This window comes from Hippichthys cyanospilos, chromosome 18 (assembly GCF_059441005.1).
Source record: "Hippichthys cyanospilos isolate Australia breed blue-spotted pipefish chromosome 18, RoL_Hcya_1.0, whole genome shotgun sequence".
NCBI lineage: Eukaryota > Metazoa > Chordata > Actinopteri > Syngnathiformes > Syngnathidae > Hippichthys > Hippichthys cyanospilos.
In genome coordinates this window covers 13,349,927-13,637,089 of record NC_142386.1, presented here as the reverse complement: position 1 = coordinate 13,637,089, position 287,163 = coordinate 13,349,927, and the positions used below count along the sequence as shown (strand labels likewise).

The following is a 287,163-nucleotide window of genomic DNA, read 5'->3' as shown; positions in this document are numbered from 1 at the left end:
TGCAGCACCACGGCCGGTCACAACCCTGCAAACTGCCGATTGATGTGAGGGAGACCCCCTTCAGGTGTTGAACACTTGGATGACAGATTTGCATATTGTTGCCATCCCGTGAAAAAGTTCTTTTAAATTTAAAAAAGTGCTTTTTTTTTTAGAAAAAATATGTGTGCTTTTTTTTTAATTCTTGTATTGAGCCATTCATCATTCGCTGATGAATTTGTTGCTTCAAACTCGGGAAACACTGTTAATCACCGATTAATATCTTCTCTCAAAGTACTGTGCTGCCGAATATTATGCCAAATAATATATATTATGCCGAATAATATATATTATTAGTGAAGAGTATTTATTACATTATTATGTTGCAACACACAACTCTCACAGCCGAAAACAGCACTGTATGTTTCCACAAATGACAAAAAATTATAATTAAAATCATAATAGTACAGAATCACTGCACAAATCGAGAATTTGGTTTTGGCTACAACATCCAGTGCTACTTCAAACTATTTTGGAATTGACTTTAACCCCACATTTTCAAAGTGTGCTTTGAAATGTGCCCATGGTGGTACCTCTAGTTTGAATTCCATGATAAAACTGCATAACATAACAGCAGGTCAAACTTTTGATTTGAATTCAGCAGAGTACAATTATTATATTGAACTAAGTTAGACTTAATGCTTGCATTTTATCTTGAAAACAAGTTAAGAATACCACGTTGACGAAGAAAGTGGATTGTTATTGTTTTGAAAACAATTTAAACATACCAGTAATGTAATTACAACTAATTACATATATTTAATCCCACCGTAATAATGGAAAAATAAAATACATGATGCTAATTTTCATTTGAGTTGTATTTTTTAATGAAATCCAATGTAGTTGTATGGTACATTTTTTTTTCATGCCTCCACTGACTTTTTGACGTACCAATACTCCTGTGGCCCTTCAACCTCAGACTAAAAGTCCGTCGATGTTCTCTGGCTTTTGAGGAACTGTAAATTATTCCTGCTCGTCGGCAACTTCTCAGGCAATTCTATAAATTTTTTAATACGACACCCGGTGGGTGAGACTTCATTAAAGGGAGCGTTGAGTATGTTTTATTCATGCTTGTATCTGATGTGTTGCCATCAATGGCCCCGCCTCCACCACGGCAGGGTTCAGGCATGCCGTTTGCTGCACAGATGCAGGTTGACTAATTAAAGGTCAACAGGCTAAACACAGTCTACATGCGAGGGTGGGGGTCATGTAGGGTCTTTTGGCAAATCGATAGACCGAAAAGAAGTTTGCAAGCCTGCAGTCAAAGTGGCTTGTAAGCATTCATATAGAGGTATGGTGGTAATTTGGTTAAAATAAGTAGTTAGCCAGGAGTCACATTGGACCCCCATGGCTTAAACATGGAAATGCAACGTTAGCAACTATGCAGTGCATAATTTATCATGTACAAATCCAACCCTTAACCCTTGAGAAATACACTGTTCACAATAAATGAGAGATTTTGTGGGGGATTCTTTGTTTTCCACAAAATGGTCTCACTGTGTGCCTGCGCTCAAGCAAATACCAGAATCTCCAACTTATTGTGAACTGTATATTTTGTGACAATCTGCTGGTTGTTTCCTAATCATAACACCATTGGACCGACGAAAGAATCAACAAACGTGTCAACCTGAGAGAGAAGGTGGTGGTTTCTCCACTTGGCGATAAAGAGAACAAAAGACAGGACATACGTGAGGGCCTATCGGCTGTTATTGTAATGCTACCTGGAAGCCTCTTTTGCAATCAAACCCATGACGACAGCACGCCCTTATCGCAGAATTCCAAAAACGAACCTCTTATGAGGGCGACCTGGATTATCATCATCAGAACACTGAAAAGCCTTGCTGCATGCAGTTGCCTATCAAACTGTTGGAACCACCCTCTAATTCAGTGGTTTTCCATTCATTAATAATGTCTATAATTGAAGATGAATACCTAAATCCTTGACATTATGGAGAAATACTGCTTGATAAAACAGAATATGTTTGCGAATTTAGATTCTTTAAGTTGGCACCCTGGATAACAGCTTTGCACATCTTGGTATCTTCTTCGTCAGCTTCATGATGTAGATCAAGGGTTCATACACCTTTTGGGGTCAGGGACCCCTTTTGGGGGTTCTCAAATTTTTGAGAACCTTATTGCAAATGTTTGCGCTACATGATATTTTGCACTATTATCCTCATATGTATACAGTTTCTTCCACTCCTACTCCATAATATCCTCAGAATGTAAGTCTATTACTTTATTAACTGTTCATTATTATTGCCCTTATTGCTCTTACTATTTTTTTTGTTTTATATTCCTTTATAATTAGCTTGATTGCGGAATGTAGTCTTAAACAAAACAAAACAAAAAAAAGCAAAACATAAGTGTCCTTTTTAATTACCAACATATTAAATTTGACTACAAGTATATTTGCTACTTTTCAGCCATACTGAAGTTTATAAAATAAAAATTGCAAATTGCACACCTCCTCATATCCAACTGTGTCAATTGCCCTGAAACAGCTCGCTGTCCAACATTTAGTGACTAAATAATCATGCTCTTTGATGATGATGTTAACTATGTGTGTCTATTTGACAAATTTTAAAATGATTAGATTTTTTAAAATATGTAAAACTGGTTGAATTGATTATTGAAGAGTAATCAATTAATTGATTAATATAAAATTAAATTAACAAATACTGCACATATAATTTTTCATTAATAACCCAAATTATTTCATGGACCCCCTGCAGTCAGACCTTCAGGGTTCCGCGGACCCCACTTTGAGAACCACTGATGGAAATGATGCTTTATGACGGGGAATGACTTTCAACATGCAACAAATGGGCACAAATATCATTTTAAAATGATTCACTACAGTTCAGAGGCCAAGTTAGCCTAATTTTCCACCCAGCCCTCCATGTTCTTCTGCAAAAAAGGTCCACGTAGAAAACCGTGGCGCTAACATTGTTCTGGTGGAGTTTCAAGGTAGATGAATTGACACCTATTTCAGTGTATTATAAAGTGGAATGCGTAAATTGGTTTGATTCAATCTGTTTGCATGTTTGAGATTAAAAAAAACAACTTACGCTTTTGAAATCAAAAGGATTTTAAATAATGAAAAATCAGGGCACATTCACTTAAATCCACTCTTATTCACATTCACGCTAAACCCACAATGTCTATTTAGAACCCAGACAAATTTCATTAAAAGAACAGAACGCTGTGTTCTGGGACCGGTAGGAATCTGAATTCAATTACAGTGTTTACATGTGTCCAAATAAACCTAACCAAAAAAACAAAGCAAAATTTGTTGAGAACAGACTAGATTACATCCTAATTTAGAATGAGAAAGAGATTCAGGGATTGCTGCATAAAAACAAACAATCTCAATTACCAAAACAAATTGAATACTTTCAACGTGAATTCAAAATGTCATTTAATTATGAAGTGAGTCATTAGAGATGACCATCTGTTTCCATCATGAACACTGTCCACTGCTGCACCATTGTGCTGTACCTCGTTTGTTTCTATTGTTTAGCATTGATGCTGCTCCTGTCCCAAACAACAAAGGCCCGCTCCTGTACTCCCACTCCCTTTATCCAATCCACCAGACGCGGGAGCTGTCGGCCAAGCATGCCGCACCTAATTCATCGGGATCAAAATGCCCCCCCACACCCCAAAGTATCCCACTGAGAACCTTAATGCTCTCAAAGAGAATATCAGAGCGATCAGGTGCACTGCTGCGATAATGAGGGAGAGCGGCTACTCCCTGTGCCTGGCCCACTGCCCCTGAAGACCCCTCAGACACACTAAATCCATACATGATTCAACAGCACAATTACCATCATAAGCCACATTTCTGACTGACCAGTGATTCTCAAACAAAATCAAGACATACAACGTTATGCGAAGGGATCACTATAACATAAATAAACAATAGGTAAACTTTACTAAGTTCTTATTAACTTGCTTCTAGTTTGAAAACAAAAATGAACTGTCACATAATCAAGAAAAATTACATTTGATTTGATGATACCCACAGAAAACCTGTAAAATCTCACATATCCTCTGAAGTGCCTTCACGTACTTCCGTTTGAGAACCATTGCCTTAGATAATTCTACATTTGTTTTGACGTTAAATTGTGATCATTTGGGTGTAAATGTTTTCAAAAGAAATTGAAACTTTGCTTTCTCAATGAAATTACGGCAATGATAAAATCACACCTAGGCAGGAAAGATGTTTCAAATGGATTGATCTTTGGCATTTTTGTGTTTTCTCTGGTTGGCCCAGTAAATCATTCTGTGAGATGTTAAAGACAAGTGCATGCTGGACTGGCAGCACAGAGGGCGGGACCCCTACAGCCTGGGGCAAGGATGGGATAAAAACAAAGCACATGGGGGGGCTTGTCGTGAGTGGAGAACTGCAAATGTTTCAAAACACTGCAATGCCGTTTATAATACTTTGGGATTTTTAGAACTCTTATACTACCTTTTACCTGACAAAAAGCATTGTCTAAGCAATGCACTCTTAATTTAATCAGCTAGAGACATCATAACTTTTTCTTCTTGGTTTTAGTAATATTCCTGTGTGTGAACAAGAATGGACTCGTTGGTGTTGGTTAAGTCTTTCCGCTTTTTTTATCACAAATAATGTCGTAAGAGCCTCAGCTAACACAAGCTGCTGTTAGCTGCATATAAAAATACACATCTGTGCATCAAAACTTGGCTTAAGTGGCTGATAGATCAATCTTTCTCGAATGGTGTAAAAAAAAAATAATAATTAAGTTATCGTTTATAGGAAGAAGTCACCTAAATAGAGTCTTTTAGACAATGAGAAGTAGGCTACAAAATCCCAAGAACAAATGGATCATGTTATGATCCAAAGAAATCCCAGAAGAAATCTGATAAAAAGTGATTGAAATTTCAAAGGCTGTAAGGCTCCAGAGAACTGCTGTCAGAGCCATTATCCACAAATGGAGAAAACTGGGAACAGTGACACACCTTCCCTGGAGTGGTCAATGAACAAAGAATATGACTCCTCCAGTTCACAATCACACCTAGAAAAACTTCCAAAGAACTGAGCTCGCTACAGTAGTCACTTGGGTAAATTAAGCTTCAGCAATGTATTTCTGGAGACCTCCATTTCAAACAAAGTGGACAAGTCTGAAGATGACTACCCGTGGAAGAGTAATGAGGATGTTTGCTCAAATGACGAGCAGGAAGGAGAGGCTGCCCTGGATTTAAATGGGAGGAGCTATTTGGCGAGTCAGATAGTGATGATGTCTTTAGGGCTTTTCGAAAAATTAACATTTAGCTGTGTCAACAAAAAAAGCAGTGAAACTTCAAATTATTTTATTGCTGCAACATTAGTTTCGGTATTGCATCCACGCTTGCACATTGCCTCGCACTTGTCTCATTTCTGCTCCAACGCCTCCCCCCTAACTGCAACATGATGTTATCCGATATACGATGAAGAAATGGGTCTAAAAGTACCGTAAGTTCATCATTTTAATAAAACACACCATGTGGTTTAATTGGACAGCCATGTAACCATTAAAGTTACAAAAGGTTTTTCAAATTCATCCGAATTGAAGTAACAAGCAGGGAGGTGGGGAAGGGGGTCGACTTATACACGAGGTCGACTTGTACACGGACAAATATGGTAATTAAAATGCTGTGGTGTAACCTTAAATGGGCAGTTCACGCGAGACAACCCTCCAACATTTTCTGTAATCTGTATTATGTATCTGTATTTGTCTGGATTGTGTATCTGTATTTGTCTGCAATTGGTACATGCAGCATCCACTTCAATCTGTGAGCCTGGAAGGGGGCTCCTCCCACCTGTGGTCCCTTCTGAAGGTTTCTGATTTTTCCCAAATTGGGGATTTTGAGTTTTTCCTTCACCTTCTGGGAGGTTTGACAGGGGATGCTGTTGTGTACCTACACCGAAAAGATGTCTCTACATGACTTCAAATGAAGTCTCGACATGACCTCTTTTCACCTGTGAAGCCCTTTGAGACTTGGCAATTCAGGGCTATACAAATAAAATTTGATTGATTTGATTGAACATGTCACATTTGAAACAATTCTGAGATGAAGACTGGTACAAAATTTCTCAATACCAATTTTAGCATAATTTAACATCAGTTATTCCTGTCAAAGGTGGCAAAACTCACTATTAGGTTCATGAAGCAATTACTTTTTCACAGAGGGTCATTGTAATTGTCACACTCCCCGGTCAACAAAATCATCATTTAAAAAATGCATTTCATATATCTTTGGATTGTCTTAGTGTGATATTAATAATGTTTTGATAAACAGAAACCTTTGAGAGTGATGAAAATGCAAAAAACACCAACATTAGGAATGGGCCAAATACTTTTTCACAGCACTGTACACTTGACATATATTGACACAACAAACTTGCCATTTAGCTCTACTTAAAACACAGTGGCAGTAGGCTAAAATCCAGGCAATCTATTTTGAAGGGGAAAATTTTGAAGTTTTTTTTTTTTTTTTTAAAATACATATATCTTTTGTCATATAACTCCTGGAACCTTTTCATCACATTCTCATATGACAGCCCCTTTATCAAGACTGGCCTGAGACAAACATCTTGTTTAATTTGCTGGACGTGGGCCGGATGCCAAGACCTTGAGCCAGACTAGATTCCTAGTAGTCTTGTGGCACTGTGTCCCGCTGGCCGAGAAGGATGAAACACGGTTTACTTTAACACAGGGCAGCCGGGAACAATGGGAACACTGCCCCTTATTCCCAGAGAAAGTGTTTGGGGGTAGGGAGAATCATAGGGGCATTCTAGCACCTGTGGGCAGCCCATTTGTCAAGTGATTTGTGGGAAGGGGTGCAAGGAACAGTGGGAAGAGCGGAAGGAGAGCTGGTGATCCTTGCGGGGGTGCTGGAGGATGTGTGTGCGTGTGAGTGGAGGTGGGGGGGTTAAACATAATAGAGCATTATCACGAGACCACACACACACACACACACACACACACGCACACACGTGAAACTAACAAAAAACTAACATTGTATGGCGTTATGCTCAAGGGCAGAATTTTTTCTCTTTTCATCCTACAAGATGGCCTATGTACAATGTGCTGTATATCCAACAAATTGTATTCTTCTCATTGTACAGATTTCATATTAGAAACAAACCGGCATGTGGTTTTTTTTTTTCAAGAACGATACAGAGGGCGAATATAGGTCGTCAATGAAGCCAATAACCGATATTTGGAGCAGATATTTGTTTTCAATAAAAGGGAAAATATTGGTGTCAAATTAAAAAAAAAAATATAGTGTTCCCTTGATTTTCGCGGATAGTGTAGACGGGAAAACCCCCGTGATAAAAGCTTTCTGACAAGTAGGATTGGCCCCCTGCCAGACATTGTACATAAATAAATTAAGTGTGTGAAAAGTGTTTAATAAAACCTTGCCTATCTTGCATACCTTTGTTTCCTCATGCCAAGTGATCTACTAACGGTAGCACAGAGTTTGAAAAGGCAAGTATATGTTAACTGAACAAACTTCCATATTTGCATGTCCAGTGCCATTTTTTCTTTTCCGACCAATGCCAGTACGAGGACTCATGACACGAGTACTCAAATACTTTTGACATGCAAATCTCACAAAACATCTATTAACGAAAGACCTAACAATTAAGCATTTCTCTTAAAAGTTGATGAAATTAATAGGCTTTTTCTATTCTTTTAAATTCTACTTTCTAGTTTGTGATCGTGAAAGTACTCCAAAAAGAGCAGCCAATACTAGTATCAGCCTCTCTACTGATACTTGGTGTCGATACTCGCTTGTGCCTAAATTGTTGTTGTAAAATTTTAACAAAAAATTCAGGGAACTATCTGAGTCAACAACAGTTTTTACAAAGTTAAGTGAAAGCAGTTTTTTTTAAAGTAAATAGTTCACTAAAATGTTGAAATGTTAAAATGTCACTTATCTTTGCTTTTTTTTTTTACAAAAATAATAAAAGATGCTAAGAGAAAATTCTGAAAAAAAATAGTTCCTTGCAGTTACAGTTTTAAATTAATCTCACCATAAGATTTGGAAAAAAAGGCCAATTATTGCATGATATAAACTGCCATAACAAAGATGAGTTCAAAGGATTTTGAAAAGAGAGTAATAATGACACAACTGGAACCAATGACCTTCAGACCTGGAGGCAGATGCCTCATTGTTGCTCCACAAAGTAATATAGACTATGCCCATCATAGGATTTGAGGGAAAATGATGAATTCCAATTTTTAGACACCTAAAAGCTAACAATGTCGTGATAATCCCCAGCTCTTTGATTTGATCTTTTAACAGCGTCAAATAAGAGGGTTGAGGATGGATTTGATATGTTAGCGTCTCCTTATCCTCTCGGCCTTTTTGAAATGTCAAGTTCAAAGATGCAGCACGGGCGCCTTGATCTGTCAGCTAAGACGACTTGGGGAATCAACCCGGAGACTCCTGAGTGTCCTGCGACAGGCTCGCCTTTGTGACAAGACGAGTACAAATTGCATGTTATTCAGTCTGACAATATTAAAGGAAGTAAACAGCCTTTTGATGTTTGTTCCTCGTGCTCCTGTTGGGCCTACTTAAGTCAATTACATCAGTGTTCTCACTTTAATGAAAGGTTGGCTGATCTTATTCAATTATAACACTTTCCCAAGCTGCCTATCTGATGCAACACAGTTTCAATGCCAAGTTTTCATTTGCCCCAGTAGAGCAAGTAAGTATTAGAATGCCTTGAGTGTCTAGAATGGCAACAATTATGTTTATTTTTTTGGCTCTTGTGATAAATAATTAGTCAATGACAGTATACAAATTGTGTTGAAAATTGTTACTGCGTTTGTACCCCCCTATCAAGCAGCGAAGAGGTTGCAATGCACGCTAATCTCTAATGTGAAATGCAGCCAGGAAATAAGTCAAAACTCAATTAAATATCAGCAATATAAGTTGTATTGTTTTGCACCAGAGTAAAGTTTTGAGCTTTACATAATAACTAGCCTCGAAATCCCAATTATTTTCATTGATTTATCATTGCTTGGGACTGTTTTTAAATGATAAATGTAAAATAACAAAATACATTGCAGATATGTTTACATGAAATGCAAAAAAAAAAAAATACATAAAGCAGATAGAAGAATTAATTTGACTTTTTGATCTTTATTAAGAATAAAAAATGTGCTTTTTCACACGTGAATTATGCAATCCTATATACCTCCGTTATTATTTTCATACTTATACCCTCACCATTACTGTTGAGACCAAAAAGTTAATACCAAGAATGAATTAATACCAAGATATGAATTCCAGTCCATTTCATGACTTGGATTAACTCAACAACTCATTTAACCTTTGATGCATTCTGGAGATATCACATTGGAATATATTGGAGCTCTAATCAAAATTAACATCATAAAAGCATTTTTAAAGACTACTGCAGATATCATCAGAGTGACTATTTACAGTACTTGTTGCTGTTTTGGTTAGCAACAGAGCTAGAAAAAAAAAGACACCTTAGCAATGAGTCACTGAACACTGAAAGACGAGCTGAGCACACAACTAATAAAGTTAACTGCAGAGTCGACTTTATGAAGTTTTCTGATTTGAGGCGACTTGAAAAAAGCTGGGGAAAGTGAGACCGGCTCACATAAAAGAACAAGTTTGCCAATTTCACACAGTGGCCGCTGTTCTCTCACCATGCAAAATTCTAACCATCTTTTGAACACCTGAATTTATGCCCTTTGGACAAGCTCAGAAAAGCTATACAAAAGTCAATCTCAGCCTGGAAACTTTGGAAGACAAATCAGTGAATTAAAGATCTTGATTAACGTTACTGAGACTTGCTGTAAATCTGGGGCTCTTTTAACAATATGGCTTTATTCCAGCGACATGTAGAACAACAAAGGTATGCACAACAACGCTAATGTAGCCTTTAACAAGCCAAGGTGTCTGGAAGAATTTAAATCCTGTCCATATCAGTGTTCCGGCCCTCCGCTGGGCAGCAGATGCCAACCTGGCTGGAGGCCGAGGAAGCCCATGGCGTCATGAGTCCTCCAGCACTTCAGGCGACCTTGCAGAGTCAGAGTCGGTCTTACTCAGTCAGCATTTTTGGGCTATATTTGGCCAAGGTTTATAAAAATATTTCTGTAGGATTATAATACATTTCATTTGTTTTTGTGTTTTTATTTCTGAACTGTACTGTAAATGACAAGGCATATTAAAAAAAAAAAAAAACATAGTCTGTTTACTGTGGCACCTCATTACTTATTAAAAGTAGCTCTGGATGGGGTCTGTTTCATCAATATGAATGCATATTATTTGACTAGTTGGACATACACCACAGTTTAAACACTCGGGACACACTATGAGTTGGTTAAAGGCAATCTGCTACTTCATCTACTTTATCATGTCTCTGATGTCTTTCTTTTTTTTTAGTCCAAGAAAGGTAAACAACCACTAATCACGCACAATCAACAGGCTTAGCTGACTTTTCTTTCAAATCTCCATTCTTCAATCGAGGGGAGGAGACAGAACCCCCGAAGGTAGATTCCTAACACTAAACCTGAGCCGCAAAAGGTGGATCACATTCCAGCTTTCATCAGGCCCGTTTTCAAAAGATATTGGCCGTGTCCAGCAGGCGCTAAATCATCCAAGAAGTCCTGTCTGTGACTAAATCCTGATTGTGACTCATTTTGTGATTCTTATCAGAGAACAAAGCTATCCTGTTCCATCTCAAGAATACCCCCAATTTGGTCAGGTGTACGGCACTGTGGTTTAATGCAAATAAACCAGGAACCGCTATCAACTACAGAGTAATGCTTTTAGTATCTTAATTGACATAAAAGTCTAAAAAGACATTTATCGATCTATGACTTGGCCATATTGATCTGAGCATTTCTTAAAGCCCTTAAAACGTTTACTATGCCTCGTTTCTTTTTTGCCATCATGGAAGGAGTAAAGAAAAGCAAATTGTCTTGTTTAGATCAGGGTTCTTCACTCCTGGTAATTGAGGGTTGGTCTAGATGTTTTCACTGTCTCCCTGCTGAAAAACACCTGATTCAAATGATCAGACAATGAGCAAGATCTGCTGAAGAAGAATAATGATTCTGATCATTTGAGTCAGGTGTTTTGCAGCAGGGAGACATGCAAACATCCAGGACCAAAAACATTCAGGACACCAGCCCTTGAGGAGCAGGAGTGAAGATCCCTGGTTTAGATCATGGGTCTTCAATAACAGGATCAGATTTTGATCAGAATCTAGATCTCATTGATCCCACTGATCAGAGGCCAATAATATAAAAAGTGCAATTTTTGTGATTCACGGTAATCATTCCCTTTTCACATCATTAGGATGGCAAAAATATACTTTCATGACACAAACAAACAAACACTTAATCCTTAAAAAGAATACTCTGAGTATTTACAATGAGCTCATCAACATGTCACCAGTTTCATCACATAAACTGGGGAGACTGTATTTACCCATTTTCATTTCCTCTCACTTGGCTGCATTAAAGACAGGATTGTCATGATTTATAACCATGATGCGAAAGAATGTTACAAAGAACAGACAGTCTGCAGATATTGTAAATCAACAGTTGCCGGTGAGATTCCTCCACCAGGTTATTGTTGTTTTTTTTTGTCTCTCTTAGTTTAGTGCTCTAGAGACACACTTAAAGAGATTAGCCCTCTGGGGAAACTGCCAAACAAATGCCTTGAAACTGATAAGTGAGAGACAAAAATAATTAGAGCCGCACAATGAATCAGCTAAAGGGGGAAGTACCCCCTCGTAACATGATAGGTGACATAAATCTGATAGTGATGGTCGAGCCCACAGGGTTACCAAAACATTTAGAGACCGAACCTGTGCGTGATATCATAAACGGAAGAATGAGATTACTTTAAGAACGACAACATGAGGAAAAGCTAATTAAGAATGTAAACCAAGAGATGGCTGTGCAGTTTACAGTAATGATGGGATTAATCAGTGGGGGTGAAAACAGCCAGCTAGCTATAGCATATGTGGGATTTGTGGCAGAGCACAGCTCATTAGCACAATAGGAAAACACTTTGGTTAGCCTCGGGGCACTATGAATATTCATGTGCACATGCAGTATCCACACTTTTTGACTTCAAAGACAGTGTTCGGGATCGCGTCATTTTTAATTTGACAACAGATGCTGACGATGGTGCAGTGATGGGTGCACAACTGGCACTGTGCCAGACATAGGAAACTTTAGGAAATAGTTTTCAGGTTCATAAATAGACAATTAATAAATTCCAAAAGAAGTTCTTAATGTTTACTGAAAACGAGCATAAATCATGTTCATTATGTTGGCTGTTGGTTTACATATCGAACTGATATTGCCTTTGATGGATAAGATAAGAAAAGTGCATATGGTTTACAATGGTTAGAGCACAACTGATTTACAGAATGTCCCATTGGTTGTTCGAGCAACCACACTAAAGCTGATTTTTGCATCATTAGACATGTGCATGTCTACATCAAAAGTTTAAGAAAGAGGGATGATTGATATCACCTTTTTTCAGATTGCTACAAGTATGGGTACTCAACTTTTGTGTAGTCCCTGATACCACTAATACTTTTGATACACAAAAACCAAACTACCACTACTTTCTTTATTCTACATTTCTGTGCTATCTGCACAAGTTGTGACTTTTCGCAAAATAATACTAATGGTGATTAATGACTATTGAGTACGCTTTTTTCCTTAAATGTAACAGAAGATATTTGACTTTCTACTTTGTTACTTTAGTCACTACATCCTGTGGAAACCTAATCTGGCACATAAATATATTTTTACAAGCTTTTTTACAGACTTCAGGTTCATTCTGGTCACTTTTCACTCTTTAACACCAACAGGGAGCAAAAGCTATCAGATGACTTGCCATTCCTTGAAACAAAGATGATGTCCAAGGGGATGCCCGGAGCAAATAAAGTGGAGACGGCTCAGTGGCATTGGCTTTGTCCCGTGAAGAAACATGCCTCATATTCATTGCAAGGGATCTGACTTCAAGAAAGAAGTGAAACTCTTGGCCGCTGACATAATGCTTCTGGGGGTCATGTTTCACAATTCTAAAGCACTCAGGATTTAGGAGGGAATATGCTCTTTTCCAGCCAGCCGGAGCGACGACAGTTTTGCCTCAACTCAGCAGCAACCACCAGTGATGATTGACTCCTTTGTGTAAAACATTCCAGCAGTGGAAGTTAATATAATTACTCTGCAATTCCAGTTTTAAAAAAAAAAGTGTGTGTGTGTGTGTGTGTGTGGGGGGGGGGGGGGGTGTTTGTCATCCAGGTTATTTAGTTATAAGAGTGTGTGCCAATGTATATGTGTGTGTGGGGTGAGACAGGGGCGATTGTAGGGCAAGATCAATGAGATGGTTCTGCACTCTGACAGGTGAAAAGCACCCAAAATCCATGTTTTGTTTTTTGTTTTAGAGGGCCTATAACATGATATGTTATACTTTCCACAGTCTAATATGTGCATTTTTGTCTTACATTTGCCTCATTAGCGATTTAAATTCTTATAAAATATAAGTTTTATAGTACTGATATCCCTAAGGAGGAATTAAAATGTCTTGTTTGCCGAGACCGCACCTCATATCGTGTGCCTGTCTCGCCCCCTTCAAGACGCATTCAATGCCGGCAGGCAAGGAATGTTTATAAATGCATCGATGAAGAAAAAAACACTTTGGGAATATTCAAGGTGAGAAATCAACATTGGAACATGGTTAAAAGCTCCAAAAGCTTAATGTTATTCCCTTTAATACAGGCATGTCCAAACCCAGTCCTCGAGGGCCGCCTATCCGGCATGTTTAGGAGGTTTCTGTCCTCCAAACACACCTGATTCAAATGATCAGCTCATCAGCAAGCTCAGCGAAAGCCTGACAACAAACCTGATCATTTGAATCAGCTGCAATGGATGACGGAAACATCAAAAACATGCAGGATAGGTGGCCCTCGAGGACCGGGTTTGGACATGCCTGCTTTAATAAAATGATCATGTAGGGCTCCAAGTTGCAATAATATACCAAGCCTCATCAGCAAGTCAGAAACAGTGCCATTTGGCAATTTTAAAATTGGGCATGTTTTTGTAAGTCCAAGTGATGAAACAGTTAACTCCAATAAATGTAAAAAGTATTGAAAAGATTTACCCAATTAACAAACTTACGAGTAACCAAAGCTGAATTCAGGAGAGTTCATATTAGAGTTCATACTAAGGCCAAACAAATAGTGCTAATTAGGACGTCACATTTTTGTTCATGAAGGGTAATGTAAAAAGCTACGAAACGACGGGCACTGCCATTTTGTGTCAGGTTTTGCACCAAATTCGGCCGCGTAAATGTGATCCTTAATGTTTATTTAGTAGGGATGCGATAAGAGCACGCACGATTAGAATAACATAAGATGTCTTGTCCCTACACAGCACAAGATCATATTTTTGAAGGAGACACAGGGGAATGTGCTGTGTGTTACTGCTCTGTATGACAGTAACACATGCCCTGAAATGTTGTGAAAAACTGAGACGTTTCAAAATAAACCTTACCAAACCAAATAATATACTGTATGTATTTAACTTTTTATTTTTAAGTTCTTCCCAGATGTATGTTGGAATAACGGTGTCTAGACTCTTCTAGTGCACAAACTGTTCATTCTTCCCTTGACTTGCGACTATTGATATACACAACACAGCGAGACAACACGTTCAATCGCCAATTCAGAAAACCAAAAAAAAAAAAAAAAAAACTTAATTACGGTGACATTTTATTGGAGCATTTTTATTGTAGCTAGCAAACAGCAATTGTGCCCCGAAGAGCAGTCGCAATATTTTTTAAGAGGCAGTTTTATAGGCGAAAATGACTGCACACTTTGACGCTGACATCCCAAAACGGTTGCTGTTGCTACTGTTCACTTTTGAACATGCCAGGCTCAGTCAAATGTGTCCTCAATGGGCCTGACATCACTTTGTTTTATGAAAAAAAAAAAAAAAAAAAAAAAAAAAAATATATATATATATATATATATATATATATATATATATATATATATATATATATATATATATATATATATATATATATATATATATATATATATATATATATATGGAGAGCGTAGTCTAAAATTTCAATTTACATTTAAGATGAAAAAAAAGTTAATCTTCAAAAACTAATTATAAAATGTGGTCATTCATTATTCAGTGGAAATACGTTATTTGGTCTTTTGTGTACATAATTGTTTTTCACCAAACAAAATTATGTACTTTTTATTTTTCTCCAAATGCTAAAACACTTATTTTGTCTTGTTCTTGTGGACACAAGCTCGTGAGACATCTCATCTGATGGGATTTCTGTATCGTTCCATCACTACATTTAACCATTTGATGAATCATTTATATTTAATTCCTGTTTTATGTGACTTTAAGCAGGTCAATATCTTCATAACTATCAATATTGTTTCAGTTTTTTTTGTCAGTCTTCAATTCAATTTTAGATCAACTTTTGGGTATAAACCAAGGTTACCAGTATGCGGTTTTTGTGTTAACCTGTTGCCTAACTAACAAATGAGTTAATTTGCAATTAAAATGTCTTGGTTAGCACATTCACACTTGATGGAAGTAATAGTACTGCTCAGTTAGGATCCGAAGCATTTAAAGCTCATTAACAAGACTTTTCATTTGAAGCTGGTCCAACACGTGGGTGGTTTTACAGATGGAACCCTGTAAAAGGCTAAGGGTTTGCTATTTCTTTTATTCCAGCCTCCACCTACATTCATTATGTTCATTCCAACATTTATTCTTCGATGTTCCTTAATATTGTCTGCCTCCGGAGCTAAGTAAACATTCCCAGGCTCATTAACTGCACTCAGAAAGCCAAACAATCCAAAAATACGGCATAGCAAGGAGGGGCATGAGTGATGTGTGCCAAGCCACAGAGGATTTTTTTTTTTTTTTGGGGGGGGGGGGGGGGGTCACGGCTCAGAAAAGGCGGGAAGGTCCCACACTTTTGTGGTGTCCGGTTTATGTGTAACCTGAGTATGGGGCCTCATGCGACAGTGTGGAACGTCAGATGTGCACAGCTGCCAGTTAAGCTCTGTTTGCTGGCTGAGGAAGAGAAGGTGGGAGAGGCCTCTTAATGAAGGAGGGTGGGTTTTTTTTGTCTTGCACTGGTGGGACTTATGCCAAGAATTGGATGGCAGCCCAAGATGGTGCCATGTGTCCCACAGATGGGCCCTCCAAATATGAAAGGACGTCATGTACAGATGGCCTCTTTTGCCGACGACGACTTGAGATGAGTAGTCGAGCCGAACCCGGCGTATGCTGAAATGCGGCTAATGAAAGTCCTTTAAGTCAATGGTTGTCAATCTTTATTTCAATTACCGTATTTTCCTGACTATAAGCTGCCGCAGCAAAATATGAGCCAAAAAAAAAAAAATTGTCTTGGATAAGCTGCACTGGACTATAAGCCGCAGGTAATAACATCAAATCTTTATGCAAAAAGATGGTATATGAACTTTATAAAAAAAAAAAATTAGTTTTTTTTTTTTTTTTTGTAATTTTCTGCCAACATCCTCTCTTTAACAGACTGATCATGCCTGCATGTTTAGTCCCAACATATTTATAGAAAATGGATGGATGGACATTTTCAACACTAACAGAATACTGTTGGTTAAATACCAGTCCAAAATCAAAATCAACACTTCAACAGCTTTTTTTTGGCTACCTTTGTTTGATACTTTTTTTTTTTTTTAGCAAACATGAAAACACTTTCCATATAATTCATATATACAATCATAAATACAAAAATCAAATCATATAAACTGTGTACTGTATATAAAATTTACACATCACAAATTACCCAAAATGTTATGGATTCTCTTATTCAATTTAGACATACAGTATATAGCTTTTTAATGCTATATTTTTAAAACTTTTTCAGTTCTATTTCATAGTTGTTCCATAAATTGACACCTCGAACAGATTCACACATTTGCTAGCTGGTGGCTAGCAAAAAAAAAAAAAAAAAATACCTCCCAAAAAACACAGATGAGCTGCACTGGACTATAAGCCACAGGGCTCAAATCATGAGGAAAAGGTCGCGGCTTATCGTCCGAAAAATACAGTATGTACTTCCAGTGAAATATGTTTTCAGCCAAATTGTCCCTAATCAGTGCAAAGCATTTTTGAATCTGGGAAAAAATGAGTACAGTGCTGTTTCATCTGCGTATAATTTATTAAAGATTGAAACTGCACTTGTGGTAGTATTTTATTCAGCCAATTCAGAAAATAGATCATGTAACGTCAGCTCTTTTATTTCTTGCTCATCCACAGAAAAATGGTGTTACTAACGATGATGCACATCCATATAAAACTCAAGAAAATAAAGGCCTACAACATTTTGCAAAGGAATAGCTGTAACTCGATTTAACAATGAGTTGTTCATATTTCAATTGATTTGCACTTAATTTGAAACAAAAAATGTACTCTTCTTGTCACAACATAAAAAGGATTCAATTAGAGGTGCTAATACGTGCAGAAACCCTGTTAAAATCCCATGTACACGCTGAAGTGCCTTCACATTACCCCGAGGAGAACCACTGCTTTAAATGTAAAGTAATAGCGTAAAGATCACATTGAGCAAGCAGAGAAATAAAAATTGCTGGGTGAATATAGGTCTTCCTTCAAAATGACCTGTCATTGGTTTAATAAAAATGTTAGGTATCAAAGTACCAGTTGCATTGGATACTTGGTATCAGTGATTACTCAAGAGTTGAGTAATCATACTAGCAACAACCTGGAAAAAAACGTCATTTCAAATACCCCAAACATTAACAATGATAGACATTTTTTGTGTTTTAACTAGGGCTGCACAATTAACAGAATTTTAATCATGATCACAATATTGACTGCCACAATTAATTGAGCCGATCGTAGACGATTTCAAAATTTAAAAAGCCGGCGATGTACATGCCAAATCAAGCACTTTCAGTCCTCCTACCACCAGGGGGCAAAAACAAGGTGAAGACTTCATTAAGATTAAGAAATCGCAAGCGAGCAAATCCTGCAAAAAGGGCGGAAGCTTGGCTTATGCTTGACGCTTCTGCGAGTTCCGCGGGGTTCGATGCGTCAAAATGACATCATTTTGGCAACCAAGCCCCTTCGCGTGGTACTCGCGCTGGCCAGATTTGACGCAAAGCCTACCTTCCCAAACTTCTTCACCGCGTGGAAGCGCCGGGCAGAAGAGATAGCTAACGAACTATTGTTCATGGAAGTTCGCCAGTACAAACAACTTCATGATTCAGCTGAAAAGGACTACCGTGACCGAAATACATCAATACCTCCTGGCGAGCTTGCACACTGAAGAGAGATGAGGAGTCTTAAAAATAAGCTTGGAAGAATTTCGATCATGTGAATTTACTAGGATTCGCTACCTGTTTTGTTTGTATGCTGTACCCATTTACTGCCACCAGTATAGAAGAATATCGGCTAACTGCGGGGAAAACCTATACCGAGTATAAGGTGCTGCAAAACGCGTGCCGGTGAGATTTCGCACTTCTTTTTACAGCACAGAGCGTTCACGTGCCAGGCATAAACCAGGCCTAAGCTATGATCACACCAAACGCGAAAAATCGCGTTGCCATGCTCATTCGTTCTGCTTTCGATCGCCAGGTGTTAACTGTCGGCATTTAGTTTGTTCAAATATTCGCGTGAGGGGTGGAGGTTGAGCTTGTGCACTTTACAGTGGATCCAGAAGGGAGAACACAGCTGAGAACTTTCACATTTCTGGGATTTAGCAGAGCCAATGTTTTCTCCTACAGCACCTTCTTCTATTTTACATTGCTGTGTCCCTCGCTTTGCAGCAATACTCGTCTGACAGAAAAAAAACTTTCAATGTCACAATCAAGTGGCTGATACTGTGCTAAATACTGTACTGTCAATGCTGCACTATCCCTATCTTGGCACAATAACTAGAGTTGCATGCTGCACGTAACAGTTATCCCAAGTTCCCCCTCTGCCATTCTACAAGCTAGGTGAGTACTCTTGCTTGGTTCTGTTTTTGTACTGAACGCTCAGCTGGCCATGTTGGGTGACCGAAAACCAGCCAAGCATGACATTTCGACCGCTAAGTGCATACTCGCTTCAAATGATTCTGGTACTTTTGTACTGTTTCTTGCAAAAAAAACTTTTAAGGCTGTTGTAGGTGTTGTTACAGGCCTGTTGTTGTAGTATGTGCTTGGTTCTAAGTAGGCTCCAGCAAGTACATTAACTGTGTTGCACTTGTGTGCCAAGTTTTTGCCATAATTATTATTTCCTTTATTTATTTATTTTTTTTTTTTTTTGAAGTATCAAGCCTTGAAGCCTTTTTTTATATACTGGTTGTTTAAAAAACAGACATGTTTGATCAAACATGATGAATAATCGTGATTAATAATCATGATTTCAATATTGACTAAAAATCGTGCAGCCCTAGTTCTAGTATTAAAATGCAGGACTTATTTTATTTTTTACTCTTTCATGATCATTAAGAACATCAAAATTCCCTGTAGAGTAGGGATAGATCAATTAAAGATTTTTTGTATAAAGTGATGAAATGCCAAACTAGATCAATCGATGAAAATGATATTTTGATATTTTGTCACTGTACTTCTTTCAAAAACTGTACTTCATTCAAAAGCCCAATTTAACAATACAATTCTGGCTTGCATGCATCAGCCTGATGCTGACAAGAAAACGTGAAAACTCTTAATCATTAAATCAAAACAATATGTTCTTTACCCAAGGTTATCTGCACTGGGTTTACTAAAATATAGTGTTAAGAGTGCATCTTGTCTTTCCAGAGATTGCAAGTCAGCCTGGCATCCCAACGTCATGGTTGTAGTTATATGTGGGTCACCATGCAACACTTCTACGTGTCCTTCAACTATCTTATTTATGTTCCCTTTTGAGTTTCTTACAAGTGTTCTCTGATAATATGTTGCTGTTTTGTGTTTGTGTGTGTGTGTGTGTGTGTGTGTGTGTGTGTGTGTGTGTGTGTGTGTGTGTGTGTGTGTGAGTGTAAAACAATTAAGTGCTAGCTCTACCGGACAGATCAACACAAGCGGAGAGTAAGTAGATCTTTACCTATAAACAAGCATCACGGTGAATATTTGTCCGTGGCTCAATGCCAGGGCGAATAATAAGAAGCAGGACAAAAACCACACGAACCACAGTTCGCTTGACAGTTCTGTACTAACAATTCAACCTGTGCCAGCTGAGCCACCAAATCCAGCAACATGTTTCCCAGCGGCACTTTAAAAATACCAATTGTGGTTGTACTTTTTTTTTTTTTACTACAAAATGAAAGAAGAGTTTGCAACAGGAAAAACAAACGATCAGACTGTTCTCATGAGTAATCTCGTCTAAGACTGAGTATCTCAAACTCCCAAAACAGGTCTTATCTTCTTTCTCAAGGGCACATTGTTCATCGTATGGATTTTCCACCGTTTGTAAATGCTGTGCTTGAAATAAAGGAGTGCAGCGGCAGTGATGAACATTGCGGGCGCTTCCGTGGTACAGAGGAGGTAGTCGATAACGGGAGCTACAGGAGAGAAATTCCCTCCCGGAAGGCGTGGGATCAAACTACACAGGCAGCTGCTGCTGGATATAAAATCCTGCTCTGACATCAGCTCGTCCACTGAGGAGTGCGCACACACAAAAAAAAGAGAAAAAAAAACATACGCACACGCTATTAAGCTTTTCATCTTCAACTGCACAGTTGCTCAAGGCACAGGTAAAATCCACGAATGTTTGACCAGTTTTCTGAGTTTGGTCAAGTGACATTGGTCATGTAGTCATTTGTCTCTAGCAAGTGGTACATGGGTAAAAATGGCTGGAGTTTGCTGTTTAATTTAAATTCTACAAATACAATATTAATCAGAATGCCGTGTTTGGAATAGTGGGGCCACAGGCCAAGCGTCACCACCCACCGGTTTGTGGCCCAGTAACAGTCCCTGGATCAATAGGTACCAAGCCACATAATTTTTGTTTTGCTTATGTATGGTTTGAGTCTGAAAGATTGCTTTCAGTTACTTGAGAGCCAAAATTTCAACTCCCGGAGTATGGCAAAAATGATTAAGATTGCTTTGGAAATTTTCTTTGAGAAGGAGAAAAGGCCCAATGAAGAGACAGGTAAAGAACCAACAACTTCAAAGAAAAAGAAAGATTTTAACAGTTAATACCAGGAGTCCGACTACAAATCATGATTTTTGCGATAGGAGTTTGAGCGCTACTTTATAGCCAGAGCAAGTGACGGTGCAAGAAGATGATCAACTGCTGGAGATCGCAAATGACGGCGGCCTTTGAAGCAAGTTCACGATTTCCTACACCCTGTCTGTGTGAAGATGCAATGTCCGCAGCAAAAACAAAACAACGGAGTCGACTGAATAAAAGCAACAGACTTCGGGTGTCATTGTCTCCCATCACTCCAAGATGGGCCCAGCTTGTTTCATTCAAACAAGCTCAGGGCTCTCATTAACTCTTTCAGTGCCGTTGGTGAGAATTCTCATCTTTTAAAATAGTAATAAAAATAACAAAGAATACAATTCTTGTCAAATAGGTTTTTTTATGGAGGGTAGCTGACACCCTTGAATACTGCTTATCTAACCTGGAGAACCTAAGAACCCTTTTCTTCTAACAAAATATCATTAGAAACTGTAATTAGTAATTAGTGATTACTGTGACCATTGGATGGCAGTGTTTCCACACTTATAACAGGTATGATCTACATGCAATTCAAAGTAAGGAATGAAAGTCAACCTTTCAAGTGGTACCGCCTATTTTCACAAGGAGCATACAATATTCTGTCAGCCTTGAAAGATGAGTGAAATTGCTAACTGCTATACTGGCACTCGAGAGGTTGCCTTTTCCAATAAGGCTTGGCATTGAAAGAGTTAAATTGGCGTTAATGGTGACTTCAGATTCTGAAGACTGTTTAACCCCCACTCCCCTCCCCCCCATGATATTATTGTCAAGCGTTGACAGGATGATGAAAAGATTGGGGACCATTGCCGTAGACAACATATTGTGTTTTATGCCAACCATCCCTTAAGTGTTTTCACAAGGAGAGAAGTTGTGTTTTTACACTCAGTTATCAGCACAACTGCTTTTCTCTTCAGATTTTCGTAAATATCCAGGGAAAAGTCCAATTAATTACATGCATTGTATTTCAGTGTCGCACAAGAAGCTGCATTAATTCAATGGTATTACACAATTGTGTCTGCAAGACGGCGGTGCACTCTCTTTAATGAAAACAATGAGGCAGTGAATTCGATTGCATGGCTGTCAGTGCCACTATCACTCAGGCTAAGGGCACTAATCCCGCCAAACAACTGTGGCCAACAGCTGCACACTTCTTGCGTCGCCCACACGAGCGTGGCGGCGCAACCAGGGCATTTTCTGGCTTTCGGCCGACGATGTCGAGACATACTGAAGGCGCGGAGGAGGGGTCACGATGAGATCAGCCAATATTTACAACAGGATGATTTACTCAGTGGAGTAAAATAGCCAATGATTTTTTTTTTAAATAATTAAATAGATTCGTTCAAACATCCATCATGAAATATCATAATAATTTAATTCAAGTCAGTGGCTTTTTCCACTTTGACTGGAATGCCTTTTAACTAAGCAATCCAAAAAGCTGACTTTTCTGACAGAAAAAAAATCTGATAATCTATTCCACTCCAAGGTGGTCATATGGTATTCCAACACTAGTGTGGAACAAGATTTTAGGATATCCGAATATGCACCCACATTTCACTGTAACAGCATAAAAAATGAATTTATTTAGATCTTCATCAAAATCAAGTCCTTTGTTGATGTTGAAAGTTACAAACAAAGCTTAAAAGCTGCACAGTGGCGTAAGAATACATACAATACATCATTTATCAACATACTTACTGCTTTTAAGGGTGTCCTGATTGATATTGGATAGCAGTCTAATATCAGCCAAATAAAGAGGATCAAATGATATTGGTCTACTGTACCTCTAAATGCTCTGAACGCGTGTCCAACAACATGCACGCAACCCTGTCCCCATAACCTTTTTAGTATTTGGTACATGCAGCATCCACTTCAACCTGTGGGCCTGGAAGGGGGCTCCTCCCACCTGTGGTCCCTTCTGAAGGTTTCTGATTTTCCCCAAATTGGGATTTTTGAGTTTTTCCTTCCCCTTCTGGGAGCTTTCACAGGGGATGCTGTTGTGTACCTTACGCCGAAAAGATGTCTCTGTATGACTTCTTTTTTGAAAGAAGTCTCGACATGACCTCTTTTCATCTGTGATTCAGGGCTATTCAAATAAAATTTGATTGATTGATAGTATGGTAGAAGGAAAAAGAAACCAGCGAATCATATGATACGTTGGAATTGACATGATCAAACAGATTTCAAAAAGAATGGGTAGAACGTAAGTACCTCTTTTTTAATATTTTTATAACATAGCTTATTTGAATGTCTCACTCTATCTCATGCAACCCTGTTATGCATAACATCATTTGAATAAGGCCTAACACAGTGACCTTTCCTCTTTGATCACCTTTTAACACAGCAGGCTTCATCTTAATGACTCAAATTTATGGGGAAAGAATTGTCTATATTCACTTAGTACTCAAGTTGAAAAAAAAAAAAAAGATGAAATGTGGTCGTTCATAATTACTGGGAAGAGTGTTATTTGGTCTTTTATGTTGATACAGTGGACCCCCGGTCTGTGACATCCCTGCTTTACGTTGTTTTCAACTTATGACATAGATTGCAATGTTTTTTTGTTCCCTTTTTATGGTATTTTTCCCACTTCACGACAAAAACAACTGTCATGACCCGAGTGGGTTGGCTGTATTTGTGTTTTGTCTCCATCTGCAGGTGTTTTTAGGTATTTTTTAGGTTATTGCTTTTATTTTCTGGTCCCGTCAAACTGCCAGCACTGCAACGCGTCACTCAGATGTTGTTGTGCTTTTGATCTGCTATTGTTTTGCGTCACAACTCCCTAGGATGCTGGTCTGCTATTGGTCAGCGTCACGGTCAAAATGGCAGCATGCTACAGAATGGATCTTGTCTTGAGTACTTAAAATAACTATTTATTATGCATTTTAGTGCTTAATTCAAACTTGAATAGGTTAGCTATGGGTCCCAAGAGTGTTAATGATGTTAAAGAGGGAAGCAAGAAGATGTTTTATATGGAAACGAAGCTGGAGATACTCAAGAAATACGAAGAAAGCTAATTTAGCCTAGCCTAGGCTACCCTCACTAGGGATTATGGCCATAACAAGATCGTCACATAAAGGTAAATAAATCCTTTCTATATTTTTTATTTACGTTTTTTAATTGTATACATGTATCTTATATATACTTATATATATTATATATACTTAGCACTTACTTATTTTGATACCAATTTTTAATATGTATTTACAATTTGGATGTTTTTAGCTGGGGTTTTACATGCAATAGCGAATTAGCATAGGTTTGGATTGCCCGCCATACGCTAAATTCACCTTACAAGCCCACCCGCGGAACGGATTAATCTTGTAAATCGGGGGCGCACTGTATTTGTTTTTCACCACGCAAAAAAAACAAAACTTTTTTTTTTTCTTTTTTATCAAATCTAGCAGCCCTAGAGAGTATGGTATGTTATGGAGGAATATGGTATGTTCTCATTACTTTCAAATAACCTGTGTGGCAATATTTTGGTTTTCCATTTGAAGAATTGTATGGTAAAATGTTTGCAGATAAGAGAAAGACCGTTTGTAAACACTGCAAAAAAAAAAACAAAAAAAATAGGCCATTCCCTACAGCTAGGATGAGCTACAGCTAAAAAATGAGCCTCTTCTTTTTTGTTTACATTTACATACTGCATCGCTAATTTTCTTGTAGTGTGCTCAATAAAAAAAGTATTTTGAAATCTAGAAAATTTATGATAGCCGATATATTTGACAAATTTTGCAAAAATCAAATCTCATCTTCGTGGACTCAGTCTTGTGAGAAATGTTATCTTGTGACATTTGTGTCTTGTCCCATTCCTATGCTTACAGTGCCGACAATTGTTCAATGTTTGAATATTATCACTAAATAAAGTCTCTATTAGCATTACATACTAATTATACTAATGATACTAATAATACCATACTAAAAGCATGGTTTCGATTTGATTTTAAACTGCTATTTGACTAACAGTATTCTGCTAGTGTTGAAAATATCCATCCATCCATCCATCCATTTTCTATAAATATGTTGGGACTTAACATGCAAGCATGTTCAGTCTGTTAAAGATAGGATGTTGGCAGAAAATTACGACAACAAAAAAAAAAACCTAAAAAAAAAAAATTATTAACTACATATACCAATTTTTTGCATAAAGATCTGATGTTATTACCCGCAGCTTATAGTCCAGTGCGACTTCTCCATGACAAAAATATTTTTTTGCTCATATTTTGCTGCTGCGGCTTATATAAAGGTGAAGCTTATAGTCCGGAAAATACAGTATGTATTATACAAATACTGTAGTGTACTGTAATTATGACTTATATTAGCGTAGGTTAGTGAAAGACTACAGTGTGTTTTGGTAGATACAAATTCAAATTGTCAGATTGTCACCTGCCTTGGGAATAACAGAGAAAAGAAAGGTATTTTCTTCACTAACAAACCTGACAAGTAACCAGAATAGCATTTACAGTGCAAACATCCGCCAAGGTCAAAGAGATAAGAAATTTCAAAACGTATTTAGAATTTTACTTCCTGGATCATGGAAGGCATCATGGGAGGAAAAAAATAGGCAATGTAAGTCTTTTTTTCATTTCAGTTTTAATACTTATGTTCAACAAGATTTTTTTTTTTCTTTTTGGTCAAAATATTGAGTGATGATCAATTACTGCTGCATTAGCGAGAGCTGGGCAATAAATTTAGTTAATCTGCGAAATTGATGTCTGAAGTGGCAGAATATTGGATGGGTGGCATACGAGATTCTCCACAAGCTATGAATAGTAAATTTAAACTGAAACTGATTTAAAATCAGTATACTATATTGTCAAAACATTTTGCACAGGATTTATTTTTGAATAAATCAACCCTCTAAATAAATGGTGGGTTTATTGTTTAAATTATAATTGAAACTGAAAAAAAATTGAATATTTTGGGGGTAATTAGCAAAGGTTACCCATAAGCTTATGGCACACTCCAATTTACATACTGTATTCGGTTATCAACATTGACCTAAACTCCATCGCAAACTAAGGATCATTGCATTAGCTAATATCAGACATCTCAAACTCAAAAAGTGTTTTTTCAGGCAAATAATGCTTCGGGTCATGAAAGAAGCTTCCTGACAGCCACACAAAACACTCTCTTGCGCTTTGTCACACAGAAAAAATGCATGAAATTAATAAAATGGCCAAAACAAAAAATGATAAACAATAAGTTATTACACCCTTTGAAATAGAATTCAAAAGCATAAACATTGCAAGCATACACAAAATAACTTATTTAGTGACCTTCTTGTATATGTCACTACATGTGTCTGCTCATAAAAATGCTACAGTCAGACGCTATACGTTGAACAACTGTCACAGTTTGCAGCTGTCTCACATATTTTAACTTGAAGGATCTCACTGAGTTAAAAGGCGGCTGATGAAGCGTGATTTATGTCCGGATTTTCATAAATGGTAAGGCCTGCTTTTTTGCAGCGACTACGGGTTTTGTAAATGTCACCATGAAAGCTGCGCGGTTGATTTAATGAATAAAAACACTGCCTGTAAGGCAACATGGCCATCATGCTGATGAACACCGACCTGGGGAATCGATACAGGTCAGCATACACTACTATGGCTTTGCTCCAATTCATGGAAAAATCCCGCTCCCGTGGCCACAAATTGTATTTAGGTAAGTGCTCCTCAAGTCCCATTAGACGGACGACTCCGCTTTTGACAAGAACCTGGTTCAGCAACTTCTCCATCAGCGGCCGGCAAGCTAATCCCAAAACAGACGGCTTTAGTCTGTCTCCCAAGGAGGTATAAGGGAAGATGCGGATTAGGGTGTAGTAAACCTAATTAAGACAAGGCTGATAAGAGTCAAAAACAGGGATTTAAGGGGGAAAAATAAGGATAAGGTGAGTGTTGTCCCATTGCGATGGGACCTCTGTTGTGCCGTCGATTTGCTTGTGTACGGTAAAGCCGGCTTGAGTTACAGGACGTCTGTTTTGACTGACATTTAAGTACTCGCAGGTCAGCAAAAAGCAGGTAGGAAAAGTCAACACATGTCATCATATTATAGATTTAACACACAGCAAAGCGGAACGGCTAGGATTCAAAACAATATGTTGTGAAATGCTGCTTCTTCATTTTGTCCATATTTTTAAAACATCACATGAAAAAAGGGACTCTGCCGACATAAAACATAAAATTGCACAGATATATTTCGAGAATTTGGTGATTCTCAAAGTATGATGCGCAAAATAACAAGCTCAGTAATATCAGTTGGAGTTAACATTTTAGTATAATACTCGAAAGTATTTGTACTTAGAGAACTGTTTGATTTTAGACTTTGAGGTACAAAGATCTTCATGCGCAAAATCCAATGAGATTTTGTTAAAAGCATTCTAGAAAATGGATAGGTGGATAGATGGAAATCAACCTAAAAGAAATTCTTAAAATATGCCCTGTGCAGCCCCACTTGTCTAAACACAGTATTCTGATTAAAGTTACATTTATGGAAGCAGTAAAATCCATTTTTCGAGGGCAACCATTTTGCCACTTGCTGTTGACTGCACACTAGGTCCCAATTGCAATGACCAATCACCCTGAGCTTGCAACTTCCACATGGTCAAACTCAAAAAACAGGTGAACTGTTATCGGTTGTCACTTGGGTCCTGTGTTGTCATTTTTAATGGAGTGCAAATGATAAAGTGACCAAAATTTTGCCGTTATCAATTTTAATAAGAATGCCATGTCTAGACTAGTCAGGACAAATGAAGAGAATTTGGCGGTTGACTTCCTCTTTAAGATAAGCTTTTGTTGTGACTTGTGAGGTGCATTTTTCATCTGTTTACAAAGTCTTTGACATTAACGGTGTTCTCATTTCAGCTCTCTGATGCACAGCATTTGCTCTGTACAGGCATAACAAAGAAGAGATTTGTATCCAATCCCCCCCACCTCATATCCGATGGATAATAGCAATTAATCGTTGTTAATAGCATTATTGACTTCACTTCTGCCATCATTTAGTGACAAGTAAGTGTCACAGTTCACCAGTTCAGCCACCTCACTCCCAGCCTCACCTGCTCAGCCCTCCTGCTAATCAGCCCAAACACTAACACCTGCTGCCACTCACCCGCCTAGTATAAAGCCCGCTCACTTCCATCCACAACCTGCCAGATTGTCTCTATGCATCACGCCGAGCTTTCCAGCGACTCCTCCTGCCAGCCTGCCCGTTGCCTGACCCTGTTTGTTCCTGACCACCCGACTGCCCGCCGAATTGACCGAAGTATTGGTATTTCGACCCTGTCTGCCTCTGACCACCCGCTAGCCTGCCGTCTTAATCTGTCTGCCCGAGCCCTCCTCCTGTCCCGCTCCCTCAGCCCGGCTCCCAGCCAAGCCCCGCTCTCCCGACTCCGAGACCCCCTAGACTTCTTCGCCACGCTCTCGTCGGCTTCCACAAACCACCTGCACATTCTGTTTAATAAACTTTCTGCATTTGCCATTACCAGTTGTGCGTGCGCTTGGGTCCTCTCTCCTCCCGTCGTCACAGTACAATCTGGCCCACAGTACAATCTGGCCAAACGCAATGGACCCAGCACGCCGACCTTCTCTCAGCCCGGTTCCCCAGCCAGCACCCGATCCCCAGGTTGGGCTTCCGGAACGGTATGAGGGCGATCCTGAAACATGCGAGGCGTTCTTAACCAATTGCTCCTTGCTGTTCGCTCTCCAACCGAGGACGTTCACCACCGAACAAGTTAAGGTAGCGTTCGTCGTAAATCACCTTACAGGCCGTGCACGCTTGTGGGGAACGGCGGAGTGGAGGAGGCAATCTCCGGCTTGCACGTCCTTCCAAGCGTTCGCGGCGGAACTCCAGAAAGTTTTTGGACTCAGCTATGCCAGCGCGGAGCTGGGAAGGGGCCTGCTTGAGCTCCGGCAAGGAAATAGGTCAGTAGCCGATTACGCAATCGACTTCCGCACCAGAGCCAGCCAAAACCGCTGGAACGAACCGGCTCTCGTAGATGCCTTCCTGCACGGCCTGTCTAGTCGCCTAAAGGACGAGTTGGTTTCCCACGAGCTTCCCACCACCCTGGACGCGATCATCGCCTTGGCAACCCGTATAGATATCCGACTTCAGCATCGCCGACGTGAACGAGAGAGAGAGAGACTGGAGAGAGGGACGGTCCCTCTAGCCAGACACGCCTTCCGGCCGCCTGCCACGCCAGCGCCCTCTGGGGTTGAGGCCGAGCCCATGCAGCTTGGGCGCGCCACATTGACTTCAGACGAACGGCAACGACGCCGTGCGGGCAACCTTTGCCTCTATTGTGGTCAAGAGGGGCATTACGTTGCTTCCTGTCCGGTAAAAGCCAGGGCCCAGCCGTAAATAAGGGGATACGGTTGGGCCAAGCTCTCTCTTGCTCCCCCCGTCCAAAACGTCTTCTCCAGGTGCGCTTGGTCCTCTCTGGCGGCACGCATGTCCTGGGGGCTCTGGTGGATTCTGGGGCCGATGCAAACATCATCAGCAGAGAGCTGGTCACCCAAATTGGCCTTGCACACACTCCCTTGCCCAAGCCAACGCCGTCCTATGCTCTGGATGGTCGCCCTCTTGGGCTAATTACACACCAGACAGTCCTCGTTCCCATGCATCTGTCTGGGAACCATGAGGAGAAGATCCAATTTCATATTCTGAACAAACCAAACATCCCCTTGATCCTGGGCCTACCCTGGCTCTGTCTCCACAACCCTCACATAAACTGGGAGACAGGAGTCATTCTTAGCTGGTCTCCGTCCTGCCACCGGTCCTGCCTCAAACGAGCTTCGACTCCCGACGTATGCATTCCTCTACCGGCCCAGGCGGACATGGCTGGTGTTCCTCCTGAATACCATGATCTCTGCCAAGTTTTCAGCAAGACGAGAGCGACATCTCTTCCTCCTCATCGGCCATATGATTGTGTCATCGACCTACTTCCAGGGACGATGCCCCCCAGGGGTCGCCTCTACTCATTGTCTGCTCCAGAGCGACGAGCCATGGAAGAGTACATAAATGACTCCCTGTCAGCCGGCATTATCCGCCCGTCTTCTTCTCCTGCGGGGGCTGGATTCTTTTTTGTCAAAAAGAAGGACCAGACGCTCCGTCCCTGCATAGATTACCAAGGCCTAAATGACATAACCGTTAAAAACCGGTATCCTCTCCCCCTTATGACTTCTGGGTTTGAGCTTCTCCAGGGCGCCTCCTTCTTCACCAAGTTAGATCTGCGCAGCGCTTATCATCTGGTTCGGGTCCGAGAAGGGGATGAGTGGAAAACGGCATTCAACACCCCCCTGGGACATTATGAGTATTTGGTCATGCCCTTTGGCCTTACAAACGCCCCAGCAGTGTTTCAGTCTTTGATCAACGATGTCCTGCGTGATATGCTGGAAAAGTTTGTCTTCGTATATCTTGACGACATCTTAGTGTTTTCCCGGACCCGGGAAGAACACACATCCCATGTCCGTACAGTACTCCAAAGGCTGCTGGAAAACTCCCTGTTTGTGAAAGCAGAGAAATGTGACTTCCATAAAACTTCAGTCTCCTTTCTGGGGTACATCATCTCAAAGAACAGCATCGCTATGGATCCTGCCAAGGTCTCGTCTGTCACCACCTGGCCTGTTCCCGAAACCCGCAAACAGCTTCAGCGTTTTCTCGGATTTGCTAACTTCTACAGACGATTCATCAGGAACTACAGCACCCTGGCTCGTCCACTTACCACTCTGACCAGTTCAAAGATCAAATTTCAATGGAATCCTGCAGCAGACGAAGCCTTCCGGACGCTTAAAGCCCGCTTCACTTCAGCTCCAATCCTCCTGATGCCAGACCCGGAGCGTCAGTTCGTGGTGGAGGTGGATGCCTCCAACGTTGGACTAGGGGCTGTCCTATCCCAACGCTCCGCAAAAGACAACAAGCTCCATCCCTGCGCTTTCTACTCCCGCCGCCTTACCCTGGCTGAGATTAACTATGACATCGGGAACCGAGAACTTCTTGCCGTGAAAGCGGCACTAGAGGAGTGGCGGCATTGGTTGGAGGGCACCAAGGTTCCCTTCCAGGTGTGGACGGACCACAAGAACCTTGAATATATAAGGCAGGCCAAAAGACTTAACTCGCGCCAGGCCCGTTGGGCACTCTTCTTCACACGCTTTAACTTTGTCCTCGCCTACCGCCCTGGCTCCCGAAATGTAAAACCGGATGCCCTTTCCAGACAGTTTGAACGCATGGATTCCCCAGGCAAAGAACCAGAACCGATCCTTCCACCCTCATGCATCATCGGAACCCTCACCTGGGACGTTGAGGAGAGAATAAAGTCAGCCGCCAGAGGTCAACCCGCACCTAGCGCCTGCCCGCCCAACTGCTTGCCTGTTCCCGACCACCTGCGCTCTGAGGCCTTGCAATGGGCTCACTCCTCCAAATTGACCTGTCACCCTGGGGTTCGCCGGACAATAGAGGCCCTGAGACAACGCTTTTGGTGGTCCACCTTAGAAAAGGACGTAGGTGAATTTGTCAAGGCCTGTCCGGTCTGCAACCAACATAAACCCAGTCATCGACCCCCAGCTGGCTTACTGCACCCCCTTCCGATTCCCCATCGGCCCTGGTCCCATATCTCGTTAGACTTCATCACTGGTCTACCCGCTTCCAATGGCAACACAGTCGTTCTGTCTATAGTGGATCGGTTCAGCAAAATGGCCCACTTCGTTGCACTCCCAAAACTCCCATCCGCCAAGGAAACGGCCATCCTTCTCTTAAATCATGTCTTCCGACTCCATGGGCCACCCCTTGACGTGGTTTCAGACAGAGGTCCCCAGTTTGCCTCCTCCTTTTGGAAAGAATTCTGTCGGCTCCTTGGAGCAACTGCCAGTCTTTCATCCGGCTTCCATCCCCAGACCAATGGGCAAACCGAAAGGGTCAACCAGGAGCTTGAGAAGGCCCTCCGATGTCTGTCTTCACGGGACCCGCTGTCCTGGTCCACCCACCTCCTATGGGCCGAATATGCCCACAACTCACAGACCACCTCTGCCACAGGTCTGGCTCCCTTTGAATGTGTGTTTGGATACTTACCTCCGCTCTTCCCTGCCCTGGACACTAACACCTCCTGCCCTTCCGCTCTTGCATTCGCCCGCCGGTGTCGGCGCACATGGTCTCGAGCTCGCGCCGCACTCCTGCGTGCAAAGGAACGATACATTCGCACCGCTGACAGGCGGCGCACCCCGGCGCCTGCATACCAGGTGGGCCAGAAGGTCTGGCTGTCAACCCGCGACCTTCCTCTCCGGGTCGAGTCCAACAAGTTGGCTCCTCGTTTCATTGGCCCCTTTCCCATACAGAAGGTCTTGAGTCCGGCCGCGGTCCGTCTCTCTCTTCCCCGATCAATGCGGGTCCATCCGACCTTCCACGTCTCCCGGATTAAGCCTGCGGTTGACAGTCCCCTGGTCCCGGCTGCTCCGCCTCCTCCTCCTCCTCGGCTCGTTGATGGGGGCCCTGTCTACACGGTCCGCCGGCTTCTTCGTTCACGTCGGCGGGGCAGGGGCCTCCAGTATTTGGTGGACTGGGAGGGGTATGGTCCTGAGGAGCGTTCCTGGATTCCTGCTCGCCAGGTTGTGGATCCGTCCCTGATCACAGATTTTCATCGTCTTCACCCGGATCAGCCGTCTAGGTCATCTGGGCGTCGTAATGTGCCCCGGCGCGTCGCCCGCCCTCCCGCCCGTGGGGGTTCCCCGGCCGTTGGCCTTTCCCTCCCGCCCGGTGGTTTTGGGACGTCGGGAGCCGTCCTTTGATGGGGGGGTTCTGTCACAGTTCACCAGTTCAGCCACCTCACTCCCAGCCTCACCTGCTCAGCCCTCCTGCTAATCAGCCCAAACACTAACACCTGCTGCCACTCACCCGCCTAGTATAAAGCCCGCTCACTTCCATCCACAACCTGCCAGATTGTCTCTATGCATCACGCCGAGCTTTCCAGCGACTCCTCCTGCCAGCCTGCCCGTTGCCTGACCCTGTTTGTTCCTGACCACCCGACTGCCCGCCGAATTGACCGAAGTATTGGTATTTCGACCCTGTCTGCCTCTGACCACCCGCTAGCCTGCCGTCTTAATCTGTCTGCCCGAGCCCTCCTCCTGTCCCGCTCCCTCAGCCCGGCTCCCAGCCAAGCCCCGCTCTCCCGACTCCGAGACCCCCTAGACTTCTTCGCCACGCTCTCGTCGGCTTCCACAAACCACCTGCACATTCTGTTTAATAAACTTTCTGCATTTGCCATTACCAGTTGTGCGTGCGCTTGGGTCCTCTCTCCTCCCGTCGTCACAAGTAAGCACTGATTGTGAGCACAGACAAAAAAAGAAACAAAACGAAAAAAAAACAGACATGACTCAAAGTATTTGGGAGTCCAGGGGAATATTTTGGCAGTTTGTAGTTCAGCTCAAGCCAAACCTCTGTCAAGAAACAAAAAACGGCACCAGTAAGGCTCTAAAGAGACAAGCCAGCTCTGCTTTAATTCTAATGTCACATCCCACGTGGTGATTTCGAACAACTTTGGGGGTTTGGAATAATTAGTTCCACTACATCTCAATAATAGGCTACCGGACAATAAAAATAAACTATTTATTGGAGCTATTTACCCTGTTGGCAAAACTGCAAAACTGTCTTACCACGCAATGTGGGACTGTTATGTGTTATTGGGGAGACAGCTAAAACGCATTAAGTATTGCCATAACAATGACAACCAAACAATACTAACCATAAGCTTGCATTTAACTGATAAAATTCAAAAATAGAAACTTTAAAATGACAAAAAGGATGACAACAGTTGATTCTAAACTATAGAAAGAATGAAGGTTGTTTAAGTATAAACTCGCATTTTCCTCAGGCGGACTCTATTTCAGGTCTCAACCCCATCTTTGTAACATTATGCATTTCCCAACTGAGTTTAAAAAAAAACGTTACAACAGTGGCAGAAACTATGTCAAGGAAGAAATAAAAAAAAATGAATAAAGAGAAACATATCGGCAGATTTCAAGTTCACCAGAACTGACTGATCTTGATTATTTCCCTGCTGGTAAAAAGTCTTATAGCAAGATTGTACCGTAATAATAAAGATTCTCGTTATTACTTCTCGGAAATATTGTAACTATTTGAAGGATAAAGATTTTCCTGAGATACCCGATGATAATGTTACAAGCTGCTTGTTAGCAGGTTAATGGCCACCATGTGTCAAGTGCATTAATTAAGCGATAGTCAACAGCGAGACTCACTGTCGTGTTAAAAAGTTATGACCAGACAAAACGTACACTTAAAACGAAAACGTCAAGAGTCGGTCAAAACTCACCGCTACATGCGTGGAGGAAGAGAGAGAGACCGAGAAACGTTCTTCGTTGTTGGACAGCCATCGCGTCCGTCGATGCTCGCTGTATCCAAGCCACAAACTAAATCAAGTGCGCGCCAATGCGAGAACAAGTTCTTGACCGACTGGAGCCCGAAAAGAGGAGGGGGAGGAGGGGGAGGGGGAGGAAGAGGAGCAGGGGGAGGAAGGAGGAGAGAGAGAGAGAGAAGAGAGAAACATTCGGGAAGGAACCAAGCAACATGGAGTCAAGGAATAAATAAAGCGAGAGACATAAAAAGAGATAAGGAGACAAAAGAAGGAGTCAAAAAAGGAGACAAGAGATGAATGAGTATAAGAGGAAAAATAAAGTAAGGTCAAGATGGTTTGAGAAGGACACACATGAAGGAGACCATGAGACAAGTAAACGCGAAAGAAACCTGAAGATGAGTAAAGGAGAAAATAATGAGCGAAGGAGATAAAACTGAATGAAGGAATGAAGTGAAGACAAAAAAAAACAGGCTGAGGAGATAAGTGAAAGAAGAAAGGATGAGTAAAAGACAAAATTGGCTTGACGGAAACAAGCAAAGGAGATATATGAAAGGACAGGAGAAATGGAATTAGGGAAAATTACCAGGTTGAAAGTTTTAGTAGACCAGTACTTTTGAAAGTGGTTCCGTGGCCTGACTGTAGGAGGTCCGAAAAATAATGTCGGTTGTTAACTAAAAAAAAAAAAAAAATCATATATCATATCATATAATATCATATATCATATCATATAATATCATATATGAACTATCATTACAGTAAGGAATGGAAATCAATCCTTCATATGATACCACCCAAGTTTACATAGACATAGCAAAAAATAGTCGGCCATGAAAGATGTGTGAAAATGTTAAATATACTCGCCCTAGAGAGTTAATATAAAATAAAATGAAGTCAAGACAAATATATATATATATATATATATATATATATATATATATATATATATATATATATATATATATATATATATATATATATATATATATATATATATATATACATTTGTATATTTGTTTGCTATGTCTATGTAAACTTGGGTGGTATCATATGAAGGATTGATTTCCATTCCTTACTTTGAATTTCCATTCCTTACTTTGAATTGCATGTAGCTAATATGTAAGCATTAGTCAAGGGTGTCAGCTACCCTTCATGAAAAACGTATTTGATGAGAATTGTATTATTTATTATTGTTATTACGGTTTAAACAGATGAAAATTCTCATCCATGGCACTGAAAGAGTTAAATGGTGAATGTATTCATGACTCTTCAATAAAGCAATCAATTCAACCAGTTTAGCATATTTTTTCAAATGTAATAATATTGTTATTTGTCAAATAGACACACACATCATAGAGATTGATTATTTAGTTACTAATATTTGGCAGCAACCTGTTTGGGGGAAATTGACCCAGTTTGTTATGAAGAGGCGTGCAATTTGCTTTTTTTATTTTGCAAACTTCAGTATGGCTGAATAGGGTTAATATATATATACTTGTTGTCAAATTGAATAGGTAGATTAGGGGTGTCAAACTCGTTCAAACTTGCAAGCCGCATAAATTAAAATCTATTCCCAAGTGGGCCGGAACAATATTATGGTATATATTGATGTAACTTTAAAACAACTTCAAATGAATTATTCTTTTATATATTGTCCAAAATCAAACAAGCACAACTTTACAATTATATCATAAAACATTTAATAAAAAATTCAGCTAATTTTTATACAGTACTTTACAAAATCATCTCACGGGCCGGATTAAACCAATTTACAGACCAGAACCGGCCAGCGGGCCATATGTTTGAAACCTTTGAAGCCGGTGAATAAAAGGGGCACTTAAGTTTGACTTAAATTATTTTGTGTGTGTGTGTGTTTTGTTTCCTCAAACATTTCTGGGTCCTTGGAAAATCTGCTTTCCAAAAAGGGGTCCCTGACTATAAATGTTTGAGAACCCCAGTAGTAGACAATGAGACAAAAATGAGATCAAGGAACAAAACAAAGTTAAAAACAAACAAAAGATAAGACAAGGAGAGAAATCAAAGAAATAAATTAAAGTGATACTTGAGTGGAATAAACATTGGCACAGATAATAGGTCTGTATGTAAAATGGAAGTTTGCACTCCTATTCTATTTCAATATTAACCCAGAAGTGATTCAAGATGTCTTTTGTGTCGGCTTCCAACAAATTCTGGGACACCCTGAAGTTGAGACGAGTCAGCATCCATTCCTGGCTTGGTTTGTCACATTCCTTTAGCATCCAAAATCGCCACCCAAATTCATATCCACTTCAGTCGTTGACCGAGATAAAAGCGATCAGCGCAATATGCTGAATATTTTTGGACAGCAAATATGAGAGCTCAGATGAGGAAAAAACATGATCAGGCGACAAAATCAAAAATATAATAATGAACAAGTTGTAGTGGACAGAAGAAGGGACGTGCGTTTAAATTTTGGCCGGTTTTGGTTTCAGAATTTAAGGACACTTTCACCAGAGTTAACCAGCAGCTCTTTGGCCTGGACATATGAATGGACATGTGTTGTTCAGTTCCAGAATTTGCCATATTGCTCATTTCGAGGAGGTGTTTGAAAATTCGTAAGCTATTCATCAAATTCATAAAAATGAAAATGCAAGCTAATATCATATTCCTGATTTAAAAATACATGAATTGCACTTGTTGAAAATTGGACCATCCTAGCTAAAGCCGCCCTTTAAGGAGACAAGATGAGCTAAGGAAACAAAACAGTAAATGAATGCACAAAAAAGAAGACAAAAAAGAAATGTTAATCGGTTCTTAAATGAGAAAGAGAAAATATTTTTTGCACACCCCACTCATCACAGTGACTTTAAATGTGATCATTATCTATAAAAATTGTAGGATTATACCTAAAATTATATCCTTTTTAAAATTAACACAAGAAAAAAGTAAAATAAATCAACTTTCAACAAATGTTAACTTTAGTTTTTAAAGGGTTTATACAGGTTACAGCTTATTCTGAATGTGAAAAAAATAGTTTTAATTGTATTAAAGTTCCTGAAATAAAAAAATAAAAAATGTCAATCCTTATTCAAAGTAGAAAAACTTTTGACCAACTTAACGGTTTGATGCCAAAAATATATACATACATCAAAAGAATAATAATAAATGCAAATTGATCTGGAACCTTAACACAGGAGTACCAATTCCTTAAACAAAAAGGTACAAAACATTGTACAGATTTTTTTTCACCCATGGGACCCCCATTTGAGGACTGCACCAGGTGAAATAAAATCATGGGTGTTAAATGTATGGCCCGTGAGGAGGGGGCCCGTAAGATGATTTTATGGAGCATTAAAAAACAACAACAATAAAACACGTTAGAATTAGCATCTAGCTTCCTCAGCGGAGGTAAAATCCTTCGATTCAAAATGGCCGCAGGTCCATTTCATTACCAGATATTCAGCATTGCTCCCAGGTGCATTATAAAACAATCAGTCTTGTATTTCCTTTTTAATTTATTTTATTTACAGCTTCAGCAATTAGCACGTAGCGCCAATGTACGCAACGTGGCGTCATGACTTCTTCTTTATTAGTTTTTTTTTTAACATTTTCTGTTGTATATATCATTATGTTGGCACCACTCGGTGTCCAAAATGAGACAATAAAGCACCATGTTATTATATTTGATTCTTTGTAGTTCACTGCACACCTTGTTGTACAACCAAAGATTTTGATTGGGGCATTTTCCATCCTCTGGTTACTGTTTCATTGTATTTATTTGTTTGTTTCTTTTTAGTTCATCCAGTCTTTACTATTAGTAATAGTGAAGTTGTATTAGGTGTTCTATACAAAATATGTGTTATGTGAACAAATGGGGGAAAAAGATAATATATTATATTATTATATTAATATAATATATTGTGATGGATGGGGGACAGAATTTTTTTTTTTACTTCATCTTTATTATTTTTTATTTGCTTTTCAACATTATATTTACAGTCAACCCCCACGATTCGCAAAAAATTGGGACCAGGCCAGCATGTAGAGCAAAAATCTCCATATAATTGACACTGCTTAACAAATACCGCATGATTTTACCTGTCCAGCCCACTTGGTGATAGATTTAATTCACATTGATAATTTTTTGGTTGTCCTCGAGACTTGGGTTCAAGACACCTTACCTTACATTCACTGTTCAATACATGCAGGTATTTAATTAATGAACTGATGTAAAAAAAAAACAAAAAAAAAAAACAACCTTTTAATTCTGTAGCAAACCAAGTACAATGAAAAAAGAGTAGAATGGCTAAACATTTGAAGATTTGAGGGTGAGGATTTTCTAAATACCCATGTTTTCAACAGCTCTCAAAGAACGTTTTGTCTAGATCAGTGGTTCTTAACTTGGGTTCGATCAAACCCTAGAGGTTCGGTGAGTTGGTCTCAGGGGCTCGGTGGAGCCTCCGCCGCAGAGGTTCACCCCTCAGTCTAGTCTGCAGTAAGTGGGCAGTCATTGAAAGCGTCCTGCTCTGAGATTTCCTACCATACACTGTGTTGGTTTTGTTATTTGAACAAGGTGATATTAATGCACAATTCATTTTGTGCACCAGTAAAAAAAAATCATATTTTATTTTTTACTAAAGAAGGGTTCGATGAATGAGCATATGAAATTGGTGGGGTTCGGTGCCTCCAATAAGGTTAGGAATCATTGGTCTAGATACTTCTTAGTGGAACCCTTAGTCTTACAAAGAACTCATAAAGAATTCTTTTCTAAAAAAAAAACAAAAAACGTTATTTCAGAAAGAAATAAATCTGGGTAGAGCTGTTTTGGAACGCTTACTTTTAAGTGTGCAAGCCAAGGCCACAAAATTGAGACCAGATTGAGTTTAAGAAGAAAAATGATGAAGATTGAATGGTGAACTTTCCTGCAGGCTTCTGGGTCCACGCATGTGTGCTTTCACAACCCTCTTATCACATCCTCTTACCACCTCATCTAAATCCTCAGGTTCCAATTCCTTATCACAGCGACACACATAAACCACATCATTTCTGAATAGCTTCTTATTCCCTATTTGTATTCTAATGAATGGATTTTTTTTCAATACATAATTAATGCAAGCTAGGATGAATGAATGGATGAAATTAAATAACCTGATAAGACGTAGAAAATTTTTCACCTTTGAGCACATGGAGGAAGAACTACAAACTGATTTCATTCACTGGTCTAGTGCTGCTAGTAAAATTAAATTTTTTCTTCCCCGTTGTCATTTGTATTCAGGCATCAATAAGATAAAACGACACAATGTAGCATCATAAAATGCATGTAAACATAAGGGACTATCACTCACAGAAAAGCTAACATTATGACCTGGCCGTTTGTCTTTGCTCCAGGCAAAAATCATTGACCTTAAAGTCACGTTGATCCCAAATGTTGGATTGTTCCCGTTTTTGCATTTCAAAGCTTCAAAAGTTTATAAGAACCAGAACCTGCCGTGCCCCACATTAAAAAACAAAAAGTACAAATCGGCACTTAGTACAAACAGACGAGGTGATGACGAGGAAGAGATTAGGCTAAAATGCTTGCATGAGCCGACTGTTAAACAAAATGCTTCCCCCAGTTGTCGTTAGAAGAGTACCAATATTAGTGTGAATCTAATGCTGAAATTCAATAGCATGCAATTAAGTGTCTGGATTACACTTCAACCAAAAAAGATGGTCTTCTGTACTGTCCAAAAACGTATTGATTGGACAGCTGATTGGATGCGGGGGCACGCACACACATCTGGCTCAACCCAGTTGGAGCAATGGTTTGTCGGCAACATATACGGGTAAATCAGCCTTTAACGTTAAACTCCATTTTCTTTTATTTTAACACTTGCACCGGTAAATTCATGTTCATTTCAACAAAAGCCCTAAATATCTGGTCATGGTTTCAATATTCTTGAAAAGTAAACCTTCACTTTTCTGATTTTTCTGCAACATTAATCAATAGTAGGTAATCGGGCAGTAGGCAGGGGACCCCCTGAAATGGTTGCCAGCCAATCGCAGGGCACACAGAGACGAACAGCCATTCACACCTAAGGACAATTGAGTATGTCCAATTCGCCTGCTGTGCATGTTTTTGGAACGCGAGAGGAAGCCGGAGTGCCCAGAGAAAACCCACACGGGCTCGGGGAGAAGATGCAAACACCACACAGGATGGCTGGACGGAGTCAGCTGAATTCAAACTCTGGTCCCTTTAACTGTGAGGCGGATGTGCTATTCACTGCCCCACCGAGCTGCCTAATTCCCTTTTTACTACACGATTTTATGAAAAAATAAAGAACTTGACTGTAATCACTGTAACAGGGTTGCAGGTAACAAGATTTCAAATCTGCGCTAATGTCAGCTTTCTCTTATCTGTTTAGCTAGCTATTTATTTAGATTTGGTCCCATGACAAGTAAATTTACTCCGAAACTGCATCTTTTTAATGTTGCGTGTGTATATTATTTAAAATTTGATGAGTGGGACCTAAAATGTCCTCTAAATATGGAATGACCCATTAGTGTTTGGCATCAGATCAAAGCAGCAGCCGTCTCTCCAATGCAACACGGTATTTTCTTCTTCTGACGAATCAGACTTGTCATTTATTGTAATTCCCCAAATGTGGGTCACATTTTTTTCCTCAAAAATTGAGGCAAAAAGTATGGGTGCGTCCTATAAATGATAAAGTTAAAGATTATATATATATATATATATATATATATATATATATATATATATATATATATATATATATATATATATATATATATATATTATATTATATATATATTATATATATATATATTATATATATATATTATTATATATATATATATATATATATATATATATATATATATATATTTTTTTTTTTTTTTTTTTTTTTTTTTTAATTCCACAGCATTCAAGGAAGATTTGATTCATGTTACATAAACTGAGTTATGACATACAGATGCACATGGGACGTATTCTTACTTTAAATCATTTCTGTAATTGGACAAGCTATAGGGTGGAAGTAAGTTGGCTGTTAGCAGCAAGTGCCTGTTGCAGCTAACAGCAGCTTATGTTAGCTGAGGTTGTTAGGGCATTATTTTCAATAAAAGAAACGAGTAGATTGAATTAGTCCATCCTAGTTCACACACAAGTACATTACAGTAACTTTCAAGAAGAGATTCTTGTAGCAGATTGGAAACAGTGAGGGTGCCATAACGTTTGATGTGAATGTTTCCAGAAACAAACAGACTGTTGCAACAAAGAAGGCAGGTAAATACTGTTTTATGACAATGTAAATACAGAATTACGAAAATAAATGAAAAAAAATATGAAGAAAATACAAAAATGTGATTTATTCTGTGTTAAGAATGCTTCAAGCGCTTCAGTTTGTTGTGTTCACTTATATTTTAGGGTTAAGTGTGTGCTGTTTATCTGGAAGGCCGCACTACATTTCCGTTTCCCTGTTTTACGTACTCTGGTGCTGTGATCATTGATTATGTGTGTGTTTCAATTTATTCCAGTCCCCATTGATGCTATGTGTTCTTTTCCTTGTTTAATCATCATCATTGCTAAGATGTTGGTGTTTTATACACGGTAATATAGAAAATTCCAGAATTTGACTGTAAAATTATGGGTGCATCCTACACACAGGTGGGTCTTATATTTGGAAAATTACGGTCCATTACTGGATTCCTGAATCAGGTACTTTTTGACTCAATTAAATATCCATGTTAGCCCATTTTTTCTTGACTTTGGTCATAGCACTCATTTTTAGCAATGACAACAAAGATTTGGCATATCAAGAGGTGGGCACGACAGATAGCCCTATCAATGACTGGAGTTCCCAAAATGCAACTGTCCATTAAAACTAACTAAGGTGATTTTGCGCAAGTTTTGGCAAATACTGGATTAGACACAATGATTGGACCACCAGTTATTTATCAGACTTTACAAAATTGTTCCCTTCTAACCATCAAGACCTCAATTTGGGATGTCCAGAAGTACACTTTAGCTACATTTGAGCAACAAATTTTGCAGCAAATCAATGTACAACATTCGGTGTAAAATTGAAGATGAACCAGGAAGTATTTGCTCACAAAGGCACCACCTTTGGTCAAACAGCTGCTAGCAGGAAGCTTCCGGGAGTTGCTCCCACCCCCCTTCTAACCACCACCCTCAGCTGTCCCGTCACCCCTTCAGCTGCTGCGACCGTGGAACATTTACGGCTTTGTGGCTCCGCTCTCTAAAAACCGTGTCATTTCCTTTTTACGGACGCCGGCGGGCTTTGTTGATGCGCTTACACTCAGGTTGTCTTCCTCAAAATGTAATTCAAAGAAATCAAATACCAGCTTGCCCCGTGGCATTATTGGATGGAAATAAATTGGTGGGGTGCCAAGCACTCCACAGGAGCGCCTTCTAAAATTGTAATTGCAGGGCTAGTGGGCTCTGCCCTCACAAAATTAATGTCCTAGCTCCAAATGTGGAGTAAAATTTTTGACCAGCAAACTTGTTCGAATGCACTAGCAAATACATTTGAATGTATTAGCAAGTAGAACAATGTGATGTTTTTGTAGTTGCTATGTTGAAAATTGAGTAACGTATTTCTCAAAGGACAAGTCCAGGTTTTTTTTCTTGTTTTCAACCCCCGTATTGCGGGGTCGACTTATAACCGCGTAACTGAAAACAGACCAATTTTTTTCCACATCTTTGTTTGAAAAGCATTAATTTGAAAGTGAAATAGGTCATATCATGTTATTTAAAAGGCTTAAAATGTTTATATATACCTCTACTTTGATATAGTATGCATCCAGGCTTCCACACTCTCATCTCACAACATTTGGGAAAAGAACATCCCAAGATCAGCAAATCATTTCCGAAGACGTCCATTTCAAACAAACTGGACGTACCGAAGTTGACGACCCATGCAAGGGTAACGAGGATGTTTAAACAAACTCCTGGGAGTTAAATGGGAGGAGCTATTTGGCATGTCATATAGTGATGATGACTTTTAGGGCTTTTCGACAAATTTATATTCAGCTGTGTCAAAGAATAAAGGAGAGAAACTTTAAAACATTTTATTGTTGCAACATTAGTTTCAGCATTTGCATCTAGGCGCCATGCGTACATTGCCTCGCAGTCTTGTCTTGCTCTCACCACCATCCCCCACCCCCCATAACCGCAGCAGTATGTAATTCGATATACAATGAAGAAATAGGTCTAAAAGGCCATAATTTCATCAACACACACCGTGCGTTATAACTGGACAGCCATAATCTACGTAACCACTAAATTTAGGGCCAGTCTTATAATCGCGTTGTTGTAAAATTGACCCAAATTGAAGTAAAAAAGGGGGTTCGACTTATAAGCGAGGTCGACTTGTACTCTGAGAAATACGGTAAGTACACATTGTTCATTAGAAATCTTTATGTTCTTAATCATCATGTCCTTTGGCAATTCTTTCCACAATGCCATGAGGTACAATGCGTGCATGCATTAGCATCAAGTTCAATCATACATATTTGAAAGTACTGTACATCTGAACGTTCTATGTTCTATGTTGAAACGTATTTAGATATATGTCCAAATGTAAATTCAAATGTAGTTGCAAATAAAATCGAATGTACAGTACTTTTGGCTATATGCTTAAGACATAGCATTTCTACCCATAATACCGCAATGTATTGACTAGCACATGCACAGGTAAAAAACCGAAAATGCTATTTTTTTAGCATTTGGTCCTACATTATACTAATACATTTAAAAGATACATAGGTAAAGAGTTTATCTGTGATTTTTTTATTTTTTTTAACATTGTAAGTTTAGTATGTTTTCCCATAATACCACAGATTCATTTAGCCTACAAAAAAGTTTGAATGCATTTGGAAATATGTTTGAATGGGTTTGCAAGTACTGTATAGTCAAACATATTTCAATACAGTTGAACGTACTTGCTTTTGGGTCCACCTCTGCTCACCACCATGCCAAATCATGACAACATTATAGTTAGATTAGGCCTCTGAGATTCCTAGATAGACGTCGAGCAAGAGAAAGTTAAAGTGATACATCCAAAAATTACGTAAACATTGCGTATTAGTACATTTAGCGGTTTTATAATTATTTGTCATTTTTCCTCCATAATACCACAGAGTATGAGCATGTAATTAGCCTACAAGTAGGTTTGAGCCTATTTGAAAATACATTTGAGCATATTTGCAAGTATGTTCAGATGCATTTAAAATACAGATCAACGCATTTGCATGTACAATCAAACATATTTGCAGTTATAATAAATTACATGTAGGCTAACTACAAAAACATAGACCCCGCCCTCTCCCCCCAATTCTACAGGTTAATGATTTGTTTAAATACACATTACAATGGTTCCAGTTTTATTACAACCGTTTGACGTTTTTGCATAGAAAAATTGCACAGTGGACTTATTTGTCCCGACAAAGATTCTGGGATCTTTTTGTTTGTTTGTTTTGTTTTGTTTTTTTCCAAACACCCCCTCTCCCCATATCTAAAATGCCTTCTAAAAAGTGTTATCCGTAGGCCCAAGACAAAGTAAACTCTGCATTTTTTTACTATCAGTGACAAGTCAAACACAAAACATACGGATAACAATGAGCCAGAAAGAAGCGAAAACAAAATGCTTCAGAAGCTTGATAAGAGGAACAGAACAGACATGTTGAAACGAAACGTATGAACACACGAACTAAAAAGCGGACATTTAATCGATAACGGACTGTTATATCAGTGGTTGCGGGGTGAAGAAGATGATGACGGATGCTACATGTAAGTTCATCCTATTTTAATAAATTTTACTGTCACATTTAATATCTTGTTGGCTTTTACTCATGTCTTTTAAATGCAGCTTGAACCTTGGACTTACTTTGTTCTTTGTACTGCGCAATATTTGAGACTCCAAATATTTCTGTCAGGGCCTATAGTTTTTTAGTATTGTGGGTCCCGTGGACCAACAATTTTCAGGGGTAAAATTAGCACTACATATCACAGATGAGAAAATTTAAGAGTATTCAACTAGAAACTTTCAATCAAAGACTTAAAATGAAAAATTTACTGTGCAGCTAAGTAGGTCAGTAGATCACAAGTCTGCGACTAGATCCTTAATTGCTTTAGTATGTGGATCCGTTATGACTGGGAATGATTATACAAGAGCAGGAGCGCTTAGTTGCAGTGGTTTCATATCGCTGCCAAGTGGTCGACTAAGCGGGCCAGCAGCAGTAAAGCTCACATGTGTAAAAGTGCGTGTTGCACCTCATCATCGGGGACTATTTGCTTTGGCCTCCAGCCAAATTCTCTCCCCTTACTCAAATCTATTTGCAGGCTGCTTGGCTGCTCATAAACAGGTTTTTCATTCACTAACACACACATGCACACGCACACATGTAAACACACACACATGCACAAACTTCTTTGTTACCCCTATTTTTCCAAACCTAAACAAACAAATGTATAATTTTGGTCAATTTTTCCAGTTTAACCAGTTACATGTTTGCCCTGAAAACCACGTTTGGGTTTCAAAAAGCAGACTTTCATATCTCATCCTAAAAGCAGCTGAACTATGGCCTTCATACTATGGGCGCCTCCAGAGATTTTGGGGTGACACAGGAAAACAAAGAGTCATAACTTCAGGAAATCATTATAATGTTGGAGTAAAATTGCACAATAGAAAACTTTGAGAAAGATTTAAAGCTACACTGTGGGCTTAGCTACGGACAGCAGGAGGAGGAGTGTTTATTTCTGCATTTACCGTAATGCCACTAAAGCTCCCACACGTGCATGCAGGTACTTACACAAACAGGTACTTCCAAAGAGTATGTGTAATTTCGCGTTTCATTTCCAATAATAAATCCTTATGTATTGACATGTACGTCAATGCTGAAAGTTGCGTCGGTCCAATTTCCATTTTGCTCTTCTTCAGCCATTGTGGGTTTAAAAAAAAAAAAAAAAAGTGTCTGCGGGTCTGGTTTTGATGTACGCTAATGCTAACGTTAGCTGGTTGAGCAACATTTTTTTTTTTAATTTACAATAACTTTATTTACCTACTTCCATTGTTAAACATGGAGGATCAATATAATACCGCCTTCCTGCAGTGAGCGTCCACTAACGTCACATTCTATGTGAGGGTTCTTGAAGGCGTTTTTATGGGTCAGTTGTTATTGCAGCTGTCTAACAAAATATGGGCCCGTACATAATATGTCATTGCATACTGCACAGAAGCATATATATATATATATATATATATACAGTGGGCCCCCGGGTTACGAACTTAATCCGTTCAGCGGCTACGCTCGTATCTCGAATTGCTCGTATAGCAGGCAATCCAAACCCATGTTAATTCGTGAATGCGTGCAACGCGCGCCGAAGCCTTAGGTAAAAACGACACACTGTATACATATATTAAAATTGAGTGACATAATCTGCTGTACACTTGCATTATATAATAAATACAATGGACAAATAGCTTTTACCTTTGAAACGACGAGACTTGAGCTGGGTGTAAGCAGAGTGGGGCAGAGTTCAAAGCTCAAAGTTAACACGGCTATAGGTATGCTATTGGTCTTACAGTGTTACAGTAACTCTTTCAGTCAAGGTGCAAATCACGCAGATACTAAAACATCATCCTCTTATTTCTTTCTTTACCGCTGCTAGTAATTTTAGAAGCTATGTCTAACAGATAAAGTTTGCAAAGTCTTCAAAACATTCCGTTTTTCACTAATTTTCTCTCCTACCTTCCATCCTGTGCCATCAAGCTAGATAAAGGCGTTCGGCCAATAGCATATCGGCATTTCTGTGATTGACGTGTGACGCCGGCCAATAGCATCTCCGTGAGTGAGACCGGGTGACCTTAATCGACCAATAGCATATTCGCATCTCCGTGACTGACTGATAATTATTCGCACTTTTTTTTTTTAAACGGTTGGAATGTATTGACAATTAATTTAAAAAAAACACACATTTAAACCAATGACAATTCTTTGTCCTGCAATCGGCACATTTAATTTCATGTCAGCTGTTTTTCCCTTTAGCTGTACAAACACTACACTTAAATGGTAATATATTTAGACACCGTGAGTGAGACAGTCAGTGTGACGTTGTAAGACCAATAGCGTTCACGTTAATGCCACAAGTATCTACTGATGATTAATGATGTTGCTACTGTTGATTTTATTGACGCAATTAAACGAGAACATTTCTACATACTCAATGGCCGGCATGTCGAATTGCTCGTAAGGCGAGAGGTTCGTTCGTAAGCGGAGGACAAAAATCTCCCTGATCCACGCTCGTAAGGCGAATTGTTCGTAAATCAGGGAATCAGGGTGCTCGCAAGCCGGGGGCCGACTGTATATATATATATATATATATATATATATATATATATATATTATATATATATATATATATATATATATATATATATATATATATATATATATATATAATTGCATAAGAACAGTTTTTAAAAGTAGCGCTGGCCACGAGTGTCATCAATCCATTTGCAAAAATAAAAAATATGGATACGAATTCTTGTCACTGGCACACAATCTAAGTATTTTAAATCATTAAAATTCTCATCCATGGCACTGAACTAGTTAATGTTACTTTTTACGGAATTACATTGCTCTTTTCTGTCATTTTCCTTTTCTTTTTTTTTTTTAAAGACCAGCATGCTTGGAGGGCACGCAGATTGGGGTGCAGATCACTTCACCGCGGGGGTGCTAGACAAAGTCAAGGACGCATGTCAGAAAGAAATGAGAGGGAGTGGGAAACACACTGACAATTAAAGCAGATTTATGCCTGTAATATCGAAAAGTGAATTACTGTGAAACAACAACAATGCCCACTAGCCAAAATGGAAGATGAGTGAGTGAATAGATCATTATTACCGTGTCACTTTATTGTGCAACATGATCACACAAACATGAAGGTATGGGCGGATTTACCTCTATTGTACCCATATGTGTCTCCTGTTGTAATTTCCAGATAATGATCATTTCACATTTGGGGCAGTGCACTGCTGTAACCAGTTGATATTAAAAGAGAGAATATTGACAAGCACATTGTTGGATAGAAATACCTTTTTAGTTACTGTGCAAAAACAAACAAAGCAATGCAATACGATGCTGTTGGGCCACTTGATAGCACAAATTGATCAATCAGTAATTCATTTGTTTTGAGGGGAAAAAAAATCTGTTGTAGTTAACATGTTTTAAACCAGAATGTTTTAAAATAACATATTTTGCGAATTAGATTTTAACAGAAATCAAATTGAGGAATCAGCAATTATCCATCCATCTATTTTCTTAGCCACTTATTCTCACTAGAGTCACAGGCGTACTGGAGCCTATCCCAGCTGTCTTTGGTCTGGTTTCCAGCCAATCTCAGGGCACACAGTAATGAACAAGCAGTCACGCGCACAAGCACACCAAAGGGCAATTGGGAGTTTTCAATATACTGTATGTGTGAGTACTAAGAGAAAATGTGCATAGGCACGGGAAGAACATGAAAACTCTACACAGGAAGGCCGGAGCTGGAGTCATAGTTGCGACTCCCACACTATGAGGCCGCTAACCACTCTGCCACTGTGCTACCCAGCAATTATTGTTTTAATAATAAAATAATAAATACAAGCTTTTTTGATATAAAATTATTTCATTCTAAATCAAATGACTAATGAATATTTGCAATTTTAATTAAAAAATGAAAATGCAAATAATTACACAAAATGCAAAATTAAACATTTTATTTTTTCAAGAAGTTTTCATATTTTCATTTTGTAATATTTAGTTTGATATGTAACATAATATTGTAATCATTCTCACGTTGTTTTAGGGTTAGGGTTTGGTGTCAAACTCAAGGCCTGGGGGCCAGATCTGGCCTGCCGCATCATTTTACGTGGTACGCGGGAGTACTGATTTGACTTCAAGATTCTTGCCAAAATACTAAACTTGCAAGTTGCTGTCAACTTTTAAAATATTGGGGGGGAATATTTTTTTTATTGACAATTTCTCTTACAGTTTTTACCGGCCTTTGATCTCACTTGATTTGACTAGCTCAGTGTCAGACAAACACACGTAAAATTTATAACTATAACTAGTATGTGACCCGCAATAAAAATGAGTTTCATCAATGAGAACATTCCTGTTCTTATGACTTGCAAAGGAATCACAAGCAAAGTGCGGTTCGGTGTGTTTTGCATTTTAGCGCCATATATTTGGGTTTCATCTTTTTTTTTTTTTAAGCACAATTTAATTCAGTCTTTTTGTGCAATATGTTTATTGTTAAAGCACAGTTTTTTTTCTTTCTATATTTAGGCAGAACTTAGATGTTAAACCAAATTAACTTTATGACTACCTTCCATTTTCTGCAGGACTCAAAGCACATGAGGAATTAAGAGATGGAGAGCGCCTGATCACTTAGCGTCTTGTGCGTGTTTGTGCAAGCCTCCAGGGCATAAATGGGTTAGCAGCATTCAGGGGGAAGGGGAAAGCGTATTTATCCTGGCGTCATCACTCAGGTCTGGTGACAGCGTTCAGCCCGGAGGCCACCGTCGCTTAAGCAGTGACCCCCGCCCCCACTCGCAAAGATAGTCACCATGGTCACAAGACGCCTTAATGAAGTCATGCATCAGCGTGGCACACCTCCGCTTTGACACATCAGCACCACGCTGGTGGTGGTGAAGGGGCACAGGGTGTCAACCTCAAAGACAAGAAAACATGGACCATTTAGGAGCCAGGTGGTCTAGACGTACACAAATAAAATAAAATAAAAAAATCTTATGATTTTCAACTCTTGTGCCGTATTTTGTCCAATCTTTTGATCTTTACATCAAAGGCATTTCACACCAAAAGTAAAGCATTAAAAGAAGACACTCGGAAGCTGAAATTTCACCCAGATGGTAACAACATGTCAAAGTTCAACATGATAAAACCACTTAGTTATCACATTAAAAGGAATGTGCCATTCTTTGGCTAAAATATTGAGAGAAACAATTCGAAAGAACAAGAAAAACACTGGTAAGAGACTTTAAAAATGAGCAGCACGGTGGCAGACTGGTTAGCATGTCTGCCTCACACTGCAGTTTTGTGGGTTGGTTTCCTGCTTCTGTCTTCCTGTACGGAGTTTGCATGTTCTCCCAGTGCCTGTGTGGATTTTCTCCAGGCACTCCTGTTTCCTCCCACTGGATTCATCCCGCCCACTGCCCAAAGATAGCTGGGATAGTTTTCAGACCAACCATGACCCCTGTAAAGATAAGACATCAAAACAATGGATGGATTAAGATGGATTAAGATGGATGGATGGATGGATGGATATGCTAACAACTGGATTGATGGATGGCTGGATGGATGGATGAATAGATGAATGGACAGACAATAATAACATATATAATGTAACGGTGGTCAAATTGTTTTTTTAAAATGTGAAGAAGGGGACGGGTAATCTATAGGATACTAAAATACAAACAAAAATGGAATTAATATGTATAATAAAAATATGCATACAAAAACTAAAAAATATATTTGTTTTAATCTTTTAATGATATATATTTTAGTAATTATTATTTCTTTTAAAAGCTAATCTTTTAGATATATTGAGTGTGCTATATACACAGTAACATAATCCGATTGCAATTGAGAAAATATTGGATAAACTTCATAAACGGATGTTAAAAAAAGGTTATAAATAAAACAAAAATAAATAAATAATAATAATAAATATAGATATAAATAAAACAATGTCCGACAGAGGTGAGCAATACCACCCCTTGTCACTCAAAACCCCATTTTAGTATCTGTGATTTTACTTTTTACATGCATGACCAAGTCATATTTTTTTCAACATTTTTCTCCCTCTTCCTTTTTTTTTTAAACATATTTACTTACTAGATTTTCTACATACCTCTCACCATACATCTTGGTCATGAAATAGAGTAACACCAGACCCAAAGAACACACTTTTCAGTCAGCCTGGTTTGTTAAAAAGTGATCAGTATCAATCACAAATGAAAACCGTGTCAGGATGTCAGCATCAAAAAGTACAAGAGACATTTACATCTAATAAACTGACCCTGATATATAATCTGACTGTTTTCGGGGGCATCCGAGCACTACTAGTTAGTTACCAGCGAACAACTTTACACTGGCAACTGGTGGCACATAATAAAATGTCACCATAAGTAGGTATTTATTGATTTTTTTTTTAGTGTCCTGAATTGGTGCTTGAATGATGTGCTGTGTATATGGTTACATTCATTGCTTTTGTCCAGTGCCAAAGAATATAATGAAAATGATGCTACTTTATGGTTCAGCTTGTTGGTTAAGTGTTCGTCAATTACTTCAATATGGCAAGTCTCTGACCTGCATGATAAGTTATTTTTTTCAAATGTATTCTTGCTCTCAAGACATAAAAAACTTGAGGTCTCGACCTTGCACTCTTTACAAAACTCCTGTTTAGCTCCTCTGTTTGGATTGATCTTTGGTTTTGGCGCCGTCTCTTCATATTACATTTTGTAGTGAGAAGGATGTGTGGCTTTAATGGAGACCAATCAGTCGGTGACGCACACATTGTTTTGTCTCTCTGTGAAATCTGGGCCACGACTGTCTGTAAGTTGTATTTTCTTTGTAAGAGTGTTGTCATTTATGATAATAGGTCCAAAATCAGTCTGTTTGTTGATCCAACAATTTCTGACTATAGACAATATGCTAGCCAATGTTCATTCTTATTTTCAGCATGTTATATAATGCTGCCTTGTATGCGTTAGCATATGCAAAGGTTTTGCATCGATAAGAAATCATTGAGTGTTCAAAGTGGTGGTTTAGTGGTCAGAATTTGATTCCAGGTCAAATAATTCGTTATACAGTATAAGAATAGTCTTAGGATACTCCAAATTGCCCTTAAATGACCTTAGGTTGTTTCGATTTACAATGGCTGAGTCTCGGCCACCATTTTGTCTCCAGTATCCCACCAGCGTAGAGTGTGTTTGTGCGCTGTAGTTTTCTGTGGTCTCACCGTTTTTACCCTCCTTTTTCACATCGTGGCCCCAAAAAAGAAAACAGAATCTTCTAGCATTGCTGATCCAGACAAGATGAAAGCCATTAGGATGGAAAGAAAGCTGAATATCATCAAAAGGTGGGAGAAAGGCAAGACGCCAACTTGTATTTGAATAGTTATTTAGGCATTTACGAGGTGGGAGAAAGGCAAGACGCCGACTTGTATTTGAACAGTTGTTTAGACATTTACAAAATATTTAGGGGCATTAAAGGGTTAATTCCGATTTATGCGGAAATTCGGGTAAAGAGGATTGCCTGTAGAATAGAATGCCTTCACTGTCATTGTAAAGCAGGTATACAACGTAATTGGGAGCGCTGTTACAGCTGGTGCGTATTAAATAAATATGAAAAATAAAGAAAGAAATGAGGGAATGAATGAGATTACTTGCGGGAAAAGAAGAACTCACGTTAGCAGGACACCGCAACCACGTTTATGTATTTTTCTACATTTTGGTATGTGGACGTCCTCCAAGTAGGAAATTTAAACTGAACTCCATGCAGGCCTATAAAAGCAAAAGAAAACGAGGTGTTAAATGTGTGATGGGCAAGTCAGGCACGACTTAAATGAATGTAAGATAAACTTTTGATCAAATGCCAAGGCACTGCAGTAAGTGAAAAACATATTTTCTTAAGGTTTCACTGGCATAATATAACATGTTGCGTGACACTGGAATGCAGTTGTCTGTTTTATATGATTGTGCCCATCTGTTGACCAAGCAGCCACTTAAAAATGTCAGGACTACAAAGAAAACATGAAAATAAGAATGTTGAAAATGCTACTGCAGTTATGAACTTTCACTGAAGGTCTGCAAGAGTCAACATGCAGCATGACTATTATTGGGTGGAAAAGGAACCCTTCAGAAGGTCATGTTTGGAACTTGCTAGTTCCTACCCCCTTCTGTAATTTGAGTGACGACCCCAGGTGAGATCAGGGCAGCCTTCACACTCAAATCATCCAGTCACAATGAGAGCGGTGGAGTTCCCAGAGGGGGAATAGAGCTCCTATTTGGAAACAGGTGAAGAGAGGTTCATGCTGGTTAAGTTGACCATAAAAATAAACATAAAACACAGAGAATTACACTTTACATTGGTACGTCTACTTACGATATCAATTCATTCCAGAAGTAATTTTGTCGCATGAATCTTTCATAAGCAGAGCCGCTTCTTACATGTAAATCGTCTAATACGTTCCTAGCCCCCCGAAATGCTTCTAAATCCTTTAAGTGCATTATATTAAATTATAAAAATGCATCAAAAATGGTAACAAATACGTATTAGAATTACATTAGTGCATCAGAATCAAAGTATATCACGTAAAGAATTGTTTAAAAAAATGCTGCTAAACCCTTTAAATTAATCATATGAATTGTGGCAGTTGACAATATAAATGCAGTTCACTTGCTTGCCTTGAGATGGTGCTGGTGTGTTGCTGATGAATGCAGAGAGGGAGAGAAACATGTGAAGTGCTTCCTGGGCGATGTCATTGCTAAAGTGCTAACAACATGCTAACAACATCAACATCGGACACGACAGCCCTAAGTTGTATGTTGCATATGCGTTTTTATGTGAATATGTACAATTTTAGCCATAGCTAATGTCAAGTTTATGTTTGTTAATTCTACCGTGTAAATTGACGAGTAAAGATGAAAAGTTGAAAACTACAGTGCACATTAATGCAAAAAATGATTGTCTCGTTTGTGGGCAAACCGCCATATGAATAAAGGATAAAAATGCATCACAAAATGTAACATATACGGGAGACATCGTGGGTTGTGATAACGTATTACATTACAGTCAGGTCGGCGCGAGCGCTGGTGTCTCGTGTCTCATATGCCCACAATGTCGCCTTTTGTATCTTGAATTTTCTCTCGTTACCAGAGTCATTATTTTTCCGGCGAGGTGTTTTGTAAGCTAAATTTTTCATAACAAGAGGCATGTATTATCATTATTATCAGAATTCTCATGCCACCCATAACTTTTTCTGATGAAGTTCACCAAGCATAAAGCTAATGAAAAAAGCATCAAAGTTGTGGGGAGCCAACCCCTAAACAAAAATTGTACAGTAGCACAAGTAGACGCATACATACACATACACACACACACACACACACACACACACACACACACACACATGAAACACAATACTCGTATTCTTTGTACAGTACAGTATATGAAGGATGACTAATATTATGACAGTTTACTAATCATGACCGTCTTCCTGTGTATACACATGCATGAATACCCCCATGCCCCCTGATGGTGGTATGTGAAAATCCAGAAAACATCCACATTTTTGCTTCTTCTTTTGCAGATGCTCAAGTTACGATTCTTGCGACCCCAATTTGAGAACTGCTGGTCTTGACTGAGCGAGACAGCAGAGTCATTAAAAAGGGTGAGGCGGTAACCAGGGGAGACCAGTGCGCCACAACAATGGCTGCAGTGAAGGCAGCGACAATGAGCCTTTGGAAGGCAATGTGAAAGGACAAACAAAATGAATGAGTGGAATATTTTAAAGTTATCACACTGCACTTTTGCAACATGGCTGAGGGTGCAAATACACTGCAGCCAGCAAAAAAGTGCAAACACAGCAAAAAAAGAACAGCAAAAAAGATGCAATTGCAAAAACAAAATGGAATTAAAATTATAACAAAAGAAGTTCCAAAAATACATTGAGATTAAATGTGAATGAAAGACAAAGCACAACAAAAAAATAGACGCCATAACAACAAATTAAAAGAAGGTTTCAACAGTAATCGCATGCAAAACAAGAGGGAAAAAATGCACAGATGATGAGGTGAAACAGCTGCAACAACAGATTTGCTGCAAGTTGACACCACGCAATGAAAGTGGTGCCACAAGGGGGCGTAATCGAAAGGCAGTCACACCACAGAGCTGTAAAAGTATGTACCTTTATTAAAAAGAGAGAAAGAAACAAAGAGAGAAAGTTTATTTATTTCTATCTATCTATCTATCTATCTATCTATCTATCTATCTATCTATCTATCTATCTATCTATCTATCTATCCATCCATCCATCCATCCATCCATCCATCCATCCATCCATCCATCCATCCATCTATCTATCTATCTATCTATCTATCTATCTATCTATCTATCTATCTATCTATCTATCTATCTATCTATCTATCTATCTATCTATCTATCTATCTATCTATTATTCTACTCCTACCCATTCTGTTCGCAGTATTTTAGAAAACGGATGGCCCACTCCTGGTAGTGTGATAACTTAGTGGCCACGCCATGTTAAACCTTGAGATGTTGTCACCGTATGGTTGAAATTTCAGCTCCCTAATGTCTTCTTTCAATGCTTTCCCTTTGATGTAAAGATTGAAGGATTGGATGAAATACTGCACATGGGTTAATAACTACTTTTCTACTATTTCTGGGTGACTGACTGGTCTTTCAGTACTGCCTCCTTGTGGCGCCACTTCCATTGTGCGCTTTTTTTGCATTTGTTTTCTCTTTGAAGTTTATCCATGGCATTTTTGTGATTGCATCTTTTTTGGAGCATTTTTTTTTTTTTTGCACTTGTACTGTTGTAAGTGATTCCATTTTGTTTGGTTGCATCTCCTTTTGCTGTGTTCTGTTTCTTAAAATCTTTGCATTGTTTGTTTACTTGCCTCATTTGTGGTTGTAGCATTCTGCAAGTACGATCGAACATATCTGGAAATACGTTTTGGCAACTATGTACTATGCGAGATTATGAACGAATACACAGCCTGGATTAATGCAGATGGCCATGTTTTTTTGAATTCTTTGGAGAATAAATGATGTCAAGCAGGGCCCTGCCCGCTCCAACCGCAAACTCAATGTCCAATCCTCGTCGACCAAGGAGCGCACCTGATTCATCTCTACTTGTGCACAGTGGGAGTCTCAGAAGCATTTATAGTTGATTTAATGCGGGCGGACCTGAGACAAAATGCTATGTGATTTATTTTCTCAGAGCCTTGAGCAATTGGCCATCTGGTCCAAAAGAAGTCGTGCGGCGTGTGTGGGAGCGGACCCGCTCAAGCACTTGATTGTCTGCCTGTTGGTCCGACGGCCCTTCAGGGCCAACAGATTTCATATGTGGGTCAAGGACGGGCGTGGGATGATGGACGATGGATATATGGATGACTTAATGAGTACATCTTATTTTATATGCAGTATACCCGAAATGTTTTCAAAACGCCTTAACAGATAAATCAATGATCAGGTTTGAAGGACTGAAACTGACTGATTATTGTAGTTGGTTTTGGCGCTGTAATATTGTCTTTATATATACATACAGAACTGTGGAAAAGTATTTGACCCATTCCCGATATTCGTATATTTTGCATACTTGTCACTCGCCAAGGTTTTATTTAATCCAATTTTAATATCGCAATGAGACAAGCAAGGGATACGTGAAATCCACTTTAAGAACCACTGCTATCTAGCACTACTTTATTTTCTTTCAAAATTAAGAATCTAATTGAAAATAAGAAGCTTTAAATCATACAGCAGTGAGCAAGACTGTTCGTGGCGCATCCCCAAATGTTTTGTAATAATTTCATCATTTCCATGAGCTGTTTATATTTTAATACCGCGATCCTAAAAAATGTCAGTGGCAGACAGGCTGCTCCAAAATGCAGTTTGATGGCTCAACAAGAGGTAAAAAAAAAAATCATACTCCTTCCCGTTTTAATTTAGTGGTTGTTATGGCAACCAGCGGTGCGCAATCAGCTTACTGAATAGTGGAGGTGGGGTGCCCTGCTGGGGCCTACTGCTTTAAAATAAAGATGAATTCTCTTTTTTCCTGCACTCGGCGGGGGCCATGAAGGTTTCAGTCTCATTAGACAATAGGATGCAATCATGCCCCCCCTCCTCTTATTTAATGATGCATATTTCATTGTGCTCTGCTCACAGTTCACGCTTTGCATGTACGGCCTGCTGCTGTGGGACTTTTGCTAATGAGGGAGGAGAAGCAAAGGGAACGTTCACAGTATTAACACTTGTTTTCTAGAGGGGCTCATTTCACTCAAGCATTTAGCGAAAACGGATGAAAAGAATTACGACGCTTCTGATTGGCATCATTAGAGGGATGTAACTTGGATAAAATCCTCAGAGGGCTATGCTAAATTTAGGAAAAATATAATGATGCAACACTAGGACAAACGCGTATAATGAATATATGATTGACATTTGTGTGAATGTTTTTTCTTTTTAAAAGGTGGTTTCAGAAAGATAAAACTGAATGAGCTCATACAAAATTATCGGGGCACTAGGCCACTGTATCAGGGCGTGGAAACTTTAAACATTTTTTTCATTAATAATACTAATGTATAGGTAATAATTGTATGAATAATTAAAAAAGAAGAAAATACAGATATATAAGAAATCATATTTTCATTATACAGTATATTTTATTGAAGATTAATATGAAATTGAAAAATATTTACAAAAATTGGCTATGAGTGGACATATTATAAAGATAAATAATCCCCCCAAAAAATTGTAAACCGCATATTTTAATTTAGATTTTAGTATGGTCCTCAATGGACTTTATAAAATATGAGAATCGGGCGCTCTTGGAGTACTTTCAAGATTACAAAGTACAAATTAGAAGAAGAGAAATTTGCCCTTGATTTCATGGAATTTGAAGGATTTTTTTTTTTTTTTTTAGAAATGTAATTTGTCATTGGGTTTTCTTGAGGGTCAGGAGCAGATTTTGTGTATCTAAATCAGTGGTTCTCAAAGCAATGCGTGACTTCAGGAGGTCCATGAAATAATTTGGGTTTTTAATAACATTTTTAAAAATGTAATAAATTTGAAATTTGTCAAATAGACAAACGCAATCCGCGTCCTCATCAAAGAGCTTGATTATTTAGTCACTTTTTTTCCTTTGTTTCCGCAAACATTTGCAATGGGGGTTATTGGAAAATGTCCTTCCCAAAAAGAGGTCCCAGACTCCAAAAGCTTTGAGAACCCCTGATCTAAAGTACTGGGGCAGAGGTGTCCAAACTCAGTCCTCAAGGGACGGTATCCTGCATGTTTACCAGGTTTCTTTCCCTGAGACACCTGATTCAAATGATCAGATCTCCAGCAAGCTCAACAGAAGCCTGATAACCATCCTGGTCATTTGAATCAAGTGTGTTGGGGAAAGGAACATGCAAAATATGCAGAATACCGTTCTTAGAGAACCGAGTTTGGACACCCGTGTACATGGTATCGGTACTTGGTAAAAGTTTCAATGAATACTAAAGAGGTGAGTACTTGTACAGGTACTGGTCTGAAAAAAGTGGTAGGGAACATCATATTCACAACACAACACATTACGTGAACATAAAATTGCATGTAAGCGGTGAAGAAAATGAAACAAAGGTTGCCCGTCCGTTTTACACTTGCAAGGAGTGAAAATGGAAGAAAATAAGAACCAAAGTTGGAATCAAATAATAGTGCAAGATGTCTTTCATTTCCTTCAAATTTGGTGGTGTGTCCAAAGACTTTGGTCCACATAGCGCACGGCTTATGATCATCCTCTTCTTAATCAAACGTGTCTCTCGGCACCCTTCTGGGCTTCACTTCTCCCTTCTCCTCCTTTAATCATGCCTTCGCTAGAAGCTTATCACCTCCCAGAGGAAGTGCGTGCCTGTCTGACCCACTCCAGATAACAAGCCTCCCTGGTGGACGAGCGTCTCGGGTCCCGGTGGAGCGTCTCTTTATCTGTCTCGTGTAGGGAGGCCAGTTAGCTTGAAGGCAGAGGTGTGAAAAAGGTCCGGCCCCGCCCATTGACCTGTGTCCAATAAAATTAGATTACGGGTTCTGCAAAATGTCCCTGAGTTCAAATGCGAAGACTGAGACATTATTGTACTCTAAAAAACTAATGCATTCAATTATTATGCAAATAAATGTGTTCTTAATGACCAACAGTATGTTTTCAATATAATCGTAAGTCTAGTTATCATTAAATTATATTACAGTAAATAGAGGGTGGCACTCCTTCGGAGGTCGCCATGTCTGTTAGAGCTACGGACAGCTGGAGAAGGAGTGTGTTTTGCTGCATTTACCGTAATGCCCCTAAAGCTCCCACAGGTGCATGCGAAGAATTACACATACAAGCAGATTTCTTGGTGACAAGTGATGCACCAAGTGATGATAGGACCATGTTGTGGCATCTTGGTGGCCGTTAACTTTTTTGAAAATATTTATGGAGCTTTATTTAGACAAAAGTGGTGCTTTGCCACCATCTTAAGGAATTTTAATGCCAAAGGACTATGTTAATGTGAATTTAGGAGCTTCATTTTGGCCAGTTATACTTAGGTGCCATCGTGGTACCAAGGAATGATGTTAAAGAGACAAAAGTAGGGCTTTGGGGCCTTCTTCATGCCAAGAAACATTGTTAAAGTGAATTGAAGGGCTCCATTTAAACAAAAGCAGCACTTTGCCACCATCTTAAGACATTTTGATGCCAAAGAACTATGTTAATGTGAATTTAGGAGCTTCATTTTGGCCAGTTATACTTACAGTAGGTGCAATTGTGGTACCAAGGAATTATGTTGAAGAGACAAAAGTAGGGCTTTGGGGCCTTCTACATGCCAAGAAAGATTCTTGAACTAAAGCGCTCCATTTAAACAAAATTAGTACTTTGTGATCATCTTGGTGCCAAGTAACTAAGAATTGAGGCATTTCATTCAGCCATAAGTCTCAAACTCAAGTCCTCGAGGGCCGCAAACCTGCATGTTTTCGATTCTGCTCTCTAAAAAACACCTGATTCAAATTATTAGCTCATCGGCAAGCTCTGCAGGAGCAGGAAAATGATCCTTATCATTTGAATCAGGTGTGTTTAAGAGAGCAGAATCGAAAACATACAGGTTTGTAGCCCTCGAGGACTGGCGTTTGAGACCTATGATTTTGACTAAAGTAGTGCTTAGCTTCTAGCTTGTGGTATCATGGTACCAGCCTAGGAGCTATGTTGAAGTGAATCAGAATGCACTCACATTTTTCTCCTCATAAGTCAAGTGTGAATATTTCATATGAAAGAACGTTATTGTGGCAATTAAAGTCACTGTAATTACATCTGAAACAGTATCAGCCCAGTGAAGCTCGTGTTTATTTTCCATTAAATAAATAATAGCTTAGCTTATTGAGCTATATGTTGGATTGTTAAAAAAAAACGGTGACTATTCTGGCAGTCCCACTCTCCATCCCCCATACTTTTTCCTTGAGCTCCTGGCTCCCCCTCGCAGCTTCTAATGAAGCACATGAAAGAGGAGCGAACTGGCACAAGAAGAGAAAGGCCTCCACCGAGCTCGCCCTCCAGCCCTAACGCATACATTCGCATACTCCTTTTTCCCCTTCTTCTTCAGGAAGTTCTGCCGGAGCAAATTGGGCGTAAAAATGCTTTTCATTTTAAACTTTCAGTCGTGGTTTTCCTGTGATCTTATGGCACCCCTTTTCATGTCTTTGTATGGGGAAATGTTTAAATCATAAAGCAGAGAGACGTAGTGTGCAGTCACACGGGAATATCACTGTTGCATGATCTCATGCATTAAAATGTGTGCGCAACTTGTCAAACTACTCGGCCGTGGTAATGCACTTTAAAAATGGGCATCCCTTCATTGGATACTCATTAAGTCGTTTTCAGTGGCATGGATGAGAATTCTTCTCTTTTGAAATACTTAGTTGTGTGCTAATGACGAGAATTCTCGTCAAATATGTTTTTTTTTTTGTTTGTTTTTTTAATGAAACGTCGCTGACATCCTTGACAAGTACTTATTTTAGGACATTATTTGGAGGGGTAATTTCTTGCTCCTAGTTAGAAGACTTTATGTTAGCAATGGGCAAATGAAGCACTTGAAGCTTTCCAACTAAGTGGTACATAAAACATTTCAGCTCGTGAGGCTTCGTGCACAATTGTGTACGTAAAACCCTGCCTGGTGGCCAAAACCTTGATTGTCATTTTGTTGCTTCTTTTTATTATTCTAAGATTCTTCCCAAGAAAATAATAACTAACTATCAGGAATAAAAACAACAAAATAGGGTCTTCCGAGATTTATTTTTTTAATTCCGTTGAACATTATCCAACGGTCAATTGTCCTTTTACATATCTTCCTAAATTGACTTGGATATGTGCATTTTGCTTTACATTAAATGGGATTGTCTTTTTTGCTAATCATGTGTAGTGTTGCTGCATTTCCAAATAAAACTTGTTTGTCACCTGAGAATGGAGGGAAAAAAATAAAAAATAAAATTAGTTTGCAACGCCAAACGAAAAACTAAGGCCTTGTCTACGTATAAGCGGCTAATTTAAACCCGCGTACACTGCCCCTCATCATCATTGCTTGTTTATTTAAAAAAGTTGCGTCTGCATTGCGGTTTCAATTACAAACATGCCAAGTCGCTAGTCTCAAACTCTGTCCAATCAGGGAGAACTTCTGCCTCTCACGCGTCCAATCAGAAAGAAGTTTACCTCTGATGTCACCGGTATCCGTTTCTTCGGCGGGGAAAAAAAAAAAAAAAAAGATTACGCGATAACGCAAATCCCCGTTGAAGCAGGTCACACGCAACCACGAAACCGGAGACTTGGGCAAATCTCCACTTTGGCCGGAGGTTTTGAAACATTTGGCTTTGATGAAAGAAAAAGCCCGGCCTTTTAGCAAATAGGCTAAAACGGAGACATTTACTGCCTGTTTGCAAGAACCCCGTCGAAATGTAGACAAGGCAGAGTTAGGAAACCCCCAAAGGCTCTAATAAGTTATGAAATATGCAATATGCCACTAAACAAAAAAAAAAGTTGATTGAATATACTCAGAATTTTATTTCAAGTGGTTGCACAAAATAAAATCATCTGCGTGCATATACCTTTTTAAGTAAATGTATAGTCTAATTTCAATTCTAATTGAACCAGCATTTTTTTTTCAGAGTATAAATGAGGTGCAGCAGTTGCTACTTTCTTTCATAGCACACCTGTATTTGATGTATGGTTATCTTGGAGAGATTTACTTGACGTGTCGTCATCAGCAAAGGTCCATCAGAATTACGAAATCATATTGCGAGTATTTTCCTTGTCTGTAATCGTGAACCACTTCATCAATGATGACATTTTCCATACTGATATTAATTAAAGGAAAACTAAAATATCGGCCCAAATCTGAGGCAGTTACAATGCTGCCATCTGTTGGACATTTTAGTATACCACATTTCATTCCGAACGGTTCGGGTTGGTGATTTGAAATCAATTCTGACTTGACGGCTGCGTTATTTATTAGTCGAGGTCAGCGGTTCTCAAATGGGTGTACTTGAACGAACTCCAGAGAGTACTCAAGATTTTACATAAAACAAACAAACAAGCATCCTTTAAAATCCAAATCCTTTAAAAATATCGAATTAATTAAATGTTTCAGGAAAATATAAGTTCATAAACAAAATGTATGCTCTGTAGGTTATTCAATTTAATTAGTTTAAAAATCCAGACTGTCCCCCATACTTGAATGGTTCGACCCAACTTGTCATGTGTATGATCCCAAAAGAGGAAGATTTAAGTTGAAGATATTTCTATGGACAGATATTTATTTATAATTATTTCTTTTTGAGAACAGGTATGACACTTTATGTTGATTCTTTTCTTATGGACAAATACTTTAATTAAGTTAATGAATTATTTTTGTGAAAATATGTCTTCTGCAAACCCAAAAGAGGACATTTAATCTTTAATATTTTTCTGCGGACAAAAATTTATTCATAATAATTTCTTTTGAGAACAGTTGTGACGCTTTATGTTGATTATTTTTTTGTGGACACATATTTATTAATAAGGAAGTTATTCCTTTATGATAACAGATCCCTTCTATAATTAAAAAGAGGACAACTTATGTTGATTATTTTGTGGAGCAATACAAATGAAGTTGAAAGGTTCTAAAGTATGCCAGCGGCTTTGGTTGCAAACAGGAGAGACATTAGGTTCTTTTGACTGATTTTTCCTGTGGTTGGACTTTTCTTCAACAGTTCACACGTAGAACACTTTGGGTTGCTACAGACGGAGCCATAAAAATAAATCAATTTCTTTAAAGTTCTTCGGAAAATAGCACGCCGTCACGGCCGATTTGATGCCAGCGAGAGCATGAACAATCTTACCCCGAAAGTACTTTTACGACCTTAAATAAACTCCCATGTGACCAAAACAGTCCAAAAATAAATATTACTCCGGTGGACTTAGAAATGATATCGAGCTGAACATGTTTCACAGGGGGTACATCACTGAAAAAAGGTTGAGAACCACTGGCGTAGGTTGATGACAGTCTACAATCTGAGAGGTTAGACACCATGGTATAAAACACCATGGTATTTCATTAAGTACAACTTTGTGAGTACATAACACTAAAGCAAGCTGCATTTAAAGAGGAGTGATTTTATTCAGCACGTTTTGAAGGCAAGTAGTACAAGAGAAGAACTCTTTTCCCCTATGGAGCTACGCACATGCTTTCAGTAACATAACGGATGACGAGCCACATCCGCAGTAAGTACACTTGTATAACATTCCTTGAACCCACCACAAATTAGCATCGCTCACTGAGTGATAAGTGTAACAGCAAAATGGAGGCCGAGATGTTGACGTCTTACAAGGACTTGGGTTTTTCTTGGTTCCTCATGTACTTGTGGTAGACCACCCCCAGCGTGGTGAAGAAGTTGCCCAGGAACAGAGTCATGTAGGAGCAGCCACACATCGCCACCTCCACCATAAAATACACCATTTATTGTGAATGTCTTTTAAATGTGAATGTGTTAGGGTGCATACCTGCCACTCTATGCACTCCGGGAGCTGGAACATCTTGAAAAGTGTGATGCCGTTGTATAGCTGCCAGAACTGTAGGAACGGGTGACATCATCATCATAATCCATTTTCGTTTTGTGTATACGAAAAAAGAAGAACTTTGCCTAAAAGCTGCAAGTTTAATGTAACATATCAATGTCGTAAATGCGCTAATGGATAGCAACAGTAATATGTGTTATATGAGTAACAAAGAATATCAAAACACTCACAAGCATATATTTTTTTAACTTCTCAGATGACATTCCGTTTAAACATTACTTTACGCTTTCATGCTTATGCTGTTTTGTTGTTTTTTGTTTTGGTTTTTTTTAAGAGGAGACTGGAAAATTTTTATGGCATTCCTGATAACTTTCAGTGCCATGGACAAGAATTTTCGTCATGTAAAATATTCAGGTTGTGTCAGTGGTGTAGTGGTCCCTTGAGAAGTAGGTATCCTCCAAATTTCACCCTTTTTATACATAGTAAAGAAAAAAACCCGACAGTTTTAGAACCAGCGACATATAAGACAACTCGGACCAAAAATCTGTCATCTGTCAATAAGTATTATAAAAATATTGTGACTTAATTAGGAGCAGTTTGTACTTACAATATGGTCACACAAGCAGAATGAAGGGATGTAAAATGTATTCGTCATGAGGCAAAACTATTTTGGTAATTTTTTAGACATATTTTCTTTTTCCCCGTGACATGTTTTTAGTTCATTTTACTATAAAAACCCGAAGTTAAGCAGCATTTGTGTTTCTCTGTGTTTATGATTGTGTGTCTATGCCAAAAGACCGCAGTTAATAAACAAGTCAAATGCAATACCTTTCTGTCAGCGCTAAACAGTCTGGTGCAGTCTTAATTGAATCAGCTGGAGATAGGGCTGCACAATTATGGCCAAAATAATGATCACAATTATTTTGGTCAATATTGAAATCACAATTATTCATCATGAATGGTCAAACATGTCTATTAATTGCCCTTTCATTAAACAAGCAGTATATAAACAAGGCTTCAATGCTTGATACTTGCAAATAATAATAAGAGACTATAATGAATAAATACCGGTAAATAGTAATTAAAACAAAAGGCAAGTTACTTGCTGAGTGCAAACCAATGAAAAAAAAATGAAGCCACTTAGAACCAAGCACACTTTACTTTTAAGCAAATTCTAATCAATTAGCAGTCAAAAGGTCATTTTCAGTCATTTCAAACCCGATTTATTTAAATTTTTGGGGTTAGGGTTAGATAAGATTTTTCAAAATGTCTCTCAATTGACAGCAAGCACGGTATGTATTAGGAATCAGGTTTGAAATTTGATGCCAATTCATATAGGCAAATAAAGCGGAGGATTTTGCCATGCAAACATGAGGGAAGCATTGCTCCCAAGTGGTAGGATGACAAAGTGCTTCATTTGACATGTACATTTTTAAATGTGAATATCACTGAGAATCAGCTTAATCAATCGTGGCAGCCAATATTGTGATCGCAATTAAAATTCGACTACTTGTGCAGCCCTAGTTTAAGACAGCATAACTTTTACTGTTCATGATACCATCAGCTACTCCTCTGTGGTCGGGACGCGAGGGCAGCAGCTTTAGCAGGGAAACCCAGACTTCCCTCTCTCCAACCACTACAGCCAGCTTTTCCAAGGGCTCCCCTGGCGATCCCGAGCTCGCCGAGAGACGTAGTCTCTCCAGCGAGCCCACGGTCAATCCCGGGGCCTCCTCCCGGAGGAATATGCCATGAACACCTCATTGGGAAGGCGTCCAGGAAGCATCCTAACCAGGTGCCCGAGCCTTATCAACTGCATCCTCACAACACGAGTAGGAGCCCCTCCCAGGTGACCCAGGTTCCCGCCCTATCTCTAAGAGAGAACCCGGGCACATTTCCGCCGCACTTATCCAGGATCTCATTTTTTCGTTCACAAACCACAGGTCGTGACCATAAGGAACATAGAACTCTTCACCTTTGGTTCAGCTCCTTCTTTATCACGACTGAGTGATATAGTGTCTGCATCACAGTGGCTGGTGCACCATTTCACCTGAATATCTCCCGTTCCATCCTTCCCTCAATCGTAAACGAGACCCAGAGTTATTTAAAAACCTCTGCTTGGGGCAGGACCTCATCCCCGACCCAGAGAGGACACTCAAACATTTTACGACTGAAGACCATGGTCTCAGATTTGGAGGTGCTGATCTTGATCCCTACTGCTTCACACTCGGCTGCGAACCGCTCCAGTGACCGTTGGAGATCACGGCATGGAGAGGCCAGCAGCACTACATCATGTGCAAACCGCATAGATGCGATGCTGAGACCACCAACAGGACCCCCTCAACGCTTCATCTGGACATCAACATGCTGTCCATGTTAGCAGGCTTGGGGAGTCCAACCCACACTGGAAATGAATGTGAGTTACTGGTGGCAATTTAGACCAAACTCTGACATTAGTGATACAGGGGACTGAACAGCCAGTATCAGGGCATCCGCTACCCCCTACTCCAGAAGCAACTCCCGCAGAATGTTAAGGACAATCAGTGACGAGCACAGAAGTCCAATAACGGAACACCACTCAGGTTCAGATCGGGGGAGCCATTCCTCCCAGTTAGGACTGATACCAGTACCCAAGCTGTGTGTGGAAACAAGTCCCACTATGTCTAGTCAGGCTTCTACCTCGCCAGAAGTGATATTCCATGTCCCAAGAGCTAGCTTCTGTAGTCGGAGATCAGTGCACCATGGTCCCCATCCTTTGCCGCCGCCCAACTTTGTGCCTAGCCAGGCTACCAGCCATCAGGTGTACACCGAGCCCCACCCCCAGGCCTGGCTCCAGAGGTGGGCTTTAGTGACCTGCGTCTGGGCAAGAGAAACTGACGTCCAATTGTTGTATTTGTAGTATGGGGTTTATGAGTCGTGCTATGTCTGGTCCCTCACCTATGACCTGTTTGCCATGGGAGACCTTGCTAGGTCAAGACCAATCGCGGCGCACCTTTTTTCTAAGTTTGGTCTTGTGACCATCATAGGCTGAAGCATGATTGAGCGTTACCTGAGCCATAATGTCATATTCTGTTGACAAAAAAGTCAAAAAATGTGTTAATTGATTTCAAATAGTTTGATGATGATTTAATAAGTTAGTTATCAAGTAGATTCCGTATAAGCGAGCTTTGAAAATTCAACTCACGTGACCAAAGAACAAGAATGGCAGCAGGAAAGTGAGCCCCCTCCACATCCAGGACTGGAAACCCTCTTGAATCACACAAAAAGAAGAACCATGTTCCAAAAATGAAAAACAAATTCATGAACCAAATGGATGATTGACTAATGGATGGATAGATGTATTAAAACAAAGCGGGTAACCTCATTAAAAGTCGAAGTACATTTCAGATAAGGATGTGGTGAACACATCCAAGTCCGAATGACTTGACACGAGATCGGCATAGATCGTATTTCTCTTCAGTATAAAATGACCTCACTTATAAGTCAAGCCCCCACTCTTTTTTTGCTGCAAATTGGGTAAATTTTACAAAAATGCGATTATGGTTATACAGAATGGAACAGTACGGGGTCTGTCGCCATGTTCCTGGGAATGAAGATAGCAGTGATGGCATGGATTGATAGCATGTGGACTTCCACCCATGTCCCCCACCATCAAAAACTGATTGTTATTTTGCTGTGATAATGTCTCCCCTAACATTTTTGGAACCAGGGCCAACCCTGACGAATAGAAGACGGACGGACAGAAAGTGTAAACAGACTGGAAGGAGCTCTGAGAAAGGTGCAGGTTCCTGTCCACTCTCCTCATGAGTAAAAGGCCCTTGTCTTCCTTCCTGTTTGTTTATTAAATATTTTAGGTTGCCCGAACCTGACAGTCTGCCAAAGAAAATGAGCAACGCAGTCTCATTGTTGACAAAAAAAGAGGCAATTAGGCCGCTCTTGACAAAAGTGCCTTTTTGCAATGTTCTGTGCAACACCTATAAAAAAGATGCATACTGCATCAAATTAGAGGTGTATATATATATATATATATATATATATATATATATATATATATATATATATATATATATATATATATATATATATATATATATAATCATTTTAAAGCTTGTACATGACATGAAATGACTTATTTCGTGTTCAAATTATTGTTAATTAAATACAGATACAAAATTTGTCTGGTTTTGAACTATGCGGTTATAAGTCGACCCCCCTCTTCAATATGTGGGTTGAAAACGAGGAAACGAAACAGGACCTGTACTCAGAGAAATATGATACTCAAAATCTAGTGGCTCAAGACTCAAAATTGGGCACAAATATATGAAACTGACCAACAGTGAGGTCCATGGTGTGTCGTTCTCCGAGAGCTCGTAGCCTGTACAAGCAGCCGCTCTGGTAATAATACTGTAAAAACTGGACAAAACCTACAGAGGGGGGAAAAGACCTATTACACATAGAACTGCTGTTTAAACATCCAAGTCAAAAACTTCATGAAATGGGTTGGTTTACTTTGATACAAACAGTAGGAGAGGAACTGATTCCTAAACATTTGGTAGAGAGTCCCCTCTGGCCTGTAAGCAGAGATGACAAAAAAGTTATGAAGCGTGACATGACTTGACAGAACTGAACTTGGACTCACCAAGTGAGCATGACTCCTGACAGAAAGGTTGACACGTAGTGATGGAACACCCACCAGCCTCGGATCCTGAAAGCAGACAACAGCTGAGGCACCAAGCAGCTGGTTGAGATAGGGAGGAGAATTGATAAAAAAATGTTCAACTCCTATCCCATTCTCGATTCTGGTAAACGATTTAATTCTTTTTCAATTCTTTTATCAATTCATTTATCTGAAAAAAAGGGGGAATAAAGAGGTACATTAGCATCCAATTTTGTTTGTCTTGAAGTATATTTGTAGACAAGTTGCAAGTGCAAAAGTAACACAAGACCATAGAACATCCATCCATTTTCTATAGCCGCTTATCCTCATGAGGGTTGCAGGTTTGCTGTTGCCTATCCCAGCTGACTTCAGCCAGTAAGCGGGGGACAGCCTGAACAAGTTGCCAGCCAATTCAAAGATCCAGAGATTTATTGTCACATGTATAGCACAAAACCACACAGTGAAATTCTTACTCTGTCCACCTCCCAAGAAGACCACATTTCAAATCGAAAAAATAATAATGAAATATTAGGAAAAAGAACAGTCCTGAAGGCGCAGTGGTTGAAGTCCCCTGCTGTGATGAACACAGCGTCTGGCTGCTTGATCTCATGTTTGCCAAAATCTGGTCCCCCTTCCGCAACATAGCGCACGCCTCCAGTTCGTCCGCTATATGCGGTGTATTTCCCGCCAGCCAGGCCTTAGCGAAATGCTAGTCCAGGTTCTTAGCTCGTCGCCCGAAGCAACGGACGCCAGCAAGCAGCAGGCCAGGCACCGGTGGCAGCAGCCTAAGTCACTTCACCCTAGCGTGCCTCATGACTTCCTTCCCTCATGGCTCGCCTCCGCCCCAGCCGTAATGGCTGCCGGCCGCTCACGCCCGCAGCTGGAGCCGCCGTGTCATTCGGGCGCAACAGGTCCGCGCCAAGGTCCGTGAAGCCAAATCAAATTCACCCATGAAAGTTCACCGATGAGGGCCCTGCTGTAAAAAAACAGTGTCTACGCCGGGAGAGCGAACAGAAGACGGCAGCCACAGTGGGTGCCATCTTTGTTTGTCCACAAAGAGACAAACAACCATTCACGCACCCAATCACACCTCAGGACAATTTAATTTGTCAGATACACCTGCCATGTATGTTTTGGGGGTGTGGGAGGAAGCCAGAGTGCCCAGATAGAGCCCACACAGGCAAGGGGAGAACATGCAGACTTGACATACGAAGGCCCATGCAGGAAACCGGCACTTGAGGACCGGGTTTGGACACCCCTGTTATATAAGTGATGCAATTTTCCATCAGACAAGCCAGACATAAAACAGATATGGCATCTATCTTTTGAAGTTGCTGAATAGAATATACAGTACCTACAGATACCACCACAAATGTATTTCCAACATTTAATGAATCCGTCTTGTATGACACAGTAACAAGCCCTTTTTTCCCATCCAAAAATGTTTGGCATGGGTTTGGGGGTACTTAGCTGAAAAAATATTTCACAGGGGGTACATCATTGAAAAATGGTTTTGAGAACCACTGAGCAATAATCAGTACTTCAGTATTTCTAGTGGGAAAGTCATAATTAACAAGTTAAATAATGTAGTTGCAAGACTGTTATATACTATTAACATTGACAATGTAGCTCTGTTAAGAATTACCCAATCATGTTAAGAGCTTACGTTAAATGGTAGTCAACCAACAATTGAAGTTTTGTGATATACAATTGAAATATATCACAAAAACCTTTCATTTGCACAGTTTAAACATTTATCCATCCATCATCTAGGGCCGCTTATCTTCACAGTGGTCGCAGGCTTGCTGGTGCCTATCCCAGCTAACTTGGGGCAGTAGGTGGGGGTCACTCTGAATTGATTGTCAGTCCATCGCAGGATACGGATGGACGAACAAACATCCATGCATCCGTCGGTGCGTGAACCGCTTTAAGACAGTTACGTAACCGTGTCATGAACGTTGTCGACACAGCAAGAACGCGCCAAACTGTGTTTATAAGGAAGTGCGTCTGTCAACACGACCGCTGAAACGAGCCAAATCACACGGTTACTTCACTGCCCTGTGAGCGTGTTATCACTCCCAACATTCCAATAATTCACACATAGATATTACAGATATATGCAGATATTTTTTCCATATTTCTCAAACCAATTCAAAATTCATTCCCAATGGGAAACAGTCCAATTCGTTGTCAGTTGGAATTTTAGCTATCATTCCTAATGAGAGACAGTCCCATTTGTTCTCAATTCGAATTTTATCTGTCAGACAACAAATGGCTGCTTGGTACGGTGGTTAATGTACCAGACCAATGCGGAGAGTCTGTGGTTTGACCCCAGACTGGATTCGCTCTTAGTTTGCTTCTCAGATCAATAATTGTTTTTCCAATTTCATATTATTCTACATATTCACGAGAGGACTGCATGTATTTTTCTTATTCTAAATGTTTATCCTTTTCCCACAAATCCTTATTTTCTATTCCAAAAAATCCCACTGATTTACATTGGGTGAACTGACATGTAACTATAAACATTTACCTAAAAACAGTTTATTCAATTTCACATTAGATTATTCATTATATTTAACAAATTATAACAATCTGTCTTAATTCCTAATTAGGGCTAGTGACGCCCCTGGCATACACTACACGAGTTCAGTTTGTCTAGTGGGTTGCCTGCAGGGATTTTTAACGTCCAGCAGATGTCAGTATTTGATGACACAATCTCAACACAGTATCAACACAATGTGTTAGTGTGCAGACACCCTCCATAACGCCTCATCAACCCATCACTCGTCAGATAAGACCACAAAGTGGTCACAAGAAAAAATGTGACTACTTTATTATTTAGAATGTCTTCAAATAAACTCTAAGTATTAATTCACCACTTTTACAAAATATATCAGGAGTCGTGTATAAGTTTCAGATAGCGTAGTGGTTCACTTGCTGATCTTAAGTTTCCAATCAACATGGATGTAAATGTTTATCATAACTCGCTTGCATTTTATTGAACCATGTACCTTGAGCCATTGTTGATGAGGATGCTCTCTCGGATGGTGAGTGTGCAGTAGTACCACACCAAAAGGAAGTTGAAAAGGGCATCTAAGGCTCTGGAAGAAAAAAAAAAGTGGAGCTGTTGCTAACTCAAGCAGGTGCTACTCAAAGTTATACCTGCAGTCATAATTTTTGAAGCAAAGTATGTGAATTACTGCCCATTGGTGGCCATAGCACTTATCCCAGAATGTGCAGCACAATTTATCCACCCCTGTATTACTCACCTGTAGCTGAACAAAAAGCGACACGTAAAAGAAAAGAGGAAGAGGATGACCGTAAGCACCAGCTTGAATTTCTCATATTCGTCCTTGTAGGCAAACCTGCATGGCAGAGAAAATTGAAGATGTCTGCGTGTGCAATGGAAGATGGTCACTGTGACGACAGCCGGCTGGTCGGGACTTACTTTGACTGCTTATTGAGGAGTGTGACGTTGACATTTCCTAAAACAAGAGTGAGGTATAACCTGAAAGAGAAAAGTGGCCCTTCAATTGTTATCAAATCATCTTTTAATGGAGATACTGTACAGCAGGGATCACTAACGTGGTGCCCGCACTTACATTTACATTACATATTACACTTGATTACATATTTATTACAGCTGAAAACTCATTAACATGATCTGTGTCTTCACATAAATTGCTTGCCCTTCGAAGATCAGTGTCTTCACACAAATTGCTTGCCCTTCTTTGGACCAAAGAAGTAGATCACGTTTCAAAAAGGTTGGTGACCCCTGCTGTAAACACTGGGGATAAGCAAACCCGTTTTTCTTTGGCAGGAAGGCTTCCATCTCAGAGAAGGCATCGGCTCGTTCGTCGATTGCCACCTGGATGTCGGTGATCGATTCCACATCCTCTGGACTTAACTTCTGCTCTGGGTGCTTGGCTTTGCATCTAAACATAGCAAAGAGCATGTTGTGTGGCGACATGTTCAGCTGATGTACAAAGGGAGGCAAGCCTACCGTTCAAGTGATGAGGAGAGCTCTTTCAGCCTCTTGCGGTGACGTAAGATGGCAGAAGTGCAGCGGTTTTGCAATTTGGTTACTTCCTCAAGCTTTACTCTATACAAACGATGTGTGTCCTGAGAAGCAAAAAGATATACAAAATATTTTAGTCTTAAAATGGGCTATCATATTCTTCCTATTTGAGTCAGTGCAAATACTTTCTGAAATACTGTTCAAGGCAGACAATTTTATCTGAACATTGTTTGAACGTCAATCTACCTTGTTGGGAATGACAATACACATTAGTTTCTTGTTATATTTATAGACTACACGTATTTGTCCAACAAACTTCTTATTATGACCAGCGCCTCTGAAATATGAACATTCGGGTTACGTCGGCTGTTTACGAACGTAACACCGTCGTAAATCAGGAATGTAGCGTGTGGCTAGCTAAACCATCTAACAACTTGCCTTTTTTAAGAAAATATCTCCTTAAGGTCACTTGTGTATTCTATTACTTAACATGTAGTCAAAAGCACATTTACAAGAAGCTAGGGAAGAAAAATAACACTAAGACAAGAATCATGGTGACGCCTCTGTGCTAACTGCGGTCAGGACAGCCCTCGCACGGTTTATTTTGAAATTATTTCGCAAATATACTTCTTCTGAATATCTGGGACGCGCTAGTCTTCCCACTAACTGTTCTGGTTGACTGGTAACAAATGTTGAATTTATATGATTTAAAAAAAAAGTGTAATGGCATTCATTGCTGAATTCGTTAGCCGCTCTTATTTTGAAGGTGTTCGAGGACGCTCTTTTGAGGAGTGTTACCGTAATGCACAGTATTAATCGCTGAGGCGTCTGGCTTGACTTCGCCTTTGCGTGTGGAGGCTGGTCTGACTGCAGTCCATGACAGGCTTGGGGATCCCTCTGTTGATGCCTGACAACCGTACAAAGCGTACAACTGACAAACAGTGACAATAACGCACCTGAATTTGTTGATAGTCCTTCTCCAACTCTCCCCATTCGCGAAAACACTCCGACACGCCAGTCGGACTGAACAACATTTCGGATCCGTATCGCTGAGGTGGGGAACGTTCAGGAGTTGTGAAAGTGGGCAACAGTTGTTACTTGGTATCAAGTACCTTGTTCAAACAAAAAATTATTTCCGGTTACAGCTTTCAAAATAAATGAGCCTTTTCTTAAGTCTGCTTTCCTATCGTGAGAAACAGAAAATAATATTTTCAACGTTGAACCTAAATCATCTCACAATTTTAAATTTGCGTCATTCCATATGCCTATTCTTAGTGACTTTCTCTTCCATTACCTACAATAATTGAACACGTCTAAAATTATTTAACAACTTCCGTTTATTATAAAAAAGTATAGCTAACTTAACTGTACTGTCAAATTTGCTTCACGGGTGACGTAAGGGGTCTATTATGCTAATTTGCACCCGGAGCAAAAGGTTAAATGTAATTTCTGCAACACTGAACCTGAACCAGTTTTACATTTGTTTTGTCATTGTCCCTTCACATCTTTGTTTTGGAAAGACATTGAGATGTGTATTTGCAATAGAACTGGACATTCCATAACAAATATGAGATCATCTGTGAAGCCCTTTGAGACTTCGGTGATTTCGGTGATACAAATAAAATTTGATTGATTGATTGATTGAAGAGATATCATCACAAAATTTTAATGTATCAATAAGTATTTGAGTTATATGACTGATTTTATTTTAATAATGGGTAAATTTCACACTCATAAGGACAAATTGTCTAAGACCCTTCCTAATTTTAAATTATTTTTAATCGACTTTGACATGTACATTGATACGGTAACTGTAATAGCAAACAAAAAAAGTGAACGTACTTTGTTATATTTTAGGGAATTATTTAATACAACCCCTGATCGTGTTTAATTTCTTTTCACTTTTTTTTTATATATTTTATATTATTTCTGTATACTGTCCATTAATATTGTACTATGTTGCTGACTCTGTATTGTATGTTTATATCGTCCAATTAAAAAAAAAAAAAAAACGGAGCAGAACAGTCAAACGCTTCGTAAAGGACTGGTTAGTTATAAAAACCTATACAGTATTAGCTAATTAACTCGTGCCTACGCACAAGTTTAAATATGTGAGATAACCAAAAATGAAAAGTTAGTATGTATGTATGTATGTTGTTGCTACAAGTCGAGTTTAGACATAACGAGAAGGAAATAAAAAGTATTTTGAATGTCATTCTATAATCTACAGATTTTAGGGAAACTCTGATTAGAAAAAAAAAATGTAGGCACGATCAAAGTTGTAATTACAACAATAAAGTTGTATATTTTGGAGGAAAAGTTGTATTATTTGTTGTAGCATTACGAGAAATAATTGTGTTTCAAGTTAAAAGGAACTTTTTTCTTAGATTACAGGGGTAGTGTCACAAGAATGAAACATAATACCTATCATTTTGGCACCTCAACATCAGATCACAAAATCTGTAATTATACAAATGTATCCATCGATTCATTTTTCATTCATCTACTTGTCCTCAAAAGGGTTGAGAGATTGCTGATGCCTATTCCAGCTGTCTTTGGGCAGTAAGTGGGGTACACCTTGAGCTGGTTACAAACCAATCGCAAAGCATACAGACAAATGACCCACAAATACACCTAAGGGCATTTTAGAGTGTCCAAAATACCTCCTATATATGTTTTTCAGGATTGTGTGAGGAAAACAGAGTACCCGGTGAAAAAACATGCAGGCAAGGGAAGAACATGCAAACTCCATACAGGATGGCCAGAGCTGAAGGCAAACTTCCGGACCTCAGAACCGTGCCAATCTATACCTTTTTATTCAACGGTTTTTCCAAAGTTAAAAAATACAAGACATTTTTTTCCACCATTTTTTCACTACCACTTTAATGTAAGCATTATCATGAAAAATATCAACAGAGCATTTTTTTCATCTACAAGACAAAAGTCAGGCAACATTAGGTGTTGGTGTAATCTTTAACAATAAACATTTTAATGTTTAACTTGCTTGGTTATCAAACCTCCACATTTGATTTCACAAACAAATTATAGCAAATAATACTCCGGGAGATGGCAGGCATGCCTTCCACAATTGAGTGTTTTCCTGTTTTTTGTCCCCTTGTAAATTTTGGATACAAACAAGGCTTCTCAAGAAGAAGTGAACACAACTTTTTAGATCCACGCAGGATTTCTTTTTACATATTTACCGTCATTCAGCTATACGTGCAGTTGGTTTGAGTGGGCAGTAGCCCGCGTAAGAGAATCAACATAGTTGGTGTAGCTAGGTGGATGCTCCGAGTCCAAAGCTGATCCAATGCTGTTAACAGAAGAGTCGCTTGGGGAAAGGTCCTGCAAAAACACGGCTACTTGAATTTCGTAGCAGCCAAATAAACATTTGACAGTTTCTAAGATGTACCTTTTGCTGCAGGATGTGAAGTGACGTCACCATGTTTTTTCCATTGCATTGTGTCACCTCTGGAGCATCCGCTGTGTTAACAAGAAATACCTATGACAATCCACATTTGATTGAATTTCCAATGTGTGGTAAAAGAAATAAATCAATTTATCAATAAATACATTTCTCCTCATTGATAGCTGAGCATGGCTGGGAAGTCAGTGTTTGTGCTGTGTTTCATAGTTAACTCAAAAGCATACTATACACAAACTTGCTCAACACATTCATTGTATAGGTAGGCCTTGTGATGTTCTGCTGTCTCCCTCTTGTGTTACTTCTGCTTTGGTTGCAGAACTTTAATTTACCGGCCCGGAGGGGGCAGAGCAACTGGGTGCACATTTGTATCCCATCAGTCATCAGCCCTCAATTTAAGTCCAGTCAGAACATGGATGGGATGGAGTCGGACTATTCTCTGAAACTGCTGTTTTGATGCTCCTTGTTGTTTGTGTGATTTGTGTTGCCGACTCCCCGAGAGAATCTCCAGTAAGGAAAGTATTGTGGGGGGCATTAGGACTCTAATCCAGCAAGCAAGTTGGAATGAACCTTTTGAACCTTCTGACTTCACAAAGACTTGGAATTTGAAGATTTTGACAATGCTGTACATTTATTTGTTGGCATTGGACGAATGGAAGTGGACTTGAACAGCAACGAGTATATCTTGCCACAGTATGACTATATTACATACGGAGTAGCCTATGTAGTTTGGCTGTTTTTATTTTTCGAACATTAAAGTAAAAGTGAAAACACACATCTATATCAATCAAAAACTATATTTGCTGTCCATTTTATCTTTCTACATCCACCTGACAGGTTTACATTTTATGCATTTCCATGTGGTGTAATGGTATTTTACACCACTGACTTGACTAGACAACTCTTTTCATTTAAAAAAAATCGAGAGTGTAATGGAACACGAAATGGAACAGTCATGTGGCACTATCCTTCTGATACAGAACTCAAACCAGTGTTTCAAATCAAGGGTTCTGTTCCACCTGGGATTCCGTGCAAACCAAAACACTGTTTAAATTTTGCTATCACTACATCTACCTTATTAGTACTATGTTGGGAGTAATGCATTACAAAAGTAATGTTATTACTGTAATGCATTCATTTTTGCTGTAACGCGGTAGTGTCATGCATTACACAGAAAAAATATATATTTTATCTGGTAGAAATGACAGTAACACAAAGCATTACAATGCATTTTTAACCCTAATGTGTTTTTTCCCGCCAAATTCGCAAAACACACCACAAGATCAGAGGAGAAAATTCTGGGGCAAAATGTTTACTTCCTGTTGTTAGTATCTACTGCAGCAGAGATCAGCACCAGACAACAATTTGAATATGGACAATATGTACACAAGATGCGCTTATTTAGATACATTTTGTGCACGACACCTAAAGAGCTCTCCACTTCGCCAAATAGCACCAGTAATTTGACTAACCATTTAGAGAGGTGCCATAGAGAAGGAGGATAAAACAAAGCAGAATTATTTTAAAATTATCGTTCTCTTGCACAGGGAGGCCACTTCCACCTCAAGAGGTTACGAGAGTCATGGCGGAGTATGTTGTATGTAGAAGATAGGTTACAAGACTCATGGCGTAGTATGTTCTATGTAGAAAATATGCTACCATTTTCTACAGTGGATTCACCAGCGTTCAGAAACCTTGTGAGATTCCTGTCGCAACTAGCAATAATGACAAGGTAAGCTTAACGCTAATTTTCATTGTACAATGGCTATTAATAAGAGTCTATAAATAGTTGTGGTCAATATCTATCAAGATGAAGCATACAAAAACTAATTTTAAACAGCATGTTAAATGTTAAACACAATAACCACGATGTAGGCTAGCTGCTCACGTTAGCCCCACCGAAACCATCTATTTTTCTAATTTTTTTAATGACTGTCCCTTACCTAGTAGCAGACCGAACTTGGATTTGAATATTTAACATTGAAATTGTGGAACGCACGGTTTCTGCCTAAAGTGTAAACAATGCATGCTGTGAAGAATACAAATTACAAAAAAAAGATTTTGTATTTTGCCATGTCTTTAACGGTTTACGATACAATCGAGATTAAATGATTTTTACTGTTTTTATGCTTAATTAAGCCAAGTTTCCACTGAACGTGGAATGAGGGTAATGAGCTACATTTAGAATGGCAAATCCATATTTCCATTTATGTTGGTGAGAGTAATAGTAGTAGTAGTATACAGAATACAGTAGTAGTAATATACAGTAATATTGTAATGTAACACATTTCTTTGAAATGACAGTAATAATTCATGCATTAGTTTTGAAGTAACTTACCCAATAACCCATAACTGTAAATTATGGACCAGCAAAAGAATTTAAAATGCCCACCTCTGACATATTTTATACAACTACTTTTGCTATATCACCAAAAGTCATATCTGGATTGGATTAAATACACAAAAAAACAGATGAATTTTCAGGTTATAATTTCATACCTGAATGAGGATTTGGTGTGCGTTGGTTATAAAACCTAGAAAAAGATTTTCTTGTGGGTCGTCTTGGCCTAATCAAAAGAAAACTCAGTGCAAACATGATGCTTATTGAGTTTTATACTGTTTTTTTTTTTTTTTTTTTTTTTAATGAACTTACTTTTTGGATGGTGTCCAGCAGGCACATACAGTTACCAAGGTGATAAGAAGGAAGATGCCACCAGTGGAGAGGATGATATAAACAGAACTTCTTTCTATTAAACATGAACAGTTAGGCGGGTGATAAAATGATTTTGAAAAATTTTATCAACTGTCAGGGTGTTCTAACCCCTTTTAACCTCACAGGCAGAGAAAGGACATACATTAGGTTTATTAGTCATAGATTCTTTGTTCTTTGTGAAAAGTGGAAAATTTTGCATGTTTAATGTCCCCCTGACTGAGGTGCACGCATGCTGCAACAGCTAGGTTGCTTCCTAAGTTATTTACTGCCATTGATCACTATAGATGTAATTTTTAACTTGGCTGGCAATAAATAAGGTAAGCCATGCATTGCCATTAACTCTTTCAGTGCCAAGTGTTATCTGAAAAAGCAACACCGAGAGGGCCAGCCGACTTTGAACATTTTGATGCATTTTTCAAGTCCGACAGAATATTGTATTGTATGACTACGTAGACGCTGATGATGCCATATGAAAGATTGGACTCCATTCTTTACCTAGAACAAAGTAAGATGGTACCTTATTCTGTTTTTTTAGTAATCTCAATTAGAAAATAGGTCAAACAGGAGCAAATCTGCTCGTTTGTGAAGATGTGTTTTCTGCACAAGAGTGATTTTGACACAAAAAGTTTTTTAGTAGCATCTGAAACATCTCAACAGTCCTTCGCTTCAATAAAACATGAATAAAATCAGTGAAAATGTTATGGAAAAATAACAGTTTGCGTGTTTATATAACTACTGCTTATATGGCACAATGTTATTTTTAGCACTCGGCATCTAGTGCAACCTGTCGATCCCGGAAGGGGACTCCTCCCACTTGTGGTCCCGTCTGGAAGGTTTCTCATTTTTCCTAGATGGAGTTTTTGAGTTTTTCCTTCCTCTTCTGGGCGCATAGTTTGGGAGATGCCACTGTGTATTTGTGACGTTCTGTAGGATTTCTTTTTCACCTGCGAAGCCCTTTGAGACTGTGCCGTTGCAGGGCAATACAAATAAATTTGACTTGATTGTTATAATGTTCAACTGGCATAATATTAGGAGAAGCGCTGGTCACGTGTTATCTAATCATTACAAAAAAAAAGTGAATTAGAATTCTTGTCACTGGCACACTCGTATTACCAAGTATTTTACATGATGAAAGTTCTCGTAGATGGCACTGAAAGAGTTAACACGTGTCACGATCCATTTTAATGGGGCTGGCAGTGAATGAGATAATGTTCTAATGAAATACCAAGAGATGAATTTTTCTTATTAAAATACACATATCAAGACAGCAGTTTACTGAACATAATGACGTGTATTTTGGGATGTTCATTTACTTTTATTAATTTCTTTAGTATGTGGCTATAGTCTCATTCTAGTAGTTTTTGCCAGTGTAACCCCTCTTGGGGGCTAGGGGTTGCTGGACCCCTGACCATCTGACCACTTGACCAATGACCAGGCGTCATATTTGCCAGAAGTCGATTAAGGCGTAATTTGAGTAGTAAAGGCGAGAGAGTGTTTTAAAGCAAGAAAAAAGAGCCATATGGGCTCTCGCCATCTAGACCTCTTGAGCAAGCCCGCTTTAACATCAGCAGTATGAAACTATAGATAAATCTTTTTCCAACCACGATGCTTGAGTCCAAGAGGTCTTCTTTTTCATCACCAGCCAGCTGGGCCAGAACCACTATAAGCGTGAATGAAATTCACCACAATAACAAGTTTTGTTTTACTCACTGTAGACGCTCAGCCTTATGGGAAGGCTGGTCACAGCACTGATGGGGTTTTCCACCAAGCAGATGTAGACGTCGTCGTCCGCCATGGTGACCCGAGTGATGGTGAGGTGCTTGTGGTCTTGAGACAGCTGCAGTCTGCTGTCGTTGTCCAGCACTTTGTCACCTTTCAGCCACTTGTACACAGCGCGGGTGCCAGCATCATGAGAGCAGTTGAGAACCACGTTTTCACTGCGCTCCAGCACAGATGATGACTCCGTGTGGATATAAGCCCGAGATAATGGCTCTGGAAAGGAGCATTTTTAACAGTGATATCCATTTTGGGATTTCTGCTAAATCAACCCTCTTAAGATCTCAACTTCAATTCTCAGCAGCCAAAAGGCTCAAATTAAAATTGAATTGTATGAAAATGAGGGATTAGTAGATGATGCGCAGTTGGAAGATGAATATGCAAAAACTTTAAATGTATTCTCAGAAGTAGGGATTTTAAATTGGCAATGTCCAAATTGCTATAACTTCACATTTTGAGCTACCTCGATGTATTATATAAAATTATGAAGGGAATTAAGCGTAAAATTAGAATATATCAATATCTCAATTTAAATTTTTGGAGACATAAGCCTTGGTTTATCAAAAATGCATCACATCTACTGTATGTCATGCATTTGGAATTTACTTTCCAGGGGTCATTCGACACTTCCTGAACATTTTAATCTGTGTTTTAATCTTGGTAACAGTAAAATTTGCATCCTAAATATACCATAGATAGATGGATGGATGGATGGGCGGACGATGGATGGATGCAAATAGAGGTAGATAAAAATAAATAGAGACATATACAAATAAATACAGTAGAGAGATAGATACAAAGAAAGAAAGTAGATAGATACAGTAGATTGGTCTATTCTCTGATTAGATCTGTTGTTTTTTTTTTTAAGCGCTTTTAGGTGATCGGCTTGAAAATTCTGATCCTGTAAGACCCAGTCAAATCAATTAACCCAATCTTGGATAAAAGTAACCCATTATTGCTATAAAATCCACATCCAGAAAGAAAATGCAGTTGAGTCAAATTGATCCAAGTGGATTGGTCCATCGTTGATCCAAATTTTGTTATGTCTGATCCAACTTTAATAGTGTGGTTCTTATTTGACTCTACTTTATAGATGAAATATCTCACCCAAAAAGTTGTGTTGGTCTCTTTTTGATCCAAGTGTTTTGAGTGTATGACGGACCTCTTACCATCCACAGTTAGCACGACGCTGCCCTCTCCCGTAAACGTATCATCCGTGATGGAGATCTCCACGTTGTACACACCCTCGTCCGAAAGCCTCAGGTTATGCATGAGCAGGGAGCCGTTCTGGAAAATCATTAGGCGGTCCCGGTACTCGGGCCTCAGGGTGCCCACGATGTCGGTTCCGATCGACTGCACGACGGTGACCGACTTCTCTCGACTAAGCTGCCATTTGATGACGGGCAGGTCGGCGCTGAAGCTGACGTAGTGAACGGAGAGGAGTGCCTCACCTCCTAGGGTACCTCGGATGAGAGGGCTGGGGAGCGTCATGTTCACTGCTAGCACCACACCTGCGAAGACACAAATATCGTGAGAGGCCTTCAAAGGTGAAAACAGGTCTACTGAAGGGGCCAAATTCAGTGCTAGGGCGACTCTTTGCAATGCCATGGTAACCTAAAGACAAAAGTCTGTCGGATGTACAGGCTAACATCCGCTAACAAAGTGCCCATTGTTCCCCTATTGGCAAGCATGGGAGCTATACAGCTGCCAGGCTCCACTGCAATAGAAACAGAGCCGCTCAGTTACTTTGCAGCTTGGCAGTGGCTGGACAGTGAGAAAAGGCCGGACACTCACATGGCAGAATAATGTCCTCTCAAGAAAAGTTAATGTCACGCAAAGATGGATAGCACGCACACACATACAGTCATAAGTGAAAGGAAGTCAACTTGTTTAAAGTATCATGGTGATATTTGTGTCTTAAAGCATAGAAGTGCTGCTGTAACAAAATGAAAAAGACAGCAAGTGCACAATATAATTAACACATTTTATAGCAGTTACCTCGCATTTGTTTTGGCAGGTATTTTAGTCACAGTAGTTTTGATTTTTATGTTTTTTTCCCTCTATTAGAAAAACATGACTGTATTTTGATATTTTATGAATGATTTTAAATGTTATGTTTAAACTGTTATGTCTTGTCAGGAAAAAGTGCTGAAAAAAATAAGACTTTTTCAGCTTTGTACAGCCATATCTCACTGCATTGTAAATATCATTTGCGTTCAATGTTTTTGTCCAATATGGCACGTTATTTTGCTGCAAGACAAACAGAGAACCAATGACAAATAAAACTGGTCTATAAGAAAAATTACCTCACCTTTGAGAAAAAGGTTGCTGTTAAACGTGTTTACTTAATTATGGAACTAGCCCATGTATCATACAAAGAAATTAAATCTCAGTGTTCCGTTAATTACCGATAGAAACCTTTTTTTTTTTAGCTCTTCCCTTATAGAACAATAAAATACTGTTGTTTTGCATTCTTCTAATAAAACTTCTATACCCCCCCCCAACACACACGCATTTTGAGTTTTGATTCACAACAAAAATGTGACTAACCTGTGTGGAAGAAACCCAGACATGACAGAAATAGAATCCCAGGACTTATTGTGACTTTTGAGTCAGGCTCTGCCATCATCTTCATCGTCAGCATCCTCTTCATCTTGACTTTCCGGCTCTGTTGGCCGCGCCCCTTTTCATGATGACGTCACACGAGCGTTTAAAAATCTACTACGAACATTTATATAATGAAATAAATGTTTAGAAAATGAACAGAATTAACAAATCAACGGGAGAAACCGCTAAATGAATGCAACGATGCAAAAATGTAAAATGTGAATTAAAAAAAAGTATGCGAGTTTAACAAGCGAGCTTTGCATTACAGACACAACATTCGTGTAGCATGATACATACTAATTACGTCACGCCTCCCAACGTCACTTGGATGCACGTAGGGCGAACAGCGCCTTTGCGAGGCTGGCGTTCGAAAGGTGTGCAAACCGCACCTGGAGCTCAACTCCAAAGAGCCCAATGCGCACACAAGTCACTCAACTAAAGCATGCACGTGCTCACGCGGGACGCCAGATGCGCATCTACGAGCGACGCACATGTCAAGGGTGAGGGGGTCGGGGGCGTGCTGCAAGTCAACCCATCACACAAGCCCCACCCACCCCCAAAATAATGGTGACCTTTATCTTTACATTATGCTTATTAAAAAAACATGCATTTGTTAGTCTATTCGTTTTTACCACTGTTGGCCCACCTAAAGAGATGAATTGTGGTAACGAAAAATGCCTTACATTTACAAAATCGAGGAAGCTAATGACAAACGGTGAGTAACTGTTCTTAATAAACTCACCCTGATACTAATGTGAGAGTGTAAATGGGAATAAACTTTATGTAGGTCCTATTCTCTGCCCTCTAATGGAAGAACATTTAACACTTTCACCATCATTTTTTCTGAAAAAAAAAAAAAAAAAAAAAAAACCAATTTATGGCATATATTATTTGTTTGAGAGGCTAGGTTACATAGAAAGAGTTTAAAAATGGCCACTTCCATAGATTACCATAGAATTTGATACTCGTACAAACAGTGTCATAGAAGTGGAGATTACTTTGTTGCCAAACACGAACACACACACACACACACACACACACACACGCGGGAATATGTACCTATTTATACCACTGGGTTTCAATTCTCTCACCAAGAAATACCACTGGAACTATGTCCCATAGATCAGGGGTTCTCAAACTTTTTGGAGTCAGGGCCCTTTTTAGGAAAGCAAATTTTCCAAGGACTTCCCATTGCAAAGGTTTGCAGAAACAAAACGAGACCAAAAAAAAAATTTAAGCCAAACATAAGTGCCCTTTTTATTCACCAACAGATTTAATTTGACAACAAGTATATTTGTACATTTCAGTTCCACCGAGGTTCAGAAAATAAAAAAATGCAAATTGCACGCCTCCTTATACAACAAACCGTAAATTAATATACCACATTGGCTTTGCTGGCCTGCAGTTGTCGACACAAAACGAATTGACAAATTTCAAATTACATTTTTAGAAATATATTGAATTGATTGAACTCACTTTGAGAACTGCCATAGCCCACGATACTTGTACACACACAAAAAAACCGTGCCGTGCCAGAGAAGTGAAATTGATCAGCAAACGCCAACAATACATGGTAATCAGTGTAATCTATAGTTAGAAATATATTCAGCACAGAATATCAATATATTTTTCATTGGGTCACAAAGTAAATAGGGCTGAATGTTACGAAAGCAAAACACAACTAGAATATAAAAGATTATCTCCGCATGGTAGATATAGATACAGTACATACTTTTGCTGGTGTTCATTAAAACATTATTATGATGCATGAATAGACGAGAAAAATCCCGACTGAACTGAACATTGTATCCAAAGCACCAACTCATTGCAATACACGGCAAAGCCGGCAGGCCCCAAAGCCAGACCACAGAAGCAGTGGCATAAAAATGAAGTCCAGCCCCAACAAGACTTGCTGTCCTACGGCTGGCCAGGTGTTCCTCTGCGAATCTTCTCGCAGCCCTGAGACCGATGCCCAAGTCACGAGAGCAAAGAGGAAAGTGGAGGAGGACGCCAAGACTCCAGCCAGGAAGAAAAAGAAAGCTTGTGATCTTACTAAGGAAAAGGAGTCGTCCTGCAACTTCGCTGACAATTGTGAGTGCAGCTGTTCCAACGTACTGTATCTTTTACCAAGCATATTCTTTCAAAACTATCCCTACATGACAATTTAACGGGGAATAACAGTCTGGTTATCTTGTAGCAAACCTGCAAAGTTCTCAAATGGATGCAGAACCGCTTGGCTTCTTTGCGGAGGATAGACCAAGTGTCCAACAGAAGAAGATTAAGCCCATTGACAATGATGTCTCAGGAGTTTGTTGGGGTTTGTGCTTTTTTTAAAGATACAATCCAATAAATCCTAAGACTAACCCTGGACTGACAGCTGGGTGAATAGGAAAGAGACTGATGGGTATATAAGATGGATAAACGGACAGAAACAGATGTATGAATGAAAACATTAATGAAAAATGACACGAACCAAGAGATAAGACAACAGAAAGATGGGAAAATGAATCAAATGTACAGATAAGACGGATAAACATTTTGAGAGACAATTCAGAAGACATACAAAAATGCAGTCTCGATTACAGTGGTTCGCAAACATTTTGAGAAGATGATGAAAAGAGGCGGGACGGACTAAATATGAGCAGACGAACAGGAAGCCCCTAGGGACGATCGTTGGCGAATGTCGGTGAAGGTAGGGCTACTTTTATCTCATCGGGGTTAGTCCATGGTTGTGAATTTTCACCTGTACTGCTCTTGAAAAACGTTTGCAACCTTGAACAAACCCCGTTGGGAACAAAATAACCGATACCATCACCGGCACAAGCCAACAGTCATCCCTCAGGAGATCTTAAACAAAAAAGACTTGCCATCTTAGGAAGATACAAACATTCTTAGAAATACCGTATTAGCCAAGTTCACAAATCCATACCATACACTCTTCATTATGTGAGGTGCCCAATATCTCTTTGCGTTTCTGTTTAGCTCAACTGGAAGTCAAATACATGCAAGAGAGACTGCTGGCCGAGGGAGGCTGTGGATCGGTGTTTGCCGGCTACCGAAAAGTGGATAATTTCCCAGTGAGTATTACATATACGTTACATGTGCAAATCATGCTGTTCACAACAGCCCTAGGTAGTACATTCAGCCTGTGTTGACCTAAGTTTTTACTTTGTAGGTGGCCATCAAGCACATCCCAAAAGACAATAACATAAGTCTACAGGTAACAGAGGGACAACTTTATGAAGTGATTACATGACTTAATGCAGTTGCTCTCCTGGCATCTGATGTTCTAGAAACATAAGGACAGGATCAACATGTCCTCTGAAGTGGCAGTTATGAAGAAACTGGCAAAAGACTTGCCCAAGGGGCGCTCACCTTACGTCACCCTGCTTGACTGGTATGACCTGGGCCAGAAGCTCATTCTTGTCATGGAGAGGCCTGTTCCTGCTGAGGACCTCAAAGAATACATTAGCAAGAAAGGAGGGTGTCTTGACGAGAGTGAGGCTAAGGTATGCTAGTGGGGGATCTATGCTAATTTCTGCCTTTGACCACAGTCATCGACTATTTTGAATAATGATTCAAATGGGTGGACAGAAAGACAAGATGGGACAGAAGGAAAAAGGAATTGGGGAAGCAAATTAACTCATTCAATGCCAGGGACGTACAATATTTCCACATTTTTTTAAGATTCCACACATTAGATCCCAGTTAAGTATTAAATCAATTCTTAAGTATGTCTGGACTTACAGTAACTCCTTTAATGCCAAGCGTTATCGGAAAGGGAAACCTCTCGAGTGCCAGCGTATTTAGCATTTTCACTCATCTTTCAAGGCCGACGGAATAATGTGTGCTATGTCTACAATGTAAATATGGGTATTATCATATGAAAGATTGATGTCAGTCCCTTACTTTGAATTGCATGCAGGTAATAGTGCTGTAAGTGTGGAAATACTGCCATCTAATGGTCACAGTTATCACTGCAGTGCTCAATTGGCTTATATTAGGTGAGCATTAGTCAAGGGTATCAGCGACCCTCCATAAAATGTGCAAACATTTATTTATTATAATTATTATTTTGAAAGATTAGAATTCTCATCCATGGCATTGAAAGACTTAAAAAAAAATGAAAATACGTCCCTGACAATGAGTTAAATTGATCGAACTAAAGACGAATGTAAATCCAGTATACAGCAGATGCATGGCGGTGGATCAACTGGTAGACAAAGGACAGACATAGAGATAGACTGACCTACAAAGTCTCCAAAATAATAGATGTGTGGTCATACATATTGACTGTTGTTCCCAGAGATGGGCACATGTCTCAAAGGCCATGTCCAAGTCAAGTCTGATGTCCCTGAGCCCAAGTCTGAGTTTTTTGTAATTTCTTAAAAACTGTTAGAATACTTTTACAGTATTTTGTTGTTTTGTTGACCATGTCACAGCTGAAACATGAAGCAGACTTCAACGCTGTCTTTTTTTTTTTGACGGCCCCCGTTCTTTTATTATTACTTGAGGCGAGGCAGTAATTTTTTTCATCAAGTCGAGTAACCTTCAAAACATCCATCTATCCATTTTCTACAGCCGCTTATCCACACAAGGGTCACAGGCTTGCTGGTGACTATCCCATCTGAACAGCCTGAACTGCTTGCCAGCCAACTGCAGGGCACACAGAGACAAATATCCATTCACGCACCCAATCACACCTAAGGATAGTTTAGTATGTCCTATACACCTGCCATACATGTTTTTGACTGCGGGAGGAAGCCAGAGTGCCCGAAGAAAACCCAGGCGGGCTCGGGGAGAACATGTGAACTCTCGAGTAGATTGATTTGCATGTCTCAAAACAATAGGCGACTTAATCAGGTCTGAGTCAAGTCCCCATCTCTAGTTGGTCCATTGAAAAAAAAAATGCCAGTTGGCTAAGAATTATTTTCTTACCAAGAAAACCTAATTCAAGCCTTTTTTTAAGCATGTTGCAAGTTAAATTTAAGCAATTAGCACTCTATGTAAGGTCAAACTTGAAATAATTATTTTAAATGGACATGCATTTACAAAGCACTTTTCCACTCTAGTACTCAAATTTACACTGTACACAGTATTTATCTGTAAAAATAAAACTTGTCTCGATAAATCGAGCATGTTTTTTCCTCGTTTGGGGCTAGATTTAAAAAAGTTGTCTAATGTAGTGTAAAAGTAGTAGTGTAACCAATATTTTCTAATGACGTTAAAATTAAACCTGTGTAAAATTGTCATTAAAACAATCATTAAATAGCAACATCATTAAATAATCAATAAATTCCAATACGTACTGGTAATTTAACTTAAAATTTACAGGAAAACATAGGTGTCTTGCTGAAAATGTTTAAAACAATGCTTATTTGTAAATTCCTTCAAGATTTTGTTTTTGCTATTATTTCCTAAATGAAGAAAAATGACCTTGCAATAAGCTGAAGATAATTCAAAATCACCTTTTTATCTTGAGGAAAAATAGGAATGTTTTCAGCAATCTTAATGAGAAAATGCCTTAAATTACTTTGGAAAAAGAATTTTTTTCTTAAGACTTTTTTGCTGCACAAGATATTTTTCCTTTTTAGACAAAAAAAAAATTGAATATATCTCATATTATATGCCTTTTTTACTGTCTTAAAATTGACTTTTTGCAGTGTTGATCAATATGTACTATAAAACAGAATTACCAAAAGACTAATCCAAAGACAAAGATTGGTTTATATGTAGACTGTCCTTTGGTCAATACATATACAGTAGCTATACTGACTGCACTCAGACTGATCAAAAGGTGGATGGGCAGAAAAATGGCTGCTAAGATTAAAACAACCATACAGGATGATCAGTCTGTCAAAAATGCTCTGGTGTTTATTTTACAGGTCATACTCAAACAGTTGCTGGATGTGGCTCAAAAACTTCAGGAGAAGCACATCTTCCACCGTGACATCAAGACCGAAAACATCCTGATTGAGAGCACCCCCAACGGCCTTCATGTACGCATCATTGACTTTGGACTCAGCTGCTTCACCAAGAAAAAATCTCTCTACCGACTGTTTTTTGGTAAGACTTAAGACTTCTACCTGTCAGAGCCTTTTTCTTGATTGTACACTGGGCGTTCCAGGAACTCCTTCTTTGGAGCCCCCCGAGTGGCTCCGCCATCAGTGGTACCGGGCGGGCCCCACCACTGCGTGGCAGATCGGGACAGTACTCTTTGAAATGCTCCATAACGATGTGGAATTTCAAACTGAGGGGTTCCTTAAACAGGAGGTCAAAATCAGCAACAATATTTCAAATGGTAAGAAACACATCTAATGAGTGAATTACAAAGGAATGCCTCCCACTCTAGCCCCAAACTCTTCCAAAATCGTTGACAATCTATATACATTTTTCAGCAAAACGGGCAGTGATTGGAGGGAGAGAAAAAAAAAAGAAAGAAAAAATAAAACGCATATTTGTTTTTTTTCCTTTGACCTGCGAATATATGACTCCATGGATTGACGCAAATTTACTTTGATATCACATACCAAACTAGGACGCAGAAGTCCGAAAATGTTTTTAATAAAATGAGGATCCCATTTTAACTCATTCAATGCCAGAGACGTACTTTCACTTTTTTTTTTTTTTTTTTAATCCGTACATTTAAGCCCAGATACTTACTGTAAGTATTAAATCCATACTTAAGTACATTAAGGACAATATTTTCCGGATACTTAAGTATCTGGGATTGAATGTCAAAAACGTGAATAAACGTGAAAATACCTCCCTGGCATCGAATGAGTTAATTAAAAAAACAAATCTAGAAAGACAAAAACAATCAACCAGTAAAATACAAAATCGATTTAACTCATTCCCTGCCATTGACAGTTAAAGATGTCAAATTTCCAATTTCACTGGGCTGGCAGTAAGTTAACTGGAAGATGTAAACTGCCTGATATTTATAAAAACAAAAAAGAAAAATAGAAAGTGTTTTTTAAAAAGGGTGACTAATAATAACACAAATTGAAATAATATAGAAAAGATTAAAAAAATACAGAAATTATTTAAACAAACAAAAAAACAATCAAAATTTTAGATAGTGTTAACTTAGCGCTCAAAAGTAATTTTTGCAGATGAGAAAAATGGGGCACTGCTGTGAAGCAATTTGTATATCTTGAAAAATACACCTTAAAGTGGCTTGGTGAACAAGTGGTTTGCACATCTGTCTCAAAGTTTTGAGGTTGAGAGTTCAAATCTGGGCTCCGGCCTCCCCCTAAATCAAAATTGTCCTTTCAAGTGGGTTTTTAAATGTGACTGGTTGATTTGTCTGTAAACCTGAGTTGGATTATACTCCTGCTCAGCCAGGATGGATGAGTGCTTTATAAAATTACAATTGCTTAATCGTTCTCTTCACATTAATTGGACCAAGATTGTCGGGATTTCCTGCAGAAGAGTCTGACCCCCGCCCCTGAAGAACGGCCCACCCTCAATGAGCTGCGGGGTCACCCGTGGCTCAGATAATGTCATGGTAAAACTTTTTTTTTTTTTTTTATAGGAGATTCATCATAGCAGTAAAGCATGCACTGACACTTTAAAGTTTCTGTGAATTCACCCCTGTAATTTATCTTTGCTTCAGATTGCCAGGATGAACGAGATCCCCACAGTTTTAAAAACAAAAAAGAAAATGGAACAGTGAGGATTCTCATCCATTCACCATCGGAAAATGAACTAAACCTTCTTTGTTGTTTTTCTACATTAAAAAAATAACTTAACTTTTACTGACCAGAGAAATGCATGGTGGTTACACTTTATTGATATCAGATGTGGTGGAAAAACAAAACATATGCGTTACATCCAAAAAAGTGTGTGAATTAACTTTCCAACTTCCGATCATTGCTGACTACAGCTTTGCACATTTACAGGTCTATTGCTAAATATGCATACAAATCATAGAAACCTTCCCACGACAAGGGATAAAAGTTTTTTTGTTTTTTTAACATTCCACCAACACGAATGATACACTCACAGCCTTTTCTATTTGAAGATGGCTTAATTGTATTATCATAAAGGATAATGCCATGGTGGTTTGTTTACAGTATAGCAATACGATCGACATCACTAGGCCCTTTGTCGTTTACACCTAAAGCGCCAACAATAGAGGCTAACATTAACTCTAATTATAGTCATAACAGAGCAACAAAGAATTGGCATTTCACAAGTGAATGCTTGGTCCTGAAAGTTTGATTTAACTGAGGTGCAAGAGGTTCAAAGTGGTTTGACAATGGAAGAGGAAAATGAAGATTCAAATGGAAAACATTGCAAGAAAAAGGTTAGCCTAAAAGGAGGTAGATGAACAATAAATAGCATTTTTGATATTTTTTTTTCCCCCCCCGAAGCGGACTACATGCATGCAACAAAGGGACAGTTGGAAAACTGGCCAGCAAGTAAGTAACTACACTGGTATTGTTACTCTACAATTATATTGTACAATACTATATTGGAAAAGGTCCATTCATTTCGCTTTTAATAGTGCTGGAATAATTTGGTCATTAAAACAAATGGAATGCTAACTAATAAACAAAAAAAAAGACAAGACATCTGAGGTGAAAAATGGAGTGGTACCAAGTCTAATGTGTTTAAAACTGATTTTTACAGCTAGTATAAAGGGGCAAGCTTCTTGTGTGCAGGGAGTTTCTCTATTGAGAACAATTTTACTTTGATGTCACAACATTAAGACATTCAAGGATGGACTGATTGACACATTTTCAAAGTCAAACTGCCAAAATATTTTTTTCCACTTATTGGAAAAGAAGCTAATATTCTGTATAGTATGTTGGAACTGTGATCACAATGACAACACATTTGCCTTAACTATAACATTTACCTATTTGTCATCTACCGAGAGGAAATCTACATTTTGAAGCAGGAATGTAACACTGCAGCTGGATGCTGGGGCGAAGCCAGCCATTCAGTTCTTCAGCACAGCGTCGTATGTCTGGTACACATACTGAGACACCTCAGGGGCTCGGCACTTGAGGGACAGCTGCGAGAACAAACAGGACATGAGGCGTTAGCTGTTATTTTTTTAATGCTATGTATATATGCTATAACGTAGAGGTCCCCAACCACCGGTCCGCAGCCTGGTATCGGTCCGCATGGGCTGCGTGTGAAAGTGATTTAGTTTATTAACAGTTCAAGCATTTGTGCTGTTTGGCTTGATCTATTTTTTTGGCATCACCTCTGGCCATTGTTGATATTACATTTTGTAGTGAGGAAGGATGGTGCGGCTTTTATTGAGAGCAGTCACCGTCGGTGAGACACACGATTTTCTGTCTCTTTGATTTTTTTTTTGTAAGAATGTTGTCATGATAATACTCCCAAATTACATAATATGCCCAGAATTACAGTAGTTTGTTGATTCAACAACTGGTGACTGTGGATAACGTCGTGGGCAATGGTAAATATCTTCAGCATGTTATAAAGTGCTGGCTTGTATGCATTTAGCTTGTTAGCATTTTCATTGTGCCAGGTATTTCCCTTTGGTAAATGTTAGCATCTGCAAAGGATTTGCATTGGTAAGAACTCATTTGTATCTAATTAACATTTTGTATTGAAATGAACAGTATTTTTAATTAAGTAATATGATTTATAATCAATGTAATTTGTGTACATTTTTGTAAGATTTATAATTCTTGCTTATGGGATTTACCCAAGTAACCCGAGTTATAGCGATTGTTGATATTGAAGACAGACACTGGCAGCCTGTGGTTGGTGTATTTTCTTTTACAATAAAAATTATGCGCCCTTTATATTTCCGGTTCCACGATAAAATTTAAAGCGTTGACCGGTCCGTAGTGATGAAAAGGTTAGGGACCCCTGCTATAAAGTTTACATACCCCTGTTCATGCTGCAGGAATTTAAGACAAGCACGGGCTGTTCTGTTTATGTAACAAAAATCTGCCATTTTCATATATTTATACTATGTGCTGTGCAAGACGAGAACACCTATCAAGCGTTAGCACAAAACCTAAAGAAACTGGCATTTGATCAGGGGTGTGTAGACTTTTTATATCCACTGCTTTTGAGCTACTGTACCGTGTAGTTGGGGTTCCCTGGCTGAATACGCAGCTCGGCCAGTATCCATATGCCATTGGTGAGTTTGAGGGACTGGTAGAGCATGTCCTGACCCTCCACATTCCGCTTGGCGATGGTGTAAATGTTGTTGTTCTGCAGCTTGCTAGACACTGTGTCTGCAAGAGTGGAATTTTACAGTTACCCGGTACCGTAAAAACAAATGTAAATGCATCTATGGCACTTTATTGGAACCTTTGAAGTCAAAAGTTGTGCTTGAACTGTTGTGTTCCTTCGTGAGGTAAAGCTTTGCTTTCTTAAATTCTTCAATATATGTAGTCTTGAATATTGAATGAATGAGTAAAATTGTTGATAAACCTCTGCTCCAAACTTAATACGATTTAATAGTAAAATTATTGCAAAATCTGAACAAGTCCTAAACCAACTGCATTGTGGAAGGCTTGTGTATGACCTCATAGGTTCCATATAATATATCCTATGTTAAACACAGAAAACTACTGTAATGTGACATTTGGGCGCTGCAGCACATGAGGAAAAGGATGGTGAATCAGCTCTACTGGAAAGTTTCAACTAACTTACTGGACAACTAGCATTGGCGAGGAGCTATTTTGAAATATATATAAGAAGGTTGATACGCCATTTCCTTCACATGAAAGTGATTGTGATGTATCCTAATGACAAGCATGTGGGTGGTAGAGAAAACAAAAAGAGGTCGATAAGTGTTATTTTTGTTACGTTCATTGGGCCACCACAGAGCTTGGATCCATATCATGTCTGTTTCTTCTGTACAGTTGCTTTCATATTAGCTTTCATTAGGCTTTTGTTTCATTTCAAGTTTGCGGGACCAACCTGCATTTAGGTGGCACTCCTTTATCTGGTATTGCAGTTCATTTTCATTGGGAATATCTTTCCAGGTGGCAAGGAACACCTGTCGCTCTGAAAGAACAGCATTGTTACTTTAAACCCTTTCAGAAGATAAATATATAACCTTTTTAGCATAAATGTGTGATCAAATCATGTTATGGAGATGGCAATAACAACAAACCCATTTTTCCATCTTCAACAAAGAATATGTTGAGAGGGATGAGAACGCTATAATAGAAGACATCTATGTTGTTCTTCACAGCCACCTGTGTACAAAGCAGAGAACTGCATAAAATAATTGCACATGATCTCAGCAGGTTAAAAGCTGTACCCCACTGTTCTATGAACATTGCCAAACCAAGTGAATGTTAAATTTTGTGACAATGCAACTTGATGACTTTGGCATATTCTTTTTTTAAAAATTCCTAATGACTTGATGTATTGATGCAGAAAATAGGAATAGAAAATGTAAAATTGCTTCCCATGTTATGTAAAAATTGAAAAAAAGATGTAACGCAAAAAAACATACAGGTTGGTGCAGGTCGACCTTCGTTTTTATCATCCATAATGGGCTGATTGAGAATGAGTGTCCTTGTACATGTTCAAACATGGAATATGGAATTATGAAAACATGCGTTATTAAAAAAAAAAAAAAAAAAAGAAGAAGACTGCCAACAAATCTTTGTTTGCTGACCATGCAAAATTCATTATCATCCTCTTGATATGCATTTTCAGCAGATGAGGAAAAAGAAGAGCTCTAATCTTGAATATCAAGGGGTGAAACAGCTGCGGGAGCAGTGCTCGCAGCATCTTCAAGTTGTTTTTCACCTGGGACATGAGCATGCTCAATATCCTCCATAAAAACTTGATGCTATTTTGCCTCTCTCTTTCTGCCTGGTTATTATTTCTTGGCTGGTGTGTACTTTTTGTGTTTCGCTTTGTGTTGTGTGAGGATGATGCGTGCTGATGAATTGTGGGCATGAAATAGTCCATCGGTGGAACCATGGTCACATGGTCAGGTTTGGTCACGTGTTCAGAAACAGCGAGCATGCACTGCTGGTATTTGCATGTATTTAAATGACCTAATATGAATATATTTTTCAGAGACATTGCCGTCCTTTACCTGTAGATTGTTAAGTGGGTCCATCTTCATGACTGGCCCAATGGTGTTTATGGGCAAAGAGACATCGATGCCTTGGCTGGGCATCAGCGGAGTGTGAATGGGGAGTGGGCTGGTGGGGATCATACCAAAGCTGCAGTAGACCACAAATACAGCTTAATCTACATTGTGTGCGTATGTGAGTGAACATTCAGCCGAAGCGTGATTGACCTGTTCTTGTTAAACTGGATGGCAAAGTCCGTCATGTGCTGCAGGGCCTTGTTGGTGAAGGTCATGTCCATGTACATGTGGCCCTGGCGCCGCGAGAAGGTTCCGGATATCTCTAGTCCCTTGGCTTTAACCGCTGGCAACCACACCTTGGAAAAGATGCCAGTGAAAAAGGGAAAAAAGTCTGAACATTGAATTGTCTCTTGACCAATGCAGATATAAATGCAAGGTTGAGACCAGCAGGTTTACTTAACTGGATTGAAATATTAATTAGATCAAATAGATATGCAATAATTCACTTCTTATACAGACAGAACACTTATCTATTAATAAAAAAGAAAAAAATTGAAGGCATCTTTCAGGAGAGTAGTTTTCAATCATTTTTATGATATAGTGGTCAACTCCGCTATTCGGTCATAAGGCAGTCATTTAAGGCTGCAGCTACTCATATTTTTAGCATCAAGTACTGTAACGTTCATCCGAGCGGTTCTCAAATGGGGGTAAGATTAACTCTGGTAGTATGTGAAGACACTTCAGGAGGTTTGCGCGTTTTTAATAGGGTTTCTGAGTGGATCAGCAAATCTTAGTTTTTAATGCTGTGACAGAAAAAGACTGTTCATTTCAAATTAAGAACAACTTAGTTGAAAAATTAAGCACCTTTTTGCTAAATGATGTTATAGAGCCTCCTTAGGTAAATGTTGTATGCAATAATTCCGGATAGGTCCACGAAGACCAGAGTGCCTTGATGGTACTTAGAAAACCTCGGTGGAACCTTACATTTTGATGTGTGACTGAGGGGAGTGCACAAACTCCAAGGGTACGTGAAGACGTTCATGAATTGGTTCCTGCATTTTTGAGTAATGACCATTTACAGACCCTCATTTAAGCTAACACAAAATAAAGGTTTAGGGATTGAATGTTTGGGCTCATTGAAAAACATGAAAATGTCTTTAGTATTGAACGAGTTAATTGGCCAACCCAAATAAACTAATTCATCCACGAATAATCGTATTCTACTCTGATGCATTTTAATGTTTTTTAACTCACGGCTTTGGGGGCCACGTAGCCTCCAGATGTAATGGCCATGCCCGTGGAGAGCTCAAACAAGTCATTAAGGCCACTGCTGCTGACGGCCGGGGGCGCTGGAGTGGGCGATGGCGCAAAAGTGCTCGGGACGGACGAGGGGATGAAGTTCTGGCCCACCTGAAAAAGCATCATCACAACAGTAGAAGGGATGAATCCAGCGAATTGAAATCCATGTCACTGACACGGCGGTGACAAAAGCACTACAAAGCTGAGAAGGTTCACACAATAAGCGCATGCAAATGTTCTCTGGGTTACCAAACCCCTTTGAGAAGAAGAGGTGAGCAAAGTCAAATGAGAGGCAGGTGCGTCTTAGAATGTTTTGGCCCATTAATGATGTTTGATGGAATGTGTACACAGGAAATGTCATAAAATAATTTTAATTTTGTGTCAGCCAACTTAAAAGTTCTCTGTCGACATCCATGCAAATAGAAACTAACAGAGGTCGTTAACACGGGCCAAAACGTACCAAGTGTTAACAGTACCACAGCGAGCCTCAAGCTAAAATCATGGAGGAAGGCGAGTCGAGACTAAGTGCAGGAGCATGCAGCACACGTGCGGCCAAACAAGAGGTTCGAACTTACAGCTGGACTTCCCCCAACACCACCGCCCAGGTCTCCCCCCAGCTACAAGAGAGAGAAAGCGAGGAATCCCCCCCAAAAAAGAATACAAACATGACAAACAGGCAGATCACACAAAGACAAGACAGACTTTTCTTAGCAACCGCAAGACATTCAGAGGAGCTTTCAATCAATTCTGAAAAAAAAAAAAAAAAACTGAAAATTGGGAAGAAAAAAAAATTCAAATCTGCAGAAGTAGAGTATGATCAATGCATTTGATACCAATGAAAAATGTTCATTCCATTCACACTTTTTTGCCACAGAGTCTGAGTCTGGTTTTAAGTATCTGCCAATACAGAGTCCATTTTCTATAGCCGCTTCTCCCCACTAAGGTCGCAGGCTTGCTGGTGCCTATCCCAGCTACCTACGGGCAGTAGACTGAACCGGTGGCCAGCCAATCACAGCGAATGCTAACTCTTATGCCAAAATGTTAACTTTTAAGTCTGTTCCTAAGGGGTCATCCCCCACTCCGGCTTCCTACCGCACTTCAAAAACATGCATGGTAGGTGTAGTGGACATAATAAATTGGCCTTATGTGTGATTGGATACGTGAATGGTTGTGCGTCCCTCTGTGCCCTGCGATTGCCTGGCAACCAGTTTAGGGTGTCCCCCACCTACTGCCCATAGTCAGTGAGGATAGGCACCAGCAGGCCTGCGACCCTCATGAGGATAAGCGGCTCTAGAAGGAGGGAGGGATGGATTGGATTATTTGGTCACTTTTTGACCAAAAACTTTCAGAAAATGAATCTTTTTGCCCAGATACCGGCTGAAAACCACATGATCAGCCACAATTTCCGATCACGAGATCAGAACACCCCTATAAACATAATGTTTGTTTTCTAAATCCAGTAAAAGAGATTGTATTTAAAAACTATAAAATACATTTGAATTGTCCACAAAAGGTGGTTGCTTATTAACTGTAAAACATAGGCATCACAATTTCCACTAATGCCCTCTTTAATGTCCATTTTCCTTTCTTGCAGCCCAAAAGTTGAACTTGTAAACCAAAGTATATGAAAATAATTACCAATAATTGGTCAATAATATTGTTCCAGTCAACAGGCTAGTGCATGCTTTTAGCTATCCATATCTGTGAACACATTGTCTTGGTTCTAAAAACAATGTGAGACACTTTGCCACTAACAAAATTTAACAAATGATTTACACAAATAAACATAGTGACCATTAAAAGCTGAACATCATAAAGTGACAACAGCACACAGTGAAAGAGAAGACGCAAATACATCCATGTTTTGATTTGAGCCCGAACTGACTGCGTATAAAAAAAAAAAAACACTTTTCAGATCTAAACTAAAACTAAATAAAAAACTCAATAAAAACTCTACATGTTTCAGGCAAAACTAAATAAATGATGATTTTATTTCAAAACAGACATGGATGCTATCATGAAATCCAGCAAATGTTATCTCAAGGAGATTCCATTATTTGAGGTTTCAACGTTGACCACATAAGACTATTGACATCTAGACAATCCGCATACATTTTCTCTATAAAAATATTGTTAGACAAAGATGAGCAACACATTTTATATAACAAAATAACAATCGGTGTAAACAGAACAGCACAACACTCTTGACCTTAGATGTGTGCCCAATAAAATGGCGGACTCACATAATCACATTGTCCCGTGACACAAGTGAATACCATCAATGCTGTATAGTAGGTGTGCAAAGGGAACACTAAGAGAGGCATTTACTGGTTGTGCAAGTTTAAGAAACCATTGACACTTTCTAAGGTCATAGCTCACCAAGCTGTCGAGGCCACCACCAAGAAGGTCGACGGCCCCCATCTGCATGGAAGAGACCTGGGGCACGTTGACCGGAGGACCCAGGTCCAGGTTGAGAAGGTCACCCAGCAGGTCACCTTGGCTGGGGATAACATGTGGCTGGTCCATTGTGGCCGCCGGCCCGCTGCTCACTGGACTCTCGCCCGTGTCAATGCTGTCAGGAGGTAAGCAGGAATGAGAAAAAGGTGCAGGATTTTCAATACAGTGGTTATCTATACAGACAGTGCATGTGTACCTGCTATGCTGGACAGGAAGGTGTTTGCGGTGGATGCCGTGGCTGCCCTCCACAAAGGCACTGGGCGGTTTGTGATAGACAGATGCGAGAGAGCCAATGTGACAGATGAGCTCGTCCAGTAAAGTGGGCTCAATCAGATCCGTCTCCTCAGAGATGAGGGGCTTCTCCGACAGCACCACCTCCTTTGCAGTCACCGGGTCCGTGGACAGCAGGCGCCAGTATATGTAGCCCCTGTCGCGCAAATCAGGGTTGTCGGAGTCCTGCAGAGGATGGCAAAGTCACACATGAGAGATCCGCCATGTTCTCAAGTGTCAAGCATCTAAAACAAACCCAACTATGCAATCTGCTACTAGTGTTTTTTCTTCCAATCTTAATGATTCAAAGAGGAGTTGGACAAGATGTTTCTCTGCCCATTATTCCCAAAATGTAGTTGACAGCAATAGACATTGACCTTGCTCGTTGTTAAACGTTTTGTTGACGGCAATTGCTGTCAATTGATGGAAATTTAAAGACTGCCTTTAACTTTCAGTGTCAAGTGTTATATGAAAAGGCAACACCAGCCAATTTTGAGCATTTTGACAAATCTTTCAAGGCCAACAGAAAATTGTATTATATGCAGACATACACTTAAGTGGTACGCAGGTCCGCATGCGAGACAGAAATCACTGATGCGTTAACGTTGCGTGCTTCACTTATATTATATTTATATTTGCATTTGCTTATATTTGCATATTCTTTTACTTGACAAGTATGAAAAATAATAAATGTAGCGCAACTTGTGGCCAATAACCAAGCTAATCCAGAAGCAACAAACAATCGCTCTCTTGCTGGGTGGCAGACAAAGTGCAGTAGATTCCACTTGCCCAGCAGATTTCACAAACTGTGTTTCCCCACATGATGCTGCTGCACAACCCCACCCACACCATGCGTCTCCGCTCCCGCAGCTACACGGAGTCCCTGGAACATCAAACTGCTCTTGCGCTGGGACTACCAACTCATGCGATTAATTTAAAGTTTTTAGACTTACATAAACAAAACAAGATCCATTTGTATTATTGCCTACTTTATTATCAATTATGTAATATAGTCTGCTTGGGAAGTGAACAGAACTTAAATTTAAATTATGTAGTATTACCATGTATAGGACAATTAATCTCTTGAATCTTCATTTTACCTTTTAAGTGAATTGATGACCCAAACAGTAATATATATTTGTACACACGTTACAGTGCCAATTGACAGGAAAAGGGTTTGCTCTTTTTGTCTCAAAGACAATGGCACAGAGACGGAACACCAATAGTTTTTGGGCTCATTCAATCAATCAGCAAGGAGGACAATCATATGAAAGAAATAGTAGAAAGAAATTGTGAGCACCAAGCACCACGCCCTAGTACTATTTGAGTAACCCAGGAAAAAAAATGTGTGCACCCCTGATTATATGTCTATGTAGGGCTGCACAATTAGTCAAATTTTAATTTTTATTAAAATTTATTGATTAATTGAGCTCATCGTCAGCGACATTAACATTTAAAAAGTCAAGCACTTTTTTTGATGACATGTCAAATCAAGCACTTTGCCATCCTTCCACCAGGGAGCATTGTTTCCCAACAGTCATTTGAGATCCATTTCGAAACATCCCATTAAAATCCCACTGGCAAAAAATTGGAATAAATTCTGTTTGAAATTACCAAAAGTGACATTTTGAGTGCTAATTGATTACAATTAGCTCAAAAGTTAATAATGTGCTTGGTTCTAAGTAGGATTTTTTTTCCATTGGTTTGCACTCAGCAAGCAAGTTACGTGTAGCTGTGTGCCAGGTTTTTGCTATGTTTTGTGAATATGTTTTAATTATTTACTTTATTCATTTTACTTTATTATTAATATTTGTATGTATCAAGCCTTGACGCATTTTTTATATACTGCTTATTTTTAAAAAAGGGCAATAAATCGACATTTTTGTCCCAACATGATGATTAATCATGATTTCAATATTGACCAAAATAATTGATTATAATTTTGGCCATAATCGTGTAGCCCTATGTCTATGAGACATTGGTGGTACCAAATAAAAGATTGGATTACATTCTTTATCTAGAAAAAGAAATTAAGATTTTACCTTATTCTGTTCTTTAGTAATCACTGTGTGAAAATAGGTTATTTGAGTGACACCAAGCTATTTTGGACAAAAGGAGAAAATGAGTTTTTGTGAAAAGATGTTTTCTGCACCTGCACAACAGTGACTTTGACACTAATATTTCTTTAGTAGCATCTGAAACATCCCAACAGTCTTTCCCTTCCATATAACATGAACTAAAACAGTGAAAATGAGTTTCTGATGTCAAAATAACAGTTTGTGTATGTACATAACTACATTAAAACAATGCTTGATTGGCTTAATTTTAAGAGGTGCGCTCGCCACAAGCGTCATCAATCCATTTAAAAAAAAAAAAAAAAGGTGGATCCTTCTTGTCACTGGCGCACAACCTGAGTATTTTACATGATGAAAATTCTTGTCCAAGGCACTGAAAGAGTTAATATAAGCAAGGGAAAGAAGAAAAGTGTAAATTAGTATGCCCCTGGGGTAGTTTTTTACCTGAGTAGCCAGACTGAGGACCTGCTGCACCAACTCCTGAGTTTCAGATGGTTTCTTCAGAAAGAGCTTGACGATGGCAGTCAGCAGAGTGAGCTGCACCTGCAAGTCAAACGCACACATTGTTAATGCCAACCTTTTCATCCCGAAACCATGGCGACATCCTGCAACACATTATACCTAAAAATCCAAAAGTGTACCTGGGTGCTCTCATCGTGGAAGCCCTCAAGGAAGCTCTCCAACAGCTCATCAGCATTGTCAATCCTCTCAGCATACTCGCCCACGATCCAGATCATGGCGGCACGAGCATCTGGCTCATCCAGGGAGTCCAGATTCTCACACAAGGTGGCAATGATGCTCTCGTACCTAGAACAAGTCAGCAAAGCAGGCCTTTCAGGAGGCTGACAGTACATATACTTTAACTCATTCACTGCCATTGACGACTGTAGATGCCAAAGATCAATTTTTACGAGGCCTACTGTGAATGAGTTATTTAAGTGGGACAGTACAGCTTAATTGATGTTAAGGTTAGTTGTTAAATAAAACACTCTTACTTGTTTGGGTACTTGCGGAAGATGTCCCTGATGACCACTATGGCCTCCTGGACCACGTAGTTGACTTTGGTCTGGATGAGATCTAGCAGGGTGCTGACACAGCGCTCCGCCGATTGCTAGGACAGTTTACAATGCGGGACAAAAATTCATCATCAACATTATGAAAGGTGAGAGATTTTTCCACAATACACGTCTGTACAGCTGACATTTATGCTGGAGTTGAATGAAGGTAGCACTAGTAAATGAGGCACAGGGAGCAAACACCCACTAACCCAAATAGCGATAGCGATTACAAAAAAACTACAAGAGTAAAGTAGAAGTTATTCAACTTAAATGCCCAGTACTTTTTGCAGTAACATAAATTGAAGCTCCAGGACATTATTTGAGAAAATAGCAGTGATATAACAGTTTTTTTCAGAGCCGATAATGTTTATTTCAATAACCAATATTTGCAGACGATGACCATTTCCAATGAAAAAAAAGGACTGGTGCCAACATTAGAAATGAAACTGGCAATGGCAATTCTTGAATATTTTTACTTTTTGGGTTTACAAAAACCTTATTATTAGAACTTTTTGATAGATTTTAAATTTGGGATCACATTTTTGATCTAACAAAGATCTACGTATGGAAAAATTCTAACAAGTTCAGGGATGTCTGAGGGACGTCAGGATGTCCTTAAACAGGTAAATACCTCCCTATAGTTTTCTACAATATGAAATAAATTGATCAAAATAACTGAAATATCAAAATTTCATTGATCTATGTTTTAATTCAAACAAAAACAAAAGGTAGAGTGCTTCCAATGTCAGCAGGCAGTCCTATGAAGTTAACTGAAAATTTAAACATAAAAACAACTCCAATGAAGTTGGGACATCAATCACACAAAACTTGAACACTTTGCATCAGTCCATCTTAGATGACCTCAGGCCCAGAGAAGCCGGTGGCATTTCTGTGCATTGTTAATAAATGGCTTTTGCTTGGCATTGTGGAGTATAGACCTTTATGACGAAAACAATCATTGGACTGCAAATCCTTTTCATCAAGACTCTCTGAATGTTTTGATGATATTATGGACCATAGTTGAGGAAATACCATGTCATTCATTGAGGGTGCGCCTTATAATCCGGTGCGCCTTATATATGGAAAAAGGTTTTAAAATGTGTCATTGATTGAGGGTGCGCCTTATAATCCGGTGCTCCTTATACTGCAGAAAATACGGTACCTATATCTATTGAATATGTTGAAAACCATTTTGCACATCATTATATTTTGTTATTTGCGATTTATGCATGGTCTCATTTTCAAGTAGGTAACACGAAGATAACACATTTTTGATTTATTAGTACATTTATAAGGATTTTTGTCAAACCTCCACTTTAATGGCACAGCGGCCAATTGCACGCACAGCCTTGCGCACAAAGTCCACATCCACTTCTGTGGCATACTCCTTCAACTCAGCCAGCACCTGCAAAGCACAAAGAAAAAAACTATCAGTTGTGGTTTTTCAAGGAAAAAAAAAAAACACATACACTTGACACTTAAAAGGTTTTGTGAAGCATGTTTCATGTAAAATACCTGGGCAATGTTAGCCTGAGAGGCCAAACGAATCATGATATCCAATTTCTCCAGCTTTACGTAAATAGGGTCGTTGTATTTGACGAAAAACACTTTGATTTCCTGCTTCAAGATCTCAGGCCTGCGCTCAAAACACACGATTTTAGTGTCAAAGAATGGCACTGTTGTTTAACCTGCACCAATATGTTCCACACACCTTTTCTGGACAATGAGATTGATGTTCCTAAGAGCCACGTACTGAACCTCAGGCTCACCCGACAGCAAGGTGACGAGTGGTGGAGAGAGCTTCTTCAGCAACGTGTTGTAGTAGTCTGAATCTTTTGGCAGCAGCTCCAAGAATTTCATCAGTACCTTGACGGCAGACAGGACCACTGCGGAATTGGCGTGGGACAGCCGAGGGGTGACACGCTCGCAAATGCTTTGGAAAATGGGGAAAATGAGATAATTAGTCTTTTGTGTGGTTTGTTCTACTGTTTAAAAAATAAAACACTCTCAAAAGCAAAGCCACTTTCATTATGCAAATCTATAGGAATGAGGCATTCGTCACCAAAATCTTGGAACGCGTCAAGCTTTGTATCTCCGATGTTGTGAGTCATTTACAAAATATTTGTAATATTTGAATTCAAATGTTGAAAATGCCATTGTCTAATGAACAAAAGAATGAAAAACAAGCAAAATTATTTTTTAAAAATTTTAGAGACATTTTGAGTGGTGGCTTTGTGGCGCAATTGTCCTTTTTAGTGATGGTTAAGGTCTAGATTTTAGGGGGAAAAATTAAGATATGAAGGATTCTTCGTATACGATGGGATAGTGTTTCACGTCTGCTTCACAGTACTAAGGTCCTAGGTTTGAATATTCAGTTTGGAATATGTAATTATTCCTTAATTAATTTTGCATAGGGGTGGTCCTTATCCACTGGATCTTGGATAGAATATCAGAAAACAAGAAAAAATGGCTGATGAATGGCCCAAAGCACTCATAAAAATGGATGTACTGTATATGCTTTCGCAATAAGCTGCCCTTTGATGGACTAAAAAAAAAAAAAAAAAAAAAAAAAAAAAGGAGCCACCTTTGAGCCTCTCGCTCATCTTTGGGGTTGTAGTTGGACAGGCAGTCCAGAATAAAAATCTGGCCCCACTCAGTGCACTCGTTAAGGGCCGTCAGCAACTTGTTGATGTTCTGCGGGTTGAGGTCCAGCAGATTACTGTTGGGGTGAGACTCGCTAATCTCAGACAGGGCGGCAACCGCATTGGCGACAACCTATTATGGGACATAAAGAAGCAAACATGCAGAATGGTTCATGGTTAGATGGTCAGTATCTTGCCGCCAACTGAGTTTACAATTACTATTGGTACTGTGTCCTTCGATGACTCACGTGTCACTCGCCAAAAACAGCATTACCTTATAAAGTCCTAAACACTCAGTCATAGATAGAATGAGAGGATGGCAATTTTTTGGGTCTAGGATTTGATTCAGAATCAATTTTAGAACAACAAAAGGAAACAAAGTGCCATTTTTTGTTTTTGTTTTTATTTAAGAGGCCATATCATGAAGTCAACTTTTTGGAGCTTTTAACAATGTTCCAATTTTGATTCCTCAGCCCTAACACCCCCCGTAGTGTCATTTTCCTTAATGTATGCATTTCTAAGCATTCTTTGCTAATTCTGTGCAATCACATTAGCCTGAGCAGATATATGAGTTGAAGAAAACTCATAACAACAGAATCGTTTTGTACCCCCCCTACACCCCCCCGTACCACCAGTGAATAAGAAAATACATGCCGACCTTATCCAATTATGGATATGGATGTTTCAGCAGACTGAAGTTGTGTGATGATTCTTTGCACATCAATAGATTGAAGTGGAAATCATTTTTGCTTGAATTTAATCATTTTGAATCGAAAATTGATTCTGAATTGAATCAGAGACAACAAAATCGAAATCGAACTGTGACTCCCGCTCCTAATTTTATCCTTTTTACTGCGCAGTTTTTGGGACTCCATACATTTCTGTCAGAACCCATAGTTTTTTTGTATTGCGAGTCCCGGGGACCCAACACTTTCCTGAGGTAAAATGAGCACTCTACATGTTTCAGGCAGCCACATGATAAGAGGTGGGGTCTCTGCAAACAAGGCATTTTACTTCCCCGTTAGAAATATCAGTACCATTAAACTCAAATTTAAGAATCAATCAAGTCAATGTGGCAAATGTAAATTCCATAAAAATTGATTTGGTTAAAATTTTCAGATTTGTGAGTGATTTGCCGCACAGTTGCCTTCCTGTGTGGAGTTTCCATATTCTCCCTGTCCTTGCGTAGGTCTGCTCTGGACATACCGGTCTCCTCCCAGATTCCAAAAACATGCACGGTAGGTGAATTTGACACTCCAAATTTCCCTTAGCTGTGACTGTGAATGTGCATGGTTGTTTGTGTTTGTGTGCCATGCGATTGGCTGGTCCAGGGTGTCCCCCGCTTACTGTCTGAAGACAGCTGCGATAGGCACCAGCAAGACAGCGACCCGAGTGAGGGTAAGCAGTGATAGAAAATGGATAGATGGCTCACTGATTTGCTGTGGAATAACCCTACTCTATTAATTGTTTCTTAAAACATTCCATAGATGCAGCACTTGTCTTTTAGAGGAAACTTGATTTATTTAAGTTGACTTCCAATGTCTCGTCACTTACCATGGGATTGGAGTCTGCGATGAGATCCCTCAGCGAGTCCAAAAAGCCCTGGTCCTCTACCATCTGGGCATTGATATCATGAAGTTTTGCCACGCACACCGCCGCTGTCTTCCTCACGTATGGATCCTCGTCCTTCAGGCATTTCCTCAGCGGCTCGCACAGGTACTCTGTAATCTTGTCCACCCGGATGCAGCCCATGGTCCGGACAGCCAGGGCCCGGATGAGGGGGTTGGGGTCTTCGCAGTCCTGGAGCACAGGACGAGAATCATTAGGTGGGACCCATAGGCGGTCTTATCGGGTTGCAATGTGTGCCTAGTCACCTCTACTGTTGGCAATGACTCTATCAATATTCAATTTAAAACCACTGCCCATAACCTGAAACGTCTGCCTCCCTTTTGCTAACCTATAAAAAACTTTAAGCCACAACTGATGGGAGCATAAGGAAAATTTTCAACTGTAAGTTATATATGGTACAAATATATGAGTCATAAGACCATCTGTTTTTCGAATCTTCGTTTTGGTTGGACAACACCATAAGTAAAACCCTGAACTTTTGACCAGACAAAAAGACAAAACAACAATTGTATTGAAATACACTGAGAACAAAGCTCTCCCTTTCCTATTATGTAATTCAAAATAACAGCAGACTGAAGTAAAAAGTAAGAAAAGGAGGTGTCTCAGCCAAGTGGAGAGTGTCAGCGACAGGGTGAGCTTGCCTTGACGAAGCTGTTGACCGCCATGATGGCCATGTCGGGCTGGCTCTTGGCGTAGTTCATTAAGTAGAGGTACACCAACTTCTTTAGCTCCAGATTGTCTGTCTGCATGCAGTTGACCACGTCCGGAAACAAAGAGCTGCAAATACACTCTGTCAGAATGTAGACCTAGAAACCTACTTATCCCCCCCACCCCCCCTTTTTTTTTAAACAAAGAATTTTTCCTATCAAAAAAAATTAAAAAATCAACCGACAATTACATTATTCAAAACATTGCTTGTTTTTCCCCTCTTTCTGGGATTCAGTTCTCTTCACCAAAGTGAAAACAAAACTTCCAATTAGCTAAATATCATCTATAACATATAAATGTTATAAATCTATAACATTCATTGCCTGGGTTCACACTGCAGGGCTTAATGATCAATTCTGATTTTTTTGTGGAATCTGATGTTTTCATGAGGTCATTGTTGTCCAAATAAATGCAACCTGTATGTGACCTGTCTAAGAATGCCACATGGCCCAAAACTGTTCCGCCTGCACAGAGGACATTTGGCCATAGCAACTTGTGCCGTGACAGCAATGTCTCCCTCACACTTGAGGAGCAAGCAAGAGGACTCTCACACACACACACACACACACAGAAAGAAAACACACTTTTTTCTCCCTCTCTCAGAATATTTTCAAAATTCTTCGCCTGTTCTGCAATTGTTGTTTTGTTTTTTCCAAGCTGCTTTTGCAAGCAGCTCCACGCCGCCTTTTTGAGTGCAGAATTGTGATGTTTACCGCTTGTTTGTTATGTGCAAATCGGATGAATACGACCTGTCCATTTAGACTGAAGTAGCATGTCAAAAGATTGGATACATATTAGTAGCATATAATGGCCTGGGTCGCATTTGAAAAAAATCAGATCTGCGTAATTGCCATCAAAAGATCTAATACAGGCCAGAGAGGGGTAAAAATAATCGGAATTGGGTCACCTCATGCTGTAGTGTGAACCTAGCCATTGAGTCCTAATTACAATTATGTTATTTGTTTTAGTGGATGTTACCTAACATCCTTGCCCACAGTCATGGCTGCAATGACTTTCTTGACAGCCTCCTTTCGTTTCTCCTTCTTTTCATTGTTCAGCTCAGCCTTCAGCTCAAAAATCTCCCCTGCAAAAGCACAAACGGGATCAACTTTGAATGGACTCGCCTTTTTTATTGTGTAAATAAAATGTTACAACATAGGAGATGTATAGCAGACGGTGGAGTTTTCAACACTTAAACTCACCTTTTTTGTTGGTGGTGAAATATTTGGAATCCGTCATGATTACGCTTCTTGTAGTCTGGAGAACAACATACCATTGAAAATCACGACTCACGCCTCTCATCATCTTCTCAAATAATTTCAAGTAAAAGTGGTGGAAAGTGAGGTACATCAAAAAGGCACAGTTATTATGTTACTGTAAGGTAACACTTTTGTTACTGTATACAGTACTTTATCTTAGTTATATCGAGTTCTACTTTTCAATCCTTCCATTATTTTTTATTTTTTTTGCTAGTCTGTCTAGTATTAGTTCAGCGTGTGAGTAACTTCGCCATTTCTGCAATTTGAGCAGAATTTTAGATACAGCTCTTGACGATACAAGAGTCTGAGGGCCAGGACTGCCAGACTGGCAAACAGCTTCGACCCACAAGCCATCCAGATTCTCAACAAATCTCTCATGAACTAATTTGCTTCCTACTGCATGCATAAACAATATATTGCACTAAAATTTTGCACTACATGATATTCTGCACTACATTATTAGCACCATTGTCTCAGTTTGTTGTTTATTGCTATTTATGGGTTTATTGCTATTTATTTATTGCTCAATTATGGAATGTTGTCTGCTGCCCGGGACAGTGAAACAGAATAAGAATTTCATGGCGTGGTACAACTATACATATGACAATTCTCTCGAATCTTGTATCCCATCTCATTTGGTGTGCCTAATTAATTCTCCGAAGACGCTGCAGGGCTTGTTCCGCCTATTTCTTACCGACGTATCGTATGGAAGTCTTTCACAATGACATTTAATTTGTCGTTATTTATACCTTTGTCATTAGAAACGTGTAATATAAGCAAATGGTGCGTTAAGTAGACGTGATAAGGTCTCGTTTTACCTGGTTTAGTGAAGCTCAGCCAGATGTTTGCTAATGCTAGCTGGCTAGCTAGCTTCTATGCTAACTAGCTGACAATACTAACAGACACGAAGGATCTTATTATGACACAGAATAAGTTATTTGTATCGCCGGTGTCATTCATAACCTATGCGAATATTATTTTATGTCACCAAATCCGTAGACATGCGGCACAGTTTACTTTGCGGCTGACTGACAGCATAGCTAGGTTGTGATTACATTGACCAAACAAAAAGAAAAAGTCGCATGCATGTACAATGTTGTGTACATTGTGACAATGTCACGCCATTTACATACCGAGATGAATGTATAAAATAGGTGAAATCTTTGAGTAGGATGAGGACGAAGGTTGATTCCTTGCCCAGTCGAGGGAAGATGGAGAATCTCTATCGGGTGAGACGTTCATTGACCACTTCCCTTTTGCACCAGCACTCGAAAAGAATGTGAGACCGCACATCAAGTCTAAAATTATTATGGGCTACAAATTAAATCGAGGATGATAATCAGGCCTTCATTTGAATTTAAATTGCTTTTGTATGTTGAGATATGAAAATAAGTCCAGTAATGTGATATTTCTATACTCAACTCGCATGACGTTTAAGAAGTGTTATTTTCAAATGATCATGAATGCACCAGAGCTTGTACGAGAGGCCTCTGATGTTTTTTTTACGGGCCCATTATTGTAGCAAACGCGTTTACAAATGCTTATTTTAATCTACAAATATTTAAAAAGAATATCCGTGTCCATAACCATTGTCACAAATGTGTAACAAGAATCCATAAATGCGTGGCTAAATTCACAAATGTGTACAGTAATAAAATCCTCAAATATGTAATGAGTCCCAAATGTGTGCCTGCATCTGCAAACGTGTACAGCAACACAAAAAATGAGTACACTCTTCACATTTCTGTAGATATTGAACTCTATCATTCAGTGTACATCTTATATAATTGTGTAAATGTATTGTTCCCACAAAATAACTAAAAATACAGCCATGAGCCATTAATGTATAAACCACTGGCAACAAAAGTGAGTAGACTTCTAAGTGGCCAGCATTATCTTGGAGGTGTGGGATCTATGATAAGGGTCATTGTCCTGTTGAAAGGTGAATCTTCCGCCCAGTGTGAGGTCCTGAGCACTGGGGAAGAGGTTTTCTTCCAGGATATCTTTGTACTTTGCTGCACTCATCTTTCCTTCAATTGCAACCAGTCTGTCCCTGCAGCAAAAACATCATCCCCACAGCATTATCCTCCCACCACCATATTTACTGTAGTCAATTTGTTGGGCAGGTGATGAGAAGTGCCTGCTTTCCTCCACACATATTTGCATAGAATTAACGCTGAAAAGTTCACCCTTGGTCTCATCAGAGCAGAGAATCTTCTCCAGTGCTCATTTTACCTCTGTAAACTGTTGGGTCCCCAGGACAGGCAATATTAAAAAGCAATGGAAGCAAAAGAAATGTTTGGAGTCCCAAAAATTGTACAATAAAAAAGACAAAGTAAGTCTATGTTTCAAACCAACAACAAATATTCACAAAGGTCACGATAAAATGTATTAAAATAATAGAATGACCTTACGAGTAGCATCTGTCATCATCTTCTTCATATTGCAATCACTGATATCACTTTGTCCATTTTAGCAGAAAAGTCCACTTTTTACTTTGAGTGTTTGTTTGTTTAGTGTCATCATGTCTGTTTTGTTCCTATTCTCGATCTTCCAAAGTGGTTCATTCTCACTTATTGTTTTCAGGCTCATTGTTATCGGATAGTGAATTCCTTGACTTTTCGCCGATACTGACAAAAATTGGTGGGTTGATGTTGTTTTGGGCCTAAAAATAGCACATTTAGGAGCCTGCAGATGTAATCTTACAACAACGAACTCTCGGGTAAAAACGATATAGCGTGACCTGAGATATCAAAACAAACATGGCGGACGAACGTATAAAATATGTTCGGAAGTGGTCAAGTTTAGCTGAATAAAAGAATAAATGGATGATGATTAACATTTTGATGTCTCGGGCACAAATCTGGGGGAGAGAATCTTGCCTCATGATTTGATTCCAATTGTTGGGTCTCCGATTCAATTTGGAATACATTTTTGATTTAAAACTATTTTCAATTAAAAAGGATTCGATTCAATCAAAAAATTCAATCTGTAGATGTGCAAAGACTCATCATACAACTTCAGCCTGTTTTGCAACACAGAATGACAAAGGGAAATAGTGAATGCAAAAAAAAACAAAAACAAAAGAACAAAGTTTTGATTTGTAAGGAGCACGGCTTTTTCCCAAAAAATAATTTTGGCAACTGATACTTTTTAAAGCTAGCTATAAATTGTCTATATTTTGTTGTATAAAGTAAGATGAAACACACATTTTAAAATGTAGAAAAAAATGTTCATTTTAAAGCAATTTGCTTTACCAAAATATTATGTCAAGAAACTGCTGCTCAAATGAAAAAATATTTCTCTGTACATTTATGACAAATGAGATATGAAAATCAACTTTTTCAAGTGAGCAGCTAAATTGTATGTGCAATGCATGAAACGTGTGCCAGTTTGTTAATCTCTGAGCATTATCAGACATATTTGTAATATTTATTTATTTTACATGTATGTGAGTAGTCATGTGTCCGCAAATTAATTTGGAGTTTGGATGTGTCGTTTTGTATTTTGTTTTGTTTGTGGAAATGCTGAAGCTTTGTGTTGTGTTGAATACAGATCATTGGATTTCTGTACATGTATTTGTTCCTGGATAGCTTAATTAATTCACACGCATGTGTGAAAGTGAAAAGTAGAACAATGAGACTGACAACTATTTCTGTCGTTGTTGATCTATTTAGTAGGAAGGCGACAGAAATATTAGTACAAATCGTTGCACTCACATACATGGCTGCCTGATTTTTGTGCATCACACAAGTTTGCAAAATGCGACAGATGCTTTCAATTATGACCGCCATACAGTGGCTTTCCAGAACGAGCTGCGTAGTGACATCATTCCACAGCTGTCTCAGCTAAGCACAAAATTCAATTCAAACCAAAACAGTGAAATGTTTGAAATCATCATTTTTAATTTGACACATACAAAATGCATTTATATTTAGAAATGTAATATTGCAGCAAATACAGTACTAGGGTGTATGACTTTCTCTGCTAAACCTCAATGCCACATATTATTTTTAAAAGGCTAATAATATTCACTCATCAGCAGATGATTTAATGTGCACCAGTCGGAGCAGTGCTCCCAATTTCGTGGTATATCTGCTGTAGAATGGCAGTATTCTATTCTATTCTATTCTATTCTATTCTATTCTATTCTATCATATCTGAATGTGTGAGACAGAGGCGATGAAGTCTATGGGAAGACTTTCTCGAACTTCTTGCATTTTTCTTCTGGCTCGTTGAAACGCTTCTGGTGGAATCAAATAGGCATGTCATCAATGTTACATATTATGACATTGTGATAATGTTTTTCCACTTCCTCTGGTAAGACTCCTTTGCTTACCCATGGTGCTAAAGAGAGTGTCATGATGATGAAATCCTTGGGCCTGTTTGAAAGCGTTCTGCATTCTTCCCCTCGCTGTAGTGGAATCCACAAAAGCCCTAAAGGATATAACATAAAGCTGTTGTTTAAAAAAAAAAAAAAATCAATCAAACACCCTGGAAACTATGCACTTACCTGGACTGCTGGATGCAGTGAAGTTTAAAAGTCACACTTCCTGAGGTTTCGGTACAAAATCCATAGCGACTTAGCCTCTCTCCCTATGGTCATAAAAAAAATTAAAAAATGTATTGCACTATGCATAACAGGTCCATGTAGACGAGGTGCCGGAAACTCCCTCGAGAGCCATATCGTGCCTGTTTGTGATGTCTCTGTGGTGACCCACGAGACATCCATCAGTGATTGTACCTTATGAGAGGAAGAGGATGAAGATTTGAAAGCGTAGCGAGAATGTAGATTGATGCTTACTCTGTAAAGAGTCAGTCTTTTTTTGTCTTCTTGTCTCATCACATCATTTACTGTTTTCCGCAATTGGTGACAGGAAAGCAGGAAGGTCTGTGCATTTTGTTTAACTGGATGACATTCTGATATCATCACACATGCTGTTCCAGCGGCTCATCAAACACAGCTTCATCGTCAACCCAGCCAAATGCTAGTTTGGCCGATCAGCCATTACCTTTCTCGGGCACCACATCATGCCACAGGGAGCTGTTTCCCTTCTCGCCGGGGTGGTCACCATGGCCTAGTTTCCATGCCCCCTAAAACTGAAGTCCCTGTAGGACCTCTTGGGCATGGTGGACTTTTACAACAGGTTAATTACCCACATGGCCCCTATGGGGAAAAGGACACGAGGACAAAGTGGTCAAACTGGTCAAAAGTACAGCACTTCTGATAGAGAGCTATTATTCTTTTCCTCCCCGTCTGACACTTCGGATTCCTCCTCTTGGAGGGACGCCAGTCCACCTTTGTCATGGCCAAGACCTCAGAGCTGTGAGCTGGTCAGCAGCAGCATCAGTTTGCCACAGTATTGGAGTTCACTACAATCCAGTATGCAGCAGGCAAGGACAACTACGTTGTTGACTGCTTCTCTCAGACAGCAGTGGGGGCCTTTGACCTGTGGCTTGAATAAAATCATTGCTTCAGGTCCCTGAGATTAACCGAGCAGGTCGCCAACTCGGACATTCAAGTCTATCTTACAGCCGGCATAGGACTGCATCGAGACAACATCACATTTGATTGCCCCAATACCAAACTGCCCTGTGACGTCTCCACTGACCAAGCGCAACGAATGGTTCCTGCTGACTGGCAGCGCCGTGGTGTAGACATCATCCATGTCTTTTCCCACCCAGGGGTGAAGGCTCCCATTAAGCAGGTGAGGGCCAAGTTTGTTTGGCCAGGCCTCAGGAAATGGTCTGGTTCATGTATGGCATGCTAGTGTGCCAGGTTTCAAAGCCATACTAGAGTTGGCACCCTCTCTAGTGCTGCTGCCTGTTCTTGTTCCGGATGCTGTAGGCCCCTGGTCTGCTGCCTCCCACTGTGCTGTGTCCATGGGGGTTACTGTCACCTTTGTCCCCACTCCGAAAACTGGCCATGGCCTCCCATGGTCCGTTGGGTTCACAGACCTGCCTAGAGGTAGTAGAAGACTTATGCTCATCTCCTCGTCTCGTCATTTACCGTTCTCCATATAGCTCTCTCGCCAATCACACCAGATTCAAAGCATCTTTTCATCAGCAAGCTTTGGGAGAGCCTCATAATCCTCATCATTTAAATCAGGAGTGATGGGAAAAGAAGACATAAAAAACAGATAGGATACACCTCTTGAGGAAATGCAGTTCCATACCCAAAGTAGACAATTTTGGTCTTACCTTAAAATGTCCTGGTATCCTTACATAGCTGATGTCCTCCAGTTCTGGGGAACCTCCGATGAAGAAGCGCCGCAGGGCCGAGACGGTGCCCATCTGAATGGGTCTCCAAGTATGACATGTCAGTGTGTGTGTACCTGCCGAACACACAAGTGTTTAGATTTTTAATGAGGTAATATCGGTGCTGTGACACCTACATTTGTATACAACATTGTATTGAATACAGTGTTGCAATTTTTTTTCAAGATTCACTTGAACTCCTGTGCAAAGCTAAGTATAATACAGTTCAAGGTTGTGTACTGCGCTCACGTTTCCAAGTCAAGACTGTCTAAAATTTATCCCAACATATCCGCAAACTATGACAGGTGTCACAATGCCCCAGCCAATTTAACGCATGTTTTGGTCATGCCCTGGTTTAGCTCCCTTCTGGTCCGTTATCTTTGAAACGCTCTCAAAGGCACTCAATATTGATTTGCAACCCAGTGCAGCAGCAGCAGCAGCAGCCATATTTGGTGTCGTGTATAGGAGACAATACACAGCAACAAATGGACATAAAAATATAATTGCTTTCACAACATTGCTTGTGCGGAGAAGAATACTCCTACATTGGAAGTCCAAAAACCCGCCTAAAGTATCTTTGTGGCTGAGTGACCTCATGCAATTTATGCAGCTGGAAAAGATAAAATATTCACTTAGAGGCTCTAAAGATAAATTATTTTCCACCTGAGACCCAGTGCTGACTTATTTGGCTAGACTCAAAGTTTTGCCTAATATAACTTAACAATCATTTTTGCATATTACCCATCTCATTTAGTGTATGTAAGGGTTTATGCATATCTTCTTCGGGCAAGCCACTGTATGGCCGCTTAACAATAACACTGGGTATAGCATATGTATGTTTTTTATTCTTTCTATTTGTTTTTCTTTTGTGGCCCTGTGTTCTCTCTATCACCTCCATGGATTTTGTATCTGTTGTTCTATGTTTGACAGCATTTCTCAATAAAAAGAATTAAAAAAAAAAAAGATTCACTTGAACAATGTTTCTGTCTTGGGTTAAGGGCAAACTGTGATATATGCTTCAGACCTCCATCACTTAGATGGGGCCAGCACACTTCACAACAGCCAGCCATTATCAACTGAATAATATAAGTTAATATCAGTGGCATTAACCAGGTTTCCCACAGAAGAATAAAAGGAAAAGACAATATGAAAGGCATATTTTAAGACCCATGTATTATCCAGTAAATTGCAGTTTAATGCAGCAGTTTTCAAACAGGGATATGTGTAGGTGCTTCAGAGGGTATGTGAGATTTTAACAGGATATATACATGTGTGAGCAAATTTAGTTTAATGCTTTTGAATGCTGTTGTTAATGGAGATTAAAACACACGTAATGCCCACGTACAACTCAATTTGTTGAACGTTAGTGACAGGAATAGAAACATTTTTCAAATGGCAAATTATTTAGAACATATAGCAACTTGTAGACTATAGCCCATTTAATTTACAATCTGTTGTTTGTATTGTATTCCAACTAGTCACCAGTTCCTACAAAAAAATGTCACTGATTAATCTTTTTCAAATTGATTGTCCTATCAATTATTACATCAATTAATCACTTTATCGGTGAGACTTATCCGGGATAATTAATGGAATTAATGGAATTTATTGACTGCGTTGTGCAAAAGTCAGGTTCAGTTTTGGAAATCATTCACTTAATGTGAGGAGTAATTTTCAAATTTTGTGCAGCATTTTGTTTTACTTTGCAGGTTAATCCCAGGGACCTGAAGCGATGATTTTTAATAATGATAATATGATACCATTAACAATTATCATTATACCATCATTTTTACTACTTATTACTGTTTAATAAATCGATGGCCTTTTTTCCTGTCGGTAAGTTTAAAATGACTGACTGACTGGCTGACTGACTGCCTTCAAATGCATCATATTTCTCATCCTCACGTTAACATGATTCTTTAATGGCAGTGTGTTGATGTTGGTAGCTAGCTATATAATGTGATGGCAATAATTTGGGATAATTAGTAGAATAGAATGAGTCAAGAGATAGATAGATAGATAGATAGATAGATAGATAGATAGATAGATAGATAGATAGATAGATAGATGGATGGATGGATGGATGGATGGATGGATGGATGGATGGATGGATGGATGGATGGATGGATGGATGGATGGATGGATGGATGGATGGATGGATGGATGGATGGATGGATGGATGGATGGATGGATGGATGGATGGATAGATAGACAGACAGACAGACAGACAGACAGACAGACAGACAGACAGACAGACAGACAGACAGACAGACAGACAGACAGACAGACAGATAGATAGATAGATAGATAGATAGATAGATAGATAGATAGATAGATAGATAGATAGATAGATAGATAGATAGATAGATAGATAGATACTTTATTCATCCCCGTAGGGAAATTCACATTTCCAGCAGTATCCTCAAGTCGAGATATAAAATATGAGAAATAAAATACACAAAGATACACATAAGTCCAGTACAGAAGTATACTTAAGGTGCTTGTTAACAGTGTAAACAGAATAGTGTGAATCGTTGGAGTCTAGTGCAAGTATAATTAAGGTGCTTGTATAAAGTGAATAGTGCAGTGCAGAGTATGAGGTTTAGAGTTAATGTGAGCTTTTACTGCCCCGGGTGGAGTTGAAGAGCCTCATGGCATGGGGGAGGAATGATCTCCTCAGCCTGTCCGTGGAGCAGGACAGTGACAGCAATCTGTCACTGAAGCAGCTCCTCTGTCTGTAGATGATGCTGTGTAGTGGATGTGTTGGATTGTCCATGATTGATAGCAGCTTGTTTAGCGCTCGTCGCTCAGCCACAGTTGTCAGACTGTCCAGCTCTGTGCCCACAACTGAGCCCGCCTTCCTCACCAGTTTATCCAGACGCGAGGCGTCCTTCTTCTTGGTGCTGCCTCCCCAGCACACTACTGCGTAGAGGAGGGCGCTCGCCACAACAGTCTGGTAGAACATCTGCAGGAGCTTTTTGCAGATGTTGAAGGACGCCAGCCTTCTGAGGAAGTACAGTCGGCTCTGTCCTTTCCTGCACAGAGCTTCTGTGTTGGTAGTCCAATCCAGTTTATTGTCCAGCTGCACACCCAGGTATTTGTAGGTCTGGACAAACTCTACACATTCTCCTTTGATGGTTACTGGTTCCGGATGGGGTTTAGGCCTCCTGAAGTCCACCACCATCTCCCTGGTCTTGGTGGTGTTCAGGTGCAGATGGTTAGCGTCGCTCCATGAGACAAAGTCCTGGATCAGTTTCCTGTACTCCCCCTCCTGCCCACTCCTGATACATCCCACGATAGCAGTGTCATCTGCAAACCTCTGCACGTGGCAGGACTCAGAGTTGTACTGGAAGTCTGACGTATACAGGGTGAACAGGACAGGAGACAGCACGGTCCCCTGTGGCGCTCCTGTGCTGCTGACAACAGTGTCGGACGTACAGCCCCCCAGTCTCACGTACTGGGGTCTGCCTGTCAGGTAGTCCGTAATCCATGCCACAAGGTGTGAGCCTACTCCCATCTCTGTCAGTTTACCACTGAGCAGCAGAGGCTGTATGGTGTTGAAGGCGCTGGAGAAGTCCAAAAAAGTAATCCTCACTGCACCACTGCCACTGTCCAGGTGAGAGAGGGATCGGTGTAGCATATAGATTATAGCGTCCTCCACTCCTACCTTCTCCTGGTAGGCAAACTGCAGGGGGTCAGTGGCATGGTGGACCTGTGGCCTCAGGTGGTGTAGCAGCAACCGCTCCATGGTCTTCATCACGTGTGATGTCAGGGCGACCGGCCTGAAGTCGTTGAGCTCCTCCGGTCGTGGTTTCTTTGGGACTGGGATAATGCAGGATGTCTTCCACAGCTGGGGGACCCTCCCCCGTTGCAGGCTCAGGTTGAAGATGCGCTGTAGAGGGTCTCCCAGCTCCAACGCACAAGCCTTCAGCAGTCGCGGGGATACTCCATCTGGACCTGCTGCCTTGTTGGGTCGCAGCCTCCTCAGCTCTCCACACACCTGGGCTGCAGTGATCTTGGGTGGGGGGGAGATGTCCTCCTCTGTGCTGGTGTCTAGGGGGGGAGGGTGAGCTAGGAGGGAAGCTGCAGTACTCCGGGGTGGGAACGAGTGGGGGTGGTCAAACCTGTTGAAAAAGTTATTCAGCTGGTTGACTCTCCCCCTATCTCCTTCCATGGCAGCACCCCGCTTTGTGCTGCAGCCGGTGATAGTCTTCATTCCATCCCACACCTCCTTTATGCTGTTGTTCTGCAGCTTCCGCTCCAATTTCCTCCTGTACTGCTCCTTCGCCTCCCGGAGCTGGACTCTGAGCTCCCTCTGCACCCGCTTTAGCTCCTGCTGATCACCGTCTTTAAAGGCCCTCTTCTTCTGGTTCAGAAGGCCTTTGATGTCGCTAGTGATCCAGGGCTTATTGTTAGCATAGCAGCGAACAGTTCTTACAGGAACAACAGTGTCCATGCAGAAGTTGATGTAGTCTGTAGTGCAGTTTGCCACCTCCTCAATGTCTCCCCCATGTGACCCCTGCAGTACATCCCAGTCTGTAGATTCAAAGCAGTCTCTCAGAGCCTGCTCTGCCTCAGTAGACCACTTCCTGAATGAGCGTGTGGTTGCTGGTAGCCTCCTCACTTTTGGTTTGTAGTGGGGTTGAAGCAGAATGAGGTTATGGTCTGCTTTCCCCAGTGCAGGCAGTGGAGTAGCACTGTATGCATCCTTAATGTTTGCATACAGCAGGTCAATGGTCCTATTTCCCCTGGTGTTACAGTCCACATACTGGAAGAAGGCAGGTAATGTTTTGTCCAGAGTCACATGATTGAAGTCCCCAGTGATTAACAGAATGGCCTCGGGGTGCTGTGTTTGTAGTTTAGCCACAGCGGAGTGGATGACGTCACACGCTACGTCCGCGTTGGCGCGCGGTGGGATGTAAACAATGACCACAATGGCGGTTCCGAACTCTCTAGGCAAGTAATAGGGACGCAAACTTACGGCCAAAAGTTCGATGTCCCTGCAGCAGGTGGAAAGCTTTGTATCAAACTCATCAGAATACAAGTACTGCTCCAAGGCCAACTTCAAAATAAAAGGCGACTGCATTGACATCCATGTATTATTTGGTGTTTTTCTTTTGAAGTGTGTCTAGGTAGGGCATTGGTGGTGTGTTACCTTAATTTGTTCCTCGCCATGTCAATGCATATCATATACACAAACGTAAAAAATAAAATTGATCAAAATTTTTACATTATCCCTGGGCGATATATCAATTTTTTTAGATAAATTCAAAGTTTTTGTCATGGACGATTTATAAATAAGAGCTTCCACCTTTGTCTTGTTTCCTTCACACTCATGCTAAACAGAAGGCTAGCGTAACATGGCTGCAGCTAAAAAAATAAAAAGCAAACCATTTGTTGCGATGTTTCACTTTGACAAAGTTGAAAAAAAAGTTCTTTAGTTTTGCACTCTATCAATCTCATACAAAGTGCTCCATTTGTGTACAGAATTATTCCATGCAAGGCACACGTTTAGCACATTAATTCTAGGAAAGTGTGAAATATTTTTTTCAAACAAGTACTCCCTAATCAGCACAATGTGTTTTTTGAAAGATGAAAAAAATATGGATGAAAAAAAAAGGCTTAAAACAGAGCGATGTACAATCCGTGTCTGACTTATTCAACTTAAAACTGCATTTACTTTGGTATCCCGAAGCATATTTGATTCCAGAAGATAAATGGAGTGACATAGTCTCTTTTGCTTCCAGCTTGTCTGCTGGAAAATTGCTTCTATTAACCATGCACATCCATATAAAACTTAACAAAATAAAGGCATATGTTTTGCAAAGGAGACACTACAACACAAATTATCAATAAGTTGTTCATGTACCAATGAATTTGTATAATTTGAAATGAATTGAAATGTATTGTTCTTATTAGAACATAAATTTTGCTGATACTGCACCTGCAGAAGCACACTTAAAATCTCACGTACCCCTGCAAGTGCATTCACCCCGTTTGAGGACTACTGTAAGAGATCCTTCCCTACTAATAAAGATATCACATATTAATCTTACCAGGTGTAGAGGGAAAGAGCAGGTAGCCATAGCCTTCAGTTCGATATCGCTGCCATGAGTCCAGTGAGAGAACCTTGAAATATAACACAGGCCACTGCGGACCAGATTCTGCAATGACAGAAAATGCCATGCAATGGGTTCATAGTAAAATCCAATGCGCACAACCAAAATGGGTCCCAAACACGAACCTTCGCTGTCTTTCTCACTCATGTAGAACACCTCAAAGGTGAAAGGGTGGCAGAAGTACGCCACATTGTCCTGATGGCACAGTTCAATAAAATGTCAGTGTTTTGTGTTGTGTTGAAATTCGTCCACTAGCTTTTTAAGAACGTACCTTCCCTAATGATTTGGCCCAAGAGGTGTGAGTGACTCCAGAGTGGGACTGCATTGACAAGCTGGACCAATCTAGTACAGAAGACATGAAACAGTTATTTTCAAGCCCTTGTCTCAAGATGTCAATGTAGAAAGTGACAGCAACATACTGTTTGGCAGCTCCATTATGAAGTGAACATATAAACTGTCATATTCAAAGCCTTTGGCAGAGACTGGACAGACAAGACAGGCGAAGAAAGGGACTTTAATTTCAGTTCAGGCACTTTAGAAACTCAGTATTGCACAACTAGGTTTCCTTACCGATTTCACCGTTCATTAAGTAGCGCAAAACACCTGGAGGAGGCTATAAGACAACGACATGAAGAATCATAGTCTCAGATTTAATCAAAATATTCTAAAATCTCACATTTTAACAGTGAAGGAATTAAATGTAAAACCCACCCAAACATGTAACAGCATACAAATGACATGTATGCATATCATTAATAATACTCATTTCTTTTCACAGAAATACTGAATATTTTAGTCATTTTTAAACTTCTAAGCTCCAATCCTGAAACAGGCAACAAAATGCTTTTTTTACCATTTTTTCACCCCCTCATAATTCTAACACCTTATATTTGTAAGATCATGACTTTAATCATCCAAATATATGACTTTATTGAAAAAAATATGAAAAATACAAAAAAGAAAATAAAGGACTTTACTCTTGTGAAGGTAAGACTTTGCAGCTATATTTTCTTGGTCATATGATGTCACCCTAATTTTTTAACTGATACTTGTTGTTGACAGAGTTGGCAAAAAATTCTTATTATTGTTATTATTGTTATTACAATTATTATTTACATGACAGAGGACATCTGTTTTACGACTATTACATTTAAAAAAAATAATAATTTTACATTTTTTACATTACATATTTACAGCTATTAAAAGAAAAAAGCCTAATGCAAAATCCGCCATTGCTAATTTTGGAAAGTTGGTCAAATTTCTTGAGGCAAAGATCCATCAATTTTTGATAACCCCCTTTTACTTGAATACGGTATTTCAAATGACGTACCATTTCAAAGTCCTGTCCAACAAAGCTATTTGGAAATTCTCTGTGCCTTACATACAGCTGCATGATCAAACAGAGCAAAACGAGTATGTTAATGTCAGAATACAATATATATACGATGGCATATTTTTCCAAAAAATATATACTCACATCTTTGTATAAGTGCTGCTCTCTTTCTTTTTCCTCGGATTTCATACCTGCAGATACATTCTCGATGGTGAGATGCCAGACTTCTTTGTTAGTTCCACTCGTCGCTATTCTGCAAGAAAAAAAGAAAAGCAGAAGAAAAACTGGCTTTAACATTGAATTCCACATAATACGCTTGTCTTCCGTGAACTTGCCTGTAGGGTTCTTTGCCCTTGTTGAAGTCAGGTTTCATAATGATGGTCCCATTACCGTCTGTCTTTATGGTGAACAGCAAAATTTCATTCTCTTTCTGACCCAACCTGAGAGGAAAATATATAAAGAAAACCCAGGCTGTAATTAGTGAATATTTTGTTTTTCAGATATACAAGATAAAAGATTTCTTTTTTTTTTTGTTTGGTGAAAGAACATTTATTATTATCAAAGACAATAAAACACATTTCCACATAGTAGTAAATCCATCCATCTATCAGTCAATAAATCCCTTCATTATCTTAAGCATTTGTCCTCAAGACTGTTGCGGGCATGCTGGAGCCTATTTGGGATGACTTTGGGCAATAGCCAGGGATGGTACACTCTGAACCGATTGCTAGTCAATCGCAGGGCACATGGAGACAAACAACCATGTACACAATAAACATGTTTTTGGAATGTGGGAGGAAAACAGAGGACCCAGAGAAAATCTGTGCCGGCACGAGGATAACATGCAAACGCCCCACAAACCAGTGACCTTTGCACTGTGATGTGGGCATGCTAACCAGTCTGCCACCGTGCCCCCCTCCAAGTATGTATATACATTGTTATTTTGTCATCAAAAACACATTTTCGTGGTTTTTGTTCATGTATTTTAGAAGGGTAGGCTTGTTGAGACATTTCATAGTTAATTTAAATTTTTAATTTTTAGAAAATTAATATTTAGTTTTTGTTCATGTTTTACAGAAAGGTAGGACTGTAGAAATGTTTCATAGTTAATTTAAATTTTTAGACAATAAGTTATTTTTTTAATTTAAATTGCATAATTTAAACTGCTAAGGAGCAGACTAGTTTACTTTCTAGGAACATTAGAAAGCTTTTAGACAATTTACTCCCCATTTTGTTGATGAAACTGTAAGGTCAAAACCAAACTAGCGAATTTTGCTGGCCATAACAACACATTTAAGTAAGCTATGTCTGTTGAGCCATTTACATCAATTAAACTGCCTGTGCACAGTAATCTGACAGCTCTGGTCAGTCTATATAGGGCAGTTTAGTTCTATTAACCACTGAGGCAGCTTGTACCTAGAGTAGTTTGCTAGCTGTTAATGTTGGAGTTATAGTTAAATCGCTGGTAATAGGCACCGTATAAAATACCATGTCAAGATTCATGTATGTATGCGTGTGTGTCTGGTCTTACCTTCCAGGAGGCCCTAAGTCTCCCATGACATGCATTGTCTGCATTATGTTGTTCACCTCATGGCTGTTCCTCTTGAAGTCATCGCTGGGTTCCCAGTTGATGATCTTGGACTTGGGGAAACTGGAGTCCCTGCGACAAAATAACAAAACCGTTTTCCAACATGAATACAATTTTTTTGTGGAGGGACAGAAGGCGGAGTTTTACACTCACATTGTTCGCCTGTCCTGCCTTCGGTGTCGTACAGCGGCCATTCTTTCTGCCAGGAAGGTGGGTTTGGTCTTTGTTGTGATGAGCAAATCATTGTCCTGCTAGTTTTAAGGCGAGAAAAACAAAAACGTAATAATTTATCTTGTGATAAGCAATATTGTTCCCAAGGGTAAATTTCCTTGAAAATCACAAATCTAAGGCTTTAAGTGGTTGTTTTACTTAGACAATGTGATTTACTTAGATTGATTTACTTAGATTAAGTTTACTCTGGGGATAGCTTTTAAATGGGAGTGGCAAAAAAAAACTTTAAATCCCTTTTTTAAGAATTATTCTTATTTTGACAACGTGCTAGAATAATTTATAACCCACCAGCTGCTGCAGTGGCTGACAGTTGGTGTATCGATCATAATCCGTGTAGGTAAAAATCCTGCGGTTCTGCCGGCCCTTGGTTTTAGAGAGCGCCATGACTTCTTTGTGGTACTGCCGGTCCAGCGGGCTCTGACACGCTGTCTCATTTTGGAATAGCTCCATTTCATACTATGGATGAACAATTTTGTCAGTAACACTCAATAACCACTGAGTTGTTTTGAGGTCTCTTACCTGACTAAAAAGCTTCTCCTGCCAGCCAACGACAACATCCTCCTCGTTGTCACCTGGTGATATAACTAACATGTAAGGCTTTCGACTACTTGTGACCGGCATAGGTGCGTAAAAAAATCTCTCACCAGGCTGAGCTTGACACGTGAGGGGTACTAGTTCAATGACACCTCCATCCTGCTGGGATAGAACTTGTTGCTGGAGTTGTTGAGAGAGAGTCGCTGTTGTGGTCACCCTCTTTAAGGACACCCTTCAATTGGACATAAATAGATTAACCTAAAACGCATTCCCGATTGTACGAGTGAATTCAGTCACATTTTGCACACTGTAATTTGATTCCTGGGATCCGCTAGTCTCTTGTTTACAACACTGACACTCTAATCTGAGTGGCAATTTTCTTCTGAGAACGTCTTGTTTAATACACTTAAGTGAGTAGTGCATGATGCAGCTAGTCCGTATGAAAATAAAACACTAACCTTATTCGTAGGTTTTTTATAGCATCGAGAGAGCGGTAGACAGCCTCTCCAGTGTCACTGTTATACCAGTCGGACATGACGGATTATTAGCTAGTAAACATTAGCTCTTTGCTATGTATTTTTACTTCATTAGCAGGCGCTCTTAGTGTTTCACGAAGCACCGATTGACACAACTAATTTTGGTTTATATTTGAATTAAGTCATCTAACAAGCTAAGATTTCCTCACAAAAATGATTAAAAACAATTTAATGACCAAAAACAAATAGTAAAATTGTGATAATCTGCACACAAATAGTAGCCAGTAGTTTCCATAGAGATGAGAAAAACGGTCTTCTTCTGTCTTGGTTAAATGCATTTAAGAACCAACAGCGCAACCTATTGAAGGGTATTATAGTAACAGTTTATTCGCAATTGGCGTTTAGATGTGTTTTTTTATTTATTATTTTTTTACAACTATTTTTAAACATTTGTTTTCTTTTTCCGATGTAAGTTTTCAATTCATAATGTTTGAAATCACATTTAATGTGATGTCTGTAAAACTGGAGTGTGCGTTTGTAATGGAAATGGCTCCACTCTGAGATCGAATGAGAAAAGACGAAGAATGGAAAGGGCGGGGCTTTAACTGTCGATGTCTCCGTGTAGCCAATCAAATCGCCTGGCGCCCGCTGTGCTGATTTGTCAGTTTTGGTTGAAAAATACCGAAAACAAGTATCTAGATAACGTCCACATAACCTTAAGTCACGGAATGTCGTCGTTTGTCAGAGAAGTCCTCGCCAGTTCTGGCAAACTGGAGAAAGAAGACCTGTCCAGTAAAATCGGCAAAATGTTGCGCAAGATAGAAGATACTAAGGTAGTGTAAAGCGCCAACCTAGCTTAGCATTAGGCATCATGATGCTAAGTTGCTTAAAGTTCGAGGAACCACAGTCTGTTGATAATCTTCACGTCAATTAACTAATGTCTCGTCCGACGAACCCGTTGTATTTGTATATATTATATACAAAGATTAACCACAGTGTTTTTTCGGGTTTTTTTGTTGTTGTTTTTTTTAGAAAATTTGGAAGTAAAATTACTTTGTCTTGCTTCCGTGGCCGAATTACATTTAACGGGTACAACTGTCTATAATTTTTCACAAACCACATCATAAAAATACCATCAAAAATACAGTTTCGTGTTTAACGTTACAGCGGGTTTTGACCGATGAAAGAAAATGGTAAATAGCATGACATAAATCTCATATCGTGATTCCAGTCAACGTATAATAATTGTATAAAACTCTCAAGTTTCTCATGAGAAGCTTATTTAAACATGATGCACAATGCATTTGTTTGCGTTTTCAAAACGTTTGAGACAGAGCGACTCCTGATAGTCTTTTTGGTCAATCAACACAACAATATCAATAAACTTGAACCCAGTGACAGAACTGAGAGCATAATCATGATAAATAAGAATTTGATATTATTACTTAATAATAATTTTGTCTTTTCATTAAATTGTATTATAGGCTGTTTTTATTTTTCCTCATTTATTTTACAGGAAGAAATATGTGACATGTTGAACAAGAGATATAGTGAATTCCTGCCGAGTCTTCAAGCATCTGAGGATCTCATGGCGCAGGTTGACGAGGTCTCCAAAGAGATGGACAACCTTAAAAATGTTGTTGAGTCAGAGGTATGCCTGAAATTGTATTAAAAGAATTAGAATCACTGCTAATCATTGTCATGATGTCACTCTTTTTAAACACAGGTTCAACAAAATATCCATGTGGCCGTGGCGGAGTACACGCAGTTAAAGCAGAAGCTGGAGAAAAACATGATAATCATCACCATGCTGGGATACCTGAAAGATGTATGCAACACATGTCAGATTGCACAATTTAGTAGAATATTATTTGAATACAAATTCATTAAAGCTGTAAAGACATTTTCAATGAGTTTAAGGTCCACCCGTGTCCACAATGCAGAATGATGAAATGTCATGTACTAATATCTTCGTCTCTTAGTTTCACAATGCAATGGAGGAATTCAACAAAGCCCTTCAGGAGAAGAACTATGTTGATGCTGCAAACCAGCTGAAATGGGTATATATTATTGCAAAATGAATTGCTTTGATACAGTTGCACAATACAGTGAAATCCAACACAATTCGCAAACATCATAACGGCCTGTTCAAGTCACTCTCGTTTCTCTCAGGCAATGGCAAGTATGGAATCTCTCAAGGGCTGGAAGGCAACGCAGCTTCCGCTGATTAGTGCACTAAGCTCAGAGTTGACAGTGCAGAGGGAAAACCTTATGTATCATCTGGGCGATGAATGGAAACGCCTCGTCATCTGGAAATTACCGTCCTTAAAGGGTGAGAAAGAAATGACAGACTGGTATAGAACTGTATCTGACTTAACCTGAAACTGATAAAAATAGTAAATAGATTGTTTTTTTTTTTTTTTTGTCTCGAATAAATTACTTGCATTTCAATTCATTTCAATAGGAAACATTAATTTGATATGCGAACGTTTCGAGTTCCAAAAGGATTGTGCATTATTGAATTACTGTCCTAATTAGATAGGGTTTTGGGCATTTCAGAAGGACCACAACACTGTCATAATGTGAGTTTAACATTGAAATAGTAGTTCCAACTAGAATAGGGACACATGACACAGAAAAGAGATTGATGGATGGATAAATTTTTGACTTGTATCAGTAGACCCTACAGATGTGAACGCCTTCCTGAAGGTGGAGCTGTGCCTATGCCGTTCTTCCGAAAAGGACTCCAAAGGAGAACCACCTGCTGTGCTGTGCAGCGTCCTGCAAGCGATGGCCATCCAGGGAGACCTTCATCACAAGATCAAACTCTTCAGTGAGCACTAACAGCATCACAAATAACAACACAAACTAGCCACAGAAGATTCCTGTCAAAGTCGTTGCAGAGTCTTATCAAGGCAGTGAGAAGTTAAACAGGATGTTTTACTTATACCATGGCCGGAACCGTGCGTTTTTCTTTTCAAGTTAAGTGCAAATTAATAGGAAGATAAAGCAACTTTTTGCTAAAACATATTGTAGTGACTCCTCTGCAAAACGTTTTTTTCCTTTATTTTGTTGTTTTTACACGGATCCGCACTGTTACTGGCTGCAGTTTTCTGGCAAACGAGCAATAAATAAAATCATCTTACACAATCTATCTTCAGTAGTTGCTGAATAAAATATTCATAAAACACTATTACAAATATAATTCCAAGGTTTATTTAGTCGAACGAATATGGCACCATGTTGTGTTTTTAAGCTTTTTTTTTCTTTTAATGGACAGAAGATTGCAAATCATTGCATTGTTTTGGTATTGTCTACGCGTTCTCAAAAAAGGGAGCGTCCAGCCCACAGCTGCTGTTGTGTTTTCTAGGTCAGGTGCTTTTGAAGAACATATTGAAACCGGTGGTTTTGCACCCGTCTCTGTCAGTATTGGTGTCCGAGCAGCATGGAAAGGGTATCGTCCTGAGTTTTCAGCAACTGAAGGTGTCTCATGAGGAGCGTGCTGCTCCGTCGCAGGTCTACAGCAAATTGCTGCTAGTGCTCAAAACACTTCACTCAAATCTACTTGGTAAGTTGCACTCAGGAAAGCCTTTCCTTAATTTCTTGTTTAATGAGAATATTTCCAGCTTCAACCAAATCTTTATCAAAGTTGAATGTCCTCATCCTCTTATGCTCATGTTGTGTTTTGTGGCCCCCCAGATGTGATCATAGGTGATAAAAAGCTGTCGACCATTTTGGGGGACCTAATATGGGAGGAGCTTTCCAGATGCATCATCCATGAGTGCCTGCTCTATTCAATTCCCACGAACAGCAACCAACTAGAAAATTACAATACCGTACGCATCTAACTGTTGTTTTTTATAAAAGGGATAATGTGTAAGATTTAGTCTGTTTTTCATTACGGACAGCATGAGGTGCTGCATTTACCATTGTACGTAGCTATAACCAACATGGACACCTCCATCGAAGTGCCGCCCACCATGTAACATAATGATAACTAGACCTATGATTGTTTTTAAAACATACTGTTGGTCATTAAGAACACAGTCAATTGCAAGTTTTTTAAATGTACAATTATTTAATTTATTTATTTTTAATGAAAAATTGTTTAAATCTTACACACTGTTTAACTCTCAGAGCCATCAACTGACTTGTCACACGACCTAAATTTATTTGTGTTTGTGACAGGTTATCAAGGAGACGGAAGAGTTTGAGAAAGCTCTGAACGAGATGGAGTTCCTGCAGGGTGAATCGACAGAATTGCTCAAATATGCAATGGATGTCAACTGCCACTTTGCCAACAAGAAGTGCAAGGATGTCATCGTGGCGGCACGCAAACTCATGACGTGTGAAATGCACAACACTGTCAAGGTACTACACATTTGACTTTCATAATTGGAGTTCTGAGACTGGATTTTGTGAGGCATACCTATGTAGTCTGTAATATAATTTATAATGTAAACTCATCAATTTTTTTTAGTATCAGTGATGAGTCAAATAATACATAATCAGGTATCAATGAGCCAAAAAGTAATTAGCGGAAAGGAAATTCCTTGGAAGATCGAGAAGAGGAACAAAACAGACATGTTGAAGCTGAACAAACGGACACTCAAAGTAAAAAGGAGATTTTTACCAAAACGGACAAAGTTATACCAGTGGTTGCAATTTTAAGATGATGATAACGGATGCTACATGAAGTTCATTCTATAGTTTACTGACATTTGTTAATATCTGTTCTTAGTTTTTGCTCGCGTCTGGTGAACTTGTGGTGTACTTTGTCCTTTTTTTTCCCACAATTTTTACTACTCCAAACATGTCTGTAGGTTCCCATAGCTTTTGCGAGTCCCGGGGACACAACAGTTTCCAAACGTAAAATGAGCACATACACATATATAACTGAAGTTGTTAAGGCATATTTTTTAATGAAAGAAGCGAGCAGACTGAGTCAATATCCGAATCTATCCTTGTTCACACACCTAAATATTACTAAAACAGAGAGGATCATGTCAAAGTCATGATGTCTCCATACCTGGCCACTCTTAATTATACCAGCTGGAGAAGAGTGCACCGGTTAGTGGACATGTAAAGTTATTCCATTGGAGTTGTTTATAAATTGTGGTACTTTGGCACATATACACAATCATAAACTCAACACGGCTGGTCTGCAACTTCGAGTATTTATGGCACTGTCACTGTCATAACACTGACATTGATGCAAATGTTGGTTTGAATTCATTTTCACTTTTACATAAAGATCACACCAGAGTCCAGGCTACCTTCAGTCAAGCTTCCAGTTCCCGATTCATTGACGCGGGTGAAGCAGGAAGCCCAGAGCGAGCAGGGCACCACCACCATGGAGAACGCCAGTCAGTTGTCGGCGTGGAGCATGTGCCTGCCACCATGCCAGATTAGTGAGTCAGTGCAGCAGCTGATGGAACTGGCTCTCAACACGCTCTCCGAGGCTGTCGGAAGCTCTGCACAATGGTGACCACCGTGTCTTCTAACTACGTTTATATTTTTCAGCTCCAAAATGAAACATTTTAGTGTGCACTTCAAAAGGATGGTGTGGAAGTCACCTCTATGAAAAGATTTTCCAGTATGTGTCTTTTTTCCTTCACAGTGCTTCCCAACTTTTCTTCACTGTTCGAAACATCTTCCAGCTATTTTACGATGTTGTGCCAACATTTCACAAGTAAAATAGATTCCTCGTTCACCTCCTATTTTACTTAACAGAATGAAATCACCTCCTTGTTGCACACCTCTGCTGCTTTCTTTTTTTCCTAGGGAGAACCTTCTAAAGTTTCCCCACCTTGCCGCCATACAACACAACAACTGCATGTACCTGGCCCACCACCTCCTCACCTTGGGTCACCATTTTAGACCTCACCTGCCACAGCCCCTCAGCCAGGGCATCGCCACGTTTGTCGACATGGTGCCAGCATTCAGGAAATTGGGTAGCGCTTTCTTAACATCTAAATGACTCGCACAGCTCGACTGAAAAGTGTGACCCGTTTTCAGTGTTGGTGCAACAGCGGTATTGGCACTGCTGCCTGCTAGATTTCCTTTTTTTGGGGGGGTTGAGTTAGTCACCTGATTTTGAGGATCTACCGATAGAGTTCCAATCCAATACCTTGGCAATGTATTGATGAGGGAAAATAAGTGCATCAAAATTGCTTTGTTCATTTATTTATTCATCCAGGGGGCCACCCACACAATTTGAGAAGCACTGGTTTAAACAAAACCATTATTTTATTGTATTTTTTAACCTCACATCAGTTTCTGCATACATCGCAAGTCATCTTTCCACTTCTTTGGTTTCCACATTCAAATATTTCAATATGACTGAAATTACAACTGTTACAATGATGCTAGCTTCACGGTAGCTTCTCGCAGCCCCTACTGAAACGTTTCCTCACGGGTTTCCTTTAATTCTGCTGTTTTTGGCCATTTTGTGAGGTTTCTCTTTTTTTCTGTTTGTTTTTTTCTGTTTTCTTTTGGGGGATATCTTTGTACCTCTGGATAATTTAGTTACTGTGTCACATGTAAAAATTTGAATAACTGAAAATTAAGTGATCTGTTTTGGGACATCCCCTTTCAGAACCATCTGTACTTGCGATTACAGACTGATAGCATTTTTTGTACTCTACTGTTGAGTTGTTATCAGCTATAATTTCCCAATATAGCATCTCCCTTAAAATTTCCTGAAATTAATGGCAATTTTCTTTGCTTCTATATTTTAATTTCTAATTTCTGAAAACTGTTCTAAGAGAGCAGTTGATATTATTGTCAGCTACCATAGGCAAGTAGCAATACCTTGAAATACATTAAGGTAAAGTATCGCCCCAATATTGATACTAGATAATGGTATACGCCCACCTTCCCTGAGCCCCTTTTCTTCAGATTGTGCTCAAGCTACTGCCCCGATTTAATTAGCACTCATTTTAGCAACTTTGTCAAAGGAAAATCCGTCTTTTGTAGGACTACTCATAAATCTATATATTTTGTTATCATGTTATCCAGGCGCTCAGTGCTTTCTTACTCAGCTGAACATCCAGAGGGCAGAATTGTTGGAGCGACTGTCCACTGCTCAAAACTTCTGCAACCTCGACGACCCTGACAACTACATAGCAGCCAGCAAGGCTGCGAGGCAGGTCGGTGGGGAGAGGGATGACAGTGGCAAGTAGTCAAGCATTTTTACCCTTGTTATGACATGGCGCCTATCTGGTTGTCTGCAGGTGATCCATCAGCTAAAGCAACTAGGGACGGTTTGGCAGGATGTCCTTCCTGTCAGCATCTACTGCAAAGCCATGGGCAACCTACTCAACACAGCCATCATGGAAATGATTGCCAAGATCATGATGCTGGAGGTTAATTGTTTTTCCTTTCACCCATTTGTACAAGTTAGCACTTATCCTAGCAAACAAGTTCAAGTCAAAATGGGAAATTCATATTATATAGACATTTTGGAAACAGTAATTTTTGATGTACAAATTAGGAATTGCCCTACTGGATTGTTTTCCTATTCATATAATGTACTTTTCACTAATTTAAGAATTTTAAGTTGTTCGCGGCTGACAGCTAGATGTCAAAGATCTGTTTTTACTGGGTTGGGTGTGAATTCCCATATTTCTCAGAGTGCAAGTTGACCTCGATTATAAGATGACCCCCCCCCCCCCCCCCCCTTTTTTTTAACTGCAATTTGGGTGAATTTTACCAAGACATTTTTTTAAGTCTAGCTTCGACTTTAGTGGTTACATACATCATAGCTGTCCAATCACAACAAATGATGTAGGGTAATAAAGTAACTAAATTTCTCTACTTTTAGAGACATTTCTACATAGTGTATCGAGTAACATACTGTTGCAGTTATTGGGCGGGGCAGATAAAGAGACAAGACTGCGACGCAATCTACACGCGTAGACGCAAATGCTGAAAATGATGCTGCAACAATAAAATGATTTAAAGCTTCAAGTGCTTTCTTTTTGACATAGCTAAATATTTGTGTAAAAGTCATCATCACTATCTGACACGCCTAATAGCTCCTCCTATTTCAATGTATATAACTCCTGAATGCGCTCATCTTCCTCCTCATCATTTATTCAAACATCCCCATTACTCTTTCACGGGTAGTGATCTTTGGACCCGTCCAATTTGTTTGAATTGGTATCCAGAAATGAAGATTGGCCTTCACTGTATTTCTTCCCCTACTTACTGACATCCATGCATGCCACATCTCTCGCACTTTTGCCTTGAATGGACAGGTCAAGTAGTCTTTTCTTTTTCATGATGCGTCAAAATCAGACGAAAAAAAATAGCCACACAGCCTCATTGTAGGCAACAGAGGCAATTAGGTGGCGCTTGACAAATGCATTTTTGCGATGTTCTGTGCAAACACTCTAAAACAAATGCATACTTTATTGAATTAGAGGTATATACTTTATAAGCATATTAAGCCTTGTACATGACGTATTATTACTTTGAATTAATGTTATTCAAACCCAAATATGTGGAGAAAATTGGTTCCCCTTACGTGGGAGTTGAAAATAAGGAAAAAAAACTCAACCTGTACTCATACGGGAGTCAATTCTGCTACTACTTCAAAAATATCTTAATTTAACTTGTCTGGTAATTAATCAGATAATAGAGATTCAAGAGTTTTATTGTCATATGCATAGTTATATTACACATGAAATTCTGATTCTGTTCACTTCCCAGAACAGACGACATTCCACAATTGAGCAAATAATAAAGTAGGCAATACAAAAAAAAAAACAGTAAGAGCAATAAGCAATAATAATCGTGAACTTTAAATAATAGTATTTCCTCCGACTGCAGGATATCTCTTCGGAAGACGGTGAGCATCTGCACGCGCTCTGCCAGATGGTCATCGAAGAAGGCCCAATGGTTTTCGTACCGCTGGCTGATGAGCACAAGAACAAGAAGTATCAAGAGGAGGTTCCCCTTTATGTGAAAAAATGGAGCACGTTCAAGGAGATGGTCATCCTGCTGCGCGCCAACCTCCAAGAGATTGTCGACAGGTACTGACTTGAGAAACAAATCCATCATAGCATGAGAACCACTAAAGTTGAACACAGTTGTTTTTATTTTTTTATTTTCAACCTTTCATTTATTTACCTACAGAACATTGCTGAGTAGTTCCACTAAACATGGATTTCTATTATCTTCTCAGGTGGGCAGACGGTAAAGGTCCTCTGGCATTGGAGTTCACAAGCACAGAGGTGAAGAGTTTGATCCGAGCCTTGTTCCAGAACACGGAGAGAAGAGCCCTGGCAATGACCAAAATCAAATAAAGGTTTAGAGGCTGAAATGACACCAAAGACTGACTAAAACGTTTTTTATGACTTTATTTCCCTTCTCAATCCAATTTCTACATACTATGCAATTTTCGGAATTTTGAGACGAGGCCCCCAAGAGAAAGGTCCTGGAGCCTCGTCAGGGAAAAATTTCTACAATGGAATTCCTACATTCGGGTCCTCAACGTGTTTACCAGTGATACAGGCAAAATAAAATGCTATTACACTAAACATGTCTTCAGTCCTTAATACAAAAAATAGGTAGTACAAAAGCTATAGTGACGAGTAGAAAACTGCTGGAAAGTCAACCCCAACTTCCATGAGATACCGGTAATTTTTTAATACAGCTATGCAAGCACCTCGATTCCAAAACCTATGTGCCACTATGTGATTTGCAATTCAGTGTCATCAGTTTTATTTACACAGCTAATGTTTAAATATTGTGTGTGCTAGTACACAGTGAAAGCTGCAGCATAAAATAGATCTCATACCCACAACATGTTGTACATCAGCACTCAATGAGTTCTGCCTGGACAATAGTAATCAAGATCTGTTTTGCTAACTATGTTGCTAATCAAGTAAAGTGCGTTCTGTAATTCCATGACAAAAATGTTATCTAAATTTTGTAGCTGTAGGTGCAAACTGCTTTTAATGAATGTGTGGAATGTTCTGCATACTTAATGTAATTATTCGTGCAGAGATTACACAAAGACTTGTCACCCGTCAGCAGCTTTTCATCGTATAGCTTTGTGTATTTACCCTCACTGTTGTGTAATCACTGGACCGCCATCTGTTCCCTGGCAGGGTTAATGGTTTTCAGCAATGCTATTTGCATTCTTCATCAAACACCAAATGCACTGCTTGTTCTTCTCTATATTTATTTATCCACTTTCTGTGTTTTATTCATAAATGGACTTATATAGCATTTTTCTACCCTAGGTACTCAAAGCGCTTTACAATGACAACTCATTTACCTACTGATGATGCAGCATCAGGAGCAACTTGGGGTTCAGTGTCTTGCTCAAGGACACTTGACCCAATCATAATGGTCAAGGGCTCAAACCAGCAACCTCTTAGTTGGGGAGGCCAATTACTACCACTGAGCCACGACATGTGTACTGTACATGTTCGTGTGCAAGTCTTCCCCATTGAAATGAAATGCCATGCTCATTTTGCACCGGTGAGGAACAACCATTCATCACACAAGCACACCTGAGGATAATTTAGTTGTTGTTCGACACGCCAACTGCCCATGAGTTTTTTTTAATTGTGTTAGGAAAACGGAGTACCTGGTGAAAACTAATGCAGGCACGGAACATTCTAACTCCACAAGGGAACACTGGAGTTGGAAACAAACCAGCAACCTCTGTAGCGTAAGGCCAATGTGTTCATCAGTTCAACACCATGCCACCCTGCACTGCACAGAAAAAAAGAGTGGCCACATCTGTACTATACAAAGCTTTCTTTAAGCCTCCTGGCAAACAGTCAAGTAAGCTTTTCCAATCAAACATTTTCTTTGAAGCTTCTCCGGTGGATAGTGAGGATTAACAATAATCCCCCACTTGTGAAATGTGTGGTAGGACACCGAATGGGACCACCTCTCAACATATACTGAGACAAAACGTCACTGCTCAGGCTCTCGAACCAGAGGCACTTTTTGTCATTGTCCAAAGCATTCCAAATACCCTCTGAGATGATCTCCACCATCGTGCGTGGCAATGCAGCCTCAGTCCAAAGCGGTCGATGCGACAGTCTTGATAGAAGCCCTGTCAGGATAGAGAGTCCTACCTCAAAACATTGGCCCACACCACAACTTCAATCAATCCATGATCAGGTATGCTTTTGTCTTATACTGTGTTTTTATGTGTTTGTGTGTTATTTTGAACAATGCATTGAACACAGAAAACTGCGTTGATACTTTATCATCCATCATTTTTGTGATTCTGACCCAAAAAATTGCTAATCCCGCCCCAAAAGTTTGGTTTAACCCCCCCAGAATCTCAAGAAGCTATCCATCCATGATCTTAATCGCTTATACTCACGAGGGTTGCAGGCATGCTGGAGCTTCGGAAAACTTGATTGTGAATTTGGCTGAGAGTCACAAGGAAAGAGTCAAGGTTGACCAAACATATTGTCGAAAGGTCATTTCAGGCAGTGCGTTTGAATTATAGTCAATGTAGTTCTCACGGTGGGGCGTGATTGCACGTAGGGCGCACCAATGATGTGTTTGGAATTGTGGAATATGGGGCCGTAGCATGAAAATCTGCTCATTGTGTAGTAACCAGAACTTTTTGGCGTCACCACAGCCAGTCAGCTTCGGGAATGTTCAACGTCACACACGAGAGCAGGAATTAATCATGGAGGACAGCTTGTGGATACCTGGAGCTGTACAACACGGGCAGCTGAGCTTTCAGTACAGGGACAGAGCTCAGCGAGAGCAAGCTTGTAGAATGATTAGGGAAGAACTTGGGATCCCTGGTATGTACAGTATTTACTTTTTTTTTTGTTTAAACAGCTGTTAAACTGTACTGAGATAGCAATCCTGAAATATTAACAAATATATTTATCAGTGTCAGGATCTTGTTAGGCGTTTGTGAGAAACTATACACAAAGCAGAAAAGGCTTTTTTTTTTAGCTCATACATGAGGAGAACGGAGAAGGACTGCACAAATACAATTCTACTCCGCTCTAAAGCAGCCTCTCCGAACCCTCTTTTTATTTCATTCAGAAGTCTCTAATTAGATGAAGGTTCCCTCCCTAAAAAGAAAAAAAGAAACATGGCCGGAACCCATCGCACTTGTCCTTGTGTGTGTATGAATGGTGCATGTGTGGCAAAGCATTCTGTGTATCAAGACATTCTGCATGATATTTTGTAGATAACGTGAAGTGATATCTGTCTGTGGTAAAACTTTAGCAGGCTGGTCAAGGTTGTCATTCCCATAGTGAAGTTCGAGACAGCAACCGTATCACGGCTACTTTCTCATAGCAAACATTGTTTCATTGGAAGCAAAGTATCCACTCTCACGGCGAAGTATTTCTTCATTGCAAGCAGTTCTATTGATTGTAGCAAATGTTTAATCACTATTTTTACAAATATTCTGACACTCAGTATCAATGATTGCGATGTTGAAAAGTTTTTATCTGTCAGGCAAGTTTTGCCACAAAGTGAAAAGCATGCAATTCAAAGAAAAAAATAAAGGCACTTTATGAGAAAATAGTGACTTGGCCGCAGTCCCAGGTGTCCTCTTTTCTCGCCCAACTGAAATACTGCGCAATAGTTGTTTACCAGGTGACTCCCCTCCCTTTAGCTGGTAGACGCCAATGAAGGAGCCTGTTACCTGTACACTCCTGCCGGGAAACGTCATTAAACAAAGCGAGGTGGAACGCTCACCCTGCATTCGGTGTGAACATAACAGTAACTTGAGGCATTTAGAATAGCTGGCAATTATTAACATTCCCTATCTTGGCAAGTATTCACCCATCAGTGAAACACCACCTTAACAAGCTTGTGACAAAGACCATCCAAAAAAAAAAAAAAAAAACACTTCCAAAATTCACCCTGCATGACTTTTCATAATTTTTCCTCTTTCAGGAACCCCTCCCATTCCAAACCCAGAGTTCCTGTAGTCAGGCTGCAATGTCCACCCAACAGCACAGCATCAAAATGGCTCCACTAGAAACTATCAAGGAGACCCCTGAGCGTCAACGTTTGCACCAAGGCAGCAAGCTGAAACGTTTCAGCTCTAGGTGGCAATCGCGAGGCTGCACTAGCAGCAGCAACTTTTCAATCCAAACAACTGACATGATGAATGGATCAAAGACAGAGAGGAAGCGACAGAAGCTCTTAGGCGAAGCACACTTAGTACACTTAACTGACGGCAGCCAGCGTCAACGCTACGTCACCAAAGACGGCAAGTGCAGAGTCAACTTGGGGCCCATTGAGGACAAAAGGCGCTTCATTTCGGATATTTTCACCACCTTGATTGACCTGAAGTACCGCTGGTTCCTTCTCGTCTTCACCATGTGCTATATCCTCACATGGTTAGCATTTGGCGGGATCTACTTTTTGGGTGCTTGGTTGCGAGGCGACATTGCGCATGTGCATGACCAACAGTGGCGCGTGTGCTACGAGAATGTGGACAGTTTCTTGTCCGCCCTGTTGCTCTCTCTGGAGAGCCAAAGGACCATCGGTTATGGCTCCAGGATGGTGACGGCCAACTGCCCAGAAGGAGTGGTGATCTTGATGGTGCAGTCTATCCTGGGCTCCATCATCGATGCGCTGATGGTAGGCTGCATGTTTGTCAAAATCTCACGGCCCCAGCAAAGGGCCCAGACACTCATCTTTAGCAAACACTGTGTCATATGCGAGCGTGATGAGAAGCTGTGCATGCTTTTCCGGATCGGGGATCTCAGGGAGAGCCACATGGTGGATGCCAAAATCAGGGCCAAGCTCATCAAATCCAGGCAGACCAAGGAGGGTGAGTTCATCCCACTTGAACAGTCTGAGCTCAATCTCGGCTATGACACGGGTGGTGACCGACTGTTGCTGGTGGAGCCCCAGACCATAACCCATGTTATAAACCAAAGCAGCCCCTTCTGGGATGTGGGAGCTGAGCGTTTGAAGAAGGAGGCCTTCGAGATCATTGTTATTCTCGAGGGGATCGTGGAAGCCTCAGGTTAGTATTTTTACTGCAGTTCTTAGAACCGTTAAGAAGACATCTTTCATCCATCAATGTTCTATGTATCCTGGCCAAAAAGATCAGAGTGAGGACAACAAGTGAATTAAGTCTGCATGAGTCACTCTTTCTAGCTTTTAGACAGATATTCGAGAACAATGGACCATGGCATTGAGACAGATAACATAAAAAAATAAAAATTAAAAACAGGCTTATCTTCTTCATAGTGCACTCTGCACATAATGACTAATATTATACTGCGAGTTACTGAGTTACTTTCTCCTTGCTTCTCAGGCATGACGTGCCAGGCCAGGACATCCTACACAGAGGACGAGCTCCTGTGGGGCCACCGCTTTGAGTCATGCATATCCTTGGAGAAAGGCGCCTTCCGTGTGGACTACAGTGCTTTTGACAAAACCTTTGAGGTGCAAATGTCAACGCTAAGTGAAAAAGACAGACAAAACTCTTCTGAACAAGAACTTACATTTTAGTTGGAGAAACCCATCTTGTACTGTTTGGAAAGCATGAGGAGACTTTTATGGTCTAATAAGGTCAATTGCAGTTTTTTTATAAAGAAAACTGAGAGCCAGTGATGTCATGTATACTCATGATACAATTTTTGTGAGGATTTTTTTAATGGTTTACAGGCTTTATGGTCTACCCCCAATTGAATGTACACATTATAGATTTACTTAAACTTTATGGTGAGTTCAATCAGCATTAATGTTTATGTAATATTGTTGCTTTCAAGTATGTAAAATATAATCAATGTCAATATTGTTCATCATTATCTTTGTAATATTCATTGAATTAACTTAGCATTTTTTACTCAAAATATTAGTTAAATTAGACTTTTCATGAGCTGGATTTTTACGGACGATCACGATCATTTGATATGTGTTTAAAATTTACACAACCAATCACAGATCCAGTCACAAGATGAGGCAATGTCTATTTAAGTACTTGTATATCTACTGCATATATGTGTGTATACTTGTTTATATACTATGTATGTATACTGTTAATCGTGTATCAACAAACGTACAGTATTTCTACAATGTCTTTAAAATAAAGTATTTTTGCCATGATTTAACAAGCTTTGCCATGCCCCAAATTGACAAGTTGAATAGGTAAAACCATAATTGACATCAAGAGAATACTCAAGTACCCGCAAGACAAAGTGAAAGTGCAACCAGATAAAACAAAAACAACTTGAGACCAAAATGATGGATGCAACTTATAGAAATAAATTTACAATATTGTAGCTAAAGTACTTTATTTTATGCCTGCTCAAGAAATAAAATGAATACCGAATGCCAAGTGCCAATTTTGCATAAAATGGCAAATAACAGCCAATCATTATCAAGCCGATCAGAATGACATTGTCCTGTTAAAATATATTTTGTCTTTTCACGATTAATCTATTCTATATAATTGAATAGTTCATTAATTGTAAAAAAAAAAAAAAAAGTTCAAGTATAAACTCAAGTATACTCTCCCAATTAAAACATACCCGTGTGATAGCTATACATTTTTCTTTGTCAGTGTCGAGAGTTAGTCAACTAAGTCGTGGTAAACCGCAAAGGGATTGAGACAAATGGCATTAATGTCAGTTCTCCTTTGCACAAGGTACATTTTAAGTGATCGTAAAAAGTGAATAGCGTTATTGTGAGGGAACACTACTTTAGCTTTATTGTGAGGAAACGCGACATGAAGCGCGTGTCTGTGTTATACCACTATTTGTGACTGGGTGGCGCTGTAACACCGAACGTCAGTCAAACGGCCAGTCTTGACCAACGCAGAAGAAGCCCTGGGATTGGAGCGCAGCACGATGGGCGCGTTGCCGCCATGTCACCTAGAGAGAAAAATGTTGCGCTTCTCTCTGCATTAGGCATAGTTAGTCTCGCCCTTTATTTCATCCCCTCTTTTCTTTACATTGTTTTAACTCTCGCGCTTTGTGGCGGCGCGTCCCTCCTCCGTCGCGAAACGCCGTTTCCCGCCAGATTAGGCCTTAATCATCGGGCTGGATTTAACGCTCCGGCCGGTTATCTGCGCCACTTTTGGGACTGGTGGGCGAGCGACGTGTCGGTGGTGTCTCGGAAGAAGACGACCAAAAGCTACGTAGTCAGACGTGAACCACGCGGGTCATCACCTGGGGCTTTCAGACAAAGACTGACCGACGCTGCGAGTGCGAGCTATCGCGGGGAGCACATAGCTAGCGACACGTTTCTTTTAAGCCCCGGGGATTTTCTCATGGGGAGCTACATTGGCAAACCGGAAAGTCCGACCGGCCACCTTGGGACACCAAGAGTGGTCCGGAACCCACGGGAGCTACTGCGGGAAAAGTTATCCAGACCCAACCACGCTGTCTGTACCCCGAACCGGAGGTTATCTTTTACCGGGTAGGTCTTAATTGCCATTGAACCAGTGCTTCCGCCGGACACTCCATAAACTACACCTGCATTGAGAACCTTGAATTTAGGACAAAAATAACAGAACCAAAACAAACGCATTCGCGAGGCATTCCAAAATCAATGTACTTTATTGCAATCACTAATATAATACTTGAGCGAATCTACTGTATCCTAGAATGACACTGACGGCAGCTCTACTAGTAAGAGCATCAGTCCTATAGTTTGCAATATTACGTGTGTGGAGATGCGTCTTATTATGACCCTCTCTCTTTTATAGAAAGCACATTTTCTAAGGATGTCCCCCCGCCATCACAAAAAAGTATGTCAAACATAAGTGCCCTTTCTAGTCACCAACAGGCTTATTTTTTTCACTTTTCAGCCATACTGAAGTTGACAAAATAAATATTGAAAATTGCCCACGTCCTTATTACAAATTGGTTGCTGCCAAATATTTTGTTATTCAATATTCAAAATCTTCAATGATAACGTGGATTACGTGGGTCTATTTGACAACTCCTAAAATCATAAGATTTAAAAAAAAATAAATAAACTGGTTGACTTGATTGCTTTATTGAAGTAATGAACTGACTAAATAATCAAGCTCTTTGACGATGAAGTGGATAACGTGGGTCATATGACAAATTCAAAAATTAAATTTTTAGAAATATTTTATACTGGTTGACTTGATTGATTTATTCAAGAGATTACTAGAGATTACATTCACTATTCAGTACAAACTCAAATGAAATCACATGTTTTTTATTAATAACTCAAATTATTTCACAGTCCCCTGAAGTCAGGCCATGGACCCCACTTTGAGAACCACTGATGGAAAGCACCTTCTTGAGACGTGTTAGGGATCCTTGGAAAAGATGCGACATTCGTTCCAACTTTTTTTTTTTTTCACTGATGCCAGTATGAGTTCTTGCAGATCAAGTATCAAGTAGCTGATATCATTACAGGCATCTATGTTAAACCTTTTTGATTGGTATTCCTGCCTGAATCACAACTGGCCTTGTACATCGTTAGCGTTGGGCCCATACTACATATGTCACAATTCGGTCAATTGAATATTTTTTCCACACATCCACGCTATTAGTCATTATTAGGGCTGAGCCTTATTTGAATATGGGCGATTCCCGTTTTTCAATTTGATTCCAGCTCCTTATAATTCTCAATTCTGATTCTTAAAAAAAAAAAAAAAATGATAATAGAAGTTTAAAATGATTAAAACTAAATCTGGGAGCTAACCAGTTATTTTTAACAAACATGTCTTTGTTCTTTAATTTCATGAACTTTTTAATGTTTGTGAACTTTACTATGAGTTATCAGAAGGATATTTCAACCAGTGGAGGCAAAGCGCTACATATGTAGGTTTTTCCTTATTTATTCATTCAAGTGCTTATTTATTCATTCAAATGCAAAAAAGGCAACTGAAAGAAATGAAAGCGGCTGTATCGAAGAAAAAAGGTTGAATCTTTTACATCACGTATTATAGCTTTGAATATGTCATCAAGTCATACCAAAGACAAATTCTATGCATAGCAACTTTTTGAGCAGTGGCAGTTTAAGTTAAAAAAAAAAAATCCCCCTTTACCATTTTTACACCAAAGTGGCCGATGGCTTTTGAGGTGTGATAAACTATGTCATTTATGAATATTTTTTTCTATCGACCACTCAAAACATTCCGTGGCATCAGATCCATACATACATTGTTTTTATTTACTTTTTTATCCTCCACCCCAGTACAATATACGTGCAAAAAAAAGTGACATTGAAAAAAGTAAAGGGGCTGTATCAAAAACATAAGACCTTTCTATACACCGTTAACTGATTTAAAAAAAAAATCAATGCATAGAACTTTTTTGAGCAGTTAGTCCCCTCTCAAACACTTTTCAACCAAGATGGTCGATGGCTTTTGAGTTGTGAGATCATTGATAATATTTTTTCAACCACTCAATGTTCAGTGGCATCACAGCTTTCCATTTTTTTTTGTTTTTTTTTTTATGCAAATACAACCTTCTTTTTTTACATCGAACAACACGTAGAATTAAACATATTTATATGCATTTTCATGAATAAAAACTATTTCTATCTGCGTAGTTCAACTACAAAGCGTCTGGAGTTGCATTTTTATTTATAAAAAGTGCATATAAGTGGTGAGGGGTCAGCTCGTGATCAATTGTTGGCCTTGCAGTTTGGTCAGATAACGCTCAACTCCAGCATCTCGTCCGTGACATAGAACTTGAAAATGATGAGTAGTTAGCAGCTTGCTAATTGCAGAGCGTTATTTATGGGTCGGTTGTGGTAGCCACTAACCTGAAAGTGGATAGTGGCGGAAGTTATACAAGATTATATGCATCATCCAAAAATGCTTCTTGAGGGTTGTTCGTTCAGCTCGCAACTCCCAAGTGCAAGTCGAATTACAAATTTCAACGAGAACGTCACGATCCAACTGGAAATAAAATAAGTAACACACTATTTAGACCTGCGCCGTCATCGATTTGAATCGTAATTGTGCAGAAGTCAAAGCACTTATCCAGACATGCATGATTTAAAATAAAGTAATACTGGCAAGCGATTGCAACAGAATTGCCCTGCGAAAAATTTGCAAGTGAAAAATAATAGCAAGAAATATGCGCATGTATTTGCTTCTAAGACTGTTGTTTGCACATCTAATAGACATAACATTAAAATACACACATGTACACGTTAGCACAACTCTGAAAAGATAACATACCCCTCTCATGCGCACAAGAAATATTCCCAACTACAATCGCACTTGGATTGAGGCAAGACTTGTGTTGTGTAAAGCAAAGGCTGGCTTTCCTAAAAACATTTACTGGTTTCTGGTGCCACCTACTGTCTTGTCGTGTAACATAAGTCATCAAAGAATTTTTTTGTTTGTCGACCTATCTTGACTAACGTTCAAAACAATGGCATAAAAATAGCTGGAACAGTAATATGACAGTTTACAATGCATGTAAAAAATGAAAATGATAATGACTGCAATAGATTATAGACTACAGCATAGTGCCACTTTGACCATTCAGCTGATTTTAATAATCTGCAGGATTTTTTTTTCCAATGATTTCTATGATTTCACAAAAAAAAAAAAATCAAGAAAAATGACCAAAATGGTTAACAATGGACACAAGGGTTAAAACAAAAACAACTGACAGACTTTTTTGACATTTTTGACTGATGGAGTAACAGGTCAACTCCATCCATCCATTTTCTTTGGCCTAATATCCTCACAAGCGTTGCTGGTGTGTTTGTGCCCATTCCAACTGTCCTCGAGCAGCAGGCGGGGGACACCCTTGAACTGGTTGCTAGCCAATCACAGGGCACACAAAGACAAAACAACCATCCACACACACTATCACGCCAAGGAGGCAATTTGGAGTGTCCAATGTACCTTCCGTGCATGTTTTTGGGAATGTCGGAGGAAACCGAAATGCCCAAAGAACCCCCACTCGGGCATGGGGAGAACATGCAAACTCCCTAACCCTAACCCTGAGACCGTCGAATTGTGAGGCGGACGTGCTAACCAGTCTTCCACTATGCTGCCCACTGGTCAAAAGTAAAGCGTGAATAATTAGTTTTCTTTATTGTTTCAGGGACACTTTGGGGACAGTTGGACACTTCACCATCACTCCCCAGCGGCACTACCCTCTTCAGCAGCCAGGTTCCTCCCCTGTAGGTGTCCTGCCTCCCGTGAGGTGGGATGGCTTCAGGAAGAAGAGCATCCTCACGCCTAGGAATTCACCTGCCTATAGTCCTGTCACTGTCAAAATTGCCCGACCTGACCACAACAGCTCCAGGTTTGATTCAATGTTAATTACTGTTGCTGTGAATGGAGAGGAACTACCCAAAAGTGAGTTCCTGACTTTATGTGTTATCTTCCTTTAGTTTTGAGAATCTGAGTTGCACCGCTATGCCCAGGACACCTGTTGACCCCTGTTCCAGAGAGAGTGTCCTCAAGGTTTTGGAAAACCGCAAGCGGGAGGTCAACGATGCAGACAGAAGCTTTACTACTGAGCAGACAAGCAAGAGAAGGTAAACAGCGCTAAGAACTTATGCTACACTTGGTAATAATTGAGTGTCGTGCCGATGAATCGACGTTTACCTCTCTACAATCAATCGCCAGACATGTTATTGCTCTGGTTGTCATGCAACAATTTTTTTTCCTCATTTACAGCACAATCCGGATATTTTAGCCAAATTATTGTCAGATACAACAATCCAGCGGGTTAAAAAAAAAAAAAAATGAAACTCTGAAAATGATTAAACTCTTTTAAAAAAAATATACCGCAGTTATGATCAAAACGATCAAAAAATATTTGTGGATTACTTTGCATTATCCTTACTCTTAATTTGTCCCCAAGGCGAAATGACAGCGAAGGAAGCACTCACTCCGCTTTCGAGCCCTTATTGCCCAATGGCGCACCATCCCAACTGGTCCCTAAGTGAGTCTTAAATGCATCTTTTTTTTCATGTTTTGTTGTTGATTGGTTGTTTCACAATATTTAAGCTTTTTATTTATGCAGGCCAGGAAGCCTAAAACGAGGGATGGTTTCAGCAGCGGAAGAGGCCACATTGAAGAGGTCCCGCACATCCTCCATCAGTTCTGCCAGCGGGGTCCCTAGAGGGACACCGGGGTCCAAGAGAAACCCCATCCAAAGCTCATACAGCTCAACACTGGGTCTCGTACAGGTAGTCACCAAACATTCTGTTTAGGGCTGCATGTATCAAAAATACAATTTCTTGTTGTCGCCATCTTAAATTTTAAATGGATCATTACCTATTTTGTTTGATCTTACGTGTTTTTCTTTGTCTTGAATTTACATGCTATAAATTGACAAAGTGCTTTGCAAAGTGGCTGAAAAGAGCTGAACTGTTAACCTCACGCTTGCATTTGAAAGTTTAAGAAGCCATCTGCACCCAGCTCACCAATGTCCAGCCCTGGTTCATCTCGCTCACAGACACCAGATGCAGTTGCCAAGAGGCAGAGGTGCGTTCACATGCTTTGATCTCCAAGGTAGAGTGAATGTGACTCTTAGTAAATGCCCACCCCCACCCCTTTTTGTTTTGTTTTTCTTGAAAATCAGAGTGGATGATGGTCTTTCTCCTAGTTCGGCATTTTCAATGCGCTCAGAAAGGGCTGCCTCAGACAAAACACCTGATCCATGTAAGTGTCCACCTTTGGTTTGCAATTAGGTCATGCATTTAAGAAGGAAAATAGTTATTTTTGGAATATGAATTAAGCAGCAAAATGCACCTGTCCATCTCAAGAGGTGGTCAATTTGCCACTTGCTGTCAACTGAAAATAAGATCAAAGTGGCTCAGGGTTGAGGAAAAGACCAATCATGGCTCAACTTGCAACCCTCACATGACTAAACACGTTAACAAGTGAGCTGTTACTGGAGAGTTACAGGATATGGTTACCTGCTACCAAATAACTGTAATGTCATCTTCAATAGACAGCAAATGGTAAAATGGCCGCAGCTTGAGACAGACAAAAACAGGTGTATTTACAGTAACTGCTTACTGTATTTCAAGTTCTACAAACCTAATATTAATCAGAATATTGTGTTGAAAGTGATGGGGCTGTATAGAACATAATATAAAAAAAAAAAACAATCAACTTGAGTTCTTTTTATAAAGTTTATTGTGTATTCTTTGTTTGGATTTACTCATAGCCAAAGTGACTCTAGTAGTCGAAGTCCCAGCCACAACATCAACAATCTCTGCCGGTAGCAGTGGAAAGCGAAAACGTAAGATTCAGCTGGTGTCTAGCAACCGGGATGACCAAATATTACTGGTGAGCAAATGACTAGCAATGTTTATGGAATGCTTTATGATCTGAAAAGAGTTTGACGTTTGAATCCTGTTTTTTTTTTTTTTCTTCTTCCCTGTGTCAAATAACTCATATCTCATTGATAAGAGATCACCCGTTATGGTGTGTTTTTCAGGACCAATACTGATACAGATTATTAGGAGTTAGAGGAGGCCGATAACCGATGTTTGGAGCCGATATTAATTTGCAGTAAAAGTGTAAAAGTTATCTTAAAAAAGACAATAATGCAAAGACTGAACTTCATTGAAATGGCTAAAGCATGTTTATGGAACCACACAAATATAAAATAATAGCTCCAGAAGTGTCTGATTTTCCTAGACTCAGAAACATCTATAAAGTTGAATTGAACGAAATGAACGAAAATTGCATCGATCTCGTTAAAAAAAAAAAGTCAACGAAAACATACCTTAAAATCGATACTCATGTGTGAAATATAATAAAATAAAACTTACAGCATTCCTGCTTGATAATTCACCGAGGATGGCATTAGAATGCTCTTTGATGAGCGCGGCCGTCAGCAAACGTGGAAGCAGAAATGAGTCATCGGCAAAACCATAGTGCACTTCTATCTGCAAAATGTTTCCTTTACACAAACAAAACAATAATACAATTATTTAACAATACATTATACAAACTTTTTTCTTAACATTATTTGAAACAAAAATATCTCGTTGAATGAGCCTTAAAGGCAAAACATTTACATTGATTTCTTCTTATCGGCCGGTCGGATTAAAAAAAAAAGGCTGATACAGATATACGGCAAATTTCCAAATATCAGCTCCAATAATTAGCCCAGCTGATAATCAATCAATCTCTATTACTGATTTGCAGCCCCCTCCACCAGAGCTGGGTTACACCATCACTGTGAAGGATCTGGATGAAGAGAAGAAGGCAGCCATCAGCAAGATCCAGAAGGTCTTGGAGACACCAGGTAAATTAATGAAGACAACCTTGAATTCAAGTTCCTGGGGCTGAATTTACGGTGCCTGGCCAAAACGACAATTTCAATTTACCGTCTATGCCAGTGTTTCACAACCTTTGTGGGGAGGGAGGTTAAATGGGACTTCAAAAGTTCTGTGACACCCATGCCTGCAAGATACCTGCAGAAATCCCATATATACTCTGTATTCAATGAACCTGTTTTGTTGCCCTTATCCAGTTCCTGAACCTGAGAAGTCCGCCTCTCCGTTGACTTCCTCTACGCAAGCCTCCTTGACCACCTTATCCCTGAAAACCATGAGCACAACCTCCAGCACCCTCACCCTGAGTAGTCTTCTAGCTGCCCCTCTGCCCAAAACCTCCAGCACTGCCACTCCGGTAATCAATCTAGATCCTAAAACAGCCCCAATGATTCCTAACCCAGTCCTGGAGGCGCTGAAGATGAAGAGTCCAGTGTGTGCGGTCTCTGCTGCCAGCACAACTACAGGTAGGAACGCTCAATGTCAAATTACTGGGTCATGGGCTAATTGGAACGTGGAATATGTGTTCACTTGTTGACACGCATCATACTTTCTCTTGGATTTTTGCTCAGTGTCTGCAATGACCTCGCTGGCACCACCCAGCGTCTCAACCCTGAAGGGCCCTACCGTAACAGATGTTCTGAAGCTGCCACCTGCTTCCCTGTCGCAGCCCCCTTCTACCAGTGTGGATCACGCCTCTGCCTTCACTCAAGTCCAAGGCCAGGTTTCCAAACCCGGCAACACCACTCTGTCACTATCAACAGCTGGTCCGTTCGAAACGTCCAGCCAGATTAGCATTCCTGCTGCATCCTCTGTTTCTAACCCTGCCCCTGGCACCACCGCGACGCTCACTCATTCCAACCCCCTGCTGGCTTCGGGGTTCAAACCCATCTTCTCCCTCCCCACCGCCACTACAACCCCGTCAACTTTAACAACCCCAGAAAGCAAACCCCCAGTTCAGCATTTCAACCCTGTTTTTGGAAGTACCACCTCCGGGCTTGGCTTCACCCCGCCGCCTTACACAACATCCACTGCAACATCGACAACCATCTCCAGTACCGCGGTGGGCGGCTTTGTGCCATCACCTTATACATCCTCCACTGCAACATCTGCGACAGTTGCTTTAACTTCATCGATCTTCAATGCTTCAACAAGCAGCACCATTGCCTCGTCACCCTTCCCTGGATTGACCTCGACTGCAACAACAACCACAGCCTCCACCACCACAGCCGCCTCCGCCCAGTCAGCTGTAAAATCCATCTTTGGAACCTGGGTGGCACCACCATCAACTAGCACAAGTACCACCTCAGCACCGGTTACTACAATGGGATTTCAGTTTGGAGCTGCAGCCACCACAACTGCTGCGCCCCCAGTCATCGCCCCCACCACAACCTCCAGTAACACATTCACATTTGGAGCCTCACAACCAACTGCTCAAGTCGCCAGCCAGAAAGTGTTTTCCTTTTGTCCGACTGCAGTCAGTCAGAACCCAACCACGGCTTCGTTTGGAGGCTTTACAATGGCCCCGCCCGCATCCTCAACCACCAGCACTAATGCTGTTGTCACCACAACCCAATCCACATTCACCTTTGGTAAGCCATCATTTCAAGCTCCGGCGCTCCAGTCCACCAACTCCACGCCTGCTGCACCATTTACCTTCGGCGGTGGCAGCGCATTGACTGCGCCCACGTCTAACCCCACTGCCACACCTTTCAACTTTGGGGCAGCTGCCACAGCTCCATCCAGTTTTGTGACGCCAACCAAACCAGCTTTTGGGGGCGGCTCGACCCCCTGCGCTTTTGGCCCTACCACCCTACCGTCTGCGGCACCAAATTTTGGCCAAGCTGCCCAGACTCAGAGCACGCCCTCTTTCGCATTTGGTAGCACTGCTCCTCATCAGACGCCCTCAGGGCCTGCGCCACAAGCATCTAGCGGCTTCAACTTTGGTGCTGCCATTTCACAAACGCAGTTTGGAACACCTGTCGCCAATAACCCAGCACCGCAGATGGGAAGCTTCAATTTTGGGGCTGTTGGTGAGTTATTATTATTGTCCAACATTTAGTTTGGGTTGATTAACTTGCATGAAAATACATAATATATACAGAAAAAAACCCCACAGGGATTAAAAATTGATTTTTGACATAAGAGACTGTGCTCATACGTGCACTGCTGTCACTGCAGTAATTGTTGCAAGTCGACGATATGAATGCAGTTCAATTGTTTGTCTTGAGATAGACATTTTTAGGTCCTTAATTTATGTTTTATTTTACATTTCCTGTAGTCCAGGTATCATTTACAAATCCATAGGAGCAATGATATTTATTTATGGATTATTTTGAGCATATAAATTGACTTAACCCATTTCAATGCATCGGTCACAAACGTGACCGCAAAGAAAATTAAATTAATGAGGCTCTATGAATGATTGAAAAATATTGATTTTTTCCAAAGGGTTATCAAGGGTTATCAATGTTATATGATTTGGATGTTTTCATGTCCAGTAAAAATTTCGGCTTAAATGTGTTGAATTTAACTTTGTAATCATGCGAGGTGCTTCCTGTATGATGTCATTGCTAAAGTAGTAATGACGTGCTAACAACGCTAACATCAGACTCGACAGCCCAAAGTGGTATGTTGCATATGTGTGTTATGTGAATATGTACAATGTTAGCCATAGCTAATGTCAATTTTATGTTTGTTAGTTCTACAGTGTAAATTGTTGGTGGGTAGAATGGATGAAACAAGTTAAGATGAAAAGTGGAAGACCACAGTAAACATTAATGCAAAAAACTATTGTGGGCAAGACGGCATTTTCATAAATTATAAAAATGCATCACACGCTGTAACAAGTACAGTAGACATCACAAATTGTGACAACGTATTACATTACAGTCATGTGTGCATGAGCACTGGTGTCTCATGCCAGCAATGTTGCTTTTTGTATCTTGAATTTTCTCTTGTTAATAGAGACAGTATTTTATCTGCTGAGGCATTTCATAAGCTGAATTTTCTTGTAACACGGGGTGTTCGTAAGTAGAGATGCCACTGTAATTATTTCAGGTGAGGCCTGTGCAGCCTTTTACCAGTTGATCCACAAACTGTTGGGCCGCAGACCAAACTTTTATCCTTAATTTTTGGGGCGGAAAAAAGTGCTAGACTGTGCATTTTGATAAATAATTCAGTAAGAGAAAAGACCTCAGCTGTTGCTGAAAATGAGCCTAGCTACTCACGTTTAGAATGGCAATGCTGAATTTTATTGTTGTCTGCTCAAGATTGAAGAACACATTTTGCAATCTGAAAAATGTATACTAAGGTTCATTTTATATTTCGGGTTTTGCATCAATTTTGCATTGTTCTTGTTTTCTGTCTTTAACTGACTTGACTCTCTTCTTCAGGCACCTCAACACCAGCTTTTGGTCAGAGCGCTGCCACGACTCCTGGTCCAATTCTCTTTGGAAGTCCATCAATTCCGGTCCAGACTTTCAATGCTGTTCCTTTTGGTAGGTTATGAATGCAGGAAATTCAGTCCAGTGCTAATAGTAGTAGTAGTTTTTAATAGGCTGTACAATTTAATACTGGTTGTCAGATTTTTTTTTTTTTTTAAAAGACAAATTCCAATCAGTGCTCATAGTTTGCCCAGCCGATAATCAGTCTTTGCCACAGGTGTAAAATTCAAGGCCCGTGGGCCAGATCCAGCCCGCCGCATCATTTTATGTGGCCGACCAAATGCTGATTTGACTTCAAGTTTCTGGTTACAATACCATATTGCAGGTTGTCTTCAACTTTTAAAAGTTTTGGAGGAAAAACAAACCTCAACAATTTTTGTTCCCAATCGCTCTTGTGAACAGTTTTTATTTGCTTCTGACCTCCAAACTAGCTAAGTGTGGGACAAACAAACTCAAAATGTATTCAACAAAATTTCAGCTTATTTTTTCAATTGTCAGTTTTATTGTTTATTCGATCTAATAATTCAAGCAGATTTTTGTTTGCCTTAAATGACCTGTGTCAAACCTAAGGCCCAGGGGCCAGATCTGGCCCGCCGCATCATTTTATGTGATTTTCCAAATGCTGACTTGACTTCAGGTTTCTGGCTAAAATACCAAATTTGCAAGTTGTCTTCAACTTTTTTTTTGAGGGGGGGATGACAACACTACTTTTTTTTGCTCCCAATCTGTCTTTATAACTACAATGTGGCCCACGATAAAATTGAGTTTGACACCACTGGTCTAGGCCTAGTCTTTGCTCATTTCATTTGGAGGGGGGGGAACCAACCCAGTTGGATTGCTTCTCTGCATATATCTTGCTCAACAAGCTGTGTTTTCCCAATCAGGTACCCCAGCGACTCCTTCCTTCTCCATCGGGGCGGGCCCAAAGCCTAGCGGGGCGCGGCAGAGACTGCAAGCGCGGCGTCAGCACAACAGGAAGAAGTAAATTCACTTTGCTCGTGCTTTTGAGAGGATTTTTGAGTTGTTGCTACGGCTTCCCAAACCCTCCAAACAAGACGCCGTCAAAGCTCTCAGCTCGCCTCGTTGGCGGAGGATGTAGAAAGCCACCCGAGGCAACCCGCTGCACTCAGGAGACTCAAGCCGCTTGTGCTAGATGGAGAAGACAAATCGAGTAGTGTACTGAAATGATATTCACTGTCGTTTTGGACACTCCCGTTGAGCACCGTCTTAAGGAGAATGGAGACTAAACTATTTTTTTACACAAACTGATTCATATGTTTGCAGATCTGCTCCTTGCTAAGTTTGGATAGATGACTGGTGATGCGCGCAAACAGAAAAATACATAATGCTGTGTAAATGTTGACCAGTTTGCATTTTTTAAATTATTATTTTTTTTAAACTGCCGGCTGCCTGCGTATGTGACTGCAATATGCACATAAAGGAGAGTTGAATTTATGGATTTGATTGCTTCACCATATATAGTGCTTAAGTTAACCGCAAAACATTCCCAAAGGTCTTAATAAATGGTTGTTGTTTCCCTTTTTTTTGGGGGGGGTGGAAACTTCATCTTTAATGATGATCGTACCTGAATTTCAATTGCCATTTTAAAAAAATGGAGTTGTACCAAACTACCTCTTGAATCCCAGGCCCTGAATAATCGTCATCTGCATCTCCTTTGATACGTTTCTTTTACGTCAACTTCAACTTTCTTTGCCATCAATCTGAATAATTTTTTCACAACACCATCATCTGGTAGAAATTTATATTTCATTAACGGTCTCAATCATAAGTGCCACACGCGCAGCTCCTGGTGTTTTCTGTTGTTCAATAAAAATTTTTGGATGGTCATTTCTTTTGTGAATAACCTTTTTTTGTACATTTAGTATTAATATATGCACAAATTACATAAACACATTTGTATTTAACCGAAAAGAGAACCTTTACATTTTACCTGCCTCATTAAATGTGCTTCTTATTTTCTACTCATTCAGTGCAGTGTTTTAACTGCCAAATATTGGTATTTAAAAAAAAAAAAAATCTGCCTTCATCTTAAAACATTTTAGTACGATTCTCGCTCTTCAGTAAGCTCTGGTGCAAGGTTAGAAAAAATATTTTCTAATCTGTTCGCTCAGTTTACTAATTAGTACCCTCAATTTTTACATCTGTTCCCCATGTTAAACTACCCTCTTACTGTATCTATACCCTCAATTCACTAGTCCTCACTAAATTTACAAATCCAGTCTGTGCACTCAGTTTACTACTCATTTCCGGCGCTTTACCAATCTGTAACTCCAGTTTACTTATTTTTTCCCTCGGTTTACAAATTGGTTTCCTAATCTGTACCTTCAATTAATCTGTTTCCTCAATATAGCACATCAATAACACAAAAAAAAAGGTAACTGAAGCAATGTTGAATTGATACTGTTCATTAGATCTCAGTGCTAATTGTTAATTAAATGATTTTTAAAAAAAAGGGGAAATGAGGATTCTTGACTCTGAAATCAACTAAACCCAACTTTTCTGACAAAAAATATGTTAACAGCTATTCAATGCTGTAGGTTTTTCAGATGATAATATGCAGACATAATGTTCTGCGTTGCACCAAATAAAACTTTGCTGCAGCAAAAAAAAAAAAAAAAAAGCTTTCCTGCAACATTTAGTTCTTGGATCTTGGATACAAAAAAAAAAATCATCTTCATTTGTTAATCGGATTCAAATTGAGCTATCACGTGTGCATCAAACCCAAACGTTTTTTCAGAAAGAAGGGTTCTTTCAAATCAACTACAGTTTGTTTTGTTTCGTTTTTTTGTTTTGCAGTTCTGCTTTGAGCCTGCAAGTGGCAACAACGTCCCCGCGACGTTCAGCAGCTCCCTGCCATAGGTGAGGAAGAAAAAAGAACAATCCCATACACGTTAGCGGCACGAATCAAATTACGTGGCACCGAGAAAGACTAAATCTTCACAAGGAGCGATGGAAGTGGTCGCTTTAGTCGCGTTGACTTTGTTACTTGGTTGTCTGGTGGCTTTGGTTGCTTTCGTCGGCGGCAAACGGAAAGAACTACAACAGGTGGCCGAAGAGACGAGCAATTCTGGCAGTAAGATTTGGCAGGAGTGTCTATCGTCGATGCTAAATGTTAGCTTGTTTTCCTGTCACCTGCTGCCGATCTGACACTTTGCTCTTACTTTCTATTCCATTTTTTTTTGTCATTTTTAACTACAATCTTGCATGATATTTAGTGCATCGTTAAATTATTGGTTGCTTGCTCTTGGAGGGATAGAAATGACTGAACTTTGACCTATTGGCCATGTAACCCGTTACTTTGACTGAAATAGGTTGACAACGTTTCCACCCGCCTTTATTGGTCATTTTTATCATATATATATATATATATATATATATATATATATATATATATATATATATATATATATATATATATATATATATATAAAATCTCAGTATCTGAAGATACCAAAAAATGTCATTAAAAAAAGAACAAACTTCTCAGACCCATCTTATTCATTTGTGACCACTCTATGGACGTTTGTTTTTGTTCTAATACTTTGTCTAATTCGAGCTACCCTACTAAGTCCAGTGTCTTGAGTCGTGAACATCCAGGCCTTTGCAATGATGTTTCAGGATTAGGTGGGATGCAATAAATTTTGATTTCTTGCTGAAATAAAATGGAGAATTCACCAAAACACAAAGTGCCAAGGTTGGGTCTAAGGAGGATAGGGAAGATTTTGATCTTGGATGCTGTTTTTTTTTTTGCCCCCAATCATTTTTATTTGTTGTTGTTTCTTTAGTGTATGTCCCTTATGTAAGTGTGTGTTTGCTAACTCTCCTGCCTCAAACTCCAGTCCTCGAGGGCCCCAAACCTGCATGTTTTTAATGCCGCTCAAGGACTGGCGTTTGAGACCTATGTACTATGTCATCTATGGCAACTACTTGCCCGTATTTTTTACTTAACTTTTAAACAAAGTCATAATTGTTATGATTTAAGGTTAACTTGTAGTGCACATAAACATTGAACGATTATTTCTTTCAAGGGACAATGTGTACGATTTAGACCGTTTCTCATTACAAACAGCTGGGGCTGCTGGAAGTGCTGCATTTACCATTATCTATAGCTGTACACAGACATGGCAGCCTGCAAAGAAGTGCCACACCCCATGTAACATAATTTAATGATAACTAGACCTACGATTATAAAACATACTGTTGGACCTTTAGAACACATTTATTTGCAAGTTTTTGAAATGTATAATTTAATTCAGGGGTCTCCAAACTCGGTCCTCGAGGGCCGCTACCCTGCATGTTTTCCAGATTTCTTTTTCGAAACTCGATCCTCGAGGGCCGCTACCCTGCATGTTTTCCAGATTTCTCTCTCGAAACTCGGTCCTCGAGGGCCGCTACCCTGCTTGTTTTCCAGATTTCTTTGTCGACACACCTGATTCAATTGATCAGGATCATCATTAGGCTTCTGCTGAGGTTGCTGATGGCCTGATGTTTTGAATCAGGTGTGTCAGGGAAAGAAACCTGGAAAACATGGTGGACAGAAGCCCTCGAGGACTGAGTTCGGAGACGCCTGATTTAATTTATAGTCATTTGATTTATTAACACATGATTTAATAATATAAGATGGAACAGATTGCATTCACTACTTAATTTTGGAGACTCATAGAATTTTTTTTTAATGATGAACAGATGAACACTACTGGTAAACATGCACCCTAAATTATTACGATCAAGGACAAGATACAGTATTTACCCTGGTTAAATGGTGAGGCAATAAGGGATAAAGCTTGGAAAAGCAATAACTATTAATATTACCACATTAACCGGCTAAGTGATTATTTCAAATAATAATGATAAACAATTTTGAAGACGTTCAATAACATTATAAAATAATGATAAATATCCAAACCATATTACAGCTGCTATTAAATGCTGATATAATTCAGCATTTCTTGACCATAAGCAGCTCCCTACTTTCTGAATCTCTACGTGTCGATGTTCTTTCAATCCTAGATGTACTGGCTGTTTCTCCTTTATAAAATGTGAGGAAAGTTCATTCGTGAATTGTATTCGAGGTAAGATCGGCCTAAAAAAATCCAGCCCGACCCAACCCAGGCCCAGGGTATTAAAGCTTAAACCCGACCAATTAACTTGATTTTCAGGCCCAAGCCTGAAGCAAACCCGAAATTTCATATTTTATTTGTGAGGACTCGGGAGGAGGAGGTGATTCATGATAACAAATTAAAGCCGTTTGTAACGAAATCTAAGTTTCACAAGACTGTATAAACATTAACATCTTTTATATTTCTGTGTCTGCAGAGGTGACATTAACCGACAATTTTCCCTCATTGATGGATTTTTTTTAAGAGTTGACGGGGAAAATTTTAAGGCCGTCTGTCATTGGTGCGCACTTCCTTAATTACGCGGAGAAATACTGCAGCCCACTAGGCTTTAAAGAGAATAATGCAAATCAAATAAATGGGAAAAGATATATTAAGGTTATTAAGAGGGCGGCGTTCACGTGCGCAGAGCACACTCTGGCTCTGCGGCTTGTATAGTAGTTAAATAGTTTTATTCAAATTATCTATTTTATAACAAGTATTTCTTAGTTTAGTATCCACATTGCACAAATTGTTTTAGTATACATTTTATAAACATATATTTATTTAAAAAAAAAAAAGTCAGTAAGATAGACGCCCGGCCCGACTCGACCCGAACGTAATGAATGACATTTTGGGTCGGGTCGGGCTTGGGCTTAAAATCTTACCTCTAAATTGTATGAAGGTAGTGCTGGTCTTGAAGGTTTGAGATAAAGACTTTTGAAAATACTGTATTTTCTTACCAGCTATCTGAGATGTCTACATGTAAGGTATCAATTAGCTGGGAACAGGGCAGAGTCACGCCTTTACATCAAGCTGGTGATCTATTTGATCTCAATTACAGACCCATTTCAGTTATAAATAAGATAGCAAAAATGTGTTTTTTGATCATCTATTACAGTGTAATAATGATTCCAATATAGTATCTCCATTTCATTCGGGCATAGACCAAATTTTTACTTAAACAAATGATGGAGTTTCTCCATTTGATGAAAGTATGGTTAGGGTGCTATTTTTATTATTTATTGCGACAGCAAGTAAAAAGATTGTCGTCACTATTCTCAGAAATGCTGTGCTTCCAGGTGAAAACGTAACGGTGAAGGCACCTGCAGCAAAAAAAAACAAGCAGGATAAGCAGCGCAGCCGTAGAGAAAAACTTTCACAACATATTTTCAGCCATCCTCTGTTGGCCTCCTCACTCAAGGTAAACTTGATTGCGTTGCATGACAAATCCATAGTTCAACAGAATTAATACTAACTTGTTATTTTGACCATAAGAGTATGACTTATATTTGTTAGGGCCACACTGGGTATGTGACAAGTCTGGATTTCAGCAGCAACGGGAAGTACTTGGCATCATGTGCTGACGACCGCACCGTGCGAATATGGAGTACCAAAGATTTCAACAACCGAGAGCACAAGTGTCTAAGGGCCAACGTGGAGCTGGACCATGCCACGCTAGTGCGCTTCAGCCCAGACTCCAGGCAAGTCACCTGCTTTTTTCATCAAAAGCATCCTTTACATCATTCTTTCCTTCAGATAAAACTTTTTTTTCCCTCCTTGCCTCACATCCTGCAGTCTTGATTTTTATTTTGCTTCCTTTCCCCCCTTTCATCGACTTAGTATTTTGACTCATTCGGTTACAGCCATTTTCAGACTTTCCACATGTTTCTGGGATTGAATGTCTAGAGTCTTTGGGATAGAGATAGACCTACCGTATTTCTCCTGAGTTTAAGCCGATCTTGCTTATAAGTCGACCTGTTTTCTACTTCAATTTGGGTGAATTTTAAGAGTCTACATCTGATTTTAGATCATGGCTGTTCAATTAAAACACAAGGTGTCTGTTATTAAAATTACGAAATTAAGGTATCGAATATCAAATAGCATACTACTGTTACGGTTAGGTTGTCAATGTACGTCAATACTCTTCCACGGGTAGTCATCTATGAACTGGTCCTATTTGTTTAAAGTTGAGGTCTTCGGAAATTATTTGCTGATCATCTTACTTTGGATACTATCCCAACTTTCTTTATGCATATAATGACTATTGTCACCTATTTCACCTATCTTTGTGATAATTTCAAACAAAAACAAGTGGTGCATAATGTTTCTAGGGTCAGTGGAATCGCTAAAGTAGTACTGAAATAATTTCCTGGTGTTTTAAATTTATCAGCTATGAGATTTAAAACAATCACAGATTAGTCCAAATGCCAAAGATCTGCATCAGGCTGATTTTTGGGATTGATGGAATCTGGGGGCACAAAGTAAGTGGAAGAAAACAACGGAACCATGTGGAACCCCATAATACAGTGAAGCAGAGCAGGACTCTAACCACTCACATAACTTCATTTAAATTGTGTACAAATGTTCTAATAACTTCCCTTACCCTATTCTAAAGCCTCTTTTTTTTTAGACCGGGTACTTACCAAAGCTGTGCATACCTGTGTTTCGCTCTTTCCCATGTAGGGCATTTATCACCTGGTTAGCTAACGGTGACACGATCCGCGTCTTCAAAATGACCAAAAAGGCAGACGGCAGTATGAGCTTTAAAGTGGCCTCCGATGACTTCCCGGTCAAACACAAGGGCAGCATCCTCAACATTGGCATTGCAGAGACTGGTACACAGCACAAAAAACGATGTTTATTTGAAAAGACAAAAACAAACAAAACAAAAAAGACACCACCTTGATGCGCTGTTTCCCCCAGGCAAATTCATCATGAGTGCCTCCAATGACACCACCATCATTATTTGGGACCTGAAAGGCAGAATACTGGCCTCTATCAACACTAACCAGATGACCAATTCATACGCTGCTGTCTCCCCGTGTGGCAGGTAGCCAATCCCATCTGACCACCTATGTTGGACAAGTATACAGTTGTTGATTATAATACGGTTTCCGTATCAGGTTTGTTGCAGCTTGCGGCTTCACTCCTGATGTCAAGGTGTGGGAGGTGACCTTCGCAAAGACGGGCGAGTTCAAGGAGGTGACGCGAGCCTTCGAGCTGAAAGGTCACTCTGCTGGGGTGCACGCGTTTGCTTTCTCCAATGACTCTCACAAGTAAGAATGTATTTTTCTTTTGTGCACATACATATCTAGACTGAAGTCCAGTGTATAGTTTCTATATCAGATATTCTCTTACTACGGAAGGACCGATTCGCATTAAGTTACTCATCACAAACATGCCTGAAAAAAACCTATAAATGTTTTATTTGTTGTTTTTTTCCCGAGCGTAAAAGCAAATGTTTTATTTGAAATAATCAGTCTGCTTCCATGGATTAATATGAAAAGCTGATATTTATTGTTGAGGTGCTCAAATTCTGAACATTTAGACAATATTAAAAACAAAGCTATCCACACATCAATTACCAAAAAACAATTATTGATTAATAATTGGTTAGTTGTTAATTTAGCCGAATTTGCCGTCTTCCCTCGCGTTTTCAGAATGGTAACAGTGTCCAAAGATGGCACATGGAAGTTGTGGAACACAGACGTGGAGTACAAACAGCAACAAGACCCTTACCTGCTCAGGACGGTCCCCTGCACTTCCTCCCCTGGCAGTCTGGCGGCGCTGTCGCCTGACGGCCGGGTGGTGGCCATCAGCGATGGCTGCAATGTGGCCATGTACAGTGCCAGCAGTGGTGAGCTGGAGGAACAGCTGCTTGATGTGCACAGCTTCAACATTACAGACCTCCGCTTTGACGTCACCGGCCGTTTTTTGGCGTGTTGCGGCGACAAGGCTATCCGAGTGTTTCACAACACACCCGGCTACCGGGCAACCATTATGGACATGAAGGATATGCTGAAAAAAGCACAGAATGGAGCCATGAAGCAGAGGCTGCAGCAGCAGATCAGCGACGCTCAGAGCGCCTTGGACGCTGTCCTGGCTGCTCCTGTTCGATGAACATGTATTAACTGAGCGTGAAATGCCTTCTATTGTTTTAATTAATAAAATGCCCTTTTTTATGGCAAATCACAAGGCTAGTCCGTGTTTTTCCTGTAATTCAAACCTTTTGTACTGATACCTACTCAAGTGTAGGTTTAATAGCTTCATCTTTGTTTGCAAGAGAACATTAGTTTTTTGTTTGATTTTTCTTTTAAATTACAAAAATCCCCCCAAATAAAGGTACATAAAAAATCCAAACAATCATGGTTAACAATAGTAATAGAGAGCCTTTAAAAGTTTTTTTTTTTTTTTTACATTTGTTAATGCTCAAATTTAGGAGGGAGTCCCTCTTTGTCCTTTTGTTATGCTAAAGCATGTTCGTTTAATCTCCATTCAAAAGGGTAATCAAGAAAACAATTGTAATTTTGATCCTGGTTTTGTATCTGAGGTTCAATAAAACGCAGAAGTTACAAATCTTACCTCTTCACTATGCATAGTAAAAAGGCAATTGCCCATTTGTAGTACAATAACCCAATCTTGTCAAATCATTCAAGGTGTGGTCCTAACTATATTTTACCAATGGTGGTTGCAAAGCAGACTGGGAGTCCAAAATATACCATCTCAACGAGTAGGCTCTCCTAAACCAGATTTCTCGCCGAAACGACTCTTGTTGGTCATTCTCCGTGTTCCTTGTTTTACTTTGAAAACAATAATTATCTGTTTATATACAAAACTGAGCAAACGAAGTCTTTTGAAAATATAGAAATACCTTATCATTCAACAATGCCTTTTGGGCCAATCAAATGTCTTCAAAGTAATTGGCCCTATAAACAACATTAGTGTTGAGCAGGAACTGATCCCCGCCCCTACTAGCAAAATCGTTGCGTAAATGTTTCCACCACATACAAAAAAATTGTAAACTGTAGTTGCAAATAACTGGCTTTAGAACATTTAATAATGGATGACCAAAGCAGCCCAGTTTTATTCAGCTCCCAAAATATAAAAAATAGTAGTTCAATGTTTACATTTTAAGTAAGGCTGAAGCAGTTGCTAAATTAGATCAACTGAAACGTGTTTCTAAAAAATAACATTCACAAATCGAAAAACTACCGGTAGTCTTATTTACATCTAAATAGACCTTGACTTTGTCCATTTGGTGCAATCGTTGTAGAAAGTAATTTGGGGAATTCTACTATTACTTAGATAGCCAATGAATTTATTTTTGATGTCTGATAGCATATCTACTTCATTTAACTGCTATTTTGCCTTTCAATTTTTCAGGCATCATTTTTATTTGACGTTGGTATTGCTAGCAATAAAGTTATCCCCTTCAAATGAATGACCCGGAAGTTAATGCTTCAGGGTTAACCAAAAAAAAAAAAAAAAAAAAAGCCAGCACGTTTTTCCCCTCAGTTTTCAGCATGTTCCTGTAAGATGTCTGCAGACATGGTGGAACTTCAAGAGAAAGCGTCCGAGGCAGTCCGGACGGCCGGTGTCCTCCAGCAGAACCGAGTTTTTCTCGACTTCTTCTGGGATTTGGTCAAGCCCGACCCGGAGGTTCGGCTAAACGCGGTGGAAAATCTTCTTAAATATCTGAAAGACAACAACGAGGTGACAACACGTTGCATTCATAAGACTGGTCTCATTGGTGACACCTAATTTAATACAGTACGCTAGGTTTTCGCATTAACTGTTTATAGTAATGTCCATTTATGATTATAACGACTAATTATTTGATTTACTCATATTGTACACCAGGGGTTAGCAACAGTTTTGAAACCGAGTGCTGCTTCTTTGGTACTGAGTAATACGAAGGGCTACCGGATTATGTGAAGACACCGATCATGTTAATGATTTTTTCACAATATTTAAGGAACAGCTGCATTAAATCGGTAAACCAAGTGTAATATGTAATGTAAATATGCATTTATTGTTTATTTTGGCAGTCACCCAACTTTTAATAACATAAATGGCAAGACAGTCAACAAATAAGATAGGATAGAAAGTTTTACCCAATATAAACAACTATCTGATATGTAAACAATAACAATGATTATGTGGCATGAATTATGTTGTCTACAGGAGGATGAGATGGAGTACACAATCAAGAGGTTGGTGGATGGGCTTGCTCACATACGGGAGGTGGCAAGGCCCAGTTTCAGCCTAGCTCTGGGTCAGGTGGGACACCATCCCGTCGCAATCTTTTCCTGGGTCTTTGGCTCATGAGGTTTTATTTGATGTGATGCTGAAAATATTCTTTTTTCCTAGCTCCTGAGCGAATTTCAGAACCTCACTCTGCAGAACATCCTAGACAGAATCAAGGAAAAGTATGATATACAAAAAGCCAAAAAGGTGAGTGTTTGAAATTCTTTAGTTCCTTTTTTGATCACATTACTGGGTAAGATAATAATATTCCTTCCCACGCTTTCCTGAAGAAATTTGTCAGAAATGCTGCATTAGGGAGCTTGTTTGGCATCCTAGCTCTTCATCAGTCAGGCCGTCTCTTCGAAGTAAGTACATTACATTTATGAATTGAACCAAAGCAGACAATGTTCATAGAACAGACAAACCACATTATTTTTCACGTGATTTAAAATTGCAGAGTGTGCGCTGCATTTTGTAAAAATGCGCACGTTTATTATACTTCACAATCTTGCAGGAGCCGCTGGTGGTGTTGGGTTGTGTGCAGCTTCTACAAAATCTCACCCAGCATCGACAACACTTGAAGGACCTGCCCAACAAGACCATGATGGACATTCTCACTGAGGTGATATCCGAATAAAGTAGAGCTATACCAAAAAGATTATTTTCTAGTGCCTATACTGATTATTAGTTGTCAAGGAGGCCAATAACCGATGCACTAAGAAGTGACAAAAACAATGGCAGTCCTGTTGGTCGGCTAATAGCCATAGCTCTGCTTTTGTTTATGTTCCCTCTGCTGCTGCCGTCTGCCAGATTGGCCAACAAGCCCCACTGATCCCACTGCTCAGCTATCTCGTCCAAGATGTTGAATGTGCGGTGAAAGGGCACTAATAATTTTTTATTGTTAATGAGTGTTAAGTGCACATGATTGTACTATCTGGCAATGAATGTAAAAGTACTGTATAGTCAGAAAGGCGATGTACCGTGAAGGTTTTCTGTGTGCCAAACAAATTAGTTTACTGTAATCGGACATGCCACGGGCAATTGGCCAACGTCGACCTAGAGTGGAGCCCTTAGCTGACCAAACATGAAAACAGGGAAGCTGAGTTTACACTCAAGATTGCAATTTATTACAATAGCATTTGTAACATCCTCCAAAAGCTTTCTTTCGTCCTCACTGTACTCCTTTAGCCATGCATTGTCACTTGCGTGTGAGATTCACTTGGAGATAGCTTGGACAAGACTGGCGAGGCAACCAATCAATCAACCAATCAATCAACTCAAGAGTACTCCTACAAGCCACTTGATTGCCTCCTGGCGCAACATCGACCAATGAGAAGGGCAGGAGTGGATTACAACTTCTGGTAGATGTTGTGCGGGGAGCCAATCACATGTCTTGTAATAATGCCTCTAGCGTGCTTTCCTGGTGAGGTGTCCGGGCATACCCACCGGGAGTAGGCATCAGCAGTGACCAAGAAGAGGCTGTCTCGCGGCTGGCCTGGCAACGTTAGGGGATCCAGCCATTCACCCTGTGTTTGTGTCTTGACAGGTTCTTGACAAAGTGTTTCTGTCTCAGCAGGTTCCCGAGAAAGTGTTTGATGAGGTCCTGCTTAGCGCCCTACAGACTGACATAGCTTCGGCCTTCCAGACTCCAGAGCATCTGCAACTGCTGCTGGTGGCATTGGAGCGCTTCCCGCAGACTCTCCAACCCAAAAAACTGAAGAGGCTGCTGGGCTCTTCCACCATAATCAACAATGACAACATTGGACAGTAAGAAATGCAAAATGATCTATCTTGGTACCAAAGAACTTTGTTGGAGTAAGATAAAGAGCTTCATTTAAACGGAATCAATCCTTTGCTCTCATTTTTGGCGTATTTGTTCTGTGAATCAATGTTAGTCAGAAGATGGACATCACTTAGAGTGAATTTGTCTTGTATTTCCATCTTGTTGCATTTTAGACAATTCCAAAAGTTTTTATGGCTGGGTTAGGGAGCTAAAAGTCCTCAAGAGCTGTATCCTCCTTGTTTTCACTATTTCACATCTCATTCAAATGATGAGCTCATCAGAAAGCTCTGTGAAAGCCTGATACATATCCTAATAATTTGAAAGATGTACATCAAGAGAGGGACATAAAAAAACAAGCAGGTACAGTTTATGTGAGTTCCCTGTACTATTCCTGTTTAAGGGAGACATCAGTTTCTTGCGAATCCCCACCATTTATGGCTGGGCTCCATTCGAGGTTTTTCTTAACCTTCGAGGTGTGCCCTGTTCTCTAAGGCTGACAAACTTACTCAAGATGGCGGCCCGCTCTGTAAAGAAGGAATGCGTTTTGCCAAAGGTGGCCATGGACCTCCTGAAGCTCTCGCTGAGGGAAGACAGCTTCCAGCTCTTTTGGAACAAAGCCGTCGTGGAGGGAATGCTTAAGGAGCAATGGGGACCCACACAGTAAGTTAATCGGACAAAAGCATTGAGACGGGACATTCACAAAAACTATTTGATATGTTTTTTTTATTCCTTGTAGTTTTGTGAGTTTCCGACTGTTGGGAAGCGTTTTGCCGCTTCTCTCCTTGTCCCAGCTCAGGGAGGTTTTGTCCGGGGAGGTGATGAAGCAATATGGTGATCATGTGGTGACTGCTCAGGTAAGTCTTTGACTTTTTTCTCATGCTACCATTGCACATTGACAGAAATGGTATCTTTCTAGCTCATTGTCATAACCCACAAGAGATCCTTCTTATTTCATTATACTGTAGAAACTGAATAATCTTTGAACTGTTAACTGGTATTAAAGGGAAAAAAAAAAGGTGTGTTGGGGGCGGGGCGGGGGGGGTGCTACTTGGTGGTGGCCATGACTTGTAAAGTGTCAACACCATGCATTGAGCAAGTACACTATGATTAATCAATTTTCCATAAACAACTTTGTCCAGCAGTGAAATGATTCAATGCAGTGAAACACATTCACACAAGATCCGGCCCACAATACAGCGCCACCATCAAATGTTAAGACACACTTAACTGTTTTCCAGAAACAAGAACGTTTCAAAATGGCACCTGAGATGGAGACGTACGTATCGAACTTCCTGGAGGGCTGCGAGGATGACGAAAAGCAGCTGGCGGTGATGGTGGGCTTCTCCTCACTGGTTAATGAGGGCTACCCAGTGGTGCCGTCCGTGTGGCGCGTGGTGCAGCACCTGCGGCCAGTGGCCTTGCGTAAATACGTGGCTTGGCTCAAGACTAACTTCCTGCATCCCCGTGTGGACAAGCTGCTCAGCTTCTCCTCACGCAAGCAGATGGAGCGCGAGGACAGCTCAGAAAAGTAAGTCCTGAGAAACCCCAGTCATCCTGAAATGCAACACTCAGCCGTTTATTATTCTCCTCAGTGACACTGTACACCGCCTGAGGAAATGGATTGTGGCCAGGCTGGCCTCCATCATGGACAACAACCAGGTGAAGAAGGATGATGAATTCATTATGGAGATTGCCAGGTATGATGCTTTTACAGATTGCAAAAGTACTCATGTGACTTAAGTAGAAGTCTGGGGCTCACTTTTTACACTTCAATAAATGTTTTGGAATTGATACATCATATATAAACAAAGTGTGTACCAGATGAAAGACTAAAGTATTAGGAATATATTGTGTGTGTGTATCATATTTATATTCTGTGTCAGTTCAGTTACTGTATATGCCATTGTCAGGTTCATTTGTCAGACATTTGTAGGAAACTATACACAAAAAAGGAGACAAGGCAAATCTTCCTTGCATGAAGGGAGCGGAGAGGAACTGACCAAGGACAATTCTACTGCGCTATGCCGGTCTCTCCGACCCCTCTCACTTTTATTTGATACAGAGATCCCTAACTACATGAAGGTCCTGGCCCTCAAGGGGCAGGAAAAAATGCAAGTCTATGGCCGGAACCTTGTGTACTTGTCCTTCTATTTATGTATGATAAAATATTATATGTAGCAAGATAAAATATTATGCATAGCGAGACATTGATAAGAGTCACAGCTGCGGGAGCGCTCCAACTGGCAGGCTTGAGTGACCTTCCTTCTGCTTGAGACAAAACAATACCAAGACAGTGATTCTCACACTCATTCTCACAGCATACTTTTTCTTCTTGCAAGCAGTTATATTTTGTAGCGGATTTATAGTCACTATAATCCTATACCACAATCATTCACACAGCAAAGCATTTCTTGATTGCAAGCATTTATATTTTGAAGCAAATGTATAATCACTATATTTACAATTATTCTAATAGCCATCAAATACGGAAAGTGGACATCTGTAAAGTTGTCACACTCACTACATGGGGTAAGATGTCACATTGGATTTTACAACAATTAAAACAAGGACAGAATTCTTGTTCTTTTTTTGATTGAACGTGAACATTGAAGTAGACATTGAATAGACAATATTTATGATTGAGTTTGAAGAGACCATTGAACATATCCATTTAACATATGTTAAATACCTTAATTCCCCAAATATAAGATGCACCTGTATATAATTAATTAATTTATTAATTTTGCGGTCAAATTCTGGTATTTTCTATGTTACTGTTATTTTCTATGTTACTGTGTATAAGACGCACAAACACTTTGACAACAATTTCAAAACTAGCAAAACAGAATACATCTCATTTTTGTAAACTCTTCGTATTTTATTGTGTTCATATCCATAAATTATGTGTTTGTTGTGCGTTAAGTGTGTTTCAGATTACCCCAATTGTGAGCAGTCCGTGAACGCCTCGCCCCTGTAATGCTGAATGCACTCAAAGCTCTTGTTTTACCTTTTCATTGCGGTGCGGTGCGAGTCATTTGACCATAAATACCCAAAGTTGATCAGGATTTGTTTTTCACCATGTTTCTGATTGTGTGTGTATATACCAAAAGACCGCAATTAATAAACAAGTCAAATGCAATACCGTTTTACTCTAACCGGTGAACTCTTAATTGAATCAGCTGGAAATATGATTTTTACACGATCCTCTCCATTTTAGTAATATTTCAATGTGTGAACAAGAATGGTCCCGGACAGTGACCACTGATGATTATAACTTTTTTTTTTTTTTTCAGATTCGTCTTTTTCCACACGTTCTTCAACACTAAGAAGGCCTGCGCTGACATTCCAGAAACTGAAGAGAAGCTCCACATCCCACTGGATGAGAAAACCAGAGCAGATCTGGTTACTTCCCTCTTTGGGTGAGTGCTCATCCGCCCAATACCTGTTATCTAATTATTTCGTGGCAACCACTGCTGAGTCAAATGAAAAAGGAAATGGCTTTAAATTTGGAGATTTGAAATTTGGAGAATAAATACTCATTTGTATTTGTGTGATTCTCAATAACTCAAATAGATGTTTAATTATAATGACATGTACTCAGAAACAACTTAGAATCAGATTGAGTTAAAAAGTATTATAATGTCAAAGTGTGATTTAATTCAGCATTCAAATAACACATTTCCACTTAATAATGAATGACTAAATTTGATTATGTTTTGATAACATTTTATTTAAACTGAGATTTTGAACATCTCTCTGCCCATATTTTTTGTTCAGACAAACTGACGCCAGACGCACAGTTTGATTTAGGTCTATTATATTGTGTCTGTCTGACAAGCCGAGTGCTCGAATAACTCAATTACTGCTAGCTAACAGATAATTTAACCTAGAGGCTGCACTAAATGCTGGCAACAGGTGCCATACTACAAAATGTTTTTTATATATATATATATATATATATATATAATATATATATATATATATATATATATATATATATATATTTATTTTTTATTTTTTTTTTTTTAAGTGCCCTAAATTGGTAATTGAACGTGATTTCAGAACAGCTTCATGAAGTTTGTTTACAATGGTGTGTTGCGACTGCTCGCTCCTGTAGGGAGGAACAATTTTGCAGTAGAAAGAATTGTTAACCTGTGACATTCTTTTCCAGGAAGAACTTTCAAAATAAAACTGTTCCAAGGCATTCATTTTCTTATTTTACTTGAGGCGTGTTAAATGTTTCACTATTCATTGGCATAGAGCCTTCCGCCTAATATGCATATCACATTGAATGAATTTATTACCAACGTGTAAAAAGAAAAACAAAACAAAACAAGGTAATATTAAGGAATGAAGCAAATAACATAGCATATACACATTCAGAAAAGGAGTGTATAAGAAGTATAGACACTTTTTTAACTCTTACTCTTTTGCAACTTAACTAATACTCATACAGTAATAAATAAACTATCACTGACCCTGCAAGTGGCATAAAGCCCCAGACAATTTAAGGGATTTTCTGGTCATGCAAGCCCCTCCGCCACTGAGGGGTACAACTTTTTTCCCCCCAAAATTAACTCTAGCATTTTTTTTTACGTATTCTCATTTATCAATTTATTCTTACTTTTTGCTTTATTTTCTCTACCTATAATTGCCTATGGAATCCACAAGATGATGAAAAAATTTACAGTTGGCTCCCAGTTTACGAGATTTATCCGTTCTGCGGTTGGGAACGTAATGCAAATTCGCCGTTTGGCAGGCAATCCAAACCTATGTTAATTTGTGAATGCATGTAAAACCTTTGGTAAAAACATCAATTTTATATACATATTAAAAAAAATGTATCAAAATAGTATAGTAAGTGCTACATATATATATGATATATATGCATACAATTAAATGACATCATAAATAAAAAATATAGAAAAGATTTATTTACCTTTTATGTGACGAGCTTGTTATGGCATATTCCCTAGTAAGGTTAGCTTAGCCTAGGCTAGCTTAGCCTTTTTCGCATTTTTTGATTATCTCCAGCTTCATTTCCATATATATCATCTTACTTCTCTCTTTAACATCACTAGCAATCTTGGGAGCCGTAGCTTACCTATTCAAGTTTGAATTAAGCAATAAAATGCAAAATAAATAGTTATTTTAAACACTCAAGATTCAGTCCGTAGCAATCCGCCGTTTTGACCATCACACCGACCAATAGCAGACCAGTATCTTAGGGAGTTGTGACGCAGACCAATAGCTGACCAGCATCTGAGTGACACGTTGGAACGCAGGACCTGAAAATAGGAGCAATTACCTAAAAAGGCCTGAAGATAGAAACAAAACAACACAAATACAGCCAACGCCTAGGGTCATGACAGTTGTTTTTGTCGTAAAGCGGGAAAAATACCGTAAAGAGGGGACAAAAAAACATCGCAGTCCATGTCGTATAAGCTGAAACAAAGGTAAGGCAGGGACGTCGTTGACCGGGGCTCCACTGTATTATTATTTTGTCTAAAGGAAACACCTCGAATTATTTAGTTCATTGGCACAAATGTGGCACAGAATGGGGTTAAACTATTACAACATTGTTCCTCTGCAACATTATGACTTAAGATAGCATTAAAAAAAATACTTTAATCGATCTTCTTTTGCTAAACTTTGTCCATCTTCCAGGCTCCTCCTCTCCATGCATAAAATCTCAATGACCGACAAGACGTCCAAAGGTGTGGCGGTGACCCACCGGCGCATGTCTGACAGCTCTGTGTGGCTCTATAACTTGGTCCAGTATGCCCATGAACTACTCAACAAGCCCAAGTTTGTCCAGCCCATCCATCCTTTCTCTGAGGAGCAGAGAATGGCCTGGGACAGGTCAGACCACGTGTTCTCCTATTTATTCTCCCAAACACTGACCTTCAGGTTTCATTATGTGTCATTGTGTTTGATCATTACTTCTTTACATCTGTTTTCTCCCAGCATGTTGGATTCAGTAGTGAAGCTGAAGAAGAAAACCAAGAAAGGCCAATCGGCGGAGAGCAGCTCCCTCCAGCAACTTTTCCTTTTGATCGGCGTGCACCTTTTCAAGGTATGATTTGGATGGGGGGAGGGATTATTTTCATTTTTTTAATTAAATCCACAAATAGGCCACACACATAATCTGCTGCCTTGCCTCATATTATTGTTTACGAAGCACTATTTCAAATGACAATTATGATATTGTATTCGGTCAAGGCTCCAGATGAGATGCTGGATGTGATGAAGGACCTGCAGAGTTGCGTGGACAAAGCGCAGGAGAAGAAAGCCAAGAAGAAGCCGAAGAAAGGTGAGCGATCACATATACTTTTTGAAAGGTATATACATAAACGGAGTTAAATAATTTAAAGCAAACGTTGATAATGTGAAACATTTTTAAAAGTTCAGAAAATATTTACACAATGTACTTACACAACTAAACACAAAAAGACATTGTGAAAAATAAACTTTCAAAACTAACTAACCTAAACAAAATTTGCCAAAGACTAATTACAGCCGTAAAACAAACCAAAACATGTAACATTCTGAAACAACATAATTAATGAAATGTAGTAGTAACTGATAGAATACATGTACAACAGTAAAAACTAATTTAGAAGTAAAAATTTACATTGAATCTATAACGCTGATTTACAAAAAAAATAAAAATAATTAAAACAATGTAAACTATTTTATCAAAATTTCATTGTAAAATTAATCGCACCTCACCTGATTTTTTTTTTTTTTTTAAACCCTTTCACTCCCCTCAAGACAATGCGTCACACAGCTTTTCAAAAAACGGCAGCTGGTATAGGAATGATAGCAATAAGATGAAATGGCATCCCAGCGGTTCATTACACACTTTCTACTCGCTACTAACAACTTTTCCAAACACAACAAGACAGTGATGGGCCCGCATTCAAAGAGGGAGCTTGCATTGTCGATTGACCATCTAGTACTGCGCAAATATATTGGTAATAAATGCTATGCGTGTTATTATATATTATATTATATTCTATATTATACTGATTACTATGTATTGTAGGCGTTTGGTGATTATTTTCACCTCTCTGGCACGTTTATATCATTATTAATATTATTATGAAATACCGATGGGATAAAAAAAAATATCCCAGGGCCTGTAACCTAATCTCCTAACTAATTTTCCAAGTATCCTAGATTTATAAACAAGCACTGGTAATATATGCTGTAAGTTTTATTTTTTCCGGGAAAAAAAATAAATGAATCGGTAGTGAAAGGGTTGGCAGAATGCAGGGTGACCTAGCATGGAGATTTGGTTGGGGGAGAGAAGTAGCACGTTCAGTCCTGCAGCATGAGAGGTTGGAGACTCACTAAAAGGACTCTGCTCTGTGTACCCAAAAGATACTGTTATACTAAACAAATTTTGCGCACTTGATTTATGCACACCCACGGTCGTTTTTCATGGGGAGAGGCGGTTGGTCACCATTAACCGTGAAAAATAAGGGATTACTGCATTAAAAAAAAGGCTAATCTTAACAGTAAAACTGATACATCTCACAGAAGTAAAAAATGAATTTACAAAATGAAAAATTATTTTCATTTGTAGAATAAAATAATTTTCTACCAAAAACTTATAACAGTACAAAGACATTTGCATTCACCTATAAATTTTCAGTAATGACAAAATCATGACACTATAGACCACTGCTACTCAATTAAATTTTGCAAAGCCCCCCCTAGGAAAGAGAAAACACTTTGTGCCGTCCCCCACTTGCCGACCATAAATAAGATTATTACCTATGAAAATGGTGTAAATATACAAAAAAGTGCATCCTTTTTTAACACGGACACTAGGAAAATTAATGTAAACAACTTTTACAACTGTTAACTACTTTTTTACCGTGTTTATACAGGTTACAAATTAGTCTAAAACTGAAAAAACTAAGTGCATCAAAGTGCCTGAAATGTGAAAAAAAAGAAAGATTCCAGTCATTTTACCACACAGACTTCACACGGCAAAAACAAATCCTTTTTCTTGGGGTCTCCCGCACCCTCCCATGGGGAGCCCGCCCCACTATTTGAGAAACACTGCGACAAACACACTGACAACTGTAAAAACAAGCTCATACTATTAAAGCCAAAGTAGTTTTACACCATATTGACCGTAATATTACACTAAAAGCAGGTATTTTTTTTATTTTTATTTATTTAGTTCTTTTAAATGTATGTATTTATTTTTCCTCCCCTTCACATAGCCAGCAAAGAGGATGTGGCGGAGCCTGAGTGGGTGGAGGTCATGGTGGACCTCTTGTTGTCGCTGCTGTCCCTGCCCAGCAGACACATCAGGCAGGTGTGCAAGTCTGTCTTTGCCTCCATATGTCCCCATGTCAACGCTGCTGCCCTCGCCGCCATTATCGATGTAAGTAACAGCCTGCTCCTTCTTGATTGTGTGATGTGAGGGCGACATCACTGAAGATGTTGATTTTACGTGCAAAGGTCCTGGATCCGGATAAAGATGACCAAGACGATGGGCCCGTGCTTGTCTTAGACGATGCTAAGAACAAACCAGAGAAGGATGAAGAAGAGGACATGGTTCTTCATATTATTTCATTCTTTCTTTTGCTCTATCACCACTGAACCTGTGTCCCTGACGTTGAAATGTTTTTTGTTGCTCAAAAGGAAGACGAGTCGGACAGTGACTCTGAGCAGGATGGAGATGGAGATGGAGATGAAGATGGAGATGGAGATGGAGATGAAGATGAAGATGAAGATGAAGATGAAGATGAAGACGAAGATGAAGATGAAGAAACCTTGGAGGGTGAGGTGGACCAAAACTTCAAACTGAAGCTGATGAATGTCCTGCAGGAAAAGAGTGCTCTGGTGAGACTTTTTAATACATGCACTCATCAGCAATCATACACTCATAGGAAAAAAAAAATATCAATCTGTCCATGAAAACGTTTATTACAAGGCTATTTGTAAATGAAATTGGCAATTTGGGCAGATTTGCACAGCATGGAACCTTGCTGTCTGTGTAATATAAACATTACCCACTCAGGGGCGCTATTTATAAACAATTTTCTATTAGCCATTTTTTTATAGGCATCTTTTTTTTCAGGCACATTGATGCACTTGGCTTTTTTTCTTCTTAGACAAACCTTTAACCTGTATAAATGCTGAAAAAAAGTAGTTAACAAATGATGGAAATTGGTTTATGTTGTGTTTTCCTTCTGTCATTGTTAAAAACGATACAGTATTAGGTATGCTCATAAATTTTTTTTAGAGAATAATCTTATTTGGTCTGTGTGGCAAGTGGGGGAGCTTGAAATGTTTTTTCTTTCCTATTGGGGGGCTTTGCAAAATATAATCGAGAAGCACTGGTATAATCCGTCATCCATCCCCTCCACTCCTATTAAACACTAAAAATATAATTTAGAAAACATAAACATGTAGATTCATGGCTCCTCAGACAGCAGTCACCTCGGGCATCCACGGACACCAGGGAGCCACAACCAGTGCACAGTCAATACCAATTGTTGGTCTGCATTCTTGACCCGTGCTTGCACAAGGGGCTTATTCTGTGCTTCTAAGCACCACATTTGGCAGTCTGGAGGGGCGAAATACCTACAAATGTACTTCAAAAGAGACCTATGATGATGACACCGTACGCCCATTCCCAGGGCACAGAGGAGGATAGCAGCAACGAGGACTTAGATGATGATGCCATGATGGCTTTGGACGAGAGCCTGTCGGCCCTTTTCTCGGAGCAGCAGAAGAAGGTCCAAGCCAAGAAGGACACTAAGGTCAAAATACGTAAAGAGAAGACACTGGTGCGCGATTTCAAAATCAAGGTAGTCAAAGAGTATAGTATTTTATGTTCTATCTACATCAGAATTGACACAAAACAATAAGCCTGTTCGCTTCTTGACTTTTTAGGTGCTAGACCTGGTGGAGGTATTTGTGGACCGGCAGGCAGGCAATCCTCTGGTTCTGGACCTTGTGGAGCCTCTGCTGTTCATGATTGAGCGGTTGATGAGATCAGGCAATGAACAGCAGGAGCAGGACTTTCTACGCAGAGCAGCCAACATTTTCAAGTAACTCACCCATTCATACTGACAGTTAGGTCATAACGGTACCCGTCATTTATTTAGATCCACATGTGGTCTTTATATTTTGTAGGAACCAGCTGTGCAGGTCCAAGGTGTACTGCAAAACCGCAGAAGACCGACAGGAGGAGCTTCACAACCTTCTCAACAAGCTAATGACAAAATTGCAGAGGTTGTCTGAGTCCTCTGTCGGCCTTTACTACTTCAGGTAAAAATAGTGATCAGGGATTGGTCAATACCACTTTTACTTCCAGACGAATAAATGGTATGAGTAATCAATTCCTGAGCACTCACTGATAGCTATACCATTAGTACCCTTTGATAAACCCCACCCCTCCAAAAAATCAAAACAAATATACCATTTTCTCTAAAGATTTCATGAAATTAATGGCAATATATAACCAGGGCGGCTTCCTTTAAAATCTATAGAGGCACTATTTAGCCATTTTTTTAAGAATAAAGAGTAAAGTAATTAAAATATATTGATGCTTTTGCCAGAAAGTGTCATGAGTTTTTATGCATGTTTAGACTGTTACCACGGTAACAGCATTTTATCAAAATGTTGTTTTGAACGATGTAACTTTTTTTTTTCTCTCATTTTTTTGTATTTATCAATTTACTTTTTTGCAGTGCTGCTCTCTATGTTGTAAAAGTGTTACGAGGAGCTGAAAGCAAAGATGAACTGGCTGATTCCGGAACACAAGCAGATGTATGTAACTCTTAGTTTCTCCTTCCTTCTAAAATGAGAAGACCAGCACTTTCTGAGACTTAGCAAAGTCATTTTGTGGTGTGTATATGTGTCATATATATATATATATATATATATATATATATATATATATATATATATATACAGTGGGCCCCCGGGTTACGGACTTAATCCGTTCAGCGGCTACGCTCGTATCTCGGATTGCTCGTATAGCGGGCAATCCAAACCCATGTTAATTCGTGAATGCGTGCAACGCGCGCCGAAGCCTTTTAGGTAAAAACGACACACTGTATACATATATTAAAATCGAGAGACATAATCTGCTGTACACTTACATTACATAATAATTACTATGGATAAATAGCTTTTACCTTTAAAACGACGAGACTTGAGCTGGGTGTAAGCAGAGGGGGACAGAGCCCTACCTCAAAGTCAACACGGCGATAGAAATGCTATTGCTCTTACAGTGTTACAGTAACTCTTTCAGTCAGGGTGCAAATCACGCAGATACTAAAACATCATCCTCTTATTTCTTTCTTTACCGCTGCTAGTAATTTTAGAAGCTATGTCTAACAGATAAAGTTTGCAAAGTCTTCACAACATTCCGTTTTTCACTAATTTTCTCTCCTTACTTCCATCCTGTCCCATCAAGCTAGATAAAGGCGTTCGGCCAATAGCATATCGGCATTTCTGTGATTGACGTGTGACGCCGGCCAATAGCATCTCCGTGAGTGAGACCGGGTGACCTTAATCGACCAATAGCATATTCGCATCTCCGTGACTGACTGATAATTATTCGCACTTTTTTTTTTAAACGGTTGGAATGTATTGACAATTAATTTAAAAAAAACACACATTTAAACCAATGACAATTCTTTGTCCTGCAATCGGCACATTTAATTTCATGTCAGCTGTTTTTCCCTTTAGCTGTACAAACACTACACTTAAATGGTAATATATTTAGACACCGTGAGTGAGACAGTCAGTGTGACGTTGTAAGAGCAATAGCGTTCACGTTACTGCCCCAAGTATCTACTGATGATTAATGCTGTCGCTACTGTTGATTTTACTGACGCAATTAAACGAGAACATATCTATATACTCAATGGCCGGCATGTCGAATTGCTCGTAAGGCGAGAGGTTTGTTCGTAAGCGGAGGACAAAATTCTCCCTGATCCACGCTCGTAAGGCGAATTGTTCGTAAATCAGGGTGCTCGTAAGCCGGGGGCCGACTGTATATATATATATATATATATATATATATATATATATATATATTTTTTTTTTTTTTTTTTTTTCTTAACACATTACTCATGTACACCATCACTCGTATTTTTCCGTGTTCTCTTTTCAAATAGGCACAAAAATTCTAATTTTGTGCAAACAATATTTTGAATCAGGGTCATGGCCTCTTTCTTCTTATCAGGGCTACTCTATTAAGTTTACTGCTTGACCTTGGGAGTCATGAGGTGGAGCATCAAATGGGTCAGCAAGATCTCTAATGCTTAATGTAGCTGGAACTAAAAGAAAGATTTTCTGTTTTTTTTAAACATTGCACCTTCTTGTTCTTGTTGCTCTGTTTTACTGGGTCACAAAGTGGGTCACTGCAAGATAATTTGAGCTATCCTCGACTGATAGCATAATTGCCATAAAGTGGATTATCAATGAAGTATATAACAACAAGAGCTACAATAGCTTTGCAAAACTAACGCTAATTTTTAAAATAAGGATTGGCATCTTAAGTTTGTGGGTTTTTTTTCTCAGGCATTTTGATGCACTTGTTAATTTTTTTCTGTTTTAGACTAATCTGTAACCTGTATAAATACTGTAAAAAGTAGTTAACAGTTGAAAATGAACTCATTGCTTTTTGTTTTAAGGTAAAAAAGTTTTAGGTATAATCATACAATTTTTAAAGATAATAATTTTCTTTATATTTGGCGCAACGAGTGAAGGCGTGCGAAAGGTTTTCTCTTTATTGAGGAGGTGGCTTTGCGAAATATAATTGAGACATTGTGACATGATCTATCTTCTGGAGTTGCTGAGTAAAATATGTGGAGAGATACCACTACAAATGTGCAAATGTAGTTCTTAAGTTTACTTGGTCGGACACAAACTTTTGTTGTTGTGTTGTTCCTCCAAAAATGCTGTTTGCTGTTCAGGGCACATAATAAAAAAAATAATTTAAAACATTTGTCTACAAAAAGCATTTCAAACTCATTTCAGGTCACATTTGGTTTCTGTGTGTGTTTACAGTTGCGTTTCATGGGCAAGGTGGACGTAGAGCGCGTAGCCGGTGTCTTTCGTGAGGCATTGTGTGCCTTCATGAGTCACAGGAAGAGCCCCCTGAATACCCAGATGTTCACCGACCTGTTCACCAGATTCCCGGTGAGTGAGTGCAGTGCAACAGATGTTTTGTCATATGGTGCTGCTAATTCATGTAATGTGTGTTTGTGTGTAACAGGTCCTTTGTGTTAAGCTGTTGGACACAACAATTCAGTACATCACATCAGGCATCAGAGATCACCAACAGGTTACCAGTGGCACTTTTTTACACCATTTTTGCAAGTCATCAGTTTAAATTTTAGATAGACATGGGATTATATCAGATTCTGATTGTATGATAACCTTAGCAAAAATATCAAGGTTATCACAGTATTTAAATTACAGCTCTAAAATATATCATTTTAAAATGTTTTTTTGGTAAATAGACATTTTTCTGCATTATTTTATTATTTAAACAGTTTTAGTTTTTATCAAAATCTCTAAAGCTGCATTTCTTATAATGACAAACATTACCTTGCTGAATTAAAATAAATATGACAATAACATTAAAACAAATTAGTGACCAACCGGGTTTTTCTCATCAATAAACATACAGTGGCCCCCCCGGGTTACAGCGTCCCTGGCTTACGTTCTTTTCATGTTGCGATGTTCAATGCTAAGATTTTTCATCCCATCTTTAAGGTTTTTTCCCTGCTTTGGACAAAACCAACTGTCATGACCATAGAGGGTTGGCTCTATTTGTTGTTTGGTCTTCATCTGCAGGCGTTTTTAGTTAATTGCACTTATTCTCTGTTGCTGTCAATGCCTCCATGCAACGCGTCACTACAATGCTGGTCTGCTATTGGCCGGCGTCTCCTCACTCATTTAAAAATGGTGGAATGGTAAAGCTTTGTTCTATGGTGACTGGTTACAAAACTGTAATTATAGTGCATTTTATTGCTTAATTCAATCTTGAATGGGTTAGCCATGGGTCCCAAGATTTCTAGTGATGTCAAAGAGAGAAGTAAGATGTTTAATTGTAACCTAAATTGGAGATAATCAAGAAATACGGTTACCCTAGCCTAGGCTACCCTTACTAGGGAATATGGGCATAACAAGCGCCACTCAAAGGTAAATAAATCCTTTCTATATATTTTCTTTTTGATGTTTTCTGATTGTATACATGTATATTATATATACTTAGCACTTACTGTACTATTTGTGTTCCAATTTTGAATATGTATGTAGAATTTTGATGTTTTTACCTGGGGTTCTAAACACATTAGCTATTTAACATAGGTTTGGATTATCCGCCATACGGTGAATTCGCCTTACGAGCCCAACTGCGGAACGGATTAATCTCGTAACACGGGGGCCCACTACACATGATTTTTTTTTTTTTAATCAATTTAAACTGAAAATGCAAGTAGAAATATACAGCACAACAATATTTATAATTATTATAATATAATTGAAGTAAAGTACCATCAAGTCGTGGTTGTACACTTACACAGATTTAAACGGTTTTAAACAACCGTGACTTTTAAAATCGCAATATATTGCCAATCCATTCATAGGCCCATACCTAGTTTTAGATAATGGATGGATGGGTGTCAGAATTCTTTCATTTGTTGCACAACATGTAATTCTGTTTTAATCTCAGAGGTGAACGTCAATGAACATTAAGTTGTAATTTGAAGCCAAATACATGAATTATCGTATAATTCAGTTTGAAAAGGTTAACTTCATATTTTACAGATTCATTAAACCTATAGGAAAATGCTTCTTAAGCTTTTAACTACTTTCTCTATGAAAGGGAAAGTCAATACAAACATGTTTTTTTTTTTTTTTAATCATAATAATGTTTTATGTGCCTCCAGTCGTCTATAAACTCGGCATTCTGATTAGTAGTGCTTTGTGGAATATGAATTAAGTAGCAAAATCCACCTGCTTGTAATCCCATCTCAGAGGGTGGCCACTTTGTTGCTTGCTGTGGAATGAAATGGACATCACAGTGGCTGAGGACTCAGATAGTGACCAATTGAGCTTGTGAACTCCACCTGACCAAGCTGAGAAAACAAATTGATTGATCGTTACCTGAGCCTCAACCTGAGAAACTGTGGAGTCATTGTCAGTCGAAGGCAAATGGCAAAATTGCCGGCCTCTGGGATGGATGACAACAGATGGATTGTATTGCTTGATTAATCTTCCTTAAACTCAATATTTAACAAAATCCTATGTTTGAATTAGTGTGTTTTTTGAGAACATGTTATTGTAAATACAATGTTTGGGATGACTTTTCCTTTAAGCCACTTTGATTGGTCTTTATGCAATGTTGTAAATTTTCATGCTGTATAAACCAACCATAATATTTATAATAATTGTGTACAATTTCCTTCTTAGTGTTTGTAATCTTAATAATATTTGTAGAAATGTATAATGGGTGAAATTATTTTTCCATTTTAATTAACTGTGATGCACTAACACGTGCAGGATTCTCAATGCCAGGCAATGAAAATGAGAGCAGTAGTTAGTCCTGACATACTTGAATAATAAATATGTTACAGGTCCCAATTGCCTGGGATCCCGGGTAACAATTGAGTTGAGCCCACCTGAAAAATACAGGTGGTGGGGAGGACAATGAAGACACACCCATGCAGTTAGTTGTCAATCCCAATTCTCCTCTGTTTTATCAACACAAAATTGATCCTTTCTTTTCCCAATTCAATCATGTTCACCATATCACAGACATTTTGATGGTTTCAAATAACAATTAACTTAACATTCATAATTCATTCATCTTATCCGATGGATCTTTGGATATTTATTTACAAAAATAAGTTAAGATTTGTTGCTTTTGCAGCATCACTCATGCTGTCAAACGAAGTGGTCAATCGCCTCATCTGATAATAATGGCTATCAGCTGCTGTTTTAGCCTGCCCTGCCTCCGATGCCCCTAGCAAGCTTAAACTCAAACCATCTCAAGGCTACAAACTCAGCTTACTACGTTGTCCTTTAAGTGCATCGGGTTTAGTTCAGCACATCGCTTTCGATTTCGAATAAACATTAAAAACAGACTAACCTAAAAATACAGGTGGTAGGGAGGACAATGAAGACACACCCATGCAGTTGTCAATCCCAATTCTCCTCTGAAGGGAGGGTGCGCACTCGTTTTTTTCAAGAGGAGCCTGGGCAACACAACCTGATGCCTAAGGTTCGGCTTCAAAGGTTCCTGACCCCACTAAGACATGTGGGTAAGCAACAGCCTTACTTCCATAAAAGAGACACATTTTTGTGTTGAAAATTAAGAAATTGAATAAAATGAACAATGAACGAAATGTTAAGCAAAATATATGTGTCACACATGTTATACCTGTACCCTAGGGCTGCACAATTAATTGAATTTTAACTGTAATCATGATATTGGCTGCCACAATTAATTGAGCTGATTCTCTGCGATATTAAGATTTAGAAAGTCAATGCCACATGTCAAATCAAGCACTTTGTCATCCTACCACCAGGGTGCAATGTTTTCCACGTTTGCATGACAAAATACGCAAAAATTTGCAAAAAAAAAACCAGATCTGTGTGGTTTAAACCCGTGGTTCCCAAAGTGGGTTTCGGTTACCCCCGGGGGTCCATGGCCTGACTGCAGGGGGTCCGTGAAATAATTGATTGGGTGTTTTGGAACTCATTTAGTTTATCTTTTAACAATTACAGATTTGTGTGTATGTTATATGTTTGGCTTAGATATTTTGGTTTTGTGTTTGTAGAAATTTGATTTCTGAAAGGGGTTCCTGACTCCAAAAGGTTTGAGAACCCCTGCTTTAAACTGTACTTTGGGCATAGGTACCACTAAAACAAAGCTAAAAAATCCTAACTGTTTTTTATTTGAATTTGTAATTTGTGTGTGTAGGGCCAGGCTTGCGTGCTTTTGCTGCGTGCCATGCAAAACAGGGAAGTACAGAAGCTGATGAGCGGCGCTCCCTGGTTGGAATTTTGCACCAATGTGGCGGCTCAGCTAACTGCGGTGAGTGGACGCCTGGCCTTTAGAATGGAACGCCTTTATTGTCATTGTACAGGTGTATCTGCATCTGTGTGCACCACCATCTCATAGTGCACTTTATAGCTCTACTTTACTCTTAATAAATGACTTTGCTTATTGCTGGTGACATCACTTGATGCAAGACGGATTTAACCCACTATTTGTCTTGTCAGTCTTGCCTGCAAAGCTATTTAACAGTAGATGAATCTCAGACAGAAGCACTTTCTTTTCTATACACATTCATAATCGAATCACTGCTCTATATTAAATATAAAATGTAAATCAGAGCATTCCCGAGTGTGTTCTGGCCCTAATGCAAAGTTTATTAAATGAGCTACTTTTTCTCCTCAGGTTTTCAGTAAGGAAGTTCAAACTGAGTACAAGGCCCTCCGGGAGAAGGTAGTGAAGGCTCTGGAGCTGTGTCATTTATTGGTCAAGCTCATTCACCTGCAGGTATGTCAGTCATTGGCTTGAGACAAGAATGAAAAAAGAAAAGAAACTGGAGGGGTAAACTCCCAACATCTGCTATTTGTGTCTGTGTAGAAGCTCTCTGTGGACCTGAAGCCGCTTATGAGTGCCCTCCAGGCCTTGACTCAAGTCCTTACCTTCAACAAGACAGGCAGGCTGGAGGACATCTACTGGAGTGTCATGAAACACTTTGGAGTCATGTAAGTGCAAAAAGCAGAAAAACAGACACATGGTGCTATCAGTCACAGTAAAGGTCCACACATCAATTCCCTGATGCATTTTAATTGATGTGCAAAACATATCGTAATTTCCCAAATATAGGACTCGCCAGTGTATAATCGTAATTTCCCAAGTATAGGACTCACCAGTGTATAAGACGCACCCTTAATTTGGGATCAAATTCTAGTATTTTCTGTGTTACCGTGTACAAGGCGCACCAACATTGTCAAAACTATAGCAAAATGGAAAAATTTGATCTTTTGTAAACGGTTCATATTTTCTTGTGTTCATAAGTTATACATTTGTTTCGAATTACCCACATTGTGAGTGGTCAGTGAACCCCTCGCCAGTGTAATGTTGAATGCACTCGAAGCAGTTGCTTTTCCTTTTTGTCGTGACGTGGTAAGAGTTATTTCTACCATAAATACCTGAAGTTGTGCAGAATCCCTGTTTCACCAAGTTTCCAATTGTGTGTACGTATATACCAAAAGAACGCAATTAATAAACGGGTCGATTGGAATACCTTTCCATGTTTTCTAACCAGTGCACTCTTAACTGAATCAGCTGGATATATCATGACTTACATGATCCTCTCCATTTTAGTAATATTCCTGTGTGTGACCAAAGATGGACTCGGTTGTTGGTTCATTCTGCTTGCTTCTTTTGTTGGAAATAATGGTGTAACAGCCAACTGACATCCCCCCACTAGCTCATTCTTATTGTAAGTAAGAATACGGCCGACATAAAAATGCAGATCTGTGCGTCAAAACTCGGCTTATGTGGCTGACAGATCAATCTTCTTCCCTTAAATGGTGTTGAATAAAAAATAGAAAATAAAAAAATCTATAAATTACCGTTTAGAAGATGCAGCCATACTTCTGGCCTTCATTTTTTGGGGGAAAAAGTGTTTCTTATGTTTGTGGAATTACGGTCATTTATTTTTTATCAGGGAAAAAAATATAATGCAAAACACTACTTCTGCCAAAATCAAACTCTTCATCCCACTTCAACATTGTTCCATGGCACCAATATTCCACCTAAATGATTCATCCCTTTGGCCTGATAGATGTTTTTCAGTGAATAGTAAAAGATCCCCCCCCCCCCCCCCAAAAAAAAAAAAAAAAAAAAACCTTCCTGTGACATAATTCCTTTGAACCACAGGTTCTGCGTGATTGACAAAGAACATGTTCCCATTTAAAACATTTTAAAAAGAAATCTGTGAATAGCTGCCTCCATTTAAAAAAAAAAAAAAAGCTTTTAAATGACTCAGATGCAAGCTTTTCTCTAAATGAATCCCCTATATTAAGTTCAACATCATTACCACAAGATGGCGCCAAAAACAAGACCGCTGACAAAGGGTTTTTTTTTCAGAGTAATGGAGGACAGCCCTGCAATTTGAGAAGGATTGCTCTAGACCCACAGAACACATATGAGTCAGCTGTAGTTTGGTCTCTACATCAAGGGCATTTCAAATCAAAAGAATACATTGAAACAAGACACAGGGGAGTTTTGCCCAGATGATGACAGCACGTCAAAGTTCAACATGGGACGATCACTTAGTGATTACACAAGCAGGAGTGCGCCATCCCTTGGCCAAAACACTTCAAGAATGAAAGAAAATGACCTGAAAATGGTCAAAATACTGCAACATGGGTTAAATAGTGATCAGTAACAACGGCAACTGTCAGGAGGTTGTTTTTTTTTTTTTTACGTCTAATAACCTGCCCCTGAAAATGGTGTTCTAATATGAGATCTTGTACGACTAGATTTCAACCCATCCCTAATACTCAAGCACATCTCGTTTCTCTCTCCGCCATCCTCAGGAGACCCAAAATTGAGAAGATAAAGCCCAGCAAGGATGGCGACCAGCTGCCCACGGTGCAACAGCCTGCCAAGAAGCAGAAGGGCTTTCTGCCAGAAAGCAAAAAGAAGAAAAAACGCCCGCAGCCCGTCTTGGAGCCCGCCGCCGCCAACTCAACCGTGACAGTGGACAAAGCAGGGGGAGGGAAAGGACAAAGCCAGAAGAATAACACAAAACGGAGAAGGCGGGCGTCGGGCGGCGTGGTGCCATCACAGACCAAGCCGGCCAACAAGAGAAAAATGCAAGATGACAGCAAGAAGAACAACACAAAAAAGGGAAAGCAGGCGTCCGGCAGCCCGCTGGACATGCCAGTCAACCCGGCCAAAAAGAGCAAAATGCAAGATGGCTGCAAGTCCGTTAAAAAAAAGAAAAACAAACAGAAAAAAAATAAAGGAGGGCAGATTTAAAAGTGGGCTTCTTTTTAATATGTTTTTTTTTTGTCTATAATTCTTTCTCAGTGTAATGAATTTTTCATCATGTACCCAAGAAGAATGAAGAGAGTTCTTACTTTTTCTTAATGTGTGTGTGTGTGTGTTATTAGAAAAGAACATTTCCACAATAAATCATTTTTTTCCTGCTGGAAATTCATCATCACATTGCACCCACTCCTCAACCTTTTTGTTTGTTACGCAACTATTCATTAGTTGTGTGAAATTTAATACAAAACAACAAGCAACACTGAAACCGCAACACTAGCTCCATCTGGGTTTGAACCTATTTGATGTTGGCAGGCATGATAACGATAATAATAATAGGTATGCTTCCATATTGTGCAAGTTGGGAAATAATAATCTGTCTTGAAAGATAATGCCTAGCAGAAATCAAAGCAACTAGCAGAAATGGGGCTCGGTGTGTGTAGCAAGACCAAGTTCCACATAGTCCAATTGCTGAAGCAGTTTAGAATGCACGCTACCAATATGCTTGCTAAAATGTTTTTATTCCTTTGATTATAGATTGTCGTTAGAATTCAGTGGTCCCCAACCACCGGTCCATGGACCAACTGTTAACGGGGCCACATTTGCCGCACTCGAATTAATGTTGTTTAGGAAATTATTTTGTTTAAACAGTTCATTCTTGCTTTGTTTGGATTAATTTTTGTTTTTTGGCGCCGCCTCTGGCCGCTGTTATTACATTTTGTAGTGAGAAGGATGTTGTGCTTTGGAGAGTGGTCAGTCTGTGACACACGTTTTGCCTCTGAAATCCTTCCCATGACTGTAAGTTGTACTTTCTTTGTTGTTGAATGTTGTCATTTATGATATGCCCAAAATTAGTTTGTTTTTTGAGCCAACAACTTGTGACTGGGATAACATCTAAGCTAATGTTAGCATGTTAAATAGTGCTGACCTGTATGCGTTTAGCTTGTTAGCATTTTCCTTTTTGCCAGGTATTTCCCTTTAGTATATGTTAGCATATGCAAAGGTTTTGTATTGATAAGAACTCATTTGCTTCTAATGTTTTGTGATGAATAGCATTTGGAATTCAGTTAAATCCGGTTAACTTAAGCAATGGAATTTGCAGAGATGGGTAACTTCCATTTTTTTTGCTGGTCCGTCATTCGTTAGAGACCCGCCCCCTTTCCGTCATCGTCCATCCGTCATTTTTTCAAGCCATACGAAAGTCAGTCTGATAGTCCCTTTGTGTGTTTTTGCCCAACTTTCTGCCACCACTAGAGGGTGACATTATACTTTTTTTTTTTTTATTCTTGGCAGTCATTCGAGGATGACCCCACTGTAAATGATTTGTTTTTGCAATGTGAAATGTAATTGTGATAAATAAGGACTGGCATCTTTTATTTTTCAGGCACTTGGGTTTTTTTCTACTTAGCCAAACCTTTATGTATAAATGCTGTTTTAAAAAAGTTAGCAGTTGTTGAAAGATTTTTATATTGCTTTTACCTTGTGTCAGTGTTAAAAAGGATACAGTTTTAGTTATATAATTTCATAGATAGTGGGCGGCGTGAAATGTTTTCTTTTTCCTAGGGCGGCTTTGCAAAATATAATTGAGAAGCACTGCTTTACACAGTATTTAAAAAAAAAAACATTCATTTAGCTTTTCTGATACCTGCAGAAATCCTTAAAACCTCACGTACACGTATTCCTATTTGAGAACCGCTGGCATTGATAATTTGTCTAATTAAATGAAGTTTATTTGAAATTCAAGCAACCTTCCTAATTGCGTCAGGAATGTCATTTATTCATGTGCTCTTTCGTCAAAACAAAACAGTTGATCTGAAAACATTCTGTCTTATCTAAATGGGAAAAAAGTGCACTCCTTACTCGGCCAAGTGGCGAAAAGGAGCTTACGTAACTTGGTGAAAAATGATCTCCGCGCGGGGTTTGACGTGTCACCGCTTCATCCGAGCAAACAAACAAACAAAAAGGGGAGCAATCACGCCAAAGCCTAATTTGGCTGTCACAAAGCTGATGTAGTGCAGCCAACAATGGATGAGCGTACACCGAGTGAGGCCTCGCTGCCATAAATCCCCCCCGACTTGTCAGGCTGACGGCCGCCTCATCCATCACGGAGCTCATTTGGACCGCGGGAAGTCGTTCTGATTCCGGCCACTCATCCCATGCGCTCACTCTTGTTTGGAGCCTTGTGAAGTGCCGCGAGAGAGGCCAAGTCGCAATTGATGGGTCCACGTTCATGAAGCGATCTGATAACTGCTTAACATTTCCTGCCTTTGTTGGATGCTGCGTTCATTCCCGACTGCTGGGAATTTGGAAATATTCCACTGGTGGGCTATTACCAAATGCGACCCGACCAGGTTTTAGTCTCGTCCATTTTCTTAACACACTGAAAATGTTGGATTGTTTTTAAACCATTCGCTGGGTAATTGTGGGTTGAGTTATTATTTCAGTACAAGAGAATTGGTTAGTTGCAACAAGAAAGGTTTCTGCTGTAAATGTTAAAAATTTGATGTCTGAAAGGAGGAAAAAAAGGGAAACAAGTTTGCTAAATATCAAATATGCAATACATTCTTACCAGAAAGTCTTAAAACAATTTAAATCCTGGTCAATTGGCCGGAGGGGGGCAATGACAGGGGGTGCGGAAACGGGCTTTGCCTTTGCTTCGTGTAGTGTAATTACAAAAATATAGCACCTGATGCCGCCAGTAGCGCTCATTGTCAAAGTGTGCGGAAGTTCTGTCAAAAATTTTATTTATTTATTTATTTTTACATTAAATGAATGATGAATATGATTGTGATGACAGTGTTTTGTACCCTTTTCTTCGGGTTAATCTTTAAGGTATTGGCTTTTTTTCTCAAGCAGTTCAATTCGTCTGGATCATCTGGATTGACAGACACACACACATGCATATATATATATATATATATATATATATATATATATATATATATATATATATATATATATATATATATATATATATGTATGTATATATATATATGTAAATATATATATATATATATATATATATATGTATATATGTATATATATATATATATATATATATATATATATATATATATATATATATATATATATATATATATACATACATACATACATACATACATATATATATATATATATATATATATATATATATATATATATATATATATATATATATATATATATATATATATATATATATATATATATATATATATATATATATACATTTATACAATTTAAAGAAAAATAAAACTTATACGGTGCGACCCTGTGTTACCACATTAATCCGTTCCGCGGTTGGGGTCTTAAGGCGAATTCCTCGTATGACATGCAATCCAAACATATGTAAATAGCTAATGCGTTTAGAACCCCAGGTAAAAACATCAATATTCTACATACATATAAAAAAATTGTACCAAAATAGTATAGTAAGTGCTATGTACATATAATATACATGTATACAATCAGAAAACATCATAAATGAAAAATATAGAAAGGATTTATTTACCTTTGAGTGGCACTTGTTATGCCCATATTGCCTATATATATGATTTATGCAATTTAAGGAACAATAAAACTTATTTAATAGATTTATTGTGATTTTACCCCAAATTATATACATTCTCTTATTAAATTTAGACATATGTATTTTTTTAATAATATATTTTTTAACTCTTTTTGAGCACAGCCATTAATTCACATCTTTTCAGTTCTATTTGATAGTTGTTCCATAAATTGACACCTTGAACAGATACACATATTTGCTTGCTGGTGGCTTGCAAAAAAAAAAAAAAAAAACCACAGATAAGCCGCACTGGACGATAAACCGCAGGGCTCAAACATGAGGAAAAAGTTGCGGCTTATAGTCCAAAAAATACGGTAAATCTAAACTACTATGATGTTAATGCTAGTTTTATTAGCATTGTATGTTAGCAGGAAACTCGCAAAATTTTTTGTAGGACGAAATTTGTCGGTCTATACCATAAATTTATCAAGGGAACTTCAAGTGAAAGGGGTGAAAAAAAAACAGCCTCTCACAGTCTGTGACCAAAAAAACAAAAATCTGCCAACTTTTGAATTGGATCACTCAGATCGAGGTACCATCGCAGTCTTTGCTCATCCGGTTTGAGAGGTTTCTACCAAGGCCCTCTTGTTATTCCCTCCAAGTGTTTGTTTCCTTCAGATGGCGCCCTCCTGAAAAAGGGCCTTTTGCAACGAGTTGCGGCTGAGGTGACAAATCATCTGAGGAAGCTCGACAGTAGCCGCAGGACGAGAGGAGGAGGCGGCGGCCCGCCAGTGTCCTCCGTGTCCCCCAGAGCAACATTGGGGAAACAATCTGCTAATGCGGCCCTGTGGAACAATGGTGGCAAAGTTAAACAGCGCTAAGAGACGAGCGCATCTGAATTCATGCCTCGGCACTAGGAAGTGTTCCCGCATGGATGCTTCAGTGTTTTACAAGGACATCTGATAAGTGTTTATTGTCCTATTTGTCTTCCAGCGTGGCCTTTCAACAGTATTGTTCTGCTCAGACTTGAAATATGTCAGTTTCTGCTACCACGGGTGGCGCCGTGCATCTTTTCGGCTTGACCCACCCCTATTTACAATGGTGCACTTTCATGACAGAATAGTAACTACTTAAGTATTCTTTCAAAAAATATGCATACCCACTAGTTTACTGATTCAAGTGATATACTTATTAGCCATTTTCAGCCATAAAAACTTTAGGTTTTGGCTGCCTTAAATGTGATAGCAAAATTATTTTTCAGGTACAACTAAAACACATTTTGCCACTTGCATTGTCTACTAAGTGCTCAGGCGACAACCAATCACATGAATCCCACAAAACACCCAAAAAACTAAGGAGGACAAAGTGACAAAATTCAATAAATAAATGTGCAATTAATTAATTAATTAATTACATGTTTTATTTATTAATTAGATGTGTCATTAACTAAATAATATGTTTCATTAATGAAATGTTTTATCTAATTAAGCATCTATTTAATGAATACATGTTTCATTATTAATTGAATATTTTATAATTTTAATTGAATATTTTATTTTATAATTTTATTTATTTTCATATTTATTTTATAAATATGAATATTCTAAATATTTTATTTATTTAATGAAACACCTCGTATAACTTATGTACACTTTTAATTAGTTAATGAAATATTTCATTAATGACACTATTAAATATAAAAATAAAATAAATAAAATATTATATATATATATATATATATATATATATATATATATATATATATATATATATATATATATATAAATAATCATTTATTTAATTAATTAAACACTTTATTAAGTAATTAAAAGTGTCATCATTTAAATAAATGTTCCATTAATTATTAAAATGTTTTATTTAACCTATTTAACATCTATTTAAGAAAACATTAAAGAAAGAACAATAATTAATTAAATACATGTTTCATTTATTAATTAAATGTTTGATTTAATTAATGAACATATATTGAATTATTTACACTTTTCATTAATTAATGAAACATTTAATTAATGCAACCTTTGATTAATTAATACAATATTTAAATAATTAACACTTTTAATGAATGACACACTGTGTTGTCGCCTTTCAGTAATTCATTTTAAGTTGTCAAACTCTCCCATCAAAGTTTGATGGGCAGGCCCTAACACCTGATTGGTTACCCCTCTCTGTCTTAGCTTGAAGAGCAGGGTAACCAATCAGGTGTTCGGAGCTACCCATCAAACTTCGACATTTGACATTTGAATTACGCAGCAAAACCCACACAATGGCAATTTCAACATTTACTGTTGAATGAAAATGAAAACCCAGTCACTCATGTAATGGCCAATCACAGCTCACTTGTTTTCTGAGTTTGGTCATGTGACATTCGCAAACAGCCATGATTACATGAGCCATAGGCAACTATGATGTCATTTTCAGGCGAGAGCCAATGTCAAAATGCCTGCTTAATTCATTATCCCCAATTATGCAAGTTTTTTCAGAATACTGTTTTTAGTCTAGTGGGGCCACATTATTACAGACATTATGGTAAAGAATGCTTTTGTCTTATGTTCTCCTTTAAACAATTAATAAAAAAGTAATTTAATCAATTTATACGTTTTATTATAAAACTACGCAAAAATACTCAACCATTGCGTCGTTGAGTTTGCAATTTTTTAGGAGCATTGTCAGATTGTTATAAGAAATAACCTGTCAGTGTTTCAGCGAAAAAGAGTTTTGCTTTTAATGAAAGTCTGAATCCACATCCTCTATATTAAAAATAAACTGAGCCTCAGAGGAGTCAACCCACTGGCTGGCCAATCAGCTCCTGTTGCCAAATCTATCTTGTATCTCCTGGGATGCCAAATGCCTTAAAAATGATCAAATGAGGCTACGTGTGAAATGTGGACTATATTCCACATGGAAAGCCGTATGCATTTTTACTGTTTAACCCCTGAGTGTTCAGTTTTTTTGTTTTGTTTTTTAATAACCTGGCCTTATCACCCATGTATGTATGTATGTATGTATGTATGTATGTATGTATGTATGTATGTATGTATGTATGTATGTATGTATGTATGTATATATATTTTTTTTTCGCAGACAGGAACATGCAGATATATTATTAAGCTTTGCATGAAAGCCTTTTGTCAACTACAAGTCCCACAATGTATAGCAAGAACTTTGCATTATGGGAGTCAGACTAAGCCACTCAATGAATTTATTGAAAAGGCTTGCGAATGTCATAAGTTGTATGCTAGCGCCCCCCAGTGTTTTGGGGTCTCAACATTTTACTCTTCGCATTTATATTGCATCCTTTTTGGGAGTTGCCGTTGAAAGGATTAATGCAAAAATCGGGGGAAATGCATGATAAAAAAATGGGTTTGGAGGATGTCCAAAATTGACAAGAATTCCACTTTTGAATGGCAGTAAATGAGCTCGACATGGGCTAAATTTGACATCTGTAGGGTGTACGTCTCGACCTTCCGTTTGCTAGCATTTAGAAAGGACGACAGGACAGCATAATGAAAGTCGCCATGTTTTTACACTCTATGAAATATTTTAGCCTCCTAGTGTTTTTTTTTTGGTATGCTTTTGCTTTTATTTCATACATCAAAAACATCTAAAAGCCTGTGTTGGGTCAAAATATCCCCCGGGGGTTAATAACACTGCAAGCAGTACCTGCCAACTTTACTTTCGACGTGATCATAATTCAAACTGTTGTGTCTATTTTGAATCCATACTTGGTTACTGACTACTACTACCAAGTTAGCGCCATCAATTCTGCACTTCATAGTTCCCACTAAGGTTGACTTGTTCTTTTTATTATGTTTCCCTCTCAAACACACTTGATTCAAATTATTAGGATGGTTTTAAGCTCCTGCTTAGCTTTCCGATGAGCTACTTATTTGATTCAGGTGTGTTGGGAAGACACCTGGAAAACATGCAGGATACTGGCCCTCGAGGACTGTAATATGACACCTGAGTTCTAGAGCAAGGGTGGGCCAAATTAAACTTCTCATTCCTGTTGGAGGGCTCTTATGACTGTGAAGTCAAATCAATTTTAGAAATGATTGTCACACGTTTATCTAGTTTTGAGTTGAGAGGCCGGTAAAAAATGCTCAAAGAGGGATTGACAACAAAAAAGCCTTGTTGTTTCCCAGTTAACTTTTTGAAAGTTTATTTGAAAGTCAACTAAAAAAAATCAAAATTTTAGTCAAAACCTTGAAGTCATAATTAGCATTTCGCGGGCCACATAAAATGATGTGGCGGGCTGGATTTGGCCCTGGGCCTTCTTTCTGGCACCTATGCACTAAAGTTTTTTTTTTTTTTTGTGAATTCTAGTGGGTGAACTCCATTTATTGCTGGCCATCGATGAACTTTTTCCCTTCATGACCTTCATCTTTTCATGGCCACTTTCCTATCATGGCTGATCTCTTCCTGCCATGTCCTCTTTCTATTCCTGGCTGGCTTTTCCTCCACTTCCATACCCCCCCCCCCACCCCCCCTTTCATTCCTGGCCACTTGATCCGTAGCTAATATCCATATATTTTCTCGCTGACATCTTCATCCCTCTCGGCCCTACTTGGTGTGAAATGTGCCAAGCAGATGCGTGTTCATAAATTGCGCTTGTAAATAAACATGAGTATCAAGGAGAAGACTGTCGCCGCTTGCCAGGATTTGTTTTTATTTCATAAGAGTGATCAACTTTTACTGCACCATTAAATCGTTGATGGCGGAACATGTATGTGAAGGACATATGCTCCAGCATTAATCATCTCCCCGCTGATTTATTTCCAAATTGAAAGCCGAGACAAATAATTTAATTCCTTCAAGGTTTTTGTGGGAATCCGGCCCAAAATGCAGCCTTTTTTCTGAAACTCTTTTATTTAGCTGAGTGACAGTCGACTACGTAGCGTCCTTGTCACCATCCCACTGGAGACCAATACCCATTGGGTTCCTCTGCTCACCAGCAAGGCGTGCCGTGGCGCCATTTGAAAAAGAGGGAGGGTGAGCCAAAGACTGCGCGTAACCTTCAAGTCAATAAATCAGAAGCAAAGATGGATGGGAATGCGAGGGCGGACAGACGCCGTTCCAATCTGCTTTGTATTCGACGGGTGCGCTTTCTGCACACCGGCGCGTGCTCCCTCAAGAAGGTCGTTTGTTCAATTGCATCCCAGTGGTTACATAACAAAAGAAACGCTGGGAGGAATTTTGGAAAAGGAACAAAATGTCATTATTCATTGGGGATGCAAAATTCCTTGACTTTTCAAAGCATAATTCATGTGGACAAAGCAGGACGTAGAATATTGAAGGTTAGCTGTCAATTGGGTACCTATATAGTTCATCCATCCTGTCATTTTCGAAGCCGCTTATCTTCACAAGGGTCACAGGCGTGCTGCAGCCTATTCCAACTGTCTTCGGGCAGTGGGCGGCGTACACCCTGAACCCAGCCAATCGTAGGGCACGCACAGACAAACAATCGGTCACACTCAGAAACATCTATGGACAACTTAAAATATTCAATATATCTGCCATGAATGTCTTTTTTTTCTTTTTTTATGTGAGAGGGAAACTGGAGTACAGTGGTACTTCTACTTACAAAACTAATTCGTTCTGGAAGTAATTTCGTAACATGAATCTTTCACAAGTAGAGCTGCTTTTTACATGTAAAAAGCGTAATCCATTCCAAGGCCCCAAAATGCTCCTAATATGAAAACGAATATTAAAATGAATCTTATTAAATTAAAAAAAATAAGGGTAACAAAGAAAAAAAAATGTAAATAATATATATTAAAATTACATTAGTGCATAGTAATATAAATATATAATGTAAATAATAATTTAAATTATGCTCCAAAATCCTTTAAATTAATCATACTGGTAATAATTGTAGTAGTTGACAATACGAATGCAGTTCACTTGTTTGCCTTGAGATGTTGCCCCCAATAACCACTACACATACACTCATATGCACACTCCAATCTCAGGGACTCACTCAAACGCACTCTCACCTTAACCTCCATTAGATTGTTTACATCCTGACTGGTTACATTCAGCACACACAATGCTGCTATTTTCCTAGAATGCACTACCTACACTAACAATTCTGTATATAACTTTTTCTTTCTTTTTGTGTGTATATATATATATATATATATATATATATATATATATATATATATATATATATATATATATATATATATATATATATATATATATATATATATATATACATGTATATATATATATATATATATATATATATATATATATATACATGTATATATATATATATATATATATATATATATATATATATATATATATATATATATATATATATATATATATATATATATATATATATATACATACACATACATATATGTATATATGTAGTCTGTAGTCCAATTCTGAATCAACCAGGTGTGCTTTTATTAGATGACTGAAGCAACTGCCCCTGTTGAGGCTGTGATGCATGCTGGTCAATGGAGTCCTTGGAATGTCGGCCATCTTGCGGCGTTGGCTTATAGAAGGGGAAGTAGCGTTCCTCCACTACATGTTCCCTCGTGATGCCACTATATATATTTTTTTTATTATTATTTTGAGCATATAAGTTTACTTACTGTGTAATGTCATTGCTACAGTACTAAAGACGTGCAAACAACAGGAACAGTGTAAAGTGGTATGTTACACATGTGTTTTTATGTGAAAATGTACAATGTTAGCCATAGATAATGTCCATTTTATGTTTCTTAGTTCTACGGTGTATTTTTTTGGTGGGAAGTGTGGATGAAACAAGTAAAAATGAAAAGTGGAAGACCAAAGTAAACATCAATGCAAAAAACTATTGTCTCGTTTGTGGGCAAGCCGGCATATTAATAATAAATGATAAAAATGCATCACAAACTGTAACAAGTATGGTAGACATCTTGGGTTGTTATAACGTTTTTCATTTCAGTCATGTTGGCGTGAGTGCTGGTGTCTCGTGTCTCATATTATATGCCAACAATGTCGCCTTTCATATCTTGAACTTTCTCTCGTTACTAGAGACCGTATTTGTCCCCTGAGGCGTTTTGTAAGCTGAATTTTTTGTAACAAAGGGTGTTCATAAGTAGAGGTACCACTGTATCTGTAGAAAACCAACTTGGGCATGGGGAGAACTTGCTAACTCCACACAGGAAAGCGCAAAGCCAGAAGTGATCTCATGACCTCTGCACTGTTAGGCGGACGTGCTAACCAGACCACAATCATGCCGCCCAGTATACTGTAAGTATTGTTGGGAATAATATGTTTCAATCTGTAAAATCCTCACTGTAAAAACCAGAATTCAAGCAATAGAGTATGATTTAATTGCAATTTTGTGAGAGCTATAATATAGGTACCAATGATCTTAAAACACGCCGCTACTCAATTAAACTTAAAAAAACGAAATAATTTGGTGACTTTATTTTCCTCGCATATTGGCATGCTTGTGCGAAATAGCTTGCTTATTACTCAGTGGCAGAAAGTAGAACACTTCACGAAGCAGCATAAGCATCTACTTTCATCATGCTACTGCTCAGTGCAGGAAAGTTCTTCGCTTGCCACGAAGAAATTCACAATGGGCAATAAAATAGAGTAATACCTGGGGCAGAGGCCTGGGAGCTTGACGGTTCTGCGCAGGATCCTAGCTGATCCAAGTATTGCATTCCTCTGTAGAGAGATGTCAGAAGCTGCTCCTGGTATCTGCTGGAGCCATTCAGCAGATGACAGGTGACTGCTCCCAATGCCTCCATTACAGCCGCTACCACTGTTGTGTACATGGTCTACATTTTTTCTTGTTCTTCCTCCAATCCCTTAAGATTTATCCAGCTTTTCGGGTTGCTTAATCACAATTGTGGTCTTCTGAGGTTTATCCACCACCACTATATCAGGCTGGTTTGCTATCACCATATCTGGAAGTCCCATAGGATCTTGACCTGGTTGTTCCTCACCATCTTTGGAGCTGTCTGTCATCTTGATTCTGGGACGTCCAGTACATATTTGGGACAGATGAAGGCTACTTTCAAAGGCTGGGTTTGTTCACGAACGTCGCATCACTACCTGAGGGCAAGCTTGTTAACTTGCTGCTTAGACTGGCACTGTCTTACGCTTATGCATGAGATAGTTTGGTCATTAGTCAGTGCAATGATGGATTCATTGGATGACAGCTGCCAATTACAACGATGGACAAGCATGACAGTTTCAAAAAGCTTTCGGGTTGGGAGTAGAATACAACTCCTGTCCTCATGGGTCGATGGTCGTGCCGGGAGCTAATCGCTTGTGTTGTAGGAGTGCCAGTCTCCCTCATGAAACTCACAGACACGATTTGATCAATGTGGAGGGGGAGCAGGAGCGAGGCTTCACCAGAGCATTTTAAAATGAAAAATTCTTACTTAGATTTTTTTTTGTAAAAAACTGGAATTCCAAGTGTAAACTGTGATTGTTATCATATTTGGTCAGCTACAGGCTTCACTTTTAATTAGACTTATATATATATACACTCAGAGAGAGAGAGAGTGAGAGAGAGAGAGTGAGAGAGAGAGGGAGAGAAAGAGAGGGAGAAAGAGAATGAGAGCGAGAGTGGCAGAGAGAGAGTTTTTGGGGGGGGAATTTGATTAAAGGTAACAATAGGAAATTTTGCATTTACTGTACCATGTTTTAGTGGGAAAAAAAAACCTTGCTGGATTCTTTAAAATTCGCCACGCTGAAACAATTTTCAAATGAGCATACAAAATGTTTAAATTGGACTAGTTGTGGGTGCAAAATTCCTCTCTGAATTATTTAATACTACACTTTTGCAAAATGTACCCTTCTCAGTTTTTCAGTTTTTTTTTTTTTTTTTTACGGGGATGGGCAAATTTCATTTAAACCTACATTTCTCATATAGTTTACCATATTTTGGTAGACAATTTTGCTCAAATTTGACAAAAAGTAGACATGAGTTGACAACTGCATTTTTTAGGGGAAGGAAGAGCAATTTTTTCAACCAAGTTTCAAAAAAGTGACTATGGACATTTGTCATTCACCACATTGGCGACAACTCAAAATCAACACGTTTGTTTCTCATCGGCAGCTAAATAAACAGGCCTCGATTGTGCATAACCAGCATTGTCCAAGAGGAAGGAATGTCGAGAATTGCGACCACACAGGTAAGACAACCAATAATATCTCCAGTATTTATTTATAAACTCTAAATACTACATACAGTATAATCCTTGTATAAGGCAGATCACAGCGAACATTCCTCATGATACATGTACAGTGAATGGATTAGAATCCATGACTCTTATGTATAGGCCCACTATAATATGTTACGATAAAAAGAGTTAACAAAGAAACCAAATCTGCTGTTCAAGGGAAGAATTCTCATGGACCACAATTGTTATATCAATGTTCAAAAAATTCGCATTTAAAACGCTAGCTACTATCTGACGCAAGGAAAATGAACAAAACGAGATTTTATGTGTATTACTACAGCCAAAAGGTCTTGCATAACTAGGGGCTAAGATGTCTAAAACCGACATTGGAGCACTTCAAGTCACTTAATTGAAGGAAGGAAGGAAGGAAGGAAGGAAGGAAGGAAGGAAGGAAGGAAGGAAGGAAGGAAGGAAGGAAGGAAGGAAGCAAGGAAGCAAGGAAGCAAGGAAGCAAGGAAGGAACAAATACTACAATGCCCAAAGAAAGAAGCCTCTACTGTATGTTAATATGTGCAGCTTTTGCACTGCCTAACAGGCCTACAACATCCATTAAGAGTCTAACTACATACTGCTAGTGTGTCAGAGGACATGCCAAGGAAGATCAGCTAAGCCATTACGACATGTGTGTCCGTGTGTGTGTTGTGTCACCACGTGTAAATAATTCAACGCAATCGTGTGTCACATCCCGGAGAGGTGTTAAAATTTAAAACGTCTCCAGAGTTGAACGAAACAAAACCAGCCAGTGTTCCAAGCGAGACATTATAGAATGCACCCCCCCCCCCCCCCCCCCCCCAAAAAAAAAAAAAGATTTTCAAAGAGATGTCAAAGAGATGACCCTTTTCGCTTCTGCTAAAACCAATTCTGTGTTTGGGTTAAGTTAAGCGGTTAAATTGGCCGATGTCTCAACTTGTCTTGTAGGTGACAAAGCACATAGTTTTGTAGCCCCCCCCCCCCCTCAATTTTCCCCTTTGTTCTAGTTTATAATATTTTGTTAAATGTTTTATAATATGGCTCGTTTGGGCTCCTTGTATCTTACAAAAATAAACAGGGAAACATCATTGCCCTCATCCAGTACAGCGAACCCCTGCATGAGTGAAACTCCGTGAGTAGTTGATGCCCTTCAAAAAAGATACTTAGTTGCCAATAGATGTCAGAAAATTGTGTCAAAGCACTACTTTTATGTCAATGAAGCTGCTCAGCTCACTCCTACACAAATCGCTGGTACCAAGATGGTGTCACAGTCCTACTTTTTTTCTAAATGACGCTCCACAACACTTCACAATAGTTCGTTGGCACCAAGATTATGTCGAAACAATTAGAGCTTTCTGAATGAAGATCCTCAACTCTCTTCCACATAGTGCCGGCAAAGCACTACTTTTTCCAAAGCAACTCCTTTGTTTATTGTCTATTGACACCAAGATGGTGTCAAGGCAATACTTTCGGCTAGATGATGCTCCTCAACCCAACATAGTTCCTTGGCACCAGGATGATGTCAAAACAATTGGATCTGTCTGAATGAAGCTCCTCAACTCTCTTCCACATAGTTACTTCGTACCAACGCACTACTTTTTCCAAAGGTACTCCTCAAGTCCCTAATTAAAACATTGTTCATCAACACCAAGATGGCGTCAAGGCAATACTTTTGGCTAGGTAAAGCTCCTCAACCCAATATAGTTCGTTGGCACCAAGATGATGTCAAAACAATTAGATCTGTCTGAATGAAGCTCCTCAACTCTCTTCCACATAGTTCCTTTGTACCAACATGCTGGCAAAGCACTACTTTTTCCAAAGGAACTCCTCAACTCCCTAATTAAAACATTGTTCATCAACACCAAGATGGCGTCAAGGCAATACTTTTGGCTAGGTGAAGCTCCTCAACCCAATATAGTTCCTTGGCACCAAGATGATGTCAAAACAATTAGATCTGTCTGAATGAAGCTCCTCAACTCTCTTACTCATAGTTCATTTGTACAATGTGCCGTCAAAGGCCTACTTTTTCCAAAGGAAATCCTCAACTCACTAAAACATTGTTCATCAACACCATGATGGCATCTGTGGTGTATTTTGAGTTGTAATGTTACCCATAGTTTTGTCACGAAATGCATGATGGGTAACCCCAGCTCCAGGTTTCGTTGCACCACCTTTTGCTACTGCCTAAGTGCTATGCTAATAAAGGCTTAACACTACGTCGTACTCCGGAGTACAATTGTTATATTAAGTAGCAAAGAAGAGTAAAAGCGAGAACTGCGTCAAAGCAATACATTTGACTAGATGAAGCTCCTCTACCCAATATAGTTTCTTGGCACCAAGATGACAGTTAAGCACTATTTTTTTCGCTCATAAAAACTCAACTCACTTCAACATAGTCAATTGACACCAAAATAGCGTAAAAGCGATACTTTAGTCTGAATGAACCGCCAGCACTCTCACATGGTTCATTGTCACCAAGATGGTTGCAAAGCACGACCTTTTGTCTAAATGAAACACCTGAACCCACTTCAACATAGTTCCTTGACATTAAGATCCCACAAGATGGTGGCAAAGCATTACCTTTGTCTAAATGAAACTCTTTAACTTACTCCAAAATAGCTCATTGTCACTAAGATCAAAGCACTACTTTAGTCTTAATGGAACTCCCCAACTCCCTTCAACAATATTTGTCGAAACCAAAATGCCCCAAGTAAGCGGCAAAGCAATACTTTTACAAAAAATTAACTTCCTTCGCTCTTTTCAACTAGATCGGGCCAAAGTACTACTTTTATTTCTATGCCCTGAGCATGTGAAAGCAAAATAGGTGAGGTTTTCTGGTTACCATCGGTACATGCACAAAAAAAAAGTCTGAAAATTGCCTGCCCAAAATATGACATGCCTTTTGGCTCAATTTGGTCATTTGCAAGAGCCCCAATTTACATATTGAGAACATGGAAAAATAGGTTGCGTAAACTCCTTCTATGGTGGTCAGTGTTCACTTTTCAACTCTACACTGTCCCAACGAGGTTTTGAGTGGTACTGCAACAGAAAACTCACCCTAGTCAGGTCGTTTTTTTTTTCTTATTTGGTTGTTTTTTTTCTTTTTGCTTTGCTTTTCTGGAATTCCCCCAAATTCTGCAAAAGCCTTGTACTGGAAAGTACAATAATCGGTGTCAAGAAAGTGTGTTGAAGTCGCTTAGCTTTGTTAAAAACTAAAAATGAATCTCTGGGAAGGACTTTGGACACCCCCTGCTTTTGTCCTTTTACCTTGCGGGGAAAAAAAAAACAATTACATGTTTGAAATCATTTGTTCATGTATCAATGCCAGCGATATATTATGATGCAGAAAAATGAAATAATTTTCAACACTTACAGTGTAAGATTTTTGATAGATTACAATAATGTGGTGCCTTGAGATACTAGTGCCTTGATTTACAAGTTTTTCAAGATGCAAGCTAGTGCTTGGAAGTTTTTTTTCAATGTCTTGAAAATTTGAGAGATGAGTGCGCTTTCACAACTCGCTCACCGTAAATACATATAGATTTACTTGCAGTAAAATGACAATACTAGTTAGTTATGCAACATTGAGGTTTGCCTACTGGTCTGAGAACATATTTAACGAGAGATAAGGGTTACCATTTATGAATATTAAGTGTGTTGATTAATCAGATTTGTAAAAATATGTTTAAATTTCTATCCATTCAAATAACAGGACATTTTTTTCATGATTAATTTCCTGGTTTCGTCAATACATTACGAAATTGGTAGAAATATCGATCATTTCTTTCAAAGTTATAAACAAACATTTGGAAATATCGTATTTTAATTCATCATTTGTGTTGGCTTTCAAATAAGACGGAATAAATCTGAGAACGTTTACCTTCTAGAGGCTGAAATTCAAAGAGTTTGGAAATTTTTAGGTCTCTGTATAATTAATTGTTTATTAAAAACGATAATCAATTGATTTGATTATTGATTGGTCAGCGAGGAATGCAGTGGCTCGCAACCTTTTTTCCACATGAACATTTTTTGAAGAAAATAAAATCAAATAGGGTGCTGTTGCCATTCATATTTGACTTAATAAAATTTGGAACTACATGCACTGTGGTATCTGTAATTATATTTTTTTCAGCAACTTCAAAATATAGATCGTTTGACAGCATTTATTTGTATCTAAACTACCAGAAAATAGTGTCACTTATGACAATTTGCATCCATATCCTTCTGAGACCCATCCTATTAATTTGTGCTGCTGCTGTGTCCAAATTGTTTTAGCAGGATGGCAAAGTTAACTGCATCCCAGTCCAGGATGTCCCCAAAAGAATTTAATAGGGTACCTCCAGCAAGAACTAGTCAACAGATGTAGATGAAAAACTGTCAACACAAATGAATAGGCTGGGTCAAACCTCAATAAATGAAAACTAACATTTTAATCATGAAGACAATTTATTAATCAGTTGCTTCATGTTCCAATTAATTCGATCTTAGTTTGAGAAGAAAAAATGTATTGTTTGGGTCAACTGAAATCAAAAGTGTTCAATTAGATTCCCTGTTAAAATATCACATAGCCCCTGAAGAGCCTTAAGGTACTCCAAGGGGCACTGGTACCCCCATTTGAGAAGCGCTGGATAAATTGTTGCGCCTCCTCTAGAAATACAAGTATGTTCTGGGAAGAAAAAGAAACTAGTATCTCAAGGCACCACTGGCTGTGTCTTAGCTCGATAGAGGTTGGGAACTACTGCTCAATCGCGTGTTTGTATGTGCGTGCGTGGATGCGTGTCTGGACGCGTGTGCGCGTGCGTGCATGTGTGTACACTATCCTACAGGCCTGCTGTGCTGAGTATTCTGCATGAGAGTCATCGACAAGCAGCAGCAGAGATGAATGAGAGTTCTTTGTGCCTTATTGCTTTTTTTTTTTTCCTGTTTATTCCACAGTCTCGTTCCCTGAGTTTAGCAGTCCGCGGTGGCTCCCGGGCGCTCCACCGGATCGGCTCCGCGCTCAGCCTCCTCCCGGTGCGGGGCGCACCGCAGCGGCCGCGCAATGACGCACGGCCTCGCTGGCCCCCTTGCAGCCGCGGCGGCGGCGGCGGCGGCGGCGGCTTTGCGACTGTCGCGCTCGTACTCCTCCTGCGCTCTCTGGATCTTGCGCTTCCTCAGCCTCCTCTTGTGGAAGTGGAAGGTGGCCACGGAGAGCAGCACGACGCCCGCCAGTGCCGCCACCAGCACCAGCAGGGCCAGAGTGGACGACAGCGGCGGGAAGGCGACGCTCAGCTGCTCGGCGCACGTGCCGTTGACGCCCGGCGGCCCCGGGCAACGGGGAGCCGGGGGCGACGCCGAGTTCGGGGGTAGCATCCGGCCCGCGGGAACCTTCGTGCACAAGGTAGTGGATGGGGGCGCTCAACGCGGGGAAGCCGGGCCGCGCATGCGCTCACCTAAAACACACCAGGCGAACCGTCAAATCTCACTCGGGGTGACGTATTGCCATTCATGATCCAAGTCGCAACTCCATTGTCATCGCCCATCAAGGCTTACCTGGCGTCAGAGTCGGTGCGGGGACCAGTCGACGCTGTTGAGTGTGAACGCAGTAACGCATTTCAGGAGGATGACGATGATGATGGCGGTGTAGGTGATGATGATGATGGAGCTCTCACAGCATCCGGCCAGAAGCTCGCTTTCGTCCTAATTGCCGCAATCCGCTCAATGTGCGCCCCTCTCCCGGCGTTCGGAGTTCTTCAGTCAGCGCGCATGGGGGCTGTTCAACAATGAGCAGAGCTGGACGAGATTAGGGGAAGGGAGGGAGGGACTCCTCCCTTCTCTTCCTCCTCCTCCCCTGCTGCTCCACTCAGCATGTGAATGAGGAGCTGCAGCTGCATTAAAGCTCCACTGGCAGTTGATTTTTTTTTTTTTGTTATGATTAATTCTGCTTCCAAGCGCCCACAAAAGCAATGCTTCATAAATACAATAGATTTACCCTGGAGGTAAATGATAAGTGCGCGTGAGTTAAATTAGCTCCTCACTGAAGAACCACAACCAGTGGGCTTCCCCCAAGGGTGCGGTCAGCTTGAAGCCATTGAATCTCATGCAATCTGGGAGGAAACAATTTCATTCTGCGGGTGCTGCTAACCCCCGAACGTAAAAAGAAAGAAACTCGTAATCTTCCTCCTACTGTTAAAAAAGAAAAAAAAAAACGGTATCAACTGTACAACACTACACGGGGTGTGATCATTATCAATAATTAAGTAAATTAAATTTGGAAGGAAAAAGCATTGACACATTAAAAAAAAAGTAGTTCTCAAACCAAGACAACTTTGGAAAAACATAAATGAAACACCAGGTTTGTCTGAAAGATACTGATGTCAAATTATTCATATCTGATATCATGATAGAAGAACAGTTCTTCTCAATTATTTTATATGCTTGTCTGCTATTGGTCGGTGTCACGGTGTCACTAAGATGCCAACACGCTAAAGACTTGATCTTGTGTGAGTGCTTACAATATCATATTTACTGTGCATTTGAGTGCTTGAGTTCAACTTGAATTGGTTAACCATGGGTCCCAAGATTGCAAGTGATGTTAAAAAGCGAAGTAAAAAGATGATTAGTCTGGAAACGAAGATGGAGACAATAAACAAATACGAAGACGGCTAGGCTAGGATATCCTCGCTAGGGATTATAGCCGTAAGTAACTCTAGTCAACATCACTCAAAGGTAAATAAAATTTCATTTTTCCTTTATATATTTTTTATTCATGATGTTATTTAATTGTATACATGTATACTATATATAACTATACTATTACTATACTATTTTGTTACCAATTTTTAATATGTATAATTAATTTGGATGTTTTTACCTGGGGTTGTATAGATATTAGCTAATTACCATATGTTCCTATTGTCCGCCATAGGACAGTTTTGCCTTACTATCCCAATTCCAGATTGGATTAATTTGGTATGGCGGTTGGGGTTAGTTGTAGGGTTGTATTATTATTACTGGTATTATTATTATTATTATTAAATAACGATGGGACAGAAAGTGCCAGGGCCATAAAACTACAAGAAGAAGACTCTGAGATGTGCATCCTTGAATCAAAACAATAGGACTGTGTAGTTTGTGGTCGTGAAGGATTGGGGAGTTTTTATAGTTTTCAGAAATACAGACTGAACCAAGTACAAAAATTGGATTTCATATGTGGTAATCATTTCACATTTGGTAAATTATCGTGGCCATTTGACTTAACTCAGCGTTAGGTTCAACATTTGGAGACACAGAGGTTCTATTTCTCCAAATGTTGATAAAGTCTGAAAGTTGTGCTACTAGCACAAGCAAGTAACTCATCCCCGAATTGTGTAAATGATAATATGCTTTTTTTATACTCAATAAGTAAAATTCTACATGACAAGATTATCATGAAATGTATTTTTGGCACACAGTTGAGAACAACTGCAGAGCACTCAGATAAAAATGAGTCTGCTATTTATAACCCTTCAAGTGTCTCACATGAAGGATTGAGTGAAGCATATCTGCGAAACAGATGTATTATCAATGCTAATTTATGGATTTTTATTCACACATTAAGTGACGCTTAGGGGCTGTTTCACTTTTTATGAAGTCCATGCGAAATTTATGAAAAATTCTCATTAGAACGGCAGTTTAATTGCACCTGCCAGCACCACCACACTATGGACAATTTAGAGTCCTCATCTGAGTTTTGTGAATGTGGTGTGTGTTGTGGTCATGTTGGATTTGGTTTTGTTGTGTTTTTTTCATCTTCTGGCTTTGTGTTGGATTCGGTTTCGTTCCTAGTTGTTTTTCTTGTCGCTTGTTCCATTGTCTTTTTATTTTATGGCGTCCAACAGTCCTTGTCAACCTGCTCTCCTGTATCAACCAATCAGCTTACTCCATCAATTGTGTTCAGGTGTTCATTGTTGTCTCATCAGTTTGGAGTGTATTTAGTTTCCCTTTTCCTTTCATTTATTGTGAGGTCAGTGTTGTTGCTGAGACTCTCCTTGCTTCAATGTTTTTGGGCCCACATCCTTCCTTCCTTCCTTCTTTCTGTCTTTCTTTCCTTCCTTCACAGATTAGGAGCACTCATTGTCTTTGGTCTTTTTAGTAACAACTCCCAGATTTGTTTTCAGAATTTTATCATGGCCTGGATCAAATGGAGGTCTCATAGGACCCTCGTGTCATAAAGTTCACATCTCTCAATCAAAGAGGCATGTTCTTCTCCTTTTTCCTTTCCTTTTTTGGTGTCACCATTATATCAGCATTGAACTCGAGAAGGCCAAACTGCTTGTTGGTATTCCACTTATATGTATTTAAAAAAAGGGATTCTCACGTTTCTTAGTTGTTCTCATGGATGTTGCCAGTAAGCCACCATGAAAAATGAATGGGCCTCGGGAGTGTGTGAAAGTCCCGGAATGATGAACTTACTGTAGATAAGTGCATGCTGAAACATTCATGCCGTAATTCAGGGCCAGTTTAGAGCTGGGCATATGTTGGGAATGTGGCTAACAGGCGTGAACATCGCACCGATTTAATATTCATGGAACGGCAAAACTACGCAATTTGTTATTATCAAAAATCTGCATTTCAAAGCACTGTAAATTGCAACTTTTGATATAAGAGTGATATAAGAGTTGACAGCAATGATCTTATCTCAAGATGATATATATATATATATATATATATATATATATAATATATATATATATATATATATATATATATATATATATGCTATTTTTTTAATATTTTTAATATGATATATTAAATATATCATATTAAGACTTAACCATTTTAGACTGATTGCAGTTTGTACTGTAAAGATGCAGCAATATAGCAGATAAACATCCAAATCAGTTGAGTTATATTTCAGTAAGCAAAAAATGGGTGCAGCAGGCTGGTAAACGTCTGATGTGATGTATTTACCCAACAATTACAACAACGGATGAAAATTGCAATTTCAACATTTTTGATTTGCCTTTTGTTAGCATTACCATCATTCGTTGGTCCATCAGCAAAACAGGTGACCGTCAATGACTGACCAGAGGGACTAACCAAAAACAAATGTCCATTACAGTGGACACAAATGGGTAGGCTGTCTCTCATGACGCACACTAATATTTGAAGGTGCCATTGACTTTGCTCCATCCCTGCAACGTCTCCCCCATGGCCTCTTAGTCGCCTTGATGCGATTAATCACGGCAACAGTGGACACTTGGAAGTCAATGACTCCTTCTAGATTAATTTATTGTGTGTCACAGAAGGGATGTGGTGAAACCTGGCCCGGTTCCACGCTGTAGCGAAGTTATGTCTCGTCGTAACATGTGATGGAAAGGACGTAAATGAGGTCTTTAAGCTCACTAGGAGTTTGCGATGCAGAAGCGCGGATTTACAGCGCCAGTGTTTGAGGTCAGCAAAACATTCCCAATGGAAATCAGTGGGTTTGGTGTTTGCATGAGAATGAACACAGCGCGGCCTTCGCGCTGACTGAGTTATAGTCGGAGCGACCTTGAGGGTGATAATAGTCAGGAAATTCCCTATGAAATCATGTGTGGAGGATTCCAAAAGTGGTTGCTAGATTGCAGCATCATTGCAATCTGCAAATACAAGCTGGTCGACCTCTAGTTTGTTTTGGAACATTTTTTCAGCTCATTACTAACACACGGCACAGAAGTCATACGATTTTTCACATTTATGATGGCAGCAACTGCCGTGTTAGTCAGAAGACCTTGCATCCGTCTGTTCAAGGCAACCTCTCCTCTGCCGATGTTTAATAGAAGCAATATGGGAAATACAGTGATCCCTCGCTACTTCGCACCTAGCAATGCATCGCAGATTTTTTTTCACAAAAAAAGCTATATTGCAGAGAGAGGCACTGTAAAGCTTCCCTGCATGCCAGACAGTCAAGTTAACTGGAAATGCACATGCCACAGGCACTCCTCAGAGGTTTGCAGAACACATATTTACTAATATTAATAAAGCTTATATATACTGTTATTCCTTCTCGTTTCCATGTGCTGGCTGTATGTAGTGAGGATGACGGTGAGCCGCAGTTTCCCTACGCGTAGGTGCTCGGACGTCTAACTAGAGTCAAGCAAGTAGCTAACCAAACATGATTAAAAAGCAGAGTTTACACTTGAAATTCACTTGAATACACTTGAAATATTAAAAAAGGTAGTAAGAACCCTAAGCTTTCTTTCCTCGTTGTTGGGCTAATCTAGCCGCTTGTGTGTAGGAGTGCCCCTTGAGCTGATTGACAGATTGACTGACCAGTCAGGTAGGGATGGTACGACTTTTTTTTTTTGTCATTGCGGTGGAAGTTCTCTAAGTCAATCACTAGCGGCTAGATTAGACCAGCAACGAGGAAAGAAAGCTTTGGGATCCTATTACCTTTCGTAATAAATTAGAATTTCAAGTATTAACCCTGCTTTTTAATCATGTTTGGTCAGCTACTTCATTCACTCTAGTAAGACGTCCGAGCGCCTACTTGTAGGGCAACTGCGGCTCACCGTCATCCGGACTATGTACAGCCAAGACATGGAAACGAGAAGAATTAACAGTATGGTTATTGTATAAGGATTAATAGTTTAAGATTTAAGTAAAGACTCTATTTGTACTGAAGTAATATTCGTCTTAAGTATGTAAAGTATAAATACTTTTCACATTTAAAAAAAAATTCAGGTACCCACATACACATGCATGAAAATTTCGTAGAAGGGTGGACGTTGCTTCGCGGTTTATCACATATAGCTGGGGAGTTTCGGTCCCCATTAGCTGCGAAAAACGAGGGATTACTGTATCCTCCAAACAAAATGCCGGGAGACAACTGTTAAACTCAGTGACAACATTACTCATGGGTCGTAAAAATTGAAATGAAGACGGTCTTTTCCTGGGAATTTGGCCAACTCCCGTGTTGATAAATAGCTGTCTCGCGGTTAACATTCCTGCCACACTGCATTATAGGAACGTCCTCTCAGGTGACCAAATAGGCTGAAAGTGCTTTGGCGCTAGTAAAGTACTGCAAGTCCACTCGGCCATTAACCTCTCGCCTGGTGCTCTGAGGGTACCAAAATGAAATTTGGAAAAAAAAAAAAAAAAGTCTCTTGGAAGTGCTCCTGGATTTCAAACGGTTTGAGAAACCCTGCATGCCAGTATTGCTATTATTGTATTGTGTTAATTGTGTGACACAGCATCGGCATAATAACACCATGAGATGGGCTCCCATGCGGCAGCTAGATTTGCACTGGGCTCTGACTAATCTGCAGGTAAATGTGGTGCATATGGCAGTACTCCTAGGATAAACTAACAATGTGCAGCTATCCATCAACTCTTTTTGCATAACGCTTATCCTTATTAAACCCGGATCTTCTCCCAGCTGACTTTGGGTGAGATGTGAGAAACAGCCTAGACGAGTTGCCAGCCAATCAAAGGGTTTATATAGACTAATGAGCATTCACCTAGCAAAAACCAACACATGCACAAGAGGAACATGCAAGCACTACACAGGAAGACCACAGAATTTGCTTCATGGTGCGATAAACATTTGAACTCTTTCCTTGCCTGCGACAAAAATTCTCACCATCTAAAATACTTGTTGTCTGCCAGTGACTATGTATATATTTTTTTAAATTTTATGAAGAGTGATGACACTAGTGCCCAGCACTCCTCTTGATTTTAATCTTATTGAGCATTGTGTGACCATTTGATGGCAATGTTGCTCTTGATTGCTGTAAAGATGTGATCAGTATTTTTTTTTTTTTTTTTTTGTAACAATCCCAATATAGGTACTCTACTCTCAAGTAGTCACAATACCAAGTACAGATACCGCTTGTACTTTTGATGCATGGATTTTCCCAAACAAAAACAATGACAGATCACCGACCTATTCCATTGTACCATCTCCCTTAAACTTTCATTAAATTTAGGGCTATTTTCTTCTAATTTGAAGTTTCTAGTTCACGTAAAATTGCTTCAAAGAGAGTAGCCGATACTAGTATTGACCTCCATTGTAAGTAACAATACAGTGGACCCCCGGTTTACAACGTCCCTGCCTTACATTTTTTTTCACCTTACGACGTGGCTCACGGCATTTTTTTGTCTCCTCTTTATGTAATTTCTTTTGCCTTACGACACATCCAGTATGCGTGACACTTCCAACATGGTGGTCAGTGTGCGCTCATACGTCTATTCACGCGACACCGCTTACGTCACTACAATGCTGGTCTGCTATTGGTGGGCGCACGGGGTCACAAAGATGGCTGCCTAAAGACTTGATCTCGTTTGAGTGTGCTTTCAATATGGTATTTATTGTGCATTGTAGTGCTTAATTCAAACTTGAATTGGTTAGCCATGAGTCCCAAGATTGCTAGTGAAAAGAGAGAAGTAAGAAGATGATTTATTTGAAAACAAAGCTGGAAATAATCAAGAAATACGAAGAAGGCTAAGCTAGCCTAGCCTAGGCTACCCACTAGGCTATTCAATAGGGAATATGGCCATAACAAGCTCGTCACGTCACTAAAATGTAAATAAATATTTCATATGTTTTTTATGTTATTTAATTATATTCATGTATATTATGTATATATTTTGATACCAATTTTTAATATGGATATACAATTTTTATGTTCTCATCTAGGATTTTACACGCATTAGCTAATTAACATAGGTTTGGATTGCCCGCCATCCAGCGAATTTGCAATCCGATCCCAGACGTGGAATTGATTAATCTCGTAAACCGGGGGCCCACTGTACCTTGAAATGTTGTGGGCCTGACAAATGGTATTGGTACTCCCCCATGCGGACATTTATTATCGGTCATCCAAGAGTGGACTTCTTTTAGGCATGCGACAGTTTTTTAAATGAGCAATTCTCAAATGCACTTCTATGTGAGATTATAACAGGGGTTGTGCAGGTATCTACAAATTTTAATTGAATACTTAATGGCCCGCCGCCTTCCTTTATGACACTATCTTTAGAATGTCTGAAAAGGACAGTGTATAAGACTTGGCAACATCTATTGGCAAACAAAAACGTAATTCATTTTAAAAACCCACAATAAGGTTCAATACGAAGTAGAAAAATTGTTTTGTTTTTTTAAATATATAATCGGTAATCACATTACATAGGTCGTGCCTGCCTAGCAGGAGGCTGATATGTTTCATTAACCATCACCACAGATACCTGAAAGAGAAGAACATAGAAGTTGTATTCTTGCAAAGTGTCATTTCTTTGAGACACCGTTAGTGGGCATGCTTGAAAATCTTTGCATTTTCTTAGAACAGAGATGATGGCACTACATTTGCCACACAGTCTCATTAAAGTTTGGAAATTTGCTTGGAAGTGAACGTCATTAAACCTTCTCTTACGTTCTCTTCTCATACTTGTTGTATGTACTTTGTGTTATGCACAAACTATTTTATTTTATTTTTTATTTTTTTGTTGAGGGGTTCCACTTTTGGGCCCCCAGCAGGATGAACATTTTTCCAAAACCATCCCTCTCATATAACCTATTTCTGGTTGGAATGTTTTTTTCTTGCATTCTGGTTTGTGAATAACTACTAAACAAAACTATGTCACTTGTTAAAGAAAAAGACAAAAATAAAAGTTAGCAAAAAAATTTGTGGGGTATTATTAAGGTTTTTATTTCGGTGTATAAAATCATTATTATTTACTTATATACTTTTTTTTTTAATTATTATTATTTTTTTACTTTTGCATGTGCCCCTAATAACCAGGAAATGCAAGGTAACTTTTAAAAAAAGAGATTTTCTTAGTCCGTGGCTCGGTGAAGCAGTGATTAGCGCATCCGCCTCAAAGTTCTGAGACCAGAGTTCAAATCCACCTGGTTCCGGCCTTCCTGTATGGCGTTTGCTTGTTCTCCCCGAGCCCACTGAATTCTCTCCAGGCACTCCAGCTTCCTCCCACACTCCAAAAACATGCATGGCAGGTGTATTGGACATAATGAATTGTCCTTGGATGTGATTGGGTGCATGAATGGTTGTTCGTCTATGTGTGCCCTGCGACTGACTGACAACCAGTTCAAGGGTGTCCTCCGTCCACTGCCCCAAGTCAGCTGGGACAGGCACAAGCAAGCCTGGGACCCTTGTGAGTATAAGCGGCTCTAAATATGGATGAATGTATTTCCTTACACTGGCCATGAAAGAGTTATTCACGGGAACAGTACATTTGTCTTTTCAAATTAAGAGCAAATGAATTAGAACTTGAAGCTACTTATTGCTATATTGTGTTATAGTGACTGCTTTGCGAAACAATGTGTTTTGTGGTACAGATGTGATGTAATTTTTCAGCAGGTGAGCCAGGAAAACAAATGATGTTATCTAGCTTTTGGGGTTACTCAGTAAAATACACCTAGCGATACCACGACAGATATAGTTCAAAGGTTTACTACATAAGAAAATGGTGGCACAACACAGTGTTTTAATATTTCTTTATTCCATCCAAAAAGGCTTTGCTTTGTTTCGGGTTGGAAACTTATTTCATAGGGGCTACATTGATGAAAACTGATTGAGAAATTGCTAGGTTAAATGAGTAGTATAAGTGTCATAGAGGGAGTTTAGTGTCCATCTAGCAATGGGAATTGATTGAAAGAACTAAATAGTAGTGGTCAAAGTATAGACTCCTGTGGGATCCCATTGGTAACAATTATGCACCTTGGGGCCATACAAACTATATGCAACATATTATTTAAACTAGGGGTTCTCACACTTTTTAGATAGCAAATGGCAAATATTTGCGGAAACAAAACAAAACAAAAAAATAATTTAAGCCAGACATATGTGTCCTTTTATTCAGCATCATAATCCCTTTGACAACAAGCATATGTGTTATTTTCAACTGTACTGAAGTTTGGAAAATAAAAATTGCAAACTGCACTCCTCATAACAAACCAGTTCAATTTCTCCCAACAAAGGTTGTTGCCAATTATTTAGTGAATAGCAGCATTATAAAATTAAATGCCACTTTAGCTTTGCTGGCTTCATCGCCTCGTTAGTAAGCAAAAACGTTTTTACATTTTAAAAAACACATCAAACTGGTTGAAATGATTGTTTTATAGAAGAGTCTTGAATACTATCATAATTTAACATAAAATAAAATGAAATGAACACATCTATCTATCTATCTATCTATCTATCTATCTATCTATCTATCTATCTATCTATCTATCTATCTATCTATCTATCTATCTATCTATCTATCTATCTATCTATCTATCTATCTATCATCAATCTATGTATCTATATTCTGTATATATGTTCTGTCCTTCCTTGATGTGTGTAACTTCATTAATTTTGTTGTGTCAGTAATGCATCTCTCACTCATTTATATTGTAAAATTGTAAAGAGAAGAAAATACAACAAACATAACTCAGTTAAGTCCCATGTGCAAAAAATATCTTACTAAATGTACACAAATGGCGAAGATTAAATCAATCATATAAGTAAATTACAAAAGATTATATTTTCAATACAAAGCTTTAATTAACTGCAAGCAAGTATGATTATCAATGCAAATATTTGCATATGCATTTACCAAAAAGAAATAGCACTTATCACAAAGGAAAATGCCAATGAGTTACACATGTACAGTGCAACATTATATAACATGCTGAAGATAAAAACTAACATTAGCTAGCATGTTATTTACAGTCACAAGTTGGACCAACAAAAGACTAATTTGGGGCATATTAGCATAAATGACAACATTCCAACAAAGAAAACACAACTCAGAGAGAAGGAACAACGGGTGCGCACCGACGGCAACTGCTCCCCACCACAAAACAGCGGCCAGTGCTGCCGCCAAAAAAAAGAGACTAAAGAAACTAGAAACTAGAAACTAAATCAATTCTGAAACACCCAAATTATTTCACGGACTCCCTGCAGTCAGGCCCCCGGGGGTCCGCGCACCCCACTTTGAGAAACACCGTTCTTTTTCCTTTCATTCAAATAGCATGAACTCTTTCAACAAATTTCGGTATGTAAATGTGAGTTAGCCGGCCAAGCTACTCATTAGAATTAGCGGTCAACTCGATGACATATTTGATGGATGGTTTTACTGTCTCCCACATTCTGCTTATAAAAAGCCTCATTAGAAGAGCAAAATTCAATTTTTATCCTTTCCAGAGCACTGAGCCACATGCACTCTTCCACTTTCCTGACTGCAGCATTAGCGGCTTCTAGGATTGCTAGTCTGCAGGCGGCTGCCGTATCGACACGCGCACACAACGTTGGCCAATCAGTGTATGTGTGTGTGTGTGTGTGTGTGTTTGTGCGCGAGCGCTTGATATCATACCATATAAAAGAGGTGCTGTGAAGCTGCAGGCCATAATCTTGATATTCCCTCCACGCTCGCGCACACATGGCTTCTTTCCCAGCGAGTCTCTGTCAGCACAATTTCAAATTAATTGCAGTATAGCCTGTTTACCACACTGCTACTTATGCACACATATACACACAGCGTTATACTTTTATTAGGACACAAATGGCTTTTTGGAAGCAATGAATGGAGCGTGTAGAGAGGGGAAAAAAATCTCCACAAATGGATTTATTGTATTTCTTAATGACTCTGTCATCGATGATTAGTTTGTTTCTTCATGTGCGTGTGTGTGTGTGTGTGTGTGTGTGTGTGTGTGTGTGTGGCGGGGAGGGTTAAATGGGTATTTTTTTTTTCTATATTCTTCGTGGCATCTTTCCCTAAAGCAGTGCTTCTGAAAGAGTGGAGGGGGCGATGCCAGTAAGTTGTTTATATCATGTGGTTTAATTCTAATAAAATAAGAATTTTCATCTTTTTTTTCTTTTTAGATTAACCTGTAACCTATATAAACACTTTAAAAAAACAACAGTTTTTTTTAAGTTGATTTATATTGGGGGGTTTGTTAAAGTTAAGACGGATACAGGTTTAGGAATACTTTTACATTATTAAAGATAATATCCTTTTTCTTTTTATTGTTATAGATAATATTCTTATTTATAGTCAGTGCTTCGAGTGGGGTGGGGGAGGGGGCACAAAAGGTTTTCTTATTCCTAGGGGGGTCTTGGCAAAATATAATTGTGAAGAAACATTACACAACTTGGACAACTGAAAGTGAAATTTTTTGGTGCAAGGCCTCTCCAAAAAGCTTCCTGGACGATACAGTCGTGCGAACACCTGACCACAGCCTCAAAACTGTGGACCTGATGTTATTGGAAGTAACTGATTGATTTTGGTTCAGTACAGGGATGTCAAACTCATTTCTATCATGGGCCGCATTGTGGTTATAGTTTCTATCAGAGTTTATGACTGTAAAGTCAAATAGATTTTAAGTACAGTATGATTTTTGAACTTTGACTGAGACTTGAAAGCAGAGGGTGGAAAAAAAATACACACACACACACACACACACACACACACACACACACACACACACATATATATATATATATATATATATATATATATATATATATATATATATATATATATATATATATATATATATATATATATATATATATATATATATATATATATATATATTTTTTTTTTTTTTTAATGTTTTTCTCTGGGGTTTTACATGCATTAGCTGATTAACATAGGTTTGGATTGCTCGCCAAATTTTGAATTAGCGTTACGATCCCAACCACGGAACGGAATAATCTCGTAAATTGGGGGCTCTATAATTGGACTATATATATATATACAGGGTGTTCCAAAATGTTTGACCCCATTTTGTAGGCCAATAATTTTGACAATTTTTGACATTTGGGAGTTCTATCTTTTCAGGTTAAGAAATGCCATTCACTTCAAAACAAAAGGCATTTTGCGTCTTAGAGTATGCTCAGACTCAGTCATCGAAGACAGGATGGCCATCAATGTGTCACAGGCGGCGCTCAGATTGAACATTTATGAAAATCTGTCATAGAACCAACAAATATTTGTACTTCTCTTTGTAAATTTAACCAATAAAACTTATGACCCTCAACATAAAGTGTATTTACTTTCATTAAGATACATCAAGTAGTTTCCGAGATATGGGCATTTAGAAAGGGGGTCAACCATTTCGGAACACCCTGTATATTCTAAAAGGGGATTGGTAAAAAAATGCTTGTTGTTTCCCAAAACTTTTTAAGAGTTTAAGACAACTTGCAAGTTTGCCGTTTTAGTCAGAAACTTGAAGTCCGAATTAGCATTTTGCTGGCCTCATAAAATGATGTGGTGAGTCAGTTATGGCCCCTGGGCCTTCATTTTGACACCTTGTGCTTTATTCTGTTAATTTACTGTTTTCATTGTTCATTATTGCACGGCCAATTTCACCTCATGTACAACACTTATTACACAACAATGGCCGTTTTTAAAGGACTATATAAAAGTTCAGTTGAGTTGAGTTGAGATGAGATGCGTTGAGTTGAATTGAGTTGAGTTGAAGCTGGAGTTTGAAATTTAAAGTATTTGGCCCCATTGAGTTGGACTTTGATCAGTATTTGTGAGTTTTATCTACTTGGTTACTCTTCTCAAATCATTATTTTCCATTTCCATGTCCTGCCAGGCCTTTGACTTGAATTGACAGTTAAACCCTCTTTGGAAATGATGTCTTCAAACATAACTAGAGGTGAACAATTCATTGATTAATTGACAACTACAGTATTTCTAATATAATATATATAATAATATAATAATGTCATGTCATTTACAAGACTTAAACATACATATATATATATATATATATATATATATATATATATATATATATATATATATATATATATATATATATATATATATATATATATATATATATATATATATATATATATATATATATATATATATATATATATATATGCCTATTTCTTTTATGCTTTAAACCAGGGGTGTCAAACTCATTTTTGTCAAGAGGCCATATTATCATCATAGTTTCTGTCTGAGGGCCATTGTGACTGTGCAGTCAAATAAATCGTAAGTATGCTCGAGGCCGCTAAAAACTGGTCAAAGGTGGTATCGGTAACAAAAAATGAATAAAAGTTGAAGGTAACTTGCAAATTTGTTATTTTATCCAGAAACTTTACATCATACGAATTTCCCGGGCCACATAAAATTATGTGGCGGGCCGGATCTGGCCCCCGGGCCTTGAGTTTGACACCTATGCTTTAAACAATGTACAATTGAATATAAACAGAGCAACAACACATGTAGCTAGATAGTATGATAGTACCCATAGCAGTGTTTTCTCGAGGATATTTTTCAGCAGTGGGGGCATACATTCTGGCTAGCTTGACATATTTGACCTCTTCAACTCCAAACAAAGAAGAGTTTACTCACTAGAATCATGCAAATGAAGCATGGACAAGTTTATTTCCATAGCGACATTCAATGAACCCTAGGAGAGATCAAAAGTGTCACTTTCTTTGTGGACACTTGCCAGCGTTTGTTCCTCAGTGGGTTACCAAGAGAGAGTAAACACTTCATAGGCATAGGTACAGTATATTCCTTATCCTCTGGGAAAAATGCTAAATTTTATTGCATCTTGCTGACTCATTTCTTCATGCAATACATTAGTTTATATAACATGACAATTACCCCTGAAGAAGCACCACAATATCAATGGGCATTGTTGCATTAAATTGTACTGTTTAACTCTCTACATTCTGTTGAATTTTGTTATTACTGTAATCAATTAAATTTCCCTTCTGCAGAATGACTTGACTCTTCAGTTTTGAGAGTGATGATGAATGAAGACATGTAGTGTCAATATTTATTGGTCGAATAGATTTAACTCACAAATGTGTATTTCCTTTTTTAATCAGCCTTCATTAGCATATTTTTGTCTAAAGTTATTTAGTAAAGCTCTTGTTAGCAACTCCTTTCAACGTGATCTTGCATTTCTTCACAATGTCAAGTGCATCAGATAGCATGTAAAGTGTGAACAGCATCTGAAAATTCTATGAGAAAGAAAGCTGCAACACACATAAATATGCTTTGGCAGAGCCTGCAGTGCAAACACAACATGGTGAGTCGACTCACTTCCAGGATAATAAACACAGCCGCGCGCTATGATGAAGACTCATTAAACATCTTCAGAATGACACCATCACTACAGGTTTCTGACTCAGACAGGGTTTCAGGACTAGATTGCTTGTCCTCATTGACTTTTTACAACAGTTCTCAAATAGGGGTTATGGGTACACCTGGCTGTACGTGAAAACACTTGTGTGCAGGACATTTTAACAGGGTTTCTGCAGCTATCAGCAAATCTAATTGGATTCTTTTTAATGCCATGACAGGAACAATAGAGCTGTCTTTTCAAATGAGGAGCAAATGAATTGGAACATGAAGCAATGTCTTGCTAAATTTTGTTCTTGTGATTATTGCAAAATGTTGTATGCCTTTTTTAATTACGGTTTCATGCAAAGAAATTTGAAAACCACTCTATAAGCAGAAAAGGAGAGATTCAAATCTATTACCAAGAGGATTCTTGGTTCGATCCCCAACTGTTCAGTGATCATGTGGAAGTGTCCTTGAGCAATTCACCAAACCCAGAGTTTCTTTAGGTGTTTTATGAACAGTCAACGTGAAGCACTTTCAGTAGAAAGCACTATATACAGGAAGTAAAAGACCACTACTTCCTGATTATGAAGCGAACAGGATACTCACTAATTTGTCTACCATTTTTTTAATTGCTTTAAATCGTATTATAATGCTAAATATTAAGCTAATATTTAATTCAGTTTTATTCCTCATTTAAAAAAAATGTATTGCATCATTTGTTTTTGCTTTAAATTCTTTGTCTTTTGCTGGGATGTGTCATCTTTGAATCAATTGGACGTCTGTAAAGTTCCTGCATCCATCATAGGAGGACATATCCGTTTCAGTTTTATTTTATTGATTTATTGACAAATTTGATTTAATTTTGGTCTGCAACTAATGATTGATTTTATAATTAATTTATCAGTCAATTGTTTTGTCATTTAATCATTGAATCACTTTTAAAAACGGTTTAAATTGAACCAGTTAAAAAAAAAATTACAACGCTTCATTTAATTGATTATAATTTAAAATTGAAAGTTTATTAACGGTCAATCAAGATGAAGTTACTGGTTTGGTACAAAATGTCAGAAGAAGGGCAACAGTGTTGATATTTTTTTCAATGCAAAAGCAAATGTTTGTAAATGTTTTGTTTTGATTCATCATAAAGATAATGGAATGGGGGGTCCTCTTTGTAATTCCACAAGAATTATAATTCCATCAATGCAGTGGCTCCTTCATTGTAAAATTCTGTGCGAGAGTTCTAAACTTTTTCAGTCTCCATCTACAGCATTTTCTTTTCTTGATTAATTTGATTTGGAAACAATATTAGCTCTGTTTTCTTTTTCATCAGGTTCAAACATTTAAGATGATGTTGTTAATGTTCCAGATCAATTCACATTTATTATTATTTATCAATTTATTTTCATCAAACGATTCAGTTGGTCAAAAATATTTATACCGGTAGTTTGAATAAAGATTGACATTTTTATTCAGGCACTTTGATGCACTTCGATCTATTTTATTCCCAGATTCATAATAAATTGTAACCTGTGCAAACTCTGTAAAAAGTAAAGTTAATATTTACTGAAAGTTGATTAAAATGGCGAAACGGTAAAGTGATGCAAAGGGTGATCAACACTGCCCAGAAAAAATACTGGATACTCTCTGCGCTCCCTGGACAACATGGGCAGCTGTTCTGGTTGGTGCTACAGAGCTCATAAAAGTTGGTCAAACAGACTCAGGGATAGCTTTCTCTCCCAGCGCTCTGAAAAACAACAAAACAAGAACTCACTGAAAATTTCAATGCTTGCACTCCTGCAAAACTATGATTTATATTCTACTTGTTTTATTCTATTTATTGTTCATATTTATTTGATAGGCACCAATTGGTGCAGTGCTCCCAATTTGGTTATACAATTACTGCACGATAACAATCAAGGTATTCTATTCTATTCTATTCTATTCTATTCTATTCTATTCTATTCTAATAAAACAGCAAAGTGTGTGGTTGTGGAATGCATGGCGAGAAGAGGGAAACGTGGGTGGGGTCTTGTCAATAAGTGTTTGTTTTTTTATCACAATATTTTTATGAGAGTACCTTCTACTGTAAATACATGCATGTGAAGAACATATAGAAATAAAAGACAGCAAGCGATAAAACATTTTTAAGGTCAAGAAAAGGGGGAAAAGGCAGAATTATGCAGACTGTCATTTTTTCTATACCTCCAATTTACATAATCATGACACCTACTATCGATCCTGTTCTCCATGGGTGGAAGGTAGAGCCTCAAGCCTCAGGCACTGTGATGCCATCATTATAAGCATCATCCCACACACACAAAGGCATACACACAAGTTTGCATGACATAAGTTGACATGAAGAAAAGGCCACACGTGATGGCGCCCACACAGGATGAACAATGCTGTTCCTAAGCAACTGATCCTGGTTGTGTGGGTTTGGTGTGCATCGCTGCAGGGATCCTACTCACGCAGCCAGCGGGGCAAAAAAAATCTCCAAAAAGCCCCCTGTGAATTGTGATCAAGGCTGATTAGGAGGGGGGACCTACAGGAAGATGTTACTGCGAAAATCTTGATATACGCCAAGTATTGTAACCAGGCAAATGGAGATGTGGCTACTGGTTTAATAAACCATTGATGAACATACAGATGGCACAGGCAAGACAAAGCATTATTTAAAATCTTTTACCAATTGAGGTTCATTCATCCATCCATCCATCCATCCATCAGGCTTATCTTGACAGGGGTTGCAGGCTTGCTGGCGCCTATCCCAGCAGACTTGGAGCAGTAGGCAGGGGACACTCTGAACTGGATACCAGCCAATCGCAGGGCACACGGAGACGAGCAACCATTCAAGCACCCAATCACACCTACAGTAAGGACGATCTAGAATGTCCAATTCAACTGCCATGCATGTTTATGGAGTGTGGAGGGAAGCTGTAGTACCCGGAGAGAAACCCACGCAGGCTCGGGGAGAACATGCAAACTCAACACAGGAAGCCCGGACACTGCTGGATTTGAACTCGGGTCCCTGAACCGTCAGGTGGACTTGCTAAATCAGTGGTTCCCAACCTTCTGATCACCACGGACCGGTCAACGCCTTAAGATTTATATGCTCTAAAAACCATCGATTAATCATCGATTAATCATCCTTCTCACTATGAATGTAATATCAACAGCGGCCAGAGGCGGCGCCTAAATAACAAAGATCAAGCACAAACGTATGAACTGTTATGCTACGTGGACACCGAATGCCAAATCATTCGCCGAATCGCTACGCTCATTGGCGGGGCTTTCTGTCGCTGTTGCACTTTTTGTCCACTTTTTTATTGCGCGAGAAGACGAGAGGAGAGGGGAGGGGAGTGGAGTGGAGCGAGCTTGCTGTGCACTTTACGGTAGATCCGGAAAGAAGAGCATTGCTGAGAACTTTCACTTTTCTGGGATGTGACAGAGCCAATATTTTCACCGACAGCACCTTTATTCTTTGCGGCAATGCTCGCCTGCCAAAAAATAAAACTTTCAATGTCGCAATCAAGTGGCCGAGACCGTGCTAAATATTGTCCTGACAATGCTGCGCTATCGTTAGCTTAGCACAGTAACTACGGTTCAACAGCTGTTAAGTGAAGCAAACGCTCCACATACCAGTTGTCTCAAGTTCTCGCTTCCACCTTTCTACAAGCCAGGTGAGTGCTCTTGCTTGGTTTTGTTTTGTATTGAAAGCTAAGCTGGCCGTGTTGGATTGCTCCCGGTGACCGCAAAGCGGCCGCCATGATTCATTCCTGGCCCCTGCGTGAGCCGTTGAATGTTCCAAAAGTTGATTGGCTGTCGCGACACGAAACGCGGAAAAAGTAAAGAAAAAAAATTAACTTCACGCAAAAGGCGAAATTTCGCTTGTCGTGACCGTGCGCGGCCATTCGCGTCGCTCCATTCGCGTCCATCGCGTCGACGTGCATTCGCGCCCAGTCACGCGAACTCCATTGACTACAATACAAAACTCTACGCTTTTTCACCTCGTTCGCGTTCGGTGTGTGCGTACCATTAAACTAAATCATCTCCAAAACATTATTTCGGGTGCAGCCCACGCGGCCCGGTACCGGTACCAGTTGATCCATGGACCGGTACCGGTCCGTGGACCGGGGGTTGGGGACCACTGTGCTCAATGATGCAAAAATCTCTTGATACTTCATTTTAAACATTGCTTTTTACTTTAGGTCTGTACAACGAATTTGCTAAGCAAGAATATAGTATACATATATACATACAGAATATCCTGAAACAATGAGTCAGAAACAGTGCAAATATTGACTTTCCAGCCAATCTGGCTCCTATCATGGAGGATGAAGTGCTGCTCAGTGCAATTCAATAAGGACACTTTCAATCATGTGGATTGGTGAAAGTTGTTTCAGGTGCTTCATTTATCCCCTCTTACAAGACCTCTTTTTACTGGAAATTGTTTCAAATGGCTGCCTTTTGTTGATCAGTAAAACTGGTGTTGTTGGCTCATTTTTTTCTAAATATCCAGGCCTTTTGTCATGGAATCCACGTGGCTTTTCCCCTTGAAGTGTTCGGTATCGATATATATTTTTTAAAGACTGTGACATCACATGATGAAGTACCTGAGATTGTCTGCTTTTCAGGGGTTATTTTCAGCCCAGCGCTGGATGCAATTTAACTCTTGGCTGACCTTCACTGCTCTCATGCTAACATTTTATAGTCTGCCAGAGTGGCTGGCCTCAAGGTACACCACTGCCACCTATAGGAAAAGTCAAAGCACAGTGCTGGCTTAGAGCAGTGCATCTCTTTTATTTAGCAAAGCCCACCCTTTAAGTAAAAACATCCCCTCCTCACTGTGTTGACTATAAACTGGAAGAAAAGAGAGAAATATCTTGTGGTGTATTTTTTTCTAAATCGCAGTAATGAAGTACCGTAATTCTACAAATATTAGATGCTCTTTTCCCCAAAAATGAAGGCAAAAAAATGTATGGGTGCTTTTTTAAAGAGTAACTTAAAAATCAGATATTTATTTTATTCAACAACATTCGCGGCAGATTGATCAATAAACGACAAAAAATAAGTTTTTACTTCTTACTTTCAATCATTAGCATAGCGGGAAGAGCAAGAGGGAGGATATATATATATATATATATATATATATATATATATATATATATATATATATATATATATATATATATATATATATATATATATATATATATATATATATATATATATATATATAAGCCGCAGGGCTCAAATCATGAGCAAAAAGCCCGAAAAACGCAGGGTTATATATATTTTGTATAAATTTGTGACATGTAAATTTTATATACAGTATTCAGTATATATGACTTTATTTGCCTATTTATGATCGTATATATGAATTATGTGCAATGTCTTTTTATGTTCACTAAAGTAATCTATCAGACAAAAGGAGATAAAAAAAATGCTATTGAAGTATTGATTTTGATTATGAACTGCTATTTAACTAACAGTATTCTGTTAGTGTTGAAAATATCCATCTATCCATTTTCTATAAATATGTTGGGACTAAGCAGGCAAGTTCAGTCTGTTAAAGAAAGGATTTTGCTATTGGCAGACAACTACAAAAAAGTTAAATAGCAACAAAAAAAAAGGTAAACAACAAACATATTTTTGCATAAATACCTTATGTTATTACCTGCGGCTTATTCGTGTCAAAACTAATTTTTTGGCTCATATTTTGCTGCTGTGGCTTGTATACAGGTGCAGCTTATCGTCCGGTGTGCTGGGCTTACATTATTTTCATGTTGCAACGTGGAATGCTGAGTTGGTTTGAGGAATTACAGTAATCATCTTCAGACAAAATAATGGCTACAATGAGCACGATGTCAATGACCTGTCCGCCCTCCTTTTTGTTACAACTAAATATTTTTCTATGATGTCTCTTTGGGGTTTAACAGCAATTTCAAAAATTTAGTTTAGTTGAAAATGAGAATGTCACTGCACCACCTGCTGCCTTGGATGAGCAATTACACTTGACACATCAAAAGAAAAACCTATCCCACCACGCTGCCTCACTCACTATTTGAGAAAAACTGGGTTAGAGTTCACCACTTAGTAAAGAAAATGTTACTGCGTGAACTTAGGTGAAGAATTGAATGTGACGACTGATTGGTTAAAAAAAAGCCCTCTTACAAATTCCCCAATCACATTAATCTAACAGTCGTCATCTCTCCTTTTAGCCCGAGTAAAACTGTTTGGCAGGTGATTTGACCGTGACCAGGTGTCTTATCTGAGTGGAAAATTACAGGTGAGGCACTCTTGACAAGACTTGCAGGGTGGGAACAAGAGGAGGGGGTCTGTTCAGTTAGCGGTTGGGTTGGATGAAGTTTCACCTTAAGCGGCAGCATGGGGGTCGCCACTTTTAAGGCTGTCACCGTACCAGCATGACAATGTGGCATCCCCCAGCAACAATAACGATGACACTGTCAGGATTCCATCACTTTCTTCCTCCGTGACCTTTAAGGCCGACATAGTGCATTTATTTTCCCACAATTTAAAACATTTTACAGGTGTCATCGTGACATGCCTGTGGTATGCTTTCATAGTAAGTAAAAACGTGCTAAAGTTCCCTTACGTGAAAAAAAAGCATTGATTGCAAAATATGTTTCGAAATATATGTACAGCGTAGATTTGGTTAGCCCATCCACCTCACAGTGCAGAGGTTGTGGCTTCACTTCCAGCTCCAGCATTTCTGTGTGGGATTTGCATGTTCCCCTCGTGCCTCTGTAGGTTTTCTCAAATGTTCAGACTACCTCCTACATTTCAAAGACATGCATGGTAGATGTATTGACTACTCTTAATTGCCCCTGGATATGTGTATGAGTGTGGTTGGTTGTCTGTCGGTGTTCACTGCGATTGGCTGGCAACCAGTTTAAGGTTCCCATCACCTACAACCTCAAGAACCCTCGTGGGGATAAACGGCTAAGAAAATCAATGGATGAATGGATGTACAGTGGGCCCCCGGTTAATGAACCCCCCGTTTTACGTATTTTTCATCTTACGACATGGACCGCGGTGTTTTTTTGTCCACCTCTTATGCACAAACGTTTCGTCTTACGAACCATCCAACATGCCGGTCAGTGTGTCTGCACTATTTTTTTTTGCTTTGCTGCATCAACAGAAACAACTTTTTTCGCAAGTCACGGAAATGCCGATATGCTATTGGTCGATTAAGGCAGTCGCGGAGATGCCGATATGCTATTGGTCGATTAAGGCAGTCACGGAGATGCCGATATGCTATTGGCCGGCGTCACGTCAATCACAGAAATGTCGATTTGCTATTGGCCGAACGCCTTCATCTAGCTTGATGGCACGAGCTGGTCGGTGTGTTGTGAAGACTTGGCAAACTTTATCTGTTAGACATGGCTTCTTAAATTGCAAGTGGCGGTAAAGGAAGAAGTAAGAGGATGATGACAATAGAAACGAAGTAGGAGATAATAAAAAAAATACGAAGGAGGCGCACGCATAGTTAACCTTGCTAGTGAGTATGGCCGTAACCGCTCGACAATCGCTACAAATCTCAAGAACAAGGAAACCATTAAAGCAAGCGAGTGTTCTAAGGGCATGACTTTCCTTGCCAGGGGATGGACCTCGGTCAACAACAAAATGGACAGGCTTCTTCTATTATGGATTAAAGAGAAGGAAATCGCCTGTGATATGTTCTCGTTTGAAAAAAAATCTCGCTTAAAAAAGTTCTTGTTTAAACAAAAAAAGTCAGTGATCATTGTTTAAAAAAAGTTCTCGTTTGAAAAAAGTTCTCGTTTAAGAAAAAAAAAAAAAAATCTGCGGGTTGGTCTCTGCTCCCCTCCGCCTCCACCCACCACCAGCTCAAGTCACGTCGACCCAAAGGTAAATGTGTTTTTCCTCTGAATATTTATTTTATTTAATTTAACTGTACAGTAGATTATGTTACTAATTTTTAATATGTGTATAAAGTCGTTTTTACCTAAGGTTTTTGCACGCATTCACTAATTAACATAGGTTTGGATTGCCTCCTACATTTCAAAGACATGCATGGTAGATGTATTGACTACGGTGAATTCGAGTTACGAGCCTAGCCGCTGAATGGATTAAGGTCGTAACACGGGGGCCCACTGTACAGTGTTAATGGATGTACATACAGCATAAGTAGAATACAGTATAGCTAATGAGTACGTTGTTCCATTCATCTCTCTCGTCAGAGTTCATTCGCTGTTTTACATTAAATCACCATTGTCCCTGATTATGTAAAAAAACAAAGAACAAATGGCTTCCCCAAAGCAAAATTAAGGCAAACTTAAGAACACATTTTGATGTTTTTTAGAAATAAGATGTTTAAATAAACTGGCGGTGTCAGTGTGAGATTGCTACAAGTCTCAACAAATCAAAGGCATGCGTTTGTGGGCGTGCTCGTGTGTGAGACATTACGCAAATGTAAGCAAATCAGCCGGCAGTTAGCAGATTGACTACACACATTGAATAGCTCTACATGCCCTGCAGGAATCTTCAATTTTGACATCATTGTTGTATTTGTCCAGCACCAAACTATGAATCTTTAAATAAGAAACCGATTGAAGTGATGACTGGCCTCCTTTTGAAATTGCAGTTTAACAAAAATGACTTCAACAAAATAGTTAAATTATGCTGTGAATTTGACCTTGAAATGCATGTTTTTTGAACTGATCAGAATATCATTTCCGATTCTCAGCATTAAAAAGCCCACAAATTGTCTCCAACTTTAAAAAGTTCAACCTCGTCCCACCATGAGTAGAAATTCAACATTTTACTTTTATTACTGTGATATTGCATCTTTTTCCCCAAAACAAAATGTTGACATGTATCAAATTCTCAATTTTTAATTCAATTCAAATCATTTCAAGTTCATTTTAATACAAAAATTCACACCGTAGTTGCATTCAAAAAGTGAATGACATTTCTATAATTCTACATTTACTACTAAAATGACATTCATATTCAATGAGACTTTCATTTGAAAAGTTTTACGCTGTTCCTGTTTGAAATCCAAAATGTCAGGAACAATTATGAATACAGTATTCCAAACATGTGTAACACATTTTTGCCCACAAAGTCCTAACGTTAGGACATTTTTTCACTGATTCAAACCTTCCATCTTATTACTTAAACACCCATCTTCTTAACTAGTCCCATTGTTTGCATTTTTCAAAATTCCATTCTCACCTCATTTTTTGGGACCGATTCAAATCCTTCTAACAAAGTTAACAATTTCAATTCAAAATATATCATTCTACGTCATTCACAATCATTCCACATCACCCAATCCTATTCCAAATCATTTTAATGCTTTTAATCCAGCCACTCAACCTTCATAAGCAATTACTCCAGAAATTGCCTTTTCGACTTCTAAATAAAGTTTCCATCTTTTGCTAACCTGTAAAACCAAAATTATGACAGTTTTGTATGGAGTCTTGGGAAATATTTTCATTTTGAAGCCCAAAGTAATGGAAATTATTTAGCATGCTAGCAATCTGCTTCTATTCATGACATTATTTTGGAAGCATCTCACGCCTTATTAAGTAGGTGCTAAAAGTCAATTTAGTTGGGCAAAAATGCTATGCTGACATCCGCGGCCTGGTGCTGGTCCGTGAATCAACTGGTACCCGGCCGCATGGGCCACACCCAAAATAATGAATTACTGTATTTCGTTTTATGTAGTATCTAAGTCTGAAAGCTATTTTATTTGGAGAAACCTTTTATTTTGAAAACTGGTCGGATTTTCTTGGATTCGTTTCGGTCACTTTAGTGTCAACATTTCACTCAGAAATAAGTTAAATGCTCAAGAAACAGACGTCTTTGGGACAACTTTGAAGAAAAAGAAAACGTTTAACTCTTTCAGTGCCAAGAGTTATCAGAAAAGGAAATCCAATGATCACATATTTTGTAGCCATCGAAAGCATCACTCACATCGAATGGTCACACCTAATTACTACAGTGCTCAATAAGCTTAAAATAAGAGGAGCGCTGGCCATGAGTATCATCACTCTATTTATAAAGAGCAAAAAAGGTCATTACTGGCAGAAGTATTTTACATGACATTTATCTTTGTCATTGGCAAGGAAAGAGTTATCAGGCAATACCAGGAGTCCTACTTGAAATAACGATTTTGAGCACTTCTTCGTCTGAAATGGACTTAGAAACTGACAAAGAATGGCTTCTCTACTTTTTTATTAGCACACCAAATGAGCTAGCAAATCTCAAGCGATAAAAAGGTTGGGCACCTTGATGTAGAGCATGAATTGCTCAAAGTCGAGCAATTATGGAAGCATATAGTAAATGCAAGGAGGTGTTTCTCTTAAATGAAAATTGATCAAACGCTAATGTGAAGATTGGCATGTGGACAAATGGCCAGATGGCAACCTGAGTACCGAAAGGACTTTGGTAAAGCGATAGGGAGAGACTTTATCAAAAGACAACATGCTAATAGTTGGTATGCTAATTGCTAATATGCTATTACATATCTGTTGTATGAATTTTTTGCTCTCGAAAGCCTCTTTGCTGTATATTGTATGCGTGGTACGCTAAAACGGCAAAGTGAAAAGAAGTGAGTCGTAATGCGGACCTCAAGGGTTCCTCCAAGGCACAGCAAGCACATGCGGGCCCTAAACAGACGGCACACACTGTCTATTGTGTTGTAAACACTGGTCGTCTCTCGGCCATATTGATCGACTGATGGTATCAGCTCGTCTGCGTGTGCCGCCTATTTACGCACACATCCACATCAATGGACAAAGTGATGACTAAACACATGACGTGGAGACACATGCGCTCTCATAGAGTGGGATGTGGATTGATAATGGATGATATCAAATAGCCTACGAAGATGACATGCCCGGTCATTGGGTGAGTGTGATCACACTCAAAGCATTGGCATTCATTCTATTGTCATGTTAAAGCTCTTTGTTCTGAAAATCCCCCTTGAAAGCAAGGTGGTTCATCCCAAGGGATTTATCCTCTCAATAAATTATATTTAGTTACATTAAAATGTGGTTCTAGTCCTTTTTGAGTACGACTAATATCTTATCCTTTTGGGCTCGATGCATTTGTTTCTTTTCAGCTCTATTACAAACCTGCACATTTTATTTGTTCATTGGATCATTTGAACTGAAGTGATTAATATTTCCATTCATTTTGTTTCTAAAACCCATCCCGGTTTGGTCAATAACCCTTCAAAGTGCCTTTTGTGTCCTCAAACAGACTCACACAATCATCATAAAAATGTAGCAAAACAAATCTCTGGGGACTGATTTAGCTGAGAAGTTAAAACCTGGTCCAGATTCCCAGTGAATAGAAAAAAAACTATACTTGTAATATATATATATATATATATATATATATATATATATATATATATATATATATATATATACATATGTGTGTGTGTGATTGGGTACATGAATGGTCCCTCTGTACCCTGCAATGGGGAAATGGATGGTTAATAAATAAAACGAAACAAAGTGGAAGGAAAATGCCCCAATCAAATTATGTGTTTCTACAACTTCTTTTCAAAGAGTAAAGTGGTATCTCTACTTGCAAAATTAAAGGTCATTTTGTAACATGATTTTTTTTTTTGTAAATAGAGCCACTTTTTACATGTAAAAAGCCTGATCCGTTCCAAGCCCCCCAAAATGCTTCTAAAAAATGCTTTAAATAACAATAGTAAATTATACAAATTCATTAAAAAATTGTAACAAATATATATTACAATTACATTAGTGCATAGTAATCATGGAATTCTAAATATAAAATAAAAAAAAACGTTCCTAACCCCTTTAAATTAATTAAAATAATTGTAGCAGTTAACAATATAAATGCGGTTATTTTTTTTGCCTTGAGATGGGACTGCTGTTTTAGTGATGAGTGCAGGTGGTGACACTTTTTTAGAATGCTTAATTTGATTGTTTTTATTTTACATAGGGTTAGGGTGATCAATGAATCACAAGCCCAAACGAGCAATAATGCATATATATATATATATATATATATATATATATATATATATATATATATATATATATATATATATATATATATATATGTATATATATATATATATATATATATATATATATATATATATATATATATATATATATATATATATATATATATATATATATATATATATATATATATATATATATATATATATATATATATTAATTGGGGACATGCAAAGTGCTTCCTGTGTGATGTCATTGCTGAAGTGCTAATGACATGCTAACAATGCGAACATCAGACGTGACAGCCCAAAGTTTTGTGTTACATATGTGTTTTTATATGAATATGTACAATGTTAGCCATAGCTAATGTCAAGTTTATGTTCTACGGTGTGAATTGTTGGTGGGAAGTGTGGATGAAATGAGTAAAGATGAAAAGTGCAAGACGACAGTAACAATCGGTGCGAAAAACTAGTTTCTTATTAGTCGACAAGCTGGGTTAGGGTTAAATTATAAAAATAACTTAAATATACTGAAAAAATTAGACACTGCGGGTAGTGATGATGTATTAAATTACAGTCTTTTTCAAGCTAGTGCTGGTGTCTCATTATTATACATCAACAATGTTACCTTTCCTAACCTGAATTTTTTTTCATAACTCAAGACAGTATTTTTCCCGCAGAGGCATTTTGTAACCTGAATTTTTCATAACAAGAGGCGCTCATAAGTCGAGGTACCACTGTGTAGTGCAAAGAAAATCAAACCGAATAAAATGGTATTGTAGAGTCTCTTGGACACTGGGTGGCGTACTTGCAGACATGACAGAAAAAATAGAAAACTCATGAAAAAGTCATGATATCACGTCAAATACAGAAGTCTTCTGGGCCAACTGCTGACCTGTAAATGAAGCTAGAAATAAATACAAGAATGATTGTTCATAATACAAGACGGGCCAAAGCCGGTAATGGCCCCAAATGGTGACTGTTGCTCAGTGTGATCCTCATCGAGGTGATCGAAGGCGCTGACCAGCAGAATGAAAAGTTCTGATGCTAATGCTAAAATGGTCACTACTGTAGTGTTCCACAATGGATCACTGAAGCAATTAACAAGCTATGTCACACAAATGTGCCAACTGATCTTTTCCTCTTGTAAGTGGCAGTACTTATCCGTGCATTGTTTTTAAAATAAACATTTTTGTCTACTGATTTTGAACAGCGAACTAAAGTGTTTGGTAATGTTCATTATTTTGTATTTATTTTTCAATGCGTCAAAAATTCCATTTTTTTGGGCAGGATTAAATCTACTTGCGGGCCAGATCTGGGTCGTGGGTGGTATGTTTTACACCTCTGCTATAGACTGAAAATGTAATGACAATTGCTCTGGTTATGACCAATGCCTAACTTGGGAATGTCACATGACCAAATTTAGAAAACAGGTTACAGGTTAGTCTTGATTGGCCATTAATTGAGCCCTGAGTAGCTGCGGTCTCATTTTTAGTCAACAGCAAGTAACAAAATGGATGCGGCTTGAGACTAATAAAAATGGGGCGATTTGGGTTATTTAAAAAAAAAAAAGCATTTGTGTTAAAATGCATTATTTTATATTAAATTGTGAATGTATTTATGTCTCTTGAATAAAGCAATTAATTCAGCTAGATTAATATATTTTTTAAAATGTAATAATTTTGAAATTTCTCAAATAGACCCATGCAATCCACATCATCATCGAGCTTGATCATTTAGTCACTGAAATATGTAGCAGCAGCCAATTGACCCAGTTTGTTATGGGGAATCGTGCAATTTGCAATATTTGTCACTTTCAGTATAGCTGAGAAGTAACATATAAACTTGTCGGATTGAATATTTTGGTGAATAAAAAAGACACTCAAATTATTTTTTGTTTTGTTTTGTTTCCGCAAACATTTGCAATGAGGGCCCTTGGAAAATTTGCCAAAAAGGGCTCTCCGACCTCTGCTATATTTACTATAAGAATACATTTAAAAAAACTTGTTTTTTGAGAATTTATGTGCTTGATTTATGATTTGGGCGACCATGCAATTTGCCAAATGAGATGTTGAATTGAAATTCCAGCAATCAAGTGGAAAATGTTCCCCATTATCATGAAGTACTTTCCAAACCCAACAATTTGATATTGTAATCTAACTACAGAATGAGTGACTAACAAGCATGTTTCCATTGATCTATTTTTTTTTTATTCAAAACGAAATGTCACACACAACTTATCAATTCATTAAAAAAAAATATAATAAATACAGTCATTCCTACAGTGACAGATATTTCCAAGTGTCAAATGGATGTTAGAGTCTCTGATAGAAGATCAACAAGGGGCAGCTCCTCCATGAGGCTTGCCAAGAGGTGAGCCTGGGAGTCGTCCAGCTCTGCTGGCTGCTGGTCGTGGAACTCCAGTAGAGGCACACAATTTGTCTCCGGGTCAGCGTAGAGTGAAGAAGGAGAGGAGTGAAAGGGGTTTGACTGAGAAGAGGGGAAGAACAGGGCTTGATCATGCGGAGGCGGAGGGGAAGAAGAGCTACAAGTATCCCATTGAGGTACCAGGGCTCCTGGCGAGTAGACAAACCCCTGAGGAGAAAGGGACGGAGGAAGCGCCAAGGACTCATCTGGGACTTGCATGTGTTCGAAAGGCTGAGGTGAGATATGCCGGGATATGCTGGGACATTCGGGACCGGGCTCGGACGAGGAGTCGGACAAGGAGTTGCGCCGTTTCTTAGCAGACGTCACCGTGTCGCTTTTCCTCTTCCTCTTGCGGCAGAAATTACCGTTGTTGAACATCTTGTCGCAGTTTGGGTCCAGAGTCCAAAAGTTTCCTTTACCTGCAGCAAGAAGGATCAAGGGTTAAGAGCGGGATGGAAAAAAGTCGGATCTTTCAAGGGAACCAACAAGGAATTTACCAGAATGGCTTCGCTCTTGATAGTGAGCAATATAAAGCTAAATTAACAGATTTTATACCTTGCCCTCAAGTTTTTCAAGCACGAGCGTCCCTTTTTTGACATTTTGCTTTGGAGGCAAAATTTGAGGTTCTGGTGGCACGATTATACTTTCGCGGTTTTGAGGTAGAGTTGGGATCAGACCCGTATCACCGTCGTGGCTCTCACCAAGGTACTACTGGGTAAATTATTTCACTTCCACGAATTCCCTACCTTCAAGGTATCCAATGTAGGTTTATCTCTCTTTCTTGCTCAAGGAACCCTGCTCCCAGGCTCAGGATCTCTCTCTCTCTCAGAGTCGACCACAAGTTTCGAGTTGACAGTCGACACCTGAGCCATTATGTCCCGTGTTACTATTACTGCGTACGCTCTGACTTGTTATGATCCCTCAACACAACTATCCTGTTTTCTCTCAGATCTAGCCTAGGCCCTCATTTCTCTTTCTCAATTCTATACTGACTGAAAACCGATGTTGACCCCACAGATCCTGGGTTCTTTTTGAAATATTTACCCCTCATGTGCCTTGAGATATCTTCGTCCCCTAAGCAATCTAGCGGAAACTCTCCAACCTCGACTAAGTAATCTCACCTGGATTGTTCTCCTCGCGTGGAACTTTCCGGAAGCAGTCATTGAGCGACAGGTTGTGCCGGATGGAGTTCTGCCAGCCGGTCCTGTTACGGCTGTAGAAGGGGAAATGCTCAGAGACGTACTGATAGATCTGGCTCAGCGTCAGTCGCTGCGAGGGCGCGCTCTGGATGGCCATGGCGATGAGAGCCGAGTAGGAGTACGGTGGACGGGCTAGACCCAGCATGCCCCCCGGTGAGTACCAAGGTCCCCCGGCGAAGAAGGGACCCTGGAGGTTGTAGAAGGAAGCTCCAACATGGTTGTATGAAACAAGGTCGAGGTCTGGTCGGAGGTGGGCTGGTGACGATTGCTCGGGCTCGGGAGGAGGCGGTGGGCTGTAGAGGCTGAAGTCACAGGGATTCACATTCAGAGATGGAAGCTCCTGCTGGGTGGGATCGCAAAGAGGCAAGAAGGATGCCATGATGCTGTTGAAAACACCTGGCTACATGCTCTCTTCACCTGCACTTATACTCAGAGGCACCGCCCACATGCAAGCTCATTGGCTGCTGGGCTATAAGCACACACACACACACACACACACCCCACACTTAATGGTTGTTTTGAGTCAGGGCAGCTTGAATCCCTGCCCTGGGGCGCATGACAAAGACTGATTGAATCTTTTTTTTTTTTTTTTACGGTTTCAGTTGTTACTCATCTGCTCAACATCACCGATTTTTTATTTTTTTTTAACAGTTCAAATTCCCTGGCAGGTGAGTGCCAACTCATTAAAATATCAAGGGTAATTCTAAATATTCCTGCAAGTTGTTTGAAAAAGGAAAACCTCTGTGTGATATTAGTTCAACACACACTCAATGAAATATTTAAGTAATATGCCCTCAGCACTTTGTTGGGCCTTTTTTTTATAATCAAAACTTGCATGTATCAAATCCTCCCTTTTTAATTCGATTGATAACTGAAATTCAAAATGCCAGGAACAATTTTGAATATTCCGAACATTTGCAACATATTTTTGTCCACAAAGTCCCACCTTGACACATTTCTTAGTTGGTTCAAACATCCATTTCCAACATGCTCAGATCATTACCCCCATCCTATTTATTACTCTCATTCACTAAAGTTGTAAAATTTTCAAAGTATTTTTTTTGTTATGTTCTATTTTCACCTCATTTTTTGGGAGTGATTAAAGCCACTTCAACAAGTTAACAAGTTCAACTGATTTTATATTATCCCATATCATTCAAAGCCATTCCATATCATGCAATCTTAATCCAAATCATTTTACTGCTTTTAATTAAGCCACTCAACCTTCACAAGCAAGTTCTCCAGAAATTGCCTTTTCAACTTCCCAATGTTTCTCTCTTTTGCTAACCTAAAAAAACAAATTTGTGAGTTTTATAGTTAGTCTTGGCCAATATTTTCATTTTGAAGCCCAATGCAAAGCTACTATTGCATTAATAACTGGAGTTTTTCTCAGTGTTTTTCAGTGATGTACCGCTGTGAAAAAAGTTTTCAGCCAAGTACCCCTTAATCAGTGCAAAGCACTTCCGGATGGAAAAAAAGACTTAAAACAGAGTGCTGTGCCACTTCTGTTTGATTTATGAAAACTTTAGAACTCCATTTGTAGTGGTATCTCAAGGCATATTTTATTCGTTACCTCCAGAAGCTAGACCGTGTAACATCATCTGTTTTCTTTCAGACTCAACTGCCAGAAAATTGTGTCACTAATAACAGTGCATATGTACATAAAATGTTTTGCAAACGAGCCACTATAACAAATAGGCAATCAGTTAATAAGCTTGTTCTAATTAATTAGTGTTAAATTTGCAAATAAGTGTGTGCTGTACACTGTTATTGAAAAACAATGAATTAGATTTTCTGATACCTGCAGAAAACGTGTTAAAATCTAATGTTCCTCTTATGTATGGAGGGCTAAAAGTGCCAAAATTCAATAAATAAATGTACTTTTCAATAATGAAATGAAAGTGTCATTAATGAATTAAATGTTTCATTAATTGCATGTTATATTTAATTAATGAAACATTTATTTATTTGATGAATGATGCTTTTAAAGTATGACACACTGTGTTGTGACATTTCATGAATTCATTTTATCTGTCAGGCTCTCCCCTCAAACACTTGATTTCAGTACCCTGCTGTTCTAAAGGTGTCATTATTTAAATAAGTTTTTCATTAATTAATTAAAAGTGTCATTAATTGAATACATGTTTTATTAATTAAAAAGCATGTAATATATTAAACATTTAGACAATTAATTACAATTTAATTTCATATTGAATGGGACATTTATTTATTGAATTTTGACACTTTCAGTCCTTTATATTGAAGTGTTTTCACGCCCCCCAGGTATACATGCACCCTCTATTGGACAACCTCTGAATTACAGCATCAAGGCGGTATTTCATGGACGATCACCGTTCCACACAGTTCACAAGACACACAGATACTTTTAGATTGTCAAGTAATCGGTTTTCAATTTAGATTAATATTTTGATTATAATTGTTAAGAGACCTAAAATGCTCCAAATGTTCCATATTTCAGCTTCTCGACAGGAAATGTCCTCACATTTCTTTAGTCCTTTATGACTTTTGGAAAAACAATGATCGATTTTTTTAGTACATTTGCTGCAACGTTAACTTGAAAAAAAGATAACATTGTTAAAGGAGTGCAAATTAAAATGTTGTTTTAGAAATCCAATTCATTTTCATTTTTGACTAGTTGACAATTACTGTACTTATTCAAATAAACGTTACTTGCAGACCTGCAGTCATTCTTTTAATGTAGTGATGTTTTTAGTGTGTGTGTGTGTGTGTGTGTGTGTGTGTGTGTGTGTGTGTGTGTGTGTGTGTGTGTTGTGGGGGGGGGGGGGGGGGGGGCAAAATAGGCGGAGATTCCAAATGGACAAATTCACAAATTCACACAAGTACGATTCCCACAGAAACTGCAAAATAAACAAATACGTACTGGCTGTAAAACGAAACTGAACACTGTGCACATTCTGATCTTGATGTGAGAACACAATTTTGGACTAACCCTTAAATTGGTGAGCGCTGACACGAGATTGATGGTGAACTGTAATCTTGCGGGCAAAAATGATGCTTGGCCTTCTTATCAGCTCATATTGACACCTGTGACACCGGCGGGACTGTTTGCCACTGTCTTTCGGGGACGCCGAAGAACCAGTGACGCGCGTCTAGTGCGTCAGTTGGCGACAGCTTCGAATCGGCAGCCGACGCAGACAAAACAAGACGGGTTGAGCTGTAACTGATGAATTGGATTATACGGGTCCCAACGACGCGCGTGTGTGCGCGTGAGTGTGTGAGTGTAGTTTTGTGTGTGTAGTTTTGTGTGTGAGAGAAGGAAAGAAACTGATTTTTTTGCAACCAGTAGAGCATAAGCATAAATATATATACGTATTTGTGTTAATTTCATGTTATTTCATATAAAATTGTGAAAGTATTCAGGACTCTTCAATAAAGCAATCAATTCAACCAGTTTACCTCATTCAATACGAGGAACGTATTTTCACATTTTTTAAGAGTCCAGACGTTCCAACCCAGATACTTAAGTGTCTATTGAATAATTAAGTGTCTGGAAATGAATGTCCTTAATGTACTTAAGTATCGATTTAAAACTTGAGTACACTGGGCCCCCGTGTTATGAATTTAATCCATTCAGCGGCTAGGCTTGTAGCTCAAACTGGTCGTATGACGAGCAATCCAAACCTATGTTAATTAATAATAATGCGTGCAACGCGTGCAAAAACCTTACGTAAAAACATCACGACTTTATACACATATTAAAAATTAGTAACATAATCTACCGTACAGTTAAATTAAATAACATAAATATACAAAGGAAAAATGACATTTACCTTTGGGGTGAGGTGACTTGAGCTGGTGGTGGCGGAGGGGAGCAGAGACCAACCCGCAGAATTTATTTATTTATTTTCTTGGACGAGAACTTTTCTCAAACGAGAACATATCACCGGCGATTTCCTTCTCTTTAATCCATAATAGAAGAAGCCTCTCCATTTTGTTGTTGACCGAGGTCCGTCCCCTGGCAAGGAAAGTCTTGCCCTTAGAAGATTGCCGAGCGGTTACGGCCATACTCACTAGCAAGGTTAACTATGCGTGCGCCCCCTTCGTATTTTTTTATCTCCTGCTTGGTTTCTATTGTCATCATCCTCTTACTTCTTCCTTTACCGCCACTTGCAATTTTAGAAGCCATGTCTAACAGATAAGGTTTGCAAAGTCCTCACAACACACCAACCGGCTCGATGAGGGCGTTCGGCCAATAGCATATCGGCATTTCTGTGATTGACGTGACGCCGGCCAATAGCATATCGGCATCTCAGTGACTGAGACCGTGACTGTGACCTTAATCGACCAATAGCATATCAACATCTCCGTGACTGAGACCGTGACTGTGACCTTAATCGACCAATAGCATATCGGCATCTCCGTGATTGAGACTGTGACTGAGACCGTGACTGCGACTGACATGTTGGATGGTTCGTAAGACGAAAGGTTTGTGCGTAAAAGGGGGACAAAAATAACGCCGCGGTCCACGTCATAAGACGAAAAAGACGTAAAACAGGGAGTTCGTAAACCCGGGTGCCCACTGTATCTCGAATTTCAAGTCCGAACGCTTATTAAAACGTAAAAAAAGGCCCCTGGCATTGAATGAGGTCCTATAGTTTTAAAACTGTAATAATTTTGAAATTTGTTCAAATGCATTTGGTGTCTGCAATTGCTTGCTAATGAAGCAATGAAGCCAGCAAAGCTAAAGTGGCATTTTATTTTATCATGATGTTTTTGACTAAATAATTGGACCCGATTTGTTACAAGGAGTTGTGCAATTTGCAACTTTTGTTTTCTAAACTTCAGTATAGTTGAAAGGTAACAAATATACATGTTGTCAAATCAAATTTGCTGGTGAATCAAAAGGGCTTTTATTACATGTTTAAATTTAATAAATATTTATATATCACGTGATCGTTTTTACAGTGAATGTTTAAATGTATTACTGCACCGTTTGTGTTCAAATGTTGGATAAAAGTAACAACCGCCACATATTGATTTATTAATGAGTTTTCTTTTGTGTGTTAGCATTATGATAAGCTGTGTCTAAAGTCCCATTTAACTTGGGCTACACGTAACTCAAGGCAACATTGCATCGTGAGCATGAAAAGAAGCGGCAAATGGAAAAAAAAGCTACATAAAGAACATTCGAACCAGTTCAACCCAGAATAGGTGTAAACTGTTTGACTCTATTATAACGTCTCAGTGGGATCATTGTGTTCCGGTCATGTAAATCCCTGCCGGTTCCGACAATAGACACTGGTTATTTTGGCCCAGGCAGCGCTTCTTGGCATCGATAAGCAGCAGATGACACTGGGAGTGATGTTTAATGATGTCACACACTGAAGGGAAGGACTACAATAGACACACACAGGTAGAAGCAACTTGAATTCATTATACAAAATGTACTGAATATTGTCAAATGTGAAATTGGGTTTACCTCCTGGGCCTTGAGTCCGGTTCCAAGTTGGAATTGCTTGTCCTCGTGTCGGATCTGGATATTGAACACTTTGTTTTGGTGAAGGACCATCAGTGTGTAAGGTTGGTTGAACTTCTGATGGGAGCTGTCCCGCACCAGATACGCCCCATCCTACACCAACACAAAATCACACACATATGAATCTAAGTTGGCTCAGGAATGGAAAATAAAGTAACTTCCATTAATTTTGTATAGGTGCAGTATGGGAAATCATAGTGAACTAATGGAGTGTGCAGTGTGTGTTTGTCTGCCCTTTTTTTTTTTTAGAACACAGTGGGGACCAAATTCCAGGTTTTACTTCTTTGTGGGGACCTCTTGCACTTGGGGACTGTTTTGGTGCACGCCATATGTTCAGACCTCTTTTTGAGGGTCAAGACTCGCTTACATTTGATTTTGTTTGAGGTTAGGATAATAGAGTTAAGCAATCTATTGTGTTAGTTAAGCTTAAGGGCTACAAAATCCATCATGTCAATGAAATGTCCCTACTATGATAGCAAAAAAAAACGTCAGTGTGTGTGTGTGTGTGTGGGGGGGGGGGGGGGGGTGCACGTGTGTATTACCTTGCTAACTTTTTTTAAGTATCCTTCAGCTTGACTTCTGGTCACTTTACCAACATACCAGCGTGGGTCCATTCCCTATACACACAAAGTGTTTCATTTGATTGAATGATTACATTTTACAAAAATGTTACCTATATAGATAGTTGTTTAAATATAATGTGTAAGAGAAATGCAATTTTAAGGCATATGTGACCTGTTTGAATGGAGGTTTTTGTGGTGGAGGCTGAAAACAGTCCGACCCAGCAAAGTTGCTCCTGTTATCTGTATGGGCTACACACACAAAGGACATTTTTTTTTCTATAATGTAAGTCGCTATTCAATTACTAACAAGTTTAGTCAAAATTACAGTAAATATTTCTGTGAAAAAGTCGTCCAATGAAATAGAGTAGTATTAAACGAGCGTTCTTTGAGTCAACCAGTCCACAGTGTGTTGTTTACGATCTTGTAGGTTGTAGATTTTTTGTGTTTTTGTGATTGCTAAAATGTCATCCTGTATAAGGGAGTCCCCTGGTGGTCTTTATCAGCAAATGAGCAAAATAGAATAGAATACGATAGATACAGGAAAATTCCATGTTTTCTTACCCGTATTACGGGAGAGTGACAAAACAGAAGTGGCTCCATGGGGTAAACTATGGCTCCATGGGGATGAAAAAAAGAAAAACAAATGTGAGTACACATTGTTTAATACCAAATGCAAAAAAAAAAATGTTATATAGCAGATATAAAAAGTCTACACACCCCAGTTCAAATTCAAATTTTATGTTTGTGTGATATGAAAAAAAAATGTTGAAGATCAAACATCCAAAAACTTTTCTACAGTTAAAATTCAACATAATTTATTCCAGTGGTTCTCAAAGTGAGGTCCGCGACCCTCCGGGGGTCCGTGGCCTGACTGCAGGAGGTCCATAAAATAATTTGGATTATTAATAATATATATGTGTGTTTAATTCATGTAATTTTAGATTAAATTGTGAAAGTATTTATTACTCTTGAGTAAAGCAATCATTTTTTTTTAAGAGTCCAGACATTCAATCCCAGATACTTAAGTATTGATTTAATACTGAAGTACTGTATCTCGAAAACAATGCCCTTAGTGTACTTAAATGTTGGTTGTACAGACGAATAAAAAACGTGAAAATACATCCTTGACATTGAATGAGTTAACATATTTTTTAAAGTGTAATAATTTTGAAATCTGTCAAAATGCGTTGCGATGTGAATGATATACATTACATATACGCATAACATGTATATGCATTTGCACTGGCAGTGTTTTTTTACATGTGTGTATTTGTGTGTCTTTTTGTGTTGTTAAATTGAAAACTTGACTAAAAAATTATTTTAGCTAAAGCGCCATTTTATTTTATAATACTGTGTTGACTAAATAGAAATTGAGCCGGTTTGTTATAAGGAAGCAGGAAATTTGCTATATTTATTTTCTAAACTTCAGTATGGCTGAAAAGTAGCAAGTAGTAGTTGGTGTCAAATTAAATCTATTGGTAAATAAGAAGGGCACTTATTATGTTTTAAAATTGAATACACATTTATATATAATAACTTAAATACATTTGAAGCCTTTTTTGTTTTTATTTTGTTTTGTTTCTGCAAATATTTGCAATGGGGGTACTTGGAAAATGTCCTCTCTAAAAGTGGTCCCTGACTTCAAAACAAAATAACTGTCAGCAGACATTAGAATGCCTACTTGAACATCTGAACTTAATTTGAGATGAAGGCAATTGAAACGGTGACAGGTCTGTTCTGACACTAATTTAGCATGAGATCCTATGCGTCTGATTCATTCTGAAGACTGTCACATCCCCCCATTGTAAGAGGTGAGAAAAGATAATGTGCATATTATTTTAGTTCTTTGTTTTGGCTTTCCTTCTTATAAAGATATTTTTAATCAATTGCATTGTGCAGGTTATAGGAAAAATTAATGGAGGTTGAAAAAATAAAGTAAATTTGGTCTGTATTTTTTTTAATACAAAGACCTAGCATTTTAAAGGGGTGTGTAAATCACATGGCCACTCCGATTGACTCTTTATACCTGTCTCCATGGCGACCTGGTTGTGTTGGACGAGGGACCAGATTTTTATGGAGGGGAAACGTATTGTGTTTGGGTGCTGGAAAAACATAAAGCTTTCAATATTCATTTTAAATAATCCGTTTTAATTAGATTTCATGAAAATGGTTTCTCACCATCAGTGTGTACCTGCTAGAAGGAGAACATAAAATTGAATACTTATGTGCTCAGATCTGTTTTTTTATTCAAATCAAAATTTAACTTACCTCCCTAATTTCGTCAAACCTGTAACAACCATGCATAATGAGATTCTGGTTGAACAATAGATTCATTCTGAGTGAAATGAAGTAACGCCACCTGCTGGGAGGAGGAGGCCTGACCGAGGAGTTGCTCCTACCGATGGAGGCCGAGGAACAAGGCTGGGTCCCGAGAGGTTTGGGCCTGGCGGGGGGATCTGGTACATCCACCTGAGGTCTGGAGAAAAAAAAAAAAACACTCGTCAAATTAACGCACCAATTTGATCAGTATCTGAATTATTTGACATTTCCAACAACATGACTTCCAGTCAAGCTGAACTCTTATCACATGACCACAGCGACAGTCAAGTCATACTGGCTTCCTGCTTGTACGAAGCTGTGACGACAAAGACGTGCACAACTTGTGCGCGTGAGTGTGTGCGCGCGTGTGTGTGCGTTACCTTCGAGAGTGTGCAGATGGCTGTAACATACAGAAATGAAATTACAGGATGAGTAGGGAAAAAAAAAACTAAAAACACAAATATACGTGGTGTTTATTATGTTAAAACCACACGTTACAATTATTTTTGTATTGTAACCACACGTTACAATTATTTTCAGTGGGGAAAAAGGATTTGATGATACTGTATGCATATGTATAATGAAATAAGGGTTTATTCTACTTGTTTGTTATTCAATCTAATATTTAGAGGAGCACAATTAATTGATTACCGAATTTACCATAATTATTATTTAGTAATCATTAATTGTTTGGAGGCTTGAAATTGTCCAAATGTATAGAATTTCAGAATGTATTGCCTAGGAATATTCTCAAATTAATTTAAGCGCTCGATGAAAGCTGGCTGCGTTGAAACAAAATAAAATAATTTGCTTTTACTTTGTTTCTTTTTTTGTTTGTTTTTTTCTTAATGTTGCGGACCAAATCTGCTATCGATCATGAGAAAAAGTTTTTCCGTCCCGTCTGCCCCCACCCCCTGGCACTGTGACCCTGGCCGACCGGCGGGCCTCGTAGCGCCTACTCAATCGCCTTCCCCCTTTTTTTAGGTGTCGTAGGTTAACTTTTTGTCAGGGCTTATCTGGAAATGATCTAAAATTAGAGCAAAACAGAATACACCTCATCTTCCTAAACTCTTTATATTTTCTTGTGTTCAGATATATTTGTTGCGCATTAAGTTCATTGTTTAGCAGATTTTCCACATTGTGAGTGGTCAGTGAACACCTCACCAAGGTAACGTTAAATGCGCTCAAAGTAATTGTTTTTCACTTTTCTTTGTGATTCAGCTGGACTTAATTTTACCATAAATACCAACCAAGTTTATGATTGTGTGTTTATGTCAAAAGATCACAATTAATTAATGAGTCAAATGGAATACCTTTCCGTGTTCTATAACTCCAACAACCTAACCTAACGCAAGCGTCGCTAATAGCTGCTAATAGCTAACTGTCTCCCAGATTAACTGGTTCCCCATTCCAGATGTGTGTCGATTGTTGACATATTTTCTGTTTCCTTACTGCAGATTCGTCACAAGCTACGTGGAAATCGATTAACTGTCTAATTGTCCTTTTCATCAATAAACACACGAAACAAAGCGATTCCTTTTCAACTTCTGATTATCTGCAGGAAAATATTAACATAGTAAAAATCTAAAAGCAATAAAAATACATTTTCCAAGCGGGAATTGAGCCTGCGTGGACAAATAAATAAATGACACACTTTCTTTGAAGTTTCCCGCTAGACCACTCGCTGCCATAGGTTCGCCTGCGGGAATGTAATACAGTACATGTAGAACTGACCAGGTGTCCCGGCGGGGGCACAAATTAATCTAGTGCTTAGTTTGACTACGCCCATTTTAACTGGCTCCGGCGAAGCAACTTGACAGGGTCGCGATTGTCTTGCATTCACGGCAATGTAAACTTCTAACTTACACCACCCCAGGCTCTTAAGCGCAAAATTCAACAATGACAACTACAAGTGTGCATACATAAAAAGAATTTATGTCAAAAAGACGAACATGCGTGTTCAGTTGAACTGTAACACCGGCCTCAAGCTCGTCCTGTTTCAGTAATTATTGTAAGTAAGAATACAATGTAAAAACGTTATTCTGTGCATCAAGACTCAGCATATGTGGTTTACAGAGCAATCTTCCGGGAATGGTGTAGAATAAGTAAAAAATAGAATTTCCGTTTATATGACGTTCCCATACTTTTGGCTTTCATTTAGGGGAAAATTGTATGTCTTATATTTGAGGAATTACAGTAATTAGCCAACATATCTTTTTTATATACTGTAGTGGTTAATAAATACCCACCCGTTCTTCTGTTTTGGGACCTTTGGGAAAAAAGACAAATAAATTAGGTTCAACTTTAACTTAACCTGAGCAATCAAGCAACTGGTTTCAAAATACCTCGAATGGGAGAGGTATTTCGGCCTGGTTTGTTGCCACGGAAAATCTGAGGTGGCCCTGGAAGCATTAAACTCAGCGGTAAATTGGAATATAAACGAATGTCAATGATAGTATAGTGATCATTTGAATCAAATGATTCATGATGTTGATTAACAGCGACGGCTCCCGGTAATTGTTACTCACATTTCCCTGGTGGCGTTTGTTGTCTGGCACAGTGCAGCGAGAGATCTCGACTGGACAATGACTCACCTTGCTGCAAAATACCCAATTAATATTGCATTAATGATATTCATATTTATTGCTATGCTCTTTGCCAATACTAAGTGACTTTTTTGTGCCTCTACTCAAGAGAAGCTTTTGATGGTGACGGCAGAAAAGGAAACCCAAATGGCAGAATTCTTGTGCATTTTCATATGTGAGTTTTGGAGACTTTTTACAGGTTGGAGTCTCACCGAGCAGGGTGACAGTGGTGGATGCAAAGAGGCGGGGGGGCGCAGACTGACTGCTGGTGGCTGGCCCCTCGAAGACACATGTTTATCTGAGGTGGGGTATACACAAATCACACTTTCATGTCAGAATAAAATTTTGAGGACATGCTCAAGAAAATCAATTTATCCACACACATATATAGACTGGGAGTCGGCAACCTGCGGTTCCTTCATCCTTATATTGCGGCTCTTCGTGGTTTGTGAAAATAAAGAATTCTTAGTTCAGATCATCTTCGTGGATGGTGTAACCAGCAACAAACACATTTGAATTGCAGTCAATGAAGTTTGCGTGAGTATTAGGACGACATCAATATGACGCTGGACAGCCAATCAGTTTCAGGAATTTTAAAACAAGGAATGAAAATATAGTGCAGCCTTCCAGATTAAAAGCACACATCAAAGTAAGATATAACTGAACATTAAAAATAAAGCCCGCCGCATCAATTTATGTGGCCCCCGAGATCCTGATCAAACTTCAAGCTTCTGGTTAAACTACTAAATTTGCAAGTTGTCCACAACATTTAAAAATTTGGGAGTAAAAATAACAAGCATTTTGTGTTCCCAATATCTCTTTTGAACAGTTTTTACCAGGCTCTTATTTCAAAACTAGTTAAAAGTGTGACAAACACACCTAACATTGATTTGATTTCACAATCATACCGGCCCTCTGACAAAAATTATATTATACAATGCGGCCCCCGATAAATATGAGTTAGACACCCCTACTATAGACTGTTGTCTAAACTATGTTAAATTCAGTGCCCATGCATTATGTTGGTTTTTGGCCTTGGCACTTACACATTGAAAGTATTCCACATTTTCTCAATCTTTTGACGATATTATGTTCCATAGGTTATGGAATCCCTCGATTCTTCCCAATTAACGGTTGAGAAACATTGTTCTTAAACTGTTGGACTGTTTTATTCACCTGTTTCCAATTCACCTGTTCGCCAGTAAAATATTCAAAGGACGTGTTCTTTGAGCATTCATTAACTTTCCTTGTATTTTGTTGTTACAACTTTATTGGAACACATTGCAAGAATCAAATTTAAAATAAGTGAATATTTGAAAAAAAAATAGATCATTTTAAACATTAAATATGTTTCATTTGAAGATCATTTGCAAATTATTTTACTCAGTTTTTATTTCTTTTGCACAATGTCCCAAATTCATTGGAATTGGATTTGTGTATTGTCAACTTCCTAATTTAACTGATAACAGAGTTGTTTTGCACTTAAAACACTGATGATGAAGATATAAATAACTTCTAAAACGTCACCAGTCCATCATTGTGCTGACAATTACAGTTTGGTTTAACTTGAAAATAATGTCAGACTTAGGACTTAAGTGTCCCAGCGCTAGACGAATGACGGACCATCGAAAAATATTTGTTGAATGACCCCCTCTTGTGATGTCAAACAGATGACGGAAGCGTGGCCAAAAAAATACAATGACGACGGCCGACGATTAGTTTGGTTCGGCTTCAAAAAATGTCGGACTGAAGATGAAGGAGGGGAACAGTGTGCACTACAAATGACAACAAACCAGCAAAACATGTAAAATGGCCACCTGATAATTGGTTTGATAACAAAATTATTTTTCACATTCAACTAATACCTTTAAAAACACATTTTTCCACATGCTGATGACTGAAAATGACATCATCGATGCTCAAGGCTCAGGTAGCGACCAATCATGGCTCACCTCTTGGTCATGTGATATTCACAAACCAAGCTGTGAGTGGTAGTCTCCTGAATATTAAACACAGGTGACGTCATTTCCAGTCGACAGAAAGTGGAAAATTTTGTATTAAAAGTATTAATTCTAAATGAAAAATAATGTATTCATGAAATGAAAGACTAAATAATAACTTTTTACTGCCAACAATGGCTAAAGTGGACAATCCCTTAACAAAAAATAAACCACTTTTCTCATTTAGCATTGTGCTTAAAAATTTTGTGAAATCAAATCTTCGAGTTTGGAACTTCTACCTTCTGGGCGTAAAACTACTTCAAAAGAGCAGACATCTTAAAACAAGACCAGGTATCGGCCCCAATTGTGAATGCTAAATTGTAGCGGAAATGTGTAATGACAGTAAAATGCCACATCATGGTAGTAAAGCACTACTTTTGCCTAAATGTCTAACTTCAACATAGGCCTTTGTCACAATATTCCACAAGATATCAGCAAACTATAAAATAAAAAAAATGTTGTGACCTGAAACTACACAGCTGCCTGCAACATAGTCCCTTAGCGCATAGGATGCCACAAGATGCAAGCAAAGTGCTACTGTTGTTCTAATCAAAACTTTGGAGGAAGCCCCATTCAAAGTGTGTTTGGCATCTCACCAATGTATTCGCCTTCTCCGCAGGTCAGGGTGGAGAATAAACTGTGAGCCAGCTCCTCTGAGGGTTCTTTAGGAGGCGGTTCATAATTGTCGGTCCGGTCCGTTGCTTCTTCGTCATCGCTGCAGTTTGGGCTCTCATACTCGGGGTAATCATCATCCTGAAGACACAGTTTGAAATACTTGGTTCGTGTACAAAAAGTAGATTTGTAAGATGGGCATTTGTTGTACTCACAAAATCATCATCATCCCAGCCTTCAACATCAGGAACTGTTGGCAAAGAAAAGACACAAAACAAATATATGCATTCCACTTCAGAATAAGTTATAAATACTGTAATGGTTTCTTCTTCTCCTTTCGGCTTTTCCCTTCAAGGGTCGCCACAGCGAATCGGTTGCCTCCGTCTAAGCCTGCCTCCTGCATCTTCTTCTCTCACCTAACGGCCTTCATGTCCTCTTTGACCGTATCTGTAAACCTCTATGCTCTTCCTCTCGACATCTTGCCTCTTAGCATCCTTCTAACGATAGATTCGGTATCTCTCCTCTAAGTCCATCTCAGTTCAGCCTCTCTGACTTTATCTCCAAAACCGCTAATCTTCACTGTCCCCACTCATTCCTAACCCCATTCATCCTGGTCACTCCTAAAGAGAACCTCAGCATCTTCAACTTTGCTACCTTAACCTCTGTCTCCGGTCTTTTCCTAAGTGTCATTGTGTCCAGGCTAAACAGCATCTCAGGTCTTACCACAATCTTGTACACATTTCCTTTCATTTCATCACACAGCACACCTATTCTGTCCTCGTTTGATGTAGCTGTCAAACTAGACAGATAGCTAACACAAATTGAGGAGGTGTGGAAGTTTAAGTTCTGTACTTGTTTTCCTGGCTTGTACAGCTAATTAGAGCCATTACTCATTTTCTTTTCTCTCTCTGTTAAAAGGCATATAATTTCTCCCATTTGCCACGAACGAGATATTTAACTGTATTACAGCAATCTCCAATTTACCAAGGCTGAGCCTCTTGGGCATGTAATGTAAATGACCACAAGGTAGCAGGCAAGCACAATGCATCATCCCCATCCAACCATCCATCTAGCAGATATGAAACAGAACAAATCAAACTGTTTAAATGAAACAAATTATAGCTCCAGCACAACACCTCACCTTTCTCCACCAATTCTAGCCCGCCTGTAGATGCTCCTTTGTCTCTTTTTTCACACTTTCCATTGCTCTGGACTGTTGAGGCTAAATACTTAAACTCTTCCACCTTCCTACACTCTGTGTCCTCACACTTCCACTTGGCTCCCTCTTATTCACACTCATATAATCGGTATTGCAAACCTCCACTGCTCTGGCTTCTCCTCCAACTGTTCCATACTCTCAATGTAGATCACAATATTCATAAATAAGGGCTATTATTATTATTGTTGTTGTTATTGTATTAACTCTTAAAAATTACTTCTCACTTCTTAGATATATGTATATTCTTACCAGAAGAGACACTGAGAGGCAGTGCAACAGAAGTGACACCAGGAGGCAAACTGTCACATTAAAAAAAAAGATTGGATTTTGTTTGTTCACTTGATAGTGAAAATCTGTAACTTTTTGGCATCTTGTGACTTTCAACCTGTCTCCATGGCGGCTCGGGACTGTCGGGCGAGGGGGCAGAGTCTTATGGAAGAGGGGGAACGTGTTGAGTTTGGGTGCTGGAAGAGAATATTACATTTACCAAAAAAAAAAAAAAAAAAACATCTGGCTTGGGTGGCTTGAATCAAAATGAACATTTCTTACCATCATTGTGTGTTTGCTAAAGGGAGAAAATAAATCATGACACGCTTGTAATGTACAGATCAGAAAGTGCATATCAAGGTTAAACTTACCTCCCTCGTACCATCAATCCTGTAACAACAAATCACACGACAATTATTGGATTATCGTCCAACAGATGAATGAGGGGAGGCCAACCTACCTGCTGGGAGGAGGAGGCTTAATGGAAGAATTGCTCCTCCCAATAGAAGTGGAGGAGAGATTTGGTGCAAGTGGTTTTGACCTGATGACACAATCCAAGGCATCCACCTGAGGCCTAAGGACACCCCCCGAAAAATTTGCATTCATTCACTCCCAGCCCAAGTTAAATGGATATTTGAAGTTAATAGCCATCAATGACAGTGTAGGAGGAAAATGTATGAAGAAACATAGTAACACAAAATTTGGCTTTATGGGCTTTCTTACCTTCGAGAAAGGATGCTTGGCTGTGTAACACCCATAGAAAAATACAAGTAAAGATAACGTGAAATACTTGGACCAAATTAATTAAATTTAGAAAATGCACCCACCCTTTCTGCTACATTAGGGTCTGTGAAGACAAAAAAAAATCATAAGTTTACCAGTTTAATTTTGGCTTGACTTAAAATATGGTGACCCTTGAAGTGCAAATGACAAAAATAAATAACTAAGCAAAATAAAACAGTTAATTGCAAACAGAAAACACCTTACATGTGTTTTAAAAAGGCACAAAACCACAAAGTAAAGCTTAAAAGACATGGTTTAATAATTCAGCACATACTGAGGTTTGCCAGTACAGTAGTAAAACATCAGATGTTGCATAAGCGCAGCAAAACAGTGCAAAATTGGCTTGTACCTTGAATGGGGGAGGAATTACGGCCCGGTTTGTTACCACGGAAGATCTGGGGCGGTCCTGGAAACACTAAAAGATCACATCATGATATAATAATGATCTGAGACTGACCAATCACAGCGAAACAAATCCACAACACCCATTTGCGGAAGACATTGTTATTTTTGTTTACATGTTCTATGAGCTATCCTACTAATGTGTTTGTGTGGGATGCATTTAACGTGTGAAACAAACTGGACACAACTTCCAGAAAGTGTTAATTGGGTTTTATTTTAACTCACACTTCTCTGATGCTCGTCTAGAAGAGTGGGGTGAGTGATCTCGATTGGACTGAACTGGCTGCAGAAACATAAAAAATATCAATAGTCAATTTCTGTCACTGGCTCATTATGAAATCGTGCCTCAATCATTCTTAGCAAATGACAGATTTAGAAGTTTGTCTAAGTGGCTTTTTCTTGTTCGTGTTAGTGTTCCCTTATTTCTCGCAGTGAAACCCTCGGTGAAAAGTAGGACCCCCCCCCCCAGCCTAGCATTTGTAAGTGGGTACCAGAATTTTTTTAAATGGAAGAATGTTTGTGCTTTACATATTTGAGCCAAAGTTTACTGCCGTAAACATACTGACTTAAATCTTAAATTATTAAACGTTATACAGTGATATATCTTATACCAGGGGTGTCCAAACCTTTTGCAAAGTGGGCCAGATTTGGTGTGTTAAAAATGTAGGGGGGCCAACCTTGGCAGGCGTTCTTTACATATAACACCAATTAATTTAAATACATTTCAGCGAGCCGTTCTGTGTTTAACATTTGCTTTTTTTTAATTTTCATTTCAGCCATCTTAAGCATGTGTTTTGGTTAATTTGAAACATGCATATCAAAATTGAATTGACATTAAATATTGAAATTGAATATTCACTTAACTTCACTTTTTTAACACTTTAATTTACTTTTTTGTAATAGTTGAACAGAAATAATTGTACTCTTGGGTGCAAATTACATTTGAAACAAAAGAATATCTCACCATGGCTGTTTAATATTTATAGAATTTTTAAACACAATAACAGAGAAATGAACAAATAATAATCATATCAACATATACAGGGCTCATTTAAAATATGAAATTAGTAACTATAAATGTTGATTAGATTTTTAAATGGTTATTATTCTGGAGTGAAAACTTAAAAAAAAAAAAAAAAAAGGTTTTAAGACTTATCGTAAATGAAAAATGACTTGTCTGCATCAGTGTGATGAATGAAACTGAGATGTGGATTGCAGGACAAAGGCCAGGTGTGGCTCTATTGCAGTAGTATGGATGCGCAAGATGTCTTGTAAAATGAGAGTCTGTTAGCCGTGTCCTCACATGTCTCTAATTTAAGTTCATAACCGAGAATGTCTTCTCACACAAATACCTCGAACCGAACAAGCTTAGCATTTTCTTACCAAATGCTCGAATCTCTCGGGAATTGTCCTTATTCAGCTGTCAGTAAAAGTTGGCCATATAAAGCTGCTGGTGCTGACCGCAGCTCACTGAATCACACTGCAGCTCAACTTTCCTCCTTTTTTTGATTGTCACCATTTTAAAAAATTAGGGGCTCATACAGTCAATTACTCATATACTAATTTGCTGTTCCTAATTGAGCCTAGAGATGGCAGCATTTAGCACACGCAGGTAACAGCGCTGCTGCGCAATGTATTAATTCTCCATGCGGGCCAGACGTTATTGATTTTATGACGGAGGCTGCGGGTCGGATGGAAATTGACCCCGTGTTTGGCCCCCGGGCCGGACTTTGGACATGTCTGTCTTACACTGTACTGTTATACCTTCTCATTTTCATCCTTTGGCTGTGGTTGGGGAACACGGAGGGCCGGAGTTGCCCTCGGAGTAACATCCCTGAGATCTCAAACTAGAGTGGAGCCTGTAGCTGACCAAACATGATAAGTCGATTTTACACTTGAAATTCTAATTTATTACAAAAGCAGCCTCGGTAGCATCTTCCCAAAGGCTTTCTTTTGCTGTAATCCTCTTCCACTTTCTTTTTTCCATGCATTCGAGTTGTCACTTGCGCCTGTGAGCTTCATGAAGACAATCGGGCAATCCTACAAGACACGTCATTGGCTCCCGGTGCGACATCGACCAATGATGGCAGGAGCCAATCATGTGTCATGTAGGAGTGCCCGTGAGCTGATTGACAGATTGGCTGGCCAATCTTCTTCATGAGGCTCACATGTGCAAACTAAAACTCGAGTGCGCTGGAGGAGAGTCGAAGACGACGACAAAAGAAAGCCTTTGGGAAGATGTCACCCAGACTGCTTTTATAATAAATTGGAATTTTGATTGTAAAATCCACTTCCGTGTCATGTTTGGTCAGCTACAGGCTCCATTCTAGGTCGACGTCGTAGGAGTGCCCATGGCATGTGTTACATTAGTCAGCTCATCTGTTTTGCATGGAACACTGTTCTTTACAATTTTCATTGGGGGGGGCAAAACCTTTTTTTCTTTTCTTAATAATAGCCATTTTTCTTTTCTTGGGGGAGCACAGTGCTGAGTGAAGGTCCACGCCATGTACTCATAAAATGCTAACGCTAAAAAATGTCCACACTGTCATTTTCCATCTTATGAGCAAGCACACCTTGTATCTGCAATATGCATTTCTGTCAACATGTATGTACTTAAAAAAAAAAAAAAGTATGAATTCAGTAAATACGAGAGAGTGACTACCCGGGGCGACAACGCCGGACGTGTTGCCACAGGTGGGCGGGGGCAAACAGCAGGCGGTGCACCTCCGGATGACATGTGTTTATCCCTGTTATCTACGCAGTCACAGAGGAGACAAAGTTAAGTCAAAGGAATGACATTCGCTCTGGTAAAAGGTTGATAGTCAAGGTCAAATATTACCAATGTATTCGGTGTCCCCCAGATGCACAGTACTACGCAACTTGTGTGCCAAGTCCTCTGAGGGTTCCGAAGGGGGGAGTTCGTAATGCTCGGCCACGTCAGGGTCATTGTTGGGTTTCTCATAGTCACTCAGGTCACTGTCCTCGCCTCCGCTGTTGGGACTCTCGTAATCATTTATATCCTCACCGTCGTCCTAAAATGCAGCAAAGCCAGTAATGATGGGTAAATAAGTAATGCATGCCATCTGCCGCTTGGGAAAAACATCAACTTACAGAATGATTGTCGCCCAAACCTTTCACATCATGAACTGTCAAAGACAGAAGATGTTACACTTTTAGCAGCTTTAACAAATCATGAAATCATACATTATTCTCAATTCTTTTTCAACTTCAACAATACACATGTATATTTTCTGAAAATTAACACAGTGCTGGAACCAAAATCTTGGATTACTAAAAGAGTGAACGTCACTTTCTGTAAAAATAAAATTAAAAAATATTTTCTTAAAAAAAGTTCGCAAAACCTTTTTTGGGGAGGAATCTTTTATTTATTGGACATTTCAGCTGAGAAAAGACGACTCTTAGTGGCCGTGAGCAGTATAGCAGCAGCGACACACCAGTAGTATAACAAAGCTTTTTTTGTTACAAGTTTAAAAGATTTACCTGGGACATGAAATGTAGGTGCCATGGTTCTGTAATGAGAGAAACAACAAAATGTTCTTTAGCATTATTTGTCAAAACAAAATTTGTAAACAAAACTATACCTGCATAAAATATTTTTATACAATGTAAAGCATGAATTATCATGATGCACAAAGCAGTCTGGGCAACATGATAATTCTTTGGTCATTGTGCTGCTGCGTGCGTGCGTGTATCAGGGCAGTTTAAATAAATCTCACTCCTCCATGTTGACTGAAACAGGAACTCACTTTTTACCAAACAGCCGTCGTTTTTCTTCCTTCCTGCTGATGTCAGCACTCAACTTGGAAATAATCCTGTGAGAAGCCACAAACACAAAAGGCCCTTAGTTTGTTTTTGTTTTTTTTTAATTACTATCATACAATAATCCCTCGTTTTTTGCTGTTAATGGGGACCAGAACACTTAAAGATACTTTCAAAGGGAAGATGAACACTCCTGCAAGACGCATGATTGGTTTCCTGGTGCAACCATTGACCAATGAAGGCATGAGTTGTAATCTGCTCCCGCCCTAACTCTCGCTATTAGGTCGAACAAGTGAGCAGTGCCCGGTCTCAATTGTAAAACACACGGAAGGGAAGATAAAACAAATCTGTTACTGTATAAGGTTTAATAATTTAAGTAAAGACGTGTCCTTGCTATTTACATGGAATGTAGTCTGTTACTCGGAGAAGTGAACGGAATAAGAATTTCATTGTGTGGTATAATAATACTATACATATGAAAAGAAAACTCTTGAAACTTAAGTATTTTACATGATGAAAATTCTCATCCGTGGCACTGAAAAAGTTAAGGTTTTGTGCAACCCAGTGCATGAAGTTCTGCCTCCTTCAGTGAAAATGCTATTGTTTTTAGGTTGAAATCTTACGGTGTATGGAGTTTAGGGAATTTCTGCAGGTCGTTGTCACTCAGGTTCTGCAAACAGAAAATGATATATTGCCCTGTTTACAATCGTTACAACTGTTAAATTCCTTTTTAATATGCCATTACAGGTTTTTCCCAGCGGTCCTTGAACTTATCAAGTGGCCAACAGGTGATGGCTACAAGGTCAAGCGATGTGGATATTTTTGTCAACAGCAAAACTTACCACAAATCGCATTCCGTTGATCGAGTTTTTCAGCACAGTTCTTTCACAGTCGGATAGCTTCATCTGCAACACACACACAAATACTCACTTCAGGACTCTAAAGGTTCAAATTTTTAGATGAGATTCCCTTAATTTTTTTGACAGGGTTATTATAGTTAATGAAAACTAACAAAATAAACAAAACTACTATTGAATAAACATGGAAAAAATAAAGTTCTTTTATTTATTTATTTTTTTTACAAAAAGGGAAAACTAACTGGAATCACATCTTACATTTATAAGAGTACAATTGTAGCAAACAAAAAAAAAATACCTTTGTTAATTTTATTCCCGAGCTTTCAGGGTTAATTGGAAATTGAATTATTTATTTAGATATTGCTGTCAGTTTGCAGAGATGAAGTAATTTAAACGTGTCATTTGAGAATTGTACTGGAGTTTACTTGATTTATTAACATCACGTAATACTTGGTGGCCTTCGTTCCTTTTAGCTTACTGGCGTTGTAGCTTTCAGGGTCGAACTTGGTCACAAGACCAGTAATTAAGGGTCTCGGCCACATTTCGATGTCACAGGCATTTGTACTCAGTTTTGGACAGGATAAACACTGGATTTTTGTTTTCCAATCAAGACCGGTCAAGACCACAACTGCTACTGCTATGAGCAGTGAGAAATTGCATATATAGAAGTGAAACCACAAGTTTGCATAGATATTAGATTTGAAGCACAGATTTGAAGGTACTAATTCAAAAACAACATCAGAATTGCCCCCATATAGACATTGTAAGTTCATAAAGTGTAAGAAATGTGTCGAATAAAACCTTTCCTACCTTTTTCCCCATGACCAGTGTTCCCATAACCCAGTGCATTGCAATTATATTTTGCAAAGCCCCCCAGAAAAGAAAAAGAATTTGGTATAAGGTATAAGTAAAGTACTTTTTAACATTGACAGAGGAAAAAGCAATATAAACCAATTTTCAACAACTCTTATTTTTTTTACATTACTGTATACAGATTAAAGGTTTGTCTAAGCCAGGGGTGTCAAACTCATTATCTTGCGAGCTGCATCGAGGAAAATCTATTCCTAAATCGGCCCGACCAATAAAATCCTAGTAAAGAAGATTTAACTTAAAACAACAACTCTTTTTTTATAGTCCTACATAGTGTAAGCACAACACCACTATAGATCATAAGACATTAACATTGCTATTAATCATAAAACATTTTATTGTTTTTATTAATGAAAAAGCACAAAAAAATCAGATCATTTTTGTACTTTACAATATAAAATCATCAGGCCGGATTAAACCCATTCGTGGGCCAGAACAGGCCCGCTGGCCGTATGTTTGATACTCATGGTCTAAGCAGAAAACACCCAAGCGCATCAAAGTTCCTGAAAAAAAAAAAGATGCCAATCCTTATTTTATCACGAATACACTTCACATGCACACACACACACACACACACACACACACACACACACACACACACACACACACACACACACACACACACACACACACTCGGCATCGCCTCGCCAACATACTGAACCACAACCCCTATTTGCCGCAATGGACAGGCTTGGCCTGTGTAGTACTTTCCTGTTCCCGTCCCCTAACCATACACAGGAGACACAGGAGAGATCCTCCCATGTAGATAGTCTCTCTTCAGAGCGGGAACTGCCCTGGAGGACATGGCCGAGAAAAGTAAAGATATAAACAGGTGGACGGGGAGGCAGGGTTCACACTGCAGCATTCGCTTTATTTCAACAGTTAGCACCCTCTTGAATAGACGCACCGCTCTCTCTCTCTCTCTTCTCCACATAATAACTTCTTCAGCCATGTGTTCCTCATGCATACCCACTCAAGCCGTATACACAATGTAAAGTGCTTTGAGACTAGTTCAAATTGAGGTAAAAAAAAAAAATGATGACACCATATGGTGCACAAAGGGTTATATACAGTAGGTCCACTTCGTTTACATCTCCTAAATATTTTTTTTAAATTCACGCTGCCTTTCATCCAAATGCTTCTGCGTCGCCCAGCTCGGACAGCAAAAATAAGGAATGTTTTTACATAAGCGAATAAGTATTTGAGGAGAGCTGTGGTCCAAAAGTTGTTTTGGCGGCAGGGACAGAATCCAGCCTAGACCCAGTCAAGAGTTGTGCGCTCGCTCTTACATGTTCAACTTAGAAGGTGCGGAGGAGCATTTTGGACTGATTGGAGATATTTGAGAGATGACTGGATGACGCCAACGTATACATTGAAGGCATTAAATGTGACCAGGGCTCTCCGGCATGATTTTGACAAAAGTGGTTTTATTTTTTATTTTTTAACATTCTGCATTACGAGAACTTAAAAAGTGAGCCTGACCTTCCTCAGGTAGTCGGCCAGCTGCTGAGGGCTCCACTCGATGACCTCCAAGCGAGATGGCACTTGGCCGTAGCTCATCCTGCCCGTGTCTTCTCACCACAGAAGACTATCCAGTAAGTTATTATGGGGTGGCCTTAGAATCAAACTCTCGTGGTACTCCTTTAAGGCTTTGCCTTTTGCAACAATCTAAATTTCAGTCTCATCCAGCAGTTTGCTTCCTAAGAGCAAAATCGGTGAAAACTCTTCTGGGGCCTTCACGTCGTCAACTAAACCGCTACGTCAAAGTGGAACTAAGATGGCTGTCTTCGTTCTTCCTGTCTCCTCCAACTTGGTGAGTTTGTCAACGTCTCGCTCACTCGTTTTCTTAACCTCAGAGGAAGTGACTGCAGAGGGGAGGACGCGGGAAGATGAAGGCAGTACACCCCCCTTCCCCCAGTCCCGCCTCCACCGAGTCTCTTCACCGCAAAGCGGAAGAGATGGTGGGTGACTGTTGGCACTGAGTCACCAGGCCAAGACCCGTCACAAAGCTTTATGTTTTGGCACATTATATTCCTTCCTTCCTTCTTCTGCAAATTCTTCTTTAGTAGCTGAAAATGTCATCTCGTTGCAACATGAGCCAAAGCAATAAACATATTTCTCTGGTGTCATCAGGTGGATTCTTGGTTGTCGGAGTTGGGCAAGTTACTTCAAAACTCGAAAGCATTATTTCTTACTCATCACGGTCATTTCAAAGTGATTGTAATGCATTACACTACTATTGAATTATTTTTAAATTACTCTCACCCCTTTGACTGGAAATACAGATTTGCCATTCTAAATCTAGCGCATTATACATACCGTGTTTAGTGCCTAAAGACAAAACCAGTGCTGATCTTTTGATCTGCACTGTATAGTAAATCTTTAAAGACAAGACACAAAATATTTTTTGGGTGTTTAATCCCGTATTTATTACTTAGCTTCACAGCATAGTGATGCATTGTTAATGCTTTAGATCAGGGCTGGGCAATTCCGGCCCTCGAGGACCGGTGTCAAGCATGTTTTCCAGTTTTTTCTCTCTAACACATCTGATTCAAATGATTAGGATTGTTTTCAAGCTCCAACAGAGCTTGTTGATACGCTAATGGTTTAAATCAGGTGTGTTGGGGAGAGAAAACTGGAAAACATGCTGGACACCGGTCCTCGAGGGCCGGAATTGCCTACCCTTGCTTTAGACAGAAACGGTGCATTCCACAATTTCAATGTTAACTCTTTCAGAGCCGTGGACGAGAACTTTTGTCACGTAAAATACTTTTATTTTTTATTATTTTAAATATTTAATTACTCGTGGCCAGCGCTCCTCTTAAAAACAGTATATGCCAATCGAAAGCAGTTGTAATGTAGTTATATACATATGCATTATTTTGCCATCAAAAACACATTTTCACTGTTTTTGTTCGGACGCGACAAAATATATTTGTGTCAAAGTGTATAAGTGCGAGGATTTTTTTTTTTTTTTTGTCCAGAATAGCTTGGAGTCAGTCATATGATCTATTTTCAAACAGTGATTACTAAAGAACAGAATAAGGTTGAATTTTACTTTCTTTTTCAAAGTAAAATAGATTCCAATTTTCTTTTGGTACCACCAGTGTCTACATAGTCATACAATAGAATATTCCGTAGGCCTAGAAAGATGCATAAAAATGCTGCAAATTGACTGGCACGCTAGGGGTTTACTTTTCAAATACTGCTTGGCACTGAAAGAGTTAATACTCGAATTTAAGTTCAATCAGCTAGGTTAAGGACAGACGTTTGAAAATTAGATGCTTTCAGTGGGGTTAATATTAGCAGTTAACCTACATCATTGTTATAGTGTTAGATGTACTCTTTAACATGGGTTTTTGTATGCTTTATTTTGATAAACATTGACCACAACTATTTATAGACTATTATTCATCTCTGCTGTAGGAGATATCCATAACAAGAAGTAAACATTTTGCCTCGAAACTTTCTTTTCCGATCTTGCTGTGTTTTAGTAGAATTTGTGGGGAAAAAACAAAACAAAACACCACTTTCAGGTTAAAAATGCTTGGTAATGCATCGTGTTACTTGTACTAAGCAAAATATTATTTTTTGTGTGTAATGCATTCGACGACCGCATTACAGCAAAAAGTACAAGTGGTTGTGTAACATGGGTTTATGAGTGTGTATATTCGACATGCATTTTGGTAATGCTTTATGGTCCTATTTCGTTAGTGGTTTGCCGCTCTCTTATCTAGGGGTAAAAGTTCGTATTCAATTTTTTTTTCTTTGACATCACAAGGTGACAGGAAACATGAAAAACAAATCACAGGAAACATGAAAAACAAATCTCATGAATCAAGTAGTACAGTAACCGGTGACCTAATATTATTAGTCATTTGCAGTTTCACACCAGTATTTGCCCTCACATTTGTCGTGGGAGTGACTTTCCTGTGATCTCAATCACTTGACAAAAAAAACAAAAAAAACAAACTGTTTTGACACTTAGAGCCATTTAGAGCAGTATATATATATATATATATATATATATATATATATATATATATATATATATATATATATATATATATATATACTGTATTTCAAACTTAGGCCGTCAGTGGACCTGTAATGCGCACATGTACACATTACTGGGCTACAAGTATTTTTCAGAGTATTTAAACATTTATCATTTATCAATTTATCATTCTACGAGCCCAAACCTAGAATAAGTAACAATAATTTCAAATTATTTGTCCACAAAGTTTTAAGTCCACGAAGAGCAGGCAAGCTTTAACAAGATTGTACGTTAAATTACACATGGCAATTCAATATAAGTGTCACGTCTTGGCATGGTGAGTTGGGAGGAGGAAGGAAGGGGACCCAAAAAATGCAGGAAAACTGAGAAATATGTGGCTCAAAAGGAAGTTTTTACAAGGAAAATGAGGCAGGACCGAACCGGGCGCAAAACTGGGCAAACTATCACCAGACAGGTGAACCAAATCAAACTAACGAGAACGCAGACAATCAAGGCAGACGTGAGTGTAACAGAAACATGAGCAAAATTCCACAAATGCACAACAACCAAACCCATCCAAACATGACCATTGAATCTGAATGACATAACATGAAAAAAAACATATTAACCCAAAACGGCTGTCCCGAAGTTATTTCAGTACAAAATCCATTATTCCTTTTTCCTCGAAAGACTTTAATGACTTGCTTGTAGAGTTTGTCTTCCTGTTTCATTTCTACTAATAAATCCGTTTGTATTGAAATGGACGACAATGCTGAAAGTTGCGTTGGTTCAATTTCCATTTTGCTCTTGATTGTGGGTTTAAAAAAAAAATACTAAAAACTGGCATCAATGTACACTAATGCTAACATTAGCTGGTTGAGCAACATGTCTTTTTTCTTTTTTAAATACAGTGGGTGTAAGGCGAATTCACCGTATGATGGGCAATCCAAACCTATGTTAAATAACTCACGCGTTTAGAACCCTAGGTAGAAACATCAAAATTATACTATATACATATTAAAAATTGGTACCAAAATAGTACAGTAAGTGCTACGTATATATAATATACATGTATACAATCAGAAAACATCATAAATGAAAAATTTTGGGGAAGGATTTTTTTTACCTTTGAGTGGCGCTTGTTAATCTCATATTCCCTAATAAGGGTTATCTCCAGCATTGTTTCCACATAAATCATCTTCTTACTTCTCTCTTTAACATCACTATCAATCTTGGGACCCATGGCTAACCCTTTCAACTTTGAATGAAGCAGTAAAATGCACTATGATTACGGTTTTGTAACCACTCACAATCAAAGCTTTACCGTTCCACCATTTTGAAACAAGTGAGGCCAACCAATTGCAGACCACCATATCCGTGAGGAGACGCCGACAAATAGCAGACCAGAGTTGTAGTGACACGTTGCAGGGATGGCAACTGAAAATAAGTGTACTCACCTAAAAACGCCTGCAGATGGAGACGAAACAAAACAAATACAGCCAAGCCCCTAGGGTCATGACAGTTGTTTTGGACGCAAAACCGGGAAAATACCATAAAAAGGGAATGAAAAAAAATCGGTATTCCACGTCGCAACATAAAAATAACGAAAGTCAGGGACGTTGTAACATGAGGGTCGACTGTAACTTTATTTAACTACTTCCACCGTTAAACATGGTGGATCAATATACAGTAGCACTGTCTTACTGCAGTGAGCGTCCACTTACGTCACGTTTTACATGAGATTTCTCGAAGGCGGTTTTATGGCTTGATTGGCTATTGCAGCTGTCTAAAGAAAATATGGGCCCGGACACAATGTCATTTAACACTGCACAGAAGCCGTCAACTGTTCAAGTGAATGCCCAGCACTTTTGGGCTCAGGATGACATGAAGTCTTCCATGAAGTCTGCCTGGCGACACACGTTAGCTGAACTCTAATTGGCTAAAAACTCTACACTTAAACTGCAGCACTTAGGAGTGTAACCATATGGATATAATGACACAAAAAGAACAGGATATGAAGAATAATTTCACATTATATATATATATATATATATATATATATATATATATATATATATATATATATATATATATATATATATATATATATATATATATATATATTAGTAAAAGTAAATTTGAAATGAAATGGACTTTTATTTTAGTTATTATTATAGTTTATTATAGTTATGTCAGGTTACATTAGGCCAGCAGAGAAGACCTTCCTGGCCCTCACAGTCCACCACTGCTGTATGTATATGTATATATTTATGAATAGAGCTGATGCCACTAAACATTTTGAGGGTTTGAAAGTAAATCCCAGGGAAAATACTTTGTTTTTGTCATGTGAAGTGTAAATGCAATGAAAAAAGAATTTTCATTATTTGACTTTTTAGTTTCTGGCAATTAGATGCACTTGGTTATTTTTCTGTTTTAGACTAAGCTGTAGGCTGTATAAATGCTGTAGAAAATGATTAACAGTGGTTGAAAGTTGATTTAGTTTGCATTTTTCTTTTGTTAATGTTAAAAATGACACAGGTTTATGTATACTTATACAATTTTTATAGATAATAATCTTATTTATAGTTAGCACATCAAGTGGGGGAGGGCTCGCAAAAAATTTTCTTCTTTCCCTGGGGGGCAAAATATAATTGAGAATCACTGCACTAGATGAACGCGAGATCAGTTCAAGTTGCCTTTGGCTGAGCCCAGGCAACGTACATACTATTTTATTTTTATGGAAATTCTAATGGGATTATTAACTCATTCACGACCATTGATGGTAAAATCCAGTTTTATTTGCTGTGAATTTTGAAGTCAGGATAAAATGTGCTGTATTGTGTCTTCAAATTGAGTCTACGACGGTTTAAAAAAAATCTTGTTTATTAAAATCATATTTGCTTGTTGCAGATGAAAATTTGTCCACACAGCAAATAAGAGTTTCTTGACGTTACTTCTGTATTCACTGACATCCATGTTTGTATTATTCAGATAAATACTGTATAAACATGCAACTTGAGAACAAGTTCTAATGAAGAACAAAAAACAAATGTAATCACATTCCACAAACCTATGGAATGTTGGTCTTGTTTCTGTTTAGCAGTGGTGCTTACAGCTGCAACACTTTCAAAATAAGAGAAAAAATAGTTGTGATGAAACAACTTTTTTGGAATCCCAACAAAATGGCGACTACTGTACGGACTAACTCTGCCATCTGCGCAGCAGGACTCCTTAGATGTCCTTGATTTTGCGTTTACCGCCTTCGAGGCTCCTCTCCTGTGACACAATTATTAGCCATGCTGACGTACTTGAGGTGTCAATGACTCTTTTTTGAAGACCCAAACCCTGAAAAACCCATGACAGCCGCCATTTCGTCGTCATCCTCAAAGTCCCCGTCATCCTCGGCGCGACGCTTCCTCTCCTTCAGTTTCTCCTTTTTGTAAGCCTTTGCCTTTTCCTCCTAAATATAGGCACACACAACGATACCTTACTAACATCCAGACATTCTTTTTGCCTTATTGATTTAACCATCCTGGAACTAACGGAGTTCCATCAACATTCACTGACAACATTTCAGACCTCTTCCCGCAGCTCTTTCATGCGCTCCTCAAAGTCGTACTCTTTCTGCTTCTCCTCCATTTTCTTCTTGTTCACCTCGAAGCGCTTCTTCACCTGATCCAGGGATGATCGCTCAACTCTCATGGACATGCCCAAGTTCCTCTGATCTGCACACAAACACAAATGTGCAATTGTATGTATACAAAGTCAAAGTCAAATTCAGTTTTATTGTCAATTTCTTCACACGTACTTAACATACAAAGAAATTGTAATTGCGTTTCTCACTATCCTCTGCATTTTACATGTACAATAACAAAGTGCAGGTGCGCAAGACAAGACAATCCTAAAACGAGCCTCTTAAAAACAGTAATGTGCAGTATGTTAGGGCTACTTCGCCTAGTGTTGCAAAACTTAAAACTAAAAACGAAAACCAGGTATGGCAAGAGTACCCCAAGACAAGACATAAGTAGCAGCGTATGATAAGACAATCCAACAGGGCGAGACAAAACAAGACAATTCTGATTGTGGTTGTTCCAGCTATGTGCATTTGAGGTAGTTGTTATAGTTCTAAGTGCTCAGAGTGAGTTTTCCCATCTCCGCTGAACTGAGTGTGAAAACTACTTACGTTTCTTGCCATTGATGTGATCCAGGAAGTTGATGGAGTCTTTCACCACGCAGTCACAAACGTTGCAGTAGTAGCTGAAAGAGAAAAATATTTGGATTGTGAATATTTCAAATAATATATGCCATTTTCTTCTGTCAAGAACCAAATCATGGAAACAAAAAGTTCATTTTTCAAAGAGGTAATTCTCTACATACCCCCCCATTTCAGCTTGAGGGGTTGTCTTGGTGATAACGATAGTCTTCCCCAGTTTGGACTCCAAATCCACTTTGTAGTCCCTGTGACGCAGATTCTCCCGCTTGACTGGTGGCGCGATTTTCCCTGAGACACATGAGTTTGTACCTTTTTGTCTGATGCTAAATTCATCATTATTATCTCCAAGTAAATTGAAACAAATTGACAGCTCACCATCTCTGCTCTCCGCTTTTTCTCGCTCCTCGGCAATGCGCCTCTGGGCAAGATTCTCATATTCATCTTTGTCCCACTTCCGACGGAAGTCATTCTTACTTGACTGGAAGAGAACCATGCACATCAGTTACATACAAGGAACATACAGTAAAGAAATACAGTATGATGTAGGACGAGCGCACAGTTGAACCTGACATGATAATGGTCACGAACAAGAGTAGTCGTAGACTGAAAAGTACCATGTGTGAGAATCCAAGTTCTCCATACAAACGGCAATGACTGACATTGTAATGACCTACGCCTAAACCCTTCGTAAATCGAGGACGTCCTCTACAAGTGTGAAAAGCAGTGAAACACGAAAACGTAAATACAAATGGAATAGTGTTGCAGATTGGGATGTTGCGACTCACTGAGCACAAACAACATGAAAAAAAAAAAACTATTGGACGACCAATCACAATCAAACATGCGGTATTCAACTAGTGTCCGACTATGACTAATTTGTAGACGTAAGAACTAATTACTTCTATAAACTGAAAGTCCAAGTTTTAATTTGATATCGAGTACATATGCTTGTGAAGGGTTAATGCTTTTTAGCTGCCGACAGAGCGCATTTCAAGCCTTAAATCACGACACTCAAAAATTAGATAATCCCATAAGCATCGGCAAAGTGGTATCGTTATAAACAAAACAATAGTTGGGGTGTAAACAATACAAACAACGCAGAATAAAAATACCAACCCCGGAGCCAGACGCCATGTTTGCGACAATTTCCGGTGTGGAGGAATCAGTGTTTACATCGGGAGAACAGCGCCCCGTAGCGCAATGGAGTACTAGGTGGCCTTTTTTAAATTAATTAATTAATTTATTTATTTAGATGGTCGGCGGCAAATTTAGAAAGATCGGGGGAAAACTACATTATTATTATTATTATTATTATGAGTCAATATGAAACAGAAAACGCATGGACAAAAAAACTCATTAGTTTAGATTAAATAATGGCTGTGCTGCCTCTCACAGATCAGTTTTGGCACTACATGGCTCGAACATTGTTTTATTTTTCCCTGTATGTAGTTTGTCGTCTTTTTGAAATCGTCTAAGCCTGTAAAAGACTGAAAATGAGGGAGAACCCCACTTGAGTCATTTCTAATTAAGCGTTAGAAAAACTGCGGCAGGCCACGCCTTCTTCAGGTGCGTCTCATTAAAAACGCATCTTTAACTTGAACATGGCGTCGGCAAGTTTTGAAGCGAAGGCGGCAAATTCAAAAGTGTCCATATGTCACGCAGCGGTGTGGAAACCATGAGCCCTCTGCGCTCCTCGAGGTTAGTCAAATATCTCTATGTATACACACACTACGGACACGAAAACTCGGAAAAGCCCATGATAGGATAGCTCGCGTCGCTCACACGGCGCTGTCCAGTCTGAATTTGAGATGTCCCTAAAATACACGACAGAAACTTTTTTTTTTTTTTTTTTTTTTTTTTTTTAATGACTAAACTGGTGCGGCGACGGTAGCTTGCGAGTCAGGAACTAATTTGTTAAGAAAACCCGTGCTTCGGTTCCTTTGTGCAAGTCTTGTGAAATTGTCAAAGTCCTCTGTGGCCACAAAATAGTTAAAACAGTAACTTCTAACTGAACTACTTCAGATAACAAACACATTGATGATGATTTCTCTGGTTTTGTCTGCCAACTGAGCGTACCTGCATTGATTGTGAGGTTTTTTTTTTTTGTTTTTTTGTTTTTTTTAACTTTTTGATGGGGTGGGCATTGCTGTATATAAAGAGTTTGGACAACTCGCTTGACAGGCGCCACTTTGCAGCCCAGGCTGCGTAACGCACACGGTGCAACTTGCACACGCCCGCTTGTTCACGTTTCTTTCAAGCATCTTTCAAGATGGCACCTTGAAAATCATGTGACTTCTTTGAGCCAATCGGCTTCTGCTGCTACGAGAAGTGGTAAGGTCTTAAATTGGCCATTCTGTTTACTGTATGTATTAGGAGTGGGCAAACTACGATTTGGGGGCCATATGCTTTTTAAGGCAGCCTACCGAACATGAAAAAAAAGAAGAAAAATGGTGCTTAAATAGTTTCTGTAAATTAAAAAGTTTTTTCATTTAATTTTTGTAATTGGATGTAATTTCAATAAATAGTTAAATACACGGTGCTTAAAAAAACTAGTGTTTTTTTTTTAATTGACACTATAGTACATGTTTTCTAGATATCCCACATTTTCTTTAATGAGGTGGCATATCAAAACACTCAATCAGCTCCCTTTTGTCAAACTTTAGAGGACAAAGTTTTCAATACTCACGTCAAAGTTTTCCCACCCCTGGTGTATACGGTGCTAGGGTGGAAGGGATTGCAATTTATTCCAAAGACCCTTGGACTGTTTTACCAATTTGAAGAAGACAAAAAAAACATTATTTTACTGTATTTTAATGTAAGAGTAGTTTTCTATGCTTAATTTGATTTTGAGATGCTGATCTAACTTGAATTCTGCTCAGTTTCAGCTTTAGCCCACAGTCATGTGTTTGTGCAAAAGGCTGGTCGACGGCCATGTGGAATGGCCTCCCCGAACCACTTCAAGCTGCTGGTCGCTCTGCCCCCGAGCCTTGGCTTCTCCCTGGCTGCAGTTCTGTTTTTGACAGCCTCGTCAGGTCACTCATGTCAATTTGTACCTGGATTAGTTTCTGAAAAATAAATCATTCAAATATTTCCCATTGGAATGTCTTGAAAGCCCCACACACGCACCTTAAAGTGTGAGCTGGAGTTTTGTTGGTTGGTTTATTGCATTGATATTTTGCCCCTTTCAAGTCCTCAAGATTATATATATATATATATATATATATATATATATATATATATATATATATATATATATTTTTTTTTTTTAATCCACACAGTATTACATTTTTATCTTTCCGTGATAGTAATTTTGAGATCTTAGTCTTAACTATACCCGTGCTGGTTTCAGTAACGTGTCTGCAATGCCAACGTCTCCAGTAGCAATTGGCCTGCGTGGAGAGGAGAGATCTGCCAACAAGCCACGCAGGTTGAATTGGATTTTTCTTCTTCAGGATAGCTGTTTAACTTTCCCAAGTTTATTTTATACTTATGTCCAGAGCGTCCATCTTGGAGCGGTGCATCCTTAAAGTGTCCACCAACAGCATCGCTGTGGGAACGGAAGATCTGGACAAGAGGTGTGATGAACATGACTGCTCCGTGCTATTCTCGTGCATTTGATTGCTTACGCATTGTACAATAAATGCTCTATGCCATCTCAGCAGGGCTTCGCTAGCTCGCTGCTACCCTCGCATCCCAGACCCCAGCAACACTGAGACTAACGCTGCAGTTCTTAAGCGTAGGCAAAAGCAGCTCTTGTATGGCAAGAACACCAGCGGCTACCAGAACTACCTGCAGCAAGTCCCTAAGTAAGGCCTTCATGGTCACAGGTCAGAAGTAGAGTTCAAAGCCAATGATTAAACCTGTTTGACCACAGGAAATGCGTAGATAGCAATTTTAAATGTTAAGCATGTACAATGTTTAGTGCAAATAAGGTATGCTTAATAATAGTAATAATAGTAATAAAATTACCATATTTTGGTTTGTATAAAATTTTACTTCAAACAAATCAAACCCGGCAAAATAGTTAGATTGAACAGCTAAAATGTTTTTGCTCAAGACTAGGGTTTCACAATTCATCGAATTTTAATCGCGATCAAGATATTGGCTGCCGCAATTAAGATCATCCTCGGCGAAATTAATATTTAAAAAGTCAAGCACTTTATTTATTACGAGTCAAATAAAAGCACTTTGTCCATAAGGTAGCAATGTTTCCCACATGTTTGCATGACTAAAGTGTCCTTCCTTTTTAATGAAAAACAGTCAAAATCTTAGTGTACCTTGAAGTAAATGTGCTTGGTTCTAAGTAGGCTTCATTTTTTTCAGTGGTTTGCACTCAGCAAGTAAGTTAGCTGTTGCCCTGTGTGCAAAGTTTTTGCCAGGTCTTGGGTGATTTAAAAAAAAAAAAAAAAAAAATTAAGCCTTTTATAATTATATATATATTTTTTTAAAGGACAATAAATAGACATGTTTGACTAAACATGATAAATAATCATACTGTATAATATAGAATATATAATAGTATAACTATAATAGTGATTAATAACCATGATTTCAATACTGACTAAGATAATCATGATTATTATTTTGTCCGTAGTGATGCATCCCTACTTGAGACAAATGATTCCATTATGTGCTTGTTGCAGACAACAGAATTCTGTATAATTCTGAGAATTGCAAAAATCAAAGTGGCACACCTGAAAAAATGTTTGTCTATGGCACAGGATGCCATTGAAATACTTAAAATGGAGATAGTTATTAAAAATAACAGAGTCTAATATGTAAGCAATCAAATGCATGTTACATAAATGATTGTAACATGGGCCCTTACATTTTTTTTTTTTTTTTGGGAGGGAGAGAGGAGGGCTAGTTTAGAGTTAAAAAATGAAACCCTAAACTTTTGGGGTTGCATAAACTATTATGTTAAAAATAGGACAATGTTTGTGTGATTATTTTGCTTAATTATTGGGTACAAAATTAATACCTATAAACATTTTTGGAGGGAGGTATTTCATAAGTTGTTAGGTCAAACGGAAAAACCTTTCAGCGGTGGTGGGTTAAAAACTAATCTATAAGGTTGTTTTGTACGCCTATGAAATCATTTTCTCAAGTACCTGCAAGATCACAGGTGTCAAACTGCAGTTCAAGGGCAGATATCCTGCATGTTTTCAAAAACGCTCTCTCAAACCCACCGGATTCAAATTGTTAGGATCATTTTCAAGCTCCTGCAGATGTGTTGGGGAGAAAAAAGCGGAAAACATGCAAGATGCGGGCCCTCGAGGACTGGGGTTTGACACATACGTCCTAGATATGAGGAGGGGGTTAAAGGAGTGCACTCAGTCTGAATAAACTTCAGAACTGCATTTGTACTGGTATCTCTAGGCATATTTTATTCAACTCCAGAAAGGTATCATTATCTTCTAACACAATGACAATACCTTTCTGCGTGTTCAAATTGATTTGCATAAGATTTTATTTTATTTATTTATTTTTTTTTTTGGTACCGATATGTACTTGAGAACCCCTGGCCATGTCAGCACAAACTGACATGACATCACACGTGCAAAGAATGTGCACATTCATGTTTTTTTAAGTAAACTGGTCCAGAGTTCACTCTTTGTTACAAACCTCCCTGCCTCAGATACTTGAGAGACCCCAAGCTCCACCCGTCAACACCAAACAAGTATAGGAAGTACAGCAGGCGCTCCTGGGATATGCAAGTTCGCCTGTGGCGACGAGCGCTGCACCAGTGGGACCCACCCAGTGACACCCCGCCAGACTTGTGTGACCTCACTCTCGACCCTGTGGAGCAACTGTAAGTCCAGCTAAAGTTGGCTTCAGGCACCACTGACTGAATCACCACCGCGGCAGTTGGCGTAATTTGAGGTTTGGCTGTAAACCGGGTTTCTGGCAGGCAAAACCAGCTGGCAAAAATGACCTCTGACTTGTGTGATGATGGAGGAGAGCAGAGAGAGAAGGAGACCCCGGTGGCCCCCAAGGCCTCCTCTGCGTCTCCACTTTCAGCCGACGTGTCGCCGGAGCTGCCCGGCGTCTGGAGCGTTCCACTGTCACCGGTAACGTCATGCCTTCCGTTTCATACACGACTCGCCTAGCCTGAGTAATGACTTTTGTTAATGTCAATCCAACCTGCTTTTCAAAACGTTATCCGCTTTCTCCAGGAATCCAACAGCTGCCAACCTTCTCGCTCTCCCCCTGGTCTCAACTGCTCCTTCAGGATTGAACTGGCCAAAGACCACATGGCTGACTGGTTCCACCTCCAGCTGGAGGACAAGTATGCAGAAGGTGAGAGCGCCAAAATGCACGGCACTGTTTTGTCACCTTTTAAGTTTGGAATCTCGTTTCCTTTTATAGATTTCGGTGCCCATGACCAGCAAGTCCCAATGGTTTCGGACCAGTTCTTATGGAGTCATTACTGATGGGTCATAACTGCAATTTGGTCATCAAGATGCTGAATTATGTATGTCTGGGCTTTGGTCTTACGTGTGTCGCTGAGTTATTTGGCTTTTTAAGAACACTGAGGATTTGAAATGAGGGATGACTATTTTTGCTCCTTGAGCTTCTTTGCTCTTCAGCCCTGAAGCAAACATAAGAGCAATGTATCCCGGTGTTTAACAGACTGAGGTTGACTTGGCACTTTTGACTCTAGCATGTTTCTATCATTTGCACTGCGTTAACTGCACTTTGTCACCTGTGCTGTGTTCTCAATACAGTATACACAAAAAGCTGGTAAAGTTTGTATTTAAAGTCACGCTTTCTTTTTGCTGTCACCTTCTGGCCTCTGTAGAGGCTACTGTTTTGTTTTTTTTTGTTTGTTTTTTTTTTTGTCCACGTTCACCTCTGTTCTGCTAAAGCTCTTTTCACTTTTTTTTTATCATAACGTATGTTGCTTTGAATATTGAAAGTGAAGCTAAAATGAATAAAGATGTAAATAAAGTGTTAAATTGGATGCAGCGTTTTCAAGTTTCATTTATGTTGATCCCAGTGGTTGGAAGTAATACACTGCCTTTTTTATTTGTTTACTTTGCTTAATATGCACGGTACACCTACTATATATTTACCTCTATTGTTTGAATAGATTGGTCATCATGGAAGTATTTAGAGCACTTTTTTGAGCGAGTATTTCGGGAAAAGTTTGGGAATGACTGACTTAATGAATGCATCATTCTTGATTAGTGTAAAATTCAAGGCTCGCTTCATATTGTCCATTTAAGGCTTTGTCAAGCGTACACTTACAGTAAATTCATCTTACAAGGATTGTCCCAATCATGCATTGATATTGGCAATCAGCCAAAATAATTGTATACACCAACATCCAAAATCTTTTAGCGCTCACTGTACAAGTAGTTTATTCCAGATCCAGTTCTGGGTTGGCATGGCAAATGGGGTGGGGGGGGGCTGTTTCAAAATATAATTGAAAAGCGCTGCCCTTGGCTGTAATAACGGTATTGGAAATATCAAGGCTGTATTATAACGTCCCAGATACTCAATGTGCTTTAGTTTTGCTAGTTTGTTGTAGTATAAAAGAGGTTCCAATCTCTACAGAAATTCCTCAAGCCACGTGTAAACTATCCTCTAATAATTGTTACTATTGTTTTTTAATGTAAAACAGCCGAAAATAATTGTAAATAAATGGCAGGTGATGCTACTAAGGAATGGACGGGGGAGGAGGGGGGGGTGATAATCCCGCCCCTTACCCCTCCCCTCCCGCCACCGTAAACGTTATTTATGAATGCCTCGCCACTCGTGTGCACGTACAAATCTGCATCATTCTATTTTAAATAATCGGACAACACGGAGTATCGATCCTACCGGAAGGTGAACGCTTTCGCCTGTGCCACGCGTACACAGGCTGTAATCCATTGCGGTGGCTGCTTTTTGGATGCTGAGCTCAGCGGTGGCGGCGGCTGCGGGCTGTAGCTGTACGTTGGGCTTCCTTAATCACGCTGGGTCAATACGCCGACTGACCGGGGGCTGACCGAAGGTACCGGAGAAGGGACTGTCAGACGAAGTAAGCCTGTCATCCACCCAAACATCCATCCGTGAGTCCGCGAATGTGCGACGCGCACGCTTGTTTTGCGGTTCCGTCTGGGGTGAGAGGAGGGTGGTGCTGGTGATGGAGGGGAGGGGGAGCTAACAAGCCCGGCCATGTCCATCCCGCAGCATCCCGTCGTGTTGTCCTCCTGTCTCCAGCTACAATTCCCAACAGAATATGCGTCAAGTAACAGCAAAGGTGTCCATTGTGACTATTCGGGTGTGCTAGTTTACACACAAAAAGACAGAGCTCTCCAACGGCGGACGAGAGCATCTCCGTCGGATATTTACAGTTGCGGCTAACCGCTGCTAGCTTGGTGCGGGACTCGCTTGGCTTAGTTAGCGGCCGGTTTGGCTGCCTTGCTAGTCCCGCAGTGCAGCGGCCGACCGGGGCGTGTGTGGCAAGCAGCCGAAACCGGCGCGGAGAGCAGCTCGTCGGCTTGTTTTCTTGCAGTTTAGTGGGGGAATGTAACCCAGTGTCGACCTTGAAAGTTAGAACAGGATGACACGTTATTTATAGCTAGCGGACCGGGACTGCTCAGGTGTGTACATATGTGAGAACGAGCCAACGTTGTTTTGCACATTTAAAGAAGCGTCCCGGTTATGTATCGTCTGTCCCCGCGAAACGTTGTAGAAAAGGCTCAAAACGGCACAATCGCGTTTACGCCCCTCTTGAACGTCAATTGGCAAGATGCAACATCCTGCGTTGAAAACAATGGGAAGTGTTAGCATCGAGCCAGCTGCGGCGGCCTCAACGGGGCGGCCTCGTTTTATTTGCTATTCTCTATTAAATCTCAGCACACACAGTTTGACAACACCTGTGTTGGAGTCAGCGCTATACGCCACACTGATTTGACCTCATTTTATGTCAAAATGGCACAGAAAATCGGCCCCAAAGTTCTGAGGTTGGGGGTTCTATTCTCATTTGGACATTCTCTCAGTGCTTGTTGTGTCCACGCTCACACATTCCAAAAAACCCTAAGAAATTATCCATACAAGCACGAGGAAGAACAAGCAGACACTCAAGCGTGATGAAAACATTTTGACTGATTTGGAATAATTCACTACTACTACAAGTGAAATGAGAGACTTTAACTAGTAGAATCATGTGATTTCAGAAAAGTACATTTTCCAGTTATCAAATAGTGAAATAATAGTGAAAACATTTTGTTGTACAAATGCACCCGAGTCTACCTGTACATGCTAATATCAGACATGAGTGGAAGGCAGTAGAGTTCTAATCATACACCATACTCATTTTCATATTACACATACTGAAGTTAAAAAAAAATCACTATTAAGATAAAGTTGTTATACAAGTGTGCCATAGTTATTCAGTGTTCAGATATGTCATGTAGTAGTTTTATTAGTGTATGTAATGGAAGACAATAGTGGAGTAACATCCCTACTTTATATCTCAATTCATTTCACCACAGTCATACACAACACCTAAGTTAGACAGTAATTCTACTAGTGTACCCAAGTTGTTGTCGTAGTGCAGTGGTTCTCAATCGGGGTACAGGTAACCCTTAAGGTTCGCGAGACCTTAATGGTTTCTGCAGGTATCAGCAAATTTAGTTCCATGCTTTTAATCATCAAGACAGGAACAATTATTTTTTTTTTCAAATCAAGAGCAAATTAATTGGAACATTAAGTAACTTATTGCTAAATTTTGTTAAAGTGGCTCCTTCGCAAAGCGTCATGTGACAAATGCTTGTTTTCATTCCCACAGCCGAGCCCAAAATAAAAGTGATGGTGTATGATCTATCTTCCAGATATGCCTTGACAATTGTAGCTCCAAATTTTAATAAATCAGGACACAAATGGCAAGACGAGCCTTTTTTTTTTCTTTCAACCAAAAAACTTGGCAGTGTTTAGGGGTTACTTTGCTGAAAAATAATTCACCTGGGGTATATACCATATTTCTCCAAGTACAAATTGAGTTATTTTTTCCTCATTTTCATTGGGGGGGGGGGGGTATTCCACATATCTGTGAACATTCATTCAAATGCAAATTATGTAATACGTCATTTAAAAGGCTTAAAATGATTCTATATACTTTTAATTCAATATAGTATGTATTTGTTATAAAGCGTTTGCACAGAACATTGCAAAAAATGCACTTTCATCAAGCATTTTTTGGCAGACTATGGCGCATTATGAAAAGAAAAAGCCGGCTTGTTCGTGGACATGTGCTTGAAGCCGTCATGGATGTCGATAGGTGGGGGGAGAAACAGCGAAAGGCAACCTTCCACACTTTCATCTCATAACAGTGGTCACTTGGGTACAGAACATCCCAAGTAAGATGATCTGCAAATCATCTCTAAAAACCTCCATTTCAAACAAACTGGATGGATTTAAAGATTTAAAGACTACCCGCGAAAAAGTAACGAGGATGTTTGAACAATTGATGAGGAGAAAGGAGAGGACATCTGGGAGTCAAATGGAAAGAGCTATTTGGCATGTCATATATAGATGATGACTTTTAGGACTTAATATTCCGCTATGTCAAAAAAATAAAACATTGAAACTTCAAATCATTTTATTGCTGCAACATTCTGCACATTGTGTACATTGCCTTGCACAACAGTATGTTATTTGATAAATGATTAAGTAGGGCTGCACAATTAATCGAATTTAACGGCATTGTTTGCCACGATTAATGAATCCTCTGCGATTTTAACATCTAAAAAGCCAGCTACGCTACATGTCAAATCAAGCATAATTTCATCCTGCCATCACATGTTTGCATGACAAAAGCCTCTGCTCTTTTTCACCCTAATGTATTATTTACCTGTGTGAAATGGCGTTGAGTATCTCACCTGATTCCTAATAAATATAATGCTAGCTGTCAATTGAGAGCCATTTTGAAAAAGCTGTATAAAAGTTGGGAGTAAATTGGGTTTGAAATGACCAAAAATGTTAATTTTGACTGCTAATTGATTACAATTTGCTTAAAAGTAAAAAATGTGCTTCATTCTAAGTAGGCTTCGTTTTTTTTTTTTTCATTGATTTGCACTCATCAAGTTTGTTACCTGTGTTATCCTGTGTGTCATTTGTTTTAAATATTTATTTATTTTTGTTTATTATTATTATTTGTAAGTATTAAGCCTTGATTAGGGTTAGGTTGTTTTAAAAAAAAACATTGGCCATAATCATGCAGCCCTACGACAAAGAAATGTCTCTAAAAGTACCATATTTTCGTCATTTTAATAACACACACCCTGTGTTACAATTGGACAGCCATGACCTATATATAACCACTAAAATCTGGTAGAATTCTAATCGGGTTTTTGTAAAATTCACCTAATTTGAAGTAAAAATGGGGGGTTGACTTATAATCGAGGTAGACTTGTACTCGGAGAAATACGGTAATTGGAAAAAATAAAAGAGAACCACTGCACCGTGGTGTATTTTGAACACTTGAATTAACTTGGCTTCTTCAACCACTGCAGGCAGGTTTTCAAGGTGGCGGTTGGACTAGACTCAGTCATGCTGTCATTGTGAGGGTGGGTGGGGCTACCTGGCCCAGAGGTGAAAGGAGGAGGAGTCTGCAGCTACTAGCCCCTCCTGTAGAAGTGACAAGAGACACACAAGTGGGTGTGACTCACACCTTCCACCTCTCCATCCTCCTCCCCCGCCACCATGACGTGGTCGCTTTGCTGGTGGAGAACGTGAGGAAGTCTGGAAGGCGACCCTGCTCAGCCGGGGGACTCGGACTTGGTGAGTGGCAGAGGGGATCACTGAAACGCTGCAAGTACTTACCCACAAGTATTTTCCAACACAAAACGTGTATTAATTCTTGTTTTGTCTGTGTGTGTGTGTATGTGTGTCGTAGTCCCTGCTGGACCCGAAAACCCTCGCAGAGTGCAGGCCCCCAGATGGCTTGATGCCTGGTGAGTCCCCTGAGAAGAATAAAACTTCCTAATTCCCCAAAGGATGTGAATATTGGAAAGTGGTATTACCGCCACTTCATTTTATTGTTATAATAAACATTTCTTTAAAAATAAAGATAGGTGAATACAGTGATCCCTTCTACTTCACGGCCTCAGATATCGCAGTCTCAGTACTTTGCGGGTTTTTCCACGAAAAATTAAAAATATTTCAAAATAAAAAATAATTGAAAAAATGCGCAAAAATCGAAAAAAATGAAAAAAGCAAAAAAGTACATTATAGAGTAGTGTATTCATCAAATAACTAAGTAATATTAGTTAATAACTATGTTAAAAATTCTTCAAGCGTTAGAGTTTGTGACATTTTTTTATCTTATTTTAAAATGCATGCATTTAATTTGTCGGGTCGCGTTGCATTTCCGTTTCCTGTTTTACGTTCTCTGTGAGTCATTTGGCTCGTTACGGTGACGTAGTGAATGACAACGTAAGCTCATATTTATAGTTTGTTATCATTTATGTTGATAACGCACGCTACTGCCTATCTTTAGTAAGCGATGAGTGTTTATTCTGTTTATGTGTTCGTTTGTGTAGAGGTTGCACTTTATAGTTAGTAGTTGTTGTTAGTTGTTGCTAATGTCGGCTAAAAATACAGTACATTCATAGATTAAAGTTCGGCGAGTGTTTATATGTTAGTTGACTGACTTTTAGATTGTTGTTGATTTATTATTCAACAGATACTACATGATACACCATACATGAGCCAAAATAAATGTGAAGTTCAACGTGATGACTTGCGTACTCTTTCACCTGAGTCTTGGTGCAGATAACCAGTCCTGAGAACAAATTCTCAACAAACGAAGTAATAATGTAATGTTAAATCATAGGAGAAAGGAAATAAAACACGCAAACAATACAAAAAAAAAAAAAAAGGATTGTTTATGGTTACTGCAGCTATATTGGGGCGTACATAGAAATCTAAGGACGGATACCCTACTTCGCGGGTTTCAGACTTCGCAGGGGGGTTGACACCCCCCATTAACCGCGAAATAGGGGGAATCACTGTAATTCAGTAAAACATACTGTAGGGTCATAAAAATATATATTTTATATTCAGGAGGCTATTTAATGTTATTATGCCAACAACCCAGTCTTACAGAATGGTTCGATCCACCATGCCACCGAGCATCCATTGCTAGTCTTAAAAACTTTATTCTAAATAATGATTCCTTTTTTGAGAATAGTTCTTTACCATGGTCCCAAAGGAGGTATGTTGAGCATATTTTTACGTGCACAAATAAAATAAACCGTAATAAAATTCTAGTAAACTAATAATAAAATAAAATATTTCCTTCTGTTTGTTTTTAATTTCCAATTAGATCAAGAGCGACAATAATAAGTCCTCGTATAATGCAGGTACTGACATGTTTCGGCATTTTCTTTCGCCTTCTTCAGCGTGTCAGTGGAAGGTGAAAGAAAACGCTGAAACATGTCAGGTAAAAACCTCGTAGAGATTTATTTATTTATTTTTTTTTTACTTTTGAATTTTAAAGTTTTTAAGCCTTACCACACGGTCTGAGAAAGAAGAAAACAACAATGGATTATCCTTTAACAGTTCATTCATTTCTGCTTTGTTTGGCTTGATCCTTGTTTTTCGCCACTGCCTCTGGCCGCTGTTTATTACATTTTGTAGTGCGGAAGGACGGTGTGGTTTGAGTTGAAAGCAGTCACTGTCGGTGACACACACATTGTTCTGTCTCTGTGAAATCTGTCTCACGAGTGTCTGTAAGTTGTACCTTCTTTGTAGGAATGTTGTCATTTATGATCATTTTCCCCAAATTAGTTAGGTTGTTGATCAAACGACTTGTGACTGTGGATAACATGCTAGCTAATGTAAGTTATCTTCAGCATGTTATGTAGTGCTGCCTTGTATGTGATTAGCTCGTTAGCATTTTTGTTTGTGCCAGCGATTTCCCTTTGGTATATGTTAGCGTATGCAAAGGTTTTCATTGATATGTACTCATTTGCATCTAATTAACGTTTTGTATTGAAACAAATAGTATTTGTAATTCAGTTACATGAGTGATTTAATCAATGTAATTTGTGTATTTTGAGTCTGCAGCCTCAAAAGTATTTTCAAGACTCAGGCAAGCTGAGGCCTCTCATTAGTTATTAGTGGTGATCTTAATTTATATTCGAACCCCCCTCCCAGGCCTAGTTATTTTTCTTTTCTGTGGAATATAAATCCATTTTAATAAGAGGTCACAAAAAGCTTCAAATTCAAACAGCGGCAAAAACATTATGAGATATATACATGTATTGAATTTGAATTTGTTTCCAAACTTTTGTTTGTAAATGATGTGTCTGTGTGTTCTCAGAGAGCAGCTACTGGCAGCCCTGCCCTCCCTCTAAATCCAGCCTGCAGGGGGGGTTGCTGAGCTCAAGTTTCCCTCCCGGCCCCGTCCCCCTCGTGCCGCCCGATGCCCACCTTCAGGAGGGGGGTGACCCCCTGGACGCCCCCACCTCTCAGTCGCAGCAGCACCGGCCTCTGGCACCCAGCACCTCGGCGTCCGAGCTCTCCCTTCTCGGGGCGGCGGCGCCATCCGGCCCCGCCCCGCCTCCCCCTCCTCCCCCACCACCCAAACGCCACTGCCGCTCTCTGTCGGTCCCGGAGGACCTGTCTCGCTGTCGTTACACCTGGCGGCCCAGCGCCTCGCGGGTCTGGACTCCCGTCAGTCGCCAGCAGTGCCATGGAGGAGTGGGCGGCGCCGGGGCGGCTGGCGTACCGGTGGGGGCCGGCACCTGTCCGCTGCGTGCACCAAGCTCCTCCCTGAATTCTTCCTTGCACTCGTCATCCAGTCCCACTTTCTTCAGCCTGGCGCTTTCTCCCGACTCTCCGTTGCCCTGGAATTTCCCCTGGGATCCCAGCGAGGCAGCGGCAGGGGGCGGAGCCTGTTGCTGTTTCTTCCCCTCGCCCTCCTCCTGCTCCTCGTCTCCCTCGCCGCTCCACCCGCCGCCGCCTCCCCAGCGGCGTTTCTCCCTCTCGCCCGTGCTCATCAGAGACTCGGCAGCCGCGGCCTTCCTGCCTCCGCCTCCCGCGCTCAGTCAAGCGGTGGCGCCTCCGCCGGGCAGGGTGGCGGCGGGGGCCCCGGTGCCTGCCTCGCCCTCCTCGGCATGCAGCACGCCCACATCCCTGCGCCGCAGCCTGCCTCCGCAGCTGCCGCGGTGCCACTCGCAGCCCTGTGACCTGCTGCTTCTCAAGCCCGGGCTGAAGAGGCGCCGTGACCCCGACCGACCCTGCGCCCGACCTGTCCTCGACTTCACCAAGATGACCCAGGTACAAGTCCCGCAACAATACCATGATCGTGTGGAAGCGTGATGCTGCCTATGTGGATTCCAACATGTTTGACTGGCAAGATCATTTGAACAAACTTGTAGGCTAAATCAGGGGCATGGTGGCCATCAGGTATTTTGGGACAATTAAAAGATTTTTCCTTAACAGCCATTGTGGCCGCAAACTGCGAATTAATAATAATGAAGTAAAAATTACTTCATTTTCCAAAATAATGTTGACCAAATGCTTTAAAAACTAGCATTTTTTTCCCCATGTTGGCATGGGGTATTGTCTTGTGCATACTGATGGCATTATGGGAAAATTTCACACTCTAATAATAATAACAAAAATAACACAAAAAAGAATAATAATACGCAGTCTTTACTTAATTTTCCATGATTTCAGTATAATGTTGACCAAATTTTTTCCCATATTGGCATGGGGTTTTGTCTTGTGCATATCACATGGCGTTATGGGAAAATTACACACATTAATAATAATAATACCCTGTGATATATATATATATATATATATATATATATATATATATATATATATATATATATATATATGTGTGTATGCATTTTTTTTTACTTAATTTTCAAACATATTTGATATAATGGTTAAAAATAGCATTTTTTATACCCCATGGCTCCACACTTCCATAAAATTGTGATATGAATGTTATTCTTTAAGTTCCTCTTCTAATGTTTTATTTTCAAGCAGTAAATTAATCTGCATGACATTAAACTATTCAGATGTGCTAATACTGTTCATCAATGTTTTAGCCTTAATTATGAATTCAAGCTTATACTAAAATCCTTTGTTTTTGCCTCATCTCGCAGACCCGTAGCATGGACCCGCAGTATTTGGAGCGCGGTGGCAGGCTGGCCTGCGGCGGCGACTTCTTCATCGGCATGGAGTCGTTTATGGGCGACTTCCGGGGCTCGTGCTCGCCGGCCGAGTGTCTGGGCAGGTCCAGCATCGGCCCGCTGAGCGAAAGCGACGAGGAGTGCCGCGAGGACGATGACGACGGCGAGGAAGACGAGGATGCGGACGAGCGCGAGGCGGCGCAGCAGCAGGCCGTCTTCGAGAGGGATTGTACAGAACTGGACTTGAATTTAATCGAAGAAAACTGATGTGTTTGTAAATGGAAGGTTGGCCTTGGTTTTTCATATTATTTTTGGATTGGATTTCTTTTATTTTTAAATTAGAACAGTGCCACTAATTAGCAAGGCTCTTAGAAACACCTCTAATTGGACCAGTTGGGCTTAATTGAAGCTGCTGAACAACGACAGTAATGATGTGACTACTTGCAGCAGACCACTCACTCCCCCGACGTGTCGCCGCGTCCTCATGCAATATCGCCGGCGTCCGTCACACTTGCTACGTACCGAAAGAGCAGCTATCCGCTGTTCTTGAAGGCTCAGCTCAGACAAATTAGGCTGCGGAGCAGAAAATAATATGATGCAATTGAGTTCATTCATATTGTTAGTCAGGAAATTAAAGAAAATGTCTGCGGCCCTCTACAAATATACCATTTGAGTGAGAAATACGTTTTGGACCAACCTGTGAGGCGTAACAATCCAGAGGTGGGCAGTTTGTCAGCTGACGAACCGCTGAATGCCAAAAACATTTTAAAAGCAAACAGAACAGCAGGTTTGGTTGTAATCTGGTCCGTTGTTGTAATCGTCACCACCTGTGTCACCTGTTGTCGTCGGTAATGGTTTTGTCGCTTCACCCAATTACATCTTCCAAAATTTCGAGAAATCTTTAAACCGCTATATACTTGGAAGTGTAAATATAGTCTAAATAGGCAGCAAGCATACGCAAATGCTCCCAGGAATATGTCAGCACGATTGCATTAGTAAGCAGCAGTTATTATTAAGAAAGAAAGTGTCCTTAACTTAATGCACTGAGCACCGTTTTCTCAGTTTATGTAAAAAAAATAGCCAGCGTGGCTGGTATTTCAATGTCTGTTCTGCGTTTCAGTCATGGTTTCATTCATTGAAATTCATACTGTAAATAATCTTGCCCGACGAGTTCATTTTACTGTCTTAAAGTAAAAAGCAATCTTTAGAATTAGGTATTAAGAGATGTTTGTGTTATTTCCCTTTTTAAATAGGATTTTATTGCATAGTTGAGTAGAGCATTCTGGGATGCCTTTCCAAAAAGGTGACATCATTCTAGTAACCATTGGGCACATCGCAAAGAGACAATCTCACTCTGATTGATTTAGCCAGGAAATCCAAGTTACACAGTAAGAAAAAAAAACAAAAACATGGCATTTTCTAGTAACTTAAACTCAGCAAAACATTGCCTTTTAGCTGTAGCGTATGTGACAGATGTTTATCACGTGACAATTTTGTTTCATTAACATAAAATTGGTTCTGAAAAATCTCTTTGGAGAGATAGGTCAGCCCAAATCACAACAGTGTGCGTATGCTCTCTAACGGTCATAATTATTTATTGCAGTCTAGTACCTAGGGAGCACACATAAAACGTTAGTAAAAAGTTAGGAGAATTGAAGTTAAAACTGTAAAGTTAAGCTTTTGCCTTTTGTTTAAGGCCAAGTTGTAGATAGCACTGTTTAATTGTGTTTTTTTTTCAGAGGTTTTATTATTTGTGTTTTGTAGCAGGACAATGGAGGTTAACCATAATCCCCCAAATATAGGAAGCACCTGTATGTAGAACGCACCCCTAATTTAAGGGTCGAATTCTAATATTTTCTATGTTATCATATATAGGACGCACCAATAGTTTGGCGATAACGATAAAACACGGAAAACAGCACAAAATATCAGAAGGAATTGGAATCAGTTGAAATGCACACGTTCATCTTCATTGACTAAAGTACCACTAAGAGCTGAACAACGAAAAACGGTAAAACAGGAAATAAAATTACACCGCGGCCTTCCAGAATAAAAGTGCACATTTCACAATAAGTAAACATTAGAACTGAAGCATTTAGAAAATCTCATCTTTGTGTAATTTCATATTTTCTTGTTTTTACATCTGTAAATAAGATAATTGTCATAAATCAGTATTTATGTACCTTCTCCCTTACACAGTTTCTGGATACAGTCATTCACATCAAACTTTCTGGCACCCTTGCGTTTGCCAACCTGCTATAATAATATTTTTTTCTTGAAAGCTCCCGTAATGTCCCTGGACTCGGGCTTTGGTTCAGTCTGCTCGCTTCTTTTATTGAAAAAAATTGCAGTAACATCCTCGGCAAAAAGCTGCTGTTAGCCCCAAAACACCCACTGGCTGCTAACAGTCTGTCCCATTACCGTAATTACTGTAAGAATGTGTCCATAATAGAGATGCAAATGTCATAACTTACAGATGCAATCTTCCTCGAGTGTCTTTGAGTAAAAAAAAAAAAAAAAATTCTAATCGAGTTACAGTTTATTGAATGTTCGTTTGGCCCTCAATTTTGGCGGGGAAAAAACTGCGTCCTATATTTTAAAGAGGTGAAGGAAGGGGGCGCAGGGGCACAGACAACCAACGTACTGGCAAAAAAAATGTAATATGCCGATCTCTGATCGAAAAAATCTGCAGTGTAGAAACAATTATGTGGAAAAAAGGTTTAAGCAATAATGGTTCATGCAATGGATATTTGAAAGACAATGGCAGTTATATCATTAGAATTTTCACATCAGGCATATATTCTTTATCCTCTGTGAAAAATATACATTACTGCAGCCTACCAACACCATTTAAAACTCAGCTGGTTGAAACAAATGAATGGCATTTCTATGAATTTTGATCAAGCAAAATGATTTAAGATATGAGTGCTTTGCGTTACAAGCATTCTCATGGAACAAATTAAAGATGGAAAAAGCTTTTCTTGAGACCTCCATAACCCCTTTACAAAGAGACAAAATTATAAAGGGATCACATAGTAGGTATGCAGCAGTTTAATCACTATATATAGTTTGAATCGGCCACTTTCGTGTCTCCCAGTATTTTCGGAACCATTAAATCACAAAAAAAGCCTTATGAAAAGGAAAGATTCACTGTATGTTAACACATAGTGACTTATATGCCTACAAAACACAAAAATAATGAAAATATGAACTTTAACTGAGCCCATGAAATCTTTGTTCTGTGCCCTTTACATACAAAATCAAATCACTGCATTATATCCGTTGAGAAGTTGAGAACAAATTTATTTTCATGGTTTAACAGTGTGGTTTTCAAACATGTTTTCAACAAAAAGCCTATTTAATTAATAATTAGCTCTTCAAGTTTGCAAATGTTTGACGAGATGTTTTAATTGTTGCCTTAAAATACACTTAATATTCGGATGAGCCACTGTCCCAACATGCACAGTTTCAACATTAACTTTAAATATAAAAAAATAAGCATTTAATAATAATTATTAGAACAAATGTATTGCGCACAATGTACTGCATATGATGCTTTCCCATGCACATTCACATTCATTTACAATGAAGCATCTGAAAGGTTTTTGCGACACTATTACAAGCAGAAGTGATTTGCACTTTGTTTGTCTAAACTGAGCCTCTCATTCAATTAATTCATGGAAAATCATATTTTGCTCAAACGTGGAAGAGGAAACTAATCTGATGTTGACCCATATACTGTAAGTGTGGCGATGCATTCAGGTGCACCCCATGTTGCTTTGGAGTCATCCTGTTTAGCCCAAGTAGTCACTGAAGCTGTTGTTTACCTGAGTGGTTCATACTTTCCCATCACCTTCACCGAGTGTAACTAATGATCAATGGCACTATGAAAAGGTTTATTATGAAGATGAGTTGTTGGAAATTCCTTTTGTTTGACTGTATCTGAGAGCTTCTAGATCACGGGTGTCAAACTCAAGGCCCAAGGGCCAGATCCGGCCCGCCGCATCATTTTATGCGGCCCGCCAAATGCTGATTTAAATTTTTGGCTAAAATACCAAATTGTCTTCAACTTCTCAATATTTGTGGAGGTAAAAAAAAGCAAGCATTTTATTATTTCCAATCTCTCTTTTGAACAGTTTTTGCCGACCTCTCTAAACTCTAAATGCATGACGAACTTAAAAATGTATTTGACTTTACAGTTATTCCGGCCCTCTGATAAAAACTATAACTGCAATGTGGCCCTCGATAGAAATGAGTCTGACATCCCTGTTCTAGATTTTCACATCTGGGGAAGTACTGTAATGCGGTGCGCACAGCATTCCGTCACGCATACGAAAGGCCCGCCCACCTCGGCCGATATCACCCCTTGTGTCCAATTGCCCGACATGAGCCTTAATGAAACATTCTACAAATCAAAATGTGAGAGGAAAAAGGAGAAAAGGAAGTGTGTTTGAATAGCTGTCCAAATTTTCAATTTCATTTCCGATGTTTTCTTGTTTTCGTCATATTTCTCATTGATCGTATGATAGGTCAACAATGCCAAAATGGGAAGCTTGAGCACGAAGGACAATGAGCGATTGTGATCAAGTTAGAAGAGAGACTCGTCTTTTAATATTATTATTATTATGATTATTATTGTTGTTGTATGTGATTTAAAAAAAATGACAACATGGCAGTTTGAGAAGCAGTTTCTGAATAAATTATTGAGAATTATTTTACAATGAACATGTGTGCTGTGTTTATTGTCATCAGGAATGGTGGGAGAAAATTGGTTTATTTATAAGAGGGGTACCACATTTTTAAAAAACTCTTGAGCAATTACCAATACCACTTGTACGTTTGATGCGTCCCCCATCCATCCATCCATCCATCCATTATCATTAGCAGCTTATCCGGCAGCATCAGGTACTAGGCGGGGGACATCCAGGACTGGTTGCCAACCAATTGCATGGCACACAGAGACAAACAGCCATTCATGCACGCAATCATACCTAAGGATAATTTAGAGTGTCCAATACACCTGCCATGCATATGTTTGGAATATGGGAGAAAGCCGGAGTGCCCAAAGAGAACTCACACAGGCACAGGGAGAACATGCAAACTCCACACAGGAAGTTCAGAACTGGAAGCGATGCTATTTGCATTTATATGTCAAGAACTGAACATGGAGTAGGACGTGCTAACCAGTCTGTCACCATGCCGCCCGACAGATTATTTTTAAAAAGGTATATCCCATTTTTAAGAATATATCACAAGATATATTCCATGGCCCATATCCCAAGATAAAACCCCTAGCGAAAAGTGAAGAAAGGAGGTAGGACACTATGTGATTTGGTTGACTGGTTGCCTCACCACTCTTGTCCAAGCTTTTGACTGTTGAAGACAGTACTTCCAGTAGCTATCTCCGAGTGAATCTCACACATGAATGACAACACGTAGATGAAGGAGTGCAGTGAGTACGTTTGAAGCTTTGAGAAGCTTACAAATGCTATTGTATTAAATTGGAATTTCAAATGTTAACACTGATTTCCACTTTTCATGTTTGGTCAGCGACAGGCTCCACTCTTGGTCAATGTACCTGCATACTCTTTTGCAGACCACTAAGCTGTTCTGTTAAAATGTGTCTATGAAGCTTCAAATAAAAGAAACTTAAAAGGACAATTAGTTTTTTCCAGGCTATTTTACAAATTATTACCAAAATCCTATTAATAGTAACAGTATGTTATAAGGATACACAGAGTGCTGCAATGAATTGTGGCAGTCAATCATAACACACAAACTTTAATTTTTAAAATTCTATTCATTTTTATATAGTTCCTACATTTCCAAAAAGCACAAGAACATATTCCCAAACAATCAAAAACACTTTTGTTGTGCTAATGAGACCAACGTTTAAAAATAACTTGCCGGTGCCGAAAAGAATGATCTCAAAGGCATCATCCGTCATGGTTGTAAATAGAATGTGACTCAATATCAGTGAATCATAGTTGCTCCCGAAAACATCAGAACAAGAAAGCTTGCTACAAAGTGTGTTTTGTCCATCAGATCATTCGGGTTTCACTGTCAGTTCTCTGCAGACGAGAGGCCGTTGACCTCGGAGGACTGTGTGGAGGAGGGTTCGGAGGACGGTGCAATGGCAGGCGCATTGGCAACATTGATGGCCACCAACCGCTCCTTCCCATCCTCAACAGGTTTCTCTCGCGGCGCCTGGATCTGCAGCCGCCCCCCCACCAGCGAGCAGGTGACCGTCTCTGGGTCAACGCCGTCCGGCAGGTCCAACTCCTGCCTGAACTCCTGACACCTGTACGAGAAGGAACCCTTGCCGTCCTCCTGCTTTTTCTCCGTCTTGCCGCTCACCCTCAGCTTACGGCCCACCTGCTTAACAGTCAGCTCCTCAGGGGAAAACTCCTGGGTGTCCAGGCAGAGCGCGAAGTTTCCTCCCTCGGGCTTCAACTGGTGGAACGCAATGGGCTTGAAGGTAGCCGTCGGCGCCGTGTGGTCGATCTCCTCGAAGATCTTCTGGTGAAGCCTTTCCATGTACTCCATGTTCTGCCTCATCTCCTGCATGTGGCGCAGCATCTCCTGTTCCAAGTGGTAGAAGAGAGGTCTAGTCTCGGGCCACAGGCTGCGGATGGGCCAGTGAAGGTCCATGAAGGGCCTCAGGGCGGCGGATGGCTGGAAGACGCTGGGGCACAACATCCTGTTTCCTCTTGCTTCTTGATCCTCGCAGCTTGGGGTCTGGAGTGTCTGATGTTGGAACGGCCCTACCGCTTATATCCCCTAGCCCGAAAGTTCCAGCAGCATTCCTTGGTGTGTGTGTGTGTGTGTGTGCGTGTCAGAGTCTAAATGCAGCACAGACGGCTGCCGCATGCCAAAACGTTGCTGCTTTGTTCTATTTCTGAGGCAGGACTCCGTCATAGGCTTTATAAAGTTGCAGTGGTTGGGAGTAATGAAGTATTTTAAATATTGATTGCAAGTATTTTTTTTAGGCTCACGGTGATTGTGTCTCAAATCTTTTTTCCCATTAAACTGAACGGAAATGACGTTTGTCCATTCCAACCTTCCCCCAAAACAGTGCTCCTCAAATAGTGGGACGGGCCCTACTGAATTTTTTTTTTTCTCTTTTGGACTAAGCTGTAACCTGTAAAAACTCATTACAAAATCATAATAATAAAAAATCATTAACAGTTGTTGAAAGTTGATTTATATTGCTTTTTTTTAAAGGGATAGTGTGAAAAATGTAGTTTTTCATCACGGACAGCAGAAGGCGCTGCAGG

General features: G+C 39.2%; 18 protein-coding genes across 39 annotated transcripts in view; 8 read left to right on the top strand and 10 right to left on the bottom strand.

The window, feature by feature from the left end:
• mcama (melanoma cell adhesion molecule a) overlaps positions 1-34,771 on the bottom strand; it is a 63,780-nt gene extending 29,009 nt beyond the window's left edge. For both annotated transcript variants that reach the window (XM_088440685.1, XM_088440686.1), the window contains exon 1: positions 34,621-34,771. In XM_088440685.1, the coding sequence (XP_088296811.1) occupies positions 34,621-34,681 (61 nt within the window). In that variant the 5' untranslated portion in view covers positions 34,682-34,771. The remainder of the gene's footprint in view (positions 1-34,620) is intronic.
• A 29,326-nt stretch (positions 34,772-64,097) lies between these two features.
• Positions 64,098-74,294, bottom strand: tmem120aa (transmembrane protein 120Aa). Of its 2 annotated transcripts, none has more exons than XM_088440687.1 (12): positions 73,993-74,294; positions 73,180-73,298; positions 72,980-73,111; positions 72,625-72,684; positions 72,446-72,541; positions 72,188-72,277; positions 69,156-69,221; positions 69,026-69,087; positions 68,848-68,940; positions 67,701-67,765; positions 64,505-64,573; positions 64,098-64,439 (listed from the first exon to the last, which is right to left on the bottom strand). In XM_088440687.1, the coding sequence occupies exons 1-12, from the start codon at positions 74,185-74,187 to the stop codon at positions 64,326-64,328; spliced, it is 1,161 nt and encodes a 386-aa protein (XP_088296813.1). In that variant the 5' UTR covers positions 74,188-74,294; the 3' UTR covers positions 64,098-64,325. The 2 variants fall into 2 exon arrangements, with proteins under 2 accessions (XP_088296813.1, XP_088296814.1); XM_088440688.1 differs by having other exon boundaries at positions 74,151-74,294.
• A 1,829-nt stretch (positions 74,295-76,123) lies between these two features.
• On the bottom strand, positions 76,124-83,925 carry LOC148409087 (hepatic and glial cell adhesion molecule-like). 2 transcript variants are annotated; one of them, XM_088440120.1, is made up of 7 exons: positions 83,658-83,925; positions 82,277-82,618; positions 81,042-81,323; positions 79,272-79,365; positions 79,118-79,185; positions 76,607-76,677; positions 76,124-76,539 (listed from the first exon to the last, which is right to left on the bottom strand). In XM_088440120.1, the coding sequence occupies exons 1-7, from the start codon at positions 83,758-83,760 to the stop codon at positions 76,408-76,410; spliced, it is 1,092 nt and encodes a 363-aa protein (XP_088296246.1). In that variant the 5' UTR covers positions 83,761-83,925; the 3' UTR covers positions 76,124-76,407. The 2 variants fall into 2 exon arrangements, with proteins under 2 accessions (XP_088296246.1, XP_088296247.1); XM_088440121.1 differs by having other exon boundaries at positions 79,118-79,152.
• Positions 83,926-84,129: 204 nt separating this feature from the next.
• Positions 84,130-91,475, top strand: LOC148409086 (serine/threonine-protein kinase pim-2-like). Of its 3 annotated transcripts, none has more exons than XM_088440118.1 (10): positions 84,130-84,281; positions 85,530-85,805; positions 85,912-86,031; positions 86,697-86,791; positions 86,890-86,934; positions 87,008-87,223; positions 89,600-89,780; positions 89,842-90,015; positions 91,126-91,224; positions 91,333-91,475. In XM_088440118.1, the coding sequence occupies exons 1-9, from the start codon at positions 84,206-84,208 to the stop codon at positions 91,215-91,217; spliced, it is 1,275 nt and encodes a 424-aa protein (XP_088296244.1). In that variant the 5' UTR covers positions 84,130-84,205; the 3' UTR covers positions 91,218-91,224; positions 91,333-91,475. The 3 variants fall into 3 exon arrangements, with proteins under 3 accessions (XP_088296244.1, XP_088296243.1, XP_088296245.1); XM_088440117.1 differs by having other exon boundaries at positions 84,202-84,429; XM_088440119.1 differs by lacking the exon at positions 84,130-84,281 and having other exon boundaries at positions 84,782-85,805.
• A 12-nt stretch (positions 91,476-91,487) lies between these two features.
• On the bottom strand, positions 91,488-110,424 carry ap2b1 (adaptor related protein complex 2 subunit beta 1). Of its 2 annotated transcripts, XM_088440115.1 has the most exons (22): positions 110,303-110,424; positions 109,113-109,167; positions 108,889-108,994; positions 107,844-107,979; positions 107,128-107,373; positions 105,516-105,706; positions 104,643-104,864; positions 104,447-104,567; positions 104,241-104,336; positions 102,869-102,984; positions 102,515-102,680; positions 102,318-102,416; positions 99,725-99,984; positions 99,451-99,643; positions 97,647-97,688; positions 97,027-97,182; positions 95,983-96,128; positions 95,776-95,905; positions 94,834-94,918; positions 94,638-94,724; positions 93,792-93,946; positions 91,488-92,739 (listed from the first exon to the last, which is right to left on the bottom strand). In XM_088440115.1, the coding sequence occupies exons 2-22, from the start codon at positions 109,147-109,149 to the stop codon at positions 92,665-92,667; spliced, it is 2,865 nt and encodes a 954-aa protein (XP_088296241.1). In that variant the 5' UTR covers positions 109,150-109,167; positions 110,303-110,424; the 3' UTR covers positions 91,488-92,664. The 2 variants fall into 2 exon arrangements, with proteins under 2 accessions (XP_088296241.1, XP_088296242.1); XM_088440116.1 differs by lacking the exon at positions 97,647-97,688.
• Positions 110,425-113,054: 2,630 nt separating this feature from the next.
• Positions 113,055-126,013, bottom strand: mks1 (MKS transition zone complex subunit 1). 6 transcript variants are annotated; one of them, XM_088441668.1, is made up of 18 exons: positions 125,691-126,013; positions 125,343-125,464; positions 125,218-125,270; positions 124,987-125,154; positions 124,621-124,718; positions 124,411-124,539; positions 123,215-123,319; positions 123,024-123,132; positions 122,877-122,933; positions 122,117-122,159; positions 121,966-122,028; positions 121,818-121,888; positions 121,672-121,741; positions 121,484-121,591; positions 115,371-115,504; positions 113,683-113,765; positions 113,509-113,606; positions 113,055-113,415 (listed from the first exon to the last, which is right to left on the bottom strand). In XM_088441668.1, the coding sequence occupies exons 1-18, from the start codon at positions 125,765-125,767 to the stop codon at positions 113,324-113,326; spliced, it is 1,680 nt and encodes a 559-aa protein (XP_088297794.1). In that variant the 5' UTR covers positions 125,768-126,013; the 3' UTR covers positions 113,055-113,323. The 6 variants fall into 6 exon arrangements, 4 of the variants coding, with proteins under 4 accessions (XP_088297794.1, XP_088297796.1, XP_088297795.1 ...); XM_088441670.1 differs by having other exon boundaries at positions 113,055-113,412; XM_088441669.1 differs by having other exon boundaries at positions 124,621-124,715.
• A 349-nt stretch (positions 126,014-126,362) lies between these two features.
• Positions 126,363-135,253, top strand: zw10 (zw10 kinetochore protein). Of its 2 annotated transcripts, none has more exons than XM_088441696.1 (16): positions 126,363-126,541; positions 127,225-127,359; positions 127,435-127,536; positions 127,691-127,768; positions 127,881-128,040; positions 128,389-128,541; positions 129,079-129,276; positions 129,408-129,544; positions 129,897-130,079; positions 130,963-131,192; positions 131,329-131,400; positions 131,493-131,662; positions 132,729-132,859; positions 132,944-133,075; positions 134,544-134,746; positions 134,899-135,253. In XM_088441696.1, the coding sequence occupies exons 1-16, from the start codon at positions 126,437-126,439 to the stop codon at positions 135,017-135,019; spliced, it is 2,310 nt and encodes a 769-aa protein (XP_088297822.1). In that variant the 5' UTR covers positions 126,363-126,436; the 3' UTR covers positions 135,020-135,253. The 2 variants fall into 2 exon arrangements, with proteins under 2 accessions (XP_088297822.1, XP_088297821.1); XM_088441695.1 differs by having other exon boundaries at positions 128,386-128,541.
• A 1,415-nt stretch (positions 135,254-136,668) lies between these two features.
• On the top strand, positions 136,669-140,658 carry LOC148409082 (G protein-activated inward rectifier potassium channel 4-like). 3 transcript variants are annotated; one of them, XM_088440827.1, is made up of 5 exons: positions 136,669-136,856; positions 138,615-139,307; positions 139,436-139,500; positions 139,613-139,698; positions 139,993-140,658. In XM_088440827.1, the coding sequence occupies exons 1-5, from the start codon at positions 136,716-136,718 to the stop codon at positions 140,187-140,189; spliced, it is 1,182 nt and encodes a 393-aa protein (XP_088296953.1). In that variant the 5' UTR covers positions 136,669-136,715; the 3' UTR covers positions 140,190-140,658. The 3 variants fall into 3 exon arrangements, with proteins under 3 accessions (XP_088296953.1, XP_088296951.1, XP_088296952.1); XM_088440825.1 differs by having other exon boundaries at positions 138,615-139,698; XM_088440826.1 differs by lacking the exon at positions 136,669-136,856 and adding an exon at positions 137,386-137,500 and having other exon boundaries at positions 138,615-139,698.
• An 860-nt stretch (positions 140,659-141,518) lies between these two features.
• pom121 (POM121 transmembrane nucleoporin) lies at positions 141,519-154,225 on the top strand. Its single transcript, XM_088441651.1, has 13 exons — positions 141,519-142,100; positions 145,733-145,936; positions 146,025-146,171; positions 146,501-146,581; positions 146,663-146,828; positions 147,038-147,126; positions 147,224-147,303; positions 147,815-147,936; positions 148,804-148,903; positions 149,132-149,398; positions 149,504-150,964; positions 152,327-152,431; positions 153,262-154,225. The coding sequence occupies exons 1-13, from the start codon at positions 141,547-141,549 to the stop codon at positions 153,360-153,362; spliced, it is 3,477 nt and encodes a 1,158-aa protein (XP_088297777.1). The 5' UTR covers positions 141,519-141,546; the 3' UTR covers positions 153,363-154,225.
• A 1,056-nt stretch (positions 154,226-155,281) lies between these two features.
• Positions 155,282-161,472, top strand: tbl2 (transducin beta like 2). The gene is made up of 7 exons (XM_088439991.1): positions 155,282-155,471; positions 158,577-158,698; positions 158,794-158,978; positions 159,961-160,112; positions 160,201-160,327; positions 160,401-160,553; positions 160,938-161,472. Exons 1-7 carry the CDS (start codon positions 155,348-155,350, stop codon positions 161,395-161,397), a joined length of 1,323 nt encoding a protein of 440 aa, XP_088296117.1. The 5' UTR covers positions 155,282-155,347; the 3' UTR covers positions 161,398-161,472.
• Positions 161,473-162,781: 1,309 nt separating this feature from the next.
• On the top strand, positions 162,782-185,556 carry mybbp1a (MYB binding protein (P160) 1a). 2 transcript variants are annotated; one of them, XM_088441475.1, is made up of 27 exons: positions 162,782-162,990; positions 163,462-163,557; positions 163,648-163,731; positions 163,815-163,889; positions 164,039-164,146; positions 165,101-165,291; positions 165,800-165,967; positions 166,044-166,161; positions 166,546-166,835; positions 166,900-167,004; positions 168,601-168,726; positions 170,975-171,169; positions 171,275-171,383; positions 171,530-171,620; positions 173,548-173,711; positions 173,789-173,884; positions 173,972-174,172; positions 174,973-175,143; positions 175,229-175,386; positions 175,472-175,606; positions 176,029-176,107; positions 178,361-178,492; positions 178,569-178,637; positions 182,286-182,399; positions 182,766-182,867; positions 182,958-183,082; positions 184,925-185,556. In XM_088441475.1, exons 1-27 carry the CDS (start codon positions 162,814-162,816, stop codon positions 185,367-185,369), a joined length of 3,924 nt encoding a protein of 1,307 aa, XP_088297601.1. In that variant the 5' UTR covers positions 162,782-162,813; the 3' UTR covers positions 185,370-185,556. The 2 variants fall into 2 exon arrangements, with proteins under 2 accessions (XP_088297601.1, XP_088297600.1); XM_088441474.1 differs by having other exon boundaries at positions 165,098-165,291.
• A 13,349-nt stretch (positions 185,557-198,905) lies between these two features.
• On the bottom strand, positions 198,906-203,868 carry LOC148409078 (uncharacterized). Its single transcript, XM_088441473.1, has 2 exons — positions 203,619-203,868; positions 198,906-203,518 (listed from the first exon to the last, which is right to left on the bottom strand). The coding sequence occupies exon 2, from the start codon at positions 203,436-203,438 to the stop codon at positions 203,037-203,039; it is 402 nt and encodes a 133-aa protein (XP_088297599.1). The 5' UTR covers positions 203,439-203,518; positions 203,619-203,868; the 3' UTR covers positions 198,906-203,036.
• Positions 203,869-232,431: 28,563 nt separating this feature from the next.
• LOC148409077 (forkhead box protein I3-B-like) lies at positions 232,432-234,151 on the bottom strand. Its single transcript, XM_088441326.1, has 2 exons — positions 233,679-234,151; positions 232,432-232,976 (listed from the first exon to the last, which is right to left on the bottom strand). The coding sequence occupies exons 1-2, from the start codon at positions 234,133-234,135 to the stop codon at positions 232,435-232,437; spliced, it is 999 nt and encodes a 332-aa protein (XP_088297452.1). The 5' UTR covers positions 234,136-234,151; the 3' UTR covers positions 232,432-232,434.
• A 4,473-nt stretch (positions 234,152-238,624) lies between these two features.
• On the bottom strand, positions 238,625-257,467 carry lcp2a (lymphocyte cytosolic protein 2a). Of its 4 annotated transcripts, none has more exons than XM_088441779.1 (33): positions 257,014-257,467; positions 254,647-254,709; positions 254,428-254,474; positions 253,792-253,857; positions 253,526-253,554; positions 253,136-253,170; positions 252,864-253,056; positions 252,687-252,778; positions 250,250-250,307; positions 249,972-250,037; positions 249,667-249,686; positions 249,563-249,582; positions 249,300-249,413; positions 249,211-249,229; positions 249,122-249,137; positions 248,958-249,036; positions 248,822-248,871; positions 247,569-247,603; positions 247,338-247,494; positions 244,954-245,039; positions 244,685-244,754; positions 244,502-244,558; positions 244,406-244,425; positions 242,537-242,556; positions 242,197-242,313; positions 242,106-242,124; positions 242,016-242,028; positions 241,864-241,939; positions 240,399-240,451; positions 240,010-240,086; positions 239,817-239,891; positions 239,218-239,367; positions 238,625-239,132 (listed from the first exon to the last, which is right to left on the bottom strand). In XM_088441779.1, exons 1-33 carry the CDS (start codon positions 257,089-257,091, stop codon positions 238,989-238,991), a joined length of 2,214 nt encoding a protein of 737 aa, XP_088297905.1. In that variant the 5' UTR covers positions 257,092-257,467; the 3' UTR covers positions 238,625-238,988. The 4 variants fall into 4 exon arrangements, with proteins under 4 accessions (XP_088297905.1, XP_088297908.1, XP_088297906.1 ...); XM_088441782.1 differs by having other exon boundaries at positions 240,399-240,445; XM_088441780.1 differs by having other exon boundaries at positions 240,399-240,445; positions 242,016-242,031; positions 257,014-257,466.
• A 4,926-nt stretch (positions 257,468-262,393) lies between these two features.
• Positions 262,394-264,937, bottom strand: zmat2 (zinc finger, matrin-type 2). Its single transcript, XM_088440999.1, has 6 exons — positions 264,858-264,937; positions 264,117-264,219; positions 263,906-264,029; positions 263,712-263,785; positions 263,108-263,253; positions 262,394-262,988 (listed from the first exon to the last, which is right to left on the bottom strand). The coding sequence occupies exons 1-6, from the start codon at positions 264,873-264,875 to the stop codon at positions 262,845-262,847; spliced, it is 609 nt and encodes a 202-aa protein (XP_088297125.1). The 5' UTR covers positions 264,876-264,937; the 3' UTR covers positions 262,394-262,844.
• Positions 264,938-265,348: 411 nt separating this feature from the next.
• slbp2 (stem-loop binding protein 2) lies at positions 265,349-270,550 on the top strand. Of its 2 annotated transcripts, none has more exons than XM_088441618.1 (9): positions 265,349-265,439; positions 266,621-266,773; positions 267,091-267,168; positions 267,239-267,316; positions 267,404-267,547; positions 269,380-269,553; positions 269,653-269,812; positions 269,918-270,041; positions 270,111-270,550. In XM_088441618.1, the coding sequence occupies exons 1-9, from the start codon at positions 265,393-265,395 to the stop codon at positions 270,173-270,175; spliced, it is 1,023 nt and encodes a 340-aa protein (XP_088297744.1). In that variant the 5' UTR covers positions 265,349-265,392; the 3' UTR covers positions 270,176-270,550. The 2 variants fall into 2 exon arrangements, with proteins under 2 accessions (XP_088297744.1, XP_088297743.1); XM_088441617.1 differs by having other exon boundaries at positions 267,401-267,547.
• Positions 270,551-271,499: 949 nt separating this feature from the next.
• fam53c (family with sequence similarity 53 member C) lies at positions 271,500-284,611 on the top strand. Of its 3 annotated transcripts, none has more exons than XM_088441614.1 (5): positions 271,500-271,767; positions 275,246-275,513; positions 275,629-275,686; positions 278,059-279,017; positions 279,860-284,611. In XM_088441614.1, exons 3-5 carry the CDS (start codon positions 275,680-275,682, stop codon positions 280,151-280,153), a joined length of 1,260 nt encoding a protein of 419 aa, XP_088297740.1. In that variant the 5' UTR covers positions 271,500-271,767; positions 275,246-275,513; positions 275,629-275,679; the 3' UTR covers positions 280,154-284,611. The 3 variants fall into 3 exon arrangements, with proteins under 3 accessions (XP_088297740.1, XP_088297742.1, XP_088297741.1); XM_088441616.1 differs by having other exon boundaries at positions 271,500-271,989; XM_088441615.1 differs by having other exon boundaries at positions 271,500-272,332.
• Positions 284,612-285,680: 1,069 nt separating this feature from the next.
• On the bottom strand, positions 285,681-286,644 carry hspb9l (heat shock protein, alpha-crystallin-related, b9-like). Its single transcript, XM_088441047.1, has one exon. It carries the CDS (start codon positions 286,583-286,585, stop codon positions 285,950-285,952), a length of 636 nt encoding a protein of 211 aa, XP_088297173.1. The 5' UTR covers positions 286,586-286,644; the 3' UTR covers positions 285,681-285,949.
• Positions 286,645-287,163: the final 519 nt, after the last annotated feature.

What these genes read in the sequence shown, in the direction of transcription:
- tmem120aa (XM_088440687.1), bottom strand. Translation starts at nt 74,187, where the DNA reads ATGGGGAGAGTTGGAGAAGGACTATCAACAAATTCAGGTGCGTTATTG. An exon ending in CTCATCAACAATGGCTCAAG is followed by an intron (nt 69,222 to 72,187) that starts GTACATGGTTCA and finishes GTCTGCTTTCAG; the next exon opens with GATCCGAGGCTGGTGGGTGT. An exon ending in CATTCTTGTTCTTTGGTCAC is followed by an intron (nt 64,574 to 67,700) that starts GTGAGTTGAATT and finishes CCGTTCCTACAG; the next exon opens with TTCTGGCAGCTATACAACGG.
- LOC148409087 (XM_088440120.1), bottom strand. Translation starts at nt 83,760, where the DNA reads ATGAAGAGGATGCTGACGATGAAGATGATGGCAGAGCCTGACTCAAAA. An exon ending in CGTCGTGCTAACTGTGGATG is followed by an intron (nt 81,324 to 82,276) that starts GTAAGAGGTCCG and finishes GCTCCTTTCCAG; the next exon opens with AGCCATTATCTCGGGCTTAT. An exon ending in CATAAGGCTGAGCGTCTACA is followed by an intron (nt 79,366 to 81,041) that starts GTGAGTAAAACA and finishes CATGTTTAATAG; the next exon opens with AAAGAAGTTCTGTTTATATC.
- LOC148409086 (XM_088440117.1), top strand. Translation starts at nt 84,279, where the DNA reads ATGGTGACCTTTATCTTTACATTATGCTTATTAAAAAAACATGCATTT. An exon ending in CTGCAACTTCGCTGACAATT is followed by an intron (nt 85,806 to 85,911) that starts GTGAGTGCAGCT and finishes GTTATCTTGTAG; the next exon opens with CAAACCTGCAAAGTTCTCAA. An exon ending in TGTCTCAGGAGTTTGTTGGG is followed by an intron (nt 86,032 to 86,696) that starts GTTTGTGCTTTT and finishes GTTTCTGTTTAG; the next exon opens with CTCAACTGGAAGTCAAATAC.
- ap2b1 (XM_088440115.1), bottom strand. Translation starts at nt 109,149, where the DNA reads ATGACGGATTCCAAATATTTCACCACCAACAAAAAAG. An exon ending in CTTCCTGTCCAGCATAGCAG is followed by an intron (nt 99,644 to 99,724) that starts GTACACATGCAC and finishes ACCTCCTGACAG; the next exon opens with CATTGACACGGGCGAGAGTC. An exon ending in ACCCACTTAACAATCTACAG is followed by an intron (nt 94,919 to 95,775) that starts GTAAAGGACGGC and finishes CTTTGTACACAG; the next exon opens with GTGGCTGTGAAGAACAACAT.
- mks1 (XM_088441668.1), bottom strand. Translation starts at nt 125,767, where the DNA reads ATGTCCGACTGGTATAACAGTGACACTGGAGAGGCTGTCTACCGCTCT. An exon ending in GTCAGCCACTGCAGCAGCTG is followed by an intron (nt 124,719 to 124,986) that starts GTGGGTTATAAA and finishes CCTTAAAACTAG; the next exon opens with CAGGACAATGATTTGCTCAT. An exon ending in AGGCAGGACAGGCGAACAAT is followed by an intron (nt 124,540 to 124,620) that starts GTGAGTGTAAAA and finishes ATTTTGTCGCAG; the next exon opens with GGACTCCAGTTTCCCCAAGT.
- zw10 (XM_088441695.1), top strand. Translation starts at nt 126,437, where the DNA reads ATGTCGTCGTTTGTCAGAGAAGTCCTCGCCAGTTCTGGCAAACTGGAG. An exon ending in AAATGCACAACACTGTCAAG is followed by an intron (nt 130,080 to 130,962) that starts GTACTACACATT and finishes TTTTACATAAAG; the next exon opens with ATCACACCAGAGTCCAGGCT. An exon ending in GTCGGAAGCTCTGCACAATG is followed by an intron (nt 131,193 to 131,328) that starts GTGACCACCGTG and finishes TTTCCTTCACAG; the next exon opens with TGCTTCCCAACTTTTCTTCA.
- LOC148409082 (XM_088440825.1), top strand. Translation starts at nt 136,716, where the DNA reads ATGATCTCCACCATCGTGCGTGGCAATGCAGCCTCAGTCCAAAGCGGT. An exon ending in TTCAATCAATCCATGATCAG is followed by an intron (nt 136,857 to 138,614) that starts GTATGCTTTTGT and finishes TTCCTCTTTCAG; the next exon opens with GAACCCCTCCCATTCCAAAC. An exon ending in GGGGATCGTGGAAGCCTCAG is followed by an intron (nt 139,699 to 139,992) that starts GTTAGTATTTTT and finishes CTTGCTTCTCAG; the next exon opens with GCATGACGTGCCAGGCCAGG.
- pom121 (XM_088441651.1), top strand. Translation starts at nt 141,547, where the DNA reads ATGTCACCTAGAGAGAAAAATGTTGCGCTTCTCTCTGCATTAGGCATA. An exon ending in CCATCCCAACTGGTCCCTAA is followed by an intron (nt 146,582 to 146,662) that starts GTGAGTCTTAAA and finishes TTATTTATGCAG; the next exon opens with GCCAGGAAGCCTAAAACGAG. An exon ending in GAAGGTCTTGGAGACACCAG is followed by an intron (nt 148,904 to 149,131) that starts GTAAATTAATGA and finishes GCCCTTATCCAG; the next exon opens with TTCCTGAACCTGAGAAGTCC.
- tbl2 (XM_088439991.1), top strand. Translation starts at nt 155,348, where the DNA reads ATGGAAGTGGTCGCTTTAGTCGCGTTGACTTTGTTACTTGGTTGTCTG. An exon ending in AGAGACGAGCAATTCTGGCA is followed by an intron (nt 155,472 to 158,576) that starts GTAAGATTTGGC and finishes CTGTGCTTCCAG; the next exon opens with GTGAAAACGTAACGGTGAAG. An exon ending in GCTGTCTCCCCGTGTGGCAG is followed by an intron (nt 160,328 to 160,400) that starts GTAGCCAATCCC and finishes TTTCCGTATCAG; the next exon opens with GTTTGTTGCAGCTTGCGGCT.
- mybbp1a (XM_088441474.1), top strand. Translation starts at nt 162,814, where the DNA reads ATGTCTGCAGACATGGTGGAACTTCAAGAGAAAGCGTCCGAGGCAGTC. An exon ending in ATATACAAAAAGCCAAAAAG is followed by an intron (nt 163,732 to 163,814) that starts GTGAGTGTTTGA and finishes GCTTTCCTGAAG; the next exon opens with AAATTTGTCAGAAATGCTGC. An exon ending in TCGGCGTGCACCTTTTCAAG is followed by an intron (nt 171,384 to 171,529) that starts GTATGATTTGGA and finishes TATTCGGTCAAG; the next exon opens with GCTCCAGATGAGATGCTGGA.
- LOC148409078 (XM_088441473.1), bottom strand. Translation starts at nt 203,438, where the DNA reads ATGCTACCCCCGAACTCGGCGTCGCCCCCGGCTCCCCGTTGCCCGGGG.
- LOC148409077 (XM_088441326.1), bottom strand. Translation starts at nt 234,135, where the DNA reads ATGGCATCCTTCTTGCCTCTTTGCGATCCCACCCAGCAGGAGCTTCCA. An exon ending in ACGCGAGGAGAACAATCCAG is followed by an intron (nt 232,977 to 233,678) that starts GTGAGATTACTT and finishes TTCTTGCTGCAG; the next exon opens with GTAAAGGAAACTTTTGGACT.
- lcp2a (XM_088441778.1), bottom strand. Translation starts at nt 257,091, where the DNA reads ATGAGCTACGGCCAAGTGCCATCTCGCTTGGAGGTCATCGAGTGGAGC. An exon ending in GGGGGACACCGAATACATTG is followed by an intron (nt 252,779 to 252,863) that starts GTAATATTTGAC and finishes GTGACTGCGTAG; the next exon opens with ATAACAGGGATAAACACATG. An exon ending in GTCCGGCGTTGTCGCCCCGG is followed by an intron (nt 250,308 to 252,686) that starts GTAGTCACTCTC and finishes ATGTTTCTGCAG; the next exon opens with CCAGTTCAGTCCAATCGAGA.
- zmat2 (XM_088440999.1), bottom strand. An exon ending in AAAAGCGGAGAGCAGAGATG is followed by an intron (nt 264,030 to 264,116) that starts GTGAGCTGTCAA and finishes CATGTGTCTCAG; the next exon opens with GGAAAATCGCGCCACCAGTC. An exon ending in TCACATCAATGGCAAGAAAC is followed by an intron (nt 263,254 to 263,711) that starts GTAAGTAGTTTT and finishes GTTTGTGTGCAG; the next exon opens with ATCAGAGGAACTTGGGCATG.
- slbp2 (XM_088441617.1), top strand. Translation starts at nt 265,393, where the DNA reads ATGTCACGCAGCGGTGTGGAAACCATGAGCCCTCTGCGCTCCTCGAG. An exon ending in CTCGACCCTGTGGAGCAACT is followed by an intron (nt 269,554 to 269,652) that starts GTAAGTCCAGCT and finishes GGTTTCTGGCAG; the next exon opens with GCAAAACCAGCTGGCAAAAA. An exon ending in GGAGCGTTCCACTGTCACCG is followed by an intron (nt 269,813 to 269,917) that starts GTAACGTCATGC and finishes CGCTTTCTCCAG; the next exon opens with GAATCCAACAGCTGCCAACC.
- fam53c (XM_088441614.1), top strand. An exon ending in ACTTCACCAAGATGACCCAG is followed by an intron (nt 279,018 to 279,859) that starts GTACAAGTCCCG and finishes CTCATCTCGCAG; the next exon opens with ACCCGTAGCATGGACCCGCA.
- hspb9l (XM_088441047.1), bottom strand. Translation starts at nt 286,585, where the DNA reads ATGTTGTGCCCCAGCGTCTTCCAGCCATCCGCCGCCCTGAGGCCCTTC.